The 288,358-nt window shown below is 35.0% G+C and overlaps 1 pseudogene; it reads left to right on the top strand.

The window, feature by feature from the left end:
• The first annotated feature begins 87,698 nt into the window (after positions 1-87,698).
• On the top strand, positions 87,699-224,667 carry LOC138825869 (ferritin, mitochondrial-like; annotated as a pseudogene).
• The last annotated feature ends 63,691 nt before the right edge of the window (positions 224,668-288,358 follow it).

Genomic DNA, 288,358 nt, shown 5'->3' with positions numbered 1-288,358 from the left:
GTAAGGAAGACCCAAAGAAACATAGGTCCCATGGTTTCCCTTATTTGAAATAAGTAGTATATGTCTAGGTCAAGCAGAAAAGGTCAAAAGCTATGTACATATGACCATATAAGATGATGCTAAGCAACATGAACACCAAAATAGGGACACTGAGGTTTTATCTTTGTTGCTGCTGTTTTTAATGTACTTAAAATGTACTATGTGATTTCTTTGTCTCTTTTGTATGTTCTTCCCCCATGGTATAACCCCTGTTTTCACTGTATTTGATTCCGGTGCCCTGCATCTTGTATACAATTTTTCTAATTTGCAGAAGGGAAGGGAAATAACAAAATGTTGAAATAAGAATACAGGTTGATCTAGTGTAACAATGAAATGTACATGACACGATGCTGAAAATGAACTTTACAGCTTTGGTTGTGGGGGAGGAAGAAGTTGTAGAGGTGGGAAAGGAAGGAATTGTAGGAAAAAAACAAAGGAGGGGGTAACAATGTTCAATAGAAAGTATATTCATTACCTTAGTCATGTAACTCTAACCCCTCTGTACAGAATCTTTACAATAATATATACATATATATATATATATATATATATACATAAAAGGGAAAAAAGAAAAAGTACTTCATACAATTTCTATAACAATAACAGCAATGATAAATTTCAAAAACCTAAAACGACTATTTACTGCTCAGGATTCATGCTATTTTGTGCTGTCAGAGGGATTATGTTTGATGCTGCTTTAGTCAGAGAAGTCTGATCTAGTCATGGGTATGTCATTTACATTTAGAACTTTATCTATTACAAACTTCTTCTAATGCAAAGAGTTAAAAATGGAAGGCTCAATAGGCTTATTACTCTAATACCAACTACTCATGAGGCTGAGATCTGAGAATTGAGGTTTGTAGTCAGTACTGGTAGAAAAATCTTTGAGACTTATCTCCAATTAAACAGCCATTAAAAGAAAGGAAGGAAGAAAAGGAAACAAAGAAGGGAGTAAAGGAGGGAAGAAGGTAGAAAGGAAGGAAAGAAGTGAAGGAAGGAGGGAGGGCACAAGGGAAGGAATGAGCAAGGGAAGGAAGAAAGAACATTTTATTAGTGAAACAAGGCATATGCCTTTGCTTTAATTCCAAAAGAGTATGGAACTTATATCTGACTTTTTTCAAATTAGTAAAAACTCAGGTCTACAGAATTACAAATGAATATAATATCTGGACTCCTAAAGGCATGCATGAATTTCATAATCTTTATATTTACCTTCTCAAACCAACCCTTGCCTATGGTAATCTGTACAATAAATGCTTTTTAAAGGAGTAACTAAATAAGCTCATTTGCATTATCATAAAAATGAATACAAATATTATGTTAGTTGGTGCAATGTAAACTGCTAATAGTGCTAACAAATTTAGAAGAGCTTGTTTTCCTAGGATATTTGTGTATATATTCATTTTATTTCTTAAGTTTAAAAAATGAAATTCTTTGATTCAGACCTTAAGATTATCAAAGTTTCTTCTGGAGTCTTTTACCATATGATGTAAAAATAAAGTACTCCTGAGACTTTGCCAAAGTTCACCTGAGAGATCTTTTTTCAAAATTACTGTAGCTTTAAATTGCTTAGCTTGTTATAGGAGAACACCCACATTCAAAACTGTTAATCATATATGCTGCAGCAATATGGAGGAATTTAATGTTTTCTTCTCTGGGTTATTAGGTGTCATGTTATCACGCCATAATCATTACTTTGAGTGCATGTTTTAATTCTCTTCCCTTCTACCAAGGCACATCTCCTGGGCTTGTATCCAAGTCTGTGTGCTTGTTTCCACATCTCTGTAAACTGTCCTTACTGGATTTCTATTATGATTTCATTCCAGTGGGGTCAGATTCATTCTTGACCTCATTGAGGGACCCATAAACGAGAAACACATTGAAAGAGCCAGGAGTGGGTGTTGCAAGCTATTAAGTATTGATGAAGAAGAATTGTTGTGCTGTAATATAAGAAGCTTCTTGATTTAGAAATATACCTAAGTTATATGAGAAAGTCAGAAATGCAATAAAAGGGAAATAAAATCAAAACACTTCTAAAAATTGCATTAATAAAACCAGTAGTACAGTAGAAAATCAAAAAAACATCATGTTCCTAACCGCAGGTTTTTCTATGATTATCTATGCTCCAACACTTCATTTGGATCACTTAATATGACATTGATATACTTGTCTCTGTCATACTCATCCTCCCACGTGGAGTAATCAGAATATAAACGCTGCCAGCTAAAGCATATACTAACAATGTTGTCCTCTGAAAAGTTTCTCTTTAAGCAACTGTCAGGAAAGAAGACAATTCAAGGTAGGAAAACTAGGAAATAACATGTTTTGCCTTTTCCCTGTTGAGTTCTCTTCATCATGTATCTAACATGGGTCTTTCTTCTTTATGCCTAATTCTTGCATTGTGAAGAAAAACACTTCCCATTGAAATTATTATGACCCTTTTCTTCGTCTCTGTGGAGACTACTTCTCAACTTTGTTTGAAAGTTAAGATCACATTTGGATGACTCATGTGTTCAGTTAGTACACTTCACCCACGTGAATTTTTCTAGGAAATTTAGAGTGTCAGTTTAAATGTGAACATGACAAAAGAATCTTCCATCATAAATATTTGAAATTCTAAGATTTCCAAGGAGGGAGCCAGTGAAACACTCTAAAATTCTTGTGATTCTTAGGGCTCTTGGGAACCAGATAAAGGAATATGAAGAAAACAAAAATCTTCCTGGACCTGTGTAATAAAGAGCAGAGACAAGAAAGGAAGACAGAGAAAAAGAATTCTGGAGATGCTTAGAGCAGTTACTATGAACTACTGAGAAAGAAAGAGAAACAAGAATGGAGAGAAACTGTCAGCAAACAGGGAAGACATCACCACAAATCATTGAGACATTAAAAGGGATAATGAAACACCTGTGAGCAATTTTAGACCAATAATTTTGATACCGGCATTTCCATGGGTGCATAGTTAGTAGGAGAAATGATAAGCTAAATTTTAAGTGTTATTCAAATGATATTTGAGTGATAATGTATACTTCTCCATAGGTTATATATGAAACTTCTGCTTGCTGTATCCACACTTGCCAAATTAGAGTTGCTAATCTCGAATTTTACCCTTTTTTTAAATGAAAGGATATATACAAATATATACACTTTGACTTGAACTTTTACTTCCCTTATTTTAATGAGCTTCAGTACTTTTTGTATACTTACCATTTGCTTAGCCTCTCCAGTGAAGTGCTAATTCTTGTCTCTTGCCCATTATTATTAAAGTCACTGACTTTTCATACCTTATTTGCATGATTCTTTCAATGTTGTGGCATAAGTTCTTCATCAGTCAGGTTTGGGATGACATGTTTTTCCATCTGTATGGATTGCCTTTTTATTTCCTGAATTGTGTTTTTTGATAAATAGAAGTTTCTAATTTTAATAGTTTTGTTTTATAATTGATTTTATTATGGTTATCATTTTATATATAATATTTTGAAAATATGTTCTGATCTCAATGCCATAAAAACTTGGAAGTCTTTCTAAAATAAGATCTAAAAGATACTAAATGAGGAAAGACTAATATGAGTGTACTTTTATATAGACTATTGTTATTTGTGGTTCTAGGGGTTTGAACTCAGGGTCTTGAGGACTTTCAGCTTGCTCATTCATTGCTTGTTCAGCTCATACTCTACCATTTGAACCATAACTCCAGCCCTTCTTTTCAGTTTAAAATTATTATTATAACGGTAATATACAGAAGGTTTACAGTTACATTAATTAAGCAAATAGTCATTTCTTTTTGAACAGTGTCACCCCAGGCATGCTTTTTGTTGGTTATATTGGACATGGAGTCTTACAGATTTTTCTGCTTGGACTAGCACCAAGCTTTAATCCTCTTGATTCTGAGCTTTCTGAGTTGCTAGAATTTACAGAAATAAGCCACTGGCCCTCAGCTTTAATATTATTTTTGATAAGCAGGTTACATGGTGATATGAGTGTTCTATGACTCATCATAGGGTCACACACATAACCGTCATGTATGGGTATTACAGTGGCTCCAGACCATGTGAATCTCTGCAGTAGCTAATATTCTGTCCCCTGCAAGTACTCTAAGCAGATGGCCATATTATTTGATGAAATGATATGGATATGTGTTAAGCACACTAGTGCCAACTTTTATATAAATCAGTTGTTTGGCTTTGGGTAGGGTACATGGTATTCTAGACTTCACTGAGAAATGAGCAAGTGAGTTTTATGCTTATTAGAATGTAATTAAACATTTAATTGGAAAGTATATTCACTTGTTCAAGTAAGGTAAATACAATTGGCAGGGATGAGGAGTTAAAACCTTAAGCTATTCTCTATACCATACAGGGTGAAACATCCCTCTGTAAAGTGATTAGCAGAGTGCAAAATAATGGGGGGAATTTTTTTTTTGGAGCAGCCAGATACCTTGCTGAGAAATATTTAAATGTCACCTGGACAACCTGACAGGATTTGGTTTAAGACTGATGAAATCTTACTGATTTCTAAACCAATTCCTTCTCATTACCAAAAGCAAATGCTTCCAGAATTTCATCTTGTGAGCTTAGCTCTCTTCTCTGCTTGGAAAAAGGCTGTATAGCCAGCCCAGCTAGCTCAGTGTCCTCAGCTCACTCCTGCTGAACACACTGGATATACACAGAGGCCCAGGGTCAATTGGATTCTCAACCCATTCCTAGGAAATAAAGTGAGATCATTACCTGTGATTATCTAAGGCATTGTTGTTGTTGTTGTTTTTACTACCATATATTGACTGGATATTTCCTTTATTTTTCCTCCTTTCTTGTCAGGCTGGCTCTATTTTCTCATGAAACCAACCCTAGAAGTTGTCTTTAGTTCTTGAAATTAAGAACTATACACTAAAATAAAAATTTCACATTAATTTAAAAATATTCCAAAGGTGATATAAAAGGGGTTAGAGTTACCTAAAAGTAGGTAATGAGTACATTTCTTCTTGAACACTGTCACTTCTTTGCTCCATTTTCTCCAAGCTTTTCAAAACTATGACCTCCTGACCCTCCTCCTCCACAAGTTGTAGGGTTCATTTTCAACATAATGTCTAGTGAATATCACTGACATTAACTTTTAATCTATATTAGTTTATAATTAATAAAATTCTTTAATGCCAGAGCTATTTTATGTAAATATAATTTCAATTAAAAGTTTCTTGTGTATGTGTCTGTGTATGTATTGTGCATGTGCATGTGTGCATGTGCAAGTCCTGAGGCTTGAACTCAGGACTCCTAAGCTGACCCTAAGATTTTGTTCTCAAGACTGGCACTTTACCAGTTGACCCACAGCTCCACTTTTGGCTTTTTGCTACTTTATTGTAGATAAGATTTTCACAGAGTTTCTTGCCCAGGCTGGCTTTGAACCATGATCCTCAGATCTCTATCCACTCTGATTATAGGCATGGCACCCATTTAAAAGTTCCTTATACTTAGAAACCATTTTCTAGTTTTTAGCCTGTTTCACTGTGAACCTCAGTTAGGAGCAGCTGTAAAACTGTGATTGTAATCAGACTATAAGCCATAGAGAAAGTCAAGTAAATATAAAGTATTACAATAAAATAAGGCAAAGAAAGCATATGAAAAATTTTCACATGATTTCTAATAGAGATTAAAAATAACCTTGATTGTTTATCTCATAAGTACTGATCCTGGATTTTCTTATGAAAAGAATCATTTCTAAAGCATGTCAAAAATGTTTTTATGTCTATGTGAAAGATAAAGATCAGTTTCAATGTGACCTGCCATTTATCAATGTATCAATATTGAAATATTATTTTCATAAAGCATTTTGAAATTTTCATCAGACTAGCTAAACATTAGTCATCCTGAAAATAGATTTTTTTCTGTTACTTTACTTTTGGAAATGGCTTCCCTATGTAGCCCAGACTGGCCTAGAATTCATTATTTTTTAGTCTCAACCTCTTGAGTACTGGAGTTGTAGTCAGATACCACCATACCACTGCTCTTGAGATACCCTTTAATAAATTTCAGATAACTCTATATCCAGCCCTTGAGATATTTTCTATACATTTCAGAAAATAGCAGTGGTGCCCTAGTGAAAAGTAGAAAAATAGAGTAGTACAAGCTAATTTTTATTTACACAGACATAGCTTTTTAAATTATATAATGCACTATTGCTGGGGATATTACTGTTTATACAGGAGAGAACTAAGATTCTATTACATTAGCTTCCTACAGAGTCTTGTCTATCTCTTTATTACCTTTCTAATTTCTTAGGGCATTTCCACAGTCAGTACAGTACTGCCTCTAATTCAGCACAATGCTTTGACTTTTTACTCAAGGAAATAGGGGGAAAGTATACTAATATTTATAACCCCAAATATGTATCAAAATTTGTATAATTACCAAAAATTTAAACTAGAGGGTAGAGATCTCAAATGGTAGAAGCACTATCCTTGAGTGAAAAAACTAAGCAAGAATGCAAAGCCCTGAGTTCAAACCCCACTACTGGCACACATATATTACATAGGTCCTGTATTAGCAAAGAAATATAATCATGTACTCTAAAGCTTTAAAGAAATTTTATGATAGAACAATATGTTAATGATATGTTAAATAAAACAATGGCACCAGCAAATGACCCTATTTTCATAATATCGTATATATATATAATTATTTATTATATAAGATATGTATTAGAAATGTGAAAATAATAAATGTAGTAATCTTACACTATAACTTAAAATTATTTGAATTTGTCTTTAGGTTTTCCATAGTTTATGTGTTATTTAAAAGAAAGAAAACTAAAAGCAAGAGTCTCAGAGACATTGGATAAGCCAGATATTTCACATCCCTCTCTAACTCATTAAGATTTATTTGATCTCTGTTGGTCCCTACAGAGGATTTTAAAAGTGCAAGCTCTAGAGCCATAGCACAGATTCAATTTTAGGAATAACTTTAAGCAACCAAATAATCAGGTAAACACACCACAGAACTCCTGTCATCAAGCAAATACAGAAAGTCAAGTATAAGTAATAAATCTATATGCTAAATGCCCATGTCATTGAATATCATTGTGGGCACAGGCCTTCAATGACATGTATCAGAAATGAGCTATAGTCAAAGACACCCAAGCCTTGAAGATAGACAGCTTCTGGTGCAGATGGAAAATCAACATGCAACCTGGCTTTAAGCATCCTCCCGCTTCCTGAATACTCTGCTGCCAAACTGAATTCATGACCCCTTGAAAATCTGGCTTCATTTTTGCCAGTAACTGCATGTACTCCCATTCACTGGAGGATGTATCAAGTCCAATCACTATATTCAAGCCACCTCCTGGCAGCAGACGATGATAAGTCTCAGAATTGTGGTCTATAGACTCTACCAATACCCAGAAGTTTAAAGACTCTAGAGAATTTTATCTTGCTTTCAGGACTGTACTTCACAGACTTCTGAGAAAAGCAAGATATAAAATGATTGAAACTTCACTTGCTGCTTTAATGTATTGTTCATGTATGAGAAAATATAATGTGAAGAAGAGAAACAGTGAATTGAAAACCAGACTGGTTAAATATGAACTTCTCTAATCAATTTTTAAGCAACATTTCTCATGTTTTTTCAATATTAAAGTAACATGAACATAACTGACAGGCTAAATAAAAGAAGAAAATTTTGAGAAAACTCACAGTGCTTGTTTTAGTTAAATTTCTTCTATCAGAGGAAATACTAATTTAGTAAATTCCAATTTGATGTATTTTGATGTCAGAAGCAACTGCATTTTCATACTCTTTCTTTTAGTCACTAAGCTGAAAGTCAGTAGAAATGAGAAGTTCTGATTTTCTGGCTGTGGACCAATGTTTTAGACTTATTCTCCACATAAAGGAATTAAAAACTTAAAAAATAGAAGGAAATCCTTGATTTAACCAAATTAGGAAGATTTGTTAGAGGATTTAGCATCTGCCTTTCTTGCTTTCTTTCATAGTGTTGTGAGTACATGTGTTATATTATGGTAGACAGAAGAAACAAAACTCAGGAAAGTACTATAACACTAGATACACTGTGTCAGGAAGGAAACCATGTAGATTAAAACTTAGATTCTTTGAATTCCCTTTCTTGAAAATAAAACAGCTTTCCATACTCTGTATTGAGTAGTACTTTGTGTTCCTTTAGAATATCCATGTAAGCAAGATGACAGATGAAATGAAAGCCTGTAATTACATACAAATAATGTGTTCTACCAGCTCCCACTGATTGCTAGGTTGATGGAGTCATTAGTGACACAAGAAAGCAGGAGAATTACATTTACACTAATATTTATTTCTCATGAAAATGTCTTTCATATTTGTAATTATAATTATGTCAAGGATTATAGAATTGAGCAACACCTAACGTTTTCAGATCATAAGAATTTGCTTGGCTTGTTACATTTTTCCTCCCTTAGATTAGGATAGTAATGATATTAAAACTAGGATATTGTTGCTATTCCAGGAACTAAACATAATATTGAAAGAGAAAATGGCTAATATTTCTCAAAATATTTTTCTCAAAGATTTCTCAAAATTTCCATAAATGGAAATTTAAATTTTCTATTGAAATTACGTCCATTAGGAAGACAAAAAAGTACACTGGTGGAGAGTTTATATTAAGTATAAAAATTTACACTGTATATATATATATATATATAATATATATATATATATCTATGCAAGGATTTTATACACGCATTCATTAATTTATCCCCAACTATTAACTTTCTATCTTCTTTTGGCAGTTCCCTACAATAAACCAAATAGGCCAAATCTTTGTGTTACAGGAAATGTCATCTATCAGCTAGGATAGATTAAAAAAAATCTAAAAATATATAATAAATTCAATGCAGGATAAAGAAGTAGTGCTAAGAAAGTTTAAGTGAGGCAATGAAGAAGTTTAGTAAATGATAGGCAGCAATTACTTATTTAAAAAAACTGTTTCTCCGTGTGTGTGTGTGTGTGTGTGTGTGTGTGTGTGTGTGTGTGCACGCACATGCATGTGTTTCTATGAACATATATTTTAGAAATAGGGTAATTCAGGTAATTTCAATCAAAGTTTATTGTATGACAATTCTGAAGAATTTTGACATCTGGAAGATAAAAATAATACATAAGCAAATAAACTAAATTTGAAAGATTGTCAACAAGGAAAATGTGGCCAAAACAATAGCAATGTAGAAATGCAGAAAATCTCACCATTTGTTCTTTATGCTACAGACAGATAAGAAGCCATCAAAATATGTAAGGATAACCTTACTGGGTGCTGGTGGCATACAACTGTAATCTAGCCACTTGGGCTGAGGCTGCACTGGGAAGAAGAAAGTTCAGGTAGAAAAATCCACTGGACTCAGTGGTATATCTTTGTTATCCTAGCAACTTGGGAGGCAAAAATTGGGAAGATATGGTTCTGGATCATTCTTGGCAGAAAAGTCCATGCTATGATATTAAGCCTAAAACAGGCAGATCATAGTCCAAGCAGGCTTTATGCCAAGAAATAAGACCTTATCTCAAAAATAACCAGAACAAAAAAGATGATATTGCAGCTCAGTCATGGAAAACTTGCCTAGCAAGCTCAAGACTTTGAGTTCAAACCTCAATGATAAAAAAAGAGGAAGAACTCATATATATATATATATATATATATATATATATATATATGAGTTCTTCCTCTTTTTTTATCATATATATATATATATATATAAATCATATATATATATATATATATAATCTTTTTTGGTTGGTCGTGGGACCTGAACTCTGGGCCTGGGCGCTGTCCCTCAGCTCTTCAGCTCAAGGCTAGAGCTCTACTACTTGAGCCAGAGCTCCACTTCTGACTTTTTCTGCTTATGTGGTACTGAGGAATCGAACCCAGGGCCTCATGCATGCAAGGCAAGCACTCTACCACTGAGCCACCTTCCCAGCCCCTCATTTATATTTTATCCAATTATATTTATGTATAGTCAGAGCTTACTAAGTAGTAATGATATTAATGATACATATACATGAAGAACAGTTTAATAAATTGTACTGCTCTGAAAACAAAGATAACTTCTCTCTTTGAAGCACATTGACTCTCACCAGGAGAGCAAAGCTTCAGTCATACCTAGGGCTATAGTTATTCTATAGGTCAGGAAACATTTTGGCATTGATTTACCAACCACACGTAAAACGATACTGTGTGCTTGTTGTTAAAAATTTGTTCCTTTGAACAGATTTCTGCAGAATAATACTTTGTTACTAGGAATTCTACAAAACCAGCCTTTCTACAAATCCACATTATGCATTTGTAGAACAGTCAGTCCCAAAGAACAGCTTGGTTGTCATTTATTTTCCTGCACTCTCATATTTTAGGAGACTCTGAAACCATCTCCTTCAGAATATACTGAACATACTCTTGACATATCAGAAAGACTAAAGATCTTTGCAAACAAGAAGTTGATGGCAAAATCTCTACAAGTTTTTGCCAGTGAATTTCATCAATGAGAAAAAGCCTTGACTATTTTGCAAAAACTAGATTCTCTAAATATGTTTCTATGTCTCCCTCTCTCCTCCTAGGTCCAATATAAAACAACCATAAAAGTTTTGTAAAACTTTCTGCTTCGTATTTTGCCACCTCGCTTCTCGCCTGTAAGCTTTTGGGGTGATCCAACTGGCTCCTCTCATGTTGTATTTTCTGTCATTTTTCAGTCATATCTGAAGCATTTTTCTGAGACAATTTTCTCATGAACTCTGATGGTCTTCAGTGGATTTCAATGATGTTCTTTACATTATACAAAGGGCACCTCCAGAGTTTTCTTCATGGTAATCCCTTTCCTATCTTTGGCTGCTTTAGAAATGGCTGAGGGTCATTGCCCTTAAAAATTCTAGAGGACTTATTGTTGTTGATTGAAAGGATTTGTGAGGCACCTACTTAATCTCTTAAAAGTGCCATCTCCGCTACAGAATGCCGTGACCTTTTGATCTTACTGAGGTTTTAGCAAAAGGTTGAACAGCTATGCCCTTTTCCTCTGTGCCATATTTTCGACAGCAATTTCTTTTCGTTTTTTTTTTTAAGCAGCTTTTGCCATGTGGAGAGGCAGAGAATTTTCAAAGCCATCAAGTTCTGGTTGCTTTCCAATAGTCCTTCCTTCCCTTCATCTCTTTCACGTGGTATTATTAACAAGAAGCAGTCAGGGTGGTAGTTACAACACTTCCCTCGGACAGCTAAATAACAAATGCAATGCTTGCAACTTCTACTTTCTACCTAACTTCAAAAGTTACTTTTGCTAAGCTCTCTCCTCCTGTACAGTAGGAAGGATCATCACATCTAGTTTCTAAACTATATGCCTCCCTTTGGGCTCCCATCATTATGTTCCAAATCCACATAGAGAGAACTCTTACTCTCTTCGTTTGTCTCATGTTTCTCCAAATTACTTTAGTGGGTGGGTTACAAAAGCACCCACTTGCACATACCCAAACATGTATTGTTGTTATATTGCTGCATAACAATGGCCACAAGTTAACAGCCTAGAATGGAGTTTTGTATATTTCTCACAGTTTTTAAGAGTCTGGAGTCAGAACCAAACCATAGCTTGTCTGAGTCTTTTACTGCACATTCTCACATGTCTTCTTCAGTCAAGGCACTAGTAGCCTGTGTAGTCTCACTTGAGGCTACAGGTTCTTCTCCACATTCATGCTGCTCTTGGCAGGTTTATGGTTCTGTGATCCGGAAGCTCACAGCTTCTAGTGTCAACCTTCAGTTCTTTGTCATCCTTTCATTAATCCTCAAGACAAGGAGGGACAAATGGTAAAGAAAATTTCTTTCTGTATTTTTTATTATCCTTAAGTAGTTGCACAAAGAAGTTTGAATTCTTATGTCAATTTATGAGTACAATGCTGCTTAATCAATGTCACCCCTTCCATCATTCTCCCCTTATCTATCCCAATTCCCTTTCCCCTTAAGAAGTTTGCTAGGAGGATGCAAGACCATGTAATTACCTTTGCAGCTGTGAGATGTAAGTATTAAACCCACCTTTTAGACAAAAAAAATAATAGTACACACTTTTCAGTTATAAACAAAGTCATGATTCAGGTCCCATTTGTCTGATTCCAAAATACATATACTCAACAGTTGTACTTACTCTCCTTCATAGTTTGGTCCACATTGAGTACTAAGTTTCACCAATGTAAAGAAAATATTATATATTTCATGGAGATACAATAAAGAACAAATGAAATCCACTTGGGAATTTACAAGATTAGAAAATATTAAATGCTACAATTATTGTGATGATCATGATTATAAACAGTGGGGTTTCTCAATCTGTATCAAGATGAGTTTAGAATTTGTATGTGTGCAAAATCTTGATTACAAGAAAGAGGTTTAGACCAAAGAATTGCCTTGAGTTTGTTGTTAAAGCATGGACCTTCATAAGAGATCCTGACTGCTTTTACCACCCATAGAATAAAGTGGAGTCTTTCTACTTAAGTCTCCACTCTCAGCATCCTCCTTCCTTTCTCAAGGAGCTATCATTTCGGAGCAAGTGCTATTGAGCATTACTGGAAGATGGTCTCTACCCGACAGCAAATGAGGACCTGTTCCACTTGGTCCACCAAGAGCTAGGTGAAGTGACTTGAGGTGACTGTAGCCCTGGCTGAACCCTTCTTGTATGACCTCATGAGAAACTTGAGCTGTTGCAACAACTAAGACTCAATTCCAGACCCAGCGGTGATACAATACATATTTGTCATTTTGACCCACTCGATTTTAAGTGGTTTTATTTTATAAAGCCATAGAAAACTCATCTGGAGAATGCATTATGTGGAGTATTTCTGCACACACACAAAAAGCTTTGACAATGGCTTTCATCCAGGTGGGGAAATAGAAAGTCAGTCTCTCGTTTACTTGTGACTATGCCTGAGGAAGCAAAAGGTTTTTAAAAGCCACATGAAGTTTCATTTAGAACCAGAGTGATGGGAATGCCACAGACATAACAAATATTTTCTTGAGATGGAAATGACATTTACTGAGAGGAAGCTGAAACCTCACAGGCTGTGCATAAGCTATTTTGATGAAAACCTGAATGCAAAATGGTAAGACTGGCATCTCAAAGGACTCAGCATACTAGGAATAACAAAATCCAGACAGTACCTGTCCCCCACGGCACAATACACAGTGTCCCAACTCAGTCCTCCAGCTCCAAGAACTTGATAAGAACTGAAATGACACAAGTGACATTTGTACCAGGCATTGGAATCTAAATCTCAAAATATAATTCACAATGATTTCAAACAAATGAGCATAAGTATTCCACACGTAGTAGCATTTCTGCTGAAGTTCAAGCTATAGTAAAAATGTTTTGCTGTTAGATTTGCAAACATAGGTAATGGTGTTCTAGGATCAGGGATGTTGGGTATTTTCAAATTTCAAAGTCTATCTTCTGGTTCAATTATTATTTATTCAAATCTCAATAACAATCAACACACATTATAACATAAACTTAAATAATGTTATCAAGGAAAGCAGGAGGGTTTTCTTTGTAAACAGGACTTTTAACAGAAATTTATTGGGGGTAATCTTGATTAACTTGAAATCCTTCCACTGCTAAAGTCCTTGCCCCACTCTAAGTGGTTACGAGCAGATTTTATGAGAAAGACAAAAGTCAAGCTACATCATCTTGTCAAAACTAAAATTACATTGTGAAAATACCCAAGCAGAAACTGAAAAATAAGATGGTGTTCATAATAAATATTTGCAGAGCAGATTCTGTATCAAGTAGATACTCCCCAAAAAGCTATATATACTTGACACCTTATTAAATACATTTTAGGTAACATGAGAACAAACTAATTTTAAATTAATTCAAACTAGGCCTGGTTCCCACCTTTGTTTGCTTGATAACATATAAACTAAAATGGCCTCTATGTAAGAATGAAATACAAAGTATCTTTTTGTTTCACTACAGAGGAAGTTCTTAATTAAAAGAATTGAATAACATTGGCATTAAAAATATTTGGAAAATGCTTAATTTCCAGAAGCAGAGAAAAAAACCCAAAGATATCTGATTGCTTAATTTTGTATTGCAAAAAGACTTTTGAATAAACTGAATAGACAATTATAGAAAGAAAAAATTGCTTTATTTATGAAGAACAATTTTCCAGCGCTTTGTAAAATAACAAGAATAACAAACAACCTGAATGGACAATCCACAAGAATAAATAAATATAAACAATTTCCAACTACACAGCTAAGTCTAGGATTGTGGACCTTAAAACAGAAGAACTGCACTTTCAATAGCAACAGTATCACAAATACACCCAAATATCTCTTTCAGGAATCCTGGAAGATAGACATTTCAGTAACACCTTTCCATGAAATCATATACAGCTATTAAAAAATATAAAATACCCATAGAATAAAAAAATGAGTGGCAGCAATGTATATATAACTCATTACCTATAACCTGTCCCTGAGTCTCTGAGAAAATAAATGTAAATTATCTCCATGTACATCAGTTATACCCATGTCGGGTTCTACAGTTTCCTTCAGTAAACTTCACAAATCATAAGTACTAACCTTTGAGTAACTTTACCAGCAATTACTCATTCAATCATCGAGCTTTATGAAGTGCTAATTCCCTGTTCTCTCCATTGTACAGATGTAGAAAAAGCCTTGAATGATAATGAACTTTGTCAAAACTTAGATGAAAGAAGGAAATTCTTCTTCAGAATTTATTTATTTAAGTGTCAATTCAATAAAAGGAGAGTTAAAACTATTACATGTGGATTTGAAGCTTGACAGTTTTTGAGTGGGTGAAAACCAAATTTTGTGATCCAATGATTATATTCTGCCAGTTCTTTTATTAAAATTCAATTTTCATAGAGGAGAAGAGGAACAGAAAGTCCTTATAGAGGTGAGGAGGGAGACAAGAAGGTCAAAATAATGAAAGGTGGATCAGGACATCTAAGAATAAGTGCCTTCATTGGCTGATGGCAAGAGTGGGGGAGGGGGGCCACTTGAGGAGTTTCTTGAAGGCTGGGGCACCATCTGCAGGTAATATGGGTGCATCAGAATGTACTGGCACAACCACTATGGAAGCTATATATTACAGCAATTTAGTAAGCTTTTCCATCAGGTGAAGTGATCACGGGGAATCTGGAAACTTGCCTAGCTTATTATCCAGAGTACATTTTTGACCTACTCTTATCCATTTAAATACTATGTCACCTTCTAAAAATATTCTTGCAAGTAAACCTTCAAGGTTCTTCACTTCTACTTAACTCACTAAAAATAACCTAATGTAGATATTTGGAGATCAGAGCTGAGGGACTCAGGCATTGTTAGAATAATGGCTGTTGGGTTGTGATCTTAAGGTAGTCAACCTTGTTCTCCAAGTCTGTTTCCATAAAATGAGGGAACAAAAGGGTCTGCAGAAATGTTAAGAGCAATACTCAGTGGTCAAATGTGAATTCAAAACCTATCATACTACATTTTTTCCAAGCTGCAAATTCAAAACAACATAAGCAATTTTCATTTCAAGTTACTGGGAAAATGGCATGTGCTTACAGTACTTAGTATATGCTAAGAGCTTAATAGATTGTTTTAAATTTTCTATAACACCAGAACATTTTTGCATTAAATGTGGTTGTAAAAGTAAGTAACTTTAGCCGGGCGCTGGTGGCTCACGCCTCTAATCCTAGCTACTCAGGAGGCTGAGATCTGAGGATCGCGGTTCAAAGCCAGCCTGGGCAGGAGAGACCCTGAGACTCCTATCTCCAATAAACCACCAGAAAACCGGAAGTGGCGCTGTAGCTAAAGGGGTAGAGCGCTCGCCTTGAGCTGAAGAGCTGAGGGACAGTGCCCAGGACCAGAGTTCAAGCCCCATGACCTACAAAAAAAAAAAACAAAAAAAAAAACGTAACTTTAAAGCTAAAGCCAATGGTCGGTATCATTTATAAAGAGATCATCTTTTCTAAAGATGGTTGTCAATGTACATCTGGTCCCAGATAATCTTGAAATACACAAATTAATATTCTTTGAGAACTGAACAAGTATGTAGACCAATGTCGAGTAGAAGCACTAATATTCCATGACTTAAGGTATAGTTATGTGTCCTGCCAACTCATAAATTCCTCTATTATTCTTTAGCATGTAATTCTCAGTTCAAATTGAATAGTAGAGAATGTATATTAATAAAAACTGATGAATTTTCTCTGCTATGAAATTCTTCTCACTGTAAAGCCCCATCAAATTATAACAAATTTTTTAAAATGATAAAATGCTAATCCTCTGCATTGAATTTTTTTAATTCAAATGGTGTAATTCCTTAGAATGGCTAATTCACAGTTTAATAGAATAAACATCAGGAAACATGTACTTGAAAGGGGAAAGGGAAGAGGGAGAGGAGGTAGACAAGAGAAGAGAGGGCGGGGGAGAGAAGGCAGTTATAAAATTTAGCATGTTGCCTACAAAATTAAGAAAATTGAAGGAGTAGGGTTGGGCAGGGTGGGGGAGCATAACGATAGGAATGACATTGATCACTATGCATTGCACTCATCATCTGTTGGGTCGAATGGCAACTCTTTACTACCACTACTTGAAGACAGTAAAAATAAAACCTCAAAGGAGAACTTTGCAAAGGAGTGCAAGGAGGGCTCTGGCAACAATGATTTACTTATAATTTGGATACCTTGGTGGAAGAGATGGGGAGGATGGTAGTTAGAGGCCAACCAGGGCAAAGATTTCCTGAGACTCCATATCAACCAATAGTGTGATGCGGTGGTATGAGTCTGTTGTCCCAGCTGTAAAGGTGGCTGAACTCTAAAGGATGATGGTTCTATGCCAGCCTGTGTAAAAATAGTTCCTGAGACCCCTATCCTAAAAGAAAACTTCCAGATATGGTGACACATACAGGTCATTACAGTTACGGGAGAAAAGATAAGTAAGAGTATTGTTGCCCAAACTAATGCTGATGAAAACTGAGTGACTATTTGAAAAATGATTAAAGCAAAAAGGGCTTGGTGCATGGCTAACTTGGCCCACAACCTGCTAAGTAAGCACAAAACTCTGAATTCAAACCCAGTATCTCCTAAAAAGAAATTTTTAAGAAGTGGAGAAAGGCCAATCAGATTTGTTGCACTATTCATTTAAAGCAATTTTTAGAAAGTTGTTTAGACTTTGGGGAGGGGGATGGGCAGGGATGGGAAGGGGAAACAAAGGAGGAAGCAACAATGCTTGATAAGAAATACACTCATTACCTTGCCCATGTAATTGTAACCCCTCTGTACGGTATTTTCACAATAAAATATTTTTAAAAAAAGAAAGTTGTGAAGACTTTGAGTCGTATGTTCAAGCAAGAAGACTTTCCTACCTCCTTCCACTCAGTTCTTTTTAAACTCTCATTCATTCTTACTCCTTTTTTTTAATTTAATTTAATTTTATTTGTGAACATACTGTACAGAGGGGTTACAATTACATGGGCAGGATAATGCATACATTTCTTACCAAGCATTGCAGCCTCCTCCTTTGTTTACCCTTCCCATCCCTTCCCAGCCTCCCCCCTCCCCCCCAATCCCAATCCTTCTCCTTCCCCCTCTTCTCCCCTCCCCCCCCCCCCCCCCCCCCGCACCGACGTTGTAAAGCTCGTTTTGGACATGACAACTTGTACTTCTCATTGTTGCAACAGGTCCACCTGTATCCTTAAACAACTGGTTTTTCCCCATCTCCTCCACAAGTTATACTGACATCAAATATAGTGAAAGCAGGGGTTATATTGTGGGGGAGGGACATACAAAGCAACAAAGAGATAATCTTATAAATGCATTAGAAACACATGCATGAAAGAAAAAAAACATTAAAATACTCTTAAGTTAGATGCTTCTCCATATCAAAAGGAGATTGTGAAAAAATATTTTATGTTAGTATCTCTCTGCTTGCAGATCATCTGACATGTAGCCAAGCTGCCAAATAGGTGTAGAAAAGTAGAAGTGTGCTGGCCAGGATAGAAAAAAATAATAAAGATGTTTGAAGAAGGGGGTCAGGAGGGGAAAAACTGGGAGATAATGAGAGAGGTGTGACACTGTTCAAAAAGAAATGCATTCGTTACCTAACTTATGTAATTGTAACCCTTCTGTATCTCACCTTTACAAAAAATGCATTTAAAACAAAAAGAAAGATGTTTGAGAGCTCAATTAACTATAGACTGTAAAAAGTTAAAGTACCGAAAAAATGAAAGATTAAAAAATTGACCATTACTATTACTAACTTGCTAACTGCTGATTCTGCTTCTGTAAACTTGCTTACGCTAGCATTGACCCTTCCCTTCCCAGAAATGAGTTAAGAAGTTTCAGGGACCAGATGCCGGCCCCAGGACAAGGTCAGTGGTCGTAGATAAAGAACAGACAGTATGTGTTCCTCAGTTCCCATTTAGAAATTCCCCAGACAGGACCTTGAGATAACGACCACCTGGCAAGACCACAAGCTAAGCCAAATGTCAACCAATCATAGGCCTGTAACCATGTAACTCCCCCCCCCCCTTTAAACCAACCATGGGCCAGTCATTTTACAAAGAATGTTACAAAATTTCCCACATGGCAAAGTGATTGTTGGTGTATATGGTGACCTTTAAATGGACCAATCATGGGATGCTTTGTGTTATGCGTTAATCTTGTGGTTTTTGCCTTTAAAAAGGGCTTGTAACCGCTGCTCGGGGCTCCCTGTCTGCTCGGGACAGAGAGTCCGTTTGCGCAAACGTCAAATAAACTCCTCTTGCTTATTGCATCTCCCGGCCTGGAGTCTGAGTTTTCTGGGGCGCCCTCCTGTTGACGAAAGTATCCTAGGGGACTAGGGTCTTTCACAACAACAAGAAAAAAAGAGATGCTGATTAGAAGATTCATTTGAATGAGATAACATCATTTTGTGACTGTGTGAAGAATTTTAAGTAGAAGGGTGTAGTGTGTTTGAAAGAGAAATAGGAAATAGTGAAGGGGAATATGATGAAAATATATTATGTACATATATGCCAATATCATGGGACCCTCTGTATAATGCAGAAAGAAAAATGGAAGAGTTGATATTAGGACTTATTGTATATTTTCATTTCAAACAGAACCAGAAGCACAATTTGAAAATCATGAGCCAGGTTCCTTGTGTAAATGCTGAACTAAATAAACAAGTATACCTAAACTTATCTACTGTTGTGCATTGATATCATCTATGGTGCCTTACAGGGAGATTGCACTGGGATAGAAGGAAGGGATGTGCATGGGGTCTGAATCTTTCGGTGTTCTTTGGGCCTGCAACATGATGGTGATGGGACTCCACATCTAGATTACATCTTCACAGGACCTGCAATCCCCCTAGGGCTTGAGAGCTACTCAATTATGTGATCTCGCTCAGTGTGGTCGCTGTCTATCTCAAAGCTACCAGGTGAATCCAGGCTGCAGCCACAAGACCATTCTGGTTTTCAGTTAAACTGTGCAGTTAATTCCATCCGTATCCAATAAGTCATAAAGAAAATCCACCTCTTAGCCAATGTAAAGGAGAAGAAATGAAGCATGCTGTAAGTCAACTATGCTAGACCTTGAAACTTCATTCTGGCCATTCCAATTCTTTGAGTGTAAGAGACAATGGCGATGCCAGTTTAGGATAATAGTTTAAAATAAGCACATTTAGGGCACTCCATAATAATTTCATTTTGTGAAAGCTCAATAAGGTTAACAGTATTTATAAGGAAATTAGATTTAACCTGTGCTTGCCAGTATTGGGAGTCATCGTGACACTGTCTCCATTTTTAAACAGTGATTTTTATGTGATTGTTGAGATAAACTTTGTCTCAGAGCTTTTGGTCCACTTTGAGGCTCTAATTTCAATGATATCTACAAGCTGTTACTTAGTGACTATTTTTGAAGGTAATATTTATTTTAGAATTATTGCTAAGCTACTGACTGATATTAAACAATATACCAATCTTCATCTTTATAAGATAATTTATATTCCAATATTCTAACATATTTTGTTTTCCAGCATATTTATATTTTATATTCGACCCAAAAGGTACACCAGACAAAAGTAAGCAAGCAAGGAGTATTCTATTCAAGGAAGAAAGGTAAGAACTTCCCTGAAAAAGTGTTTCCAGGAGATTTGTCCCAAAATAATTTTATTCTTTTTCTGTAGTTGTATAAAAGGGCGGCAATTCAACACATCACTTGATGAATGCAATGTATCTTGATCAATGTCATACCTTTCATAGTTTTCCTCTGCCTTTCCTAACTTCCATACCCTCAACTTTCCTAGTTTCAAATTCACATATATACATTGAATGTCATGGTTGCATTCTCCTAGCCTTTCTTTCTTTTCATTGATTCCCCTACTCTTGACCTCATTCCCTCTCTTTACCCTTCAAGCATCTGAAATACTAGCTTTCTGGTATTCATTTTGTTACATTGAAAATTAGTTGTTCCAAGGAATTACACCATTGGAGTTCTCCATTACATATAACATACTTTAATACATTTGTGCATATATGTATATGACCTTTTATATGCTTACATATATATATGTAATATATAATACTTATATATATTAATGTATTTATATTATATGTATTATATATATGTATATATATATATATATATATATATATATATATATATATATATAAAGTAACTTCCATGTATGAAAGAAACATTTTCTTTGTCTTTCAGGCCTGACTTGCTTCCATTAATTTTGTCCAGGTCCATTCATTGTTTTTTGAAAATGGTGTAATATTTTTCCACATGGATGATTCTTCCTGATGGACCCATTGTGTATATATGCCATGTTTTCTGATCCATTGATCCATTGAAGGGCATCTGGGCTCTTTTCATAATTTGTCTATGGTGAATAAAACTGGTGGCAGTCAAAACCATTTGTGTTGTGTTCTTATTCAGAGGAAATATAAACTGTTTTATTGTGTTCATGAGAGCACATAATTTTATAACTTGGAGTAATGCAATGCCAAAGTTAGACTCACACTTCTGGAGACTAGAATACCATTTTGCTGTCTCACTTGATTATTCTGTTTCAATGGATTGACCACCAAGTCTTGGACAAAGACATTCCAGGGTTATAAAATGGATAAGAAGCTTTTAAGAAGAGTTACATATCAAAAAAGAAATAGCATATTTCTTTTGAAGTGAAAGCTCATAGAAAAGGGAGGTCAGGGCCTAGAGTCAGGAAGGAGCTACTTAAAAATTTAGTAAAGCTAAAGGAAATATGAAAGACTTCTTGAAGGCTATCGAACATTCAGTATACACTTTGTATTTTTCATACGTAACCTAGTGCCTTTCAATTACAGAATCACTGGCTACATCAAGATGCCAATGAGATGTTACCATCTCAGCTAAGCTAGCCAAAAATGATGTCCACAATGAATAATATGTATTTAAAAGAAATATAGTATGAAATTTATGCAGACATAAATGTATAGAGAGATATATCAATATATGTATAAATTTTTAAAAGGTATTTTGCTATCTTCCTTTTGACTACCTCATGTAAGAAATTTTCCAGTACTTGGCAGAATGTTTAGTTGTTTGGGTTTTTTGTTTTGTTTTTTGTTTGTTTAGTTTGCAAACATATTTATTTTTTAGTTCCTATTTATTATACAGAATAATGGTAACTAACTAAATAAATAATCTAAATAAAATACCAAAAGAACTAATAACCCAGCCTACAAATGGGTAAATGAACTGAAGAGGCACTCCTCAATAACATAAATTACCAGTAATTATATGACAAAAAAATTTCAACATCGTTAATCATCAGGAAAATGCATTCCTTTCTTTCCTTTTTCTTTCCTCTTTCCTTTTTTCTTTCTTTCTTGCTTGCTTGCTTTTTTGTGGTTTGAGGACTTGAACTTACAGCCTGGATGCCATCCCTGAGCTCTTTTGCTCAAGGCTAGAACTTTACCACTTGGAGCCACAGCTCCACTTCTAGGTTTTGAATGGTAAATTGGAGATAAAAGTCTCATGGGGACTTTTCTGCCTGGGCTGGCTTCAAACTAAAATCTTCAGACCTCAGACTCTTAAGTAGCTTGGATTACAGGTATGAGCCACCAAAGCCTGGCAGGAAATGGAATTTTATATTGAGATTCCATCCCACCAGAATCAGAATATGTAATATTTATATCAAGAATATATAAAATAATAAATGCTGATGAAGACATAGGGAAAACAGAATCTTTGTATATGTTTGTTGTGACTGTAAATTAGTCTTACCACTATGGAAAATCATAGGTAGTTTGCTTAAAAAACTGAAAGATATAATTTTTATATATCTAGCTATATCACTCCTGGAGATATATACATAAGGGGATCTAAGTCAGAATAAAGTAGAGGTAATTTCATGTCCATGTATGACAGCACTATTCACAATGCCCAAGAACTGGAATAAGCCTAATTTTCCATTAACAAAAATGGATAAATAAAATGTAGTGTATATATAAGCAATGAAGTATTCTTCCATGTTTAAAAGACTGCAATTATGATTCTCTACAGGAAAATTTTGATCCCTTCTTAAATCTAGAGAGCTTTCTTACCTTGTCTAGAAGTAAGAATTCAGAACACATTCCCCTTTTCTGGGAACTCATCACTGCCTTCCCACTCCCCACTGTTTCTTAGAATGGAAGTGCTCATCTACATCTTTTATGATGATAAGTTATACATAGGCTTATTTGGGGTCTTAAATTCAATTATAAACTCTCAAAAATGTTTGCTTTACTCACATTATTGAGTCCCAGGATTTTTGTACGGTGCTTAGTAAATATGTCCTTGTGAGAACCATGACTCAAGTTACTGGACAGACGACCCTGGTAAAGTGTGGTAGGGACTAGTGATCTGCATCTGGCCAGTATAATACAAAACACTGGTAGTATATAACCCCCTTGGCTTATGCCAGTTCTATGGAAAAGATGGAAGGAATCTATGCATATAATTCAGTTTATATTTTATCTGGTTATCTCTGAGTTCATCAAAGGAGGTTTTCTTGAAAGGCCCTGATCTTGTCAGGTCAGTCTGTGAAAAGAAGGGCCAAATCTCTTTTGAATTCAAGAACTTGAAGAATGAGAACTTTTCTTTTTCATTGCTGATTTTGAAGAAACAACCTACCATAAATTTCAGTGCCACAAGGAACAAAATTCGACAGCAACCTAAGTCAGAAAATAGACGCCCTATTACTGGAGCATCAGAGAAGAACTCAGCCATGATGTCAACCTATTTTGATGTTTCTTAAGACCCTGATCAGAGAAAACCCAGTAAAGCCAGATGCAGAATCAGTACTATAGAAACTGAGATAAAAAATGTGTATTGCTTTTAGGGACCAAAGCTGTGAAAATTCATCAGGGGGCACTAGGGAAAAAACACCTGACATCAATTAAATACAAGATACATTTATAAAGTTTAAAATGCAACAAATTCATTAATAGCATTCATTTCAATATCAATATTATCTTAACAAAATGTTATATCCATGACTTAAAAGATAGCACAATTCATCTAGTTCAAAGTTGTACACTTCCCTATTAGAAACTTAAATTAACTATCAATAAGCAATTATTAATTAAAAATAAGAGCTTAAGTACATATTGACTAATGACTATTTCAGCTCTACCTATAACATCAGATTATTTCTCTAAGTAAGGATATACTTCAGCTGTCTTTAAAATGATAACTGAGTTCATATCCACCACAGTGTCTTGTGAGTATTATTGCTGTAATGGGTCATCCTGTGTCCTCATTTCATCATTTTGTTATTCCCCTTCCCTTGAGGGTGGAGGAAACAGGGGGAGGTGGTGGTGGGGGAGGGGGGTAAGAGATAAGAGGGGGTAACAAGGTTAAATAGGGACACAGGCCCTAGGGACACAGGCGGACCCATTGTAACAATGAGATGTACAAGTTGTTATGTCGAAAACAAACTTTACAACTTTGGTGGGGGGGGGGAGCATTGGGAGGACGGGGGGGGGGGGGGGGGAGGATGGAAAGGGATGGGAAGGGGAAACAAAGGAGGAGGCTACAATGCTTGATAAGAAATGTCCTCATTATCTTGCCCATGTAATTGTAACCCCTCTGTACAGTATGTTCACAAATAAAATAAAATAAAATTAAAAAAAAAAGATATAACAAAAATGATAATTGAAAGCATTTTCTTACTCTTTTAGAAATAGTTTTCTGAACTTGGTACCCATTAGATAATCTGCTTGTTCACTGAGCACATGGCACAGAATACATTTCACTGAAACCACTAAGGCTGTCAATCACAGCCTTCTTCTTCAGGAAATTTTAATTTAATTTATATTGGATAAGCATTCTGCCTTCTGACCTGTGTTCTAATCCTCGTTCTGATAGCTGTCCCTGGTGCTGAAAACGATCAAGTGCAAAGGTTTGCTCTCCACTTAAAAATAATCTGCTGGTTGTGGAGGGGGGTGGGGAGGGAGGAAGTAGTTGAGGTGGGAGGGAAGGGATGGTAGGGGAAAAACAAAGGAGGAGGCAACAATGCTCCTTAGGAAACGTACTCATTACCTTGCTCATGTAACTGTAACCCTTCTGTACAGTATTTTTTACAATAAAATGTATTTTAAAAAAAGACAAGGTAAAAAGAACACTCATAAAAACACCACCACTAACAACAACAAAAGAGTGCAGCAAGGTCTTCCCACCTGTGAATACTAAGTTCTGTGGGGTTTAGTATGTAAGATTTTTGGTGGAATTGGGCACAAGATCTTCCTCCCTTGCCTTCCTGGGTAGCTGGGATTATAAACATGTACCATCATGCCCAGCTTGATATTGAGACAGGGCCTCCTTAACATTTTTTCCCAGACTGTCCTTTAACTAAAACCTTCCTATTTCCAACTCCTGAATATCTGGGATAATAAGTGAGCACCAAGACACCAGTTGCCATCTTCCAATTTCTTACAGACATACAATTCAAGACATAATTTTATCATATGATAAATGTTTTGCAGATACTTTTTAAAATTTCACAAACCTCATGGTAATTTGAATGACAGAAACTCTGACATTAATTTTCCTTCTATTTAAACCTTTTGGTGAAATGCTTGTGTATTTAATGACTGTAGATTTTGTATATATCTCTTCTAGTGAGGATATGGTCTACCTACTCAATCATAACAGTAACACTCTTGATAATAACATAACTGGACAAGGCAGCTCTCCTATTTCTCTGAAACCTCCTTTAGCCTTTCTCTTTACATCTTAGTAAAGACAAAATTTCAGAACATATCAGTTCTGACATGAATAATATAAATGAAGACTGAAAAAGAAGTCCTTTACTTGTATTTTAAAGTAACTAGAGGGAATCTCGGGATTTTATTTAATGAATGCTATAATTAACTGAAGGCAAGAATTAGAATCAGCAATTCATCAGAATCTTGGCCAATTATCTATTAAATCAAGCAATAAATACTTTCCAAATTCTTACTAATTTATCAATACTCACATACATATTAATCATATATACAACAAGTTTTATAAGGTGACTGCATTAACTTTTCAGATGGGAAGATTATACTTTTTGGTAAAAATTGTTTAAAATATTATATTCTGTACATGTGGGTATCAGTATGTTTGTAAAACATCTCCTAAATGCCATGTGTTAAAAGCTTGGTTTCACTACAAAATTCTGTCTCACTTCAAACAATAGACCAAGGCAACTCTATACTCAAACCTGTGAAACCATAAACCGAATAAAATTTTGTTATTTTTATTTTGACACAACTATGAGAAGCAGACTAATAGGATTTTTTCTGTTAATCTGTCATTTAAAAAATGATGCATCTAATATTTTACGGCACCAGTCATCAAATTTACTTTAGATATACTTGTCTACACAGATCAAATAGTAATTTATGACAAGCATGTAGAAATAAACATAGGTACTTAATTTCATACTTAAACTGATCTGACTAAAATATGCTGTAAAATAATGAGTCGCATTTTGGGTTGAGTGGGTAGCAAGTTAAGTGCTGGAGACTATTTATAAGGCAGGGAAATATAATAAGCTTTAAAAAACACAATCTGGATTTGTAAAATTTTCTAACACCTCAGAGAGCGTTTTACATCTAATTTCCTTTGTTACCTGTTGAAGTTCAGCAGTAGACTCCCTAAAAACAAAGTAGCATTTTTCATCTTTTCTAATGACATAAAAAGAGCTATGAAAATTTAACGCTTCTTTTACAATTTTCTTTAAAAGCCACCTACACTCAGGTTGTGACTAAAAGTGCTTTAAAGTTTAATGCTATATTTGAATATCATTTTTCTAAATGTGTTTTGCTTAACTGCAATCTGTGTTCAATAGCAAATGATAAATGAAGAAGATGCTTTTCCTACAGTATGAAAGGTATGTTCCCAAGAAACAGTAGATGGGGTGCATCAAGGTGTGTGTGCTTGTGTGTGCTTGTGTGTTGTGTTGTGTGTTGTGTATGTTTGATGTTAAGTAGTATAATGAGGACATTGCTTAAGCAATCATTACATGTGATACAAATGTCTGTCGATTGTGAGACATAAGAATATATTATTATACAGCATTTATGTTTCTGATATCTGCCTTTTTTCTTAAATAATTGCTTCAGGATATTATTTGTCATCTCAATTTCCAGATGGTGTAAGATAATTCTGATAAATAATACCAACTGAATGAAAATTTTGTTTTCAAGTAGGGATTGGATTAGGTCACCAGACAAGGCCCAGGTCCATCCTTCCTTATAATATGTTATTTTTGGAATACGTTAAATATATTGTTACTTCCTCAGAATTTCTAAAACTAATCAATATGAGTGTAAAACTTAAAAGAAGTAAATATTTCAAATAGGAAATCAAAAATGTAGAAACAAACATATAGACTGACGTCAAATCAACTTTGGTTGTCTTCTTCCTATTGATAGTTTAATTTCATCTCTACTGTTTAACCTGTTGTCCAGTGGCCAACCTGTAGATAAATGTTGACAATTCTACTGTGGTCAGTTAGTCTTGTCATTTCTCAAATCTCTTTAGACTTATTTACTTGTTTGGAAAGTTCAGAATACGATTCTAACATTGAAAAATATATTGTGAACCTGTTGTATGCTACCATAATAATACTACAGGACAACTAAAAGTATTAGTGGCAAGAAATACTAAATCCATATGTGATTCATAAAAATCTGTTGGGCTTATCTTTGAGCACTGTTGGCTTCTTCAGCTTAGCCACACATAGCACTCAATTATATGCTCGCTTTCAGCTCTCCTCACAACAGACAGTCTGACTGTCAGCTGGTCTAGAATGGCCACAGATGGCATACATGGGGAAAATCAGATCTGCCCCATGGATCGTTCATCCATAGTCTGGGTATTTGAAGCACAGCTAAGAATGAAAGTAGCTATGGCACAAAATAACAATAAACAAATGCTTTTTCAAATCTCTGTTTGCTTCATATCTGGTAATGTCCCACTGGCCAAAACAAATCACATAACCTATTGGGAAATCAGAATAAGAGTATAACTAGCTTGACTAATAAATGCAATGTATACAGCTATGGTAAAGATTCAGGGCACCTTACATAATCTACCAGAGTTATTTTCTTATATTGAGAATATACAGTACTTAGCCCTGAGCTGGTGTCTCACGCCTGTAGTACTAGCTACTCAGGAGACTGATATCTGAGGATTGCGGTTCAAAGTCAGCCCAGGTAGGAAAGTCCATGAGACTCTTATCTCCAATTAAACACCAGAACCAGAAGTGGTGCTGTGGCTCAGGTGGTAGAGCACTAGCCTTGAGTTGAAGAGCTGAGGGACAGCACCCAGCCTTACTACCAACTCTCTCTCTCTCTCTTTCTCTCTCTCTCCCTCCCTCTCTCTCTCTCTCTCTCTCTCTCTCTCTCTCTCTCTCTATATATATATGTATATATATACACACACACATACATATATTATCTCTCTACATATTATATATATATATTACTTAATATAGTACACTCTAATGTAGTCTCATCCAATGACAGAATCATGTTCACAGTAGATTTAAATGACCTATTTTTAAGTATTTTTAATTGTCTGTGAGTAGTTGCACAATGGAGTTACCATTTACCAAAACAGTTTATGAACATTATGTATCAGCTATGAACTAAATAGGAATTGTTCCACAGTGAAATTTCAGAACAATCTCACATTCAAAAAGTTAGAAACATGAAGCAGATCATAGTCATTGGGTTTGGCAAATGTTTCTGTATGGCAATATAAAGTGTTTTTGTTTGTTTCTTGACTTTGGTTCTTGTCCATTTCTGAGTCCATTATTCCCCTGGAGTTCTCCAGTCTGATCATTGGATGGGAATTTATTTAGACTATTTTCTTGTTGTCCATTCTTTGAAAGACTAGTGAAAAACATGTCCTTCCTGCAACCTTCTCATTCTACTTTTTTCCCATAAAACAATGAGAGACCAGCAATCCTAGTCTTCCAGAAATTGCATGTGGTACAGTTGCCAATATAGTTGTGTCAAAAGTTCTGATCTATCGCTTCTTGGCCTTTTTTGATAAGATCAAGTGTAAAAGTTCTAGTCCTAAAATTTGGTTATGCCTTTTATACCATATGCTAACAACTCTTCAAGATCATTTAGACTGTACTTTTCTACAGAAAATGCCCTGCATATTTCTGGAAGCTTTTTTGTGTAAAATTAATATATTCTATTTGGCATCATTGTAGTTCTCTCAAAGAAAAATCTTAATAAAAACTGTCATATCTAAAGCCTTGATTTTATTGTTAGCCTGAGGCTATATCTTAATACAGTATATTTTACTGCCATGAAAAGCTCAATTTGAAAAAGATTGCAATTTTTAAAGTAATGAGTGATGAAATTACTATGTTCTCTCTAAATTTGCTCTCTGAACAGGCCTTACTTCTTCATAGGTTCTACCACTCCTATATGAACTTACAGGACTCCAGTAACTATACATTAAAAATTCTAGCTGGGAATTTGCTTCCTTATGCTGTGAAGGTTGTTAGATAATTTCCTATGTTTTCATCCACTTTTAGTAACCATGAAGGCCTTACTTTTCCTCTCAACTTCCTATACAACATTCATTCTTATTTCCCCAGTGTATTTACCTTAAAAAATTAGTGATTGACACTTGTTTTCATGCTCATTGGAGATAGAAATCTTTTAAGGTATTTTCTACCACCGTGTACTGGTGGCTCACGCTAGTAATCCTAGCTACTTAGGAGGCTGAGATTTATGGATCGTGGTTCAAAGCTAGCCCAGGCAGGAAAGGCTGTGAGACTCTTATCTCCAATAAGTCACTCAGAGAAAAAAGGAAGTGGTGTTGTGGTTCAAGTGGTAGAATGCTAGCCTTGAGCTGAAGAGCTGAGGAACATTGCTCAGGCCCAGAGTTCAAGCCCCATGACCACCACCACCAACAAAAATATATTTTCTACCACTTTGACTGTGTAATACATCTTTCTGAAAACCTGGAACCCCAGTTCCTTGAAAAATTGTTAAGGATAGAGTTCTATATCAAAGGCTGCAAAAGGTAGAAGCCTAAAATCCTAATATCAGTAGTTTCTTCATTCTGTCAATAAAAGAACAACATGCTGTCTTCAGATAGAAGGTCTACTTTCATTTCTTTTTACGTAAAGCCATTTAGCAAACACAAAGGACTTAATATCCCAATCCATGTCTTAACAGGCTCTTCTGCTATTTGTCTAGTAGAACCAAGTATTCAGGTGTGATCCATGTTTCTTTCTGATGCCAGTACTTGAACTCAGGGCTTAATACCATCTCTTGGCATTTTATTTGAGGTTGATGCTCTACCACTTGGTCCATGCCTCTACTTCTTTGTATCCTCTTCAGTACTATTTGTGAGAATATCAGAACAAACACATCCTTTCTCATCTTGCCCAGTGTAATGTTTTATTTAACGTGCTTTCACAATTTTAAATTTGAACAATGTTTTATTAAACATTGTTTAATTTAACATGCATTGTTTCACTACAATGTTTGGGTAGACATTTTTAAAATCTCTTAAGATGGTTTTCACATTTCTTTCTGGCTTTTAACAGTTACTTTTCCATTTTTCTTGCTTCTCCATTTCACCCGATTTATTTTAGCTTTTGTATGAAAATCATGACTACTTTCTGGTAGCATTTCCTTTTTAAACGGTTTAGGATTACATTAATAATGAAACACAAACTACCACACAATCTTAGCAGTGACCTTTCACAATGGAAGTATCTAGTTTGCAATTCAGTTGGATTTACCAGAGTTGGGCCACTTGTGGCTGACCTGGCAGTATTTTCTCATGCTTCTGTGATCAACTGTGGTTTTGCTGTGTAATTCTGATAATATTGCCAGCTTCCCTCATATACCTGCTCAGTGGTTTACTAAATCATCTGGAATAGTAACATCTAGGACTATCTTTGTGTCTTCTGTCTTCATTCATGCTAATCACTGCCTACAAGTTAAAGGGCACAAAATGTATGAATTAATGAGGAGGCCACCAAAAAGCAGCCAGAAGAACTCAAGAACTATACGTTAGTGTTTTCTCACCTCATGCTATAGTGAGTAAGTAACTTGATGGACAAAATAAGAGATAGGATAGTTGGAAAAATGGAACATGTGAAAAGGAATTAAATTTCCCCATTACAGAGGTGTTCCGTATTCCTAGCACCTCTGTTGAAGATGGCTCTACCCAGACGAGGAGAACAGCTTTGATCCCAGGTATTGTGAAATCATCCACACTATTTGTACTGCCACTTGAGATTCATGAGACACTAGCTGTTGACATCAATCTTATTCCTCACCAATGAAGTTGCATGCATCAGTTTCTCTGTCATATAAATGTTTCCCAAAGTAGAGCAGAATTCTCAGTGATTACATTTCCATCAGCTTTGAATATTTCTTACTCAATGTATTCAGACACTATCTGTGAATTATGTTTGACACATTTTTAAATAAGTTGATGTCTTGGTCAATATTTATGTTTGAATATATGTTTCATTTATCTGTAGCTCTCACGTAAGGCTTTTACTCTATTACATGAGCCATACCTCTACTTCTGAAGGTATGAATTTTATATTTCAAAATCTTATGGTAGTAGCTTCCCAGCATTGGGAAAGTAAATATAAAGTTGACTCTTCAATTATCCATTATTTAAGCAAAAGTATTTTATCTTTCAAATTAATTACTGATTATAAGATAACACAGTTCATGTGCCCGTTTCCTAGATTACAAGTGCCAGATCGTTCAGAGCATGCTTTTGCCTACCCTCTGTCAAATTAATCAATAGGAGTTAACTTAAGGCTGATGAAACAGTGGAAATGTTTATTCCTCATCTATGGTAGCTTCCAAAATTTCACTGATGACTATTTGAAAAAGTAAGTGATAGAAATACAAGCAGTGCTGAAAAATGATGTGTACTGCTTTAGTCAGTCAGATGCTTTTGCGAAAGTGAGAAGTTTTTAAAAGCTGAAAACTGGTAGAATGTCATTGACATTAATAATTCTGACATTAAATTCCATGTAGGTAAAACCATAATCCAAGAATGCTATATGCAACTACAGAAGCTAAAATTGGAATAATGTTAGCAGAAACTACCTTTCTTTCTTTTAAGTGCAAAGTAAATATATTTTATTCACTTAATAAAAAGTGCTTCAAGTAATATTATATAAAATCACCCACAAATACAAACAATGTACTTGTAAAGTTACACATTATATTACTAATCAAATCTGAGGGTGTTTTTCAAAGTTTTAGGCTATCAGTTATACTGATCATAAAAACTATTAGGAATTTAATTTTTATTTTATTTTACTTTGCTGCCTCCAATTATTGTTGACTATTTTAATGTTAGTATGTATGCTCAGCCAGGCTCACACTTTCATTAAAATGTTCTGACTATGACATGTGACACAGTAGCTTCATACTAGTACTGACAGGCCATTTTTATTAAAAAAGTCTAAATAAAACTGCTAGCCAGACTAGTTTTTATATATAGGTCTTAGAGATGGAACACATCTGGTGGTAAGGATAAAAGATAATCATACACCAAAGTCTGACATATCTGGCATTAACACTACATGTCTATTTTGTGACTACAATTTAACTGTTAAATTCCTGGTGTATGATAATCCTTTCATGGATCATTCACTCTCTCTCTTGAGGATTGATTCCACTTGAAAAGAAAAATGGTTCATATGAATAGCAATTGATTCATATTGCCATTCTTATTATCTTTGTTGCCAGTAGTGTTTTGGCTGCTAAATATTATCTCTATGAGGCATAAAGAATGATGGACTTATTGAAATAGGATATTGTACAATATTACATCGAACCAAGATACACACTATATAGACTATTTGAGGAAGCTCTGTGTATATAATGAAATTACAGAATTAGCATCTATAAAATGACACAAATGCACCTCCCAAATGAAAGAAGTGAGAACTTAAAGCCTGTATACATCACTGGGGTTTATGGGTAATTTCATTGTACCATGTGGTCAAAGCTTTTTCTGTTGTGCTCATGTCCATAATAATCATGTGATGTGGAATATCAGATTTCCAGGTCTACATATTTATAGTAAGCATTGGATCATATTTTTGAGGTTAAGGTGTACTGAGTGACCTTTTTTATTGCTTTCTAACCCATCAAACAGAAACGTCTGACTAGTATGGCCCTCAACTTGGTTGCTGTCAGAGACTTCCTTAAATTATTTGTTACTTTAAGAAAGCTACTTTACCTGGCAGCCACAGTAATTTTCTTGTTACTATTTCTGTGTGGCTGGCCCTGAAAAAGGCACATTGCCTCATGCCTCATAAATGCGTTGACCAAGTTTTTGACAGGTGAATTGGGAGCAAGTATACAGGGCACTTTGCTCAATATCCACATGTCACCAGTGTATGTCTAACTACAATCATTGTTAGTGGTCTTTCTGGATCATTTAATTGCAGGAAGAGAAATCCCAGTGCTTTTTACAGTGGATAAAAATTTATAACCAGTATCTGGGAATGCAGCCAGAAATTGAAATAGCCTTACATTCCAGGGAGTGTAGACTTTGTCAAGGAAAGGGCACCACAAATAACCTAATTAATTATTTGTCATCATCTCTCTTAAGGAATAGTCATTATTTAATTATAAAGTAATTGTGACTGTTCTTTTCACAGTTTCATGAAGAAAAAAATTCAATGTATATATTTCTGAATCTAGTTTGGGACTAATGAAGACAGGACTGGAACTATTGACAGGCAATATATGTTCATTGAATGCAGTTACTCAGCTACCCATAACTAAAGGTTTGAGGCCAAAAGGCCAACTCAATTTTGTTTTAAGTTTTGTTTATTTTGAGAAAAATAATTTAATGCTGTGTAGAGTTATTCATTAGTAAAATGTCAATGTTAACAATGGTCTTGAAAAATCTTTCGTGATACCTACACCCATAAAATTGCTGGAAGAAACATTGATACTGGTCTGGCAGTGACTTTTGTGTACAACTCAAATAACACAGGCAATAAAACAAAATAAAAACATGAAATTACAACAAAATGAAAAGCTTATACACAGTAAAGGGAATAATTAACAAAGTTAAGAGGTAAATCATATATCTGGTAAAGGGTTATTGTAAAAAATACATAAGAATTTCCTACAGTGCAACAATGAAAAATAACAATTAAAATGGACACAGGGCTTGAATGTACTTTTCTAAAAAGTATATATATATATATATATATGTATATATATATATATATATATATATATATATATGATGACAAACAAGTACATGAAAAGTAAAATGTCCAGCATTACTAACCATATGGGTTAGTAATGGGTTAGTGTGGAAAACCAGAACTTGGCACATTGTACATAGGAACGTAGAATGACCTCTACAGAAAACAGTATGGTTTAAAAAAATATATTGAAAACAAAACTACTGTTTGATCCAGCAATCCCACATTTCTGTAAGTACAAGAGAATGGAATCAGAATCTTCAAAGGATGTCTGCATTTCAACAGTAGTTATAATAGGCAAAGTATGAAAACTAAGTATCCATCAAAATGGATGAATAAAGCAAAACACCCAATGGGATGTTCTTCTGAATTAGAAAGAATGTCTGTCATTGGGAACAACATGGATGAAATTAGAGGTTATTATCCCATATAAAGATGATGAGAGCAGCAAAAATATCATATGAAATCTAAAATAGACTTATAGAGGCAAAAAATGGAGTAGTTGTTTCCAGAGAATGGAGGTAATAGCAAATGGTTTGATAATAGAAAGAGGTATACAGTATTAGTCCCATACAAAGTGATTTCCATTATATATGTCAATTTAAGTGGGTAGCTATGTTAAGTTTTCCAACTACAAACTAATAAGTGGGTATATATAGACTCTGAGAAGTGATAGCATGTCTAATTTCTATGTTGTAGACAGTGGTGATGGCTTCCTGGGTTTATACACATATTATCAAGTTATGTTATATACATTAAATATGTACAGCTTTTAAATCATACTTCAGTAAACTAGTCTGAAACTACAGAAAAGTACAAAAAAGTACATGTATGAAAATTAAAGGAAGTACCCATAACTCAACATATATTATTCCAGTTAATCTGGGAGAAGTATTAGCAGATATTACTTCTTTACTGACATACTTAAGTTTTCTTCAAATTTCTTTAGAACCTGTTAGAAATGAATGTCCTTGTCAACATTACTTCTAATAAAATTTTCCCTGATTGGTAAATTTCATCTGGTATAGGAATACTATAAAAAATACCTAGCTGAAAGGTATACTTTAGAACGTCTTAAGTAACTTTCACTACTTTCTCAGTAGCGTATGCCTATGGGACTGTAAACAATAATAATAAATATTGGTTCTTACTGAAACACAAGCTACAAAGCTAGGTGACTTCATATCCCACCCACTGGGTCTCATTCACTCACTCTTGAGCCATAACATAGGTTTTATAAAATAACCCTAAGGTCTTCTCTAATACTTCCACTAAGGAGAAATTCCTGTTGTTTGCCCTGCTGTTGGATTCTATTTCTTCTTGTGTGCTCTTCTGAATGAATCTAGTTCTCTGACTATAGCCTACTAATATGTCTGTCATGAGTCTGCTTACTTAAGAAAGAGTCACATTTAAGTCTCACGTTCATTTTCCAGGTCAAGCTGTGACTAAATGTAAAGATGCCATTTTAAACCTATGAGTTTTCAGTTATTAAAGTACAGAAGTGTTACCATTTTTAAGCCAAATAATGAGTACATTTATTCTTTTGGACGTTATCATCCCTTCCTTCACTTTCTCCCAGTTTCTTACCCTACCTCATCTGTGCCTACAAGTTACAGAGCTCATTTTCCACACAAAGATGCGATTTTTACATTGCTAGGTGACTTGGGCTAATAGTAACTGATATATTTATATATAAAGCTTATATGCTGAAAAGCAAATATTCAATTATTGCCTAGTAAATCTGTATAATAAAGTTGAAATGAGATGTGTGTGTGTGTGTGTGTGTGTGTGTGTGTGTGTGTGTGTGTGTGTGTGTGTGTGTGTGTGTGTGTGCAGGTACTGGTTCTTGAACTCAGTGGTTAGGTGCTGTCCGTTAGTTTTTTGTATTCTTTTTTAAAAATTTTGTTTCTGTTTTTGCTTAAGGCTGGTGCTCTACCACCTAGCCACAGATGCACTTCTGGCTTTTATTTTGTGTGGTGGTTAATTGGAGATAAAAACTTGATGAATTTTCCTTCCTGAGCTGACCTCAAACTTCAGTGCTCAGTTCTCAGCCTTTTGAGTAGCTAGAATGACAAGTGTAAGGCACTGGAGCCCTGCTGGGACTCATCTCTTGTATTCATTACTAAGGACCTAATTCTTTGACTGAAACTCACATTTCAGGTTATGATAAATTCACTCACTAAGGAATTTTACATAACTAGAAAACCCAACATAGTGCAACAAAGCATCACAGACCTTAAGATATTTTATTTGAATTAAAATTCCAGAGAAACCTCCATACTACTTTCCAAAGTGGTTGGACAAGTTTACACTCCCACCAGCAATGCAGTAGGGTTCCCTTCTGGCCACATCCCCTCCAGCATCTGTTGTTATTAGAGTTCTTGATTATAGCCATGCTAACTGGGGTGAGGTGGAATCTCAATGTTGTTTAGATTTGCATTTCTTTTATGACTAGAGAGGTTGAGCATTTCTTCATGTGTCTATTGGCCATTCTTACTTCCTCTTCAGAGAAGTTTCTCTTTAAGTCTTTAGTCCACTTATTTATCGGGTAGTTGTTTCTTTGAGGATTTGTTGTTGGGGGATTTAACTTTTTGAGTTCCAGGTATATTTTAGATATGAGACCCTTGTCCGTTGTATGGCTAGTGAAGAGCTTCTCCCAATCCATGGGCTTTCTATTGATCTTGTAGCTATGTCCTTTGCCATGCAAAAGCTATGCAGCTTCATGAAATCCCATTTGTCCAACATTTCTTTGATTGGTTGTGCTTCTGGGTCTCTATTAAGAAAATTTCGGGCGCTGGGGGTTTAGCCCAGCGGAAGGGCACCCGCCTGGTGCGCGCAAGGCCCTGGGTTCGGTCCTCAGCCCTGGAAAAAAAAAAGAAAAGAAAAGAAAAAAGAAAATTTCGGCCTGAGCCAAAGAGACCTAGGGTTTCTCCTATTCTATCCTGTAATGTTTTCAGGGTGTCCAAGGTCTTTGATCTATTATATTAAGTGAAGTAAGCCAGGCCCAAAGAAACAAAAGTCCCATGGTTTCCCTTAGTTGCAATAACTAGTATATGTCTGGGACAAGAGAGAAAAGCTCAGATAAGATGATGTTAAGTGAAATGAACCCCAAGATAGGGACACAAGTGGTTTTTACTTCCTTGTTATTGTTTCTAAGGTATTTATAAGGTACCATGTGATTTTTTTGTCGCTTTGTATGTCCCTCCCCACGGTATAACCCCTGTTTTCACTGTATTTGATGTTGGTATAAATTGGGGAGGGGAAGGAAAAAACAAAATGTTTAAATAGGGATAAAAATTGACCCATTGCAACAATGAGATGTACAAGACGCTATGTCAAAAAATGAACTTTACAATTTAGGTGTGGAGGGGGGGAGGGGGGATGTAGTTGAGGAGGTGGGAGGGAAGGGATGGTAGGGGAAAAAGGAGGAGGTAACAATGCTGGATAGGAAATATACTCATTACCTTGCTCTTGTAACTGTAGCCCCTCTGTACAGTATTTTTACAATAAAAAACTTACTTAAAAAATTCCAGAGAAAAATTAGGAAAGAAACAGTTTCACCCAGTACAATTTAGTTCTTTTCCAACCAGGGAAGAAACCAGCTGACCACCAAAATGAAGCCTACATTGATGAGGATTTCAGATAGGTTTTCAAAAGCCTAAAATGGAACGGACACAAAGAAAAATGGGTCATATACTCAATGACTTATGAGGAAATCTGTACACTTTGTACTTTGCAACCCAACAGCAGACAAAATATGGCTGTTATGTCAACAGTGTATGCTAGGTGGGGAAAAATGAAAATTGTTCCTATTGTTACTTGAAAAGATCTAATCTAAAACAAGCTTTTCAGTCACCCTCATTGAAGTGCAGTCATATGTGATCATCAGATAAGTAGACAAATGTGTTTCATTCACTACCAATCGCCTTTGCTGAGATATTCTGGGGCCAGAGGAAAAGATGGATATATCTGATCAAAAGATGCCTAACAAAAGTTTTGTTGTTTTAGGGTCTGGAAAGACTTCTAAATATAATGAAAGCAAAGGGTATCCAACTGGTTACTATCTTTTTCAATCTCAGCTTCCAAAGGAAATGTGCACAAATAATAAAGAATAAATGCAAAGCACAGAAGGTTGAAGTTATTACATAAAGGAGAGGAGAATGAAACACAGCACTCCCTCAAATATGCATAGCGTGCTGCTAAGTTTGAATCTTGAATGTTCCCCCAAATTCCATGTGTCAAAGACTGTTCCCTAGAATAAATAGGCTACGATGAACCTATGGATGCTCCTTCTTCCTAACTCTGAACTGACTCTGTTCTTGTAATTTAGAGGTCTTGTCTGTCAGTGTCCCTCAAGAAGATGGGCTTGTAGGCCTCGGTCTACACTCACGATCATTTTTGTCTGGGTCTCACATAGCAGTGGTGGTTCCTTTTCTTTTGAAAAAGTTCCTTTGCTAGTTTTACACAGGAAACTCATTCTTGTGATTCTAGCTACTCAAAAATCTGAGATCTGAGAATTGTGATTGGAAGCAAGCCAGATAAGACTCTTATTTTCAATTTGAAGGCATGGCAAGTGTGTGTGTGTGTGTGTGTGTGTGTGTGTGTGTGTGTGTGTTTGCAGTACTGGGGTTTGGAAACAGGGAATTCTACTGTGACTTTCACAATTATTTAAATACAATGTTAAGTATGTATTCTAACTTAAAGCTCAAAGAAATGGAACAGAGATATTATTTTATTTTTGAGCTAAATATGCCCTCCAGAAATTGAATATATGATTTGTAGACATGAGGTAAGGATACACAATTTTTGTGCTAATGGAGGCATTGTGATATCCTAAGATGATGCCACAGTAATACAATGATAATATGATTGATAACCACAAATGTGTATCATACAATGATAATATGATAGCCACAAATGTGTCTCCTTCTGCTCCCTAGAAATTCTGATAGACACATCGGAGGTGTGTAGACTGCTTCCCTTTAACTCATAGCTCTCTACTTGATTTGAGGAAGTAGGCACATTGGCTCTTTGCATATGTATACTCACTTCTTATTCTACTTTACTTTGTTTAAGATTCTGACCTCTCAGAAAGCTCTTTGTAAGCCAAATCTAAGTAATGAGAAATGTTCTTGATAGAACAAAGTAGATTCCAGCAGAAAAATGATTGCCTAAACCAAAGCCCAGGAGATCAATTAGCTAAGATATGCACATTATAAAAAATGAAGTCATAAGTTATGTTATTGAATGAAAGTTTTGGAAATAAATTCTGTAAAGGAATCAATGTATGATGTAAAGTGAATCAAACTTTTCATATAATGTGAAAAGGATATTGAGCATTTTACAAATGCTAGTTCAAATCTTGGCTCTGCCACAAAGTATAAAATCTTACACTTAACCTTTTGAGGATGGAATGGCTTCCTGTCAGCTCCAACTCATATCAAGAAATTAGGTTTGCTATAATGTTCTCATATGGTAATCATTTTGTGGTTGCTATCATTTGGTGTCAGGACTGAGGCTTGAACTCAGGACCTGGCTTCTGTCCCTGAGCGGTTGTGCTCAAGGCTATCATTCTCCCACGTGAGCCACAACTCAGTCCTGGCTTTTTTGTGTGGTTAATTAGAGATAGAGTCTGAGGGAACTTTCTTGCCTGGGATGGTGTCAAACCATACTCTTCAGATCTCAGCCTCTGGAGTAGCTAGGCGTATAAGCATGCACCAACTGCACCCACCAGCGGTAATCACTTTTAAAGCATAGTACACCATGACTGTAATAACATAATTGTAGAAGCAGAGATTGGGATATTGTAGTTTGAGACTAGCCTACTGTAAGACTTTATCTCAACAAATAAGCTGGGAATGGTGACTGACACCTGAAAACACAGTTATGGAGGGAGGCCATAGGTAGTAAGAATGAGGACTGGTCAAAACAAACTTTACAACTTTGGTTGGGGGGGATAGGGGGGCGGGGAAGGGGGGGATTGGATGGGGAGGCCGGAGGAGGATGGGAAGGGATGGGAAGAGGAAACAAAGGATGAGGCTACAATGCTTGATAAGAAATGTACTCATTATCTTGCCCATGTAATTGTAACCCCTCTGTACAGTGTTTTCACAATAAAAAAAAAAAAAGAATGAGGACTGGAGATACCCTTGAGCAAAACCAGAGATGTATTAAAAATTAAACAAAGAAAAAAAAAGATTGAGGATTTGGTTCAGTTGATAGAGTGCTTGCCTAGAACATTGTAAATTTAAACTCCACTCAATAAAGTGATGAATACCATTAAAAGATGGAGGTATTCATTTTTGAAGATTCAAGATCTTTTAAAATTATTATTTTAACCGTCCTATTCATCATAATCACATTCTTAAAATCTACTTATTTTCTGTGTTCTGGGACCAGAAAGAACAAACAGTCATTGTTAATAATCTAAGGTATTGATGATAATCATTTAAATCATAGATGGAAGAAGTTCCTCCTTTATTTAGAATAGTCACTGGAAAACTAAGGGATCTGTAAGAATTCTATGATTCTTTCTAGTAAGTAACTAAAGAGAAACACATCAAGAGCAAGAAAATGAGTTTAGAACAAATTTGTGAAGAAGGTACAGATTTGTTGATACTGTTGTCTGTAATCACTATTCAGGGCAGCCCAAAAGTCCATTTGTACATTCATCCACATCCCTCCAATCAATGTACTGGGACTAATGGTGCTGACATTGAAAGACATCATAAACTTTTAATTCACCTGTTGTCATTATGTTGCAGAATATGGCTGACTGACCTGATTACTGATGGTGTCAATGAAAGAAGAGTATGCTATAACACTGTCAGTTCTGGAGTTGTCAAAGTCATGTCAACATTACATCATCAGAATTATTTGAATTCTTCATCAGATAAATGGCTAATATTACAAAATGCTGAACTTTATATTTTAATATTCTCTTACAAACCAGATAAATAGGTGATTATTATTTTGGCTTTGTGATTGTTGTGTCTTACTGAACAAATCATGTACTTTACTTTATTCCCAATTTAAAACTAAAGTAGTAAAAATTGTAGTTTATTAAACACATTTGTCACTGAAAATATACAACTCTATAGACTAGTATTACTGACTAGTAGTAATAAGCAATCTTGAGCAAGAGTAAATACTAAACAAAAATAATCTAATAATGATTCATCATTTTAACAGGAATAAAAATTAACACAAAATAACCAAATTTCTAGCTGTTGTAAACATATATTAATAGAGATTTAACATTTCTGGCATGTACATTTCTTACCAAACCGGTACTACAATAATTCTAACAAAACACTGAAAATTATTTATTCATATTATACTTTAATTATCTTTACTAATTCACTATTAAGTTACCAGTAAGTACCTTTGAAATTTATGTGTAAATGAAATCTCATAATACTATATTAATAAGAATCAAGAATTACTGTTAATAGTGTACATTTTCAATAACTATCTCAGGTGATTTTCTTACAATATAAAAACCAATTCAAGTTTTATTTTCAATTTGATTCTTACACAAAACACTTTCTAGAGAATTCTAAAAATAATGAGCTTTCATCATGTATACGGTCTTTGTCTCCTGTGTTCATCTCACAGAAAGTAGATTTTATACTTAATATGAGAATTTAATATATTTAGCTCGTATATAAATAACATTTAAATTACTCCAGTGAGATCTGTCAAAATCTCAATGAAATTTAATCATTTAAAAATAATGAAATGCATTTGAATTGTTTGACAAAAATATAGCCAAAGAACATACCATAAATTCATTTTAGAATATACTATCATGACTAACTTCACACAAGATTTTTAGAACACATATACACACAATTGTGATCTCTGGGTAGACAATAAGTAGATGAATTTAAAAGAGACATTTGGAAGGAAGAATTTTTGGTAATCTACAGGTGATATTCTTTGCAAGATTAATCTTTCATGTGGCACAATAGTAACTACTGCATGAAATGTTGAGTTGGTGTTTCTAGGTGAATTCTTACAGGGAACCACATTATATTCAGTGAGAATTCTGATACTATTTTATCCAATTGTCACTTTTCTTCTTTGTATTTCAAGTAGTTAACCACCGTGAACAATTTAGTTGTGCATGCAAAAATCTCCAGGGCCATTTGAAGGGGCTCCTACAGACAAAATAGCTTAATTATTTTAAATGGACTATAATTAGCCTTTGTGCAATGAGGATAGAGAAAACATAGGCAAGCAATAATGAAGGGAAGGAAGGAGCAAGCCTGAGAGACAGTTGCCACATGGGAACATTGATTCTTTGGTTTAGATATTGGTATTTGAGAATAACTCTTTTTATTTTTATTTTATTTTATCAGTTGTGGGACTTGAATTCAGTGCCTTGGGCGCTGTCCCTAGGCTCTTTTGCTCAAAGCTAATACTCTACCACTTTGATCCATCTCTATGCTTCCAGTTTTCTGGTTGTTAATTGGAGAAAAGAGTCTCACAGACTTTCCTGCTCAGGCTGCCTTCAAACTGTGATCCTCAGATTTCAGCCTCCTGAGTAGCTATGATTACAGGTATGAGCCACCAGCACCAAGTAAGAATAGTTCTTTTATGTGGAGCTGTAACTTATACACAGCAAGAGAAATCACTTCTTTATAGTAGTATCCTGAAATATGAATAGTATCCCTGATGAATTGAAAAGATACTGTTTAAAATCTCCAGGGGAAAAGACAATCAGTCAAGGATTATCAATAGCTTGTACAAATGTTGGATGCCTTTATAGAATATAGCATGAGCATCCTTTAATATAATATACTCAAAATGGATCCTTGTTTAAAATTAAAATTAAAAATTGAACATAGACTTTATTAGATAATGTTGGGGAGTAATTATTTTATTACATGTGATATGATTATAGCTAAAGAAGAGAATGTCTTCTTAGGAATTTAAACTGACATATAATGATATAACTTACTTTTAAATTATTCTGAGAAAGAAAAGGAACAGATAATATAAACAAACATTGCAAAATAAAGTTATTGAATAAAATTAGTCTATCTTTCTATTTATAGAAAGATAAATATATGTATCTTGATATAATATGTGGATAATATTTAATATAATTGTGGATAGACACAGATAGACAGATAGGTAGATAGATAGACCAATCAATCACATAGCGTTAGAAGATGGAAGATACCCAGATTCTACCATTTCTAACGGTTTCTAGTTATTTGTTTATTGCTAAATAATAATTTCCTCCCAAAAGAAGATTGTGCATTTCAAATGGTATCCATCTACTTTGCACTTTAGCACTTCCATTTTCCTCATCAGGTGTTCTTTGTGAGGCTGAATTTCAGTGAAGTACTCTGCTTAAAGCTGACAGACACTGAGCATTTCAGATGGCTGATTTTTCTATTTTCATTATAATTTCAGATCTCCTTTTCCATGGAACATCTCTCCACAAGGGGGAAGTACACTTCTTACCTGTTGGTTCATGTCTCCTCAAAGCATGTAAGTAGGAGTATCCAAGCCTTATTTTTTTTTATTGTGAAAATACCATACAGAGGGGTTACAATTACATAGGCAAGATAATGTGTACATTTCTTATCAAGCATTGTTGCCTCCTCCTTTGTTTCCCCTTCCCAACCCTTCCCATCCCCCCCACCTCCCATCAGCCCCCACCTCCCCTCTGCCAAAGTTGTAAAGTTCATTTTTCTACATAATGTCTTGTACATCTCATTGTTGCAGTGGGTCCACCTGTATCCCTACTTAAACAATTTGTTTTTTCCCTTCCCCTCCCCAAATTATACCGACATCAAATACAGTGAAAGCAGGGGTTATACCGTGGGGGAGGGACATACAAAGCAACAAAGAAATAATCTTATAAATGCGTTAGAAACAAATGCATGAAAGAAAAAAAAAACATTTGAATACTTATCTTGGGGTTCATTTCACCTAACATCAACTTATCTGACCTTTTCTGCCAAGCCTTATTTTGTCTTCAGTCCCATTACTGGAACATTGTTGCTTTCCTCACTATTGATTTATTTTTCAGAACTGCTTGTTGAATTCAGAGTCATGCATGTTTTTGTTAGGCAATAGCGATATTATTTGAACCCCATTCCTGGATCTTTTTTTGCTTTCTAGTTGATTTTTCAGATAGGGTTTCCACTTTTAAGGCCAGTCACAGATCACAATCCACTCCACCTACATCCACTTTCTCTGAAACTGAGGTTAGAGGTATAAATCACAGTAGCTTTAAAAAAAAATGTGGTCTCACTAGCAGTCCCAGGTTATCTTTGAACTACAATCCTCCTATCCCTGTCTTTACCACAACGTGGATTTCAAGTGTATTCTACCATTCGCAGTCTTTTTCCACATAGCTTAAACAAGGTCCATCCTGGATTCAAAAGGTTAAGAATATATGTAACTATAAAGTGATATGAGTCACTAGGAGCCTTTGATGAACTGATTTTTTAAATTAATAATTTCATTTACCAAGTTCTACAGATGAGTTCCACACCTAACAGTGCTTTTATCTGACATAATATCTAATAAATGAAAAGAATAGAATGCCACTATGCAGAGACAATATGGTCTTCAATGTCAATATCCAGTAATGAACTCGATCACTGAGCAAAAGAAGGAGGAAATAAATATTAACTTTTCTATCTGAGTTTGTTTCTGATTTTGTTTTTTTATTTAATTTTATTTTATTTGTGAACATACTGTACAGAGGGGTTACAATTACATGGGCAAGATAATGCGTACATTTCTTACCAAGCATTGCACCCTCCTCCTTTGGTTTACCCTTCACATCCCTTCCCAGCCTTCTGATTTTGTTTTTACAATATCTAACAGTCTGTATTTTATCACACATTGAATGGCTGTATTGTTCTGAATTAAACAATCTTTTTTAGTGTAAGTATAACCATTTATAGCAAAGATTATGTGATAAAAGATTTATTTGGTAAAATACACATGACAATTAATACCATCATATAATTCATTAACATCATTATTTGTGGAAAAAATGAAGTGACAAAAAATTTTGAAAGAAGTTCTTCATCTAACTAATATGACAAGATTTGGAATGTGTATTGCATTCAAGTTAAACTATCTTATTTTCTTTCACTTATTAAAGATCAACACAGGAGCCATGAATATGTTTTGCTTACACTGTAAGGCTAAAATCAATTAACCTTAGAGGTGTTGGCCTCACACTGAAATATGTGAAATCTAAGTCCAAAAATTTACATCAATCAATTATACAAACCAATGACTTGCTGGCTAAATTATAGGAAAATAAAATGACTCTCTTTAGTTAAAGAAGTACCACCACTTCAAGTCCACATAGCAGGTCCTTACACCTTTTTGCTCTAGGTTGGTGCTCTATCACTGGAGCCACAGCTCTGCTTCTGGCTTTCTGGTGATTAATTCCAGATAAGAGTCTCAGAGACTTTCCTTCTCAGCCTGGGTTCGAATCATGATCCTCATATCTCAGCTTTCTGAGAAGCTGGATTTCAAGTGTGAGCCACTAATGCTTGGCTTCTCCGCAGTTCACATACAGGGGACCCAATTTTCATGTAAGGATTTTCAGTGTGTTTGTCTGTAGGATTTGATGTAGGAAAATGACAAAACCTACAATGGGCACACAGTTCTCTGTGGACTTAAAACTAGGGGTCCTTGCTTCCCCATTTCTACCTAAGACCTTTTTATGAGATAAACTACATAAACCAGAAATTTCTTTTTTTTTGGGGGGGGGGGTCCGGTCGTTGGGCCTTAGCTCTGGGCCTGGGCCCTGTCCCTCAGCTCTTCAGCTCAAGGCTAGCGCTCTACCACTTGAGCCACAGCGCCACTTCCGGCATTTTTTCTTTTTGCTTATTTGGTGCTGAGGAATCGAACCCAGGGCCTCATGCATGCAAGGCAAGCGCTCTACCTCTGAGCCACCTTCCCACCCCTAAGCCAGAAATTTCTATTATTGTTGTTGTTATTATTACTATGTGTTAGTACTAAGGCTTGTTTTATTTGCTGGTGCTTTATCACTTGAGCCACGCTTCTACTTTGCTGGTTAATTGCAAATGAGAGTCTCAGATTTATCTGCCTACACTGGCTTTGAATCTTGATCCTCAGATCTCAATTTCCCGAGTAGCTAGGGTTACAGCTGTAAGACACTGGCACCAGACTTCTATTATTTTTAAATAAATAATGATCTCTTTTTTATAAAATCCCTCTGTATAAACCCTAACACAGTAACTGCTTTCTGGCTGATAAAAGACTAGATCTTTGCCCTTGGAAAACAAGCAATGCATTTCACATAAATAATAAGGTAAACATGAGCAAGGTTAGAAAAGGATTGAGCTGTATTTCAGAACTTCAGTCAACATTTTCTCCTCTGTTTTCTTCTTTACCAAACACCATGTCCCATTGCACACATAAATGGGTCTTATTGATGGATTACTTCTAAGAAAGACAAACAAAAATGAAAACAAGTAAAAAGTAAAGTAACTAAAAGTCCATTAGCTAAAGTTTCACTCTCAGATGGATCAATAAACTCCCAAGCCTTAGGAATAACTGTCTAATAAAAATATACACATGTTCATCATCACATAATCAATACAGTAAATAAACCAGCTGACACATCTGTTTCTGATGATTTCCCCTTTTCCTACTCTGACTCCACCAAAGGACTCATTTCAAGAAACTTGAGTATTGATTTTCCTTTTCTTTTTCACCCATTTTCTCTGTCCCTCAATAGGTAGAAGTTCAAGGTAAATATAGTTATGCACAGCTTACATAGATAAAAAAGAAAACATATAGATGCTATACAAATTAAAACTAAATACATATGTATTCTACACAGATATATCGATATATACTGTATGACATAAGTAGTATATATACACATAATGTATACAGAGTACTTTCCTATGTCACATGATATGTACTACTTTAAAAAGTGGAGATATAATTGAACTTTGTGGAAATATTGTCTCATTATTTACCAAAATCTTGAATTTTTCAGCCCTATGCAATATACAGGAATGAGGAATAGAAAGCTTTAGTTCTCTCCACTGCCTTTGACATCTTCCCTTAAGGAAAAGAGCAAATGAACATGAATGGGATGTCACTGTGCATAAAATAGTGCTCCCTCACAGCACTTTGCATCCCTTTCTATACTCAGGCATGCTGGGGATAGCCTCATCCACCAGTGTCAAGGGTAAACTGAGATGAATGTTTTCTAGCGTTATGGTAACATAGTAACAATGCAGTTGAAAATCTAAACTGTATTTCTTACTCAAACTTCAGAGATGTGATTGGGATGATAACTTTCTCATCACTTAGAATGTTTTTTTTCTTTTTGGCTCTCCTGGAAGGACCAGTGAGCTAATTCTTTAAGCCTTAACAATGCAAATTTAGTTAAATTGTGTCACATTGCATTGAGGTAACTTTCAGTGGAATAATGAGCAAATAAAATAATTTTAAGAAATAATCATACAGACTTTTGACATCTGGTAGCTAACGAAGATTATATTCCCATCAGTGGTTTTCCATCCAATGCACATTACTAATTGGGAGTAAAGAGAAGGTGAGGAGGTTTAGAAAGTTTGGACAGAAGAAGAGAGCCTGAAAATGTACTGCCAAAGATGATGCTATTGCTCATGATCATAATAATACAGTGCTTTATATTTGGACAATAGGAATTCCTGGAGAGTATTTCCAGAATCTGCAAGCCCCTTGGACCTATCTCAAGCATTTGGATATAAATGCAGTACTTTTATATAATTTCAATCTGAGAAAAGAGTCCTGGGGTCTATGATGTGCCATAGGTTACCGAGGGGTTACTTTGTGTGTTCAATTGGAAAGACAATAGCTTAACCACTTTCGTGGCTCTATTGGGCTGAGGTGTAGCTCATTCTGGCAGTAGACCTAAGTATTGTCTATAGGATGTTGTTTTTTCAAGCATACATAGAGCACAAGAGTTATGAGATGAAGGAAATTTTTCCTGAATTTTCAAAGGAAAGGCTGGAGGCTAGGCAGTGTGTTGTCGGGGTCAGAGTTCCTACAGGTAGACTTGGGAGGGCAATGTATAGATCTTTAGAAATGAACCTCTGTAACTCCACTCAACTTAGTGGAGATCTCAGGCAGGAAAGATGTCAGCAAAGTGTAATACCTGCTGAGAGAAGACACAGGCAAAGGATAAAACCCACTAAAGAGCCGGTACATAGTGGCAGTGATCAACAAGTCTACAGGGGATAGCCTCACATTCCAAGAGAGTAGAGATGGAATATTAATTTTTAACATCAGCCCTGAAAGTTTGCAGTGATTCCTTTAGCTAATTATTCCTTATTATTTTTCTGTTTCTCTCTTTTGGAATAAGAATGGTTTGCCTATGCCAGTCCCATCATTTTTATCTCGGATGCACATCAAACTTCTTTTTTATTTTTATAGACACTCACAGTTACATTTTCTGTGAGTCTCAGAGGAGATTTGCTCTAAGACTTTGAGCAAACTTGCAACACTGATAGCTTTGAAATGCTTGGTGATGAAATGAATGCATTTTCCCCATCTTTTCACCAGTCTTCAAGCACCAGAAATGGTATGCTAGAATTCAGATGTTGACATTTTCCTAAAAGCCAAACCCAGGTGTTAAATCTTGATCCCTAGTTTGGCATTATTAGGAGTTTGGTTGTTCTGGGAGGTTTAAAGCATTGAAGTGATGCCTTCAAAAGGTAGCTATGGGACTCTACCCCCTTCTTACCTCTCTTTTCTGTCTGTTGACCATGAGACTATCAGCTTTGACATTGCCACAAAGTCTCCTCATGTTTTACCCTCACCACAGACTGAACGTACTAGTGCCAATCAATCACGGTCTGGCAATTCCAAAATGGTGAGTCACAATAAAGATTCCCTTTTCATATGTTAATTACCACAGGTATTTTATTTTAGTGACAGAAGCTGCCAGACATAATCTACCACATGATACTACTGACAAGTGCTTTGGAGAAGGCTTACTATGCTTCTCAGATGAGATGGAACGTCTAATGCTTTTTCTCACATTGTCCCTCACCCACTTCACAGTCAAGTTGTCCTAGTGGAGGGGGCAATTGACACTTTTGGTCCTGATAAGGGCTTTTAATCAAAGGCAATGAATCCGAGTCCTTTTCTTTTTTTCCCCAAACAGTGGAAACAAGAAAAGAGAGTTAATGGTTGTGGAAGCAATGAAATCTGAAACTCATGAGGTCTTCACAATGGTGTTTTCTACCCTGGAGATGAAACTGCTTGCTGTGCAGTGAGATGAAACACTACAAACATAATTGCTAAGCTGGGAGTGAATTCGGACACCTGGAAGCATGAACGTCATCTATTACTGGTGTCCAAGTTACCATTTCTCCCAGACAAGACAGAAAAAGACACTTTGTAAATAAGTCTTCATCATTGGAAACTACCAATTTTGTGGCAAGGATACTTTTAAATATCCCAAAGATAATATCATTGTAGTTCTTATCTTTTCATGTCAAAGAAATGCGCTATCCAAAATTTATATTAGTAACTTCTCCCCTCCCTTTAATTGTAGTCATTTAAATATTTGGATGGCAATCCTATGCCATTTTAAGTCTTACATTTAGAAGAACAAATACATGCATATAAAGTTTATATTCCAGTGCTCTATTTAATTTCCAGATTTTAAAACAAGTTTTAGGGCACTCAAAAGATATTTCTCGTATTTATAAAGTCAGCAGAGAAATCTGAAGTGAATTGAAGCTTTGTAGGCACAATAAAACCATCAATTACTGTCCTGTATATAAACATCAAATGTTTACCAAGTTGTAGACAAAAAGCTTTTGCTTTTTTAAAAAAATGAAGTTGTGTGTATAGAAAACTGGTTAGCTGTGACTATTACTCACAAAAGCATGAATAGCTTGGTCAAAATTATAAAACACTAGGATAAAACTTGCAAAACTTGTGTTAGGAAATGGGTATTAACTTCATTCAGTCGAATCCTGTGCTTAAAAAGTGAACAGACATTGGAATGGCATCTTATAATAACTAGAATATAAACCAGGGCAATCAATTCTTAGTCTTTTCTCACACTTAAAATGGCAGTTTATCATATTTTATATTTAATTGTTTTTCAAAAATGATGAGTGCATGACTTTTGGACAAATGCTTACATTGTCCACATAGTCTGTCTTTATATTCATGTTGATTTGCTCACATTGAGCCAACAGTTCAATGGACTGCTTTTTGAATGTGTAGCTTAGTACAAAAATCATTAAACAATGCAATAGCAAAAATAAAACTGCCTTAGGATTCAGCAAATATATGCAATAGTCTAGTTCTTTGCCCAGGGACTAAACCATTTAAATACTTAACCTTAAAGACTCTTAAGGAAGAAATCCTGTGCATAAAAATTTACCCTCACTAGTTTATACAAATTGAAATTATTACCAACATAATTTCTGTTTTTATTTTGTACAATACCAGACACACAATCTTATCCACATATTAAGTAATACTGAGGATCTGTAATTCTAATTTAGCTATTGAATCAAGGAAATAGTTTCTTGAGAAATTTAGGTCTGTGTGTCAGCAGATATATAGTAATGACAGGACAAATTGGTTGCTTGTCAATGATTGCTTTAAGATATTGGAACACTGTGCTTGACATGCTACAAAATTATATTTTATATATGTGTGCAGTGTGGTTGATTGATTGAATGGTTCTATGAAAGAGGTAGGGATTTAACCAGAATCCAAATACAACTTACTCAAGTTCTTTGACAGTTCTGTCTCAGTTCTTCTCTCAGCTTACCTGATTGTGCCTGATGAGCTTTCTTTTAGTTCTGAGGTCTTTTTCAGATGTCTATTTGAATATTAAATAAATATTAAATAATTTTACTTTAAGAATTCTAGCTTAGTCAGTCAATAATTTCTAAAGTAAAGTAAAAATTTTAAACCAGGATGCCTCTTTTGAATATATTTCCCTTGAAAAAAATGTAAGAATATAACAAAGAATAATATAATTTAGAGTTTTGCCAATAGTCTTGGTTGTTCGATAAAAGAAATTGTAAGCAGTTAAATATTTATAATTTTGTAAAGAAATATGCAAATCTTACCTTTTGGATTAGGCTCAGAAGGAAGAAAAATTAGAGAGAGTGCTCCACAGAATGGAGTTTTTCTGGTAATTTCTTCTTATATCTTCATTGCCATTAAATTAGCAAAATAGAATAGATATAATTAGGCATTTCCTAGGAACCTTGCAGATAGTTCAATAAAGTCACAGTGTTAGCACATTGGAAAAATCTCATTTAGATGGAGTGGCTAATTCAGGCACCTTTGCCAATCAAACTATATATTATATTTGCTTGCACAAGGTTTTAACATTTTGATAATTGTATCTAAAAGCTAAAAATTTGGTACAAGGAAAATATTCTCAGAGCTTTACATGCATTATCTCATTTAATCCTTTCAGGTAACAGGATTTGAAAGAATAAAAAAAATCTAAGCATCAGTGGTTCACACCCATTCAGGCCAGTGGTTTACATGTCTATTCAGAAGGCTGAGATCCTTAAGATCACGATTAGTAGGTAGCCTAGGAAGAACAGTCTGAAAAGCTCTAGCTCCAAAAATTAACAAGCAAAATGCATTCGCTGGTCAAGTTGCAAGGTGCCAGATAAACAAGCAAGGTATGCAAACTCTAAGGCCTAAGTTCAAACCCTTGAATTGGAAATAAACAAATAAAAATTGAGGCAACTGAAGCTACTGAAAATACAAAGTTAGCAAGCAACAGAAAAGGTATTCAGCACCACAGTTCCAACCAATTCATAATTTGAGTCTTATTGCATATGACCAGTCCTACATAGATTTCATAAATGAATATTTAGTTCTTATCAGAACTATGCTGAAAATTTGATATTTAAGTTAATTCCTGATACTTATAAAATAATAAAGAACATGAAGGACCTAATTTAAAAAAAACACCTTTCATTCTAGTTCATATTGAACTAGAATGGGCATTATGTTTTGCCCAGGATCAAGATATATACTGTCATCTCCTTCAACAAATAGAACACGTTTACCTTTATATTGTCATCAGCAAAAGGACAAAATGAGAAAACTAAGTCATAACTTACTGTACACCTCAAGCAAGAGACCTTCTGCAAAACCCATCATTTTCCTCAATCCTGTCAATACTATAACCTAGAAGTTAAAGTGAAAAATTTGACTGCTAGATGCAGGGGGGAGCAGTTGGTGGTAAACTCTCAAAGACTGGAAATAGATATAAATTGTCTTCTCCATTTTGTTGTTGTCACCCACTTACATATGTCTGGAAAAAAAACAGAGCAGAATATACTCAACAGACAAAAGAAACCAATTCACGAATGTAATGAAGCAAACAGAAAGAAAGCACAGAAATACATAGGAACCAGAGATGATTTTTCTTAGGTCTGCAGGACCAAAGCAATAAAGAAGAAAAGAGCTCAGCTGAAGACAAAAACATGTAATTTCTCCTGATTGAATTATCTGATCAATAGCAGATGTAAAAAATGACAATAGGAAGACCAAATATCTCATTCAGTCTCACCAGTGGTCAGGTGTGCAGAAAGTAAAAATATAGTTTTCTAACAAGAAAAAAGAAGATAAAGAAAATAATTAAGTTCTAAATGCTGAAATTTAAAAAAGTAGAATCAAATGAATCTCAGAACTAATTTTTCTGTGGTCTGCTGTATAGCACTTAGTATCCTGACCAAGTCTCCCCCATGTATCTCTGCTCAGTAGCTATTTATTACTAATGAACAATATCATTGTATGATGTAAGATCAAAATAGTAAAAGTTTCCATATAATTTTTTTCATTAAAAATAAATTTCAAATGTTCAGAGACACTAATTTTGAAGAAATTAATAAGAAAAGAGCTTATAAAAATATTACTTGTTGGCTGGTCAATTTATTACTACATCTGAGATAAACTCTTCCTATTTACATATTTTGAAATATTTGCATATTTTGAGATATTGCTGAGGGGCAAAAGTAGAAAGCAGAGATTTGGGGATAATTTCAAGCTTGGTAGTAAAGAATTCTTCTGGGTTATTATTTCTCAGATAATTCTTCTGTGTCTTATAATGATCTCTAACTTGCAAACCAAGAGATATGGGTACTCCTGAAATATCTCAGTCCTGGCCATTATTGCTGGAAGAAAGCTGCTTAGATTCATGAGGGATCTCTTCAGGAATAAATATAAAAGCCTCTTATTTATATATTTAAGTTCACTTTTTTCAGCAACATAATTAATATTCCTTTATGAAATTTCCTTAAGAATATATTTGGGCTGGTTCTCTAAGTTTTTACTTTACAAAAATCTCTCTTCTCCTGCTCTGAAAAACACAAGTTTAATATCTTCCTCCTGACTTGTATGGCACTTATTAAGATCTGCTCTAAGTAAGCAAATACTTGAAAAGGTTCTTTTGTTTTGTTTTGTTTTTCTCTTCTTTTTTGTCTCTATAGGTGCCAGTTTTCCTTAGGATTTGGAGTTGTGGCTTGTTTATAACTCCAGGTTTCAGGTCATTTCAAGAAAATTCACCAATTTGTAGTTGTTGCACTTATATATTTAGACTTCTTTAAAAACGCTAATTTTACAAGATAACTTAAACATTTTTGAATAGATGTAAGACATTTAAAAGAGATATTTATATTTCCTTAGCATTTATCATCTTAATTTTCAACTTAGAACCTGCATTTTTATTTTAATATCTTCTTTACAAGATCATAAAATATGTAATGGCATTTTTGAAAATAATATGAAGCACACCAAAGTCATAGTGTAGGATTTATTGCATTTAATGAAAGCACTAAGTATTCTAATAGAACCATATTATCTCAGACTTAATGGATCTCTTGCGATTATCAAGCCAATATACTTTATCCTCAAAAGAGTGCTTAAATGCTTTAAACTCAGGGAAAAAGTACTCAAAATTATACAAGCTCTTTTAAAAGTAACACTCATAAGATAAAAAAGTATGATAGCTGAAATACTTTTAGGTTTTTCAATTATCAGTTAAGGGCATAATGACAGAGAAAAGATGCTGACATTTGAAAAATATGATTAATGTAAACCCAGTATACATGAAGATTGATTAAAAAATCTTGTAGTTCTAATAAGCTGAGATTAAAAGAAATAAAATTCAATTATGAATATCCAAACTGTTGCTTAGTTGAAATCTTTGATTAAAGGATATTAGTGTTAAAATTTCTTTGTCAAGTAATTTTTTAAAACAATCAATATAGCCAAGTGTAAGACATGGTTGCTTACTCATTTCTTATTGGCCAACAAAAATAAATAAAAAATAAGCCTTCCAGAAAGGGTCAGAAATCGCAATCTTCACTTCTAAACTTTCATATAGCTGTTGAAAGGCCTATCTGATGTTAAAGAAAGTATGTAAAACCTATTTGGGAAAAACATATGGGTGTTTTCTTAGCCTTAGAGACTTTTGTTGTTAAAGAGTTTCTATTACCTCATGACTTCCTATGCACATCAACATTTAATAGTCAGATAGTAAGAAATATAATGACATTAACAAAGTATATTTTTAAACTGTTAACACTCATCCTTTGTTTCTTCTGTGATTATCAACTATAAATCTATCTAAGCAGCTATCTATCTATCTATCATCTCCTATCACCTTGAAAGGCCAAACAACTTGATTTGATAGTATTATAGTCTTCCATATAGGTTATTTCCAATTCCTTCTGAAGAATTTGCTACATCAATAAGGAAACTAAACATTTGTTGATAACTGGGAAAATTTGGAGAAGTGCTTACAGAAGAAGTGATGTGCTACTTTAGTGCTACCTTAATACAACTGTTTCTCAGTAGTCTCAGTTGCATCACACAGGTGTTTGGAAAATGAGTAATAATAGATAATTTTAGCTTAACTATCTCCAGATTCTTTCTCTAATACTATGTTTCTTAATGGTATGTAAATATTACTTACATACTAATCACAACTTGAGTTATAGCGATTTTATGACGCAGGATCAGAAATCTCAAAAAAAGGAAAAAGAAAAGTAAGGCTTACATGAATGGGTACCAATATTGTTCTATAAGCAAGCTTGGATTTCTTGTTATTTATTCATGCATATCTTAGTAAAAATATCATTATCACTTATATCACTTAAGCCTATTTAGATTTATGTTTAAAAAGAAAAGTCTTTAGAAAATAATGTTCTTCACTTGTTATAAAAAGACCACTCTGGCTCTTCAATAAATTTGACTAAAAACTTTGAAGGTTAATATACCAAATATGGTGGAGTAAAACAATTTATCACATTGCATTCTTTAATAAAATGTTCTTTATTTAAAACACTGTTTTGTAATTTGAATTATTATAAAATGTTTTCTTATATTGGAGTTTATTTATTAATAATTATCATAGTCACAAGCCAAATCTCATTTAGGACATTAAATGATGCAGGTCACTGAAGAACTTGGCTCTAATTTATTGATCCTCCCTTTAGCTTGGATTCAACTAAATGAGTTTGGCCAGAAAATTTTGAAAGAAAATGTGGACTTTTCTCTCTTAAGGGGCAGTTTTATGGTAGAATCAGTGTGGTGCATAAGAAAAAATCTGGCTAGCAATTTTTTTTTATCATGGGAACTCATAAAAGAGATAAGAAATAATCATGAGGGTTTTTTGGGGAGAGCAATAGTGGAGGGAACTACCAGGAAGTACTTGTCTTTATTTGCAAAAAGATCAACATTCTGTCACTGCAGCATTTCTAAATAAGACTATCATCGGAGTAGCTTTCTGTCCTTTATGTTGTTGGACCCTTTAATGGTGACTTGTTTAATTCAGACCACGATATCCACTGCTTAGATCTCACCAACATTTTCAGATTCAAAAATTAAAATCCTTGTAAATTATTGACAAATCAAGTACATAGTAATAAGAAAGGGAAAACATGTTCTCATACTTCAGGACAAGAATTTCACAGTGGTCAAACTGAGTTTCAGAACACAAATTGCTCTTTTTTTATTATCTTAGCTTTGAGCCTTTTTCTTCTTTCATGAGTAGGTTTACATCTGGGCCAATGGGATAGTTTAAATTTCTCACATTCTGAGGGGAGATGAACAATGATTAAATGTCTATAACCAAAAGAAGGCAAAGCTGTAAATAGAATTGGAATGAAAAAACAAAAATTGTAGCTTTTCACCTCCTATCTTCTGTAGCTTAGACAAGTCACTTCATTTACTTACAAGTTGTCATTGCTTCATTTAGACACTGTCTCATTTATTGTAAAACAGCTTTTGTGGAGAAAATACGGAACTATAGAAAACACCTAGGGCAAAAAATTGAATGTGGATTATATTCCTGGGTCTTTACTACTAAAGAAACTTGAAACTGTGATGTGTTTAGTTCTTTGATCTTCACTTTTTCTATGATAATGGCAAGATTATTGGAGGATCTTATCCTGGGATAGGACATTTCTCTGTAAACTATCTGAAAGCTTGAAGATTGTTTAAAATAGCTAGGCTAGAAAATTTAATCCCTACATACCTTCTACAGAAACTAGCTAGCCAGCATCCTCTTAGAAGTGGAAGAAACATACATATAGAAATGTATCTAAAGTAATTTGTAATTCTTTCCACAGCTCTTAAAATGTCAATAGTGTAGGTTTTCATCTTGAATTTGATAGTCATAAACTGTCTTGGAATCTATCCTGAAATTTAAAGAAAAAAATGTAGATGTAGTAGCAGAATAGGAGAACTGAGGACATTTTAATTCAAGTACCTTAATCACAGAATGTATGAAGATTAACTTTGAATCTTCCTTTTCTCTAATTATGACTTTAATGCAGAACTAGACTCTAGTATCATTATTTATAAATGCTACCCTTAATACTTACTCATTATGAAAATTCCCCTACTATTCTCTGCCAATTGCTATAGCCTATTGGATTTAGTGTAAGTGGAACTCTGTCTTGGGCCTTTAAGACTGCTCAAACATAATAGTGATCCAGGTAGTAATTTATGATGCTTCAGTGGCCATATGATGACCTTAAACAACAGTGATTCTCAAATGCTCCTTAACCTTGAAAACTGCCTTTCAAGGTTGTAGTAGGTGCTTGGAATATTCTGTCATGTTTCTAGGAAAATGGAAACAACTAGGAGAAATATATTTGAAATATAATATATATATATAATTGATTTCATTTTAAAACTAAACTTGTAAAATAATTGTAAGTTTAGTTTTCATAGATATTGGATAAATATTCCATCTGTCATTCAAATTATCTCAAACTCTGGTGGTTCTTCATGCTTTATATTGCGTTTACTAAAGAAATCCTTGTTTTATGAGTCTCTTAACCATTCACCCAATTGCAGTGTGTTTGGATAATTTCTTCTGAGGGCTATCATATAGAAATATGTTGTAAAGATTCATATTCTATATGCATGTGAAAATATGTTAGCATTTTTTGGAGACAAATGCCAATGAGTATAATTGTGGGGGCTGGGAAGGTGACTCAGTGGTAGAGCACTTGCCTTGCATTCATGAGGCCCTGGGTTCGTTTCCTCAGCACCACATAAGCAGAAAAAGTCGGAAGTGGCACTGTGACTCAAGTGGTAGAGCACTAGCCTTGAGCTGAAGAGCTGAGGGACAGCACCCAGGCCCAGAGTTCAAGCCTCATGACTGACCAAAAAAAAAAAAGTATAATTATGGGTCATCTGGTAGTTTCATACATAGTTTTTTAATGTCAAATTGTTTTCAAGACCAGTGAGAAATTTGTAGTAGCTACCTATGTGTGAGTGGCCCAAACGTCCAGATCTTTTCTAGAATTTAGTGTTGCCATTACTTTTTGTTTCAGCCAATCTCAATAATGCCAATCTCAACAATTTTCTATGATAAAAAAAAATATTGACTTGTTGACAGTGGATTCTAGAGAGGTATCCACTAAAAAGAAGGGATGGAGGTCTGAAGGAATAGATATTTTTCAAAGAAGCATAGTCTCAAATCTAGTGGAAAGGGGAAACTAAAATTGAAATACAGACATAAAAATGGATATTGACATTTGAGATATAAGCCTTAAGAAAGCTAGTAACTGTACAGGCCTTCTGACTTTAAAAAGTGAATCAGTCAGACCAGAGGTAAATAAAGGTTTTATCTGTCTCTTAAGAGAATACAAATGTCAAAATCATGCAAAACTGCTGTTGAAATCTCCTTTTCCTGCCAGTATTAGATAATAATGAAAATATTTTAGTTATATTTCTGGTTAGTTATACATGCTACCTAGTCATAACCATAACTGCTGACTTTTTGTCTTACAACAGTAAGTATATTAGCTACTTCATCAAGACTTTCCTGAATACAGTAACCAAATCACTTTCTGAAAAAAATATTTTGAATCTGATTTAAATAATCTTTTTTTTTTACCTTCAAGTGGCATGGCAGTGATACCAGTATCATCTGGAATTCTTCAAAGATGGCCTTGAACCCCCTGAATCCCTACAAGTTTTGATTGATTAAACACCAATTTCAGCTCCAGCCTAGACAAACTCAGTGCACTGTAGTTGTCACTGCTCAGTAGTAGTCCCTAGTATTTGCTATTCTCTTTGATCCTGATGAGCCACTTCACTGGATACAGTTCTTCCTTTTCTTTCTTATTACAGCTCTGGCATCATTTGCCAGTAAATGATCAACAGGACTTGACCAGTGAATCTATTTACTTCTCAAATTCTGTCCACAAATGGAAAGACAACAGAGAAATCTAAAACAATGAAAACTTATTACCTTTACTCTAAGTTTTAACATCATTGTGTTCAAATCACATTCAATCAACACATAAGTTAATTTTTGAATTATAATCCCATCTTCATTACATTAGTAGCTCATCTGTAACTTCTAACCAGACTTGCATTTTACTTATTTTTAAATAACTATTTGACAATATGCTAAATATGCAAATTAGGATAAGTCCAGTCTATGTCTTTAACATATTAACACTCATATGCTGGAAACAGACTCCTAGGAGAGCTGTTCAACTTCTTTATTTCTGAATATTCCCACTTCATAATAGTGTTCCCTTCCCAAAGCTGTCATTGCTGTACCAATCTGATCAAATTCAGAATTTATATTGCTTTTGGTTTGACTCAGTGCTAATTTCTGAAAGACTAGGAGCTGCTGGTTAACTGAGGACTGTCATTCTCTATCAAGATTTTCTCTTGAAAACTGAATGGAAAATAAAACCCTCTAAAATAAACACAATGGTACTTTTATTTTCAGCTCTAAATCCTTCCCTATCTATACTGGGATTTGTAGGATTGCCATCAGAGAAGTCTTAATTCCTACTCACAGTTCAAACTCATTCCAAGATTTTTATGGAGCTGAGGCCTTAATTTCAATTTCCTTCTACTTTTCTTTTCTATCATTTTCAGCAGTACTAGTTTTGGAATTAGAGTGTCAGCTGCACAGAATCATAACAGAAAGATCAGGAATTGGAGATATGGGTTGTAAGGAATAAGGAAAAAAATTTCATGAGTAGTAAAAGTAGATTTCATTGTAAATAGTTTAACATCCACCTTCCTTCCAGCTTTCCTGATTCCTGAGAAAGATGCTTTCTTGGTAACAAGTGGGATATGTAAGCAGTGATACAATTTCCTAGAAAGGTCAGAGATGATTGTCTTCAGCTCAATCTAGCAGTAATGACTAAAGTGCTGTGATGTCAAGTAAAGGCATTACAGTTGAGTTCCAAAGGCTCAACCAAGACTGCACTGATGCATGGGTGAAGAAAAGTATTTCAAGATAGTATCCAAACCCTTTCAACTCCAATGACCCAAAATGAAATTCAGTTTCCAACCCTTTGGAGTTAATGCATCGGTCAGTATCAGTCACTATCTGCATTTCAGGAGTCCTAAGTCACTGATGAATTAGCCGTAGATTGAAGGTTTCCTATGGCCACTTTAGGACCCATAGAAGTGAGTAAAGCTTGATACTTGAGATTACAATTCTACGATAAAGAATACAAACTAAAAGACAGACCAAAAGAAGAAGAATAGAGGGTGGGGTTTGGAAGGAAGTACAGAGTTTTGTGCCTTCTTTTACAGAAAGGATTCAAGGCACCACGTTGAAAACACTCATATACTCACCTATCAGGAATCTCAACTAAAACTGAGTATCTAGAGTTTTATTTGGTTTTATTGCCCATATGCTTGATTAAATCATCGTATACATGCTTTAGATGGACTCCATCTACCTCCACTGGATATTGGCCTGCTCACTTCTAATCTTAATCTTGTTTTCCTGGTAAATAGCTACCAAGGGAGCTACCCAGGGGCCCAAAATAACTCACTCTATTATATAAAATAGACATTCTAGTCATCTGAGAAATCTTAAGAATTTTAGAAACTCCAATATAGGAATCCTGAAGAAACTCTCTATGAGCAGACAAAATCTTTATGTTATAACAGCTTGTATTCTTGTTATAGAGTAGATATTTTACTTTCTCAGCTATCCACTAAAATATGCCAGTTTTTCTTTTTCCTTTTTTCTTTTATTATTCTTTTTGCCTCTTGTGGGGCCTGAACTCTCGGCCTGGGCTCTGTCCCTCAGCTCTTCAACCCAAAGCTAGCATTCTACCACTTGAGCCACAGCACCACTTCCAGCTTTTTCTGCTTATGTGGTGCTGAGGAATCAAACCCAGGGCCTCATGCATGTAAGGCAAGAACTCTACTACTGAGCCAACCTTCCCAGCCCCTTTTCTTCTTTTTGAAAAAACTATTTCCCAAGTTTTCTACTGGATAGCTTGACAGAAAAGTCAAAAATATTCACAAAGTCAAAATGGTTAGAAATAAAATTACACACACATATACACACACGCACACACACAACTAACAACGTTTATTATAGCCATATTATGAGGCTATATGCACTTTATTCTATTACTTGGCTAAGAAAACTAAATGGAAACTTTAACTAGTTGAGACTATATACTAGATGGAGAGAGACAAGATAAATCATATGATCAATTATATCCTGAGCCTTAAATGTGAGCTTGTTTTAAGACTTACCTCACAACTGGAAACAGACTTTTATGGTAAAATGCTCCAAAATTTCTGCATTAATTAGAAATATAGCTTTATTCTTACAGGTTTCCATAAGCACTTTATGCACAGGTCTATTCTCCAATATGTTGTTCAAATCGTCCTGTACTCAGAAGATACCTTCTGCAGTTTAAGATGAGTTGCATCTAAGTAATTTATTTTTCGTAGGGAACATATGTAATTATCTAATGGCTGAGTCTTACTCATGATGAGACGGTCATTTTGATACCTAAAAACTGTTCTTTTGCTTCATTGTCACTATTGAACAGTAAAAGGTGCTTAATGACTAATGTTACTGTACTTAAATGTGGAGCACAATGGCCCAGAAAGAAAAGGCTCTTATGTAAGTTAAATCTATGTCAAGAAACTGGCAGACTCCAAGACAAGCACATTAAAAACATATATTATTTTCAGATATTTTTCCAAGCACTTCTAAAATAGGCTTCTATTAAGACTTTCAATTTTCTCCCAACTGTTAATACGTCTACATAGACTTCCAAGACAATAATCTGAAATGTCATTGGAGGTACTATGTGTTTTGAGCCATGAAAACACATTCAAACTTCAGAGTTTCAGTTCAAGGATACCACTGCGTAAATTGTGGTCTTTCAAGAACCTGTATGTTCAAAAGGCAAATAGTCTGACTATCCTTCTTCCCCCCACCAAAAAAAATTGTGATGCTATAAAGTGAGTCAATAATCATTATTTGATGAGGATCCAAAATGCTAGCATCTTTTGTTTGTATAGATGGTAGTTGATTTTTTGGGGGGGTCCGGTTATGGGGCCTGAACTCTGGGCCTGGGCGCTGTCCCTCAGCTCTTCAGCTCAAGGCTAGTGCTCTACCACTTGAGCCACAGCGCCACTTCCAGGTTTTTTCTTTTTGTTTATGTGGTCCTGAGGAATCGAACCCAGGGCCTCAGGCATGCAAGGCAAGCGCTCTACCATTGAGCCACCTTCCAAGCCCTGATGGTAGTTGATTTAAGATGGCATTAAATCCTGATAGAGCCATTGTAGTCTGAATATATTGTTTAATCAAAAATACATTAAGTAGTCCTCACCTACTGACTGTCATTTGCATTGTAGAACATGGATTATTCATCTTTGTACTTGAGTAGCTGACTGAGAACTGTGGTGATTCTCAAGGGTGTTTCATATGCCTACTATGAACTCTGAAAACAATGAAAATTCAAGCCTGGGAGTATGCATTTGGCTGAAATGTCACATGTCAAACTATAGTACATTGGGAGCAATCAGTGATTATTAGGTTCTACCTGAGAACCTAATAACCCACTTTAGAAGTACTCACTGTGTGTGATTGGTGATAAACAGCATCAAGAATTGTGGAAAAGGGAAGTTCTTGAAAGTTGACCCTAAACTAACTAGATCAGAACATCTAGAAAGTAGTGTTTTCTGCACATGATTTTAATACTTTTTAAAGGTGAGCATCATTGGCTCAGTTTATTTTTTTATATGAAGCACTGAAGATACAATCACAATTTGGGGGTAAATGTTGGTAACATTATCAAAGGTGAACACAGATATTCTAGCAACATCACATCACCAGGAATACTTTCCCCACTGTCATTATCTCTCAAAAACCAATGACAACAAAGCATAAAACTGGCTAAATTCTTAGGCTGAGAAGGCTAGAGAATAAAGGAAAGAAAGTACTACTGGTCAGATACGGAAGAGCAACAGTGAGGTGTTTCATCAGTACCAACTCCCAGGAAGGGAATGAAAATGGAAGAGCTGATGTATATTTTACAACAAGCCTGGAGCACCATCTGCCAGGAGTCATGGGAAGGCTGCAGATAAACACAAAAAGATAAGCAATGCTTAGGATTGTGTAAGAAAAACAGAATGTGAGATTAGCCAAATTGACCATGGGAGAGAAGACAGCTGTATATTTGGTTCAAGTAAATATAGATAGCTGTAGAGATATAGCTCTGGAAATAAAAGGGTTTACATAGAAAAACTAACTTAAATCACTTATTTCAGTGGCAGTAGGTGCTCACTGCCAATTATGTTCTAGATACACTAATAATCTAGCAATAAAATGGAGAAAAAAACTGACTTTTGCTCCGTCTTTATGAAATTTATCACCATTTGAGGAAAATAGAATTAATTAAGCGATTCTGAAAACCATGCAATAATATAACAATTTGTTTTTTATAAGGAGCGAAAACAGCACGCTGAGATGATATGTTAGCCTAACTTCATGCTGTGTGTGCATTTGTGTGCCTTTAAAAGAAGTTAGATGGCAACACAGCATGCCAGAGAAAGAATTAAGTGCAAAGCAAAACTTTAATCCAGAAGAAATAAGGAATCCAGAACCTAAATAAGGATATAAGCTAGATGACTAAAGAATAGGAAAGACACTGGGTAAGTTCAAGGGAAAATAAAAATGAAATGATGCACAAAATTGTATCAGGACAATTCAATTGAATTTTTGTAAATCATGATTGCTATTAGGAGGTCCGTTTTCTGCCAGAACAGCACAGCTTTCCGTAACTGTGCCCAACATATTTGTGAAAGTAACTTAAAGGGAATACAATTTCTTTTCCCTGAGTGTTCTAGAGATTTCAGTCCATACTCTGTGATTCCATCAATTCTTTGAATGTCGTGGTACAGAATGCCATAGTGGGTGGAGCAAGCAGTGGAGAAAGAGGTTCTTCACTTTGTTGTATTCAGAAAGCAGAAACAGTGATGAGAAAGAGCCAGGGCAAAATGTAGAACTTAGGACAATCACCATGGCTTTTAATTTCCCTGCTCTCAGTAGTTTTCTCCACAGTTGAGTCCATAGATGAGTAAAACATTCATGTCAGGGAACTCATCATTTTATCTGCTTTATTTAATTTTTCATGTTGATTTCCAATTCCACTCACTTTCCTGAAAATATTCTAATCCCATTCTTTTTTTTTTTTGTGGCCAAGTATAATTCCCCTGTGCATGCTTATCACATTGTATTAATCTATCAAATGGTGAGCACATTGGCTGATTCCATAAATATTTTTTTCATGAATAGTGCATTTCACCATGATCCTTTTGGATATACAACCCAGAAATGGGTGTTGGCTGAATCATATGGAAATTTTATTTTTATTATTTTTTTGTTTTGCTTTGTGTCAGGGATTCAAAAAAAATGACTAATGGGATCCACAAAGCTTTGTTAATAGGAGCTTCTAAGTCTGCTTTCTGTTCAAATAGTCTGCTTTCCTTGATGGTCTCACTATAGACACTAGGCCGACTTCAAACATATGACATAGCCAAGGGTGGTCACAAACTCAAATTCTCTTCATCAACCACCTGTGTGCTAAGATTACAGTTATGTTCCATCATGCCCAGTATTTTTAATATTTCAAGAACTCACCACACTGATTTTCACAGTGGTTGCATGAATTTATACTTCAGCAAGAGTGAATAAACTTAAGTACCTTTGCCTTGCATCCTCATCAGCATTTGCCATTTGTTTCCTTGTTTATAGCCATTTTGAATTCAGCCTGGTATGCAATGGAATCTCCCTATAATCTTGTTCTCCATTTTCCTTTTACTTGAGGATATTTAACACATTTTCACATATCTGTTATAGTATTTCTTCATTTGAAAGTGTCTGTCACATTCTTTTTTTTTAGTTTCTGAATTATTTATTCAAGATATTAACCTCTTATTGGATGAATATCTGGAAAAGATTTTTTTCTATTCCATAGGTTGCCTGTTCTCTGTGCTGATTGCTTCTTTTTTTATGAATAGCTGTTTAATTTGATACAATCTCATTCATTAATTCTTGCTCTTATTTCCTGAGCTCTGAATCCTATTCTGAAATTTGTAGGCTATGCTTAGATCTTGATATGTTTTCCCTAGATTTTCTTCTAGTACTTTCAAAGTTTCAGATAGTACATTAAGATCTTTGATCCTTTTTAAATTGATTTTTTTTGTACAGGAGGAGAGATGAGGATATTTTATATTTTATATTCTTCCATATTAGATCTGTGATCTGATTGTTTGAACATCTTAGGCCTCACAGCCCAATGGTCTATCAAATACTCTTTAAAGGAATACATTAAGGAAACTCTCATTATTAGTTGGTGAAAATTCAGTCTGTCTTGTTTTATGTTTTACTAGATTCTTTCTGACTGAAGAAGAATGAAGGTTTGAATCAAGGATAATGAGACAGAATTCACAAAGCTTTGACTGTATGAGGTCCCAAGCCTGCTCTCCTGTCCAAATGCTCTGACTTTCTTTATGGCCAATCTGTGATTTCATCCACCCAATCTTTCCAAATCATCTAATATGATTATACAGGGTTTATTTCACACAGCTATGACTTTACCATTGATGCTTTTTGATATGTAAATTACACCTAAGCAAGAGGTCCAGGTCTTAAGAACCTTCAAATAACAGAAAGCAGGACTTCATTGTTCCTTTGATAAATGGATAATGTGTCATATTCAGGGCTTAATTTCAAGCAGGTCTGGGTTGGATTCCCTACAATGCTGATTTTTAGGTGAATGACCTGGAAAAATTGCTTTGATTTCTTTCTTTCTTGCTCTAATAGAAATAAGGAGACTTTCTACTTCAAGAAATTGTACTAAGAATTCATGAAATAACTTACATAAAATTTATTGTACATTACTTATCAGCTAGAGAGTTCTCTAGGCTTTTTTACCTTTTTATTCCATCTTTTTTTATCTTTAGAGATTGAGTTGGAAAATATAGCATATACATATATAGGATCATATGTGTATATAATATATGTGTAATATTATGTATTTATACATATGAGATCAAGATCAATCTGGCTGAAATATAGTATAAATGTGTATGAGGATATCATGGTGAAACCTCTTTGAATTTAATATGTGCTTTAACAAAAAAGGGATATTAAGAAGTATTTTCTGTATGAAATAGGTCTTATCTGGGTGTATGCATTAGTGTGAGAGCAAAGATAAATGAAGAGGGGAACAGGGAGAAAATATAATCGAATACTTTGTGTTCATATGTGAAAATGGAACAAGGAAGGGGAAAGGGGGAGAAAGAAGAGGGAGAATGATGACAGAGGTGATTCTGATCAAGATGCATTATAGCTAGCTAGCTATAGCTATAGCATTATAGATAGATAGATAGATAGATAGATAGATAGATAGATAGATAGATAGATAGATAGACAGACAGACAGACATATTAAAAGGAAGCTCCTTTGTTGGAAGAAATGGATGAGAATGTTGCAACAGTGACATTGATCAAGATACATTAGATTTATTAACTGCTTAGATAAATGGCAACTCCTTTATACAACTACTTAAAGATAATACAAAGGAAATCCCCTGGTGAAACTAATTGATGCTAATTAGAAAAAGAGGTTGAGATAGGATTTAGAGAGAAAATAAACTTAAATGGCAGTGGGGGTCAGTTAGAAGACACTGCTATAATTGTCACAAATATATTCATCAGAATTCATATTCTTTACTATTGGACCTGTGTGCATTCTGCTTCTTCTATCTATACATGAGAATAATTTAGAAAGCAGTCCAATGTCTTGCTTTTCAGTTCCAGCATCAGTACCTAACACGTTTATTGCCCTATCTCTATTTACTTTAAAACTTTTCATCTACATGCAAATTCTTCTTCTGTAGGCCCAATAATAAGTAATCCATCTTATGTCCAAGATATTTAAGTCATTATAAAAGCCTTGATCCCCTTGTAATAACATTAATGAAATTCAAATTTCTGTCCTGCAGCTTAGTTCTCCCTGCTGAGAAGTGGAAATTGATTGAAGTCAATGAGAGTGAGGTGTGTGTAAATGACAGAAGTCTTCAGTGTCTGATAAGTTTCCTTCTATTACCAATACTCAAAGGAGGTTCCTTCCTTCTCTGCTTTCATCTCAAGGTGGAACCAGTGAATACAGATGAGTGAGTTTTCAACTAACTTTAACTTACAATTTTTGGGAAACTCATTTGGGTAACAGGTATTGTCTCTATTTTCTCATAACCCAAGTAATCTTCCAGAAGAAATAATGTTTATTTTCTATAGACCAGATAAGGCAGTGCACAATCCTTCCCCTTTTCCTTATTGCTATATGATATATCATAAATTTTGCTATTCAATTTAGGCTTAGACTTGAATATCAATGAAGGAAGTTGATAAAGCAGAAAATTTAAAATTGTTGCCAACTCTGAAATTTACATTGGGATTCAAGTTTAGATTATATATCTTAGGCAGCATGTGGTATTTAAGAAGGCCATTTATGCTGTGCATCTTCATACTGTGTCACTGATAGTGATTAGACTTAGTAATTTGACTCCTTAGTTAAATGAAAAGTTTTATATTTTTCTAGACTATTGTGTGGTTTTGGACCTGGGATAATTCTCATAGGTCCATATTTCAAAGGCTTGATCTCCAGCTTTGGTAACAAGGAAGTAGTGGGAACTTGAAATTTTACATCAATGGAGGGGGTATGTGCCATCAAAAGGATTTATGAAATCTTGATCTCTTCCTGTCTCTTTTTTACCTCCTGGCCACAACCAGATGAGGCTCTTGATCTACTATAAGCTTCTGCCATTATATACTGCCTACTCAGAAGGGTGCATACAAATACAGCTACATAACCATCAACTGAAATTTCCCAAGTATAAGATAAAATAATATTTCCACTCCCCTCTTTTTCCAGTTTTTGATTATTTCTTTGTGAGGTATTAGGTTTGAGCCTTACATTTGGTAGGCAACTGCTCTAACTTGGTAGATTGATTCTTTGCAGTTTACTTTGGTATTAAGTAATTAAATAATTAACTAATTTTTGTGCCAATATAATTTAAATCCTAGGTGTTGTCCATGAGATTTTATGCTTAAGAGACAGTGCCCAAGCCAGGCGCTGGTGGCTCAAGCCTGTAATCCTAGCTCCTCAGGAGGCTGAGATCTGAAGAGAGCGGTTCAAAGCCAGCCCGGTCAGGAAAGTCTGTGAGACCCTTATCTCCAATAAACCACTAGAAAACTCGAAGTGGCACTGTGGTTCAAGTGGTAGAATGCTCACCTTGAGCTGAAGAGCGCAGGGACAGTCCCAGGCCCAGAGTTCAAGCCCCATGACGGACAAAAAAAAAAAAAAAAAGACAGTGCCCAGGCCTTGAGTTCAAGTGATAATACACACACACACACACACACACACACACACACACACACACACACACACACACACGCACACAAGCATTTGGGAACCCAAATTTCATTAAAGATAGAAACTATATTCAGAGAGTTTTTTTTCAATTTCCTTAAATATGTTTTTTGAAAAATATCTTGAAACTAATCTCTGAAGGAAGTAAAATGGGTAATATTTATCTAGTGATAGGAATAATAGTTCTGAACACATTTCTGCACACTTTCAAACTAACTTTTCCAATAATTCCGTGCTTTGATCACAGTTATATTGCTTTGTTATCTCCAGGTAAAAGAAAGTCATAGTATTCTAAACCTCAGAGTTTCATCATCTTTGAAGATGGAAGATGAAAGATTCTTATGAAAGAATATTGTTTAAAGACTTTCTTGGTTACATGATACTGGAGGGAGAAATCAATAATCAAATGATTAAATGAAAATTGTGATTTTTTTCAGAAAAATTGTTCTAGAATTTTTTTGGGGGGTCCGGTCATGGAGCCTGAACTCTGGGCCTGGGTGCTGTCCCTTAGCTCTTCAGCTCAAGGCCAGCACTCTACCACTTGAGCCACAGTGCTACTTCCAGCTTTTTTTTTCCTGCTTACGTGGTGCTGAGGAATCGAACCCAGGGCCTCATGCATGCAAGGCAAGCACTCTACCACTGAGCCACCTTCCCAGCCTCTGTTCTAGAAATTAACAACTATTTTATTCTCTATATTTTAACATTAACTTTTTGTAGAAGTGACCTTCTATATTTATATAAAACAAAATACCATATACACAAATATGCATATAATAATCAACTAATACATGATGTTATATGTTTTCACTTGCCTTTCGGTAAGTACATTCACTCACTTGTAGGAATAGAGATACAAAGAGAAATCTTTCACATTAAATCTCACTTTTAAGTACTGAATAATTACATTTTACCATAAGTTAAATAAGCTCCAAAGGGGTATAGACTAAACAATAACAAATAAGAATGTAGAAAATTGTGTGTTTGAGGATAGAGGATAACAGGAAGTCCATGAAAAGTCATGGACTTTTACTTAACTTGAATTATAAAAATCTGTTTCTCTGCAGCTTTCAATTATTGCTTCTATGGGAAAAATTGTTGTAGGTATGCATGAGAGACCCACACAGCCTTAATCTCTTCTGTGATAATGGTGAGAAATTTTTAAAAGCCATGGTTTTCTTTGAATCTTCATTTTTATGCTTTAAAATTACAAGATATAACAGATCCCTCTCCACCCAGTCGTTAATTCCATGATAACAGCACTTAGTAAGTACTAGGGTTAGTTACTCCAATCTTGGGGCCAAATGCTATGTTCAGTGTATAGTTTTGAATTTTTTTCTCACTGTGGCTTCCACATTGCATAATAAATATATAAAGCCAGAGATTTTAGTTTATGTACTTTGATTTGAAGTATGCCATTCTTGTCTAATGTGCTCATTTTACTGTGCCCTATGGTGGAGTTTGAAAGGTAAAACACAGAGATGAGCCAAAATCTATCTCTTTTTCTTTTTTTTTTTTTTTGTCAGTCATGGGGCTTGAACTCTGGGCCTGGGTGCTGTCCCTGAGCTCTTCAGCTCAACGTGAGCATTCTACCACTTGAGCCACAGTGCCACTTCTGTCTCTGACCTTTTATAACCCACAAGTGGGTGAAGTTCCTTTTACCCTTAAAGTTCATTGGCAAGACAACAGTTTCCTTAACATCATGAAGTGCTGTTTAAAAATCAGGAGGAATGTAGAAGTAAGTTTTGACAATTACTTTAAGTGGAAATATACAACTGAAAAGGGGTGGGTAGGATCAAGGCAAAAGAGGTAGATGAATGAAGAGGAGAGGGGAACATTGTAGTCAAGAATTCAATGTATAGCCTACGAAATCAAAGGAGAGAGAGGGGAGTGGTGGGTAGGTGAGGAATGGGTGAGAAACTCGAAGGTAGTGATGTTGATCAAGATGAATGTATTTATAAACTGCTTTGTTAAACGGCAGGCAACTCTTTTGTACAGCCTCCTCCAGTTAGTAAAATAAATACAATAAATATATACTTAGGAGAAAATGGAAGTTATAGCAATTCTCTTGAAAAATCAAATACAAGGAAATACTTTAAGGAAACTGTAATAATGGATTACTCCATTTTTTTCCCTTTCACAGAACTATACCTTGTATCTCAGACTTGCTTAATGTGTCTAAATAAACACTCTACTATCCAGATTAGTTAACTAATAAATTTCATGAAACTAGGGTTTGTACTCAGGAACTCACACTCTCTCCATATGCTTCTTTGCTTGGCATCCTACCACTCTAGCCACACCACCAGCCCTTCTTTTCAATGGTTACTTTAGAGATAAGATCTACTGGATCTTATTTCCTGGTTTGGTTTCAAACTGAAATCCTCTGGATCTTAGCCTCCTGCGTGGTTAGGATTATAGGTGAGAACCACTGATAATTGCATATAAATTTTATTTTAAAATGTTTTATTTTGTCACTGAATTGCCTAATATAGCACAACACTGAGAAGCCCAGATGAGGAAGTTTTAAGTCTATTTGCCTCTTAAATATTTTCCAGGATACTTATTCAGAACAATGATTCAAAGACTGTTTCTCTGGGGGAAAATAAACTGTATCTTCTATTTCAATCACTTGAAATAAAAGCCTGATTAGCTCACTGTTGGGAGTTACAATGACCTCATACCCAAAAAGAGTTAAAGCATTCTTTAAAAAAAATCCCAAGTATAAATTTTTTAAGTATCTGCTACCACAATGAGCAGGGATTTTTTTTCCCAATACTTAAATGAGTTGTGGTATTTATAGATGTTTTGATTCTAGCCAATGCTTCTGTTATCTAAGCTCAGCTATGATCACAAAAAAGAAGAAAAAGGAAAAAAAAGCACTTTATTTTACAAAATAAAAATCTACAAAAGTTATATATGATTCTTTATAGTGTGATTTCTAATAACAAAATGACCATCGCCCCAACTCCCACAGCACAAGAATGATAATTATACAACAATTCCAGAATATGTAAATGATTAGAATGCAACAACATAAGACGATAGTACATATTTAACAGACTCTACAATTTGAGGGGATATTGTACAGCACAGAGTCCAAAGAGCTTTATGCAATGATAAGTTTCATGTGTATAGTTTCTCCTATACCTACTACTCAGTAGTTGATATTGAGTCTTTGAAATATGAATACTGTAACCAGTATACTAATTTCATATAATTATAATTAAAGTTGAGCTTAAGTATATAGTTATTTTCCAAATTTTATACAAAGAGTATGCTTGTACTTACAAAGAAAGATCTAGACAAGAATGTTGGAGAATGAAACTAAATCTGTGCACCTGCAGAGAAAAACAGATATATTAGATCACATATGTACACCTTTGGGCTCAGTGTGCTTTTAATTAAATCCACTGTTTGTATTTAACTTATTCAGATTGGGAAACTACCTTTGAAAAATTAAGTGAAAATATTTACCTGATACTATTTGAATTCTGTTAGTGTCTCAGTGTTTGTTCTTTAAATCTCATGTTGATATCTAATCATCAGAGATCTATGGTAACAAGATTCTTGAAAGTGGGAACTTCAGCAGACTCCTGTCATTGAGATGAGTAGGGTGGGCCTAATGATAGTGATTTTTCAATGATAATAAAATTCTGTTTCAAAGGATAATAAAATTAAATCTTGATTAGTATTCATGAACACTTAGCTTAATAATTCTATATTATGTCAACCATGTCCATTTGTAGAACATTGTCTTAAGAAAATGTGAGGAATGTTATTGGACTTTCTAGGAGATCATATGATAAAGTCAGTATTTATTTGTGAAAAAGCAAAATCCATTTGAGTTCGGCTTATCAGGGATTTTACTTATTCTATCAGATTGTCCTTCCTATTGTGCCCAACTTTCATCCTTTGGTGGAAAGCAATTAAAAAATATAATCATTATCTCCTTGCACTAGAAATAAACTAATAGAGTAACATATTGTAAAGTGAGTGTTCAATTATAAAATATAATGCTGGTGTCTCATATTAAAATATTTCTAGTTATTGTATAATATCAGACTGCTTCTATGTTGCTCTGTTTGATGAGTAATTGATGGATTGTTCTGTGATTTAACAATATTTTTCCTGTTTTAGACTTCCCAGTGATTGCAATATTTTCTATCTGTGATTGTTTGTGAATACCTTTTTCAATAATATTCATTATGATAGACATGTGAACAACCATAACCAGTGGGCTATAAAGAGTTGTTGGGAGTAATTTTAGGCATTATTTATGTTAAGAAACATGTTAGGCCTGAGTCATTACTATTTTTTTGAAGCAACAGATCTATAAATCAAACTATTTAGGAAGAGTTGAATATAAAGTAATTTGTATGTCCTTTTGTTTATTTCATGGCTATATAAATGAGCAGCTAATCTTTTTGGAGATAACTGGGTATTTCAGAACTCCCAATATTTGCTTATAAAAAATAAACTCTGTACTTTCATCAAGTCTGTGTGCCATATCTAAATATAAAGAATGCTCATTTTCTAAATTTATCATACTGTAAAAACAAAAATCATTGCAAGTTATATGGAGAAAAATAGCTTAAATAATTTTGTGAAAAATATATGTATGGTATATTTAAATATTACCTATCTTGGGCCCAAGAAGCAAAATCTGACTATCTCTATACCCTCAGGATAAAGAAAGAAGGAAAATATATAATGCTTTTGGTGTTCAAAGTGGCCATAATTTGGAATTTGGCAATTGTCTGGAGGAAATGATTTCAAGTACATGATGGATTAAGTTTTTGCTTCAGTAGTTACATATCACCAGGTGCCAGTGGCTCACGGTTCAAAGCCAGCCCAGGCAGGAAAGTCCATGAGACTTTTAACTCCAATAAACCACTAGAATACTAGAAGTGGCACTGTGGCCCAAGAGGTAGAATGTTCACCTTGAGCTGAAGAGCTGAGGGATAGTGCCCAGGCCCAGAGTTCAAGCCCCACAACCGACCAAAAAAAAAATTCATATCATGTCTGATCCTTTGGACTGTCCTCCATCTCAAACACAAACAACTAAATTAAATAAAATTCCTGCATGCCAGAGGACAGAAAAAGGATTTATAAAATAAGTACAAAACCAAAATCATGAATTAGGACTCTGTGACATTTCTCTGAAAATAAATCTTTAGGGTGCCTACCCTTGTCCTGTGTCTTCATCTGGTAAAGAGTTACTGTGCAACTTCTGTCTAGAGATTCTGACAAGTAGATGGGCATTTACCACTGGGGATATATGGAAGTAAGTTGTCTCTAAATTGAGCTTTTCTGAGGGAGCCAACAAGGCTTTAGTTGTTTCGAGAACAACTGAATGTTTTAAGGGATCACATGATTTTCCTAAATTAAGCTAAATTTTGATATGCCTCAAGATATTTACCTTTTAGGAGAGAAAAAAGCAAGCAAACTAGAATTTACTATCACATTGCTACAAGAGAGATCTCAACAGATTAGAAGACAGGAGAAAGATGTGGGTATGAAGTAGAGGAGAAGACTCTGGTGTAACGCTGTGTCTCATCTTAAGGTAGAATAAGTTCATACTTAGCCAACAAGAGCCTCGGGGCATGAGCAAAATATAACCAGCCCTCAGGCTGGTAGGGAGTCTTGCTATTAAGCCCCTAAAGTACACTGGGTCCAGGCTGATGTGAAGTGTGTTACTAACTTTCCAATTAGCTCAAAAGGTCCAAAAAGACCCCTAGGTGAAAGCTTGAAAATGGCAGCCCTCTCCTTGAGTTTTCCTTTCCTTTGTAAATAAATCAGTTTCAATACTTTACTCTCACCCTTTGTCCATAAGGCTCCACACTACACCTTACATGAGTGACATCAATGACTCCCAAATTTCAGAGCTATCAGTGTGGAGAGAGGGCCTGATAAGAAGCAGCCTGGAGGATGCAAACACCTCAACAGATAACACCTTTAACCCACAGAAGGTCAGAGAGTGAAGTTAAACCCGCAGTAATAGATGCAATCCAACAATGAGGTAGAAGGAAACTATCCTTAATGAACTGTATCTAAACTCAAAATGTTTTATCTAGAATTGCCCAAGATTATATGAAACACAATATTCATATAATAGTAAACCGCAAAAAGAGAGATTTGAAATTACATTTTACTTGCTTTCTTAAAAAATAAACAAAATATTCCTTAACTTGTCATGAGATACCTTAGAAATTTCATAATTCATTCTTGATATGTGCCAATCAAGAACGGGGAGTACCTAAGAGTCATGGCATGTGGCTATCATCCCAAATATTCAGAAACTGACATAGGAGAATCATGGTCCAAGTTCAAGCCCTGACAAAAACCATGAGAAATTTTCTGAAAAATAAAGAAAACACAAAAGGGTGTGGTTCAACTATTAAGGTTCCTGTACTGGAAATAAAAAGGAGGGAGATAAAGAAAGAGACCAGAAACAACAGACCTAAAATCATAATCCAGTTTTTCTTTCTGGTAAATTTTTTCCTGCTATATTTTTTGCCTGTTCATCTCTATTAAGGCATTATTCATGAATTTAATGTGTGTTTGAAAAGTGAGTATCAAGGGTATGAAATTGTTGCCTTCAAGGGCTGTTCAACAATTGATGTGTATTAGGAATAACTTATGCCTGTGGGTTTACTGGAAGGCAATAGAGGCCATTTTGCTATTAACAAAATTCAAAGGAAATTATTCTGTTAGAAATCACCATTGAAGTATTTATTGCCAACCTGTTTATTATGCATTAATATTAACTGGCAAAAAAATCCTAGCTTTCAACTTAAATTTACATGGAGTTCATCTGACTTTTAAATTGTATAACATATGATTGGTATGAAAGAAATATACTATAATTAGAACTAAATTTTACAATATATGTTTTTCTTTCATTTCAACATACGCTTTAAAAGTGTCTGCTTCAAAGCTCAACTTTCAAACCATTTGCTTCAGGCAAACGAGAATGAAAGCTACTATTTTTCTTATGATTTTTTTGTTATGATTTTGTCTTCTTTGTTGTAAAAGCACAGACACAGAAATTTGTAAAATATCTTTTGAGTTCTGCTCTTTGTTTTTTTTCTTTGAACTTTATGTCATTCTAATTTTATCTATGTTCCTGAGCTTTTCCCTTTATGAAACTCCTTCAAGCCATTCTTTCCTAAGATTTCTTGTATGCTAAAGAGAAGAATACAAAACTAAATGTACTATGAAACTACTGTGTTGATCATAAAAGAAATATTTTAGATACTAAAGCGCTGATTGGTTGAAAGAACAAAGATGTGAAATATATATATATATATATATATATATATATATATATATAAACCACAAAATTGATATGAATCAACAGAGCTGGGAGATATACTGCAATACTTGAACTATGATGGCACCTAAAACCACAAATACAAATAAAGGTGTCCTTAAAAGTAGAATTGAATGGACATCAGAATTCCAAGTGGTATTTTACTAGAGTCATTAGTCAAATTTGACGTGAGTTTGAAGCATTTACATTGATCATTAAGAGTAATTTGTGATAATTTTTAATTTTGATCAAATGCAGCTATATGAAAGACAAGAACATTAATGTAAGGTATGACCCTTGCCATGCAGTCCCTTTGCAGACACCTTCCTATCTTTTGGCTAAGTTATCTAGGCAACAGGCACATCTTGAAACAGTCATCTCCCCCCTCTTGCTAGGTCACATTGGAGGTTGCCCCTGGTCACACCTCCCATCTGAATCATAGGAGGGTCCCAGACCCTGGAGTCACATCTGGGTCTAGTGTTGCCACACCTTTCCCCCACCTGGTCACACCTCTTCCTGTCCCTGGCCTAGATATGTCCTGGCCCATTAGTGGGTCACCTCAGTAGGCCCTGTGGTCTCTACCTTTCAGGACATGAAGGGGTGCATTTTGGTAAATACACTTCTTTTCCTGCTTGAATACTGTGTGGTGTTCTCTTCATCTGCTAATAATGAAACCTATTTAACATACCTTACATTTGGTGTTGAAATCCAAGTCAAGAATTTTGCTTCTTTTTAGAAGCATCTGATTGTAAACAATTAGGCATACACCTCTATGGATGTCTTGATACATTGAGTAACAATGATCTTACATTTGCCCTTACTCTCAACTTGAAACAATAGATTAAGGGGGAAACTTGAAACTTAGCCAAGAGATAGAGAGGTGTCCACACAAGGCCTGCATGGCCTGGGGAAGACCTTACAATTAAAGGTTTTATTTATCTGTGCTCTTCTCACCACTTTGTGAACATTTCATGAATGTGGAATTTATTCCATATGAAAATTTTTTACTAAGGATTATGTCTCAACAGTTAAGTACTTGTAGCTCTTATGATATGGATTAGTTTAAAGGTTACTTTTGTAGGCTGTTTAAAAAATGAATTATGCTAAAATAAAATCGATCAATAAAATAAAAAATGTTACAGATGTAGTTCTAGAACAAGGTGACTTTATTAATGACTCCTGCCAAGCATTAAGGAAGGAATATTAGGGGAAAAAACAGAAAAATAGAAATCACTTCAGTTCACTTTATGAGAATAATATAACTTTGATATTTCAAGTTTAAAAGAACATTACATGAAAATAACATCACAAACCACTACCTTTGATAAATTGTAAATAGGCATCCATATTAAGTTTAAGCAAGTGAAACCACAGTATCTGTATAAAACTGTACTATGATTCTATAATTCATTTCAAGAGCAAAAGGTTGGACCAATATCTGAAAACTATTTTAAGTAATTTACATCATTAATTGAATAAAAGAGAAAACATAGGATTACCTTACTAGATACATTTGATCAAATGAGCTGGGTGCCAGTGACTCAGGCCTATAATCCCAGCTACTCAGGAACCTGAGACCTGGTGGATCTTTCTGTTGACATTTATTTTTGATAAATGGTTACAATTGGAAGTCCTTTTAATAAACAGTGCTGGAAAAAACTGGAAATCTATGTATGTATGAATGAAAGTGTACTCACATCTAGTATTTGATAGAAAAACCCATTCAAAATGCATCAAAGATCTAAATTTAATACTTGAGAATGTGTAGCTAATGGAAGAAAGCTTAGGAGAAACACTGTGAAAGTCAATTGCTTTGAGTAAGATCCAAAAGCAACAAAATCAAAATGTCACAAAAGGATTTAATCAATCTACAAAACATCTGAAAAACATGGAGAGTAATAAGTTGAGTGAAGAGACAATGTGTAGAATGAGAACAAATATTTGCAAAGAATTTATGATCTTGATATTGAGAATACAAAAGAAATGTCACAAAAGCCAAAAACAAAAAACCCAAATAATACTATTTAAAGTGGGCAAACGATTTGAACAGATATCTATTAAAAAGAGATAAAATATCCAGCAAATAATGAAAATGTATGTGCAGTTTCACTAATCAAAGAGAAGTGCAAATGAAAACTACCATAAAATTCATATCACCTCAGAGTGCCTATAATCAAAAGACCAAAAGAAAAAAATCATTGCTGATGATGCAAAAAATGTACTATGAATGACAATGTACAATGAAGCATCCACTATGGGAAATGGTACAGAAGGTCTGCAAAAACTACAACTCTCATATGATCCAACTATCCTTACTGCAGTTCCATTTCCAAATGAAACAGTGTCCTACTGAAAGGAAATCTCTATATCAAAGGGAAAGCTAAACTCTCTTGTGTAATGAAGCATAACAATATTCATAACAATGAAGATATGGAATTCTCTGAGTTGACCATAGATGAATGAGTGATAAATAATTCTAACACAATAGGTTGTTTTTCAGCCCTAAATAGAATAAAACCTTGTCATGTGCTGCAACATGAATGGAGGCAGAGGACTATTGTAAGTGCAATAAACCAGGAACAGTAAGGCAAATACCTCTCTTCCTGATCATATGTGGAATCAGAGTCAATTTCATGTGGAGAGTAGGGTCATGTCTTCCTAGGGTTAAGAAAGAGTTGAGGAATGCTGGAGGTGAGTTTGAAGGTGTCCAATACAAGGAGATAATAAATATTAAGGAGATAGAAATGTTAAGGGTCCTGATTTGATCATTACATATTGTATACATATATCTCACCATTACACTGTCTCTCATAAATATGTATGATAATGTCAATAAGAAGTAGGTGTTATAAGTTCTGTAATTTATTCTTCTACTTCAAAATTTATGGTAATTATAGGTCCACATATTAAATAATTATTGTGTCAAGTATCTTTGAATATATAATTTATAGAAAAATTGTAGGTGAACAATATTGATTCGTCTATCATGATAATTTTATATCTTTAAATCTGTACAGATGTTTTCCAAAATATTTATTTCTCTCTGAAACATTTTTTTTCTCTCAGCAACATCTGTTAGCTTTAGGTTTTATTAATTCTACCACTATGAATCTCATGTTTTAATGCTAGCATAAATGACATCATGATGTCTTTCTTGGGTATGTTATAACAGTAAATGTTATTTTTCTGTTGATTTTGGTATTAAAAATAATTGTGTTTTTCCTTCTTTTCTTTGTTGGTATGGACTATGTTTGATTTTAAAATACTAAACCAATTTTAACTTTCCTTGAATAAATTTCCTAGCAATAATACACTGTTACCTTAAGTATATTTTTTGGTTGTTTCTGGATTCAAGTTGCTAACGTGGCCTGTGTGACACCAGTCCTCTCATAACAGAGATTAAAGTCATTCACATACTTTTTCAGATTGCAGTTTCCTAATAAGTACATACAAACATGGCCATCATTATCAACTTGTGGCTAGAAATGCTGTTTTAGGGCAGAGAGGTTAAGTGGGTGATTGACTGTGAATGGGGGACAACCTAACTCTAAGCTAATTCATCTTCTTTAAAGCAGCTGGTATTACTGAACATTTTAAGGGCTATTTAAATATATATATATATATGTATGTATTTATGTAAAAATACCCCAAAATATTTTCTAGAATGACAGAAAAGTTCACATTTGTGCTTCTTCTCTGAATTCCTACTCACCAATCTTAAATTCAACCTGGTTTGATTTGCAAAATCATCTCAGGGAAATAAGCTTAACTCTTGCTACTCACAGCAGGAAAATCTCTTGTGCAAGCTGCACATAAGAATGTGGTGGTGCTGAGCATGTTGGTGAACGCCTGTAGTCTAGGAGGAGACAAAGGGATAGCAAGTATAAAGCCAGCCTGGGCTACACAGTGAGATCCTGTCTCTAAAAGCAAAACAAACAAACACAAATAAGCAAAAACTATCCTGTAGAACCTGTCAGCTGTTTATCAGACACTAGTCTGTCAGAAAAAGTCAATGTGTCAGAAAGAAACCAACAATCTCTCTGGGATTGTACTGTGTCTGATAGATTGCGGTCAAGTGCATTAAACCAGAACAGTTACAGAAGTCAAGCTCTTTAGGTTTTATTATCTTTGCTAATATTGAATAGGTCAGCAAAAAGGGAAATTGACAACTTTTAACTTCAAATTATCATCATCTTGGGATCCATCATTCTGCAAAAGTGCATTCTTGATTAATGATAAAAGTCACATATAGGATTTTCAAAAAGAGACATTTAAGCCGGGCACCAGTGGCTCACGCCTGTAATCCTAGCTACTCAGGAGGTTGAGATCTGAGGATCACGGTTCAAAGCCAGCCCGGGCAGGAAAGGAAAGACTCTTATCTCCAATAAACCACTAGAAAACCAGAAGTGGCGCTGTGGCTCAAGTGGTAGAATGCTAGCCTGAGCTGAAGAGTGCAAGGACAGTGCCCAAGCCCAGAGTTCAGGCCCCATGACCAACAACAACAACAAAAACAGACATTTAGGGTTGCTTTGATACCATGCATTTAACTCAGAGAATGAGCGGGTATATACACATTATGTTTCTTTCTTTAGATTTGTTCGCAATGGCAAAAATCTAGGTTTTTCAACATGAATTAGACTTCAACAGTATTTGTTTAGACAATTTTCCAAATTTAGGAACTGCTCATATTATTGTCTCAGTTCTTAGAAGTTTAAGAAACTTGTCAGCAGCACAACTTCATTGTATATTGGGAATCAACAGTTTTATATACATAGCTCAAATGTATTCATTTTATTTCCAGTTCTTTACAGCTGATCTTTGATGGAATATGTGATGTATTAGGGAAAAGTAAATGATGCATAAGAAAACAAACATCACACCAAAACTTGCATAATTAAAATTTCCTGACATCTGACTCTGTCACAGGTCTTAATTCTTTTCTCTCTGTGCCACAGGTGGTTTAATTCAACAACAGGCAATTCCCCTATACATTACTAGTGGAGCGGATATAGTAATGACATCAATCCCGTATTTCTGTAATTAGATAAAATTCTCATCACTCACAAAAGCAAAATTGAAAGGAATTCTAGACTATTTTCAGATAATAAACATGCAACCTAGCCTGGAGCTGGTGACTCACGCCTGTAATCCTAGCTGAGGATCATGATTCAAAGCCTGGCTGGGCAGAAAAGTGAAACTCAAAAGTGGTGCTGTGGCTCAAGCGGTAGAGCGCTTGCCTTGAGCTGAAAGCTGAGGGACAGCACCCAAGCCCAGAGTTCAAGCCCCACAACCAAAAAAAAAAAAAAAAAAAAAAAAAGTGAAACTCTTATCTCCAATAAACCACCAGAAAACTGAAAGTGGCGCTGTAGCTCAAGTGGTACAGCGCTAGCCAAGAGCTGAAGAGCTCAGGGACAGCTCAGGCCCAGAGTTCAAGCCCCATGACTGACATAAAAATAAATAAATAAATAAATAAACAGACAAATGTAACCAGAGTTGTTAGAAATGACAAAGAATAGAAATGGTAATGGAGTGATAAAATGAAAGTTAAAGAAGGAAAGAATAGACAAGTGTATAATCAAGGCCATAAGACAGAAGAAGAATTATATCAAAATTAAAATGGGATTAAAAACTGAAATACTGTACACTCCTGTAATTGTATAAATGATTTACCTCTGAAAAATAGAACGAATAATTCACAGGAAATACTGAGATATCATTTTGGAGATCATGACACAATATTGTTGGACGATCACAGGCAATATAAAAAGCCTAGATATTTGAAAAGTAGGAAAAAGCACCTGAAATCCAGGATCGGACAGAGAGTAACCAGGATTGGAAAGAGAGTAACCCTGTACTATCTGAGTCTAATAACAGTGCTTACTGCTTGCAATACATCAAGTAAAATTAGATGTAAAAAAAAAAAGAAAGAAAGAAAGAAAACAAAAGTGGCAGGGGTGAGGGGGATTCAGGACAAGGACTAATGTTATTGGCATAATAAAATCTCAAATTTACAGATACATAGATAGTACTTAGACAATATTGTGCAACTTTAATTCCTGAGAGGTAATCTTCACAATTCCAGAGTTAATTTATAGGTTTGGAATGTCATGTATCCTTTACATTTCCACAATGCTAACTGATTTAAGACTTCTATTCATTCACCTTAATGAGGCATCATATTTCTAAAACTGGCTAAATTGTTTATTTGTGCAGTGGGTTATATTGATGAATATCTGCAAGAAATTTACATAAAGAAATATTGTTTTGAAAGAAATTCCTGTACAAAAGAATATCTCATAACACTGTTTGTTTGGTTTTTTTTTTTTTGTCAGTCATGGGGCTTGAACTCTGGGCCTGAGCGCTGTCCCTCAGCTCTTCAACTCAAGGTTAGAGCTCTACCACTTGAGCTACAGCACCACTTCCTATTTCATAACAGAATTATAAGATATCTCCTGCTACAGAGATAACACTATGAATTTTTTTCTAACATGAGAAATTCTCATGCTACACATAGACAAAAGAAAGAATTTCTTGTACAAACTAGCAAAATCATAGTTCTAATGAAGATAAACTGTAATTTTCATATTTAAAGGCTATTCAATAGCTAGTTTCAAATTATGTCCATTCATTGAATATACATTTTCTGACTAAATGCATAACTTATTTGCGAATCAATTCTATTCAACTGTCATTGATTTTTTTTCTTGACCTTTGCATCTTCAGTCATGATTCAGGACATCACTGGTATTTGAAAGCTCAATTTCACTTGGAGGCAAAAGATTAATTCATCATCTTCATTCCACCTCTGTCTCTTCTGTGCTTTTTCACTCTTTTGGATCTCAAACCCAAGATCTGCTACCTTCCGTGCTGCAGCAATGGCCTACACAGGGCCGCCCATGTGGAAAGTATCCTTTGCTAGTGACCACTCATGCGTGTTTGTGTTACAGATGCACTGCCAGACCAAAAGACTATGTGGGCAATTATTCATATTATAATCAAATCATCAAGATCTACAAAATACACTAGTATACCAAAGACTAAGATAGTCTTTAGTGAAAATAAAAAGGCTACTTAAAATTTTTAATTCAGAATTTCACAATCTTACTGCCCAGTTCAATCTGTGTCTGGATCCACTTGTGTTGACATTATGTCTGGGTTTTCATGACTGACAAAGATACCAGTATATTTCCATGTCAATTTATTGGCTGACTCTATAATATAAAATCAGAATTCCAACAACTTGGAAGAAATCAGTGAAACTGAGAACACAAGAAATGTTTCATCACATGCTAAGGATTTGCAATCGGAGTCTCCTTTTATTTACCAGAGTCACTGTAACTTAATTAGCTAACCCTAAAGGAGCCAGTTTACCCTGTGCATCATTCATGAGATAAAGAATTGAGACAGTTAACAAGGAAGAATCCATGGGGCCATATCACTGTTCAAGAGGCTGGAAAAGTAACATAATTTTCATGCGTGAAGTAGAGCACATTTTTACAGAGACAGCTAAATTATTAAAGCTCAATTCCACACATTTCAAAACAGCTCTTTAAAAATAATTGCTGTCATTACTGTAGTAGTCTTTCAGAGAAGTGACAAGGCTGTTGATTTATCTCCTCAGTTTTAAAATTCCCTCACCCATTTCCCTAAAGTAAAATGATTGCAGTGGCTTTAGTCCAAAGAGATAAATTACATTTACATTATATATTACTTTAATATCTTTTCACTGGATTAATTATTTTAGAGAAAGTACAAATTTGGAATCATGTTCATGAAATTAGTGATTAATTACTTTCTGCTTTATTTGGAGTTTTGCATTAGCAAAAGGGAATGTTACATATTTTAATTTCAGTAGTATAATTTCTAAGTATTTGTAAAGTTCTTATACTGAAAAGTAAAGCTTTATTTTCATTTATTTCATTTACATTTAGATAGAAAATACTTAAAAATTTATAGCTTAGTCAAAGCATTCAAATTTGTTTAAATCTATCACTTAAGGGGGCTGGGAAGGTGGCTCAGTGGTAGAGCGCTTGCCTTGCATACCTGAGGCCCTGGGTTCGATTCCTCAGCACCACATAAGAAAAAAGCCAGAAGTGGCGCTGTGGCTCAAGTGGTAGAGGGCTAGCCTTGAGCTGGAGAGCTGAGGGACAGCGCCCAGGCCCAGAGTTCAGGCCCCACGACCAGACCCCCCCCCCAAAAAAAAGAAAGAAAAAACAAAACAAAAAAACCCAAAAATCTATCACTTAAGAAAATTATTACAAGAATATTTTAATACTAAAAAATCTTTATCAATTGAGCTTTTTACTTACACATTTTATATCCACAATTATAAGACTGAAGACATCTAGAAGCATTAACCATTCTAAGGAATATTTCCTTCAATAAACACATGAGTATATAAGTAGATAAAATATGAGATTCAATTAAGTTTGACCTACAGAGGCACAACTTCTAAATATTTGATATGGATATATCTCAAAGAGCACATGTGACACATTTACACTTTTAAAAAAGCAAACAAAAGAAATAATTGTTAAAAATCTAAAATTTAACTGTATTTTGGCTTAAAAAGATACACTATAAATATGTAATCATAGTGCAGCTTAGGAGATCCTGGATTAAAATTGAAAGTATGGGTAACCAAGTTATGTTTGCTTCTGAAGTGTAAAGAATCTGTTGTTCTTGCCTTTTCTGACCTGCTAGCTTTCTCCCACCTTCCTTCATGAATATGGACTCCTTCTGTCTTACACAGTCCACTTGCATTCCTAAGTTTTCTTTGGTACTGACCTATACTCCAGATCACAGCACAATTCCCTGTGGCATTGGGTTGACATTCTCACATAACCCAGGACAATTTTCTCATGCCTAGGCCCTTAATCATATATTATAATACTTCTTATATATAAGGTATAATAGTCATATATGATACATATTTCTGGAATTCAGACAAAGACATGAGTGGTTTGGAGGTGAACTCAGGAGGAGGAAGTATTACTCTAGAACATGAATCATTGATTCCTCATAGTTGCAAATCAGATTTGGAACAGCAAACAGGCAGCATCTTATACCACCTGGAATTGTATCAGAGGGGACAGCTCCTGGCATTGGCAGTTGTAGTTTTCCAAGTAGATCTCAAAGTGCAGATGACTTCATTGTGCTTGAGATCAACTGCCTTAAAGTAATGAGTGACTATCAGTCTATGAACTGGAAACCTTACTATGATTTCATCATGATGTTTTCTGCTAAGGTTTGGTCTGTAAACCATAAAATATATTCTCAATATATTCAACTAAATGAATTTTTAAATAATTTTTCAAAAATTGTGCAACTGTTTTCACTTTTTACTTCTACAATATTTCAATTACACCATTAAAAAAATCCTTATATGAAACAACAGCAACTATCCATACTCCCTTTCCCATCTGGCTTTGAATACTAATAATTAACTCACCATCTTTATAATTTTACCCATTCTGGACATTAGTAATAAATAAAATCATGTAATACATGGCCTTCAGGGCTGACCTCTTTTACTTACTTAATTCATGTATAATGGACTTGAAATTTTATTTGATAAATCAGTTAACTATCCTAGTTTTATTATAGTCAAAAAACAGATAGGTTTGAGTTTTGTTAAGCCAGTACTTTTCTAAGTTTATCTGGATGTTTCTTAGTGAATCTTATTTTTTTGACATTCAAATAAAGGTAAGCGTAAACTATCAGTATCTGGGAAGCTGTCTACTTCACACTTTACAATCTGATCTCTGGCCCTTCCTTTGACATCTGATGTCCCCTTCAATACTCCTTAGGGAATCTTTTATCAGGAAACATGGTCGTGCAGGAACAGCAAAAACTACATTCAACAGGATTCTGGGTAAAAAGTACAGCATTGTGAGTAAGTTGTAGTTAAAATGATGCATGCAGAGATACCACGGTTCTTGAGATTGGATATATCCCTTCTATCTCTCCTTGATTTTTATGCCTACCTAAAAATAACATCAGCTACAATTTGAACAGTCTTCTTAATGCATGAAGGAAAGTCAACAAGAAAGATTAAAGAAAAGGTTATTCCATATAAATCTTGCCTGCTTATTTCTTGACTCCATCATGGCAAATAAAAAAGATGACTCTGTCTTATTTACAATTTTGGTTTTCAATGCCTTACAGATGAACATAACCTTTATTATTGCCTAAAACTGCCAAATTATGTATCCAAACACATACATCCACAAAAAAGCCCACACAATGGAGTAGCTTTTTAGGAATAAACCTTTTCTTTGATATAGGAATAACACAAATAACTGAAATTCATATTTATATATGCTTCCTCTTTATTATAATTTTTCATTTTGGCAAAATTGAAGACTAGAGAAAAATTACAAGAATATTACATATAATTATAAAATATTTTAATATCCCCAAATACTAAATATTTACCACACTGAAGGTTAAGAAAATTCAACAGTAAGAGTGAGACTTAGATCTTCCTTTATCTTAATATTTGTATATATTTCCCCAAAAGAACTTAATCCCACATCACAAAAACAAATTTGTGAAAATGAGAAAAATAATGTTAACCTACTATCTCCTAATTAATAAATGATATTTAGAATTTCCTACCTGTCCCAATAATGTCCTTGAGAGAAAAATAGCATCTTGGACAAGAGTTATATTCAGATGCCAGATCTTTTTTATTGTGTTTTAGTCGAGAATTATTATTCAGTTATTATTATTTCAAAGTAGCAATCTTTGAAGAACTCAAGCCAATTATTTTGTGCAAAGAGTAGATTTCTACAAATCAATTATGGGTATTTTGTAGCACTTTTAGCCTAATCTTAAAAGCTAGCAGAATATCAAAATAATTATATGAAGAAGTAGAATCTCTGGAAGAAAGAATCTGATAGCATATGCTGCTAGATGGTAAATCAAAAATCCAGATTTTATACTCTAATCTTTCACAATAAAGAAATTGAAAATGTTTCCAACCCATATATGGGAAAGACTATTTTCCTAATTATGTGGTTTTCTCACTGTTCTTTGCTTTTATGAAGAATTCTGATACTTTCAGGTCTCACCTTTCCCTGAGCCACCATAGCAGTGAAAAGTAATTTCTTTATGAAAGCCCACACTCTGTAAATTAAGTGCTCTATTGGCTATTCAAAATTGGGATATCCAACTGATCCTCCTCAACCTCTATTACTTTTATCACCTCTGTCCTCCAGTAGAGTCTCTGAAATGTCTTTCTTGTTGTGTGTATCTAAGAACAGTTCCCTGGTTCTTTTCTTTTCTTCTTTCTTTCTTTCATTTTTTTTCAGCTGTGGGGCTTGAACTACTCACAGCCTGGGCACAGTTCCTGAGCTCTTTTGCTCAAGGCTGGTGCTCTACCGCTTTAAGCCACAGCTTCATTTCTAGTTTTTTGGTGGTTAATTGGAGATAACAGTCTCATGGGGCTTTCCTGCCTGAGCTGGCTTTGAACCACGATCCTCAGATCTCAGCATCCTGAGTATCTAGGATTACAAGTGTGAGCCATCAGTACCCAGCTCAATGGGGCCCTGGTTCTTGTTGACATATTTACTGCTAACTAACATTTCTACTACAATTACTACCTCTGTTTCAATCTGATCCTCTGTTGTTTGGGAAATAAAGTGAGGAAAATGTGTTTAAGGATTGAAGAATCATGACTGCTAAATTTTACCAAAGGATAAAGAGACTCTTCCTTCAGAGAATACATAAATGGTATTGGATTTTTCTCAGTAAGAGGAAAAATGATTCCTTCAGTGACATTGTTTATCTACTGTACAGACTCATGAGAGCTATTCAATATTTTATTAAAACTGACAGGTGATCTACTTTCAGGTCTCAAAAAGAATCACCAATTATATTGGATACTTATTGCTATTGCAGAAAGTTATCACAAATTTAGTGGCACAAAATAGCACAGGTTTATTGTCTACCTGTTTGGGAGGTCATAAATGCAAAATGAATATTATGCAACTAAAATTAAAGTGCTGGTAGAGCTGCTTTCATTTTCCATGGAAGAAATTGGACTTTTCCTTTTTCAGTTTCTAGAATCTGTTCCAATTCTGTGGCTCTTGTCTCTCTTCAACCATAATTACCTATCCAAATGATCCTGACATTCATTTCATCCCTTTCTGTGACTTCATTGCCTTTCTCTGTATCTCATGAGGACTGAGTGATTATCTTCAACCCACTTAGTTAATCCAGGATAACCTTCCCATTTCAAGATCTCTATTCTATCATATATGAGAAATGGAAAATAATACATAGATAGGTTTCAAGGGTTAGTACATTTGAGAATTATGTTGTTGTGTACAGTACCATGGGCCCCAAACCAACAGTCTCCCAAAGTATGTCGAAAGAAAATGTAACAATGATAATGTAATTGTTTCTATGAATGTCAATGTACTGGTATATTACAACTTTCCCAAAGCAAGCTTTCTTTCTTTTCATTGATTTTATTTCAGCAAATTGAAAATTAGATGATGATGATGATGATGATGATGATGATGATGATGATGATGATGATAATGAAAAAGAAGAAGAGGTATAGTGTATATTTTAAGGGTAAACCTCCAAAAATGAATCTTTCACCGTTATTCTGGAATAAAGATGATATTCTTTCAGTATTATCTTATACAAGTCTTCTATGTCAGCATGTCCATGAATGATGTGAAATAGATTTACTAGCGGTATAACCCATTTTATCCAATTAAAATATGTCTCTGTCTAAACTTCTAAAATTCAAACTACATAAATGTCTGACTTACATCCTCTCAATGACCTTTAGAAGAATGTTCTGCACTCATAACATCATTCTCAGCTGGTAAGAAGCAAACTCATATATTTTACCTTTGGAAAAACTGAAACACATTTAAGGGGGAAATAGCTTATTTTGGTTGCTAGCAGAGACAGAAATATACCAGTGTGACACTTTACTGAATTTATAGAAGTGGATGTTGCCTACAACATACAGATGGTGGGTTCTAAACATTCTCTTCTAAAGTGTCAGGAACAGAGTAAAGAATGCAAAAGCAAACTTTCAAAAACTGTTGAGGTAGCTAACCATTGTGTTTCCTTGCACAAGACCAGATGAACTGGAGTCCACTCAATATGATTCCTTTTTAGCTTTCTTAAATACCACCTTAACAGGTTTAATATTATGTCACTTTTATCTCCATTAACTAGATTGATTCTTTCCTAAAACAAGCAGAGCAGGCTGGGAATGGGATATAGGGTTTCATTCCTATCCTGACCCTAAAATACTTGCTACTCTGCTTTCTGTTCACATTGTCCATCATGAAAATAAATTCAGACAATGATACAAAGATAACTCAGAATAATAGAAAGACCAATGTTGACTTTTGTTTCTTCATATTAAGGTCAAGAAGCAGTTTTAGTTACTTTGAATGTTCAGGAATTATCTGGACTTTCCAAGTACATTTTCCCCCTATATCAACTATTTCTCAGTGGTTTATCTTTCATTCCTAGCTATCTGCTTTTCTACACTAAAATATCTGAATCTTAACTGATCTCTAATTACTGAATTAGATGATTCAGGCAAGATCTCCAAATATTCATATTTAAATAAAGATACTGGGTCAACTGGTGCCACTATGGCTGCTTGGTAGATGATAGGGAATTGGGTTAAACTGGCACCATCTTGTTTTCATGGTGAAGGAAGTCCCACCCCCAGCTGATGGGTGTGCCTGAACTCCTAGATCAGGGGAGGGTACTTGGACAATAGGTTACTAGAACTGTCAGTAATGTGCCTTGCACTCACCAGACTCTAGAAATCCCTATGACCCTGGCCCCTGACCTTGACCCTATTTCGGCCCAGACCAGCTCAGTGGCCATTTTGCCATACCTAATGTCTCGTGGCATCCCACTTCATGTCTTCATTAGAGCTGATCAGGTTTGTTGGTATTGTTTTCTTGTTCTTTCTTTCCTCTCCTACTCTCATGGCTCAGTTTTCTAACTGTGTTAAATGTATTTGAACTGGCTGCTGGTCTTTGAGACAGGAGTCTACCTGCAGTCGCCACTCTCGAATAAAGACTCCCAATATTCCACCTCTCAAAATGTGGCTTCTCTGTTTCTCAAAACTGAATTCCCATACAATTATATCTATATGCATAATTTACACAAAAAAGGGAAACAAAGAAATTCATGTGTATGCTTTTCTAGGATGAATTCTTCTTACTTGATAGGAATACTGATTCATTAACAAGCTTCCAAGCTGTTTTAATGAGATATGAGTGTCATGAAAATAACTGTAGATTTTACAATATACCACTTGCTATGTTTAGCTATAGATGTGTACCAGAAACCATCACCACAGACAATTCCATCAACATATCCATCAGTCCTGAAAGTTTCTACCCATTTCTCTTGGTTTAAGTTCCTTATTTGTTTTGTTTTACTTAAGATAGGATTTAGTCTCTTATACTATTATTGTGAATAATGTGAAATCCAAATGTTGGTCTCATGAAAGTACAAAATAAAATAATGGTTACCAGAGGCTAGGAAAAATAGAGTGAAGCGAGAATGTGAAGAGGTTGGCGTACAGATAGGAGGAATATGTTCTAATCATCTCTCACACAGTAGACTGACTACAGATAACAATGGTGCATTTTATTTCAAACAGCTAGAAGCACATTCCAAATGTCCTCACCAGAGAGAAATAACAATTTTTTGAGGTGACTCCTTTGCCAATTATCCCTATCTCACCATTGAATAATCCATGTATAAAAATGCTACATCATACCCTGCAAATCTGTACAATTATATGTCACTTAAAATAAAAATATACCCCCAACAAAATTTCAAGGGAAAAATACAGTATTGTTAAGCATTGGGCTCTCTAGAAGGAAAAAAAGCACAAATTGAGAGGAAAAGGGAGCTATTGAGGGTGATACTGAAATTCAAAGAACATTGCATATGTATAAGAAGACAGCATTATGAAACTAACCAAACTCTGCTTGAAGACTGGGTGAGGAGGGAAGGTAAGAATCCACTTATGGTAGCTGAGGCAAACTTGTCCTAAATGCTCTGTGTACATATAAGGTAAATATCAAGATGGAACCCCATCATAATACAGTGTTTGCTAATTCAAATATAATTAAAAATTAAGACTATGTCGGTGTACATGTGCTATTCTGTAATAAATGTACAATATAAGTAATGCTGCTCATTCACTCCCATGCCAAACTCAAGTGCCAAAATATCCCAGATCCAATATTCACTAGGATTTTCTTTTGAATACATCAAAACAGACCTCATTAGTTTTCAAAGAGTTTGCACCTGTGTTTTGCTAAATGTTGTTGTATGTTGATTCAAAAAAACAAAACAAAATCTAACCTGAGAGAACTGAAAAGCCCATGAAACTGGCCAATTCAGACAAGACAAACAACTATCATACAAAAGTTGATTTAGGAATGGTCAGTAATTTATTTATTTGTATCAAAAGAACTCAAGAGTGGTTAGATTCTCATCTTTATATGTGATGTGTCACTTGGTTCACCACCATTCCCCAGATTTTTTCTCTACAGAATTTTAAGAATGTGTAGTGCATTGGCCTAATCCAAGCTACAACTTCACTACTAACTAAAATATAGTAAGATAAGAGAGCCAGAGTAATGTTTATCAATCCTTTTATCCAGAAGCCTAGACTACAAAGAATGATGGTTATCCAATGTGTGAGTGATAAGGACTGAACAGTTGACTGCTTGTTATTCTGAAGGAATAAATATTACCAAAAGACAGATATCTGAGGTATTATATATGATCAACCTTTTAATCATCTTTCCTCTTATTTCTATTGACTAAAAAGATATGCCAGATTGCTTTTTAGAGTATTTATAAGTTTTGAAATGCATGCTCTTGCCAGTGTTTTTTTTAAGATAGTAAATATATTTCAATTCAATTTATAACAGAATATCCAGTTGAACTTCAAGGAAAACATTCTGAAAACAGTATTGACTGTCTAAACTATAAAAATAGCCATACTACATTCATATTGGTGAACTTTTGTACAAATAAAACAACTATAACAAAAATATCCAGGTATCAATTCCTCCCAAAGTATAAGAATAAAATAGTACTTGTCCATTCACATTGAAGTGTCTTATAAAATTACATTTCTAGCTTTGGTAGACTCATTTCCAAAGCTTTAGTGGAATAGGACTCATCCATTTACACAGGAGTCCTTGTTACAACATCACTTTTCTAGCTTTGATAGACTCATTTTCGATGCATTTTCCTCTCTTTCACAGTTCCATGCTGTTCTAATTTAAGGCGTTTTTTTTTAATGTGGTTGTGGTGCTATTTCAAACATCTTTAACAAAGGTCATGCTAAAACTAATATGAAATTTTAAATCAAGTACTTATTTAAACATCTCTGTATTTACCTTTTCTGAAATGGCAAAGGCTGCTAGTCTTGTTTAGAGAGTTAGTTTTAATTTCATGATAATTATCCTGAGAAGCTTTCATGTTGAACAAAATTTCATTTGCTTGCAGAACTGTTCATTTCCTCCTTACTTGATAACAATTATTTATTTCACCCAGTATCCTATTAATTTTAAAAATTAATTTTCAGCGTTTGCTCCTCTGGATTCAATTGTATTTCTTTTGAAGAATGGAATAAAATATTTCTAAACAAGCAGAGTCAATCATTTGTCTGAAATCCTGTCCATTCCCCTATTATTCCCATACTATTCCCAGCTATTTTCTCTGGTCTCTCTCCATACATGTTTGAAAGAATTTTGTGTCAAATGTTATCTTTGCAAATTTATGTAGGAAAGAAAACTAAATGTCCCTTTGGGTGATGTTTAAGTAGAGCCTTGGAAACAACTAACCTGAGAAAATATTCACTTTTAGGAAGATTATAATGGATGGTGAAATACAAAATGATGTGTCAGCAACTACCCTTCTGCCTAAATGCAAACACTTTATCAAAGTCAATAGATAATTAAACTTTCATGTACATTTATGCATTGCCAAAACATACATGCTTATGGTCTTTTAGATAATCTTATCCTCTTTTTCTCTCTTTTTTTTTTTTTTTTGTTCAGGAAAATGTTGCCATTTAAAGATCACAATATGTTTATGTATACCCACATTTTTCTCTTTGTGCCTGGAAGACTTAGTGATGTATTTTATAAAGAATTCAATTTGCCAATACTTTATCTTTAAAAACATTTCTCAGTGTTTTTGCAAATCACATAAACAAAGATTTATTATTACCATATTCACTATCATCTTGCCCAGTAATTCCAAGCTTCCATGAAGATAATTCTTAGAAAACAACCCTCTTACACAGAAAAAAAAAAGCAGAGGGCTTTATTTTTTAAATTAAGTTTTTATTGTGAAAATACTATACAAAGGGGTTACAGTTACATGAGCAAGGTAATGAGTACATTTCTTATCCAGCACTGTTGCCTCCTCCTTTGTTTTTCCCCTAGCATCCCATCCCTCCCACCTCCTCAGCTACACCCCCTCCTCCACCCCAACCCCCCACACACACCTAAATTGTAAAGTTCGTTTTCGTCTTAGTGTCTTGTACATCTCATTGTTGCAATGGGTCAATCTGTATCCCTATTTTAACAATTTGTTTTTTTCCCTCCCTAAATTATACCAACATCAAGTACAGTGAAAACAGGGGTTATACTGTGAGGGAGGGACATACAAAGCAACAAAAAAATTACATGGTACCTTATAAATACATTAGAAACAATAGCAAGGGAGAGAAAAACTGCTTGTGTCCCAGGTTTTATTAATGCTAGTTATCCTAATTGCTTAGAATTTTACAAAAGCCATGCTGTTATTTCCTGTTTTACAATAAGACTTAATAATTAATTTGCCTAAAGTTGGAAATTATAGTTGCCAGCACTTGTTTATTAGCTGGCATGAAAATCAAAGCTGTTGGTCTCTGGAGCCTATCTTTCATAACTTCTATAGAGCTGACATTTAAATATTAATTTATTTATTTCAGATTTGAAAATTGTATCTTTTAAAATTATGTATCGACAAATTACATATGGATAAATTGACAAATTGACAAATTGCTAAATTATACTTATTTGGAGACAATGTTAGGATTCTTGAATAAATTATAGAAAGTAATTGAATCAAGCTAATATAGCTTTTTTATATGTCTGACATTTTCATAAGAAGTTTCCATTTTACTTCAGGTATTACTAAAATTATTAGCTATGTTCACATTGGTATGTAGTACAAATAAAAAAAATGAACTTATTTCTCATTTGTAACTGATGTCTTTTCTTCCCTTTGATTTTTGCTTTTCTATCACTTAGAATTCTGTGATTCTACTCTCTGCTTCTCTGCTCCCTTTAGTGGTTTTAGATCCTACACAGGAGTCAGAATACGTAGTATGTTTTTTTCTGCACTTAGCATTTGGCTTGTTTCATTCAACATTATGACCTCAAATTCGCTCCATGGCTCCACATGACAAAATTTCTGTATTCTAGTTAGTGTGTGTCTGTGTGTGTGTGTGTGTGTGGGTTCATTCATTTACTTGGACACTTTGGTTGTCTTCTGATTCTACCATTTAGACTAAAGTTCCTTTGAAATGATTATCTTTAATATTTCAATATTTTAGTAAACACTTAGAAGTTAGTCTTCTATATCATAGGTTTATTATGTTTTGGGGTTGTTTGTATTCTATTTGTTTTCAATGATAAACCTGTATTACTTATACACATGGATGAGAACAGATTTTTCAGTACATATATGCAACATGGTTATTGTATTTTTAGCCTGCTGAATGATCTCTATAATAATTTTCATAATGGTTTTACCTTCCCACGAACTGTGTACAAGGGTTCCTTTTTCAACATCTACTACAAACACATAGGATTTAATTTTTATGTACAAGTGTGGGCTCTGCAAACACAACCCAGGGCCATGCACATGCTGAGCATATGATCTACTATTAAGCCCAGCCCAAATTTGGATTTTTATGATCACCACCATTTTACCAGGTATGAAGAAACATTCCTTCATGGTTTTAGTTTGCATCTCCCCCAAAATTAATGATGCTGAACATTCTCTTCTAACTGTTAACCATTTTTCTTTTGTGAAGATTTCAGGTTCTTTGCTCATTTCTAATAGTTTTCTTAATTCATATTATTTGAGTTCTTTATACACTTGGAACATTAATCACTTCTGAGGTATATGTTTGGAAAAAATTCAGTCTATTGGGTGTCACCAAGAAAATGAAAGAAATGCACATTTAAAACTAAAACAACTATTAAAAGATATAAAAGAAAAAATAGAAGAATTAGAAATATATCTCATTTTCAAAGAGTAGAAGAATTAAGATGGGCATAGTTGCGGTGGCTCACACCTGTATTCCTAGCTACTCAGGAGGCTGAGATATGAGGAACAAGGTTCAAAGCCAGCCTGGGCAGGAAAGTCCATGAGACTCTTATCTCCAATTAACAACCTGAAAATTGGAAGTGAAGAGCTCAGGGACAGCGCCCCATGACCAAACCCTCTCCCCGCAAAAAAATACATGGTTAAAGGTCTCTAATGCAAAAGGTGACACACAGATTCAGAGAAGTCCCTTTGTTACTTGTTTGTTATTTGGCATGAGATTGCTACAAAAAGCAATCCTAAATCCATATGGAGCCAAACACATAAGAGGGAAAACAAACAGCCAAGGCAATAAGAAAATTAGGAACGATTGCCATTTTCATGATGTTGATCCTTCAATCCAGGAGCATGGGAGGTTTTTCCATTTTCTAAGTTGTGTTTTGATTTCCGTTTTTCAGGTTTTTAAAGTTTTTATCATAGAAGTCCTTCACTTCTTTGGTTAATTCCTAGGTATTGTATTTTTTGTGGGGCTATTATGAATGGAGTTGCTTTCCTGATTTCAGCCGCGCTCTTTGCATCCTTGGCATACAGAAAAGCCATTGATTTTTGAGGGTTAATTTTAAACCTTGCTACTTTGCCAAAGTTTTGAATCAGCTCGAGTAATTTGGGAGTGGAGTCCTTTCTAAGGCTATCTATGAATTCAATGTGTTACCTATCAATATTCCAACCTCATTCTTCAAGGACATAGAAGAAGCAATCCACAAATTCATGTGGAACAATAAAAGACCCCGAATAGCAAAAACGATAATCAACAGAAACAACAGTGCTGGAGGAATATCAATACCAAATTTCAAAGTTTACTACAAAGCCATAGTAATCAAAACAGCTTGGTACTGGCACAAGGAGAGACCTCAGGACCAATAGAATAGAATTGAAGACCCAGAAATGAACCCACTGACCTATAGACACCTAATCTTCGATAAGGGAGCTAAAAAATAGAATGGAAGAAAAACAGCCTCTTCAGTAAATGGTCCTGGGAAAACTGGTTAATCACTTGTTGAAAACTAAAGCTAGATCCTTATATATCACCCTGCACCAGAATCAACTTCAAATGGATCAAAGACCTTGGAGTCAAAGCAGATACCCTGAAAACATTACAGGAGAGAATAGGAGAAACCCTAGGTTTTCTTGGCACAGGATGAAATTTTCTTAATAGAGACCCAGAAACACAACAAATCAAAGAAAGGTTGGACATGGGATTGCATAAAATTGCAGAGCTTCTGCGCAGCAAAGGACATAGCTAGCAAGATCAATAGAAAGTCCAGGGATTGAGAGAAGATCTTCACTAGCCATACAACAGACTAGGGTCTCATATCTAAAATATGTAAACTTGTTCAACCACTTTGGAAAGTAGTATGGAGGTTCCTCAAAAGACTCCATATAGAATTCCCCTTTGAGCCAGCAATCCCACTTTTGGGCATTTACCCAAATGATCACAAACAACACCATACTAAAGCTACCAGCACAACTATGTTTATTGCAGCATTATTTACCATAGTTAAGATATGGAACCAACCCAGATGCCCCTTAGTAGATAAATGGATCAAGAAAATGTGATATATATACACAATGGAATTCTATGTCTCATCAGAAAGAATGACATCGCCCCATTGTTAGAATGACATCGCCCCATTGGAAGACTTGGAAAAAATTATATTAAGTGAAGTAAGCCAGGCCCAGAGAAACATGGTTTCCCTTATTTGCAATAACCAGTATATGTCTGGGACAAGCAGAAAAGTTTAGATAAGATGATGTTAAGAGAAATGAACCCCAAGATAGGGACACAAGTGGCTTTTTCTTCTTTGCTATTATTTCTAACGTATTTGTAAGATACCATGTGATTTTTTGATCCTTTATATGTCCTTCCCCATAGTATAACCCCTGTTTTTACTATATTTGATGTTGGTATAATTTGGGGAGGGGAAGGGAAAAAACAAAATGTTTAAATAGGGATACAGATTGACCCATTGCAACAATAAGATATACAAGATATATACGAACTTTACAATTTAGGCAGGGTGGGAGGGGGGATGGAGGGTGGGAGTGTAGTTGAGGAAGTGGGAGGGACAGGATAGTAGGGGAAAAACAAAGGAGGAGGGAACAATGCTTGTTAAGAAATATACTCATTACCTTGCTGATGTAACATTAACCCCTTTGTACAGTATTTTCACAATAAAAACCTTAATTAAAAGAAAAGAGAAAATTATGAACAAGAAAGACAAGTCTGGATACATCATATTAACTGGTTTCAAATGACCACAACATTGTAATAATTAAACATCATGAAGCTGGTATAAAAATGCAGTCAAGGAAATAGAATAGATAGCCCAGAAATGAACTCATCAACAGTCATAACTTTTAATTTTCAATAAGGCTACCAAGAATGTGCCATAGAAAATAAAGTCTCCTTAATAAATGATTTTGAGAAAATAGATATCTGAACATCAGAGACAGAATTTGATTCTTATCTCATAATAGACTTATGCTATGTATGACATATATAGCATATTTATGGGTGAAAAGGTAGTAAAGATTAAGTATAATATCTGAAATTATAAATCAGTAGAAAAGAATGCATGAGCAAAACTATCTAACTATATGGTCTAGATAAGATTTTTTAAAATTTGACCTCAAAAGTGTAGCATAAAACAAAAATGAATGAATGGGATTAATCAAGTTAGCAAATTCCTGTACCACAAAGGACACAATTGACCATCAGTTTAGTTTCTGTTCTTTCTTTTATTTTATTTATATGTGTGTTTCTTCCCCATCCAATGTCTGTTCTTTCTGAAAAGGTTTTCCTGAAATAAATTAATGTTTTAAGTATAATAATTAGTCTGATTTAACTTCTGAAATATCTTTTTGCTGAAATATTTTCTAGCTAAATTAAAAGTTTCTTACCAAAATTAGCTTTCTTTCAAACTTAAGGTCCAACTGGTGTTATAAATTGGTATGAGAGTTTCTGTAGCATGATATTTTTCTTAGATGCAATTAGTATAGTGCAAATACATTATGTTCAATGCTTTGTGTAGCTGTAGATTTTATGATATTTGTCTTTCTGATTAAGTGGATAATTGGAAATATTTTTTCTAAAAGAACACTAAAATTTCCAAATCTTTTTGAAAAAGAAACTGATTAAGAAATTAAGCTCATAAGAAAACATGGTATTTGGATTTAATCCATGTCAATATTGTATAATTACTTTGAATTTTCCCACCACATCTCTGGAACTTATGAATAAAACACTTAGAAGAGTTTGCTTTCCATTATGTCTCACAACATGTGCCTTTAAGAACACCTTTGAAAGCAGTCCCTTGTAAAGTCATTTCCATTATAGCTATATCTTACAACAATCAATGAAGTAACATGTATTAAATAATGATGCCTGTCCTTCCCTTTTTCTCAGCACTCATATTTTTACTATGCAATCAGAACCTATTAAACTTCTTGCTAAGTACTACATAGACAACTTTTGGCCAGAGTTCTCCTAAGTTTCTCATCCTTATTGTCTCTTCCTCTGTGTGCGCCTTGTCATGCCTGAATTAGGTTTCTAAACACCAACTGTTGTGTGTGTGTCCCATAGCTCCCACTGGTTTTATGAATATTACTGAGGCAGACAAAAATCAAATGCATAGAAACTGTCAGTAGAATAGAACAGATGTGTGTGAGGTACTGTAATCACTACAGGTGACCCCCACAGATACAGTTGCTATGGTGAGGCAGACCCCTGTGAATCAGGCATTCGTGGAACATCTTGTAAATGAAAAACAGGAAAAGGGGGGTGGTAAGAAGGAAACTTTATAAGAAAGCATCAAAATCTGTTTCATTGTTCACTCAATATATCTTTTTAAATCAGGTTCATGACTTTTCTAAACCCATCATTAACATAAGAGTAGAAAGTATCTGCTTTCCATTACCTTGATTGTCTTTCACATTCATTGTCTGATGTCTCATATGTATTCCCCAAGTGTTTGAAATGAACAAAGGCAAATAGCTTGCTTAATTCTTGAGAAATTCACCATTCCAGATACTCTGTTACTCTCCAAAGCAAAGGTATTGGGTAAAATCTATAGAGACGGAGTTGAATTTACAAATAAGTTGGGAAATTTTTGGTAGCATTTTTTTCAGTGAGTGACGTCATCTCCATAAAGCTAGTTTTCCCTTCTTAGAAAATTTTGAAGGTTATCTCTAAAAACCAATTTTTACATATTTACTTTTATACTTCTCTGTTATTCTAACTCTTCTTTTTTGTTTCTTTCTTTCAAACAAAAATTCACATAGCTGTTAAAATGCAATGATAATTATTAACAACTTTTCTTGATGCCTGCTTTCTTTTACTGTGACAAAATATCCAAGAGAAAGCACACAAAAGGAGGAAATAATTATTTCGGTTCATGGTTTCAGAGGCTTCATGGTCAGTTGGCTCTGGTGTTTTGGGCCTGATGGAGTTGAATGTATAAATTATATGGAGGAAGGACGTGGAAGAAAAGTAGATACTCGATCCATAGCAGACAGAAAGCAAAAAGAGGAGAAAGGGTCTGTCTGGAATCCCAATATATCCCCTTTCCCATGAAGTCAATACTGGAAAAGGAATATTCCACATAGGAAATTTTGGTATTTATGAAGAAAGGAATCCTATTTCCAAGGGATTATTTGAAAATAGCCAGACCTTGCAAAAGTTTGGCCTCTCAATTGGAAAAAAAATTTCTAAGGAGTAAAGGTCTTAAACTCTGTAGATTATCTCAGGCAGTAAACCCAGGTACTTAACTTGCTAAATTAAAGCCATGATGGCATTTGGAACTGTTAGCTACCCTGAAAAACATAGCCTTTACTTTATCTTTCTGATAAAATAACTATCTTCAAATCATAATGAGGTTTGGTGGAAAACAAATCCCAGATGCAGGTCTTGCTGATGATCCATTCTTGAAAAATCTCAAATTTGTGTTGAAAATTAAAGCAATAAATCTACTATGACAGGAAACAGAATAAAACAAGCACTTTTAGACTCTGGAAATGATTCTGCACTTCGAATTTTTGTTTCCCTTACTTCGAGAAATATACCAAAACAATCCTGGAGTTGACTGATTACAGAGATAAAAACATAAAGTTATTTTTATATTAAATTTTTGGTTACATTTTTTCAATGCTACTATGCTGCTTGACCATGAAATTATAATTTTGATTGCACTACATATAGAAATCATACTCTATCTCAGAAATAAACAAGGCACAAAATCGGTTCAAGTAAACAATGTCAAAACAATGTTTCAGAAATTGCTTTTCTCACTTTTGCATGATTGTTTCCTAATATCTTTGAAGCTCTATAAAATATCACTAAGGCTATGACAGCTACTCACACTGGTAGAAAATGCTACATTAATTTAGGAAAATTTCTATTTGATTCTCAAACTTTCTCCAGCCATATCCTTTCTTTCTTTCCTTCCTTCCTTTCCTCCCTTTCTCCCTTCTATTTCCTGCTTTACTCTATCATTTTCCAAATTTTACTTCCTTTCCTCAGAGGCACCATGGTACATTGCATAAATTTTTTTTTGGAAAGGAAAATAGATTCAACTCTACTCTAGGCTCTGACATTTCCTTGTGAAAACCTGAGCACATTATCCTATTCAAGCTTCAGTTGCTTCACTTATTAAAAATAGAGCTAATAAAACTTACATAAAATTAATATAATGAAACTATAAACATCTAAGAGCCTTGATAAATATAAAAAATTCAATAAATATATGACATTGTTTTTAAATAGTATTACTTCTTTGCCTTTTACACCATCCTTATCCCTTTCTTCATGATTTAAATACAGTTTATTAGGAACTTCCTAAGTTCTATAGCGAGATAGTAAATGAAAGCTCATTTTCCCCTCAATTAGTTACTCATTTATAAGATAAGAAAAATAAGTGAGACAAATTAAAAGTAGATTGTTCTTTTAATATATTAAAAAATACATAGTGGATACTAAAACCAAATTATGTTTTTTACTTGTTTGTTTGTTTGTCAGTCATGGGGCTTGATCTCTGGGCCTGGGCATTGTACACCAGCTCTTCAGCTCCAGGTTAGAGCTCTACCACTGGAGCCACAGCACCACTTTCAGTTTTCTGGTAGTTTATTGGAGATAAAAGTCTCCCAGACTTTCCTGCCTGGCGTGGCTTTGAAACGTGATCCTCAGATCTCAGCCTCCTGAGTAGATAGCATTACAGGCATGAGCCACCAGTGCTTAGCCCAAATTATGTTTATATACAGATGTGAAAATGTCACAATAAAATTCACTTCTGGGCATAATTAATATATGCTAATAAAAAGTGTTTGCTGCCTAAATAGAGTTTTGCTTCTGCCCTAGAAAATATAATTGTTCTCTTCCCTGAGAAAAGAAAAAAGTTTTGCTTCTGCCCTAGAGAATGTAACTTTTCTTTTCCTGACAAGAGTGATAGTGAGCATTTCTGAGTGAGCCCTCAATGTTGTACCTATGTGGAACTGTTTTATCCACAACTGATTGGCCAAAATATGCATCTGGAATGACTTCAGTTTCCAGATATATACATACATACATACATGCATATATACATATACATACATATATATATATATATGTATATGTATACTCTGTTGTGTGAGAAACCATTCCATCTCCTAGAGAACTTTCAATACACTGGATGAGCTATATTATTTTTTACTGTAGTTGAATACAATCCACAAATATTAATCTTATACACTGTAGAAATACAACAAAGTTTTATACTCCCAAGGAAATCTTGAACTACTGTGGATTAAACATCAATGAATATTCCAACACTCTAAGGATGAGTGTACTGATGAGTATAAGGGGAAATTTAAGGTATGTCCAATTTAATAGGTTTGGCCTTTAGAGAAGTAATCATCTATTAATGCATTTTGGCTTTTGTCCATAGGCTGTGTTATTAGATCTTTTGCATTAAGGTTGTGATGCATTCTTCTCAATTACGTACTTTGGAATTAGCCAACAGGGTATTAATCTATCCTGTCTTCTAACTATCTATCTATTTATCATCCAGCTCATTTATTGGTCTGTCATTTTTTTGTGTGTGAGGGTCTTGTACATGCTAGGCAATTGTTCTACAGAGGGGAAATTAGGACTCCCCTGATAAGGGCAATAGCTGCTAGGGTTGTCTCCAGCACAACTGTGGTCCAGTGTGTGCATTCCTAGCCTCCACTCAGTCAGAAGCCCCTACCATACTGTGCATGGAGATGGGGGATCATAGACTCCTTGCATCATACCACCCCTTGACCAGTCAGACTATAGGAGAAGGCAAAGGACTGTAAATATACCCAGTTGGACAGTTGGACCCTTGCTCTGGTTCTCTTCCTCATATGAAGAATCCATTTTGCTGTCTTTAGGGCTGGTGCTTTTACTATTTCTTTTGTTTCTGAATAAACTTGCTCTGTCTTCTTTAAACACTTTCTTGTCCCTTAATTCTTTAATTGGTAGAGAAAATAAACCCTAGATAGTATTACTGCTGCTCACCTATAGCTCCACCCCAGGTTCCAAGAAGGGATCTAGGTAAATAATAAAAAGATTGCCTTAATTAAAAATAGACATGATCTTGGAAAAAGTAAAAAAAAAATCTTTGCTATCTTTAGCTTAGAAGGGGTGAAAGCATGAGTAAAGTCCTGTGTTTCTATTATTTGAATTATCTTCTTTCTGGCCAGTGTTTACTCATGTACAGTTACAAGACAGATACATTTTCTAGAGAAAACTAACAAAATTTGAGATTTAGACACAGGCTGAAACAAAATATTTCCAGAAATTACTCTAAAGAAAACACAGGACCCAGAAGCTGTCTCACATTACATTGACTAAATAATTGTGGCTTAAGAACATTATCTGAAGATAACTAATAGGCAATACCAACACAATCTTTTACCCAGGTTTTTTTAGTGTTATTAAATGTTGATTCATTTAAATAGAAATATATTTAGAGTTCCATGGCAAAATTAAAGTAATTTGAATTCATTACTGGGACCTATATTTTAGTTAAAATTCTTCATAATTAAGATATCAAAATCTTACTAATGGTAAATTACACTATGAAAATATTATAAAACTGTTTTGAGTCAATCACTTATTGATGATTAATGGCCATGATTTACAAGCCTGGTAACTATTAATGGAAAGTTTGGTTAAAGTCTTATGTACTAGTTATGATGATGTACATTTCTTTTATAAATGATAGTAATTCAATTTAAAATAGTTTTCATGTTTGTATCACTAAACTACCACTTCCTTTTGTTTAAAGACTTATACATGGTAGTATAGTAGAGGTAACTTTCTCCCTTCAATTCCAACTCATTTACTAAGCTAAAAAGCAAAAGTTATTTCCAACCAATTTATTAAACCATTTATCTAACCATTTATTTCATCTATATTTTGCATACATTCTCTTCTCTTTTAAAATATTATCATTTGATGTATGTGGAGCCTACGTATGTTATACATGGAGGGAGGGTGAATCCTATTGTCACAAAATTCTTGACAGCTCATTCTAGACAGTCCTTGTTTTGTGACAAGCCAACTTGCAAAGATCCCCGTAGTTAACAATACTAACATTTATCTGCTCAAGGAAAAGTATTGGCCTGGGAGCTCTATGCTCAGCTGAGTCCTCTGGAGCATTTGATATATATTTTGACCTTTCAGAGAAAGGAAATAAAACAGAGTGTGCCTATAATTAACTTAGTTTTTACAATTCAGTTTGGAAAATGATTCATGATTTCTGAAATTCTCTGGGTGACACTCCTTCCTAATTAGCAACAACCCATCTCACCAGAGCCAACACAGACTTGCTTCAGGTTTCTAGCTGCTTCACTATAGCAAAATCAAGATATAATAGTAAGAGGGGACAATGTTTGATACTGAGAGAGGCACTCTGCAGAGGTAAACTCATAGATATAGAATGTAAAAGCAACATTTTTTTCTTTTCCAATGGCTACTTATATACAGAACCAAATAAGGAGGCTCCCTGCTGGGCCAGCCATGCAACTTCTGGTTTATTCAGAAAAGATCTAATAAAATTAATCAGCTCCATAAAAATGAAAATCCAAATGTACCTGAGTGCTGATCTCATAAATAGAAACTGCTTGCTTGAATAGGTTGAATATCCTTAAAGTTGAATGGAGGTGAAAAAAAAATTTTAAAATTTAAAAACCCCAATTCAAATATTTTTTTAAATTTTAAATTATTTTTAACTGGTGGTTAAAAGGGGTTTCAATTCAGCATGTGAATTTATGAATACAATGAATCTTAATCAAGTCCCATATTCAGAGTTTAAATCACAGGACTGCCAAACAAAAAGTAAATGTTTAGATGTTTTCATTAAAGATCCCACTGAGATATTAAAGAAATTATGGCAGCTAGTTTATGGTATCTATGAATCGAGAAGGGGAGTAGTAGGTCAGGGGCTAGCATCACTAAAAGGGTGATTTAGGATTAGAATATGAACTCTACCATTTGTGACTTCAAATAACACATAAAACTCTCTAAGCTTAACTTTATTTGCTTAGGTAATTGGTAGAATAATGGTAACAGCACATTCATACTTGAACACAGTTTTCATGATAGGATAAGGGATAGTTTAGAAAATAGAAAGCTTATTAAATCTAAAGTGTTTTACATATTAGGATTATTTGCTTAAGAGAAAGTATAAATCCATGAATACTTTTCTAAACTTAATATTTCACAAGACTATTTTACATTGGTAATATATTGAAAGAAAACTCTATCGCATCTGATTCACTCCATCAGCAGTAAGTAGCCGAAGGCTATTCCCTGTGCAGCCTTCTCTCTTAGCTCTCTGCACTTCCCCTCCCTAAAGCGATAGAAATTTAATAAATTCATGCAGAAATAAAACTTAGCTTTCTTAAACAACTCTCATCATTCAGATATTATAATCATCTTATTCAGCAGACATTATTCTCTGTTTTCATGCTTTCTATTTACTTTTGTTTTATTATCCATGTACTTATATCTTGATAAAATAATTGCTCTCCTAGAACACTTCCTTATATGTACAAAAAAGGACATAGCACCTCTTAAAAGCATGACTATCTTCTATGCTCAGAATTTGTTCTAGCTATACTACATGTATGGCCTATGAAACACACTGTAACTAGAAGACAAATATGAACTCTAGGTAATAATACTTTTTTATCCATTCTGGCCAACTCATATATTAGTACTTCTAATTGTAAGTTGCTATTTGGTATACAAAATACTCAATGATTAAGAAGAAAGCCCTAGCCCATAAGCTATCATTAATTATCTTTTTTGTTTGTTTTTGTTGTTGTTTATTTTTGGATTTTATTTTTTATTTAATTTTATTGTCAAGGTGATGTACAGAGGGGGTTATAGTACATACATAAAGTAGTGAGTACATTACTTGTCAAACGTGTTACCACCTTCCTCATTTTTGTTCCAATTTCCCTCCCTTCCAATCCCCCCCAAGTTGTAAAATTCATTTCCAACATATTGTTCTGTGAGTATTGCTGTTGCATTGGTTCACCCTTTGTCCTTTGTTTTACCATTTTTTTGTTCCCCTTTCCTTCTCTAATTCAGATAAACATATATACAATATCCAAGGTACCAAAATCAAATACAGTGACAACAAGGGATAAACCATACGAGAAGAACACACAAAAGAAATCACATAGTACATTAACAACAGCAACAACAACAAAGAAGATGAAGAATCTCTTGTTTCCATATCTTGGAGTTCATTTTGCTTAACATCATCTTATATGGTCATTTTTAAATAGCTATTGACCTATTCTGCTCATCTGCTACAACCATCCTAGATGTGTACTAATTATTACAAATGATGGAAACCATGGAACCTGTGTTTCTTTGAGTCTGGCTTACTTCATTTCAGATGATTTTTTTCCAAGTCTGTCCATTTCCTTATGAATGGGGGTGATGCAATTCTTTCTGATGGAAGCCTAGAATTCCTTTGTGTATATATCATTAATTCTTATTTAGTAGTGGAAAAGGAACGATGGCAAAGTTATATCGGCTAGTGTTCTTTAAGCCAGTTACCACTGTTATATAGGACCCTGGATAGATAGTTCATCCAAGAACCACAATGAATTCATCAAGTATCCACCACAATTCACCAAGTGTGATAATGAATTTATCAGTCTTGTCTATAGAAGAGTTGGTTTCTCAGAGAGCTTATTATTCTCAGCCTTCACATCAAGAATATCTTCAAACAAATGAGCCTGTTCTGTCTTGGTAAAACAATGTTGACAAATTAAGTTTTTTAGAGAATTAGGAAAATACACTAGGGAAGATGTTAAAGAAGCTTCTTAGAAACGGTGAGATTTTAGTATCTAAGATGGGATTGTAGACAGCAACCCAGAGATTCAGTTGCTACAGTCATGGTGATAAAAGCAAACAGAAAGACAGTTCTTACAACTCGTCCTTTCCTCTCCACAGCAGGCTCTCATTTCAACATTATTTTCATTTGCAGCTTTTTCTTTTTTTTTTTTAAATTTTATTTTATTTTATTTGAGAACATACCGTACAGAGGGGTTACAATTACATTGGCAGGATAATGCATACATTTCTTACCAAGCATTGCAGCCTCCTCCTTTGTTTACCCTTCACCTCCCTTCCCAGCCTCCCCCCTCCCCCAACCCAATCATACCCTCCTCCCCCCCCCCACACCGACATTGTAAAGCTTGCTTTGACATGACATTTTGTAATTCTCCTTGTTACAACAGGTCCACCTGAATCCTTAAACGACTTGTTTGTCCCCATCTCCTCCACATGTTATACTGACATCAAATAAAGTGAAAGCGGGGGTTGCACTGTGGGGGAGGACCATACAAAGCAACAAAGAAATAATCTTATAAATGAGTTAGAAACACATGCATGAAAGAAACGAAAACATTAAAATACATATTTAAGGGTTCGTTTTCCTAACATCACATTATCTGACCTTTTCCGCTTGACTCATACCTATACTAGATATTGCAAATAAGGGAAACCATGGGACCTATGTTTCTTTGGGCCTGGCTTACTTCACTTAATATAATTTTTTCCAAGCCTTTCCATTTCCTAACAAATGGGGAAATGTCATTCTTTCTGATGGAGGCATAGAATTCCATTGTGTATATATACCACATTTTCTTGATCCATTCATCTACTGAGGGGCTTCTGGGTTGGTTCCATATCTTAGCTATGGTAAATAATGCTGCAATAAACATAGTTGTGCTGGTAGCTTTAGTGTGGTCTTGTTTGTATACATTTGGGTAAATGCCCAAAAGTGCATTGCTGGATCATAGGGGAGATCTATGTGAAGTCTTTTGAGGAACCTCCATACTGCTTTCCAAAGTGGTTGAACAAGTTTACATTCCCACCAACAATGAAGTAAGGTTCCTTTCTGTCCACATCCCCTCCAGCATCTGTTGTTGTTAGAGTTCTTGATTTTTGCTGTTCTAACTGGAGTGAGGTGATATCTCAATGTTGTTTTGATTTGCATTTCTTTTATGGCTAGGGATGTTGAACATTTCTTCATGTGTCTAATGGCCATCCTTCTTTCTTCTTCAGAGAAGCTTCTCTTTAAGTCTTTCACCCACTTATTTATTGGGCAGTTGTTTCTTTGAGGATTTGTTGTTGGGGGGTTTAATTTTTTGAGTTCCAGGTATATTTTAGATATGAGACCCTTGTCCGTTGTATGGCTAGTAAAGATCTTCTCCCAATCGGTGGGCTTTCTATTGATCTTGCTAGCTATGTCATTTGCCCTGCAGAAGCTCTGCAACCTTATGCAATCCCATTTGTCCAACCTTCCTTTGATTTGTTGTGTTTCTGGGTCTCTATTCAGAAAATTTCGGTCTGAGCCAAGGAGACCTAGGGTTTCTCCTATTCCATCCTGTAATGTTTTCAGCGTGTCTGCTTTGAGTTCAAGGTCTTTGATCCATTTGGGGTTGATTCTGGTGCAGGGTGATATATAAGGATCTAACTTTAGTTTTCTCATTTGCAGCTTTTTCTAAGAGTTCAAATAAGAAGTATGCCTAAGAGTGGGAGTTGCCTGTAGTCCCAACTACTTGAGAAGATGAGGCAAAAGAACCACTTAAATCCACGAGTAAAAGACCAGCCTGGACAACAGTGCTACAGTCCTTCTTACTAAAGAAACTGAAAAAAATATATAACCCCCCAAATCAACTATTTCATGTTTTCACTCATCTCATCTGTGGCATTTAGACCTAAAATGATGATCATTATATTGATCAACATGTTGATGATGATGACGATGATGATGATGATATTAATGATAGATGGAACATGAGTATAAGTGGATCAGTAGGAGGTGATTGAGGGAAGCAATACTGAGGGATAAAGAGGACCAAAGTATGCTACTATTATATAGAGAATGATATCATAATCAAAACAATAAACTTTGTTTGAAAAAGAGGAAGGAAGGGGGAATGGTAATATTACAGAGGCGAACTAGTTTAGGATGTTCCATGTACATCTATGGAATTATCATAATTTAAGCCCTGTGTCTTATTAATGTGTTAAATCTTTTAATTAAATTAAATTTTAAAAATTAAAATGTAGGACTGGGAAGGTGGCTCAGTGGTAGAGCGCTTGCCTTGCATGCATGAGGCCCTGGGTTCGATTCCTCAGCACCACATAAGCAAAAAGAAAAAAGCCGGAAGTGGCCCTGTGGCTCAAGTGGTACAGCGCTAGCCTTGAGCTGAAGAGCTGAGGGACAGCACCCAGGCCCAGAGTTCAGCCTCCACAACCGGACCCCCCCCAAAAAAGAAAAAAATTTAAAATGTAAAACATAAACTAATTTTGAAAATAATAACGACATTTGAAACATAGCCAAAATTTTCTCTATATTTACAGTTTCAATTCTTAACTTTTCCCATACTATGGGAATGGTGTCTGCTTCAATATAGACAGTCTAGCTGAATCTCATATACTGTTAATATAGGGGAGCTAAGAGTATGTCAAACATCTATGGAGAGCAGGGCACCAGTGGCTCACTCCTGTAATCCTAGCTACTCAGGAGGCTGAGATCTGAGGATCGCGGTTCAAAGCCAGCCCTGGGCAGAAAATCTGTGAGACTCTTATCTCCAATAAACCACTCAAAGACCGGAAGTGGTGTTGTGGCTCAAGCAGTAGAGCGCTCGCCTTGAGCTGAAGAGCATAGGGAGAGTGCCCAAGCCCAGAGTTCAAACCCCATGACCGACGCCCCCCCAAAAAAAAATCTATGGAGAGAGGAAAAAATATCACTTTTCTATTGTTTCCATTATTATTCAACAAGTCAAGTATTGCCTGTGCTACTGTCAACCAGTCAATGTGCACTGTCTCAGGCTCAGTTTCTCTGTTGGCTAAATAAAGAGTAGGCAGGGGTTGGGGAAAAATTCTGTATCAAATCTTCCTTTAATTAAAATGTTCTAATTTTATCACAGAATTGTTACCATATTATTGTAAAGGTTGGATGCTTCAATGTACTTCAGAAAATGGTGGCTTAAAATCGAGTTTTCAAGTATGTCTCTCTGTTTCTGTTACACACACACACACACACACACACACACACACCCTGCACTCATAACTAGAGGGATTTTTGCCTTTCTTAGAACACTCACCACCCAGAAGCCCTGCAAGAACAGCTAACCTCCTGTTTTACCAATTCATAGGGAGTAGAGAAAAACTAGAGACTAGATGATTCCTGTTTGCCAAGTGATACATTGTTATTTCCATTTCCAAAAGAGAAAAAGAATGAATAAAAAACGATCATTTGTACAACTCATTGTTGTAATGGGTGTACCTATATCTCTATTTAAACAATTGGTTTTTTCCCTTCCCCTCCACAATATACCAACATTAAATACAGTGAAAACAGGGATTATACCGTGGGGGAGGGACATACAAAGCAACAAAGAAATATCTTATAAATATGTTAGAAACAATAACAAGAAAGAAAAATATTAGAGTCCTTATCTTGGGGTTCATGTCACTTAATGTCACCTTATCTGATCATTTCTGCTTGTCTCAGACATATACTACTTCTATTGCAAATAAGGGAAACCCTGGGACCTATGTTTCTTTGAGATGTATAAGAGGTTATGTCGAAAAACAAACTTTACAACTTTGGCGCCTCTGAGGGGGCGGGGTGAGGGGATGGGGGGAGATGGGAAGGGATGGGAAGGGAAAACAAAGGAGGAGGCAACAATGCTTGATAAGAAATGTATTCATTTCCTTGCTCATGTAACTGTAACCCCTCTGTATGGTATTTTCACAATAAAAAAAATGATCATTTGTATTCTTTCCCACAAACACTAAATTGTCAGAGTAATATTTGTTTAAAAATTCAGTGTAATCTGTCATATGCATATGATTAAGTCTGGACTGAGGGATTCTGTAAACTCTCTACTGTTGGCCCATACTGCATTGTAATAACACTCAACCACTTATGATTCTCATAGCACTGTCTGCTGCAGTGAAGAGGATGAGGTCATTTATTCCCTTGCCTCTTGCCTCTTGCCTCTGTTTGTGCTGACAGTGGCTTCTTTTCTCTGAAGCCCCAGCTCCAGCCTAGGAGGCTCTTCTGTAGCTCTAGAAGAGTCAGGAGAGTCTCCTCCCTCAAGGCTTTGCCCAATACTAAGCATCTTCTCTGACACTGAGCCTTTTTCCCCAACGCCTTAATCCTGCTCATCATGTTCATCAGTTATCAGCCAGGATCCTGAGTGACTACCATATTTAAAAGCTAGAAACAAACCTTCAGGAGCTAATTCAGTCTCCCAGTCCATGGGACACATTTTTAGATAACATCAGTGGAGTCAGTTCATAGTTGCTGCACTTGATAACATCATACAAGCTGCAGAAGTAACCCACTTTGGGGTCTGTAGATAGGAATGACAAAAATTCTAATTTTAACTATTTACTTTATTTGAAGAAATAAATAAAAATAGTAATATCTGAATCTAGGAAGATTTTTTCCTATAACATATAGTACTTAAAAATTTATGCAAAAATAAGGTTCAATGTATTTATCATCAGTGTACTAAAAGCAAATAGAAACAATCAGCATGCTTTTAGAAAAAAGAAGTGCTTAAAAGAAGAAAATTACTGATTCTAAAAATAAGTATTCAGTTTGATTTCATTCTATGTTGAACATGAAAACAAAGTAAAATTTTATCAAGATAGTATGTAACTTGTAAACCGTATCTAAACATTAATACATCATCATGTGAAATGGTGATTCAAATATTGCTACTTACAATTTTATGAAAATTTAGCTTTTATAATGGGACTATTTATTTATTTATTTATTTATTTATTTATTTATTTGTAGTGCTGAAGTTTGAACTCAAAGTCCCATACTTGCTAGTCATATGTTCTACCCCTGAGTCATTTTGCCAACCTTCTTCATTTATTCTTAATATTACAAAGAATATGTAAGATGATCAGTAGATAGAAGTTAATAATAATACATTCATTATGTTTTATTATGAACAAAGTTGTGGGCTAGTTAATCCATAAACATGGTTTCTCAAACGCTTAGTAAGAGTTTACAGTTCTGTTTTTGTTGTTGCTGTTATTTGTTTTGTGTTTTCTTTGCCAGTCTTGGGGCTTGATCTCTGGACCCGAATGCTGTCCCTGAGCACTTTATGTTAAAAGAGAAAGCTCTACCACTTGAGCCACAGCACCACTTCCAACTTTTTCTGTGATTAATTGGACATAACAGGCTCATCCATCTCAGGATGGATTCAAACTGAGATCCTCATATCTCAACTTCCTGAGTAGCTAGGATTACAGACATGAGCCACCAGAGCCCGGCTATATTTATGTATATTAATACATGCAACATAGTATGACTAATGTGTACTATTTAACTTAACCTTCAAACCAACATAAGAGGTAACTACTTCTATTTTTTTGCTTTACAGATGAAGAACGTAGACAACACAGAGTTTAAGCAAGCTGTTCATTGGTAGATTTGTGTTATGAACCAATTACTCAATTTCATCTAAAAAGCATTCTAATTTGATAATTAGTATTTATCAGAGGAGAAAACTGAAATCTTCTAAGGATGGTTGTGATGTGTGATTCCTAACTTCCTCCTAACCCAACACATACACATACCCATGTTGAATATGAAATAGACGCTCTATAGCTTAATTTAGTTAAATTAGGACTACTTATATACATATCCCACTTTTATAAATGATTATGATAGGTAAAACCTTGACACAAAGCCATAGATAAGCTACACTAGCAAAACATCATTCTTGTGTCTGTTGCCTTGGACTGTTTCCTACAATTGCTTTATTCTTCCTTAGCAGACTGTTCACCTCAGCACCTCTGTCAAGATTCACTGCCCCTTTTACAACAGTGGAGTTACGAAGAGGTAAAGGAAAACCATTAAGAATAACTCAGGTGGTGTTCAGATTTTCAGGTCAGTCACTCAGCTAAATGATGCTTTCCCAAGGGAAGGAGAAAGATGAATTGTCGAGACAGTGCTTAGTTCCAGAGGCAATCCCGAGCCTTTCCTTTCCATCACAGTGCAACTCGAGACTTGAGGAGTTGCACATTTTTTGTTACCTTACTGTAATGTCTATCAGGACAAAAAAAAAATGCAACACACAGAAAAGAAATTGGGCAATTTTCCCTTAAAGAGCCACACCAATAAAAGATGATTGTTTAAAATAGACAAGAAAAACAAAACACTTAAGAAGAGAGCGAAATGAGCCTATTAAAATGTGAATTGGCAGACAGTTATCTCAAAGTAATAGAAATATTTGAGCACTTTGACAATAAATACTGTATTCTAACATTCCTTTGGTGTATCTACCCCAGTTCAGTGCTTATCAGCTTCCAAAATGATAAGCCTTGTAAATATTGCAGGAGAGTATAATTTCACATTGCCTGGCTGCTGGTGAAATCAGTTGGGGAAGTGAAGTACTGCTGTTGACTATCTCCTTCTTCCTCTATTTGTTTCTCTAGTTCTAATCCATTTTTCTCTAAGCCAAGCCATTTATACTTCCTATCCCTGGAGACCAGGAGTCTAGTTTTTGTCACTATGGATGTGCTTATTGTGGACATTAATGTGAATCATATAATAGATAGTGAATGTTTCAGGATCCTATATACTCATCCCTGTGTATGACCCATTGTGCTGGCTGAATAAATATTTGCAGAGCTGAACAAAATGGGAACAATCACAGAGACAGATGTATTTTCTATCTACTGTGTAACAAAGGGCTTTCCTTCCAACTGTCTTGCTTTAGAGTATTTTAAAGTAAATTTGGGGCAAATTCCTCACCTTTTAATATATTTTAAGACACATATTTTCACTTCTCCAAAGTATGAAGTGTCCTTCCAGTCATTAGTTTGTTAAGACTCTATTGTCTCTCTACTCTCTGGGTTTTGCTCATCATACTCTCTTATAGACCTTTTTTTTTTTTTTTCTTGATAATTCTTCCTTACTCAGGTTCTTCTAGAAAAAGTTGTCCATGCCTACCCTACCAAAACCAAACAGAAACTATTTATTTTTTTCTAGCATAATATATAGTTTAATGTGCTTATCTAATCATAGTCCATTTCAGAATAGTAGGTTTGAGAGAAAACACATTAAATATCTTCTAACCCATATCACCTGAGACTCACTCTGTGATTTTCACAGTATGTTCATTAACAAGCCATAATGAGTAAGAAGGAAATTTTAAAAGCTGTATTCTCTCTCAAAAACCAAGAATGTTTTTGCTTTACAGAACAATAATAGTGATAAAATAATAAAGTGGTTCTATTTAAGAAAGCACAATGAATAACCGATATCTTTGTCATCTATAATGTTGATTTTTTAAAAAATCCAATGATATATTTAAACATGAAAAATTTCTCATTTAAATATGAAAGCCCTCATAGGCATAAAATTTAATATACACATATATCTGTATATATGTATGCATATAAATGTGTGTACCTATGACTTGCATGCATGATATTTGGACTTATGTATTAAATGTCTTGAAGATACTTGTCCATAATCTACTTTTGTCTAGTATAGAACATTTTATCATATACTATGTAGACCATCTGTTAAATGAAAAACAAATTTTCTCTCTGAAATCAAGTTATTGGAATAGAGTTCCTACGTTGTTTGTCATGATACACTATAGAAACTGCTCAATATAATACTGTAAAACCATTTCAAACCTTAATAACTTCCTCATAGTTTTCAAAGATTATGAGAATATGTATCCATTTTTATTACTAAAATAAAACACAAACTTTTATATGAATTATCAAACTCATTGAAGGTAGTGCTTTCTTATTATATTGTATCTGTATGTTCTTCATAAGTTATATTTAAAAATAAAAGAGTACTGATATTCTGAAAACATAATTTGCTGTTACTTCATTTTAACATGGTATATACAGTTATTAGTAGTAATATAATGATAATTTTGGCCATAGTTTTGTGTCTAGGATAAATCAGATATTTTGCTTCTGTTTTTTATTTGTTTTATTTTATTTATTTTGTCAGTTGTGGGGCCTGAACGCTGGGTCTGGGTGTTGTCCCTCAGTTTTTCAGCTCAAGACTAGCGTTCTACCACTTTGAGCCATAGTGTCACTTCCAGCCTTTTCTTCTTATGTGGTGCTGAGGAATCAAACCCAGGGCCTCATGCAAGGCAAACACTCTACCACTGAGCCACCTTCTCAGCCCTTTTTTATTTATTTTAATCCACGGGATAATGTGAGATCAATGTTAGTCTGCAAAATACCTGGACGAAGTTACTTGAAAAATAACTGATGAGGTAATTGGGGTTATCTGAGTTCAACAATTAGCTGGACACCATACTGCATATGATATGGATCAATATATTAACCCAAATGATTCTAGAATGAGAATTTCTCATGCAGTACTTCATACAGCACTGGAAATTTGAAAAAGTGACTCACTCATGTGCTTGACATCAAGTTTTCACAGCACCATAGGTTTTTGTGAATTGAAAAATCATTAGACCTGCAAAGAGCATTTTATATTTATCAACTGTCTGCCTTCAGGAAAATAAACTTAGCACTCTGCTACACACTGTCTACTCTCAGAGATGTCATTAGGTTTTAACTGTTGAAGTAGAAATGACATTTATGCTTCCACTTCACCAACACCCAGTTCAAAATATTATTTATTGGTGAAAGGTATACAGAAGTTTTTATAACTGAACTGTGGGTGCATTAGCTACTTTGGAAAGGTGACATTCTACTTACATGACTAAAAATGAAAACAGACATACGTGAAAGGAGTCTTTACAAAGGTCTAGCTGGTATTGTGAAATTTGTTTGCATCAAGAAACAAAATGGAGATAATATACCGAATCTGATATGTTATTCTGATTCGTCTGCCTCTGTAGTGGTTTAAAATCAATTTAGTAATTGATAATAAAACATTTTGTGTATGTCTACTATTGTTAAAAATATGTTATTCAATAATCCCTTTTGAAATTCATTTGTACAAGCACTTAAAGATAATAAAATAAACCTTTTTATTATTTTGTTTAATATGCATGGCAGCATGTTATTATACCAAACTTCTGGATGAAAAAAATGATTTGGTAAGTGGGTATTATATTTTTATAAGAATGCATCCAGGATTTAAAGTCATTTATATTTGATTTTTAACACAAAGATATGGATTTATATGTGTGCTTAGTGTTATATTCCTTTGTTCTTTTACTGAAAGTTGTGCTCTAAGAATGTGATTTAAATCCCCAGGATGTTATATATGAAGTTTAGGGAGTAGTTGTGCTATTTCTTCGATAAACTATCTCTTCTATTACCTTACTGGTAGAAATTCTCTACTGGCTGTTAGATGGAGAAACAATGGATAGTTGAATGACTATGATACAAAGAAGATATATGATATATGTACATACATACCCATACATATATGTCATATATATGTATATATTCCATTCATCTGTTTTAGAACATCTGGTCTGTTTTCATAACTTGGCTATTGTAAACTCTGCTGCAATGTGACTGAACTATTTCACACTCCCACCAATAGTTTATTAATTTCCTTCTTCCCATCATCCCCATTAGTGTTTGTTGTTTTATTCTCAATGATGACCATTCTGACTGGACTGAGATGGAATGTCAATGGTATTTTGAGTTGTATTTCTATTATACCCAAGAACAGTAAGCATTTTGAGTGAATTTATTGATATTTTCTCCTTTGTTACTGGGACTTGAACCCTGAGCCTTGCATTCTCACTGAGCTTACTCTCTTGAAGCTGGCACTCTACCATTTGAACCACACCTTCACTTCCAACTTTTTGCTGGTAAATTGGAAAGAGGAGTATGTTAAATTTTTCTGTACAGGCTGGCTTCCTATTACATCCCTCACATCTCCATTTCTTGAGTAGCTAGAATTATAATTATTAGCTGGATGTGTCCGGCAGGGGTTTATTTTTTAATCTTTGTTTATTCTTGTTATTAGTCCCTTGTCAGATGTATCATTGACAAAAAAAAATCTCTCATTTTGTCTGCTATCTTTTTAGTTTACTGACAGTGTCGTTGTATGTGAAGAAGCTTTTCGCTTAATGCAAGTCCCTTCATCAATTCTCTTTCCTATTTGCTGAGCCGCTGGAATCTTGTCAATAATTTTTTAACATATCAGTAACTCCTAATGTTTCCTCACCTTCTTCCTCTGTAGTTTTAAGGTTTCAAATTTTCCTGTTGCAACAATGAGAAGTACAAATTGTCATGACAAAAACGAGCTTTACAATGTAGGTGGTGAGAGGGGGGGGGGAGGGGAAGGAAGGATTGAGTGGGGGGAGAGGCTGGGAAGGGAGGTGAAGGGTAAACAAAGGAGGAGGCTGCAATGCTTGGTAAGAAATGTATGCATTATCCTGCCCATGTAATTGTAACCCCTCTGTACAGTATGTTCACAAATAAAATAAAATTAAATTAAAAATAAAATCTTTGAATTGATATTGGCACAGGGTAAGGGGGCTCCAAGTTCAGTCTTCTACATGTGCAAATCCAGTTCTTTCAGCACCATATGTTGAAGAGATGTCCTTTCTTCAATATACAGCTTCTTTGTCAATCATCAATTGACTCTAGGTGCCTGGGTTTATTTTTGAGTCTTTGAGTCTATTCAGTTTGGTCTTTTGTTGTTGTGATGGAGTCATCATTTTATATGTAATCTGGTTTTTGCAAATAATATTTGTAGTGAGTGTATGACTGTAGAAGCAGATAAGTAAAAGTGAAGGTCTATTTAAAATTACCTAAGAGGATGAAAGACTGAGGGAGGTAGTATAAGAGTGGGCTCAGACTCTCAGAAAAAAGTCAAGATGATATGCAGAAGGTGAAAAGATTTGAGACTGACAGTACAAAAATTAATGAACATGAGATAAGTTAGTGAATTTCTTATTTATTTATTATTATCAAGGTGATATACAGGGAGGTTACAGTTACATAAGGAAGACAATAAGTACATTTCTTGTCTAACTTGTTACTCCCTCCCTCATTTTTCTCACACTTCCTACCCCCAAACTTCCCCCAAGTTGTACAGATCACTCCCAACATACTCTCTTGTATCACTGTTGCATTGGTTCCCCCTTAGTCCTTTGTCTCACCATTTTGTTGTTCCTCTTCCCCTCCACAATACAGACAAACATATACACAAAACCCAGGGAACCAAAATCAAATACAGTGACAACAAGGGATAAAGCATAGGGGAAGAACACACAAAAGAAACAAGAAATCACTTAGTACATTAAAAAAAAGAAAAACCTCTTGTGTCTATGTCTTGGAGTTCATTTTGTTTAGCATCATCTTACATGGTGATGTGTACTTAAGTTATTAAGCTATTCTGCTCATCCACTAACATTATCCTAGACATATACTAATTATTGCAAATAAAGAAAACCATGGAATCTATGTTTCTTTGGGTCTGGCTTGCTTCACTTAATATAATTTTTCCAAGTCTTTTCATTTCCTAACAAATGAGGCAGTGCCATTCTTTCTGATAGAAGCATTCCGTTGTGTATGTGTGTGTGTGCCACATTTTCTTGATCTATTCATCTATGGAGGGGTATCTGGGTTGGTTCTATATCTTAGCTATGGGGAATAAGGCTCCAATAAACACAGTTGTGCTGGTCGCTTTAGTATGGCCTTCATTGTGATCATTTGGGTAAATGCCCAGGGGTGGATTGCTGGGTCATTTTGAGGAACTTCCATACTGCTTTCCAAAGTGGTTGAACAAGTTTACACTCCCACCAACAATGCAGTAGGGTTCCCTTTTGGCCACATCCCTTCCAGCATCTGTTGTTATTGAGTTCTTGATTATAGCCATTCTAACTGGGATGAGGTGGAATCTCAATGTTATTTTGATTTGCATTTTTTTATGTAGAGAAGCTGAGTATTTCTTCATGTGTCTATTGGCCATTCTTATTTCTTCTTCAGAGAAGTCTCTCTTTGAGTTTTTAGTCAACTTGTTAATGGGGAGGTTGCTTCCCTAAGGATTTGTTGTTGGGGGATTTAATTTCTTGAGTTCCAGGTATAATTTAGATATGAGACCCTTGTCCATTGTATGGCTATTGAAGATCTTCTCCCAATCCTTAGGCTTTCTATTGAACTTGTTAGGTATGTCCTTTGCCATGCAGAAGCTCTGCGGTTTCATGCAATCCCATTTGTCCAACCTTTCTTTGATTTATTGTGTTTCTGGGTCTTTATTAAGAAAATTTCAGCCTGTGCCAAGGAGCCCTAGAGTTTCTCCTATTCCTTCCTGTAATGTTTCCAAGGTGTGTGCTTTTTACCTCACTGTATTTGATCCATTTGGAGTTGATTTGGAGTTAATAAGGCTCTAACTTTAGAAGTTTATAAATTTCTAAGTATCAAATAAAGCAATAGCATGTGCTCAAAATTGTCTATTGTTTAGAGTAATTATTTAAATTTGCAGCTGACTACTGTATTCTAGGACCCCATTGTAGTACCTGGCATAGAAAAAAAAATGACTGACATTTTTTTTCCTCCATCAATCCAGAAATAGACTCCCCTCACCTCCCACCTACTACTCCCTGTCCCACATTTCTTCTCTCCCCACTCCCACCCCTAAGTCTTGAACTCTGAGCCTGGGAGTTGTCCTTAAGCTTCTTTTGCTCAATGTTAGCACCCTACTACTTGAGCCAGAGCATCACTTCTGACTTTTTTGTGATTAATTTGAGATAAGGGTCTCACAGATTTCCTGCCTGGGCTGGCTTCAAACCACAATCCTCAGATCTTGGCCTCCTGAGTAGCTAGGATTACAGGCGTGAGCCACTGGCATCCAGCTCAATTACACTTTTAATATAGAATCTTTGCAGGGAAAAGGTCCATTATAAATGTCAAAACTCCTTCAGAATGATATGTTCACATATATAGATAATTTTCCTAACTGAAACTTGCCTATCACAAATATCATAGTCCATATGATACCTGAATGTGTGTCTACATTAGCGGTTCAAAACAAATAGTTATTAAAAGGAAGTTAGTGTTTATTCAGAAATGTCTTTCCACATATGCATATCATACATCATTATCTTAGAGTGAGTAAAAGTTTCCAACCATATCAATAATTTTTCTCCTTTCAATACAAAATTAGAAGGATCAAAACAAATGTCTGATTAACTTTCCATGTTGTTTTAAAGGTGTAATACACTGCTATTTTAAATTGTTGATGGGATCATGGAGGCAGAGGGTAGTAGTCCGCTGTCCTGAAACAGGAATTGGTTTAGGTCAAAGAAGCAAATCTCCCATCATAATCTCATCCCTGTTTTCTGATTCTCAACACTTATAACTTTATTTCTTAGCACCACAGCCTTTTTAATGAAGCTATTAGTCAAGAACCTTTTTCAATTATACCTACCATTGAAACATACCAAAACATCTCTCCAGCTAATCACAGTTACTAACATTCAGTGTTCTTAGGAAATTATACTGATGATAGTAAAATGTAATATTTTCCTTTTTTGGTGATTGATTCAATCTAGTTATGTTAGAATAAATTTATAAGACAGTTGACACACAGGTTTGCAAAGCCCTCTGGGAGTGTTGTTGTTATTGTTGTTGTTTTGTGTTTTGTTTGTTTGTTTATGTCAGTTGTGGGGCTTGAACTCTGGGCCTGGGTGCTGTCCCTCAGCTCTTCAGCTCAAGGCTAGCACTCTACCACTTGAGTCACAGTGCCACTTCTGGCTCTTTCTGCTTATGTGGTGTTAAGGAATCAAAACCAGGGCCTCATGCATGTGAGGCAAGCACTCTATCACTGAGCCACCTTCCCAGCCCCCCTCTGAGAGTTTTAATATCTGCTAGTTAAACAAAATCCCTTGAGTTGTTGACTATTAGAGATAATTTCATAACTGTTAAAAACTGACAGTGACCTTGCTTTCATTGTCACAGGAAGAAGTGAGCTCATCCAAACAATCTCTACTGACAATAAAAATCTTTGTATCTCAGAATCTTCCTCAGTGTAACAATTTTACACTGGCCTAACAACATCTACAATTATGTATATGTTTTAAATTTATTTTTATTTTTTTTGTCGGTCATGGGGCTTTAACTCTGGGCCTGGGCGCTGTCCCTTAGTTCTTCTGCTCAAGGCTAGCACTCTATCATTTGAGCCACAGCACCATTTCTGAACATCTGAAATTTTAGAACCAATGTAAAATGTAAAAATAACACCTGACTAAGAACTAGGAATCACTTTTACAATCCCATAAATTTAATTAAAAAGAGAAGAGGGGAAGGGAAAGCAGGAAGAAAAGGAGGAGAAAAGGAAGAGTAGGGCTGGGAAGGTGGCTCAGTGGTAGAGCGCTTGCCTGCATGCATGAGGCACTGGGTTCGATTCCTCAGCACCACATAAGCAAAAAGAAAAAAAGCCAGAAGTGGTGCTGTGGCTCAAGTGGTAGAGCACTAACCTTGAGCTGAAGAGCTGAGGGACAGCACCCAGGCCCAGAGTTGAGGCCCTATGACCCGCTCCGCCCCCCCCCCCAAAACAAAAGGAAGAGCAAAAGAAAGAGGAAGAGCTAGAAGAGGTCTTAGAAGCCATGTCCTCTCCAGAGAAGATAAGGTTCTGTTTTTAAATGCAAACTTTAAGGTTGGACAAATATGATCAGATTCTTGTCACTCCCCTTATTGTGTTTACTTGGCAACTTGTTTAATTCTCTGAAGCTTAGCATTGTCACATGTAAAAGAGGTAGTAGTGCTACCATCTGATAACTTTTTTTTTTACAAGATTACCATGAGATCAATGAATGCAGCATAAAGCCCTTGGCAAAGGGCTTTTTATATCATTGTCATGAGATAGATGTTAACTGCCACCAAGCCTAGTAGTGACTCTTTGACTTTTAGGACAAAACTCTTTCCCTATAATCACAAGTGCTCTTCAGCTTGAACATTTCCAGCAATGTCAGCTGATAACTTACAAAGAATGACTGCAACTCCTTTACTGGTTTTACCATATTTTATACACAAAATTGACTTCAGAGTTGATGTCCCTTTAACTGTTACATCTAAGAGTTTCTCTTACATTGCAGTCAATTCAGTCTATAATTCTGCTTCTTATGTACAAGTGGGAAAAACTTCAATTAAATGTAAATCAAGGAAACTATGTGGGTAGAAATTTTCAATACTGGCTCTGATCTTTTTTTTTACTTTACTGTTTATTTTATTCAGGATTTTATGATGAAATATGTCTAGACACTTTAACTCTTTTATCTCAGTGTCTATCAATTATGTGTCTTAAAAAGATCAGTGACTTTCTTATATAAAGTCAAACATTAATTTAGATAAAAAAGTTTTAGTAGATGAATCAACTTTGCATTTGGATGCATCTGTATGCTCTGTAAGAATATATTCTTGTGTAAAAGCGCATGGCGAATTTAATCAAATAGAATATTACTGCATGCCTGCAATCTTACCTACATAAGAGGTAAAAACAGGGGAATAAATAAACATGGCTCAAAGCCAGCCCTAGGGAAAGTACAAGACCCTATCTGGAAAATAAACTTTCAAGCTTTTTAGGTAGTATTTTGCTAAAGTAGAGCATGTACCTAATAAATCTGAGGGCTGAGGTTCAAATACCACTACTGCCAAATGGGTATAGATTGGATTTAATCAAAACAATAGAGCAAGAAATCATAATAAAAAGATTTAAACTTTCTGCTCATCCTGTGTTCCTCAGTTGTCCAAGAATAATCGATTTCTAGACTTCTTCTGTTTCTGAAGAATTTATGACAATATTACAAAAGGTGTTTTCATGGGCCAAAGACTACTTTTTCCTTTTTATTCACTACATTAAAACATAAGGCATATTTCTTTAATAAAGAACAAACCCATGGAATCAATGAGCTTGTGAATTTTTTCAAACACCTATTATTAACTCATTAAAAGAAAGACTTGCAAAACCAGACCAAAGAATTATAATAATGTGCAGACAATCAGCACATAAAAAAAATCTAAAAATTCCTGATGTGTGTATAGATGGATGAAATTATTTTCATCCACTCAAATTCTTAGCTAATTAATTCTTCTAATTCTCTTCACAGGTACAGAAAAAAAAACTTTTTGTGATGCTTATATGTGCAAAATATATTGGTAATATTTTGAAGTTTGACTCATGAATTGTATGTTTCTAGAGCCCAGTAATATATAAAAATGCATGGGTAACTGTATGATAGAGCTGTATATTCTCAAAAATTACTAGATTGTTGGTAATATGTGTGTTTTCACAGACATGCTTTATGTTCTACTCTCAGTAATAAAAAAAAACAATAACTCTCATCAAATCCTCTGTCAACCTATCCTATTCGGTACACAAAATATTTTCTCCTTCAGCTTCAAAAATGAATAGACTGCATATTCAACCTTATACTACAACCCAGAATACAAAGGACAAAGTGTTTTGTATGTAATAGATCCTGCAGGCAAAGGTATTGTGGCATTACATACTCCTTTTCATCAAAATATAGAGGATGATATAAAAACACCATCATATTTTGAGGGAGAAACATATTGAGTCATTTTTGTATTACATATTCTACACCTAAAAGGAAAGCCAGGTGATTGTTTTCATTAACCTTTCATTCCCACAGAAGGGCAAAATCAATAATAAATTTATTCAGTCAACTGAAAGGCAATTTCATGCAATTTCAGTTGTGATTCCTTTTTCATAGATTTTTTTTGGTGTCTCACAAATTCTAATAAATGTACGACCCACCCAAATACAATCTTGGTGGCTTTTCAAAGTCATTGAGTAATTGTCTCTTTATAGCTAGATAATTATCATTCTAAAGATACACATCGTTTTATATTATAAGGCGGTATTTAATTCAGCAGGTTGTTAATATTTCCTAAAAGCTAGATGTATGAGGGTTTCTGTTTTTAAACACTCTAGATCATTGACCTGAATGTTATAACCATTTGCAGCCCAATTTTATGCCTGTTAGAAGCCAGTGACATAGCAGCAATTTTCATCCTCTTGGTTTACTGGCTTTATTGTTAGTGTTATCCCAAAGCATGGACTGATAACCTTCTGTCAATTATCAGCCAGCCAGCAGTAATTTTAGCTCAAGTAAGGTTTTTATGAACATGTCAAAATTCCTTTTCCTTTTCTTTTTTCCTTTTCCTTTTTAAAGTACAGCATACTTCTTCCAGGCACTTGTGTATTTAAAACAAACAAGCAAAAAGTATTTTTTATCTTGTCTATTTTCTGAATGGGGAATTTAAATTCTATTTGTTTGTACTGTTTGCCAGCAAAAGTTATCTTGATATAGAAATGAATTTCCATAGCAATTCAGGCAATTAAGCAGTAAAAAAAAAAATCTCAAGAAATAGAAGATATGTTACCATATAATGTATATTATATAACATATAATTATTTATTATAACATAATATGATAGCATATATAATGTATATTATATAATATATAATTATTTATTATAACATATAATATGAAAGCATAGTTATTATAAATATAATACATAGCATATAATTATATATCATATTTAATTATATGCTATGTATTATATATAAACTTACTTTCAGGTAAGCTCTTCACATCTATATCCTCCATAAACAGGCAGTTCCTCTGAGCTCCATGTGTGGTGCTGGGTGGGAAGCTGGCTAGCCATGGAGCATCTCCAAAATGCTTTCAACTGCTCTGTCCATGAGTCAGCCTTTGTAATCTTCAGTTGTGTAGCCCATTGGCAATATGGTCTTGCTACATTTCGTTTTCCCTACTGATGCATCTGTTATCACTTATTTACATTTTTGGAATTCTTTTATTTTCAGATTTATTAGAGTTTGAACTCAGGACCTCACACTGGAGAGGCAGGCACACTAAAACCTGTGTCAAGTCTCCAGACCTTTTTGCTTTCGTTACAGGTCTTTCGCACATTTTTCCAAAGTTGCCCTCAACCAGCAATCCTCCTCTTTACCCTTCTCAGATAGGTGGGATTATATGTGTACATCACCATGCCCACCTTAGTTTGAATCTTTAAACATTTCACATGAACTTTAAGTGCATGCACTCATCTCTTAAATTAAAACAAAACCTGAAGGCATACCTATAACCATTGTTTGAGAATTAGAGCAAACCCATTTTCCTGGGTTGCTGAGGCATACTGATCTCTGATCTCACTATAACAAAAAGATGGCTTGACTATATAAATAGCCAATGAGACTGAGGTAGCAATACAAATGAAACTAATTGTCATAGTTTCTTCAATAAATATTCATAACAGACATGGCTATGCATCAGCCACCACTCCAAGAATTAAACTTAGAGCACAGAACTATATAAACCTCACATAATATATACCCTAACATGTTTATTCAGGTGACACAGTGCTAACATAGTTTATAAACATCACAATGTTTTAAAATAGAGTGTAACAAAATTGGAAAGGATTTACCAACCATTGTTCAACTATGTAAAGTATGTGTTTTGCAAAGAGGAATCAATTACTTTGGCATGTTTTATTCATACCTCTATATACATCCAGAGCTATTCCTACTGCTGAATTGATGCTATTACCTAATAGATATACATTTCTTAAGACCTATCATGAAATGCAGTACTCTTTGTTACAGTAGATGGAGTCACTTTTTAAGTCTGCATACAGCCTCCTTAGACCTTCAAAAAATTGCAAGGATTGGATTAACCACAATACATTTTTCTCCTTTAGGCAAGCTTTGATAAACTAATCCAGACTCTCTGATCTTCCCTACCAAATACATTAGTTTTCAAACTAACTTACTGTTCTGCATTAGACAGTAGATACAGCATGTAAATAAGGAGACCTTGACTTTGAAGTAATATAGCCTTGGGCATATATCCTTAATCTTCTGCTTGTAGGCTAGTAGATTTAGGCAACTTCTGCAACTTTCTTAAGCCTTGGCTCATTCATAAAGTTAAATTAAAAATGTATTTCAACTGGTTCTGGTAAGAGACTATAGCCCTGGCTATTCATAATGCTAAAGCACAAGGATCAGGCTTTTGAGATAGGTCTGGGCACCATAGTATATATCCTTCTTGGGATCCTAAAATGCCTTGCATTTTCAGTCAAAAAAATGTAAGAGGCTGGTAAAACTGTATTAGGTCTTTTCCTCAGTTGACTAGGTATGTAGAAGAGAAAGAGCAAAATCTAATGTTTTGGGATTCTTATTCCGTGAATTCCAAATGTGAGATATAGTTCAGTCACATATAACTTCTTAATTAGTATGTCTGTTTTTCAACAACTATAATGCCATACATTATTATTCTGTTTCATCAAAATTTCAAGATAATCTGAGTGTTTTGGCTCTAATGTGGTTTTGAATAAAACATAAGAATATAGGCAATAGCATTTTTAGACATCCTTGCAGGAAGGATATTCTGGGTTGGATAATAAATTACTAAATCTCCCACTTGAAATCAGAAAGTAAATAATCTATATGCTATTATTTAAAATAACAATTCTCTTTGACCAGAAAAGCTGCAGAAGGTCTTACTTCTGTTACAAAAATGCTGTGAAACAGTTAACATACAAGTACTCATCTTATTTAATTCCCTTTCCCATGAGTTATTTAGTTAAGACTTTGATAGTTTCCATTTCTTAGCTTTCCCAAATTACCATATTGAAAATATCAAAAGTACACTCTTAAACATGCAAGCCACACACATACCAACACATACACACACATGCATGTACACACACATATACATACTTCTATCACTATCACAGGACCCTATTCTGTTTCTTTGTTTTGTATAATTCTTCTCTTTGGTGTCTTACTTGTTTCATAATCCCTCATACTACGCTGTAATAACCCGGAAAGCAACCCCAGTGCCTACCATTGTAATTTCCTTTTTCTCATCCTTACAGGAAAGAATCTACAATAGACTTGAGTGTAGGTTCTCAAGGGTAAGTCAATGGGAAGAAATCAGATGGAAAGATTGAAAGAAGAGAGTAGGAGTAAGACAGAGAGATAAGAATCTAGGTTTTAGTTAAGTCACTTGGAGATTTGTAAGAGGAGGCACTTAACCTCTCAAGCTCCATTTATTTCTCTATTAGCTCTTGCAAAAAATCCACTTGTGGTTTCAAATTCCAAAGTCCTTTGCTCAGAAGAAACTACGTGGTATAAAGTTCCTACGTCAGGAAAAACACACGATGGAGGCCATTTTCTTTTTTTTCTAATGTTTACATCATGCTGATTTTTTCACATTTTACGTTTCCTTATTATGCTGATGTATTTCTTAAATACATTTCAGATTCAGTGTGTTTAGAATCCAGTTTTATAAACATTTTTCCTATATTTAATCTTTGTGTTCCTTGGCTGCATGACTCTACATAAAACATCATCCAAATTTTTTCTTCAATAAGAAAATAATTTCCAAAAACAATGAGTATTTTAGTTGGGTTTCTACCTTGTAAAGACAAAAAGATTTTGGTAAAAATTTTATAGATACTTTAAGTACTTTTAGACAAAAAAACACAATATTCCCACAATTCAACATTTTTATGGTCAATATTTTTTACTATATTATCTTATTCTTTATGAGTCCTTCTTAGAACTACTTACAGAACAAAGATTTCAGTGTCATTGATATCTGTTAAAGGGAAAATCTTATTATGATAGTGCAAGTTTTAAGTAGATTATGGTGCATCACTGCAATAAAATGAAAAAAAATTCAAAGTATACTTGTATAAGTAACATCATACATGAAAACAAACTTAGATCAAAGCAAAAATATTTGACAAAATTACATCCATGTTATAAGTCAAATTACATAAAATTAGAGGGAAATAAAATATTCCCAGAAAGAAAGTAAATATACCTGAAATTTGTTTATTATATACTCTCCTGTATTTCAAATCAATTAAAATTTTGGCATTCAGGATTGTACCCAGAGCCTCATTCATGCTAGGCAAGCACTCTACCATTGAGCTAGTGTAAACTCAATTCCTGGTATTCAGTAGATTTTTAATCTTATGGATGAGTTAGTCATTTTCACAATCACTGTCACTCAACTGCCATATAATGGATATTGTCAGTGACCTGACTACCAGAAATGGTTCGGGCAATAATAGCAAGCCATACAGGGCTATAGAATTAAGGAGAGAAGAAATGTTTCCTGGAGAGAAGAGCCTTCTACCTAAAGGGTGGTGTAAGAGGGAATATAAACCTGATGTTTGAAAAATTCCAATTAAATAAATGCAGTTTTACTGATATGTAATAAGCAATAGATTAAACAGTTTTCTCTACCACCAGAAATGCATATTTGTAGTCTAGTTGTGACACTTCTTTCTGGAAAGAAAATCTGTAACTTTGGTTGTTCTGAGAAGTTGTATTACATTGTCTGGAAATGCATTCTCTGGAATGTGATATTCTGCCAATTTGGGGATGCCATACATGTATATGTTCCTGTCTTAGAAGAGTTTCGCCTTACATTTTGCAAATTAAAGATAGTAAACTCTGCTAAGTAGAATCAGCAATACTAATCATAAATTCAATATTTCTAATCTTTCTTTTTCTGTACTGGGCACTAAACTCAGAATCTTATGCTTACTAATCTATCACTCTACCATTTGATCTGTCTTTAGTTCATTTTCTTTCTTTCTTCTTTTCTCTTCTTCTCATTCATTGTTGTTTTTTCTAAACCAATAGCAAGCCACAATCCTCCTACTTCTTTCCCAGAGTAGCTAGTATATCATAAATATGTTCTGTTATACCCAGATACTGTATTTCTTACTTAAATCCCAATAATTTCCTCAAATTAAGTTGGTAATAGGAAAGTGCAAAACCATTTTTGACAGTAAAGAATAGTAATATACATATGAAAGACTAGGATAAAAGTCTAAAGTATGTCAGAAGAGTCTTCTCTGGATCCATAACAGGGAGATTCTAATATGACTACAGAATTTTTTCCAAATGGAAGAAATTAACAGGCATAAAATTCAAAGTGACTGCTTCCCTAGTGAAAAGCATCCTAATGAATGAACTTTATTCTGAAGGCATCCCAGATAAGGACCTCAAGAAGGAAATTGGAGTGACCAGACTTCTCATAGGATGTGTGTGGTGCTTGTATTAATCATCTTAACATATCCACTGGCCTGCGGGCAACACTAGGTGGATTTCTGGATTGGAACATAAAGTCAGACTTTAAAAATAGATAGTTTGCCATAAGTCTTCCATTTTGTCTTTTTCCTTCTCTTTCCTTTTACAATGTCTATGTTAAAGCCTTAGTGCAGTATGTATGTATGTTTATGTATATATATATATATATGTATATGTATATATATATATATATATATATATATATATATATATATATATACTTATATATTCCAAATTAGGATCCCAAAGTTTAGCAAATGTCCCTGGTCATTACCATTTATTCTCCAAGGTCACCTGTTCCATCAGCATGTAGCACCCTCTGGAAGAATGTTTTACCTGGTTAGAGAGTCCTCAGTACCACATACTTAGTATTGATAACTATTTCCCCTGTGATAGACTTCATCATGTAATCTTTGAACATCTCTACTGTTCGGAATGAGTCTAGTAACAACTACATGGCTATTAAATGTGTGTTTGCATTCAAACTTTTATATCACAGTGCTTTGAAGCAATTTTAAAAGAAAAGGAACGTGCTGATTAGACATTACTAAAGGGAAAATTTGAGATTCAGTCTGCAAAATTTCATAGTTTTAACCTGAATCTTGCACCTTTTATGCCCAGTGAGTAGAAATATTTGACTAGACCTCAGTTTCATCATCAGGAAAATAGAGATAATGTTCTCATGCATTATGCATACATAGTTACTGCACCAATCATAAGAATCACAAAAATTGAAAAGCAAATTGAGAATCTTACACATGAAGAACAATATTTCTTTTACTACAAATGAGCTCATTCATTTGGCTAATATAATAGTATGGAAGATTTAAAGTTTATTCTTTCATCCATGTTCTTCTGAAACAAATCAAGTGATGGAAGGAACAAAAAGCCTAGGAGGGAATTTTCTTCCAAGTTTTTCATTATTTTCAATAAATCGATAACAAAAGGCATGCTCCCCCAATTAATTTTTTAGAAACAGTGAATGTTCTCTTCAAACAAATCATTGTTATCTATTGTTTTCCACTATCTTTTTTATAACATTTTATGGTGTTGCTTGTGCAATATACACATCAATTATTACATCCCCACACTTACAAATGTGTCTGGAGCTCAATGATTTAGGTCTCTCAGTTCATTTCCAAGATGATATTAGTATTTTGACAGAGCTTTTTCCTGTGGGTTAGTCCTTCCAATACAACAGAGAATTACCAAAAACAAACTCTTGGAAGAACAGGCAGTATTTCTGTGATTTTTCAGCTGGGTAATTCCTGAAAGTCCCTTAAGAAGCATGAAGAAAGTCAACTTTTGGAGTTCTGCCGTGCAAACTGAAGCATAACATTGCCCCAAGAGATAAGAAACTCTACAAGACGGAAATGGAATCAAGTCACTGCGATATCAGCAAGCAGCTCTTTGTCACTTTTTGTAGTAATTTTGTGTGACAACCTCTAAGGACATTCAGTATATGTCATACTTCAAGACTGAAAATAATTTGTTAACCTTTAATCGAAAAAATAGGAGAGTATTTCCTGTATCCAATATTACATTCCATCTAAAAGAAAAAAAATCATTGCTTGAAGCTTTGGTTGGAAATCAAATTATTCATTCTGAAATAACATTGAAATTTATAGCATAATAAGAGTATTCCCTGTAGAATTTTTCTCATCATAATACTGACAAGGCGACATTACTGGTGGCACAGTGGAAATAAGTAATTCACTAGGAAGTGACAATATCCTTCTATTTAGTTGCTGAGTTTTTATCTAAAAGAAGAAGAAAGAAAAGGATTTTGTTCTTGGAGTTACTCTTAGCACAATTCATTTAAAAAATTAAAAACTTATATATAAAAAGCAGTTGAACAAGTCACAATGTAGCTACTATGAGATAATTCATCTGAGTTCAATAACCCCTAGTTTGAGCTAATTAGGTAATTGGTTTCTTTGTTGTATTTATTTGATCATTTTTCTCCTTTGGAGATAGGATCTCCCTATGTAGCCCAGACCAGTCTCAAACTCAAAATTTCCTTGCTTCTGTTATCTGAGATAACAAATGAGTGTTACTATGCCTGGCCAGTATGTCTTTAAAATGGAGAAAACCAGAGAGGTGGATGTGGCTTAGTGGTAGAGCAATTGGCCAGCTTTCAAGTACCCTGGGTTAAGTCTTTAAAGGTAGTAGGAAGATGAGAGGATGAGGAAGAAATGAACTGATAAAGAAATTAACTTTGGCTCTTTCACAAGTGAGTAATCTGTTTATTACCAGATAAAGACAGTAAATGTCTAAGGGCTATGTTTCCTTGCAAACATACTTCATTATTTGAATCATGTCCAGATATGCTTCTTTTCATCATTGCACCCCAATAAATTTCTACAGATCATAAATCTAATAATTTAATGTGTCAAAGAAAGTGAGTCTGTTGTAACAAAGTTTTAAAACAGAACTGACTCATTCTAATATCTCACTTTTGGTAACCATTACATGTAATGTCAGTCAGGATATAATTACAGAGAAACAAATGCCTTCTGGTTATAGTGGAAAGTTTATTTAGAGTTCAGAGCAAACTATGTAATCATTAGGAGGAGGACTAAATCATTGTCTTCAGAGACAGATGGAATTCAATGCAACTAAAAATCATGGCCACCACCGGAAGTATTATACTCTCCAATAGATACCTCCACTGTACTTGCTGAGTCTGTACTTCCCCAGCTCTGAGTAACAAGCCAGCAGCTGCCATATTGACAACATCTCTGAGGAAGGAGATAGATGTTTTGAATGGATGTGTCTGAAAAAATTGTGAAAAAATTGCCTGCACACCGAAAGTATAGAGATATTTGATTGTACCCTTTTGATATAAAGCTATATTTTGACATGGAGCAGTGACAACAAGAATCACACTAGTGATGTATTTCTAAGTCTGAAGGATATCCATTGCACACTATATTTCTAATTGCTGTAATCAGTCTTTAGTCATGAAATCTGAAGTGTGTTTTCTCAAGCTCATGCCTCATTGCATTGAAGAGGATTATTAACAAAGTGCCCAGAACACCATCCTGCTATTACCTTTTGAATTTCATAATTGACTTACTTATTCATTCTTAGTTGTGCTTCTTTGCTTTATGAAATAAACCCAAACAGCGCATGAAATTCCCTTTTGTGATTCTGCCATGTTTATCATGTCTTGGTACAAAACAAAATATAAAAATTTGGAGTTCTTCAAATGTTTTCCTTAATTTCTGTAGTTAACTCTGGCCTCTCTCCCAAAGCAACCTCACGGTCACTTCTGTATATTCTTCCCCACAGTAGATTATTTAGATAGATAGACAGACAGACAAATCGATCTCACAACACATATGTATACACAGTTTATCAATTTTTCAAAATGTATAAAATAAATATAGGAAATTTTCATTAAAAATAAATGATTTATATAAAATTTAACTTTGGATTACTAGAAAGTTATTTCTCTAGTCAATTATTCACACTCTAGCCTTCATTCAGTTATATATTTAGACAATTTTATTTACAACATGTATTAAGATAAAAAATTCAACTTTGCTCTTCTTTAAATAACTTTGAATTCTAATACTAAAATAGTACCATTTTATTTTAATGTAATCTCTCAATTCATAACTATGCACAATTATTACTCACCAAATAAAAATAAAGTAAAACAAAAAAGATCAGTTTTTAACAATTTAAAAATAAGAGAAGCCATATTCTGGTACTCCAGTGGAATGAAATCAGTTATCAGAGTCAATCATTTTCATCTAAACTGACTTGTTCTCAGTTCATGTAGAAACACTGTAAACGCAGCAGCCTCAGAGCTCAAAGCTTGGAAGATCATTGTCATTTGGAACATGTCAGAAATAGAAGCTCATTTCAACAGAGATAAATCTGGCTTAGTTGAGAAAAGTCTTTCCAGTTAACAGTGCAAGGAACCTGGTTATTCAAGCATCCACCAAAAGACATTGCCACCATGCATTTTAAGATTAAGCATTCATCAAATTCCAAGGAATCAGTTCTCTCATCGGATTTCATGAGCATGTTCTAATTACCATACTAAGGTCTCCAGGCAGCCATGACCCAGGCTATGGCTCTCAAAAGAACCATACCAAGCACATGGAGTTAGTTTTATTTTACAGGATTTATAACTGCTTTAGACTCTTCCCTGAGTCTAAAGTGATGGTGCTTTTTAATCTCAACTTTCTGGGCTTGCCAGATACCAAATGTTCAGATTTGTTTTGCTGCCCATGTTCTTTCATTTTTATTATTTTTTGTAAATTATCTTCTGTGAAAAAAAGAAAGATGGAACAAATAGCCTCCTTCAAGTTCCTGAGGAATTAAAATACATGTAGCATAGTCACTGTGTTAAATAAACATTATGTATAAATATATACATACATATGCATATATTAAAATATATCAGAGTACCAATTTAAAGATATAATAATTTTCAACAAAGCAATTCAATACAAAGATACTACAGAGAAAAAAATGATACAGAGAGAAAAATGTTTTGCTAAAGTTACATGAAAAGAACCGTTAATTGGAAAAATATAAATGATAATCACTATGAGATCAATTTTCTGCTTCAAAATAATAAGTAGCTATTCTAAATGGCAAGGAACCTCTAGTTCTAGCAAAATAATGGACTGAGAAGGCACCAAACATTTGTACTACCAACACCTAGAGATATTGGATAAAGTAGAATTGCTTCCCCATTAGATTCTCTGGGTTTGTTTGTTCATTAATTTTGTTTTTATTTTGATCTGTGGCTTTGGGGAAAAGGGAAAAGGAAAAAAAGGGAGGGGAGGGGAGGAGGTTGAGGAGAGGAGAGGAAAGGAGAAGAGAGGAGAGGAGAGGAGAGGTGAGGAGAGGAGAGGAGAGGGGAGGGGAGGAGAGGGAAGAAAAAAAAAACAGGAGAAGAGAGGAGAGGAGGACTAAATGCAGAAAGAAAGCTAAAGTTAAATCAATAATCAGCAAACCCATCCTTCAGGAGTCCTGGAAGATAAGTTGCAAGTTATAGTGGCTGACAGTTTACATTAGGTTTTAAAACAAGATCTTCCCACAACTACAAATCCAATAACAGAAAGACAAAATCCACTGGATGAGAAAGATTGAAAGAAGATGTACACACAAACTAAAATTTTCTGTGGGGAGAAATTCAATAACACCCTGTGTGAGAAATACCATCAAGAAATAATGTACTTTATCCTTAAAATAACTTAATAAGTAAAATTATTAAAGATATGGTAAACAAACCACCATAAGTAAGTCAAATAGAATGTTACAAGTGCCTATGAATGGCTAAAACCTATAATCCCAGATACTGAAGAGGCTCAGATCTGAGAATACTGTTGGGAGCCAGCTCAGGAAGATAATTTCTGTAGAGTCTTATCTTCAATCAATCAGCAAAAAGCTGAAAGTAGAGATGTAGCTCAAGTGGTAGAGAACCAGCCTTGAGTAGAAAAGCCATGCAAAACCATAAATCTTTCACCTAAAACATCAGTATTAGCAAAATTGATAATTAAAAAAAAGGCATGCTTTTTTAAGTTTTTGGAAGGCAAGCATATTAATAAGGTTTTAGCAAAATTCATTCTTGCAAATGACAAACAAAATCTTTTTACTCAATACAGACTGTGAAGGTAAAACTACAAATACAATCACAAGTTAAAGAGCCTGAAATTACATTGGTGGAAAGTTACAAGAAATGTAGCCCCAAGTTCCAAGTAAGCTGAATAAAGAAAGACACATTAAATACTGAGATATCTAGGGTATAGGTCAAACATACACTAAAATATAGAGAAAAATACCTTACTCTTGTCTTAAAAGGGATTTAAGACCTTAGTAAGTGATGAAAACAAGATGTAAGTATACCAAAACTCTATTTTGATAAAGCAAGTAGTTCAAACAAAAGAAGAAACTCTCTGTTTGTGTCATTATAAGTGATCAAGTCACTTATAACAAGAAACTGTTGAAGAATACCTGCTAGACTGGTAAAGCTACAGGGGCCAAAGTGAGAATGAGGGAAGGGAACAGAACAAGAAAGAAGACAGGTAAAATGGAACAAAGCAGTGTTATTTTACAAAGTGAAATTATTTTGAAGTGCTTCCTCTGATCCTACTTCTGCAAATTATAACTGTGTGGCCATTATGCATATAATGAAATACATGAAAGGCTCATCATTAGAATAATGACAGTTACCTCTAAGAAAAGCATGGGAGTTGGTTTTTTTTTCACTTCCTTCAAAGTTTATATAGACTCTTTATTTCTATAGGTAATTAGGTAAAAAGACTCTTTCAAAGTGGGAAAATCAGTTTTCTACCCTCATCCTTCATCTTATTTCAAGTGTACCAAAATTCCCATCGAATTTGCTTGTAGAGACAGAAAGAGGCAATGGTTCATAGCCCTGAACTCAGATTGCTGCTAAGGTCATACTGCAATGACCTTCACTTCGTGTCCTAGGTCACCTTTCCTGGCTTCCAACTGCCCCTAGGAACTGAGGCTGACCATGACAGCACCTTGTACTTTCTGCCCTAGTGGCTTTGCATACAATTTTGGTCAAATAAAAGAAAGAGAATGTAATCACAATTTTACACTAAAATATGCCTTTTGGTCTATGAGGTTGTTTTAAACTTCAGAAATCAAATTTTCCTTCTTTTTTCTGATTTCTTATAGCTAAAAATTTAATTATAGCATATTTCAAATGATGTTTTAGTTCTACCATATGAAATCATATGAATAGTATACAATTAGTTTTTTAAGTTGATACAAATAATAGAGAGAAATTTGAAATATCCTCATATTTGGATCATTACAATGGTCTATCCTCAGAAATAACATGCAGAGACTATTCTCTGAGAACGTAGCCACTCACCACAAAGCCCAATATATACATATATGGATATATTTTTTCTAAGTATATTCAGATAAAATAATCTTTTCCTTTCTTTTTTTTTGGGGGGGTCCGGTCGTGGGACCTGAACTATGGGCCTGGGTGCTGTCCCTCAGCTCTTCAGCTCAAGGCTAGTGCTCTACCACTTTAGCCACAGCACCACTTCCAGCTTTTTTCTTATGTGCTGCTGAGGAATCGAACCCAGGGCCTCAGGCATGCAAGGCAAGCGCTCTACCACTGAGCCACCTTCCCAGCCCCAGATAAAATAATCTTTTTTTTTTTTTTAATATTATTTTATTTTATTTGAGAACATACTGTACAGAGGGGCTACAATTACATGGGCAGGATAATGCATACATTTCTTACCAAGCATTACAGCCTCCTCCTTTGTTTACCCTTCACCTCCCTTCCCAGCCTCCCCCTTCCCCCCACCCAATTATACCCCCCCCCACCGACATTGTAAAGCTGGTTTTGACATGACATTTTGTACTTCTCATTGTTGCAACAGGTCCACCTGAATCCTTAAACGACTTGTTTGCCCCCATCTCCTCCACATGTTATACTGACATCAAATATAGTGAAAGCGGGGGTTACACTGTGGGGGAGGGACATACAAAGCAACAAAGAAATAATCTTATAAATGCATTAGAAACATATGCATGAAAGAAACGAAAACATTAAAATACATATTTAAGGGTTCATTTTCCTAACATCACATTATCTGACCTTTTCTGCTTGACTCATACCTATACTAGATATTGCAAATAAGGGAAACCATGGGACCTATGTTTCTTTGGGCCTGGCTTACTTCACTTAATATAATTTTTTCCAAGCCTTTCCATTTCCTAACAAATGGGGAAATGTTCATTCTTTCTGATGGAGGCATAGAATTCCATTGTGTATATATACCACATTTTCTTGATCCATTCATCTACTGAGGGGCATCTGGGTTGGTTCCATATCTTAGCTATGGTAAATAATGCTGCAATAAACATAGTTGTGCTGGTAGCTTTAGTGTGGTCTTGTTTGTAAACAACAACAGATGCTGGAGGGGATGTGGACAGAAAGGAACCTTACTTCATTGTTGGTGGGAATGTAAACTTGTTCAACCACTTTGGAAAGCAGTATGGAGGTTCCTCAAAAGACTTCACATAGATCTCCCCTATGATCCAGATAAAATAATCTTAAGGCAACATTTCTAATTTAGTTGAAGTGTGTACTTTCTAACACTTTTATTGACTTGGATACTTTCAGGATACTTTTACAATGGCACAAATGATATCCTAATCTGGGTGTTCTTTATTGTTTATTGTTTTTGTTTTGTCTATCCTAAGGCTTGAATTCCAGGCCTGGTTGCTGTTCCTGAGATTGTTTTGCTCAAGGCTAATGCTTTACCACTTGAGCCACAGCACCACTTCCAGCTTTTCTGAGTAGTTTATTGGAGATAAGAATCTTACTGACTTTCCTGTCCTGACTGGCTTCCAACCAAGATCCTCACATCTCAGCATCCTGAGTAGCTAAGATTATAAGCTTGAACAAGTCCATGGCTGATAAAAGAATCTATAAACAAAACACACATGGACCCCAGTCTCCTCCATAAAATCCTCAATTTGAAAATTACCCCAACATACACAAACACACACTCACACACACACACACACACACACACACACACACAATATTCACAAAATAATTCTGTAAAAAGCTCTACAAATTTAAGATTACATAAAAGTCAAGATGTGTGTGTGTATTTTAAGAAAAAATATAGTTGTTGTTTTCCTGCTTTCAGTCTTTAATAAGTATCATCCAACAAATATTGTGTCTAGCACTATCTAAAAAGTATCAGTAACCTATGTCATTGTATAAAAATTAGCTCTTTAGTTTATTCATTGTGAGAATAAATATCATGAATTCAAGCAATTGTATCACTATTGATTCTTTAACACCAAAGTTCAACCTTTTGTGTCATTGTGAGCATTCAATATTTTAATATTATCAAGGATGGTAATGAGGTCCAGCAGAATCAAACACAGAACAGCTGGAGTTCTACCTCATTAGCAAGATGCCTACAGAACTCCTAAGGTTCTCTGGACTCAAACTCTCCTGGTGCTCAAATTAACATTGATTTAATCAATGCCTTTATTTTCTTTATGAGTATGACTCTCAACTCTCTCAGAACTTGAACCAAACTTATCTTGGTTTCAGTAGGCTGAAGAGCTCCTTTGATCAAAATAAACTTTATTACAATTATAAAATACCTACACAGACTTTTTATTAAATTGATAAACATTCCTTAAATGAGCAATTTTTCCCAATAGTAGCTCTCAGAAGCTATCTGTGCAAGAAGAGACAAAATGTAAAATGAACAAAAAGTTCTAAATTCTTTCATTTCTCAATAATTATTTTTTTGTTTTCAAATGTAGTATCAATATTGTGCCAATAAAGTTGCCAGCATTGGCAGTCACCTAATTTCATCTCTTCTAAATAACTGTAGTACTCTAGTATAATTCTTATCACTAGATCAGTTCATTATATCTTTAAAAGAAAAACTAACATACTACAAAAATCAGGTATAATAGACATGTCTAAAGTATCTAGGCAACATAGTTTTAGTTACTTGTATCAAGAGCTACACTGTTGATAATTTTCCTCTAAAACTTTCTCTACTTATTTTTAAACCAGGTATGGCATTCAGACAAATATTAAAGTCATGAAGAATATAAGATTTGCTTCAAATCCAAGGAAGGAAAATATGGGGAAACCAAAACATGGATTTTTTTGTACAACTTTCAAGCTAAGAATTTTTGAACACTTTTAAGGAGACAAACCAGAATTTATTGTCTTGTGAGGCTTGCAGAAACCCAAATTATTTGGTATTTTTGCTGGTACAAAGAGGAAACTTGCAGCATTTTGATGTGCTGTTTGAAATCTTAAAGAAAATAAAGTGTCAAATGGAAGGGAACAATATTCAGAGGCATGGTTTGATGCTCAACGCTAATAAAGACAATCATATAACACAAGAAGATAAACTTTTTATAAATATACAGGTACAATGGGAAAATACTTGCAAACTATTCGTCTGATAATGGGTTAATATTCAAAGTATATAAGAAACAACTCAATAGCAAATTATATTTATATATAATCTACATGCAAACAATATAATTACAATGTAGATGTGTGTATTTATGTTGCTGTATGTATTCTTATGCTTATGCACAAAAATATTTTCATTAATACAATTAACAAGCATAATAACTATGATAATAATAATAATTTAGCAATAATTAAAATAGAATGCAAAATATTACAGTGATACTATTTTATATCTTTGTATTTAAACAAAATACAATATTAGAAAAATAATTGATTTCTAACTCAACATAGCTATTCTTTTAATTAATTGTGTTAACATAGTATCCACACATAGAAGTTTTATTTTAAAAAGTTACTAAATTCATGCAAATTGTTTGCATTGGAAGTAAAAATACATATTATAGTAATGATTGTGATTTAATTTTTTCTGACTCATTAAAGAGGCACAATTTCACAGCAGCTTTATTTACCATAGCTAAGATATGAAACAAACCCGGATGCCCCTCAGTAGATGAATGAATCAAGAAAATGTGGTGTGTATATACCCAATGGAATTCTATACTTCCATCAGAAAGAACACTACCCCATTTGTAAGGAAATGGAAAGACTTGGAAAAATTCATATTAAGTGAAGTATGCTAGACACAAAGAAACATAAGCTCCATGGTTCCCTCATTTTTAACAATTAGCATATGCCTAGGATAGTCTTAGCAGAGGATCACAGTAGCTCAATAGTTATGTACATATGACCATCAAAAATTATGCTATACAAAATGAACTCCAAGATATGGAAACAAGAGGTGTTTGGTTGTTGTTTTGTTTTGTTTTTCTTTTTCTTTAGTGTCTATTTGCAGTTATGTCTTTTATCTTTTTTTTTCTCCTCTGGTTTATTTCCCTTGTTCACTGTTTCTGATTTCTGTACCTTTTGCCTTATGTGTAAGTATCTGGTTTGGGGAAGAGAAGGAGAATCACAGAAACAATGGGACAAATGGTGAACCAATGCAACAGTGATACTCACTAGATACTATGTTGGAAATGAACTTTACAACTTCGGGGGAGGAGAGTAAGAGGGAGGGAAAGCATGAGAAAGGGAGGGAAGGGGTAACACTTTCAAAAAGAAATGTACTCATTACCTTATTTATGTAACTGTAATCCCTCTGGGTATCACCTTACAATAAAATAAAATAAAAGACTGAACAGGACTGTCTCATGAATAGTTTGACTCAGCCTCTCAGATACAATGTTGTATCTTTTAATATCATTATAATTATTATTTCTATTCAATATCATCTAATTCTAATGATATGTCTATATTACTACCTCAAACAATTTAATTTCTTTAAAACTTTTAAGTAGTTGTAAAAAGGGATTTTGACTTAGCAAGTCAAAATATGAGTACAGTGTATCTTAACTCATGTTACTATTTCCATCATTTTCCTCATGAAGAATTAACTTTACTAATGAACGTTGCTCATTTAGAGCAAGGAAGTAATTTGTGATGTGGATAAATACCTTTCAAGTAACAAGGGTATAAGAATAGAAGGAATTCTATCATTAAAATGGAATCATTAATTAAAATAATTTTCCCCTATTAGCTAGCACATATTATGGAAATTTTGTTACTTAATCATTCTCCAGTTTTATTTCATTCATTTGCTCTTATGGTCCAAAAAGTATCATGTACTACAAACCAATTCAAAATTAAAACAGTAATGACTTTTATAAAATCACTTTGTGTACAAAATGTTGTGGTGATCATTTAAAATACTATTTCAATGTAAAACACACCACCGTAGAAAGGAAAGATACATGTAAACATCCTCTATTTATTTATTTATTGTTTATTTTGCTGACAGCAACAGATTTTGACCATTAAGAGTATCTAAAGGAAAATATAAACATGTAATCTTTAGCAAGCACTACAAAAGGCATAAAAATGTTATTACTCAGAACATTTATCACCATTTGATGCAGTGAACATATAGTTTTTCAAATTGTCAACCATTTCTTACCTGGAAACGGCTGAAATGCCAAAGATCCCTTTTGTTTGAAATTTGAAGTTTCATGCCAAGATCAGCCTTATATAGAAGATGTCAGGATCAGATCTTCAAGAAAAAAATGGCTTTATCAGGGAATGACTTCAAAATTATAAATTTATACAGATTATAGATGTATGCCAACTCAGTCTCTAAGTTAACTTACAAGATGTAGAATTATTAAAATCTTTGAAATAAGTTTGGAAATCATTTCTTCAGGAATATGTCAGTATGCCAAGAGGTATGAAATACTTTATCTGGAAGGAAAATAAGAAGGTCCTCTGGGCTCAAAATTTGTAAGAAAAACATGGACTAATGCCCAGTAGTTATTGGCAACCTGTGACCATAAGTGCTAGAGAAAGCAATGAAAAACTAGCAAGCCAGTATTTTGTATACCCAAAGGTTTGCCAGGCTCTCCAAGACAGACACCTACCTCGTAATAGTTTATTGCCATCCTGCTAGGATACTGGTTCTAGGTACAATGTCTTTTCTAGACTATGTAATTTGACTACCAATATCTCATCATTTTATTTGTGTAAGATAGCTTGAAGTTTGAGTGGTTTGAGAAATTACCTTTTAACTCCAGTTCAGAAAGTTACTTTGCAGATCAGCTTATATGTATTTTATCAGAAAAGCTCCTAAGATATTTTTACCTTTTCCTCGCCTCATTATAGAATGAGGTGAAATCAATTGCATAGGATTCAAAATAATCTGTTTTTTACCTGTAGATGTGTTCATTTGACATGTTAAAACTTTCATTATTGAAGAAGAAAGATTTTGGTTAACAGCATTTATTTATTTTTAACAAACATGACACAATTCCCACAGTATATCAACATTTCTATTTCTTCCTAAAATATAAATAAGATAATAATTAAAAACATTTGGTTTTGTAGAGTGTATACTTTTTTTGATTTTTGGGGTTTTTTTGCTTTGCTTTTTATCTTTTCTTTCTTCCTGTTGTTTTAAGAAATGGTCAGGTCATGTAGCCTAGTATCACCTGGAATTACACATGGGAGAGACTGGACTCAAACTCAGGGCCTCAGCTTCCCAAGAACTGAGATCACAGGCATAAGCCACCACACCTGCTTGAGTGCCTTTGTTATTAATTATACATACCAGTAACCTGTTTTGTATACAATTTAGACACAGGTGATTAACACAATTAGTATTTAAATGAATGGTAAGGAAACTCCACTTTTTGTTTTGTTTTTGTTGTTGTTGTTGTTTTACGTGGACATTTCTAACTTCATCTTGGAACATATAACTGCATTCTCACTAGTATTGACATTCTGGTGAAACAATTTGCTCTGCAGGGAAAAACAAGAATTTAAATTTCCTGAGCTGTAGAAAGGGCAAAGCTTATAAAAATTTCATATAGCTATATCTGTATATCACAAAGTCAAAGACCAGATTCCTCTTGATTTACAGCTGCAGTATCATGTAGTCATATTTTACAAAGATATTGGCTTCCAATATGCTTAGGATAGATTCTTTCCAACTGAATGTATTTCTTTTCAATGGTAGTGGTTGAAGTCAGAAAAATAAGGCATACTCTCCCACTGACTTAGAAAACAACATCATCATTCTGTCTCAGTGGCAAAAGACTAAGCAAAATATCTAAGTTGTTCCCTTCTAGCAGCACCTTCATAAATATTAACACAGGCTCATTTCCAACCTTAATAAAATAAGGTGTTACATGAAAATTTGGAGGAGATAGAGGAGCAATCTATTCAGGTACAGAGCCATAGATATACCCATTGTAAAGACAGTCACAATTAATTCTTCAAGTTGAGAAATTTGTTATTAAAACTATATCACTGTAATTTATGTTATAGTGATAAAATAATTATTATATAATATGGAATGTAATATAATAAATAATGTGTTAATGCTCTCTAATGTAGCATTTGTACACATGTATTCCTTAAAAAACAAGATGCACATAAATTTAAAGTTAATAGACCAAAAAATAGATAAAAAGAACTTCAATATCTCTAGCAGTCTTGGAGGAGTGATCTCCATGCACATCCTGTGATCCCAACCTTACATTATCATAGTACAGGCCAAATGCCTTACATAGAGCAGCCTCTCCCCTGATCCTCCTCATGATTGAGAAGGAAAAAAGTCAGAGATGCACAGTTCTTGCTTTGATTCCTGAGATGTGGTCCTATCCCAAACATTGAGGAATAGATAGCAACTGAAGTGTTAGTGCTCATTATCAACTATAATTGACTGATTTACCATATGCAAAAATAGATTTTACACCTCTCCATTCAGAAAAAGATAAACCAATAAACAACATGTTATTTTTCCAATAAGTTACCTTCTAATCTTGAAGGAAAATATGCTGTGCAGAGTGATTGTCATATATTGACTCAAAGGCCCTTTATATTCAAATTAAGTAAGTTAACGTATGGTGCCACTAAAGAAGTTACAGAAAAAAAATCTTAAGAGAAGCCATAAGCATTACACTTTTTAACTTGTGTACAAGAAAAAGTTAAATGATTTAAAATTTTAATATATTTGATTATAAAGATACTGTACAGAGGAGTTACAGTTACATGGGTAAGGTAATGAGTACATTTCCTATCAGCATTGTTACCCCTCCTGTGTTTTTCCCCTACTATCCCTTCCCTCCCCACCTCCCCACTCCTCCCTCCACCACCCAAGTTGCAAAGTTCATTTTCAACATAGTGTCTTGTAAGTCTCATTGTTACAATGGGTCATCCTATGCCCTTGTTTCAGCATTTTGTTATTTCCCATCCCCTCCCCAAATTAGAAAAATGTATATACAAGATGCAGGACACCAGAAATGAATGAAATAAGGGAAAAGGGGTTATACCATGGGGAAAGAACATACAGGAGAAACAAAACAAATCACATAGTACATTAAAAAACAACAGCAACAAAGACAAAACCTCATGTGTCCCTATCTTGGGTTTCATTTTGCTTAGTATCATCTTATATGGTCATATGTGCATAGCTTTTGACCTTTTCTGCTTGACTAGTAGCATTATCTTAGACATATAATAATTATTGCAAATAAGGAAAACCATGGGATCTATGTTTCTTTGGGCCTGGCTCACTTCATTTAACATAAATTTTTCCAAGTCTGTCCATTTCCTGACAAATGGGGCTGGTGTCATTCTTTCATATATAATAGAATTTTATGCCTATATATACATCACATTTTCTTGGTCTATTCATCTATTGAAGTATATCTGGGTTGGTTTCATATCTTAGCTCTGGTGAATAATGCTCAATAAACATAGTTGTGCTGTAGCTTTACTATTGCCTTGTTTGTGATCATTTGGATAAATGCTCAAAAGTGGGATTTCTGGGTCATAAGGGATCTCTATGTGTACTCTTTTCAGGAACCTCCATACTACTTTCCAACTGGTTGAACTAGTTTACACTCCCACCAAAAAAGCAGTAGGGTTCCCTTCTAGCCACATCCCCTCCAGCATCTGTTGTTATTAGAGTTCTTGATTATAGCAATTCTAACTGGGGTGAGGTGGAATCTCAATGTTGTTTTGATTTACATTTCTTTTATGTAGAGAAGTTCATTGGCCATCCTTCTTTCCTCTTCAGAGAAGTCTCACTTTAAGTCATTAGCCCACTTATTAATTAGGTGGTTGTTTCTTTGAGGATTTGATATTGGAGGATTTAATTTTTTGAGTTCTAAGTATATTTTAGATATAAATCCCTTGTCTGTTGTGTGGCTAGTGAAGATCTTCTCCCAATCCTTGGGCTTTCTATTGATTTTGCTAGCTATGTAGTTTGCCATGCAGAAGCTCTGCAGTTTCATGCAATCCCATTTGTCCAACCTTTCTTTGATTTGTTTTGTTTCCTGGTTTTTATTAAGAAAATTTCTTCCTGTGCCAAGGAGCCCTAGGGTTTCTCTTATTCCTTCCTGTAATGTTTTCAGGGTGTCTGCTTTGACTTTGAGGTCTTTGGAGTTGATTCTGTCTGATCAAACTGATTGTTAATTTTTATAAAGCAATTCAAAATATGTTATTGTTTTTGTTTTCCAAGCATCATTTCCCCAAATCAGCTCCCCTAAAAAATTACTGATCTTTTTAGTTGTTGTTTTGTCCTCCATGGGGCTGGAACTCTGGGCGTGGGCACTGTCCCTCAGCTCTTCAGCTCAAGGCAAGCGCTCTACCGCTGGAGCCACAGCTCCACTTCCGGTTTTCTAGTGGTTTATTGGAGATAAGAATCTCACAGACTTTCCTGCCCGGGCTGGCTATGAACCGTGATCCTCAGATCTCAGCCTCCTGAGTGGTTAGGATTATAGGCGTGAGCCACCGGCGCCCGGCTGATCTTTTTTCTTTTGTGGTTGCATGCTATGAAGGAAACACTTGAAAACCATTACATACAGGCTGTTCTCTCTGATGAAGACACATTTGATGTAGGCCAGATATTCCTGTCTTAGACAACTCAGTCTTTGTGTGTGAACATTAGCATTTCAGGATAAATTATTAAAGTAGTAGGTCTATATTTCTTTCTCCATGTGAATAATGGAAATATCCAACAACTCTGAGCTTCATTCCCAAAAAGTATTTTCCACAATACTACCATTCTTACCAACCTCCTGCATTTTCACTATATCAAAATCATATATTAGTTGCATTGTTACAGGTGGTGTTTGTGAAAGTTAATTACACTCAACTTACTAACCTTATTGTAATATTCTAGTTTAAAAAACCCTAAAATATTAATTTTCTGATTTCTCTGTTATAGATATATAAATGAGGTAGACATATATTTACAAAAAAAATTGGTAAAACATGCATTTTGCTGAGCTTATCTTGTTTATTATGAAGCACATCTTAATGATTCAACAGACTTTTTTCACTTGTTTCTCTCTTTCCCCATGTGGACATCATCAATATTTCCCCTTTCTTAAGGTAATACAGAGGTAAAAATGACAACCTTAACTTCCTAGATTGTGTAACAAAAATGTGTAACCAAACTGTGCAACAAAAACAGGCACTACTGGAGAATGAACCAAATGACATTAGAAACACGAATGAAGTTGATATTTTATTAATGCAGAGTAAGATTGTCTAGACCATTGTCAGGAAAAATACATTTACCTGTTATGAAAACTGCGTCAGTCCAATTTGTTAGTCCAAATACATTTTAAAAACTTTAAGTTCTTAAAGGAAATAAACTTTACAACTTGGGGAGGTGTGAGTCAGGGGAGAGGAATAGGGAGAGAAAATGAGGGAAGGATAACAATATTAGACAAAAATGTACTCATTACCTTACTTATGTAACTCATTACTTATGTAACTGTAACCTCTCTGTACATCATCTTTACAACAAAATAAAATTTTAAAAATGGGAACTCCTTTGTATAACAACATAAAGGTAATAAAACAATAAAAAGAAAATTATTAACAAGAAAGAAAAATACTTGAAATTTGGCTTCTATTATACTGTTAACTTCGACAGAAGAAAATAATGTGATAAAGATAAAAGAAATAGACATTATCCTACATCATAAGCCTATTTTGTATTTTTCATGTAATGTTCTTTCAGTTTTCCCCTCTAAGAAATAATAATTACTAATTTTACCCCCTGAACACCTGATTATTGATTGTAAGCTCCTGTAAGAATACAATATATATACCAAAGACATGGAAAATTTCTAACTAGATATAGGCATTGTCACAACTTATTGTATAATAAGTTTTCAATATAATTCTTTATTATCTTTAAGTAGTATATAAGGTATATAAGAGATTTTGATAACCACTTCTGAATGTTGTCTTATCAAGTAAGATTATTCATCTTTTATTTTTCAGATAGCTCTTCATTCTTTTTCTCTGGGGGCAAGCATTAGAATGATTTTCATAGTCTCTATCCCAGGTAGCTGATATTACAGGCATAAGCCACCACATTCATTTTTAGATCAATATTTATGCTTGCATCCTTCATACATTTACTATATATTCTGTTGGAATTAAGAAGAATAAAAATATTAAGATTAAGGCAACAGAGTTTTTATATTCCCTTATAGCAAAAGTCGTAGATTAAGAAGAACATTGGATCATTGCACTTTGCCAATTAAATTAGGTATTTTTAGAAATAATTATGCAAATTATTATTCTAGTTTTGAGTGTTATTTAGTTGCAGGACAAAAATTTCAGAAATGCACACTAAAGTCTATTCTCCCTGCAGACAATTTTACAATGTTACACTTCACGCTATGGAAAGCACTTATAAACGAAGTGCATCAGAAGTAATTTTGCTTCTCTGAGTCAACTTCATGGCAAATGGTGCATGAATCGATACGTGATGAAACTTGTGCACTATTCATCTCTTCTATGGTCCACAATAAATTCAAATTCATAATTATATCATTCAGGCCTTTCAGGAAGATAAAATAACTTCAGTCTGTTGCCCTAGGAAAAAGCAAGGAGGGAAAAGAAAGAAAGAATATATACAGTTCAGTATGGCAAAGGGCTGATATTCAATTAGAACTTGACGCAGATGGTCCAAAGGGAAAATGTTTCCTGGGAAAGAACAATGGCTTCATACACCCAAAATAAATGTACTAATTTCTTTAGTTTGTAACTCTTTCATAGATGTTCAATGAGCAACTCTTAGTCTGTATGTGCTTAGGAAGTCAGAAAGAAGCATCTTACCCATTGTAAGAAGTGATTATCCTTCCTAGAACTTTTCTGAAGGAATTGGCAACTATGTTGACACTTGAAGAAAGAATAAGAGTTACTCTCATGAAATGATGCATGTAAGGGTGCAGAAAGACAGCAAGAGATGTGATGAATCAAGGCTCTTACTACCCAACCTAGTCACCAAGCCAGAAAATTAGATCACTGTTCATAGGTGTATTCAGGCTTTCCTAAATCTCATATGCAAGCCAACACATAATCTGAGCTTTAATCCCTTCTGGTCAACATACTACGTGTGACAGAGTAGATGATCAATGCATTATTCATTAACTAATAGTCATTAACTAATTATAGAAGTTAGTGCAAGGATGCCAAAGGCTGCTCAGTCTTGCATGTAATCCCATTGCTTGCTGTATTTGCTTAATATAAGAGTGCTAACTATATTTACTGTCTGTAGTATTTCTTATCTCTTTTAAAATATAAATGAGAGCATAATATTCTTTTATTTACAACCTTTTAATGATTAAGATTCAAGTACACTCAAAGCTAGGAGAATGTAATGTTGAGAAATGATTTGAAAGAAACTTTTGGTATCAAAGAGGAAGAACTGTGTCTCCAGGGATTCAGTAACATCAGACCTAAATTCAGTACTTAATAAAGGGGAAAAGATTTATGTCTTAGAAAGTGGTAGGCCAAACCTAATTTATAGCAGCTAAAATTCAAACAATAAAATAGACTATGTGGATTCATCGGTGGAATCTCAATATACTTGCCAAGTAGTATTCTTATGTGAGTCTCAGAAAAAATAAAAATTTTAAATATTAATTTTAGAGCTATAGCTCCAAATATTAACATATTTGATTAAATGAAATACATACAATTGTATGGGGAAAATCTGTGAATAGAAAGGTTAGCATATAAACTATTAAGAGTGCTTATTGTAAAAGAGAGGGGATTGGGTTTACCTCAAGGAGATTTGGAGGTGAAGCTGCATTATAATTAAACCTCAAGACAGCCTAACAGTTTTTACAAAACTTGTAGCACAATGAACAAAAGAAAGCCAGACCCATTCAAGAAGCCAACAAGAAGACTTTCTCACCAGCCACAGATAAGAACAAGGTTAAGAAAGCTACTTATCTGCAAAGTCAGTTCATGTCTTACATAAAAGAAATGCTAATTCAGAGAGTTGAGCCATGAGCTCAGAGTAAGGGAGCCAGGAGACACTGTGAAACTGGCTGCAGGTAATAGCACTTTATTTCAGAATTGTTACAAAAGAGTTCCTAGTAGTAACAGAACCTTTTCCTTCACAAAGTACGAAATTGACCCAATGGTATTCTAAAATCGATGTTGCCTAAACTAAATGTCTATGCACCTTCTTAGACAATCCATACCTAGTTTAAAAGAAACACCAGTATAGAAATGTCTGAACCCTCCAAATTTCCTCCTACTAGTCTTGTAGGAATTTAGCCAATAGGAGCCATTTACTTTGGTTTTGTCTTTCACGACAAATCCATCAGTGTCCAACAAATTTCCCTTTAAGACATACATCTTATTTGATCCTTTTCCTATTGTTCTCTACTCATTCCAGATTTCTTCATGGAAACACTTCTCCTTCTCTCCATATTGTCCTTCCCTCTGTCCCATCCATCAATTGATTTCCTTATCCATCCTGTGAGTCTAACCATGGCTGTTGACAAGAAATCCAGCTTTGCCACTGCATTCAGACAAACAGAAGCTGTTGAACTGACTAAGATTTCTAGCGTTCTCCAACAAGTCCTTCTAAGATGCTATTTCCCTGTCATCCTGATAATGTATTCTTACATTTTAATAATCATGAAAATTGTCCTTTCACTTTGTATGATTTTTATTATGGATCATGGTAAAATTTAATAATTCTTCATTCCTAGTCTGAACACTGTTTCAAGAATACTCAGAGACAAGGAGCCATTTGTTGGAAGTCAGATAACTCATTACTGTGTGACAATGTCTAATCCAATGTATCCCAGATTCCTCACAATGAGCAGATAAAACTCTCTATATAATGCAGACTAACACTATTCAAAGGAATGGTCAGGGACTGGAGCATCAAATTCCTAAATTCTTCCATTTCCTTGACCCTTGTCTAGGCACTGACTCCCATTCTCCTGGTCTCAAATCGAAGCAATGCCATTAGCCTATGAAACATTTTGGTTCCTGAACATGGAAGAAAAAGTCATACGTGTATTGTCCTCAGCCTCCTAAAAGCTAATTTAAAATCAGGTGCCAGTGACTCATTCCAGTAATCCTAGCTACTCAGGGGGCTGAGATCAGTCCCTGAGACTCTCATCACCAATTAGTCACAGAAAAGCCAGAAGTGAAGCTGTGTCTCAAGTGGTAGAGCACTAGCCTAGAGCAAAAATACTAAGGGACAGCACCTATGTTCAAGCTCCAGAGTACAAACAAATAACAATGACAAAGAAACAACACAAAATTAATTTCAAAAGATCTAAATTTTGGAAACATTTTTAAAATGAATCCTACAAATATTCTATCTTTCTCAAAATATCTTTCTCAAAAATCTTTCTCCCCTAGGACAAGGAAAAATCCTCCTCCTACCCAGTATACACAATTACAAGCATTACATGAGAATAGCAGTCATAGACTTTTTTTTTCAGAAATAATGATTCAGTTTTGAAATTTAACATGAAAATTCATAAAAAATGAAATTTTAGTGTTTTACTATTTTAATATCTATATTTAAATTAATGACAACTCAAAAGCTAATCATGCTTTATGGAAATAATGCAAAGTCAATTATATTAATTATATAAATCACACACATACATACACATACACACATATGTGTCACATACATATATATATTTTTTCAAATGACAGCCCACTTTCTATTTACTAAGGTAAAATGTAAGGATCATATAAAATCATTCTATTTTCTAAGTTAATGTCACATGCTAGAGCTAACCTGTTAGCTGCTTTGTCAAATTTCAACAATAGGAACAAATAAAGCCATCACTGACTCATGGAGATAATAGCTGCCATGCTATTCTATGTGCTTCATTGTTGAAAAACAAGATTTCCAATACAACACCAAAAAAGGATGTATGGCTGTCACTGCTTGTTGGATTACCCAGGGTTGTCTTTTTTCCAAAATAACAGTCTTTATTTATCTCACACAAGTATTGTGAGTTTCCAACAAAATAAAACATAGAAAGGGCTGATAATTATTAATTATATCTTAGTTCTTTTATTATGTATTATTAAGCTAAAGGACTAGTTGAAAAAGCCCAGGCCAAAGCACAAGATAACTGCAGAAATGAATAAAATCCCATATGTTGACCTATGTATTGAATGCCAAGATGGATCTCAAAGCCTCCAGGCAGAATAGATGGATAAAGAGGAAAAAAATGTGGGATATTTATTTCACTAAATTATCCTGGAGCATCCCTTGTAGTTTCTGGAATCTAGAAAATAATAAAAAATGGTATTAAGCAAATAATGTCCATTTCATCAATATTTTACATAGTACGTAAGTACTTCGATTGAAAAAATAACTTGGTTTGAAACGGCTTTACTAACACATTTACCTTTATGCATCCATGGTATATACTGGAAGATGGAGTCCTAGTTTATTTATGAAATAAAAAATGTTTTATTCAAATAGGCTTAAAGTAGCAAGGATTGAAAAAAGAGTAGGATTTATTTTTCCATTTAAGAAAGAAGTTTTCTATATTCATTAAGTACATGTTTTTGTGCCTTTGTGCTATAGCTGATTACTCTCTAGAGAACATGTTACAGGATCTATTGGTGTTTTTCTTGATAATATTCTTGTTTCAGGACTTGTTTTAGCAATAAAATGCTAGAGGCATTGTCAAGACCAACTTCCCCAGAGGCAGAGTCTGATAAAAGATTTATTAAGGGGCTTTCCTCAAATCTGTAAGCAGTCAGTGGGAAAGAAGAGCAGGAGATGGAACAGGGCAAATACATGATTTCAGGAGGTTTAACCGTAGATAGGAAGAATAACTCTGGAGCATGGTGAGTAATTTCCATCCAGAGAAAGCACAGGGCCATACTGCAGCACTGATCAGTCAATTCCTTCTTGTGATGAGAAGAAGGGCAACAAAGCGTAACCTTCTAGCCGGGTAGTTTCAAGCCAGGTAGTTCCTGTCAGCCAAAGACCGTGATCCTAGAAAGAGGGAAGATATGTATTGATAGCAATTAAACCAGGACTTGATACCTGTTTCACTCACTTTGTGTGCTTTAGTTTCTCTGTTTGAAAAAGGAGATATACGCTAATTTGGCTACATATTCATGTTAACAGATCTAGATGGGAGATCGTGGTGAATGAGAATACTTTGAGTAACTTCATCAAAAGAGAGTTTCCATATCTTATACCATAGAACCAGGGTCAAAGGAGATGATTTAAACATCGTGGATTATTGTAGCTAGTAATGTTTACAAACTGATGAACTGAAATAAATATATTTTAAAACATTCATAGCATTGGATTTAGAAAAAATGGACATTACACATCCCAATCCATAGAATATTATGAGAAAAATATTGAAAATGTTTGTATTCAGACAAGGTGCTTCAAAATGAGTCTAGCAATTATTCTAGAACCTGAAAATTTGGGGCCAAGACATTAATGTGTTTAAAGGTCTTATTTACACAATGAAAGCTGTTATCTCACAGTGGAGAGGATAAAATGTAAAAATGCAGAAGAGTCATTATGAGAAGAGTTGAGGCATATAATAAAAATACATAAAAGTGCAAAAGAAAGTGGCAGCAGGCATTTCTCAGAGTGTGCTAGACAAAAGAGTGTTAGTCTCTTGTGTTGCTTAATCTTTGGTAGAAATTTTAAACATAAAATGGACATTCTCAGTTGGTTCCATATCTTAGCTATGGTAAATAATGCTGCAATAAACATAGTTGTGCTGGAAGCTTTACTGTGGTTTTGTTTGTGATCATTGGGGTAAATGCCCAAAAGTGGGATTGCTGGGTTATAGGGGAGCTCTATGTGGAGTCTTTTGAGGAACCTCCATACTGCTTTCCAAAGTGGTTGAACAAATTTACCAACTTCCGGCTCCTGATCAGAGTAGATGTTGATTTTAAGGGGTGCCCCTAAATTTCTAGACTGGGTGATCGCCCACCTTGAAAGAATGAATTCGTGTCTTTGGGGGTTTGGGTTTCTAATGCAGGACATGTGGTACACAGAAAGGATCCCCCAGTTAACTAGGTACCACCTTCTGTTCTGCTGCTCTGTTCACCTGCTGCCAGCACCAATAAGCTGGGGAAGAGCAGGCCCAGCCAGCTTGGAGGGGCCCAGGGCACTGACCTGGAAGCTAAGAGACTGTGTTTGTGAGCTGGAGACAGTGGCTCACCCCTGTAATTGCAGCTACTCAGGAGGCTGAGATCCGAGGATCCTAGTTCAAAGCCAGCCTGGGCAGGAAAGTCCATGACACTAATCTCAAACTAACCACCGGAATACTGGAAGTGATATTGCAGCATTATTTACCATAGCTAAGATATGGAACCCACCCAGATGTCTCTCAGTAGATGAATGGATCAAGAAAATGTGGTATATATACACAATGGAATTCTATGCCTCCATCAGAAAGAATGACATTGCCCCATTTGTTAGCAAATGGAAAGACTTGGAAAAAATTATATTAAGTGAAGTAAGCCAGGCCCAAAGAAACATAGGTCTAATGGTTTCCCTTATTTGCAATAACTAGTATATGTCTGAGTCAAGCAGAAAAGGTTAGATAAGTTGATGTTAGGGGAATTAACCCCAAATAGGTATTCCAATGATTTTTTTCTTCATGTAATTGTTTCTAACATATTTATAAGATGATTTCTATGTTGCTTTTTATGTCCCTCCCCCATAGTATAACCCCTGCTTTCACTGTATTTAATGTTGGTTTAATTTGTGGAGGGGAAGGGGAAAAACAAATCCTTTAAATAGGGATACTGGTGGACCCATTGCAACAATGAGATGTACAAGTCATTATGGCGAAAAACGAACTTTACAAATTTGGTGTGGGGAGGGGGAATGGCGAGGATCAGGTGGGGAAAGGTGGGGGAAGTATGGGAAGGGATGGGAAGGGGAAACAAAGGAGGAGGCTACAATGCTTGATAAGAAATGTACTCGTTATCTTGCCCCTGTAATTGTAACTCCTCTGTACGGTATTTTCACATTAAAAAAAAAGTTTTCCATCTTCAAAAAAACAAAAGGACATTGTCGGTAATCTATATAAATTTCATATTCTGCAGCAATGAGGCTTATGTTTGATGAATATGGAAGCATATTTAGAACTGATTTTGAAAACCTTGATCAACAGTGTCCTGACTCAGACACCGATGGCTGGTGCCAGTTCTTGTAATCCTAGCTACTCTGGACAATGAGATCTAAGGATTGCAGTTCAAAGCCAGCCTGGGCAGGAACGTCCTTGAGACTCTTATCTCCAATTAACCACTAGAAAACTGGAAATGGAATTGTGGCTCAAGTGTTAAGAGTGCTAGCCTTGAATGGAAGAGCTCAGAGACAATGGCCAGGCCCAGAGTTCAAGTCCCACAACTGACCAAAAACGAACAAACAACAACAAAACACTATCTTGAATATTAGATAAGATAATGGAGTGAGAAATATCCCCAGTCCTTGCAGAAGCTTTTAGGAGAAACAGCATTAAAATAAAATTGCCCATTTTGGTTCACTGTTCTACCTACTAAAATTTACTGACTTAAGAAATTGTTTAAATTTATCTCTATGCACTATTTGTTGAGCAATTAAAATGAATGCATCTGTACTATTAAATCATCACATGAAAGGAATTCCTTCAAACATCTGAAAAGAAAATATCAAATATAAAGCAATTTAAAAAAACCTAAAATAAACAACACAACTGTGAAGAATTTCTAAACCTGAAATGAACGTTCTCAGTAATGAGTATAAATTTTATATTCTGTAATAATGAGGTATGCTGCAGTGAACACTGATAAACTGCTTTGGATAAACTCCAACTAAATAAATTACTACCTTCAGTCAGGAACCCTCATGAAAATTTCCTTGAAATGTATACTAATAGTTGGACAGGAACTCAACTTGTCACCAAGAAATATTGGTGAAGAAATTCTGTCAATGTTCAGATTCAAGTTATATGAGCCAGGTGAGGTTTTGTTGGCCAATGCTGGGAGAAGCCATTCTTTTCTCCATCTTAACCCCACAACATTTCAGATGCTGATTTCTTTCCCTCTTTTCTTCTTTCTAAAATTAAAAAAAAAAAAAAACAGAGGAACATCTCCAGTCCACTGGAGGAGGTTGCACAATGAGAGGAAAAAGTTAACATATCTATTCATCTCATCCACAAGATTTGAAGTTAAGTGTAATTGCCGTTGTTAACTCAGCCTTCTGATCCATTCAACCCACAGACTAGCATCTAGCCTACCTTAGCAAGACCACAACAAATGGGAAGTTCCATATCTCAGGTTTAAATTAACAGTAATTGCAACAACTTCAATACACTACTACAGTAACAATCAAGGGGATCAAAAATTCTCTAAATGGCTTACTCCTCTCATGATTAGGGAACACCTTAAGGAACCTAAAGCGTATCATTTGAGGAAAATACTTTTTAGTCTTCTATGACAGGAAGAGTTATGTACAAGCCACAGAGGAGAACTTAGTTTCCATAAGAGTAAACCACCATGGTTATCAGGCCTAAGAGAAGAAGATGTGAAGACATCAGTTGCAGTTGACAGCTAAGGGAAGAAGAAATGCTTCTGTGCTTTTATTATAAAATACAAATAGCTCTTTTTCTGGCAGCATACCTTGCTGTGGTCTGTCTAAAATATCTTTGAATAAAAAAAGAGCATATTATCAGTAAAAATCATTTCATGACAGGAAATAAAACCTGAAAATTTGTGTAGGTCTTATTCCCTGTACTAAATTGTGTGTGTTATATGTAATCTCTGTCTTTGTCTCTGTCTCTCTATCTCTGTCTCTCTGTCTCTCTCTCTGTCTCTGTCTCTCTGTCTCTCTGTCTCTCTCTCTCTCTCTCTCTCTCTCTCACACACACACACACACACACACACACACACACACACACACACAAATGTTGCATACCTTCTGATTCTGTGCGCAGCCATATTGTTTTTAAACTTCAAAAAGGCAAATACAATCCAAAAGGTGAATATTGCACTGTTTCCTTGTCATAAATCATGCAAAATAGACAATGGACCAATATCCTTAAAAGGTTGAAAGTATTAAAAAATAACTTTAGAATCTTTATAATACATTTGTCCTTTAAGTAAGTACTAAGATACAACAATTATTGTAGTCTCTTCCTTAGTAGCTGCTGTCAAATTTCACTGATTCCCTATACTCAGTTATTTCTGATATACAAGAATGATTTGACACCTCAACTGAGGGGAATAAAAAAACAGTGGGGTCACCAATTCATATCTTCCCATCACTCTGATCTCAATATTGGAGGAAAAGTCAAAGAAGAAATCAAAGATCAGTGTCTGTATTTGTTTCAAAATATACAGTAACATTTTGATTTAAGAATCTTATTGATCTATTCAGACATATATAGTGAGTAATGTCAAAGGCAGTGGTCTGCCACTACAAAATGAATGAATGAATGATTAGTAGTAAATTAAGTTGTTTAGTCAATAAAAAATAATACCATGAGGTAACAAGAACACACAAGAAGACAAAAGGAATGGTTGAAATTATCTACATAATTACTCATAATTACCTTTACTGATTTCAGAGCCAATAAAGTAGAAGTGGAAATCTGACCAGCAATTATGCTATTCCATTTCATTTAATTTTTTGTTTCTAACAAAATGTAAAATCATCACTGCCAACAGTTGGTGTTTTGGTGGACTCTTCTAGAGAATTGAATTGAATTTGTTGGTGTAGAATGTCATAAAGGAAATGTTCTGTCATCTAGAGGAGGTGTTTATTTCACCAGGAGGTAGCAATGAGATGAATGGGTTTAAATTACATAACTGAAAATGTTTGGCCATTTGAAAAACTCATTGCTTATTATTGACACATTAATTCCAAGAAAAAAATTCTATTAAGTTTGCTTAAAATAATTATTTTTAAAATCTATTTATTGCAGATTAAATCAAAGAAGAATTTTAATAAACTACTGGATCAGTTGGATTTAAGTGTTCTCTCCCCCCCCCCCCCCATTTCACCAGTGCTGACTTAGACTCTCTGGTTTTCTAACAATTATGAACTCTATGAAATGTCCCTTACTCCCAGATCTGTATTCTAAATGAAGATAAATACGTTATCTGAATTTCAATGCTTTCACTCAGTGTCTAATTCTTTCTTTCTTTCTTTTCTTTTTTTTATTGGCAAGGTGATGTACAGAGGGGTTTCAGTTGTGTAAGTCATGTAATGAGTACATTTCTTGTCAACCTTGTTACCCCTTCCCTCAATTTTCTCCTACTTTCCCTCCCCCCTAAGTTCTCCCCCAAGTTGTACAGATCATTTCCAAAATGTTGTCTTGTATATGTCGCTGTTGCATTGGTTCCCCTTTTGTCCTTTGTCTCACCATTCTGTTGTTCTCCTTCCATTCCCTAAGTCAGATAAATGTATATATAATACCAGGGTACCAAAATCAAATAGACTTACAACACAGGATATACCATAGGGAGGATAGCATACAAAGGAAACAAAAATCACAGAGTACATCAAAAACAACAATATCAAAGAAAGACCTCTTGTGTCCATGTTTTGGAGTTCATTTCACTTAGCATCATCTTATATGGTCATATGTACATAGCTATTGAGCTATTCTGCTCATCTGCACAACTATGTTTATCACAGCATTATTCACCATAGTCAGATATGGAATCAACCCAGATGCCCCTCAGTAGATGAACAGATCAAGAAAATGTGATATATATATATATATATATATATATATACATACACACATATTTATATAATTGAGTTCTATGCTTCCATCAGAAAGAATGACACTGCCTCATTTGTAAGAAAATGGAAAGACTTGGAAAAAATCATCTTAAGTGAAGCAAGCCAGACTCAAAGAAAAATAGGTCCCATGATTTCCCTTATTTGCAATAAGTAGCAAATGTTTAGGATAATCTTAGCAGATGAGCAGAATAGCTCAATAGCTATGTACATTGGTGTTTAATTCTTCCAGGTCATATTTTCCCCTAAGTTTGATTTAATTAATTTAACCAATCAACCCCCATGCATGGGTCCTGTGTTAATATACTTTTTAATTAACTTTCTAAATAATCAGTGGGCATTTAAAAATGATGAAAACAGAATCACTATGTATGTCAAAAACAAAACAAAACAATTCTCATAAATTTCAAATGTCTGACACACACTTCATTATTGGGGCAATTGTGAACAAAATAGGAAGCAAATAGAAGCAGGTAGTCACAAAAAATAAAGCAAATACCATAAATGAAAGCAAATAAGTATTCTTACTATACCATGGTATAGAGTCCAAAAAGAAAAGGAAATTTAATAATAATTGCTCAGAATAATTAGCCATTAAACTCTCAATGATAGCAAATTTTAGCTTAATCATTCTGGAGGGAAAAATGTATAACACTTTTACATGGAAAAGACCTTTGGTACTCTTTTCAAAGACTTTATGCAATACGCTATTCTTAAGAATAATAGAAATGATTGCCAATTAAAGAAATTTCCTCTAAAATAACAGGAGCATTTATAAGTCTGGGCTGTTTACAAGTGCCTGTCAAAAGAGTCCTGATACTTTCCAAGAGGCTAGATTTATACAACCAAAAAATCTTTTTACTTCACCAAAACCAAGAATAATATGTTGGCATAGAAAGCTAGTTTGAGAGAGATGGAATGTATCTGTGTAATTTTCCAAATGTTTCCGTTCTTTTATTTCTTTAAAGAGAGGAGGCAGGCACAGTAGTTAAAATTTGCAATCTACGGTATGAAAGAAATGGAGCTCAGGTGGATTGTGATTAGAGACCAGACCAACAAGTGAAATATGTCTGTAATCTCAGCTATATGAGAAGCATAGGTTGGATAACCAAGGTCACAGGCCAGTAGACCCCATCTGAAAAATTGCTAAAGCCAAAACTGTGCTGGGGCATGCCTAACAAATGTGAAGCCAAGCCGGGCGCTGGTGGCTCACGCCTGTAATCCTAGCTACTCAGGAGGCTGAGAACTGAGGATTGCGGTTCAAAGCCAGCCCGGGCAAGAAAGACCGTGAGACTCCTATCTCCAATAAACCACCAGAAAAAAAAAAACCGGAAGTGGCGCTGTAGATCAAGTGGTAGAGCGCTCGCCTTGAGGTGAAAAGCTGAGGGACAGCACCCAGGCCCAGAGTTCAAGCTCCACGACCGACAAAAAAAAACAACAAAAAAACACAAAACAAATGTGAAGCCAACAGTTCAACTGCCAGTACCTGAGAAAACACAATATGAAGGAAAAATGGAAGGAATGAAGAAAGAGAATGCAATAATAAAAGAAGAAAAGAAATATTTCCTTGTTAACTGAGGCTTCAAATATTTCATTTCAAATAAGCATGAAGATACCCAGTGCCAAGAAACTATTATGACCAAGCACCAGCAGCTCATGCCTATAATCCTAGCTATTCAGGAGGTTGAGATCTGAGGATCGCGGTTCAAAGCCAACCCGGACAGGAAAAGTCTAAGAGTCTCTTATCTCCAATAAACTACCCAGAAAACCGGAATTGGTGCTGTGGCTCCCTCTAACCTTGAGCTGAAGAGCTGAGGGACAGCGCCCAGGCCCAGAGTTCAAGCCCCAGGACTGACAAAAAAAAAGAAAAGAAAAGAAAAGAAAAAAAAGGAACCATTATGCTAAAACTAATGTTATTTTAAACATGACACAATGAATAAAAATAATTTTGTTTAAAATTAAATAAGTAAAATACAGCTTTTAAGCAATCATACTAAAGCTACCAGCACAACTATGTTTATTGCAGCATTATTTATCATAGCTAAGATATGGAACCAACCCAGATGTCCCTCAGTAGATGAATGGATCAAGAAAATGTGGTATATATACACAATGGAATTCTATGCCTCCATCAGAAAGAATGACATTGCCCCATTTGTTAGGAAATGGAAAGACTTGGAAAAAATTATATTAAGTGACATAAGTCAGGCCCAAAGAAACATAGGTCTCATGGTTTCCCTTATTTGCAATAACTAGTATATGTCTGAGACAAGCATAAACAGTCAGATAAGTTAGGTAGGTGAAATGAACCCCAAGATAAGGACTCAAATGTTTTTTTTCTTGCTTGCTATTGTTACTAAAATATTTATAAGATATTTCTTTGTTTCTTTGTATGTCCCTCCCCCACAGTATAACCCCTGTTTTCACTGTATTTGATGTTGGTATAATTTGTGGAGGGAAAGGGAAAAAACCAATTGTTTAAATAGGGATACAGGTGGACCCATTGCAACAATGAGATGTACAAGCCATTATGTCAAAAAATGAACTTTACAGCTTTGGCATGGGGGGGTGGGGAGGGCTGATGGAGGAAGATGGGAAGGGATGGGAAGGGGAAACGAAGGAAGAGGCAACAATGCTTGATAAGAAATGTACTCATTACCTTGCTCATTTAATTGTAACCCCTCTGTATGGTATTTTCAGAACAAAAAATAAATAAAAATAAAAATGATTGAAAAATACAAAACAAACCCTTTCTTCTGTTTAGACATAAGACAAAATTCTGAGTTACTCATCAGCAAACCAGCATGTTTTTAGTTCTTGGTCCATGTCCAAATTCCCAGAAGTCCATCTGAAATGCCATAGGCTAAAATAAAGAAGGTCTAGTTTGGGAATACAAAGAAACTAAATTCAAAGAACATAGTCTGGAGGTGGAATGAAAATAAAAAAAGAGGGAAATGTGAACTTTCTTCAATCTCTGACATTTATCAGTCCTGCTTACGGTTTTACAAACAATACTTTGACCTACACCTTTTCAACATTGTGAAATTCTAAAATACAAAAAAAAATCACCTTTCTTTGATTTGTTGTGTTTCTTGGTCTCTATTAATAAAATTTCGGCCTGTGCCAAGGAGACCTAGGGTTTCTCCTATTCCATCCTGTAATGTTTTCAGAGTGTCTGCTTTGACTCCGAGGTCTTTGATACATGTGGAGTTGATTCTGGTGCAGAGTGATATATAAGGATCTAGCTTTAGTTTTCTACAAGTGATTAACCAATTTTGTCAGCACCATTTACTGAAGAGGTTGTCTTTCTTCCATTCTATTTTTTTTAGCTCCCTTATCGAAGATTAGATGGGTATAGGTCTGTGGGCTTATTTCTGGGTTTTCAATTCTATTCCATTGGTCCTGAGGTCTGTTCTTGTGCCAGTACCAAGCTGTTTTGATTACTATGGCTTTGCTGCATTGTTGGTGGGAGTGTAAACTTGTTCAACCACTTTGGAAAGCAGTATGGAGGTTCCTCAAAAGATTCCACATAGAACTCCCCTATGGCCCAACAATCCCACTTTTGGGAATTTACCCAAAATGATCACAAACAAGACCATTCTAAAACTACCAGCACAACTATGTTTATTGCAGCATTATTTACCATAGCTAAGATATGGAACCAAGCCAGATGTCCCTCAGTAGAAGAATGGATCAAGAAAATGTGGTATATACACACAATGGAATTCTATGTCTCAATCAGAATGAATGACATCGCCCCATTGTTAGAATGTCATTGCCCCATTGGAAGACTTGGAAAAAATTACATTAAATGAAGTAAGCCAGGCCCAAAGAAACATAGGTCCCATGGTTTCCCTTATTTGCAATAACTAGTATATGTCTGAGTCAAGCAGTAGAGGTCAGATAAGTTGATGTTAGGGACATGAACCCCAAGATAAGTATTCAAAGTTTTTTTTTTCTTTTATGCGATTGTTTCTAACACATTTATAAGATTATTTCTTTGTTGCTTTGTATGTTCCTCCCCCACGGTATAACCTCTGCTTTCACTGTATTTGATGTTGGTATAATTTGTGGAGGGGAAGGGAAAAAAACAAATCATTTAAATAGGGATACAGGTGGACCCATTGCAACAATGCGATCCATATACAAGTCGTTATGTTGAAAAACGAACTTTACAACTTTGGTGGGGAGGGGAGGATCAGATGGGCGTGGGGGATGGTAATGGGAAGGATGGTATGGGGAAACAAAGAAGGAGGCAACAATGCTTGATAAGAAATGTACTCCCTATCTTTCCCCTGTAATTATAACCCCTCTGTATAGTATTTTCACAATAATAATAATAATAATGATAATAATAATAATAATAAAAATCGCCATACTAAATTAGTGGTTGTGGTGGCCAGGATTTAAAGTCTACGTTTTCAAAAACAACAAATGGAAGTTCTCTGAAAAATAACTGGAAAAAAAATCTAACTCATTATCTGTAAGTTCTATGAGTACTTAGCAGAATATATTGGCTTCTTTTCCTGCTTGGAAGATGTAATTCTGTAGTTAAATGTGTTTATGACCTACCAAGTCAAGTATCAAATATCTTTTTTCTTATTAATTAGTCCACATAGGGTTGTAACAGCATAGATTTGGTGTCATAGAAGTCCTTAGTTCACATTGTTTATGAATCCTGTAAAATATTTTGTAACTTTAGGTCAGTTATCTTTCTTTCCTAAGCACCAGTTTTATTGTTTATATAATAGGCATGATAGTTAAACCTAACTCATTGGTTGTTTACAGCATTAAATATAAGGCAACCACTGTAGCAGCTAGCTCATAGTAAACACAATAAATGATGGCTATTGGTTCATTTCCACAAGAATAACTTTTCTTTTCATATTTAAAAACTCAGACCAGCATCCCACAAAAAAGGAACTATGGATGTTAAATCTAGTCATATTTATCTAGATACAAACTTGTATAATATCCTACATCAATTTTTTAAAATATCTTCTCATAAAAAGCTGAGGTATTTTCACTGGAAGTAATAGACTTACAGAAAAAATATATGAATTGGGGGATAGGAAGACACTGAAGAGAACTAAGGACTCTATATTTTCTGTTTCAAATTACAGAAGTTTTGCTGACTGGTTCCAATTCATTGATAATACACTTGACTGCAGTGTGTTGTACTGACAAAATACTTTAGCTTGGTTTCTTTATACTTCTTGCCATATTCCAATAGATTCTGCTAAAATCACAGGCAAAATTTGAGCCTCCGAATAAGCACCTCATTTTCACTTATGAGAAGGATCCTCAGGTACTGTAGGATGTTCAAGAGCTCATTGAAGAGGAAACAGAGCTCATGTGTTTCAGCAAAGGTGTTGTCTGCTAAACAGGTGAGAAGTATTTTCTGCTTCAATGATTCAGATTAAATTCACCAGACTAAAAGAAGAAAAATGAGCTCTGAGAAACGTTGCATGCTTCTTTGCTGCCTTCATTTTTTTTTTTTTGACCCGATAGTTCCAGGTGTGAAGTTTAATAACTGAAGCTCCTGACACTTGATAAGAATTCAGGGCAATTGTCAGAACTCAGAAAGATGTTATAGGACTGCCTTAGGTGAGTGAGAAATCATGTTTTCGCCACATCAACATGAAATGCTGCAATGAATAAAAGTAAGCTAGTGAACAGAGGCTGGAACCCTGGAAAAAGTGGTAGATTTGGTTCAACGGGGGGAGTGCAGAAACTGCATAGCTTGGTTATTCTATGTAAAAACAGGCAGTAGAGGTAGAATTCCTGCCTCTAGCTGCATTGGATAATGCTGAGATGCAGATCTACAGCATGTCTTGTATGTAACTTTGTATGTAATTCCCATATTCTGTGCATATGAATATTTTAGTTGCTCTTATTCCTCGTTTGGAATTAAATTACTATGAAAGAGAAATTTCTATGCTTTGAATCTCTTCTTGCTCAAATCATTTCATTTCCTTTAGACATGTGAATGTTATATAATTACGTTACCTAGTGATGTATACAACACACAATTGCATATTCTATAGAATATACAATTAAATTGAAAAGTAGACCTTTATCAATAATGGCTCTTAGGGCTTGTCATGATTGTGCATTTCTGTGGTGTTAGCCACTTGGAAAGGTAGGGAGATTGTGGTTCAAGACCAGTACAAGTAAAAGTGAGTTAAGATTTATTTTACCCTGCACCAAATGAACCAAATGAACCAAAGACCTTGGAGTCAAAGCAGACACCCTGAAAACATTACAGGACAGAATAGGAGAAATCCTAGGTCTCCTTGGCGCAGGCCAAAATTTTCTTAATAGAGACCCAGAAACACAACAAATCAAAGAAAAGTTGGACAAATGGGATTGCATGAAATTGCAGAGTTTCTGTATGGCAAAGGACATAGGTAGCAAGATCAATAGAAAGCCCATGGATTGGGAGAAGATCTTCACTAGCAATACAACAGACAAGGGTCTCATATCTAAAATATACTTGGAACTCAAAAAATTAAATCCCCCACAACAAATCCTCAAAGAAACAACTGCCCAATAAAGAAGTGGGCTAAAGACTTAAAGAGAAACTTCTCTGAAGAGGAAATAAGAATGGCCAATAGACACATGAAGAAATGCTCAGCCTCCCTAGCCATAAAAGAAATGCAATTCAAAACAACATTGAGGAAAAAACTCTGAAAAGTAACCTAGAACAATAAGCCTGATAATATGGTTCAAGTGGTTACGGCAAGTATGGAAACTAAGTTTGCCAACTAGTACTGCCAAAATAATAAGAATGAGAATGTTCTTAAACTGGTGTTCATCTCAGCAATTTTTTAACTTTATTTTGTTAGTTCTGGGGCTTGAACTCAGGGCCAGGGCCTGGGCACTGTCCCTGAGCATTTTTGCTGAAGGCTGGCATTGCACCACTTGAATCATGGCTATACTTACAACATTTTAGTAGTTAATCAGAGATAAGATTCTCACAGAATTTTCTGTGAGACTGGCTTCCAACTGCAAACTTCAGAACTCAATCTTCCAATTAACTAGAATTACGGACCTAAGCCACTGGCACCCAATTTCAGCAATTGTTTTATTACAAATGTTATATATAAATCCACCATTAAAAATACAGCGAGGGCTGGGAAGGTGGCTCAGAGGTAGAGTGCTTGCTTTCATGCCTGAGGCCCTGGGTTCGATTCCTCAGCACCACATGCAGAAAAAGCCGGAATTGGCTCTGTGGCTCAAATGGTAGAGCACTAGCCTTGAGCTGAAGAGCTGAGGGACAGCACCCAGGTTCAGAGTTCAGGCCCCATGACCGACCAAAAAAAAATACAGATAAACGTAGAACTAGTTGCTAAAAAATTGACTTTTTCCAAGTCTTTCAATTTCCTTACAAATGGGACGATGTTATTCTTTCTGATGGAAGCCTACTATTGTGTATATATGCAACATTTTCTTGATCCATTCATAAAAGACAAATAATTACACCTGGACATGATTAATGAAACAGCAATCTAAATATTCATCTGTGAAAACAAAGAAGGACAGAATCATAAGGACTCAATAGCTATGTGCATAAGATCATATAAATTGATGCTTATTGAAATAAACTCCAAGAAATAGGTGGGGTTTTTTATGATACTGTTTGTGGCTCTTTTTTCCCCCTTTTCTTTTCTTCTTTCTGCTTTTCTTTGGTTTATTCCCCCTCTGTCCCTGTTTTTGATTTCTGTATCCTTTGTCTTGTAGATAAGTTTATCTGATTTGGCGAGGGGAAGGGGAAACATGGAAATGGTGGGACAATGGCTAAATCAATTCAGCAGTGAAACCCGCTATACTATGTTGGAAATGAACTATACAATTTGAGGGGAGGGCTTTCAGGCGGGATAATCTGGGAGAGAATGAGGGAGGGAGTAACATCGTTCAAAAGGAAATGTACTCAAGACCTGAATCACGTAACTGCAACCCTTCTGTACATCAACTTCACAATACTTTTTTTTTTTTTTTAAGTGAGGCATTTGAGAAAACTTAAAAGTTTGGGGGTCTTATTTTTTTTCTGAGTACAACTTCCTCTAAATAAGCCTCTTGATGAGGTAAAAAAGAAAAAGAAACGTATACAGGGATTTTTGTAATTTTATTCCATCCTGAGAAATGAGTTGACACCTTACATAGTTGTCTATTCTCATCCTGCACAAATGTTTATCATGTCTACAAATGTTTTGTAGAGCAAGGAATCAGGAAGAAACAGCTAGGAGTCCACCTCATGTACTGCCAATTTTCTTAGTTTTAAGGCCTGAAGGACCCCTATTTAAATTTTTGTCTGAGCATATAAGGAAATTAAATGCTATATGTACACAATCACATTTTCTCTCCTTTAAAAGCTGTTCAGAATTTAGCTTTGAAAAGAATTATGAAGAACTTGGCTGAATTATGGAATAAACCAAATTTTATTAAAAACAGATATAAGAAATATTTCAAAGCCTTCTTTCAAAATCTTCAAAGAGCCTTTTGTCTTGGAGTATGATGGATTTGGCTGTGTCAAAGATTTCAACATATTTAAGAGTCAGGAATAGATATAAGTCACACATAATCAGACATAGTGAATACAGGAATTGTGATAATATTGAAGTGTTTGTGACACACAAACACACAAAATGAACAAATGACAAATGACAAATTTTCAGACTACACAAAATTATGTTTTGAAATAGAACATAAAAGGTGATGCTTAATCTGAGTTAGATTTGTGCCACAGTTTATTATACATTTCCTACAATAATCATTTATCCATACCTCAATGGCTCACCAGTGTTTATTCAAACTACTCAGGAGGGAAAGGTCAGGAGAACTGAGGATTGAGAATAGCCTATGTGAACGGTCACCTGTAATTCCAGCTGTGTTGGACACTAAGATCAGGAGGATTGTGGTTTCAGAAGATCTGGAGCAATGACATTTTCAAGAGTCTATTTCAACAGAAAAGGCTGAATGTGGCAGCATGCTCTACTCAGCCCAGTTATGCTAGGAACTTATAAGTACAAGGATCATGGTCCCACTGGGCCAGGCAAAATATGAGATCTTGTGTGAAAAGATCTAGAACTGTGTCTCAAGCAGTAGTTTATCTGCCTGGCAAGTGCAAGGTCTTGAATTCAAATCCCACTACTACAAAAAGGGAAAAATATTTTGATTCACTATAATCTCATAATAATAGTCTAACTGTTCATGAATTGAGAAACGAAGATTTATTTACTTACTGCTATATTCTAAAAGTTTCATTTAACACCATTCATTTCGATCCTTGTGTAGCTACTCCACATTAATTCTGAGCTCATGTTATGAGTCACCTTAACCAATATAATAAAGCAATGCACAGTCAGATAGGGATCCAGATTAGGCTTTTAAGTGGGCTATTGTTTGATAAGGTAAAAGAAAATGTATTTATATAAAGAAGATACGAAATTTTTTCAGGGAGCTAGGATGTAGTTCAGGGGCAAAGCACTTTCGAAGCAAGTACAATGTCCTGGGTTTGATTCCTGGTACCAAAAAAAGACAAAAACAAAAACAAAAAAAAACTTCCTCAGAGCAGTCAAAATAAAACATAAAAATTATTTTCAAAAATACCAAATAGACTAAAAACAACTGAAGTCCCTTAGTTGGGTATTCGTGTCTCACATAATAATCCCAGCTACTCAGGAGGTTGAGATCTGAGGATCATGGTTTGAAGACAGCCTGGGCAGCAAAGCCCATGAGGTTCTTCTTATGTCCAATCGAGCACTAAAAAAGCTGGAAGTGGAGCTGTAGTTCAAGTGGTAGAGTACTAGCCCCAAAACTCAGGGACAATGTCCAGGCTCTGAGTTTAAGCACTTGGGCCAGCAACAGAAAAAGAAGAGAGAGAAGGAAGGGAGGAAAGAAAAGGAAAGAAAGGGGAAGGGAGAGGAGAGGAGGCGGAGACAAGCGAAGAGGAGAGGAGAGGAGAGAAGAGGAGAGGAGAGAAGAGGAGAGGAGAGAAGAGGAGAGGAGAGAAGAGGAGAGAAGGAAAGAAAAAAAGAATGGAAGGAATGAAGAAAATAAGGAAGGAAAGAGAGGGAAAAAGTTATTAAAGTAGACAATAGAAACTATAAAGATAATTTCTTTAACTCATTAACAATGCATAAGAAACCTGCAAAATAATGTTCTAAGTTGAATGTCTGGATAATTTCTTCAAGTTCCAGAAGAAAGCCCTCTCTCTTCCTCTCGGGTCATATATTGCCATTGAGAAATCCACCTCTGTTGAGGGCATTTTATTTCTGCTATTTCTTCAGCCTGAAACTTTTTGATATGAGAGACTAAAGTACCTTGTTCTGTCATTCCCTTCAAGTATCAGTCTACTTAAGTTTCCACTCAATAAAATGCTTATTTGTTAAATACATGTGTGACTGACTGACTGACTGACTGAATGACTGAATGACTGAATGAATGAATACATTTGGAGATAATCAGCTTTACCCCCAGATATCCTAATCTTCCTGAAAACCAGGGTTATTCTTAAGATCTGAGCTACATAGCTGTGGAGATTTAGTATTCTAAGACTTCATAGAATAGCTCTCTACTCTCCCCAGGTGCCTATGGCCTGTGGCTGAACAAAGATGCATTTAGAATCTCATCTTCATTGATCATGCTTCTTCTGCATTAAGCCTCTTTGCTATTAAGGTGAGTAATTCGATTCTCATTAGGTACACAGATTCTGCAGAATTCTTCTTTATGAAACTATGCCCAAGATAGTTATGAGTCTTGGTTCTGAAAAGCAGTTATCTCATTTTAACTTTCCATGAAGAAACCTCCACTATGGACATTTAAACATTTGGAAATACCAATAGATAGATACATGAATGGTTTTTCTCTCGTCTACCTCCTACCCTAATTACTGTAAGTAGTTACTTTGCTTTTATTTAATCACATCTATAGGCCAAGTGTTGAGTGCCTTGATAATCATGCTCTTCCCTTTCCTTGTTTTTGCAAAAAGACACAAATAGGTACAATGGAATGAGGAGTGCAGCATGAAGACCACATAAAGTAAAGTCTAATTACCTCGTTTATGGTTCTTCTGAGCCATGCATACCAGGAGACAACCTCTTAGAACACAATGGTATCCAAGACAAGAAGTATACCTTATTAAGGGAGAAAATGGCTTCATTATAATCAAACATTGCCCTGTCTCTTAAAAACATGAATGTATGTCCTTGCAAGAAAAACATTATTTATATAGATTACTGTTTTAATACATAGGTTGACTCCTCTCACTGGTGGGGGTATACTTGCCTTGGTAGAAATGTATTTCTTTGGCTCCTGGGTGAGCCTAGCAGCATTTTTTTTCTATGCCATTCCATTTGCTTTCATACCTCAAAGTGAAACACAAAGCAGACTTCATAAATACCAGTCATTTCCTAAGATTGGAACCCAAACGTGAGCAAGTTGCCGAGTTTAAAACCTAGCACCACCAAAATAATAATGGGAATAATAATAATCATAATAATAAGTGTAATAATGTAAAACTTAAGAAGTGCTGTAGTGAGACTTTGCAAATGTGATATTAAAGGCAAAATGAAAAAAAGTATTTTCACACTATCACTTGCTGACTTGTTCACATTGTATGCTGAATATTTGTACTCCTAATTAGATGCTTACTTCTACCAACGTCTGTGCAACTGAAATGCAAGTTCTGTAAATTGCTTGATTATTATGGTATACCATCAAGTCCTTACACTTTCTTGACATGCCATAGATCTGGCCAAGATGAAGCTAAAAGCATAGCTATTTCCTCTTTATTGACTTGATCCATTGGGAGATGGCAACATAAGCAATCTAACACATCAGAGATTTGTGCACTTTTAGAAGACATTTTCTGAGAATTTTCAGAAATGGAATTACTGTTGTCACTATTTCATATTTTCCCCTTTCCTCTACATCCTCTTTCACACTATCCCTTAAGAAAATTTTGTTCTTAATCCTCAGATCAAAAAAAAGCAATTGGAAATATCTGAATTTCCAATTGCATATGATGGCTTCTTGAATGAATTCCAATTGAACAGTTTTGGGGAACAGAATAAAAGTATAATGAGAAAAACACCTGAAGTCTAAAACTGCCATCTTGGTTCCATTTCAGCAGGTTTCAGTAAATGGGCCATATTCTCTACAGCAATCAGCAATGGTTATGCTCTAAATTGATATTGTTATAACTTTCACAGAGTTCCTATGCTGGGCTTTCTGAAGTTTTCTTTTCTTTGTTCTTTCTTTGGTGGTGCTGGGATTGGAACTCATTTTGGGGCTTGCTAGGAAAGTACAATACCACTTGAGTCATGCCCCAGTCCTTTTTTTCAACATAGGCCAGCCTCAGACCCAGATAGCTGAGATTACTGACATAAATCACAATTTCTGGCTTGTTATGTGAGATAGAGTCTCACTAAGTTTGTTTTTTGGCTTGGGCTGCCTTTGAAAGAAAATTGTCCCTTTCTTTGCCTCCCAGGTAAGCTGGGATTATAAGTATGAACCATGATGCCCAGCATGGTATGTTATTTCTATCTGCCAAATAGAAAATATGGTTTTATTTTTAATGTCTCCAGTAAGTGTATGATTAAGAAATACCAAATTTGGGCCTGGCTTACTTTACTAAATATATTTTTTCCAAGTGTTTCTATTTCCTAACAAATGTGGCAGTGTCATTGATGGAATTCATATATATATATATATATATATGAATTCATATATATATATGTGTGTGTCTGTATATATATATATGTGTGTGTCTGTATATATATATATACATATATATATACATATATATATATATATATATATATACAGACACACACATATATTTTTTGATCCATTCATCTACTGAGGGGCATCTGGGTTGGTTCTATATCTTAGCTATGGTAAATAATGCTTCAATAAACATGGTTGTGCTAATAGGCCCAAAGAAACATAGGTCCCATGGTTTTCCTTATTTGCAATAAATAGCATACATCTAGGACAAGCAGAAAAGGTCAAAAGCTATGTACCTATGACCATATAAGATGATGTTAAGCAAAATGAACCCCAAGATAGGGACACAAGAAGTTTTATCTTTGTTGCTGTTGTTTTTAATGTACTTATAATGTACTATGTAGTTTTTTTTGTTTCTTTTGTACGTTCTCCCCCCATGGTATAACCCCTGTTCTCACTGTATTTGATTCTGGTGCCCTGCATCTTGTATATACATTTTTCTAATTTGGGGAAGGGAAAGGAAATAACAAAATACCAGAATAAAGATACAGGTTGATCCATTCTAGCAATGATATGTACAAGACACTGTGTTGAAAACGAACTTTACAACTTTGTGGAGGAGAGGGGGAAGGGAGGAGTTGGGGAGGTGGGGAGGAAAGGGATCATTGTAGGGGAAAACAAAAGAGGAGGTAACAATGCTCCATAGGAAATGTACTCAGTACTTACTCATGTAACTGTAACTCCTTTCTGTAGTATCTTTACAATAAAATGAGATGTACAAGTCGTTATGTTGAAAAACAAACTTTACAGCTTTGAAAGGGGGGGAGGGGATATAGGAAGGGATAGGAAAGGGAAACAAAGAAGGAGGCAACAATGCTTGACAAGAAATGTACTCATTATCTTGCCCATGTAATTGTAACTCCTCTGCATGGTATTTTCACAATAAAAAAATCTAAAATATATATATAAAAAGAAGAAATATCAAATTTGTAATATATCACACAACTTTCTCTCTGACTGAGGAATAACGATGTAAGAGGTCCCCTACTCTTTCTGGAATAACATGTAGCCATGTGTCATCCTAGATTATTATTTTCTTGAATACAGAAGTGAAAATATGTGAATGAAACATGGCAGTGCTCCAATATCATTGCATAAGCAAGGAATTCAGAAACATGGCATTGGAAAATGATACTCTGGACGAATTACACTTTAGACTATTGGCTTTAATGGAATGACTTCTAACAGACAGAAAGGTCTTACTAACCCCCAGCTCTTGAGGATGGCAGAAAATAATACACTCTGTCTGGGCATCCAAAGGCTTAGGGAGCCACAGTCCAACATGCAAAAAATTGATTCCAAGCAGCCCAGTCTATAGGCACTAACAACACATAGCTCAGTGTCTAGGACTCACCATGTCCATATCAGTATCTACCAATAAAACCATGAGGCCTTGGGACTTGTATCAAACTGCTCCTTCCTCCGCCTTCCTGCCCTCCAAGGGGGGGGGTACATTTTTTGCTTTTTTTTAAATTTTATATGCATTCCTGAACCTGTTCCTGATGCAGTCCATATATGTCTGTCTTTTAATTCCATCTGGGATATTAGAACTTTCTAGATTTGGTCCCAGTTACATATTTTGGTGAACTAATCTGGAAGATGCCAGTAGAACTTTACAGGAACAGTTGACTTATTATTCTCTGAAATGCAAAGATTATTTGATAACTTCAAGAGAAAAGTCCACCTGACTCCATCTAAAAAAAAAAAAAACATCAAAAAGTGGGACTGGAGGCCTGACACAAGAGGAAGAGTTCCTTCTTGGAGAGTAATCTTAGTGAGGTGATTCCATGAATTCAAACCCCATAGTTTGTTTCTTTTATTCTAATTATTATTCTGAACCATAGATAATACCTATCAGAGCAGTGACAAACTAGAATTTGATTTGTTATTATTAATCTCACTAGAAATTAGCTGGGGAAAAATTTACACTGGACAGAAATTTCCATCTTTCCTTCCCACAGCACTGCAATACACCCCCTCTCAAGTTGATACATATAACCCTTATTGTGGCTTTTGGTCAATGAAAGAATATGGTTTTGAACACCCATTCTGTAGCTGCTTAAAGATAGCTGGAAAACATGATGCATTCAGATCTATTAAACATTTTAGGACAGTATCAATTCAGGATTGGTATTGGGCCATGTTTTTCTCTCAAGGCATTGTTAATTAGACATGAAGCATATTTTGTTTGTTGAAATATGGACAAAACAATAATGAATTAGATGTTGTTTTTCATCCAACTACTATAAAGAACCAAACAGCCAGGTACCGGTGGCTCACATCTGTAATCCTAGCTATTCAAGAGACTGAGATCTGAGGATCACAGTTCAAAGCTAGCCCGGGCAGGAAAATCCTTGAGATTCTTGTCTCCAGTTGAGCATCAGAAGACCGGAAGTGGCACTGTAGCTGAAGTGGTAGAGTATACGCCTTGAGCTAAAGAGCTCAGGGACAGCACCCAGGCCCATAATTCAAGTCCCAGGACTGACCAAAACAAAAAAAAGGAACCAAACATAATTAAACTAATCTTATTCTTATCTGTAATATTATAGGTACTTTGACTCAATAAATTAAAATTTTTTTCTTGATTTACACTATTGTATCTTTTGTAATCAGAATGATACACATGAGAATTACCTTCATAAAATTTTAAATTGTATCATACAATATCATTACCTACAGGTACAATGTAAAACAACCCTGGATCTTGTTCATCTTTCATGATTAAAACTGTACCCTTTGCCACGATAACTGCCATTCTCCTTACCTGAGCTTTAATATGCTAGATTCTTTATGTATATGAGTATTTATTTAACTGCTTTATTTCATTAAGATGATGTCTTCCATTTCCATACAGGCTTTTCCTTCTATTTTTTTAAATTTCTGCCTATTTTTATTTATATGTATAATAGTTGATGCGATTCTCTACTTCCTCTTGATGTGCTTCTACTCCAATGCATTATTTTAAGTGTGTTAAGTTTTCTAGAAACAGAAAACAAGTTCAAACTAGCATAAATACCTCTTAACATCTCTTAACTAATAACTGCAAAGTTGATTTTGTGGTTGAATTAACTTTCTTCCCATGTTCAAGATGAGGACGGAGGATTTTTCTTTGGTAATGTTTCCTTTTTTAAAAAAAATACTTTATTTTATTGTAAAAATGATGTACAGTGGTTACAGTTACCTGTGTAAGGTAATGAGTACATTCTTTGTTGAATATTGTTACCCCTCCTTCATTTTTCTCCCACTTTCCCTCTTCCCCTCCCTTCCCTGCCCCAAAGTTGTGAAGTTTATTTCCAATGTAGTATCTTGAGATACACTGTTTTATTGGTTCACCTTTTGTCCTTAGTCTCACCAGTTTGTTATTCCCTTTCCCTTCCCCAAATGTTTATACAAGACACCGGGTACCAAAATCAAATAGGGTGACAGCAAGAGATAAAACCAAAGTAAAATAAGTCACAAAAGTAAAAGGAAATAACTTTACACAGTACATTAAAAAGCCCTTTTTGTTTCCATATCTTGGAGTTAATTTCTATTAGCATCATTTTATTATAGTCATATATACATACCTATTGAGCTAGTGTTATCCTCTGTTTGGGCTAACCTAGACATATACTAACTATGACAAATGAAGAAAACCATAGAGCTTGTGTTTCTTTGGGTCTGGGTTATTTCACTTAATATGATGTTTTTCCAACCATTTCCATTTCTTTATGAATGGGGTGATGTCATTGTTTCTGATGGAAGCATAGAATTCCATTGTGTATATATATATCACATTTCCCATCAGGGTCTGTTAATATTTGTTTTCCTGATAGTGACCATTTTAACTGGGGTAAAGTGGAATCTCAATGTTGTTTTGATTTGCATTTTATGGCTAGAGAGGTTGAACATTTTTTCATATGTCTATTGGCCATTCTTATTTCCTCTTCAGAGAAGTTTCTATTTAAGTCTTTACCCACTTTTTATTTTGGCAGTTGTTTCTTTGAGGATTTGTTGTTGGGGGATTTAATTTTTTGAGTTCCAGGTATATTTTAGATATGAGACCCTTGTCTGTTGTATGGCTAGTGAAAATCTTCTCCCAATCCATGGGCTTTCTATTGATCTTGCTAACTATGTCCTTTGCCATGCAGAAGCTCAGCAGTTTAATGCAATTCCATTTATCTATTCTTTCTTTGATTTGTTGTATTTCTGGATCTTTACTTAGGAAGTTTCACCCTGTGCCAAGGAGCACTTGTGTTTCCCCTATTCCTTCCTGTAATATTTTCAGGTATCTGGTCTTATATTGAAGTCATTGCTCCATTTGGAATTGATTCTGCTTCAGGATGATATATAAGGATCTAACTTGAGTTTTCTACACGTGTATAGCCAATTCTGCCATTTGTTGAAGGGGCTATCTTTCTTCCATTTAGTGTTTTTTGCTCTGTTATCAACTATTAGGTGGCCATAGGTCTGTGGGATCATGTCTTTGTCTTTGATTCTATTCCATTGGTCCTCATGCCTGCACATGTGCCAAAACCAAGCTGTTTTTATTACTACAGCTTTATAATAGAGTTTGAAGTTTGGTATTTATATTCCTCCAGTCCTGTTTTTCCTCCTAAGGATTATTTTTGCTAATCGGAGTCTTCTATTATTCTATATGAATTTTTAGATTGCTTCTTCTATTTCATTAAAGAATGTTGTTACTATCTTGATGGTTATATCATTGAATTTGTAAATAGCTCTTGCCAGTATTGGCATTTTTATGATGTTAACCCTCCCAATCCAGGAGCATGGGAGGGTTTTTCACTTCCTTAAATCTACTTTTATTTCCTACTTCAGGTGTTTTAAGTTTTTATCCTAGAAGCTCTTTACCTCTTTGGTGAAGGTAATTTTGAGGGGTTTATTTTTGTGGCTATTTTAAAAGGAGTCCCCTTGATTAGAAGATGTAGCTATCACCATTCTCCTATATGCATCTGAAGACTTCTGTCTTTTGAGAGTTTTTTCCTTACCTGATAGTCCTCCCTGTCTTACAAACTTCTTCATTTCAATATGTCGGCCAACTTCACATAATAATAATTTTACATAATATCTACATCTGAATAATTTTAATAGTAATAAAAAGAAACTTCAAATGAATCAGAGTTCTAGTGTTTCAGAACACTGTTGACTCTTCCTATATCCCAATTTGTCCAAGCCATTAAAAATGAATTTATGAAAAACTAAATATTTGAATAATGTTTTACTTATACTATTTTTTGTTTCTGTGATAAATTTATCTGGATCCTCATAAAAACCTCAGATTTCAAGTTGGTCCACTGATGATTTTTCATTACTGTCATTGCCAAGAAATGAGTGAAACTTTGATGGGAATAACTCAAGTTTCAGGTTAACCAATGGTCTCAGGACAATTTTGGATTTAAAAAAATCTCCCTATGTTATTTATCCAATTGTAATGATAGAAACAGACTGGGGAAACAAAGCTTAAATCTTTAACTTTGTAAAACTTCCTCTCTAATGAAATTTGTACTAGGATGATACATAATACTCATATCATAACATTATTTCACAATACAATACCAAAGATTCATTTGGTAATTGATTATTTTATACCTGAATTTGTCTTGAAAATTCCAAAACCCCACATTTACTCAAAAAGGCCTACCTAGGGAATGGCTATCTGTATTCAAATGTGGCTACTTCATTTTAGTACTTTTTAGTTTTGAGTCAGTGAGCTTATATATTTATAATTTTGTCTCTTCATATCCTTCTGTGGGGAAGGGACTTTCTGTGAGTTGGATCTTAAATGGCCCTCAAAGTCCTGTGTCTCAAGATCTAGGTTCCCAGTGTGAAATTAAGACCCCAGTCTCATCCTCTCTTTGTCTTACACTCTGGTCTTTAACTAAAATTCATGTAAGTTGGAGATAAGTTTTTATGTCTCAGAATGTTCTATTTTCCCAGGTGCTAGTTCACTCCTGGTACCAAATAAAGACAGAAAACATGTCTGCTGTTCCTCACAACTGCTCTCCCTTCTTAGAGAAAAGTTCATGAGAAACCAGTGAATGCATCTGCACTGAGTACGCTCAGAACCAGCACAGAGCTGCCATCTACCACGCACGCCACCCCCTCACACCGTGTGAAACTGGTACTTATATTCCAGGAAAAGACACTCCTCCAGGATTTGGGAATGTATGTGATAGAAAGTTTCATGTGCAAGGGAAAAAAAGATTTGATGAAAAGCAAAAGTATAAAGTGAAATGAAATAATCTCAAATGAATAGTAACTCACTGCCCCAGTAAAGCAAATGTGCAGGTGCAATGATTAAGTGAGAAGCCAGGTCTTACAGAATAGCTTGGCATGAATAAAAATCAGCACAAACATTTGCCTTGGGGATTTTGCTAAAGGATCAATGTATTTTGATGGATAAAACTTCAGTTTATACCAATCTTGAAAACTTTATTTGCCAAGAAGGTTTTACTGTCAGGCAGTTTGCTCCTCTGCTAATCTAAGATATTACATAAAGCCTAGAGGCATGAAATCAATCACTTTGCACTTATATTTCACACAGATTTGAAGAAGAAAAAAAACGGAGCAAGCACTGAAACTGCCATCAAAATGGATGAACTCCTTATTAGTTTCATTAATACAAAGAGATCACTTACACAGGTGAGAGAGCTAGGTCAGTTACAGCCTTCTTGTCTGGAATGTGCTTTAATTGGTGATATTATGACCTCATTAAGGGGGAAAGGAAGATATCATTTTCATTTTATCATACTTGCCATATTTATTTCCAATAAAGGAAGGGAAGTTAGAAGGTGGTTCCTTGCATAACAACCCAGGATATAGTTTCTTGTGCATATACTATAGGTTTCCAGCTAAAGACACACAAGACCTAAAAAGACCTTATGAAAACCTAAAGTCAGATTTTTTTATTTTCATGATGAAAACTTTATTAAAAAGTTTGGGGCCCAGTGATCTTATCCACATGTGGGCTTCTAAAATTTCTTTTTCACTTTGAAGTTTACTTCACACACACACACACACACACACACACACACACACACACACACACACACAAACACACACACACACACACACACACACACACACACCATCCCTACTTCCCCACTTACCAATGATTACTAAACAAGTAACTGGTTGTCAAGTATTTGGCCTCCTGGTCTGTGTTCCAAAGAGCATGCACTGTGCTTTTTTTTTTTTTTTGCTTGTAACCTTTTAGTTTATCGATTACACAATAATAATAATTTGTTTTTAATTTTAATATTTTTTATCCCGTTTGTGTAGCCTGAACTCTGGGTCTGGGCCACTGCCTCTCAGCTGTTCAGCTCAGGGCTAGCACTCTATTACTTGAGCCACAGTGCCACTTCCGGCTTTTTCTGCTTATGTGGTGCTGAGAAATAGAACACAGAGCCTCCTGTATGCGAGGCAAGCACTCTACCACTGAGCTACCTTCCCAGCCTCAATAAAAAAATTTTTTAAAGCATCACAATGAGAAAAAAAGCCAGAAGTAGAATTGTGGCTCAAGGCTTAAGTGGTAGAAAACTAAGCTTGAGCACAAAAGCTCAGGGACAGTACCAAGGCCCTGAGCTCAAGCCCCAAGATTCGAACACACACACACACACACACACACACACACACACACACACACACACACACACACACACACACACAGAGCTTAGTGCTTTTAATTTTCTGGACTTCATTTACATTCAAAGATTTGTTTTCATCTTAACCTGTTGGGTGCAAATTTTTGAATTAACTTCATAATCACTTATCTGTTTTGATTTTTCCCTCATTGAATTCCAGGTTGTTTAGCTGATCTTCTAGACTCATTGTAAAAGAATTGAAACCAATTAATTATGTCTAAGAAACTAGTTTTTCTCAATCATCCCATTTTCTTAGTCCACTACACTAAATAACCAGACTAGAATATAGGAGTCAGATCTTTGTATCTATATGCACTGTGCATTTGAAATAAAACAGTGTGTAATACACTGTTGAGCTACCACTACACAAAACTAACTTCCTCTTTCACATTACAAACTTGGAAATTTATATCATAGACTTGTACAGCCTTTCAATGCCAATATTCCTTAATTCATGTATCCAATGCCAGAGTAAAGGCAAGGTTACCCACCACAAATTGCTACAAAGTTAAACATTTTATATAAACTGAAATAAGGTTTATGTTCTCCAGTTACTATTTTTAATCTTTTGGGCATTTCCTGTTTATAAAAGCTATGGTATCTTTTACTAAAACCAGATAGCATCTCAGGAGATATGTAAGCCCAAAGTTAAGAACCTCTAGTTTAGAAAGCTTTGCCCAATAATGCTTTGTGCGTTTCCATTGCCTGGCAATATTTTCTGAGGAGACACACTGGAGATTTTAGCTCTACAGCTCAAACGGCTAGCTCTGGTGACTTACAAATGTAAATACTGCCATAAAGCCTTGAGATTCACTTGAAGACATTCTCTTCCGTGTAAGGATATTTACTTTAAAACTTTCATTTGGCATTTGTTTCCATTAAGCTTTAAAGTGTCACTTCTTTTTTAACAAAAAAAATTTATTAGCATTTTTAGTTGCACAAGTGAGTTTTAGTGTTACATTTCCATCAACTCATAAAAAGGACTATGATCAACTCCGTCTACTTTAATCCATTAAAAATAAATTATGAGTCTAAAATCTATGCAAATAAACATAATATGAAAAAATACATTTTGAAAATTTAAATTTCTAGGTTCTTCTATCCATAAATTAGGATAATAGGATTTGGATATGTCTGAAAGCAAGCAAGTTGGGAAAAATCAGATGAGAACAATTATGTTATTATTACCATTTAAAAACTCTTGTTTCTTGAGTTCACATTTTTATAAGCCCAGATTCTTTTTTATGGTTTTGAAATTCTTTTTTTATTGCCAAGGTGTATAGAGGGGTTACAGTTACATAAGTAAGGTATACGTACATTTCTTGTCAAACTTGTTAGCCTTTCCCTCATTTTTCTCCTGCCTTCCCTCTCCCCACTAACCCTGTCCCCAAGTTGTTAAAATCATTTCCAACATATTGTCTTGTGTATATTGCTATTGCACTGGTTCTTTGTCTCACCATTCTTCCGTAATTCAAATAAAAGTATATACAATACCAGGGTACCAAAATCAAATACAGTGACTATAGGGTATATACCATAAGGGGAAGAACATACAAAAGAAACAAAAAAATCACATAGTACATTAAAAACAACAACAAAGAAAAACATCTTATGCCCATGTCTTGGAATTCATTTGGATTAGCATCATCCTAGATGGTCATATGTACATAGCTATTGAGCTATTCTGCTCATTTGCTCTACTAGACATATCCTAATTATTTCAAATAAGGGAAAACATGGAACCTATGTTTCTTTGGGTCTGGCTTGCTTCACTTAATATGATTTTTTTTCCACATCTTTCCATTCCCCATACCACATGGATGTGTGTGTGTGTGAGTGTGTGTGTGTGTGTGTGTGTGTGTGTGTGTGTGTGTGTGTGTATATGTTTGTGTGTGTGTATGTATATCACATTTTCTTAATCCATTCATGTACTGAGGGGCATCTAGATGGGTTCCATATCTTAGCTATTGTGAATAATACTGCAATAAACATAATTGTGTTGGTAGCTTTAGTATGGCCTGGTTATGATTATTTGGGTAAATGACCAGAAGTGGGATTGCTGGGTCATAGGGGAGCTCTATGTGCAGTCTTTTGAGGAACCTCCACACTGCTTTCCAGAGTGGATGAACAAGTTTACATTCCCACCAAGAGTGCACCAGGGTTCCCTTTTAGCTACATGTCCTCAGGCATCTGTTGTTATTAGATTTTTTTGGGGGGTCCGGTTTGGGGCCTGAACTCTGGGCCTGGGCACTGTCCCTCAGCTCTTCAGCTCAAGGCTACACTTGAGCCACAGAGCCACTTCAATTTTCTGGTGGTTTATTGAAGAGTCTCATGGACTTTCCTGCCTGGGGTGGCTTTAAAATGCAATACTCAGATCTCAGTCTCCTGAGTAACTAGGATTACAAGCTTGAGCCACTGAAGCCCAGTTTTGTGTTTCTTTTATGGCTAGAGATATTGAGCATTTGTTCATGTGTCTATTGGCTATTCTTATTTCCTTTTCAGAGAAGTCTCTCTTTTAGTCTTTAGCCTACTTATTAATGGGGCAGTTGTTTCTTTAAGGATTTGTTTGGGGGGGATTTAATTTTTTGAGTTCTGAGTATATTTTAGATATGAGGCACTTGTCTGTTGTATTAAGCCCACATTCCTGAGCCTATGTTTCACTAAGGAAGATAGAAGCATGTTTCTCTTTATGCTCCCACAAACTCAATGACAAAGTGAGAAAAATTAAATAGGAAAAAAATACAATTTAATTGACTTTGGGGGAGGGTGGAGATAGTCTCAATGTAGTCTTTACCTGTGGAAAAGAACTTCAAACAACTATGGCTTCTTGTGTCTTTCTCCCCATGTTTTCTCAGGTTGCTCAGAAGCAGCAGCATACTGATGAAATTTGTTCAAGCAACTTCCTGAGATGCACTCAGGCCTAGAAAGCACAAAAGCAATGGGAACTTTTCCCACTGACTTGGTGGAAGAAGGTACAATGGAAATGCATAGTCTTTGTAGCTACACAGAAGGGGTTTCAATGAATGAAAATGAAAATATACAGTACATGAGACCTTAAGTTAGTTACTCTCTGTGGTTCAGTGTGCTCAAATTTAAAATTGAAACAGTGAGTTCCCCTGGCTGAGTAGTATGAAATGAGGCAATAAATAAAACCATGTGTCATTATTTAAAAATAGAATAGTGTTTTATTGTGGAGCTAGTTATTGTTAATGAGAATGAAGGTGGTGGTAGTAACAATGTTGGTCATAATGAAAGGGTAGCAAGGAAGATAAACATGGTGAAGATGTTGGTTCATTGTTTTTTCTGAAAAGGCAAAAAATTACTTTCTTCAAAGTAGAAGGACAAACAAGAGAACATTTCTCATAGACTCTAGGAAAACACTCTAGGTGTATATATGTAGTCAAAGAAGTAGAACCATCAGTCATGCTAAAAAGTGAGATGTGAGCAAATATCATCTTAAATTGTGATGGCTCAAAGAGTATTTTATTTCCATTTAAGGAATCAATAACATAAGTTTTTGCTTTTATCATTTGAGGACTAACCTTACTCTATGAATAGCATTGTAGAACATTCCCACGATCTGCATTCAGCCACGTTCTCACTGTGGCATGTAGAAATAGCTAATAAGCCTTCAAAGACATCTGAGATAATTACCCCAAGGAACACAGTGATTTCCTCAAAGTTCTCACCGAGAGCCAGAGGTTCAACTTCATCACATAAGATGATTACCAAATAAGTCTACCAATAGAGAAATTAAAAAAAAAAAACAGTAAAGCTCCTGAAACAGTTGAAAAAGCTATTCTCCCCCATGTTCCTCTTTCCATATGAGGCCTTAAAAGAGTGTCAAATTGAGGCTGAGATCTGAGGATCAAGGTTCAAAGTCAGCCTGGGCAAGAAAGTCCATGAGACCCTTATCTTCAATTATCCACAAGAAAGCTGGAAGTGGTGCTTTGGCACAAGTGGTAGAACATTAGCCTTGAGCTGAAGAGCTCAGAGACAGGCTGAGTTTAAGCCCCACAACCAACAGCAACAAAGTGTATAGAATTATAATGTTGATATATGTAGCATATCTTCTATCTTACTTTTCAGGGTTTCTTGATCTAATAAATTCCCTAGAATAAGAGTCTTAATCTGACAGCATAGTCAAAATATGGTGCTTCCTGAGGTTAGGGCCAAAATTTCAGTCTGTCACCCATGAAAACCAAACCCACCTGCTCACAACCTGCCTCCTCTACGTGCCTTCTACCACCACAATCCACCTCCACAAGCCCATCTGCTGATGCCTAAATCCTGTAAATGTAGAAATAATCAAAAGTTGATCCATTCATCTACTGAGGGCATCTGGGTTGGTTCCATTTCTCAGCTATGGTAAATAATGCTGCGATAAACATGGTTGTGCTGGTAGCTTTAGTATGGCTTCATTAGTGATCATTTGGGTACATACCTGACAGTAAGAATGCTGGGTCATAGGGGAGCTCTATGTCTTTGTCAGTCATGGGGCTTGAACTCTGGGTCTGGGCACTGTCCCTCAGCTCTTCAGCTCAAGGCTAGCACTTTACCACTTGAGCTACAATGCCATTTCTGATTTTCTGGTGGTTTATTGGAAATAAGAGTCTTCACAGTCTTTCCTGCTGGGCTGGCTTTGAACCATGATCCTTAGATCTCAGCCTCCCGAGTAGCTAGGATTACAAGCATGAGCCACTGGTAACTGGCCTTCTATGGAGACTTTTGAGGAACCTCCATCCTACTTTCCAAAGTGGTTGAACAAATTTACATTCCCACCAACAATGCAGTAGGGTTCCCTTCTAGCCACATCCCCTCCAGCATCTGTTGTTATTAGAGTTCTTGATTATAGCCATGCTAACTGGGGTGAGGTGGAATCTCAATGTTGTTTTGATTTGCATTTCTTTTATGACTAGAGATGATGAGCATTTCTTCATGTGTCATTGGTCATTCTTATTTCCTCTTCAGAGAAGTTTATCTTTAAGTCTTTAGCCCACTTATTTATTGGACAATTGTTTCTTTGAGGATTTGTTGTTGGAGGATTTAATTTTTTGAGTTCCAAGTATATTTTAGATATGAGACCCTTGTCTGCTGTATGGTTAGTGATCTTCTCCCAATCTGTGGGCTTTCTATTGATCTTGCTAACTATGTCCTTTGCCATGCAGAAGCTCTTCAGCTTCATGCAATCCCATTTGTCCAACCTTTTTTTGATTTGTCCTGTTTCTGGGTCTCTATGAAGAAAATTTTGGCCTGTGCCAAGGAGACCTAGGGTTTCTCCTATTCCTTCCTGTAATGTTTTCAGGGTATCTGGAGTATATATGTACAATGGAATTTTATGCCTCCATCAGAAATAATGACATCACCCCATTTGTTAGGAAATGGAAAGACTAGGAAAAAATTATACTAAGTGAAGTAAGCCAGGCCCAAAGAAATATAGGTCTCATGGTTTCCCTTATTTGCAATAACTAGTACATGTCTAGTACAAGCAATAAAGGTCAAAAGCTATGTACATATGATGATATAAGGTGATGTAAAGCAAAATGAAACCCAAAATAGGGACACAATTTTTTTTCTTACTTGCTATTGTTTCTAATGTATTTAAAATGTACCATGTGATTTTTATGTTTCTTTGTATGTTCCACCACCACATAACCCCTGTTTTCACTGTATTTGATGTCTGTACCCTGCATCTTATATGTACACTTCTCTAATTTGGGAAGGGGAAGGAAAAAATGCTTAAATAGGGATGCAGTTTGACCCATTGTAACAATGAGATGTACAAAACACTATGTTGAAAACAAACTTTACAACTTTGGCAGAAGGGAGGGGGATGGAGGAGGTAGTTGTGGAGATGGGAGGGAAGGGATGATAGGAGAAAACAAAGGAGGAGGTAACAGTGCTCGATGGGAAATGTACTCATTACCTTGCTCATGTAACTGTAACCCCTCTGCACAGTATTTACAATAAAAAAACGTACAAAAAAGAAATAATCAAAGCTTTAAAAACTTTGAGCTATTTCAACAAAGTTTTTAAAAATATCTATCCTAATTCTCTGCACTTCCAAAATATAAGCTTTACTGGAATTAATTGGGGAAATATATGGTTTTCCCAAATCTCTGTGTTCTTGTTAGCCAAGCATTGATAAGGTAACACAGTGGCTTGCCCAAAACACTGTCTCAATACATTCTTATGACTATTAGTTCCAGTCACACTTTTGTGATGACCATCTTTTTCTTTTTTTTTAAATTTTATTTTATTTTATTTGTGAACATACTGTACAGAGGAGTTACAATTACATGGGCAGGATAATGCGTACATTTCTATGACCATCTTTTTCAAAGTTCATAACAATGCTGATCAAAATGGGCACCTCATGATTTAGCTGCTTGTTAAGAAACACTGAAAGAAGTGTCTGGAGGGTAATGTTATGACTAATGTTACCGCCAATAATCATTAAGAAGCCACTTTAGCACAAAAGAAATGGGAACCACATATTTCAGGCTAGAGTGACGTCTTATAGACTGATAACATATTTGACCAATTTACCATGGGTTTTTGTGTGGAATGAATTGATGTAAGCTGTTTTAAAAAACAGACACAAAGCTCTTTAACGTGAAAACTGGGATATACAAATATGAATTTTATTGCAGTTGAAAACAAATGTTTTCTTTCAGTTCTCCCAGGCATAAAAGTTCATAAAGCAAGATTGTATCACCATGGTCAAATAAGTCAATGATGTCAAATTCTAATAAAGTCATCAGACTTAAGGTAAATCTTCCATTTCAATCACTATGGAGATATTTTTCTATCTAAACCAAACTTTTGATCATACATGGTTAAAATGTAGCTTCTAAGTACCAACCCTAAAAAGTAATATTTATTTCTGCTTGGATTCTCTTAGCGTTCTGTGCTGCATGGTGTGAGATTGTGATTGTTTAGAAAAGGGAGAGGTGTGGCTATCTCATAAAGGAAAGGAATTTCATTTTTGGGGTTTCAGTCACTCTGCCTGGAATTTGGTGGTCACCAGTTCTCTTCCATGCTAGGTGGATTGCTTAGCCCTGCTGCAAATGGTCTCTGAGGATTACTCAAGAAATGGGGATGCCCATCTTCCTTTGTTTCATTTTGAAACTAAATGGATAGTTTTCAGTTGCTCATCAGACTACAGAAAGTTTGAGAAAAGTGTTTGGGGGCATTTCACAGCAATTAAATTGGGTAACAGCCGTTGGTCTCATTCTGCCCACTTCATTTCACACTGTAAGCAACAGGGGTGACTGTTCTGAATCAGCCCACAGAATGCTTCCGAGGGCATTAAGCAGGGACAACAACACAAGTGACTCTTCTTTTCATTTTGTTTTTTGGCTAGGGGCTAAATTACCCATCACATCAATAGTTTCCATCTGTCAGGTGCTTACAGAAATTTTACTTAGCCAGATTGTGTTGCTCTTCAGCACAGAAAAGGGAGGATCTAGTTCCTTTTTACTTTCCAGCACTGGACAGCTAGACCCTTAAACAGAAAGAGTTAATTATTGTCTAACTCTGTTCACATTTTTTTCAACAATCAGATTTTTAGTATATTTTAAAAAGGTAAGGTCTTTTCTAGTACTACATGTGATTTTCTTTAACTTAAATGTAAATACAATAAATTGACATTTATATAAAATATATTTTGTCCCTAAAAATGATGTTTGCAATGGATAATGGAGTCCAAATTTTCACAATATAAAATTAAATAATGAAATACAAAACAGTAGTAATTCTAATTTTTCCTCTAAAAATGTAGAAAGAAATGCACTCATGTGATAGTAATATTTACATTTTATATTTTATATTTTTTCTTTTTTTGATTTCTGCTCTTTATTTTATTTTTTATGCTTTTTTGTGTGTGAAAATACCATACAGAGGGGTTACAATTACATGAGCAAGGTAATGAGTACAATTCTTATCAAACATTGTTGCCTCCTCCTTTGTTTCCCCTTCCCATCCCTTCCCATCTTTCCCACACACACTCATCCCCCCCACCCCGTGCCAAAGTTGTAAAGTTCATTTTTTCGACTTAACATCTTGTAGATCTCATTGTTGCAATGGGTCCACCTGTATCCCTATTTAAACAATTTGTTTTTTCTATTTTCTCTTTACATTTCCCTGAAATGTTGAAAATTTTTTACCATGGAGAAATCTTTTATATGACAAATGCTAAAGAAAACACTTTGTATTTCAACACACACTGGTCTTAAGATCTATCTTTTTTATAAAATTAATTGTTAATGCTTTTCTTACATTTTCCCCCTATATTTATATAAATTACTCCCAAATATTTGCCCCACCCTAACTATTATTTTCAGTATTTGTTGCTTGACCTGTATATACTTGACCATTTGTAGAAATACTAATGGAAGAAATGGTATATTATCTGCCTTAGAATAAAAGAAGAGTGATTTTAGTCACTCTGATGGCTATTTTGAAAGTTATATTCTCTGACTAAATTTTCAAATTTATTTGAATTATACATATATCCTAGGACAAGCCATACTTTTGAGGCCTCAAAACTAAAGCATGTCTGGGCATCAAAGGCTCAGGCCTGTATTCTTAGCTACTCAGGAGGTTGAGATCTGAAGATCTCAGTTCAAAGCAGGGAAAATCCATGACACTTTTATCTCCATTTAAGCATCCCCTCCCCCCTCCAAAAAGCCACGAGTGTTCATGCAGATCAAGTAACAGAGCACTTGCCTCAAGCAGAAAAGCTCAAGGACAGCATCAAGGCCCTAAATTCAAACCCCAGGAACAGCAAAACAAAAACAAAAACGAACTGAAAATATTACTTCAACAGTGATAGTTTTCTTTTCTCATTACTAATTTTGGAAATGTATAAAAAGAAGTGAGCTTTAAGTTTTCCATACCAATCAAGGCAACTCAGTATCTAGATATTAGTTGACAAAAAATAATGAAAAGTTCATGGACAATATGCCAAGATAATTTTCTTTAGCATTTGATTCATTTAATGGTCCACTAGAAATTAAACAGGGAACATTAGGACCAAGAAACAAAATTCCAGAAGTAAAGGGTCAGTATTCAATTAGTTGTGGAAACAACAATGCTAATTAAGATCTCTAAATGAGCCTAAAGTGAAAATATTAGAAAAGTCTAATTAGACCATACAAGAACCAGGCAACCTTCAAACCAAAAGCAGATTCTAGGAACTCTGCCTGGTAACAAGGTCAAGCAGCATTTATTGGCATAAAAGGAGGTAAAGCCAACCACTACTGGAGTTAGTTCATTGTTTCCACTTATTTAAGTCAGTTAGTGGCTAGAATTGATTGACCCTCAGCTGCATTAATGGACTGTGTCTCAGATAGCAAAGTCTTAGGTTAGGCTTGCAGTTAGTTCACATACAACATTAGGTTGGGTTTCATTATTTATGGACTCCAGTATGGAAACTTCCTCAGGCCAAATTTTAATCTAAAAATTGTCAGGCTTCACTCAGGTCTTTAATAAACTAATAATGGTTTTCTTAACTGAAACGGGAGTTAATCCATTCTGTAGCAGACTTCAAGAAGTATTTAATGAAAGCAATCTATTTTTTTTCCTCTACTCTTTGATCTTTGGTGTTTTGAAGAGCACAATTTTAACCAATGTCCTAAGGAACAGAGCTAGATCTGTTTTTGAGGTTTGAGAGAAAGTTTATCTGGGTCACACTGAAAGAGGTGATTCATGGAATGAATCAGAGCCTGGCCAGCAAATATCTTGAAGACATGGATTGTTATTAGATGTAAAATGACAGGTGATAACATCAATGCCCTCCATCATTTTAATGTATATAAATATGACATATATCAAATATTTGTACATTACATATATAAATGTGTATATGTGCATATGTATAAATAAATATCGAATATAGTAAAATTTGTGTCAGACACAAAGTAGACAATAATATCTAATGACCAGGAAATTTATAAATAAACAGTATTATAATTATAGAACTGAATACTATGTCCCCATAAAAATGATAAATTAATCTAGCACTCATAAACGTTAATTAATTCTAAAATTGTAAGGAAGTCACAAAGGGTCACATATGCAAAGGTAAGATTTCCTGAAGTCCACAACAAAATTTTGTTTAGTTATGTGAACATACAGAATCAAATATTAAGAAACTAATACAAAATACTAAGGTTAGCAGATAAACAAGGGGAAATTTTGGGAATTTGGATACAATACAGGATTAGCAAAAAGCCTTGATAATATTTGATCCTACATAATTACTAGACAAAGTTTCCTATGCATGACAAAGAAAATAAAAGCCACAAAGGAAAAACATGACAAGCTAGATGTCATCAAAGCTAAATATTTTTTCTCAGCAAAAGACATTGAAAAAATGAATAAATAATCCAAAGGATGCTAGAACATAATTTATATAATGCTTATATGAATATTGGTACCATACAGATTAGTAAAATGGAATGACTATCTTGTCAAAAGAACCTATCTGTAGATATATAGGACAAGATCAAAATATATAAACATACTGAACAGCATTAATAAAAACACAAACAATCTAATCAAGAGCTAAATAGTTAATATTAAATATTAAATATTTCAGCAGGAAAATAAACAAAAGACTGATAAGTTCACCAAGAAATACTTTATTAAGTATGAGGGACAAAAATAACATTAAAAGTGGTACTGTAGCACATTCATTAGGTTACATAATATTTAAAATATCTAAAATCATGTATTAGAAAGTTGGCTAATTGTAAATGTGACATATATTCTTTATAGGCACAAAATAAATTTGAAGTACAGCTTGGCTTTTTCTTAAAATGTTGAACATATATCCATTCTAATGTACAGATTTTCCTTCTGTACATCTACCCTGAAAAAAATACATATATATACCTTAAAGCAACTTGTACTGGAATTTTCATGACAGTTTAATTCATGAAAGTTCCAAATGAGAAACAATCATATTTAATATAATGATGGAATATTAGTCTTCTCAATGCTGAATACTAGTACCTCCAATGATAAGAATGAGTCTCAAAACACTGTATGAATAAAACAAGACAAACAAATGATTGTAGTGCATTTGATTAACTCTTGACAAGAACTCTGTAATAGGAAAAACTGAATATATGATCAAAGACACAAAGTATGATTTTCTGTGAAAAATTAGAGCTATAATAGTGGTGAAATTACTGGAAAGGAAGCCTTCTGTATTGATAGAAAGTTTTAGATTTTAATATGGCTGATATAAAACACAAGTGTATGGATTTGTCTAAAACTCAATACAGTACACTGAACAGTGGCAATTTGCTTATTGTTACTTGTATCTCTAGGGGAAAATTGCATAAAATTCTTACATTGAGGCACTTTTGCATTTGTCCACCATTTCATGCTAGATGAAAACTGGCACTGAACAGCCCTTTCTGGCACTTCATTTATTTATTTTTCTTGCAACCCCTTAAGATGGGACTTAACATGAAATTTGCATAAAAGCATATAGTGTCCTTCAATCATATCCACCCCTCCTTGCCCTCTCATTTTCCTTCTTTCATCTCTCATGCTTCCATGCCAAACAGTTCTCTATTTGTGTTCAGACTGACAGGTTTTCTTTAAGTCTAGCTTTCACACAGAAAACACGCATGATCTGCCTTGTTTCACGTAACATAACACTGTCCAGGTCATTCTCCCTCTTTTTGGCTGAAGAAGACTCCATGGTATATAATTGCCACATTACCTTGGGCACTACTATGTTGTGAAGTACTTGCTTATCATGAATATGCTAGAATAAGCACAGGTATATGTTTACACATGTATCTCCATTGTGTTTCTTACATTCCTTTTGATAAACCTAAGAGTTCCTTGGTTCTCCGTAGTACTTTAATATTTATCTTTACTACGAACATCTCTATGTTTGATGATAATGTGATCTGAGAAAAAATTTAGTGTTTATTGTGCTTGTGGCTTTTTAACTTAGGATCATTGGGTTTAGAGTCCCTTGAATTATAATGTTGTTCTAATGCTATTTCTGGTGCAATTCACTTGCTCATCTCTTCTTACTTCCTCTTCTCTTACAGCTCATGATATTGAACATTGTTTCATGAATTATTACCATTTGTGTTTTTTCTTCTGCAAGCTGGCTAAACAATTCATTTGTCCATTTATTAATTGGATTACTTATTAATTTGCTGTTTAATTTTTGAATGCTTTTATATTAATCCTTATGCATTGAAAAGTTGGTAAAGATTTGCTTCCAGTTTTTGGGTTGTTTCCTGATTCTGGAAATTCTTCCTTTTTATGTGCGGGATCTTTTTAAATTTGCTTGCAGTCATGATGTATATATTCACTCCCTAATCAACTTCAGTCTGTAATAGACAACATGTCCCCAATGATCAAAGCACTTTCTAATAACTTTCAGAAGAATTAATCTCAAACCAACAAGTAGCAGAACATTGTACATTCTGATTTCTGTCAGAAACTCCTTGATCTAAACAATATAGAATTAAAGGAATGAAAGTCACTTTTGTCAAAAGACTTTTCATAAATCCTTTGATTCATGTGTCCAGGCACATGATCTATTCCATAAAGCTCATCATGATCTGGTCCATAACATAGTGGCTTCCAATTTTGTTTATCTGACTCAGAAACATAAATAAGTATTGCAAGTCATAATCTTAACACAGAGAACATCCACTGATGCTAGACCTTCTTGGAAATGCCATTCATGTTCATTTTAAATGCTAATTAAAACAGGTCATAGGATGGTAAGGTTAGGGAAGATATAATAACTCCTTTGTAGATGGAGGACATGCTTCAGAATCACAGTCACGATGCTAGAGGTAATTCACAAGTAACCACTCCTATGACTACTAAAAAATTATTATCTAGTGGCCTAGATATTAAGTTAAAAAGTTGGAGTTCTGACATTTTGGTCAATAAAAGATGTTTACATGTTCTAATTAGTAATATATTGAATAATTCAATTGTACAAAATATTTTCATGTATCAAGCCATGGTCTCATTTGTTGTCTTTGTACATTCATAAATGACAAAGAATTTGCTAAAAGTTTCAGAATTTCACATATAACTTCATGTATGTGAATACATTAAAATACTATTGTGAGATTAGCAGTTACTCATAAGAGAAGGAGTTGTAGCCGGATGCCGGTGGCTCACGCCTGTAATCCTAGCTACTCAGGAGGCTGAGATTTAAGGATCACGGTGCAAAGCCAGCCCTGGCAAAAAAAGTCCATGAGCTCTTATCTCCAATTAACCACTAGAAAACTGGAAGTGGTGCTGTGGCTCAAGCGGTAGAGTGCTCGCCTTGAGCTGAAGATTGCAGGGATAGCATCCAAGCCCAGAGTTCAAGCCCCATGACCAACCAAAAAAAAAAAAAAGAAAAGAAAAGAAAAAAGAAAAAGAGCTGTAGAAAATCAGATAATAGCAACCATATACTCACAGGAAAGTGTCTGAACCTCCCTGGTCAATGCCATCATGCCACAATAAGAATATCTACTCCAAAATTCCTATTTTAGTATCTCTACCCTGATAAAGGATTATATCTCTCAATTGTTGAATGACCAAATTAGAAAAAAATCTTTCTCAATAATTTCATCTCATATGAAGAAAACATTGCCTTTTAGTTGTTGATCTTGAGCAGAACACAAAGAATTCTGTGTGTTCTCACAGGATAGATTACATACACTTAACTAGGCAAAATATGAATGTGTGTGATCTCCGCTATAACATGATACTTCTTTATTCATAAATCACATATGTGCTACTTGTATGTTCCTGTAAAAGAATCAGGAAGAATTTACATGTCTTTGTCCAAACCTACTATATCTTAGAGCCCTTTTGCAACTCTTGGTTTATATGACTCTTTGAACTTTGCTATTGTCTAAAGCATAAAAATGATTTCTATGAGTAGAACTGTAAACATGCCCTAGAGATAGAGAGAGTGAGTCATAAAGAGATAACAGCATGTATACAGATTTTGTACTTGGCAATTACAGAATCAGGAAGATAACTCCAGGTAAAGTCAGAAAGAAATTTACTTTAATATAGGTAGACAATTCCAGTCTCTTTTTCTGTTTTATTTTACTCTCAGAACCTCCCATAAATGCCAGCCTAAGGAAAAGCTCTTCTCCACTGAATTCTGTTCAAAACAGCAAAACCTGCCCAAATACAACAACACAAATTAGAATTATTATCAGCAGCTATTATGTAATAAAAAAAGAAAGAAAACAACAAATATGTTTTTAATTGTAAATTTCCTCTTGTGGAAATCAGGCACCCTCACATCTTTACATATTTTTTTTTTACTAGCAAATGGACCTTGCTGGAATATTTCCAGTAGAAGAGGTCAGTTCCTTTCTTTTGTGACACTCTGATAAATAAGGCAGAGTTTCTATTTTCCAACAGTATATTTCCATCTTTAGAGAGAGATTAGAGTAGTAGAAAACTCAAAATTTACTTCCTGGATATTAGGACATTGTATGAAATTACTTATGAAAAAATTAACTTCCTTTCTAATGTTGGTACTGCTGAAATGACAGAACAGTTCGAGATGAGTCTCTAAAAATAAAAGAAACATTTTAGAAAATTCAATGTCTATTTTTTCTAACAAACTTACTCTTATCCCTGAGAGGCCTACCTTCACTCTCCGCTGTAAAGATGAGCACTTTGAGGTTCCTTTGTTACCCCAAGAGGGTAAATGGGATAACTAGATTTTTTTTCTTTATTGGAAAGCAAATCAAATGTAAATTTAATAAAGCATTTTAATATTTCTAAACTATAAAAATCAACTGTGACAAGTGCAATTCTTACTTTGAATTTTTTAATAGTATGGGAATAGCTGAGGAATACTAAGTAGTACAGTGCAGAAATTGTCTGATTAAGAGCTGTCAAAATATCTGAACGTACAGACTGCATTCCTCAAAGGTAAGCAGTCCTGGACATAAGGTGTGTTTCAAAATGACAGATTAGTCTACCATCCATTTAAAGTAGATTACTTTGTACTTTGAGGGAGAAAATACATTTTTCCTTGAGGAGAAAACAATATAGAGTTTCTTTCTTTTTCAGAGTATCAGTGGAAAAGTCCATGCAGTAAATGTAATTCTCCTTTGATTTTCACAAGGCTTGTCAGTTGTTTTCCTGTAGTATCTCTAAATTAAGTTTCTTCTATTCCACCTGCCTACAGGAGCCCTTGTCTTCATTCAGGAGCTCATCATCTACTTCTCAGATTACAGTAAAACTCTTAAATCTTTATTCTCCCTTCTTTATTCCTTATACCTCACTTGGCACTTTATATCTTTTCCATTTTTTTAGCTTATTTCTACCCAAATTCCAAGACATTCTTTTTAAAGCATACGACTTCTCACATTTCTTGATGTTTCCCATCCTGTAATACTCCTTATAGTACAAGAAAGAGATTTTATAACCTGGGCCACTCTGTCTCCCCACCCTAGCTGTGCTTCTCTTTTTATTTTATCTGACCTCAACAAGCCAGTTTTTTTTTCACAAGCACCATATTACACACAACTTTTTTCCCCCAGAGTGATTTATATCCCTCTATACTTTTTCTATTAAAAAATCATTCACATCACATGATGGTCTCTCACTCTCTCAACATCCCTCCCTCCCTCCACCTGTCTGTCTGTCTGTCTGTCTGTCTGTCTCTGAGTAGTTTTATCAGACATAATGGATGAATGGGCTGATAAATGGGAACAATGGGAACAAAGTATCATGGCTATTAAAAGTGCATATATATTGTGTGTGTTCTATAGCAGACCTTAGATTTGCTTTGTGTTTTTCTAACAAAAAAATGGGGTCTCACACTGTGACCTCCACATTTCCCTCCAGGAGGATGATTTACAGCTTTCGTATCATGATTATTTCAAATAGCCACGTGCACACATATGTCATTTTCATAATCTGAAATTCCTCTTCTGACCTGGAAAATGGGCACTAAAAATTCTCACCTAGATCCTCTCTACAAGTCAGCTGAGACCAATATGGTTTTGCAGCAAAATGTAGAGCTGTTCTAAATCTATTATAATGCCTTATTCAGGTAAACTACTAAAATTCTCTTAGGCTGAATAATTCTATCTGAAAAATCGCAAGAATTCTGGGTATATAAACCTTGTAAACCTCAAAATTTTGTTGTGAGTACTAAAAGTTAATATTGGATGGGACACTTTTTATTACAGGTATATGATAAGTTTTTAGTTATTGGAAATTACAATTTGTATTAAAATAAACTCCAATTTTATAAGATGCAAAGCAGAAATGAGTCATGAAGAGGGAGAGGGAAAGAGGAGAATGGAGTAGGGAGAGGGAAGAGTAATGGGGAGAGCAGGAGAGGAAGAGGGGAAGAGATAGAGAAAGGAAAGGGCAGGTGGGCAGGGGAGGGAGCTCTGCTCCATCATTAGCAGAGCTACTGCAAAGTTGAGTCCTGGGATCTGAGCTACTTGGACTGCTAAAAACATACAATAAAATGAAAAAACTCAAATTTCTCCTGGTGTAGATGCAGCAGGGGGGACAGACACTGACAGGCTCTAGACTTAACATCTCGCTGCTCACTGGGATACCTGTATATGACTTCCTGCCAGACTCTCCTCAAAGCTCAGTGCAGGCATGGGAAATAGCTCAAATTTCTGGAAAAGGAAGGGTGAGGGTATCTCATCAACCTTTTGGGAATTTTCAAACTCTGTGGATTCACTACTTTGTCCCAATTTACAAGTCCTTATCAGAATATTTGTCAAGGTAAAACCTTAACTTTTTGATTAATACAAATGTGTCAGTAGTTTCTCATAAGGATTATTCATACTTTTTTTTTTCAAATCTGAGAACACGTTGAGTTGTTGAAGGTCATAAAGATTTTTCTCTGTTTTTGTAAAACTTTTGCAGATTGATGTTTTATATTGTCTTGGATTTTGATGGGACATTAGGATGTTATAGTTAAGGCAAGTATAAGACAAGCCCTTAAAACATTATTAGCATTAAGCCAGATGCTAGTGATAAATGCCTGTAATATTACCCAGGAGTCTGAGACCTGGAGGTTTGAGTTTTGGAGCCAGCTCAGGTAGAAAAGTCCATGAGACTTCATCTCAGATCAGCCAGAAAAATGACAGACTGGAAATGTGGCACAAGTGATAGAGTACCAGCCATGAATTTTAAAAGAGTGAGAGCTTATTAGTGCATATTAAGAGTACAAAATAGTGGATGTTCTTAAGAATAGAATTATTCCACAATTTATCTAAATGTATTCCAAGAAGCTGGAAAATGAAGTGCCATGGGAGAGGAGGGGTTAAGTTAGGGGGAGAGGTATAGACAAAGGAAGAGCAGACAGATGGAAAATGAAATCGCAATACTCAATGTATATATGTGAAAAATAAAGCTAGGAAAATGGAGGGGATGCAGAAGAGAAAGAATGGTAAAAGAGGTGCTCTTGATCAAGATATCTCATACGCATAAACTGACATGTTGACCTGAAACCCCCTTGTACTATTCAAAGATAATTAAAATGATTATTTTAAAATAAAATAATAAAGGATATATAAAAAATAAAAAATAATCATTTTTATATATAGTTTTTGAATTATTCACTGGATGAGTTGCAGTTATACATCTGTCACATTTGCAGGATTTTATTTCAGGCTTTCAATGCCATTTAATACATTTACATGTCTGTCTCTCTGCCAACATCATCTGGATCTAACTATAACTAAAACAACTTGAATTAAGGTAGACTTGTGCCGTCGGTTTATTCTTCTTTTCTAAATTAACCTTTGTTATTCTTTTGCTTTTCCTTGGAAATGTAAGGATGAGCTCTTTCTTGCTACAAAAGTTTGAAGGGATTTTGATATGAATTATCAAACTGCCTATCAATTTGGGGAGAATTAAGACCCTTCACTGTAGTAAACAAACTGACCAATGCATTTTTCGAATGCAGAAGCTGTACTCAAAGAAGGAGATAGTTACACAGCATGTCAGTCCTTCCAGTTTAGCAAACTGATGTGTGAAAAGCACTTAATCAATACCAAGTAAATATTAGCTGGAGAAAGAAGTTGTGTGGCATGAAAGTTTTGGAAAAGATGACTGTATTCACTCTGTGAATTTGGTGATGGCTTCATACGTTGGGAGAGATAACTCATACAATTTAAATAGGAGCAATTTGTTGTGTATCAACTATTTATTAATGTAGTTGTTTCCTAAGATTATCCTAAATAGGTATATCCTTTCAGCTATAATCCTTCTCTGAGATGTTCTTAATATGAAGAATATTTGGAGCTAACAGTGTTAAACTTTACCTGAACCTAGTACTCCTAGGAAACAACAGTGATTATGAAATCCTCTTGTCCTTTTGTTTTTTCCAAAATGACTTGACCTTTCTATATTCAGAGAAATAGCTGGTGCTATAAGACGACCCTACTCTTGCACATCATGAGGAAATACTATTTTTAGTATTCTTTTTTAAGTTCATACCATAGAATTGAGTTTATTGACTGGGCAGTGAGATACACATGTGTTGGTAATTATTGCTTAGAATCAGTTTATGAGTATGTGTGTCTAGAAAGACTTGGCATATATATTTATAATAAATAGAAAATCCACATAAAACTTTTTTGGTAAAGAGAATATATATGAGATATCTCTCTCTCTCTCTCTCTCTCTCTCTCTCTCTCTCTCTCTATATATATATATATATATATATATATATATATATATGCACCCATATATAATCACTAAAAACTAACAGCTTAATAATAATCATTGTGCTGTATGATACTAAATCTGAGAAAAGAATTCTTTGTCAGTAGTTTACCATTTCTAATTACTTTCATAGGACTTGTGAATGCCTTTTTGTTTACTTGACTGTGTTAACCCTGAGGTCTATTTGTCTTTGAGATATTCTTCAGTAATGACCGTTGTCACTATGACAATAGTCTGAACAAAACCATGCTCTTAATTATCCAGTGCATTTTATCCTTGTCAGCAGCCAAGAAAGCTCACAATGACTTAAACTACATGCATGTTTCTAACATGGCAATGTCTGGAGAAGCAGGACGGGAGCTGCTTTCAGTCATATTGTTTGTCAGTTGTTCACTAGGTTCTGTAATTTCCTTCTGACTCTTAGACACTAGTAGATACAACCTTATTATTTGCAGGAGTTAGTACTCTCCTTCTTCAGTTTACCATTCTTTTTCTTAGGGCCTGTCCATTGTGGTGAAGAGAGAAATATGTTCTCTATTGAATCAGGGCTGAGGTTAGAGGAAGCTAAGTGGCTGGGTAATAGTTGTACCTTTTTTTTCTCCCTGAAATTATGTCTGTAAGTCATTCAGTCTAACTCCAAGGAGAAAGATTCATACACATTATTTCTTTTCTATTTTTTTAATTGTGAAAATACTATCAGAGGTGTTACAATTACACGGTCAAGGTAATGAGTACATTTCTTATCAAGCATTATTGCCTCCTCCTTTGTTTCCCCTCCCCAACCCTTCCCATTTCCCTCCCCTGCCCACTCCTCCATCCCCCTCATTCACATCATTTTGAAGAAGAAGAAAAAAGTTGAAATGGAAGCTAGAGATGGGAACAGCAAGTGCGTATTTGTAGCCTGGCCTACTAAACTGAACTGAGATTCTCCATAAAAGAGATATAATTTCAGGTCAAGATAGTCTCCAATGTACTTTTCACGAAAGAGTACAATAAATCTCTTTTAAAAAAGTCATATCTGGTCTTTCATCAATAGCAGGAGTGAATTTCCTGGAACATTGTGTGCACAGGAGGCCATTAATACATTTTGAAGCTTCTATTCATTAAAAAGCGCAAATTGATTTTATTTACTGCTCTGTGACAAGAATACTACTGTTATAAAAACATTGCCTCAAATAAGAAAACAGTTTTCTTCTGATAATTAGTAACTGTAGGCAATGGAAACAAACAGCATTGTTGTAGTTATTCTCTTGGTTGTAATCAATTATCTCAGTTTTGTGTTAGGCAGGTAAGACTTGGCTTGAGACTGACCTATTACTATAAATAAATCAGGCTTCAATACAAAATCACAATACAAAATCAGAGACAAATTCTTAGGCCAGCTTGTCACAAAACACAGAATAAACTAAGGAAGTATACACAATTTACAATGATTATTAATGTTTGCTTGTTTGTTTAGTTGGTCCTAATTATTACCACTTTTTTGCTCAGGTATGCTATCAGTTGTTCAATGGGAAAGTCTAAGCATTTATAATTACTAGATAAATTCTGCAATAAATGTCTTACTAGAAACTCTTAAGGTAGCTTTAGTATAATTATTTTTGAGAAATATTAAAAATAATTTTGTATTCATATCAAGATATACTGACATGGGGCTAGGAAGGTGGCTCAGTGGTAGAGCGCTTGCCTTGCATGCATGAGGCCCTTGGTTCGATTCCTCAGCACCACCGAGCGCTAGCCTTGAGCTGAAGAGCTGAAGGACAGTGCCCAGGCCCAGAGTTCAGACCCCACGACCGGACCTCCCCCCCAAAAAAAAAGATATACTGACATAAGCAAGTCACTTTATAATATAATATACTCCAAAACTTAAACGTTCATTCAATGGTCTCTGAAAACCCATAACACCACTAGCCAAAACAAGGCAGTAATAACTGATGTTTATCAATACATTCACTATAAAAAAGGAAGTCTAATTCCCGCTGTTCAAACAATCTACTCATTTGCAATTGGAAGTATGATTAAGTTGGGGCTGATCCAAACATGATCTAAATGTTTAACATAAATGATAAGGAATAAAATTCATTGTAATTTACTAGTTTACTGTAATTTGCTTGGGAAGTTATTTCTCACAGAATCTCTCTCTCTTTCCCTTTCTCTTTCCCTTTCCTCCTTCCTGCTTCCTCTGTTTTATCTTCCTTTACCTCCCTTCCCATTTATCCCATCTCTCTTTCTCTTTTTGTCTCATGTAGAAGCCGGCAGAGTTACTTTATCAAGAACAAGAGGAAAAAGAAGTTGCTATTATATTATTTTCTAGCAAAGATTTTGTTACAGTGAGAACCCTGGTACACTGACTTATTCTCTGTAATTTTGTGTTTTTCATCAAAGAATAAAAGCAAAGCAAAGCCAGTCTCATAGGTGTATGTTGCTTGGTGGTGTGTAATCTACCACAAAGAGATTCTTTTCTCCTACATTTATTTTTGTTTTTTTTTTTTTTTTTTTTTTTTGTCGGTCGTGGGGCTTGAACTCTGGGCCTGGGTGCTGTCCCTCAGCTCTTCCGCTCAAGGCGAGCGCTCTACCACTTGAGCTACAGCGCCACTTCCGGTTTTCTGGTGGTTTATTGGAGATAGGAGTCTCACAGTCTCTCCTGCCCGGGCTGGCTTTGAACCGCGATCCTCAGATCTCAGCCTCCTGAGTAGCTAGGATTACAGGCGTGAGCCACCAGCGCCCGGCTTCTCCTACATTTATTTTTATATATACAACAGACTTGCAAATTCCTATTTTATGTATTGTGCTATGTAGTGATATTATTCATTTTATGCTGAAATTAGTACTAGACGGCCAATGTGAGCCACTTAGAGCTGACTTCTCTCTTGTTTGCTAAAATGTTTCCACCATTTTAAAGCATGTTTCTCCCTCAAAAGATAAAATGTGAACAAAAATATAATTCCAGTCACAAAAACAGTATGCCAAAAACAGGAAGAAGAAAGCTTTTGATGTCTCTGGGATGCCTGAGCAGGGCCCAGAGCGGAAGCTGGACAGGAGTTGTGGTCCCCAGGGCAGCAGCTGTCTCCCACAAATGATAGAACAGATTTTCTTGGACTTTATATCCTAACGTTTTTCCTTTAGAAGGGTTGCTGCAGGTAAAAACATCTTCAAGGTATCTGGTGCCACCTCCATGACATGTTGCAGTTATCTTTTATTGTTATTAAGTAGGAGTAATTTCTTTCACAATGTTCAGGGTGTTTAGAGTTGGTAAATGGCAGGAGGGTTATAGCATCAGCTAGAAAGCTCTTCCTAGCTGCACCAATAGTCTCAAGATGACAAGTTTTATACTAACAGCCATCATCTAAATTCATAGGATGCACTCTTTCTAAATTCTTCAAAATTAAAAAAGATGTTATAAATTTGTAATGGATTGAAATTAAACCTGTAAAAACTATCATTTCCAAAGTCCAAATTCTTTAGTGAAACACCCTGCCCCTGAGCTCTCCCCACCTACCACAGCCCCAATTTTCACATGTTCACACTTATCCACCTGTAACAGACCTCAGTAAGACTGAATTTTAAAACATGTTACAGAAATCAAAGTGTGTGTGTGTGTGTGTGTGTATGTGTGTGTGTGTGTGTGTGTGTTTGTGTGTGTGCATGTGTGTTACTATAACACAGGCACATAGTTTTATTTACCAACTGGAGAATCTTATTTTCAAGTCACTAGCATTTAATGGAGCAGAGAAATAAACAGACCAACATAGAGAATTTTAAAAGTCTCTAGGAGATAAAAATAAATTGCTTTAAAAGTGTATCCCTTGGCATGCCATGCTTGTCCAAAGATGCAGCAATACACCCACTAAAGGTACATTAGCTACTTTTATCACCTCTTCCCCAGATAGTATATTGCATGTGGGAAAGCTTTATTCACTCACTTGTTCTAGTGTTTTCTGAACAACTCCTATGCGCTAATCAATACTCAGAGATGATCATTTGAGGCTCTTGTCCTCAAAAAGCCCAACTCTTTAAACCATTAGTTAAAGAGACAACACTGTAACCCTGAAGTGTTTTATACAATGTGATTATAAAGGACTTAGGAAAAGATGGAAGCACCAGAATAAATGGACATCACCAAGGAAGATGCTTTCCAACTCCATCCCATCAAACTCATTTGCTTGTTGCTACCTTATGATGAAAGGTTTGAATTCTGGAGAGGCAACGGTTTTGATCAACTTTACTGTGTAGATCAGGAAAAATAATCTTGTGGAAAAACTAGAATAGTATCCAACTTTTAGGAGATAGATGAAACCCTTGGAGGCAGGTTATTGCTTCAAAGATGGAAGAAACATCACTACTTGTTGCTGCTAAGTGCTAAGATGGAGCCGGACACTGGTGGCTCTCGCCTGTAATCCTAGCTACTCGGGAGGCTGAGTTCTGAGGACTGTGGTTCAAAGCCAGCCCATGCAGGAAAGTCCATGAGACACTTATCTCCAATTAACTACCAGAAAACCGAAGTAGCGCTGTGGCTCAAGCGGTAGAGTGCTAGACTTGAGCTGAAGAGCTGAGGGACAGTGCCAAGGTCCAGAGTTCAAGCCCCATTACCACACAAAAAAAGTGCTCTAAGATGGGTGAGTTTTCCTATATCCTATACTACCTCCTTGATTTTGTCTTATCTGACAAAGAGAAAAGAACCATTCCCTCATTCTTCCTACATTCCTCCCACAAAAATGCCTTTGAAGAAGTAGATCAATAATACTCTACTTACAGAACTTTTGGTACAGAATTTCCTGAGGAAAAGCTTTAACAGAAATAAAAAGGAAGAGAAGAATATGATTTCTTTGGGTTCTCTGAACTGAAAGGGCATCATGGCATGTAATAGGAAACAGATTGAGACTATAATGCTGGACACAAAGCTTCTATTTTTGTTGCTATTTTTCTCTTTTAATTGCTTTATTCCTTTGATCTCACTTCCACACTAACCATTTCTCTATCTTTTCTTCTTGTTTCTGAGTCCCCAAGCATCCTCTCAAGAAAACAACAGCAACAAAACTCTAACATCTAACACTTTGCTATCTAATAGTCACTGCTTTGTTTTTCGTCAAGATGAACCATGCTCCCCATGATTCATAGAAGGCACAGATTTAAAAAATAAACCCAAAAAGTTTATTGTCTCCCTTGATGTAGAAATCTACTTCTCAGCATTTGGGACTCAAAATTCTTTTTTTTTTTTTTTTTTTTTGTCGGTCGTGGGGCTTGAACTCTGGGCCTGGGTGCTGTCCCTCAGCTCTTCAGCTCAAGGCGAGCGCTCTACCACTTGAGCTACAGCGCCACTTCCGGGACTCAAAATTCTTTATGTACAACATGTGTTACATCACCAGCATGCCTTGGAAGCAATTACACCTAGTCATGTGGGTCCCTTGGCTTTGATTAAGGGACAAGAATTTTCTGCTCACATCAAGAATTCTCTGGTGCTAGGGAATTTTCTGCAGTGTTTTTAGATCTGTGTCCAAGCAGCCAATATCCAAAATACCATTTATAGGAAAACAATTCATGAATACATTCATTTACTCAAAAAACAGTTCCTCAGTGCTAGAAAATGATGTTGGCAGTAGGGATAAAGTAGTCAATGAAATGCAATCCCAGCCTTCAGGGATCTGAACACATCCTCATTTAAAAGGAATGGATGGGACATTTATGTTTTCCAAAAGTCCACTACTGATTACTGGAATGGAAACAATTCACTGTGGAAAAAAAACCTTCTGTGAAAAGGTAAAACATTTCTTGCCAAATCCCATCAGAAGGAATGAACATCAATATGATCTCTTCTAAATAGGCTTCCATGTGAAATTCTCTGGAGGCCAGCATTTTTGTGAATCCTAAAAGGAGATCTTGCCCAGATGATTTCCATTCTGCAAAACAGTTAATTTAATTCAAAGCAGGCCCTGACATCCAGGGATTTGGGACACATATAAACCATAACACCAACTACTAATCAGTGCAGAAGAGGGTTGAAAGCATGAGACAGTTTTTGCTGTCTAACATCTAATCTGTTAACATCTAATCAGAATATGCATGTGCTCATATTCTCAGATTCTCTTTCAGTAATTTTTCAATAGCCCTAAGTAAAGATATTATTATTAATACCAGGAAAGGGTATTTTAGTATATTGAGGAAAGGATAGTTCCAAAATATTCAAATGGAATTGATGTGCTCCCTTGATTCCATATCCCAAGGAAAAGTTGTAATGTTTCAGTTGAATTAATAATGAAATTATTGATTATTTTTTATTAATTAAGCCAAATTAGTCATGCTCTGGGAACTATGCTTCTAGTTGAGATGAACAGACCTAAGGAAAGGTCTCAGAATTGAGCACTGATTTGTACCAGGTGCTCTAAGCAGGTTATAGGAAGTCCTACCGAGCAAACAAGGGAATTCTTCAAGAAGAGATTTTAAGTATAAACTTTTGAAAGTGTCCATAGTGAAATAGACATGGCAGACAATCTAACCTGGGATAATTTCCCCTCAAAATAGAGGTATGAGAAGAAATGCAATAGAAGTACATTGTGAGAGCCTTTCAATATGCTTTGAAAAGTTTAAAAATTGAGGTTATTATGTCTAACCCCATTTGAGTAGCCATTTAGAAGTTGCTTATTTATAAAATTTGATGGTTAATAGCATCTATCTCACATCAGTAATGTGATGATTTGCTGATAGAACACATTGGTAAGTATAGTCGTGGTAGAAGATCTCCTACAAAGCAAATCCTCTATAAAAGACTGAGGTTTTTCAAGATACATCATATTATTAGCAAAACAGAGAATAATGTAAAATGGTTTCTTATTCTTATGTCTTTCTTATATTGTCACCATATTCTTTAAAGTTCAAAAATGAAGCTCAGGAAGTAAATTTAAGGGCTAAAGTTGTGGCTCAGATAGTAGAGAGTGAGTGTAGGCCCGAATTCCAATCTTGGTACTGGCAACATTTAAGCATCAAATGTAAGTTTATAAAATAGCAACTGGATGGATTATACGGATTAGAAACTAACTTTTGATTATTTATTCCGAAAGTATTTTAATGTCTAATCTATTTATGAAAAATATGTTCAAAAAAGGTAGAGTTCTTGTGTAGCCACATAGTAAAGGAATGAACAAATGATAAATGCATGCATCTCAAAAAGGGATAACATTTATAATAATAAGATTTTATATTTACATATGTTTACACTATTAATTCAATAAAATTAGAATTATTAATATCTGACATGCAAGATTAGTATTATTAGTACCTCCAAATTTTTGATGAGTTACAAAGACATTTGCAGATTTTTTTCAAGGTTACTTGGATTATTAGTAGTTAAACAAATTTAGACAGTATGATTGTATATGTTTGTGTGTTCATGCTCATAAATGTATCATTTATGAAAATAAAATTAAAAAAACTGTCTGTGTAGTGATTATCTGTGACAGCCCCACAGTGTCCAGGGTAGGTGTTTGTTCAAATAATTGACCTGTGTCAAGTTCCATGTTTGAGAACGTGGACTCTATGCTCCAATGACTGGCCACATCCAAATACTTCGTTGATGTCCAAGTCATTCCACCAACTGGAGAGCTGAAGTCAAGTTTTCTTCTAAAGAAAAAAAGAAGAAAAATTAAATAATAAAAATCTCTCTAGTGTAACCACTTTGGAACCAGTAAATCCTCTCTAATATCCAAATTAAATGCCAGCATCCAGAAGAAAATAATCAATATCTCGTTTTCTAATACTTTCAAAATCCCTGAGATTTCTTAAAGATCTGTCTATCTTGTACCTGCCAGATGAATTATTGAATTTAGGAGGGTGAAGCGAAGCCCGAGCCACTGATCAGTGAAATTGGGTGCGACTGGGGTGAGGAGCTGCATCACCGAGATCTCCTGCGTATAGCTGCTTGATTCAAGGTGTGAGGACCCTGCAGCAAAAACATGGAAAACTGGCCTGCACTTGAATGCCTGGCTCAGGTGAGATGGTGCAGCTTCTGAATGACAGGGGGCCCTTAGCCTTCAAACTGAATAAAATAGAATTTAGGGGGAGTACTGCTTACCCTAGCTTTTGCTTGTCAAAATGCTGTTCCATCAAAACCCACTTTACAAAAAAAAAATCATTTCATTTGACAACTACGTCATCACCCAATGTTTTATTGTCTAGCCTTATAAGCAAAGGAAAGGTCACATGTATGCAAAATTGTCTAATCTTAAAGTGGCAAAGTACTCTTTGGTATTTGATAGGATTTATCCTCAGCTGCCAGTAGCCCAGGATACACTGCAGCAATCACAGCTTTCTGGAAAGCATCCATGATTCATATATTCTAATAGGATCATTTTATTTTGAAATCAAGGGAGAAAAAGATATATATTTTGGTGAAGAAAATCAGGGTATCTTTTAGTTTATGTAGGAGTATCTCAGCCCAGGCTGACCCAAGCATAAACCAAACCCTTACCTCAAAAATAACTGAGGGAGAAAAGTCTGTCATTAGAATTTATGTCACTCCTGCTTAAAAACAAAGAAAAAATAGCAACATGTTTTACTTACATAGTCATCAAATCATATTTTTAGCTTAGGAAAGCACAGAGAAAATGTCAGTGGTTAATGTTCACCATTCGATAGTGTTTTGACTTAATGACTATTTTATCTAGAATGATAAAATTTCCTAAAGTGCATAAACACATTTGAAGAGAGCCAGCAAACAATAACATCTTTAGATTTTGTTAGTATTACAAAGAGATATTAGACTATCAATTAGTACACTTATACTAAATAAGAACATGATAAATTGTTAGTGATTTTAGAAATGCTTCCACACAAACATCATCATGTTTATAAATGAGTGATCCCATGCCAATCATGTTCACATAGCCAATTAAATAATTTCAAAACAGAATGTAACAGGGAATTGTCATTTTTTCATGTTAATTAAATGATTTACTCTGTTACATAGATTTCTATGAAGTGAAATTATGCCACTGAGCCACATACCTACAGGAAAGTATAAGTTTGGATTATACATTGATTTTTCTTTATGGATTTACAAGTGTTTTGAAGTTTTCATAGAACTATGGAATATTTTTTGCTGTTGTTGGCTAATTTTTCTGAGTACCCTTTAAGTGGAAAATTGGTGGGGTATCAGCATACAGACAGTAGCTATTGTCTCATGAACTTAGAATTTTTGTAGAGGTTCACCCAATCAGCAATTTTACTTTTCTCCTAAGACATATAGGATGCATTCAAAAACTAACATTGAAGAAAAAGATACACAGGGCCATACTGAATTTCTATCCTGATAATTATAGCTCCAACATCTACTTCTCTTCTATAGAAGAAAGGATGTAAGAATGAAAAGATAAATGCAAAATTATTAAAATGTGCCATTAATTCATGCTACTTAAAAATAGATGGGTTTACCAAACATCACTATTGTAAATACCTGAATTGGCTACAACTAACTTACAATGCACATTCCCAATAATCTCCCACACATTTAGCAAAATTCCTCATGCAGGTACATGGAGGAGCAGGTTGTAAGATCCATATTCATTGCTCACTTTCTTCTGAAATGGATTTTCACCTCTGAATCCAGTTTAAGTCATTTTGTGCAAGAATAGCAGAAGACTGAGAGTTCTTTAAGCTATTCCACTCATAACTCGACTTTGCAGGCTGCAAACTAATCAATCCAGGCTGTTGTACAAACTTAGTAACTATTCCATGTGCCTGGATTTGGATGTGACACAATATCCCCTGTCAGGACTTACAGCTTGAACAGTAGAGAAAGAGCATAAACACTTTAATATTGCTATTAAGAGCCTCAATTTATTCTTAAACTCTCCTCAGAAGGAAAGACCAATGGTGAATTTATTAAGGGGCCTGCAAGCATTTAGGAAGTGAGCTACTTCTTTGCATTTCAAACTAGTGCCTCATATAAGTCCCAAAGCCAGCCAAGATAAAATGTCAAAAATCTGAACATGAGGAATTTATTTATTCAAGCAGTTGAGGTCATTAGCTTGAAAAGATGGTGTTCTACTTAAGATGACCTTCCAAGTAGATGACATTCCTGACCTACATTTTTCACTTTAATCGCTCCTATTTTCTTCTTGAATAAATACTGACTTGGTTTTCATTTGTATGTGCCAAGAAATAAATCTAAAGACAATATTTCCTGAATGTTTAAAGATCATCAAAAAGTTATAAGAAACTTATTTTTTCCAATAAAGAGGTTCCCACTATTCTTACAATGAAACTAGGGAGTCATATGAGGCAGGTGAGCCATTTCCGAATAAACTCACATTTACTGGTTCAGGGTAGACATCACTCTTCAATCCATAACTGAGTTAATCTAGAGTGGTAGAGAGGTATCAAGGCACTAAACAATGAGTTGATATATTGTTAATGTAGAAATTACTTTTATTTGGACATTGTTACAAAGAGAAAAATTATACCATAATTTGAGGCAAACCCATACCAAGAAAGATAGATGTGAAATATAAAGAAACAGATCCTGAAATAGAGATGCAGGTTCTGAATGTTGACATAGATATAGAATCAAAGTATGGTTAGAAAAGATGAATGACTGAGTGAAAGTCTATTGGGTACCATAATTAGAGGAGTACTTGGAAAGGTAACAGAACAGCTGTTCATCCAAGAGAAGAGAACTGATTGCATTTTGTAGTTCGAATTACAGTTGAATAAACAAATGACTTACTAATTAGACCTTAAAAGAAACAACATGTTTTTTTAATTTTTTTTTACATTTTTTAAAATTTTCAAAGCGATATATAGAGGGATTACAGTTACATAAGTAAGGTTATAACTACATTTCTTGTCAAACTTGTTACCCCTTTCCTCAATTTTCTCCTGCTTTCCTAGTAGGAAAAAAGTAGGAGTACTTTCCTAGGCACTAGTTTGAAATTCGAACAACCTCCCCACCCCCAACTTATACAGATAATTTCATATTGACTTGTGTATATTACTGTTGCATTGGTTCTTTGTCTTACCATTCTGTTGTTCCCCTTCCCTTCCCGAATTCACATAAACATATACAATACCAGGATACCAGAATAAAATATAGTGACAACAGGAGATATACCATAGGGGAAAAACATATAAAAGAAACTAAAAGTCACATAGTACATTCTTAATATGTCATGGATGGTACTTTTTCTGATTTTACATTGTAGATGCCAGATATATATTTTTCCAAAACATCATTTTTTCAGAACAAATTGTAAAATAATAACTAACAAGTAAAATTGGCTATAACCAACAGTCTGGAATCCAAATATTGCCTTTTTAATTTTACAAACATAGTAGTCATTTATACTCATTAGGTACTTACTTTAGCATAGTTGGAACCTATAATTTCATGCTATCATAAGCATAAACATATTAAAGGACAGTTTTTAAAACTAAAAGTACTTAGGCAATAGAAACATGTAGATGTAAATATTTCAAGGATTTCACAATATTAACATGAAGCTTCATGTTTGTATTTATCATGGTTAGATTCAATGTAAGGTTAGCCTTCTTGAGATTCTTTATGAAGAAAGAAGCTTCAATAAAACAAGTTTCCTCATAATGAAATAGCTTTATGTCTATGGGTCTTGTTTTAGTTTTTGCCTTTAAACATAAAGAATACAACCAATGAATAAATATGCATCTGTGGGGACTAATATACTCTGATTATGCATCTATATGGAAATCTTTTCCTACCTTTTTATCTTAGAGATTTAAAGTTTTAAATGATCAGAATATAACAGAGCATTATGTTCTCGGTCCCACAGAATGAGCTGTTTTCACACTTTGGGGCTTTGTTAGATAGAAATAGCTTTACATATAAATTTAATAAAATGGGATAGATTACTTGTGATAACATAGGACCTATATTTTATGATGTTAAGGTTCATAAACATTGACATTCAGAGTTGTAAAGGACCACGAAGGCCATCCATTTGTAACCTTTTCTAGTCTGGGGATGATTGTTCAAAGTAAGTTAGTCAGTAACTCAGAGCTAAGAAATATAATTATGTAGATCTCATATGCCAGGCTTTGTTCTAAATACATTACATTCATTTTTATCTATTAGCTTACTTACTTTTCATATTTTCTTCTTTTAATAATTTTATATTTTATTGTAAAGATGCCATACAGAGGGATTACAGTTACATGAGTAGGGTAATAAGTACATTTCTTGTGGAACATTGTTACCCACTTCTTTTTTTATAAGGCACTGGCCCCCCAAATTATCTCTTAAGAGACAAAAATTTAGACAGCACTGAGATTTGAACTCAGGTAATCTTCTGTACTATTAGTGCTCTTAACTGTTTGCCTCATTCTTGCAAAGATTTGTGCTCAAACCAAGAGATCATTTTATCCTAAAATGACCTAGTGAAAACAAAAATCTGTCATTTTCTAATTCCAATAAAAATGCATACTGATGGAGGAAAAGAGGCTCTTTATCTGATCTAAACTCTAGGCATTTGTTCTAAATGTGAGCTAAGAGGAAGTCATTCATATTTACTAACAAGTTCAACATTCCTGTGGGGTCCACAGGAACCTTTTATAATGTCACTCCCTACACTGGATACATAGTTATCTAAATGAAGACATATTTTGTACTTGTGACTTGTTAGTAGGTGATACTACATAGATTTCAATAGCATCATTTTCCCAAAAAATGCTCAATAATAATCAATGGTTATAATTCTTTCAAAACCATGAAGGTTTCATAAATTTGAACTTCATTTTTTTGCAAAAATGAGTGATGTGACTCATCACTGAGTATTGTTCTATGGTCAGGAGACCTTTCTTTGTGTAAAATTCTCTACTGGTGCCAAGGTCTTTGAATCAAAATGGCATGAATCAGAGACAAAAAAAGGGCATTATTAGTACATTACAAGTAGGCCATTTTTGTTCAAGGTTCCAATCTCATAGGTCGTGGTTTTTAAACTTGCGTGGATGTCAGGATGACCAAAAGGGCTTGTTAAAACACAGGTTAGAATATCCCATCCATAGAGTTTTTGATTGCTTGGGGTGGTTTCTGTGTAACTGCCACTCCAACAAGTTCCGAGGGGACACTGAGATTACTCTTCCAAGTACTTATATTTGAGAACCACTATAGACAGGTAGATTTGTAGGGAGTATTTATAGGGAGTATAGATTTGTGTATAGTGTAGAATAATTTCAGAATCAGCATAAATATATGGATATTGTCCCACAAATAATGAGAAGCTATGGGAAAATTCTCAGCCTGTAGCTTAGAAAAATTAAAAGAATAATGATGATTGAATTACATTTTATGAAAGATGATAGTTTATAGAGAGCTATAATTACAGTGTAATTAATAATTACATAATTATTAATTCCACATTGATATCCAAAGATACGTGTATTAGATCAGCTTCTGCATCACTGTGAGCAAACACCCAAGAAAACCAGATTGGAGGAAAAAGGATTCATTTTTCATTTTGGTTCAAAATTCCATCTCTGTTCACTTCTCCCTGCTCTTGGGAGGAAGATCATGGCTGTGGGATCATGCGGTGTATATCATTCTTTACTTCTTGGTGAGCAAGAAGCAAGAATTGCAAGATAATTTTTAATCAAGCAAAAAGTACCTCCACCAAATTGTCTGATACAATTCAATTCTCCAGTAAACAACACTTTTTGAAAAACAGTATTTGGCTATAATGTAAGTTAAAATTCCAAATCGACTTACTCACTTGAAAAGAAGTATCCATAGACAGCTATTATTTTTCAAATAGTTTTAAAGCAATCTCAATCTTCTACCAGGCAATATCTCCATCTGTAGGAAGGGATAATTTCATTAATCACTAAGGTAGTCTTCAGTTCTGTGCACAAATACATTTTTTATATTCAAGCATTCATTTCCACAAATAATTGTCTTGGAGTAAAGTATCATCAACAATAACTAAGGAAGTGATCTCTTACTCAGATGATGACTCTATTTTTCTTTTCACTCCAGTGAGAAAGCTGGATGCTGTTAATTTATAAATCTGATTGTTTCCATCTTCATTTCTTTATCTAGTTTTCTGCAGTGTGTTGAAGGGTGCAAGATAGAAAACAGATGCTATGATTCCAGGGACGGAATCATAAAATATTATAGCTATCAGGAAGCTTGGGAATTCTGTTAGTTACTGTCTATTTTGTATATGAGATACTGAGAGTGAGGAAATCAATTTTTTTCCAGGTCTGGAGTTTGAACTCAGGACTGAGACACTGTCCCCGAAGTTTTTAGTTCAAAGATAGAACTCTAGCACTTGAGCCACAGCTCCCTCCACTTTTGCTTTTTGGTATTTAATTGGAAATAAGAATCACATGAACATTCCTGCTCAGGCTAGCTTTGAACAGTGATCCTAAACCTCTTGAATAGCTAGGATTACAGGTGTGAGCCATTGATACCTTGCTCTGAATGGTTTTTAAAGGCTGCCATGTTCCTCATCCTCACAAGTGTGTTTTTATCACAATTTCCTACCAACAGAAAAAGAATTTTCATTATGATAACCACAAGGCTAAGATCTTTTCAAAATGATTTTGGTAATGTTGCCTCTGCATGGTATTCTTGTAATACAGAAAGGAGAGGTACCATCACCATTCAGCAAGGGGAACCTGAGTGATATCTTTAGAAGTCTATCTGAGCAGCATGTTGGAGTGAATGTGATGGTTTCTAAGTCATTCACTCATTCATACATGTTCTTGGATCACTTTCCCAAGTAAGGTGCCATGAAAACTTAAAGTATTGCAGAAAGTGAACTGGACGGAACCAGACAGAGCCAGATGGACAAGTCCTGCCAGAAAGCAGTTAAATTCTTCTTGAATACAATGTCCAAGTGACCGCCCCCCCCCCCCGCCGCCAAAAAAAAAGAATGGGTAACTTATAAAGCTGATGTTATTTTTCCATCATAGTTTAAAATGTTGTGTTGCTATATTTCAAACTGAGAATTCAGAAAATCAAGTTTATTGTGATCCTTTTTTTTTTAACTAAAGACATGTTCTTAAAATTTTTCAACTAATTTTCTTTTTTTTTTAGTTTTCAAAATCTATAACGTTATTTATTTTTTTCCTTTTCTTGTGCCTTTAAGAAAATTTTATTGCAAAGGTGATGCACAGAGCTATTACAGATACATGATTCAGGTAATGAGCACATTTCCTTTTGAACAGTGTCACCCAGTCGATCATTCTTTCCCAGATTTTTTCCTCCCCCAAAGTTGTCCAGCTCATTCGCAACATAGTGTCTAGTGGGATTCACTGCTGTATTTTTCAATAGTCCTTGTCACTTAGTAGATTTTCCAATTGATTTTTACAGCAAGAGAATTGTCATACAGATGGAATTGTTTGGTGAATATTAAGCATGCTTTCTTTGATTGCTTTTCCCAAGGTGTTTTACCAGAGTAAACAATTGTATTAAGAGAAAATGTGAACATTAACCATAAATGGATCTTTGTCTGCATCCTTTGGTCACTATCTTTGGCACACAAGATAGAGGATTGCTTAACACTCCCAACCCCACCCCCAAATCAGAAAACAAAAAGAAAGAAGAAAAAGGAAAGGATGTGTAAATGCATTATAAAAGTGGCATTAGATTTCTCAAGACCATTGCTGTACACTAGATAATATACATAAAAAATGTACGCTTAAGCTTATCGATATTTTTCAGTTTTCCAATTCTTTCAAATGTATTTTAAAGCCTTGAGCTGGTTCCTACTAAGGTAAATCTTAAATAGTTATGAATGAGATCATTTACAAGAAATCATTTTCATGTGACTAAACTCATAGAATCCTAGTAAAAGAGAGGAATCCTGTGTGCATCTGATCTCTTGCATTTAGTAGCTGATAAGGCAACATCTTACAGAAGTGAAATTTCTGGTTTCATCCTGAGGCTCCTGAGGTAATAAAGCTGTTTGTACTGATTAACACACTAATGAATGACATCTCCATTTCCAAACATCTGTTTGATACCTGAAATGCTTGCCTAACCTCCAAGGCCTATTAGCTGTGTTCTTCACTACTATTGTTAAATAACCAAACATTAGGGGAGTAACTACTAAGCAGTAGGAATTCTACATTCAAAATATTTTGAAGTAATAAAGACTTTAGGAAGAGAGGAATTAGGAGAACTTGCCTGCAAAATGATAAGTTGAAAAATATATTCGCTGGAAAGAGTAAAGTATGCACATCTGGTTCAGCTGGCAAGACAGTGGGCTCAAGTGGTATGCATAGTTTTTTATGTCCAAATGAACAAAGCAACAATGACAACAAAAACCCATGCATAAACTGAGGTAGGTGAAGTAAAACAATATATATGCTGGATGGAAATTTCACTAAAATTTGGAGTATGTATTTGCAACTAACCAGAATAAAAAATATCAGAGAAGAGAGGGGAAGATGGCGGAGGAGAAGCTGGAATCTGAACAAGCTCTCGCATAGAAAGCAGTTTTAGAGTTCCAGTGAACAGTCCTAAGCCAGAGAATCACACCAAGTGTGCCATCACAGGACAGAGAGTTAGACAAGAGAGGGGAAGCCAAGGCAAAAAGACACATCTGAGCGCCTGCCAGCAGCCGCGGCGGCGGCGGCGGCGGCGGCAGGGTCGCAGCGGAGAACACAGCCGGCCATACCTGAGCACTCACACAGAGAGTCCGGGACGAAGGAGCCAGACACAGCGGGCGAGACGATCCTACTCAACACCAGCAAGAACCGACAAGGAGCAGACATCTTCATCCTGCAGTTCGCAGACCAGAGACGACCCAGGATCCAAGACTCGACATGAGTACAAGCCCGACGTCCTCACTCCTTCTCGGGGAGCAGAGGAGGGAAGGCCACCCCTCCCCCCCCAGCACCGGTGATCTCCATCTTGGATACTGACAAAACTCGGAGGAGCTGCCAGCTCCAACCCAGGCCTTGGAATAAAAAGAGTCATTTAGCAGGTCACAAGAACTTAACGGCGGCGAAGTGACCTGCCAGACTCGGCTCCATCCAGGGAAAAGTCACCCAGCTCAGGCACCAGCCATTGGACTGGCTTTCCTAACTGGGTAACCAGAGCCAGAGGCTGCCCCTCCCTCTAGCAGCCTCAACAATCAATTGAAAAACAGAAACCCTGAGAATGGCTCCAGGCTGGGCGCTGTGAGCTTTATCACAAAATAGCCCCAGGAAGAAGCTACTGCTTGTTGAAAGGCCTCAACTCTACCCAGAACCTAGCCTTACCACTGCTTCCCCCTCTTTTGTGATTCTCAAAGCAGACCACCCTCCCAGTAAACTAATCTGGGAGGGGGATCTCAAAATCTTGGGTAAAGCAGAGCATTTTTCTGCCTGTTCGAACAAACTGACAAGAAACCAATCAAGCCACAGGACCTTAACCTGACCAGAGACTCCAACAAGAGGCTGTTTACAGACAAAAGGGAGATACAGGATTCTTCCCACCCCTCCCAAAAAATCAAAAAAAAAAAATCAAAGAACTTTTTTTTTTCTTCTCTTCCTCTTCTTTTTTTTTCTCTTTTTTTTCTTTTTTTGGTACCTTATATATATATAATTTTTTTCCTTTTCTAAAAATTTTATTAATCTTTAATTTTTGCCTTTTTTGAAAAAATAATTGTTTTCCAGTAACTTTTTTTCCTCTTATAATTTTTATTTTAGGAATACATGAAAGTGCGTTTTCCTTTCTTTTCTTGTCTTCTTTCTCTTTTTCTTTCTTTCTTAACTATCTTTTGGTTTTTTGTCTAGCTCTACTGAACTTCTGATCTTTTTCTCTCCCTTTCTAATCCCTTTCACCTTTTCCTCTCTTTTGATCTTCTGTATGTGACTTAACTCTTGTCCTGCACATCCTCAGATAAACCCGTAGTTAACTAGTAGACCCTATCCCCCATTGTGTACACACTTAATCCACAAATTTATTACTCAATTCAAAACCTCTGAGACTTTAATTCCTTAATAGCAGTACTACCTCTTTATACCTATATAATATCTTAAGCATTTTCTTAAGTTTTTCACTTCTCCTCTATGTCCCTACCCTTCTATTAATATACTCACATTCCTCTCTAAATAGATGGTCTTTTAATCTCCATAATAATATTAATTTTTACGTTTCTATTTTTTTCTGGTCTCTTTTCATTTACCTTTCCCTTTCTTCTTTTTCTCTCTCTCTCTACTTGTCACCTACCCAACCCATTTCCTGCATTGAGATTAGGACATAGTTAACTCTCCCTGTGCCTCCCCACACCAATCTATTCCTATTTTTTACCCACATCTCTCCTAACCCTAAAAATTTCTGGTTTTCCAAATTCTTCTCTGCGGTTCAAAACCCAATAACATATAGTTGTTTGATGTTGAATAGATGTATCTGTTGAACTAGATTGTATCTGTAGACTATTGACTGTATAAATGCAAACGTTGGTTGATGGTTGCCTTAAGATAGTGTTCTAGCACAAAACTGGTGCTATTTTCATCTCAAATGGGCAGAGTAAGCCGGAAAAACACAAGAAAAATGGCAAATCCGGGTATCTCAATTCCCAATCTTGATAATCAGGGGTCAGATCAGATAATGAACAACCCAGAGGAGAGTTCCCAAATAGCCCTACAAACACTGGTGGCAAACTTGATAAATGAGAAGTCTGACAACTTACAAAGGTCTCTGTATGAGCGTGATAGGGAGAGAGAGGAGGCATCCCAAAAGTTTATACAGAATATCATAAGCATGAGGAAGCTACTCAAAAATTGATACAGGATTTGAGTGAACAACTTGAGAATACTCAAAGAGAAAGGGAGGAATGGCGTGAGCAGGCTGAGAACACTCAAAGAGAACTGCAGGAATCCCACGAACGGGAAGAAAGAAAACTGCAGGAATCCCACAGACGGGAGGAAGCTAATCAAAGAGTAATTCAGGAATTGAGAGACCAGGTAGAAAATACACAAAGATTACTAAAGGCATTCATGGAATCCATTAACAAAGAGCTGAAGGAAGTCAGGGAGACCACAAAGGGAATGCTGAATGGAACCCAACAGAAGGAATGGGAGTCCAAAGAAACCATAACCAATCAACTAAGTGATTTGAGAACAAACACTGAACACCAAATTAAGGAAGTAAAGAAATTCATACAAGACCTAAAACAGAGCTTCAACAAAGAACTTGAAGCCATCAAAGCTGACCAATCAGAAGAAAAAGAGATGAAAAACAAAGTAGAGAGTCTTGACAGCAAGTTAGACCATGCAGAAGATCGAATCTCAGGGATTGAAGACAGCCTAGATATTATAGAGAAAGAACATACAACCATCCAAGACAAGTCCAAGAAATATGATAGATCTATCCAACACCTGGAAGACACCATCAGAAGGCCTAATCTAAGGATAATGGGTGTAGAGGAGCACCTAGAAACAGAAGTTAATGGTCTAGGAAATTTGTTTAACAGGATCCTAGCAGAGAACTTCCCAAACATACAAAAAGATAGGCCTATTCAGATACAAGAAGCTTTTAGAACCCCAAATAGACCAGACCAGAATAGGACATCCCACCTTCACATTATAATCCACACAGGATCAACTCAGACCAAGGAAAAGATCCTTAAAGCTGTCAAGGAGAAAAGGGTAATCACCTATAAAGGGAAACCAATTAGAATCACCTCAGATTTCTCAGCAGAGACAATCAAAGCAAGAAGAGCTTGGAATGACATATGCCATGCCCTAAAAACAAACAACTATCAACCAAGAATACTGTACCCAGCTAAACTCTCCTTCATAACTGAAGGCCAAATAAAAACCTTCCATAGCAAAGAAAAATTGAAACAATACATCTCCACCAAACCAGCCCTACAAAAGTTTCTTAAAGATGTCCTACACATAGAAAACCAACAAGACCGCAACAAAGGCCAAGAAACTGCACCCAAACTGAGAATCCAAGAACCATAGGAAGAACCCAGTTTTCGCAGCCCCCAAGAAGGTGGATAACATGGCAGGAACTACCAAATACCTCTCAGTCCTATCTCTTAACGTTAATGGACTGAACTCTCCAATTAAGCGACATAGACTGTCTAGTTGGATTAAAAAACAAGACCCTTCTGTCTGCTGCCTGCAGGAGTCACATCTTGCCCGTAAAAACAAACACATTTTCAATGTTAAAGGCTGGAACAAAATCTACCAAGCAAACGGCCCCCATAAACAGGCGGGAGTTGCAATCCTAATATCAGATAAAATAGACTTCAAATTAAAATTCGTGAGAAGAGATAAAGAAGGTCGCTACATACTAATTAAAGGATCTCTCCTTCAGGAGGATATTACAATTCTAAATATCTATTCGCCAAACAATGGAGCACCCAAATTTATCAAAGAAACACTACTTTCCCTCAAATCCCATATAGATCCAAAGACATTAATTGTTGGGGATTTTAACACACCACTCTCCCCACTAGATAGATCAACTCGGCAAAAACTCAACAGAGAAACCACAGATCTAAACAGCTGCATAGATCAACTAGACTTAACAGACATCTACCGAACATTTCACCCAGCAGCATCAGAATACACGTTCTTCTCAGCAGCACATGGAACGTTTTCTAAAATAGACCACATTTTAGGCCACAAAGCAAACTTGTCTAAATTCAGAAACATTGAAGTTATACCTTGCATTCTCTCTGACCACAAGGGAATAAAATTAGAACTCAACACCAAAAGCCACCAAAGAAAGTCCGGTATCACATGGAGGCTGAACAACACACTGCTGAATCAAGAGTGGGTCATGGAAGAGATTAGAAAGGAAATTCAAATGTTCATGCTTTTCAACAAAAATGAACACACAAATTACCAGCTCCTCTGGGACACAGCAAAGGCAGTACTCAGAGGCAAGTTTATAGCTCTGAGTTCCTACATCAACAAATTGGAGAGATCTGAAACTAGCAATTTAATGACACATCTAAACCTCCTTGAAAAAGACCAACAAGATAAACCCCAATCCACTAGACGGAAAGAAATAATCAAAATTAAATCAGAATTAAATGAATTAGAATCCAAAAAAACTATAGAAAGAATCAACAAAACAAAGAGTTGGTTCTTCGAAAAACTTAACAAAATTGACAGACCCTTAGCAAATCTTATCAGAAAAAGGAGAGAACACACCCAAATTAATAAACTCAGAGATGAGACTGGAAACATCACTACGGATACAACCAAGATTCAGAATATTATAAGGGAATACTTCTCAAAACTTTATGCTAATAAGTTTGAGAACTTGACAGAAATGGACCTTTTCCTAGGAAATATTGACATGCCAAAACTATACCAAGATGAGTTAAACCAGCTCAACAGGCCCATATCAAGCATTGAAATAGAAACAGCAATAAGAGACCTCCCAGCTAAGAAAAGTCCAGGACCAGATGGTTTTACAGCGGAATTTTACAAGGCCTTCAAAGCAGAGCTCACACCAATACTCCTCCAACTCTTCAATGAAATTGAAAGAGAAAGCTCACTACCGAACACATTCTATGAAGCCATCATAACCCTCATCCCAAAACCAGGCAGGGACTCATCAAAGAAAGAAAACTATAGACCCATTTCTTTGATGAACATTGATGCAAAACTTCTCAACAAAATTTTGGCCAATCGACTTCAACAATTCATCCAAAAAATCATACACCATGATCAAACAGGATTCATTTCAGGGATGCAAAGCTGGTTCAATATACGCAAATCAATTAATATTATTCATCACATCAACAGGAGCAAGAATAAGAACCACATGGTTATTTCAATAGATGCAGAAAAAGCATTCGACAAGATCCAACACCCCTTTATGATGAAGGTTTTGGAAAAATTAGGAATCCATGGAACATTCCTCAATATAATAAAGGCTGTATATGACAAACCTACAGCCAGCATTATACTCAATGGTGAAAAACTAAAGCCATTTCCTCTTAACTCAGGAACAAGACAAGGATGCCCACTCTCTCCACTTCTCTTCAATCTAGTATTAGAATGCCTAGCTACAGCAATAAGACAAGATGCAGACATAAACGGGATCCAAATAGGGAAAGAAGAAATAAAACTCTCCCTCTTTGCAGATGACATGATCTTGTATCTAAAGAATCCCATAGACCACTCCCAAATTACTCAAGCTGATTCAAAACTTTGGCAAAGTAGCAGGTTATAAAATTAACCCCCCAAAATCAATGGCTTTTCTGTATGCCAACAATGAGAAAAGTGTGGCTGAAATTAGGAAAGCAACTGCATTTGTAATAGCCCCACAAAAAATAAAATACCTAGGAATTAACTTAACCAAAGAAGTGAAGGACCTCTATGATGAAAACTTTAAAATCTTGAAAAAGGAAATCAAGACAGAACTTAAAAAATGGCAAAACCTCCCATGCTCCTGGATTGGAAAGATTAACATTGTGAAAATGGCAATTCTTCCCAAGGTTATCTACAAATTCAACGCAATACCTATAAAAATTCCAACCTCATTCTTCAAGGAAATAGAAGAGGCAATCCAAAAATTCATATGGAAAAATAAAAGACCCCGAATAGCAAAAACGCTCCTCAATGGAAAGAACACTGCTGGAGGAATATCAATACCAAACTTCAAACTCTACTATAAAGCCATAGTAATCAAAACAGCTTGGTATTGGCATAAGAACAGACCTCAGGACCAATGGAATAGAATTGAAAACCCAGAAATGAACCTACAGACCTATAGCCATCTAATCTTCAATAAGGGAGCTAAAACAATAGAATGGAAGAAAGATAACCTCTTCAGTAAATGGTGCTGGCAAAATTGGTTAACTACATGTAGAAAACTAAAGCTAGATCCTTATATATCACCCTGCACCAGAATCAACTCCAAATGGATCAAAGACCTTGAACTCAAAGCAGACACTCTGAAAACATTACAGGATGGAATAGGAGAAACCCTAGATCTCCTTGGCTCAGGCCGAAATTTTCTGAATAGAGACCCGGAAACACAACAAATCAAAGAAAGGTTGGACAAATGGGATTGCATAAAGTTGCAGAGCTTCTGCAGGGCAAATGACATAGCTCGCAAGATCAATAGAAAACCCACGGATTGGGAGAAGATCTTTACTAGCCATACAACGGACAAGGGTCTCATATCTAAAATATACTTGGAACTCAAAAAATTAAACCCCCCAACAACAAATCCTCAAAGAAACAACTGCCCAATAAATAAGTGGGCGAAAGACTTATAGAGAAACTTCTCTGAAGATGAAAGAAGGATGGCCAATAGACACATGAAGAAATGTTCAACATCCCTAGCCATAAAAGAAATGCAAATCAAAACAACATTGAGATATCACCTCACTCCAGTTAGAATGGCAAAAATCAAGAACTCTAACAACAACAGATGCTGGAGGGGATGTGGACAGAAAGGAACTTTACTTCATTGTTGGTGGGAATGTAAACTTGTTCAACCACTTTGGAAAGTAGTATGGAGGTTCCTCAAAAGACTTCACATAGAACTCCCCTATGACCCAGCAATCCCACTTTTGGGCATTTACCCAAATGTTTACAAACAAGACCACACTAAAGCTACCAGCACAACTATGTTTATTGCAGCATTATTTACCATAGCTAAGATATGGAACCAACCCAGATGCCCCTCAGTAGATGAATGGATCAAGAAAATGTGGTATATATACACAATGGAATTCTATGCCTCCATCAGAAAGAATGACCTTGCCCCATTTGTTAAGAAATGGAAAGGCTTGGAAAAAATTATATTAAGTGAAGTAAGCCAGGCCCAAAGAAACATAGGTCCCATGGTTTCCCTTATTTGTAATATGTAGTATATGTATGAGTCAAGCGGAAAAAGTCAGATAATGTGATGTCAGGAAAATGAACCCTTAGATGTGTATTTTAATGTTTTTTTCTTTCATGCATGTGTTTCTAACACATTTATAAGATTATCTCTTTGTTGCTTTGTATGTCCCTCCCCCACAGTATAACCCCTGCTTTCACTATATTTGATGTCAGTATAACTAGTGGAGGAGATGGGGAAAAACCAGTTGTTTAAGGATACAGGTGGACCTGTTGCAACAATGAGAAGCACAAGTTGTCATGTCCAAAACGAGCTTTACAACGTCGGTGCGGTGGGGGGGGGGGAAGGAATAGGATTGGGATGGGGGGGAGGGGGGAGGCTGGGAAGGGATGTGAAGGGTAAACAAAGGAGGAGGCTGCAATGCTTGGTAAGAAATGTATGCATTATCCTGCCCATGTAATTGTAACTCCTCTGTACAGTATGTTCACAAATAAAATTAAATTAAATTAAAAAAAAGATATGAAAAGAAAGTTCATTATAAATAAATAAAGTGATGTCAAGTGCTTAAAAAAAATATCAGAGATTCTTTCAGTGATACGGTAGTCCATGAAATAATACTCCAGAGTTGGCTTCCATTAAAATGAAATTAATTTTTCTGGAAATAAATTCATAGGGCCGTGGGAGCTAAGAAGAGGGAGAGGATATGAAGTACTCTTATTTTTACATACCCTAATATGAAAATTAGCATAAGAAATTATGCATTGAAAAGTTGTGAAATTGCTTCCATGCTATATAAACAAAATAGTCTCTGCTAGTTGGTCACAATGTCTTTTAAAGGGTTTCTGATCTTAGTAGTTTAGATTTTAGCTCTCAGTCAATAGACTACAAAACATCCACATGAATTAAATATGGAAGGATCACAGCAAGCTGAAATGCTTCAGGGAGAGGTTGATGGGAATGTGGTTCTTATGTGAACAAGTTAAGAAAAACATCAGGACAATTTTTCAGAGACAGATCATGAAAGGAGCTTTTATAAAGGCATAAACACTTATAACTAATAACAAAAATGATAAACAAGAATAATAAAATACAATTACCTTATGTAATATTTTTTCAGTTAATCATAGAACCTGTAAACCAGCTTCAGAGCCAGTGTCTTATTACTTGTTGAAGAACTATGAGCGTATAACACACTACATGCTGAGGACAAAAAGATGTTCCCACCTTCATGGAATTTGGGTTCTATATGCAGATGTTCTGATAATATTAATTAAATAGTAAGATAGATGAAGCCGCTGTCCTCTGAACTCACAATAAAGTGCGGGCAAATATATGACAATAATTACCCAATATATGGAGAAATAAGGATGTATGGGTATGGATGGTATTTATTTGATGAACAGTGGTATCTATTAAGTTCAGAGCCAAAAGACTTGTAACATATTACTGACACTACTTGTGAACTAATGTTGGAGGAAAAAAGAGTGAGATTTGTGTGACATTCTTAAGACATTTGAGAACTCTCATTAGTCATGACCAAGAATTGGACGCTATCCATTTTAGTGGGGATACAAATAGTCTGTGTAGAAATGCAACCCATATAACAAAATCCTATGTTGCACCACAGGAAAAGGTCCTATAAGATTTCCCTGATGTAGCAAACTTGTTCCTTCTCTATAGAAAGGCTGAGGTCCTGTATTTGTCTGAACAGAATTAGTCTGTTGACAGAAAAAAACTTGTTAGTCAATATTAAAATCTCTCCCATATTTGTCCCAGTCACTGTAGACGAAGGAAATTTTTACCTTGTACATGTTTTGTTGTTGGTGGTGGTGCTGTGTATTTGTTTTAGGTTCTTCTAGGGGTTTTTTGCTTCTTTTTTTGTTGTTGGGGTTTGGAGTTTGTTTGTTTTGTTTTTTGTTGTACCTTTGCTGTTAGTTGGTCAGTAAATATATCCTTTGAAACCTCAAAGTCTGACGAAAAGTTCTTGTCTGAGGTTTAGAATGTAAAAGCCTAGACTCATATTCCAATGTGTAATATGGGGTTTGTAATCTCTTAAGCTTTTCATACTTGAGGATCACTACCCATACCTTCTTGTGTTGATGTAACTACAAGAAACAATTTCCCTCCATGCTATGCAAAACTCTAGAGATCTTGAGTTTATGCCTCATAGCTCATGCATAGAGACAGGAGAACAGGAAAATTGTGTGCTTTCACACAATTTAAGCATGTCCTTCAGTATAACACTTTCTACTTCAAAAGAACTTTTACAAGCCTAGCACCAGTGTGTCATGCCTATTTACAAGGCTGAGCTCTGAGGATTGTGGGTCAAAGCCCACCTGAACAGGAAAGTCTGTGAAATTCTTATCTCCAATTAACAATCAAAAACAAACAAACCTGGATGCAGAGCTGTGGCTCAAGTGGTAGAACACTAGCTTTGAGCACAACCCCAGGACTGGTACCAAAAAAAACCCCAAAGAACTCCCACAATATCTATATGAGAAAACACAGCACAGTGTCAGTAACAAAACAAATCTTTCATGTTAAAAAAAAGTTATAAATCGGGAGGGGGGTATAATTGGGTGGGGGGAGGGGGGAGGCGGGGAAGAGAGGTGAAGGGTAAACAAAGGAGGAGGCTGCAATGCTTGGTAAGAAATGTATGCATTATCCTGCCCATGTAATTGTAGCCCCTCTGTACAGTATGTTCTCAAATAAAATAAAATAAAATTAAAAAACAAAGTTATAAATCAATTTCCTGACACTGCTCTTTAGCTCATACTGACTCTGTAGCAGCCTTAATCAAAAATACATGTAGAGACATTCATTTTTATTATATAATAAGATCATTGGTTTCAGTGGGATTCACATATCTTGATATGATAGATTTAATATCTCCACATTTATGGCACCTTTCTAATAGCTATATTGTGTGAAAGAGGTCATCTTGGTGTCATATTCACACACCTGACCATCTTTCCAGACCAAACTACATAGCAAGAATGTGGACAGGTGGAGAGAGGAAGGAAAGGTGGTTAACACTTCACAACATAGTTCCTGCAATTCAAGGGTTCTAACTGAGAAAGAATCTAGAAACAATAATTGAGAATTCCAAACAATTTGGCTATAACTGAAACATTTTCTTCCCATCCCAGACACTTCATTTGTTTCTCCTTATAATAAATGAGTTGGAAGAATCATAGACTGCATAACTATTTCTGAGAATGTGTTGGACACTACAATTCACAACTAATAGTACCAGAAAGTAAATGTTCAATGTAGAATCTTAATCCTATACAATTTACCTTAAAAGTATTTCTCTTTCTCATTTGAATCAATATAGCAGTAATTTTATCACAAAAATTCATTATGAGGTATTCATCCAAAATGTATTTAGCTTTACTGTTCTTATACTTGGAAAAATTGACATACATTGACCCAAGATTTGACTAAGCTGATCTCTTCTTTTCTTTTGCTTTAATCTACTTCCTTTATACTTTATCATCTCGCAAATAAATCTTGTTATATTTATGGTTTGTAGTGATAATGTTGTTCTAGATTAAACTATCAGTCATATGCTAAGATGGATACTTTTGTGGGAGAAATACCACCAGGAAACTGGTACTGAGATTGGGTTTGTTGAATATCAGTAATGATTGAGAGCCATAAGATCTGTGCCTCCTCCTGATCCTCTGGAATAAAACAGGGCACACGTGGAGGATGAATACAAATTGAGAGGTATATAATGGTGCTAAAAATAAAACAGCATTAACTCCATGACAAGACAAATAGAGCTACAGTTATTAAAGGAAATTAGATATCAATATATACCACTGCTTATACCAGATCAACTCGGGAAAACATTAGAGAAAGGGGGATGAGTTTGTACTTTAAAAAATTCAAGATTTTGAGACGATCCTCGCCGAGAGTCGCCGCGGTTTCTGCTTCAACAGTGCTTGAACGCAACCCTGCGCTCCACCCCTCCACCTCTCCCATCCAGGCCGCCTGCTCTGAGCCACCAACCTCCCGCCACCTCTTCACCGCGTCCTCGGACCGCCCCCGGGCCTCCGCCGCCACTCCAGCGCCGCGCATCCCCTTCGCAGGTGCGCCAGAACTACCACCAGGACTCGGAGGCCGCCATCAACCGCCAGATCAACCTGGAGCTCTACGCCTCCTAGGTCTACCTGTCCATGTCTTACTACTTTGACCGAGATGATGTGGCTTTGAAGAACTTTGCCAAGTATTTCCTTCACCAATCTGTGAGGAGAGAGAACATGCAGAGAAACTGAGGAAGCTGCAGACCCAGCGAGGTGGCCGCATCTTCCTGCAGGATATCAAGAAACCAGACCGTGATAACTGGGAAAGTGGGCTGAATGCGATGGAGTGTGTGCTGCACTTGGAAAAAAGTGTGAATCAGTCACTACTGGAACTGCACAAACTGGCCACTGACAAAAATGACCCCCACTTGTGTGACTTCATTGAGACTCATTACCTGAATGAGCAGGTGAAATCCATCAAAGAATTGGGTGACCATGTCACCCAATTGCGCTGGATGGGAGCCCCTGAATCTGGCATGGCAGAGTATCTCTTTGACAAGCTAAGCCTTGGGCGGATTGCCCCAAAGCCACACGTGACTTGTGGTCACCAGGGCAGTGCATGCATGTTTGGGGTTATCATTACCTTTTCTATAAGTTGTTTCTATAAGTTCTTTTAATTTGTACCATTCCTCCAAATAAAGAAATTTGGTACCTAAAAAAAAAATTCAAGATTTTAATTTTTTCTGTGTTAATGAAAGTATAGGAGTTTCTTTGCATTATTACTTTAATTTTTATTGGAAAAGATTCTCATTATGCAAATTTAAAGTATAATTTAATCCTATCAATCTACCTTAAAATGATTATTAACCATGTATCACAAGCTATAAAGTAGAATTGTATTATGAATGGTTATTAAAATGAAGGTGCTGATTGAAATCAAAATCTATACTTTTCTATCAATTCCTGAATTGGAGACTTAAACTTTCTGAGTCTTAATTTCCCCATTTTTAATACTGGAAGAATGAAACAACATGCCTTATAATGTGTGGTAGCTAAATTTATGTGATCCCCTTGGATGACCATAGTATCCAGATATTTGTTAAAACGGTATTTTAGATATTTCTGTGAAATTATTTTTAGATGAAATTAATATTTAAATCAATAGACCTTTGGTGTAGTAGATTATATTTCACAATATGAATGTGTCTCATGGAATAAATTTAAGGCCTTAAAAAAATAAACATCCACTTGCAAAAAGGGAGAATTTAGCCTTCTGGTCACTAAACAGATTTGGATTTGCCAAGCCTTCAAAATATAGTAAAAATAAATTCTTTAACACTATATTTATCTAAGTGTCTGTCTATATTTATTTATTGTTTCTCTGTCAAATCTTGAGTAAGAGACACTGTTGTCAGAATTTAATAGAGTTATTCAAAAGGAGGAAATGATCCATAAGCAATAGGGTTGCCTGATATTGGAGTTATAATTCATAATAGAATTACCATTTACCAGTTCAAATAGCATAATGTTATCTGGCAAGTTGGTTTGGAGGTAAGGTTGGAACTTCTGAAAATTACTGAGCATTTAATATATGCATGCTCTTTGCTGAGTACTATCATTTACAGTTTGTATTTTATTTCTGACAACCTCATTGTAGTCATTATGATGGTACATAAAGGACAGAAACTAAGGACTAGAAAGTTTGAGCATTGGGGCCACATATGTATTAACAATCTTCAGCTACAGAATTCAGTCAGTCATGCCTAAGGATTTATGCCTATATATCATGTACATTTGATCAGAAGGAAACATACTTAAATAAAATTCATTTAAAAATATCAATGTTATTTTCTCCTTTACCCTGTAATGTGTCTTTGACAGTGGCTTACAAAGTCTATGGAATTACACGAGAAGCAGTCAGGAAAGACCTGAGGAGCTAAGTAGCCTATGCATGAGCCTTGAGGGTAGAGCAGAGTAAAGCCATTTGCCCCTTGACCATGGCATCAGATTTTCTGTGATGCTTTTCTGACTGTATCCCCTCATACTTCCCTGAAGTTCATTATGGGTTGAATCTGTTCAGAGGAGTTAAATATCATATCTACAAATTACCTCATATAAAAATATCTCATCATCTTTGTTTTCATTTTAGTTTCAGGGAGACAAATGGAAATATTTGTCAATCTCAGTTCAAGCAGGGGAAAGGAATGGAAGAGATTTTTGTAAACAAGACAAATAATCATAGGTTGAAGTCTGGCAGCTCTAATTGCCTGCTTTTATACAAATAGGGCCAGTTTCCCAAATACTCCACATTTTCACAGGGGCCAGAAGTGTGAATATTTGCATGAAACATCTGAATTAGTAATGTAATATATAACACATGTTATCAGTTATGTAATGTATTACATATTTATTATATTACATAATAATATATTATGCTGTATATTATACATATTATATAGATTAACATTGTATAATATATAATGCAATGGGCCCAGTAGCAGGGTATAAATTGTATATGCATGTAAGGGAATCTCAAGGAATCTCAACACATGAATACTAAATATAACTAACAAATCCACTAAATTCACTCCAAAACCAAGCCAGATTAATTCTCTGAATATATTCATGCTACTGTTTAATGGAACCTGAACAGAAAAAAAGTCTATTCACAAATTATTAGCCATGGTTCTAGTTCCTAGGTGAAAGTTAGTGATTCTTGCTTTCTTGCTGACTTATTACTTGTTGACTTGATCACTACAGCTCAAACAATACAAATGCCTGACATAATCAACTGGATAAATCACACCAAGCATGTCAGCCATGTAGCATTCTGGACACTTCTTGGAATTTTAATTTCAAATAAGGTGAATTAATGTAATGGTGAACCAGATAAAGACTACTCATACTTATCAGGCAAAACCACAAGGGTAATATGCAAATATATAAAGCTTTCTTTAGAAAAGTCAAATGTGGCATTTCAGTTAGTTTATCTTTGAAAACACATTTTAGTTAACAGGGAATCTGACTGTGCAGACTCAAAGCAAAACAAAACTCTTTGTACAATCAATTATTAATAGCTCTTAATGATCTTATTTGTTATAACTGAACAGTCATTTCAAATCAGAAATGGGAGACTGTGTCTTTTTTCTCCATTGGGAGGAAAATAAAGGTTAGATTTTTAAATTAAAATAGACATAAAAAGCACTCCACCACCACTGCACCCTGCTCCATCGGCTGACTCTCTGATGATTTCCACCTTCTGCTCACTGTGTCCTATGAGTGCAGAATTAAGTCTTATAAAATTAGAAGAAGCTAGGAAGTATAGGCAATGCTCTCTTTACAATGAAGATAGCTGAAATCCTGAATCTCGTTTCCTATGTGGAAGAAATAAAAACATTAAATATAAAAGGTGAAAAACAACATCTCTGAGATCCAATTTCATGAGACTATTTTTGCACCCAAGGGAATAGTTATGGCATTTTGTCCAGAGAAATAAACTACAATCTCCATAAACACCAACAATAAAAGTTCTAGTTAGAGAAATACAAGGATTTAAAAAGTACATTACATAGATACTTTTTATTATTTTTTATTGTTATTGTAAAGCTGATATACACAGGGATTATGATTACATAAGTCAGGTAATGAGTACATTTCTTTTGGAGCAATTTACCTCTTCTTTCTATTTACTCCCAGTTTTGCCCTCCAATCTCTCCCACAGGTTGAATGGTTCATTTTCAACAGTGTTTAGTGAGCATCATTGGTTCATTTTCAACAAAATGTCTAGTGAGTATTATTGATGCATTTGTTCACCAAGAAACCACACCCAAATTGAGAATCCAAGAACCATAGGAACAACCCAGTTGTAGCAGACCCCAAGAAGGTGGATAACATGGCAGGAACTCCCAAACACTTCTCAGTACTAACTCTCAACATTAACGGGCTTAACTCTCCAATTAAGTGACATAGATTGTCTAGTTGGATTAAAAAGCAAGATCCTTCTGTCTGCTGCCTTCAGGAGTTACACCTTGCCCATAAAAACAAACATTTTGAAAGTGAAAGGCTGGAAAAAAATCTACCAAGCAAACAGCCCCCATAAACAGGCGGGAACTGCAATCCTAATATCAGATAAAAATAGACTTAAAATTAGTGAGAAGAGATAAAGAAAGTTGCTACATACTAATTAAGGGATCTCTCCTTCAGGAGGCTATTAGAATTCTAAATATTTATCCACCAAACAATGGAGAACCCAAATTTATCAAAGAAACACTATTTTCCCACAAATTTCACATAAATCCAATTGTTGGGGACTTTAACACACCACAACCCCACTAGATAGATAAGCTTGGCAAAAACTCAACAGAGAAACCACAGATCTAAACAACTGCATAGATCATTAGATTTAACAGACATCTACTGAATATTTCACCCAGCAGCATCAGAATACGTGTTTTTCACAGCAGCACATGAACATCTTCCAAAATAGACCATATTTTAATGAAATCAAAAGACAAAATTCACTACCTAACTCTTTCTATGAAGACATCATAACCTTCATCCCAAAAACAGGCAAGGAGTTATCAAAGAAAGAGAACTATAGACCCATTTCTTTGATGAACATCGATACAAAACTTCTCAACAAAATTTTGGCCAATCAACTTCAATAATTCATCCAAAAAATAAAACACCATGGTCAAACAGGATTAATTTCAGGGATGCAAAACTGGCTCAATATATGCAAATCAATTAATATAATTCATCACATCAACAAGAGCAAGGATAAGAACTACATGGTTATCTCAACAGATGCAGAAAAAGCATTTGACAAGATTCAACACCCCTTTATGATGAAGGCTCTGGAAAAATTAGGAATCCATGGAACATTCCTCAATACAATAAAGCTGTATATGACAAACCTACAGCCAGCATTATACTTAATGGTGAAAAACTATAAACCATTTCCTCTAAACTCAGGAATGAGACAAGGATGTCCACTCTCTCCACTTCTCTTCAATTTAGTATTAGAATGTCTAGCTAGGGCAATAAGACATGATGCAAACATAAAGGGGATCCATATAGGGAAAGCTGAATTAAAACTCTCCCTCTTTGCAGATGACATGATCTTGTATTTAAAGAATCCCATGGACTCCACACCCAAATTACTCAAGCTGATTCAAAACTTTGGCAATGTAGCAGGGTATAAAATTAACCCTCAAAAATCAATGGCTTTTCTGTATGCCAACAATGAGAAGACCACAGCTGAAATCAGGAAAGCAACTCCATTTGTAATAGCCTCACAAAAAATAAAACTACTAGGAATGAACTTAACCAAAGAAGTGAAGGACCTCTATGATGAAAACTTTAAAAATCTGGAAAAGGAAATCAAATCAGAACTTAGAAAGTAGAAAAACCTCCCATGCTCCTGGATTGGAAGGATCAACATCATGAAAATGACAATACTTCTCAAGGTTATCTACAAATTCAATGCGATACCTATCAATATTCCAACCTCATTCTTCAAGGAAATAGAAGAGGCAATCCAAAAATTCAATCCAAGAAATGGAACAATAAAAGACTCCAAATAGCAAAACGATCCGTAACAGAAATAACAGTGCTGGAAGAATCTCAATACCAAATTTCAACCTCTACTACAAAGCTATAATAATCAAAACAGATTGGTACTTGCACAAGAACAGACCTCAGGACCAATGGAATAGAATTGAAAACCCAGAAATGAACCGACAGACCTATAGCCACCAATTCTTCTATAAGGGAGCTAAAAAAATAGAATGGAACAAAAACACCCTCTTCAGTAAATGGTGTTGGCAAAATTGGTTATTCTCCTGTAGAAAACTAAAGCTAGATCCTTATATATCTCCCTGCAGCAGAATCAACTCTAAATGGACCAAAAACTTTGGAGTCAAAGAAGCCACCCTGAAAACATTACTGGGAGGAATAGGAGAAACCCTAGGTCTCCTTGGCACAGGCTGAAGTTTTCTTAATAGAGACCCAGAAACGCAATAAATCAAAAAAAGGTTGGACAAATGGGATTTCATGAAGCTGCAGAGCTTCTGCATGGCAAAGCTAATAACTAGCAAGATCAATAGAAAGCCCATGGATTGGGAGAAGATCTTCACTAGCAATACAATGGACAAGGGTCTCATATCTAAAATATACTTGTAATTCAAAAAATTAAATCCCTCAACAACAAATCCTCATAGAAACAACTGCCTGATAAATAAGTGGGCTAAAGACTTAAAGAGAAACTTCTCTAAAGAGGAAATGAAAATGGCCAATAGACACATGAAGAAACGCTCAACTTCTCTAGCCATAAAAGAAATGCAAATCAAAACAACATTGAGATACCACTTCCCCCCAGTTAGAATGGCTATAATCAAGAACTCTTAAATACAACAGATGCTGAAGGGGATGGGGCCAAAAGGGAACCCTAATGTATTGTAGGTGGGAGTTTAAACTTCTTTAACCACTCTGGAAAGCAGTATGGAGGTTCCTCAAAAGATTCCACATAGAGCTCCGCTATGACCCAGCAATCCCACTTTTGGGCATTTACCCAAATGGTCACAAACAAGACCACACTAAAGCTACCAGCACAACTATGTTTATTGCAACATTATTTACCATAGCTAAGATATGGAACCAACCCAGATGCTCCTCAGTAGATGAATGGATCAAGAAAATGTGGTATATATATACACATGGAATTCTATGCCTCCATCAGAAAGAATGACATTGCCCCATTTGTTAGGAAATGGAAAGACTTGGAAAAAATTATATGAATTGAAGTAAGCCAGGCCCAAAGAAACATAAGTCCCATGGTTTCCCTTATTTCCAATAACTAGTATATGTCTGAGTCAAGCAGAAAAGGTCAGATAAATTGTTAGGCACATGAACCCCAAGATAAGTATTCAAATGTTTTTTTTTTTCTTTCATGTGATTGTTTCTAGCATATTTATAAGATTATTTCTTTGTTGCTTTGTATGTCCCTCCCCTACGGTATAACTCCTGCTTTCACTGTAGTTGATGTTGGTATAATTCGTGGAGGGGAAGGGAAAAAACAGAAATTTGTGGAGGGGAAGGAAAAAAAATCGTTTAAATAGGGATACAAGTGGACCCATTGCAACAATGCAATGTACAAGTCATTATGTGGAAAAATGAACTTTACAACTTTGGTGGGGGGGGGAGGAACAGTTGGGGGAGGGGAAGGGAAGGGGAAGGGATGGGAAGGGGAAACAAAGGAGGAAGCAACATGCTTAATCAGAAATTTACTCATTATCTTGCCCATGTAATTGTAACCCTTCTATATGGTATTTTCACAATTAAAAAAAGTTGCAAATTAAAAAAATAAAAATATAAAGCTACCGGCAGAACTATGTTTACTGCAGCATTATTTACCATAGCTACGATATGGAACTAACCCAGATGCCCCTCAGTAGATAAATGGATCAACAAAATGTGGTATATATACACAATGGAATTCTCTGCCTCCATCAGAAAGAATGACATCACCCCATTTGTTAGGAAATGGAAAGACAGAAAAAATTAGATTAAGTGAAGTAAGCCAGGCCCAAAGAAACATAGGTCCCATGGTTTCCCTTATTTGCAATAACTAGTATATGTCTGAGACAAGCAGAAAAGGTCAAATAAGATGATTTTAAGCGAAATGAACCCCAAGATAGGGACACAAGTGGTTTTTTTCTTTCTTGCTATTTTTTTCTAATGTATTTATAAGGTACCATGTGATTTTTTTGTTGCTTTGTATGTTCCTTCCCCACAGTATAACCCCTGTTTTCACTCTATTTGATGTTGGTATAATTTGGGGAGGGGAAGGGAAAAAAACAAAATGTTTAAATAGGGTTACAGGTGGACCCATTGCAACAATGAGATGTACAAGACACTATGTTGAAAAACAAACTTTAGAATTTCATTGGGGGGTGGGGAGTGAGAGGAGGAGGTGGGAGGGAAGGGATTGTAGGAGAAAAACAAAGAAGTAGTCAACAATGCTTGATAAAAAATGTGCTTATTACCTTGCTCATGTTAATGTCACCCCTTTGTACATCATTTTCACAATAAAAAACTTATTAAATAATTTATTTGCCTTGAATGAAGGAAGCCCTTACAACTATGATTACTATTGCTATTACTATTATAGTATACTACTACTACTATTAGAGAAGTAATTAATCATTCATTATGAATAGATGGTACAATGAAAAGCTATTTTTCAAATGATTTGTTTTGGCTCTTGCTATAACCGGAGAAATTACAATATGAAATGGATAACCAGAGAAATTACAAATGTGACAGCATAGGACTGATTTTGATTATTTTTTAAGATGAAATAAGGATACATTCACAGTGATTTCTTCACAGAAAGGTTCTGGTAAAATCTGATGAAAATGAAGAGGTTAGGCAGCTCATTCACACCTGATAGGAAAATAGTTTCCTCAAAAGTGAAAATTTTTACCCTTTGTATTTTTCAGTAGTGCGAGCCAGCAAGGTCTGGTTGGCTGTAAAATGACAACACATGTACTTAAAGTTATATTTAATTGGAAAGCTTTTATATTTCTCATCACAAAATGACAAGTTCAATTGATTTTTTTCCCCTTGAACTGAATAGTTGTTGGACACAATTGTCCTAAATTGACTGGTAATTCCACTTGGGTCTAAATCATAGTGAAATAATACATCAACCCAGAGGGAAAAAGAATAGCGATCAAGCAGATTGCGTTCACACAAATTTAGTTTATTGATAGAATTGTCACCTTTTAATCCACCATTTCTTTGTCAGAGATAAACAGCACCATTCAGGTCAGCCAGTAATGTTGTCAACCCTTCAAACCTATATACCATTACAGCACCTGACCTGGGCTGCTGACAGGGAGTTTTAGCCTCTCCATTGTTGCCTTTGGGAAATTATTACTATTTTGTCTGCATTTGCCTGCTCCATACTAAGCATGGAGCTTGGCAAGTAGATTCAGCCTAAGGCACAATAAGGAAACAAAGTCTGCTTTGGGGATCCTCCAAATCACCTAATCAAAAGATTACTGCCTCTTGATAAAATTTCAACAGTCCAGTGTTCAACATGTCAACTTCTGCACTGCACTCTGGTCACTTTACTCAGGTTCTTAATCTCTGTATTTAATTGATGGCATTTGATACGTTAAGTGATTTGAGGGTGAAAGCTGTTAATAGAAAATTGAGGGGAGGGTTGGTTTGCAAAGGGTGGGTGGGAGAGTGAAAAAAGGGAAGGGGGATTAGATTCATAAACAGATTTGTTGACTATTAACTTCTTTGTGAAACTACTTACTGATAATAAAAATACAACTTTAAAGACAGCTTTTCATGTCATTGTCATACTATAAAAGACTTTGGTATAATAGAATAACTTCTAAGGAGATCATCAGATTCTTCTCTTAAGGTGAAGGGAAGGGGGCAGAGGACTTGTTAAGGCTAGGTGCGTGCAGTACTGCTAAGACCACAGGTTTATTCTGGGCTAAGTTCAGGCCCTAATTCTGAAGAGTCCACATGAGGCAGGCTTCAAAAGTAACTAGAGCATGAAGTGCTTGTCTTCGTTAAGTAGCTAGTGTTTATCACTCAACAATGAGTATGTACCTCTAAACATCATATTTTACAGTGCATATGCAAAGTTATTTGCCATGTTAAAAAGACAATTTTAAGCCAGGTGCCAGTGGCTCATGCCTGTAATCCTAGATATTCAGGAGGTTGATATCTGAGGATCATGGTTGAAAGCCAGCCTGGGCAGGAAAAAACCAGAGGTGACACTGTGGCTCAAGTGGTAGAGCATTTGCCTTGAGCTGAAGAGCTGAGGGACAGTGGCCAGGCCCAGAGTTCAAGCCCCACAACTGACCAAAAAAAAAAAAAGACAATTTTAAAATAATAGAATTCTGCAGCTTCTTAAGTTTGAGATTCATGCCTGTCACCATCTGCTGTGATTCTGACTCAGGGTTTACAGAACCCCAGTAAAGAAATGGGGAAAAAAAGATAGTTAAGAGGAAAAGAAATTGAAGGAAGGGGAAAGGGGAAAGCAAAGAGAAAAAGACAGATCACTGCCCCGGGTTGTACAAGTCTAGAGCAGATCTTCATCCATGTCTGCAAGGTAGTACCCGTCTCTCTCTCTCTGAGTAAGATTTATTTTTTGTTTCTTCTAGGAACTTAAACTTTAGTACATGTTTGTTTTCCTCAGCCTCCACCAAACTGAAGTTTTACTGGTTCCCATCCCTACCTTATTGGTTTGTCTTTCTTTGAAGTCATGTAGCTGTTGTTTTATTTGTGGAGACACAAAAAAGTGATATATGTCAGCAATGCAGCATATTGGTTCCATTCAAGTTACCTCTTTAAAAAAAAACGTAACAGGAAAGTTTGAGGCAAAGTTTGAATAGCATGTATCTAGGTCATTTGATAACTAGATTTTGGATATTACAGCATTGCATAGAAGCTTAGAAACTTTTTGCTAAGCTAAAAAAGTCAGTCACATTATATGACTCCATTTATATGACTCCATTTATGTGAAATTTCCACAACAGACATATCTAAAGAGACAGAGAGTAGATTGCTGCAGCTGGAGACAACAGAATGGAAATAGAGTCATAATAGCTAAAAGGAATGTGATTCTTTTAGAGGTGATGAAAATAACTTAAAATTGACTGTGGTGAGCATTGCACACATCAATGACTAAACTAAAAACCACTCATGGGCACACATTAAATCAATGGATTACAGTATGCTTATTATATCTCAGTAAAACTGTTATACAAAATATATAATGCATGCAATGAAGCTTGCATCTCTAGTTGTGAGAATATGTATATCACTCTGTCTCAATAGTTTCAAAATCTAAAATGCTTTCAAGTCTTCAAGTTCAGGTTTTATTCATCTTTGAACACTTACTACTGATGAATTTGAGGTTAAAACCCTATAGAGCCTCTTATAACTGCAGTGGCTGTGTAACTGAAATGAAAACACACCATAATCCTTAAAACAGCATCAGGACCAAGTCATCTATAGTGTAAAAGAAAATTCCCTGGGGATGGCAGGGTAGATCTTGTCATTAATAATAATATGCTCTTCGGGTTTATGTGTATGGATGATTAGTTAATTAAGCAAGCACATAATTTTTGCCAGGGCAACATTGCTTTCCTGGCCACTCACCAAATCCTGATAAGGGCTGTCTGTCTTCCACTGTTCAAAGCCAACACAAAAAATCTGCCAGCCTTGAGAGAGAAGATATCTTCTCATGCAGAGTTAAGCTTCCTCTTTTTTTCAGAGTTGTGGTCAATTCAATGATGCTTCTGACAATCAAGAAAGGTTTCAAAGAACAATTTTCAAAGCTAATTCCATAAACTGAAGGAATTAAAGCATACCCAAATAGCCATGATGCTTCTCAAGCTCTTGGGCTGAAGAGTTAAATCTAATTATAGTACTCTCTTTTTTATCACTGCAAGAATCTTTGATATTTTTGATGCAAGTTAGTAAATATAACTAATCAAGCCTAACTATTCTTTCTCTGCTTAAAATGTTCCTATTTGTCACAGCTATTTTGACTTATTATTTCATATACAAGTCCTCAACTCTTCCACTTAGATTATTCATTGAAGTAAATCATAGAAGAAGTTCTGAATATAAAAGTAGACATATGTTAGAATTAAGCCAATTCTTTCTGTAAATATACTCCAATTTAAATTTTCACTTGAGCAAGCACTAATACAGTTCATCTTAGCTATCAAGGTTAGACAGTGCTGTTGATTTTGTGAAGTCACCTGCAAGCTTTCTGTAAAATGCTGTGCAAGTCTGAGGTATATTGCAACAGAGATGTTCTACATTTTCTGCTAAGGATGATAATCTATCTTCATCTTTAGCTAATATTTTTAAATTAGTATTACCTTAAAAGTGAATATATATACTTTTATAAATAAGAATTTATTTAGAATTACAAAAAATTTAATCTAGATATTTTTCTATATATTTTTTTATCAAAGCTATTCATACTCCTGGCAAGGTTCTTTCTCTAAGTAAGTAATGAATGAATGAATAAGTGCCTGTAAGAATTCTTTTTACATAGGGAAAATGGAAGAAAATTAACTGTAAAGGAAAATGCATTATCCATTGCAAGGATATTGATTTGGCCATGTGGGTGGGACTTCACCAATATGATATTTTTACTAGCAGGAATCTCTGGTTTGTCCTCTTAGGGTTAATTTTCCACTCTAATTTTAAACATTTGAAAGTCACAATCTTTCTCCAAGTTGCAAAATTATTCATTTCTTACATCAAAAAGTGATTCCTTCAAGTGTTTTCCATTTTACCAGAAATAATTTATTACTAGATGCTCTTATGAGACAGCAGGAAATATGCTTACCTCTTCAATATCCTTTTAATAAAAATGGATTGCAATCTACCAGGAAACATTTAGTCACATCAGGAGAGAGAGAATTTGACTAACTTGTTATTTTCTTAGGAAAGTGTTAAGATGCTATTTTCTAAATAAGTTCTGATCTTTGTGAAATCTCTCTCCCTAGAAAGAATAGCAATATTTGGCTGAAGCGACAAGGCAAAGTTATTATCTGTTTATTCTTCCTCTGTTTGAGCTGGGTAGAAAGCATTCAGGCAAATGGAAATTCATAGTCTGCATATTCAAGACACTGGATTTTGAACAATGTGATAGTGTTGTGAGTTTATTAATTATTGAAAGAATAATTAAAGGGGAAAAGTATCAACCTCTGTCATGCAGGGCTCACTCAATGATCCCCTTTTACATTGTCTTTCATCATCATCATCATCATCATCATCATCATCATCATCATCACATCAACATCATCATCAGCATCACAATCGTTTTCTTAATCTACATTACTCTAATAATAACACAAATTGTTGTCTAATATAGTTAATATGCATACATTAAGCACTGAATCATATTTCTCCTTCTAATAATTGTATGATATTTTATGGTAGTCCAAGTTTACCAATGAGAAAACAATGCAGAAAGAGATGAAATGCCCCATGTCAACCATCTAGAGCCACTGTGCTCATGAGCAAATTACATTGGCATGCAGCATTCTTAGTTATCTTTTTCTGAGACCCTTCCTTCATTATAAACATGGCATGGGTTCCTGTGGTCTGCATTAAAAGCACGCTGCTGGTCCATCCTTTTCTTTACAGCACCATAACAGAGCTGTCTTTCACATACTACAATCATAGAAAATCTCAAGCTGCTTCTTGAGTAGGCAGTCACAGATTTACAGAAGTGTCAGTGTTCCACTATACTCAGTCCCTGCTGGAAAACAAATTGCATTGCGTGTTAGAAGAGAAGCAGCAGAAGTGAAAACAGCCTGACTAGAGAGTTAGATGTCCTTAAAAACAACATCAGTCTCCATTCACACAAGAGTCTATGCATCCATCAGGCTTCATGACTCATGGTCCCTATTCCAATATCTGGATTGATTTCAGAAAAGCAAATAGTGAAAATACAATACTATCAGAACACTGTGTCTCCTGGCATCCTGATTATCACCACTGATGCTCATGATGTCTTGCTTGTTTTCTCAGTTAAGATTCAAAAAAGACTTTTTGGAATAACAAAAAAATTGAGAATTCTAGATAGTATATGCCCAAGACACACTCAAGAATCTTGTTTTCAGAAGGAGATCAAATTTATTATACTCAGAAACACAAACTAAAATGTTTTATATATAGTGAAATATATAGGTTAAAATATATTATGAAATGATTATCTAAAATAAAAAAGCAAAAAATTATTCACTCGAATAAAGTATTTATGTCGAAAAACAAATTTTACAACTTTGGTGAGGTGGGGATGGGAGGAGGGAGGGTTGCGATTGGTGGGGGAAGGGGGGATGGGAAGGGATGGGAAGGGGAAACAAAGGAGGAGGCAACAATGCTTGATAAGAAATGTACTCATTACCTTGCCCATGTAATTGTAACCCCTCTGTAAGGTATTTGCACAATTAAAAAAAGTATTTGCCTCCAGAAGGTAATTACTTATGGTATTTATTAAAAAACCAAACAACAGAATGGATGAAGTTCTTTCATGCAATATAGCCTGAATCATTACAAGTAGAGACAGATACTCCATAAATTCTTGGTATTGATGCTATAGTTTGGGCACTACTTTTCACCAAAAGGCATTTCTTACAAACAAAAATTTGCTGCCAAAAGATTAACGATGTTGTCTGTTCCCTTGCCACTTCTTAACAAATACTTCAAGTATCCCAGAAGAGAACTCTGCATGGTGTATCTACTTACATTCAAACATGTCTCACTTGGACAGTATGAGACTCAGAAGCATGGAACATTTGAAGGTAGAAATAGTACTGTTGCTTTTGCTATAGGTGGGGATAGATATGACAATGAGTTGGAAGAAATGATATTGGTATTTGTTTGGAAGTCCTCTAGTGACTGTTGATTTCTTTGATGTATGTCTAACCATTGGGCTCTTATTTCTCATGCTTTAATGATTATTCACACTAATTTAGTAACTTTTATGAGGTCATGTATAATCAAAAGTCTTTCATGTATATAGATAAAGAGATGTTTGCCAAATACTAACACCATGGCTAGACTAAGACATATATTCAACTAATAATATTGTGATATGCACAATTTCAAGATTTCCACAGGAAAGGCATACTTAAAAAAAACTATTCTCCATCATTTGACAACTATCTCTTCCTACCTCTTAGACATTTTAATTAGTTACCAAACCCAACCTCAACCACATTTTGAATATTTGCATAAATCACATTACCATTCTTACATCAAGATGTATAGATAAATGTATATAGGTAAGATAAGTATAAAATATGCAAACAGCAGTGAGTCAAAGATAAATTTCAGCATTGAAACACTCAAAGACATTGAACAATGGAGCCTCATTTGTGGAAAAGGTTTGAAGATAACAGGTATCTTGTTAAGTGATTTATGGCTTCTATCGGTAAAAATCAATGAAATGTTAGACAATGGCTAGTTATGCCTGGGTTTCGGCCTCAATTCAGTAATGCACACATGTATAAAATACTATTCTCCTCACAAAATACTGCTAGACTCTGTAAACACCATCCAACTTAGTAAAAATCAACCCAGACACCCCCAAATTCATGGGGTTGTTATAAAACTCAATATAGAATTATATTATAGTCTTTGTGACTAGATAATAAATAAGGAAAGAATTCAGTTGAAAAACTGCAAATTCAAGTAGTATATAAGTGGAGAAAATGGGATAGGAAGACAAAGTTCTTCAAAGACTTGACAAGCAATTGCCAAGTGTGTAACCTCAGGTACTGAAAAAAAAATTGGATTTAACCTATATTTCACTTTGGGTTAAGCTATATCCAGAGATGTAAGTGACACTGACATGGTTTGGCCTTCGTTTTCTCTTTATTCCAGTTTTGTTTTTCATGTTGACTTCTTTAACAATGTGAGATCCCATTAGCTAAGTCCAACTTTCTGCCCTCATAATTTAGCAACTATATAGGAAAATAAATACTTTCTTCCTGAGACATTTCAGCCAAAGACTCATAAATCGATATCATATTTCTGGTTTGATTGTGTGACTATCTTTGATCACCCTGGCCTAGAGGACATAATGTTCTAATTGACCAGGACAAGGTCATGATCTTAACCGATTCCATAAGAAATAAAGTCGGCTATAGAAGAAAAGCAGCTTGAGAATTTCTTTTTTTAAAATGCTATAAAATACATAAGATGTGTCAGGCCAGGATGTAGCTCAGTGGCAAAGCACTTGGCTGAGAAGTGCAATGTCTTGGTTTCCATACCCACAACCAAATTTTAAAAAAAAGCAAAAAGAAAGATATTAGATGTGATTATCCTAGAAAATAATTTTAAAAATTAGCTCAAGATAACAATATTTCAAACAATGTGAATATATTCTTTTTCATAATCATCAAAACTGAGAAGTAGTTAACCACCAGGTGATAAGATGTGTAATAGTGTAGGAAATTCAGGATCATTTTTTCTCATTACTCTATATGGTCTAATATACTTGCTGACATTCCAGCCATTACATCATCATCAATAAGATAATAGAAAACAGGAATGTAGGGCTAGAAAGGTGGCTCAGTGGTAGAGCTCTTGCCTTGCATGCATGAGGCCCTGGGTTCGATTTCTCAGCACCACATAAGCAAAAAGAAAAGAAGCCAGAAGTGGCGCTGTGGCTCAAGTGGTAGAGTGCTAGCCTTGAGCTGACGAGCTGAGGGACAGCTCCCAGGCCCAGAGTTCAGGCCCCATGACCAGACCCAAAAAAAAAAAAAAAAAAAAAAAAGAGCTCTCAGAAAACAGGAATGTATAGCAGTCCCTTTCCTTTAAAGATATATCCATTTAGTTTCATTCTATTGCCCAAGAGTGGGTCACATGACCATCCTTCTACTTATAGAACAGGCTGATTGATAAGTAAACTTCAACCTATGCAACTAAAATTAGAAATGATTATAGAAAATAAAAGAACAGAAGTATGATAACAATCCCAAACATATGTGAAAACAGCCAATATAATGCTTGATAAATGCTATCCAACTAACATAAAAAATTATGTTTGGGTTTTATCCTGTGAAAAGTTATGAGACTCTAAAATCAAACTAACTTCTTGATTGCTCTATCAAATCAGCAAAACAGATAATTCATCTGTCTACTAATTCTAAATAGCATCTTATCAAAACAAAAATTATGGCAGCCGGTGCACATCATAAACATTTTCTTTCAAGATCTGTCAAAGATAATACTTTCAGAATAGTAATGACATAATTTCTTAGCCTTTGTATTTAGGCAATTTAGGTCTTCCAATAAAGAAAGAAAAGAGAAACAGGCAGTATGCAGTATTACTATGTAAGGATGAAATTAACAAAATATTCCCCTGTCATGTCATTAAGCAATGGAAGCCAAATCATTTAGTCTGAGTTATAATAAAAAGAGGAATCACAACTTTAATGACAATCTGCTGAGATGGATTTAGCTTTTCAGTAGAAAGGGATCAGACTGACCAAAGTGTTAAATATCCTTGAAATTCCAACCAAGAGAATCATCCTCTTTTTAAATCTCTTATGCCTTAAATCAGTCACAATAAAGACAAGTGCTAACAGTGCTCTGTAGATCGTAATCTTTTCTGGAATGACTTGTACAATTAACTAACCCGTCAGTAGTTTAGAAACCTTTGTACACAGAAGTAATATCTATTCTGGTGATGAGTAGTCTAAATGTCATTTTTCCTAAAACTTCTCAAACTATTTCCAGCTGTCACTAAGCAAGTGAGCACTGGAATAATCTACTTGGTAAAATAAAAAAACACTTTTTTCATTGCACAAAGTGACCACTTATGTACCCACATAATTTTCACATTGGGTTCAGTGCTCTGGAACAGCGAGGATAATTCAGTTATATTCTTAAAGGTACAAGATCAGATTAGATAGAAGTAAAATAAAGCAATCTATTGTTTTGTCTCCATCTCTTATAATTTTTGTGAATTGTAGGATTCACAAGGAATCACCAGGTGAGAAGCAATTGGTGTGGCAGCTCAGTGCTGATAATTAGAACATTGCTGCAGGAACACTGAAGAAGCAATGACAGAATGCTCCCCCAAGAACAGGGAAATCAACAGGCTCTGAGAGCATAATCCTGCTTCAAGTTGTAGGTTTCCCTCTGCCACAAACTGTAAGTCCTTATGATTGCCATGAGCCTATCTCCACCAGAAGATATTTTCTATCTTGCCTCAACTACTCAACTGCATTTTTGTCCCTTCATCTAATGACTAATTAGAAAGTTACCAGAAAGTTCTCTACAACTATAAGTATCTCCCTGGAGATTCTGTCATAAATTGTAGCTTTAGAGCCCAAAGTATTTAGATCCCAAAGCTTGATAACTAATGTTTAGATGATACATATCAATTTCATTTTTGTATGTTTTTTATTGTAAAAATATTGTACAGAGGGGTTACAGTTACATGAGCAAGGTAATGAGTACATTTCCTATGGCACATTGTTGCCTCCTCCTTTGTTTTTCCCCTACCACCCCTCCTCCCCTCCCCCCATCTCTTTCAACTACCCCTCCCCCCACTGCCAAAGTTGTAAAGTTCATTTTCAACGTAAGTGTCTTGTACATCTCATTGTCACAATGGGTCAACCTGTATCCCTATTTAAGCGTTTTGTTTTTTCCCTTCCACTCCCTGAATTAGAGAAGTGTATATACAAGATGCAGGGCACCGACCATCAAATACAATGAAAACAGGGGTTATACCATGGGGAAGGAACATACAAAACAACAAAAAAATCACATGGTACCTCAGTAGATGAATGGATCAAGAAAATGTGGTATATATATATACAATGGAATTCTATGCCTCCATCAGAAATAATGGCGTACCCCCATTTGTTAAGAAATGGAAAAACTTGGGAAAAAATTATATTAAGTGAAGTAAGCCAGGCCCAAGCCCAAAGAAACATAGGTCCCATGGTTTCCCTTATTTGCAATAACTAGTACATGTGTAGGACAAGTAAAAAGGTCAAAAGCTATGTACATATGACCACATAAAATGATGTTAAGCGAAATGAACCCCAAGCTAGGAACACAATTTTTTTTCTTACTATTGTTTCTGACGTATCTATAATGTACCATGTGATATTTTTCAATTTCATTTTTAAAATATGATAGAAGTCTTGTGTTGGCTCAGATATTCAAATATGGTGAGAGAAAACTTTGTGCATAGGTTGTTGCCCATTTGGGAGAATTGTAGAATTCATGTGGTATAGAATGTGAGTAGGTTTGTGTATCAAATACTGCTGGAGCTTGTTAGGCAGTGACACAACATAAGGTAACCTTGGCAGTAGTAACTTCCTAAGCATAATTCTCTGAGAAAATGTAACCAAACATTCACTCAACTTTATTATTTATTTTATAATAATATTTTTTTCAATTATGCTTTCAGTTTGGAGCTGAATATTTTATTGAAATTAAGAGAGCATTACCATCTAAAGCTATTCACTTATTCAGTACATTTTTTAAACATGGATTCTCATTTATAGAGAAGTTTGAACATTAAAAAGAGGACCATATTTTTTCTGCACTTAGTGTCTATTATTGCCAACTAGTTTACACATTTAGTCAAAAGTAATGGACCAATGTTGATATTATAATAATAATTATTATTACTGTTATCTAAGTACTATATCTCATTCAAAGTTATGCTGCTTGCCTAGTTTATGTCCAAGCTTTCCATTCAAGATACTACCATGTAACTAGTTGTTATTTCTCATTGATAATTTCTGATCTCACATTTGCTCAAATTTCCCTTGATAGTTTTAAGAATTATGACCCCCACATTTTTCAGAAATCACCTCAATTGGGATTTGTCAAATTTTTCTCACTTTTGCAATGGAATTATGAATGTCTTGAAGAAGATGTCAAGACTAATGTTCAATTCTCATTAATCCTAGCAAGATACATGTTGCTCTTAAATCACTTCACTTGATATTCACCTTAACAAACTGACATATCCTATTTATTAGTTGCTGCTTCTTTTCTTTCTTTCATTTTATAAAGAAAATTGCTCCACTCATAAGGCCACCCTGAAAATGCAGGGAGCAAGATCCCAAATATGTTTTGATGTCCAGCATGATAAATACAGCAAAACACACAGAGATCATGAAGGCACAATAACCCTTATTTCATAACTGAGATTTCTGGAAAGTGCAGGATCACCAACGGGAATCAAAGTGACTTGACAGAGCAAAGAAAGATTAGACTGTCTGGGGTTTCTATTATGGTTTGAAATGAGACCAAGGTGAAGCTCATGATGCCCCTTGGTCAAAGGAGCACATCCCGCTTACCTTTGTGGAACCCAAGGAGAAGAAGGATGCTCAAAAGCATCCCTCTTTATCCCTCCTTCCATAATGTACACTTTGAGGGAAAGATATTTTATACAGCTCACTTAAAATGTAAAGACTCACAATCTGCCTTGGAGAGAGGGGACAATTATCTACATAAATTATTAAGAACACTTCTACACAGAAGATTTGTCAGTTTATTTATCCAAATATTTATGTATATCAGCTCACATGCTCTGATATTTATCCATGGGTAATTGATATTTATTTTGTATTTTGGGTTATAATCCAATGCAATGGTTGTTAATACTATTCCAGCTTTGGCCTCTGGGAGCTCTTTCAGTTGGCTCTCCTTCACCTCATTGACGTACCCCCACTTTTCTTTGTAGGTACAGAATTATGAAAGGAAAGAAAGAAAAGAAAAAAGAAAACTTTGAAGAAAAAGCAATGTGTCAAAAAGAAAACATAATCAAATGTTTAATATTTCAGATATAAACAGTGGCTTACATCCATTTTGTGAATCATCAGCTCTATATAGATGCTTTTGAAATCTTAAGAAAAGATTATATCAGTTATGTTTGCCTGAGAAGCTTGGATGAATCATGACAGACTGTTCAAGTATAGCTTTACAGAAAAACAGTTTAAGAAGTAGGGAGTTGGTTTATGATGCAGAAGGTAAGTTAGCAGCAGAAATAAAGCTAAAATATTCAGGGCAACTTGATGAAAGGGTTGGAAATTTTTAATATGGAAATTTCTTCAGTGTATGTTTTATTTGAACATGATAGCAATATGAAAAAACAATTTTGCAGCATACTTGTCAACAAACCAGCTTTGAAACATGTTAAAATTGGAAAGATTCAATTGTTAACAAACACATATAATTTAAGGTTGAAGGGAGTGTGAGTTTGATCTCACAACCTCAACAATAGGAAAGCATTCTAGATTATTCATCCTAAATTGCTCTTCCTATACCAGGAAATATAGTAATCATCTTTACCATATGGATGAAATAGGCCCTTTTTTATTTTAGACAATTTTATAAATGATTTATAAAGAGGAATAAGGAGAAAATAGGTTAAAATGTCATTCTAAATTTTAATAAGAATTCATAGCAAACATCTTAAAATCATGTGTCTTGTACACATCTATCTATGTAAAAGAGCAATGGCACACACACTTTCAGCAAAATTGGCCTACGAGCTTGCAAAGCTATGGGTGGTAAAACCTTTCCTCTTGAACAACTAACCACATGGGAATGTCACATTTCCATCTGTCAATTAGAGGTTAATTGTTCTGTTATATATACCTCAGTTTGAGAAAACCATTATCTGTGGACTTTTTGTATTTTAGTCCATCAGTGACAGAATCTTTCTTGCAGATTTGCCATTACAAGAACAAAATGAAAGCCAGACATTCACAAAAAACTGTTCTGCCTCAGAAAACCCAATTTGATACTTTGGGTAATACAACTAGGAGGAGGTCAGTTTGTTTTCCTCCCACATCGTCCTTCTAGGGTAGATTTCCTTCCTCTGTGATGTTTATAATAATCTTAGTCATCCTTTAGCTTTAAGCAAGAAAATTGTTGATCACTTACCAATAATTCCTCACAAAAAATGAGGTTACTAAAATCCCATCATGTGCCTTTGCATTATAAAAGGATCTGTTAGTCCCATGTGATCATTGCAAAGGAGAAAAAATTTATTACTATATATTCTTTGAACAATTTCTAAGAAAAAAATTAAGAAGAGTTTAGAAAAGAAACTAAAAAAAGTAAACTCAGGTCAAATGGTTCCTGAGATTGAACTGGAGATTGAAGCTTGTATTAAAGAATAAAATACCACACTGCTTCCTCTGTGTGTGTGTGTGTGTGTGTGTGTGTGTGTGTGTGTGTGTGTGTGTGTGTAACTATTAGCAACAGCAACAAAAAATAGTTGAAATAGTGTGCTTAGCTATATAGTATATACCTACTAAAAGCTAAGTAAAAGCTTAATTTGCTATTATTCATTTTTATATATGAAGGGTAGTAAACACCAGTGATTGTATGTTCAGTGATGATATCATCAATGAGAAAAATCTATCTAGAAAGTTTAAACAAAATAACTATTAGAGATAAGAAATTAAAGAAATGAATTAATATTCAAACTTCCTTGCTTATCTGGTATCAAGTTATTTATTTATTTGTTAATACTGTGGTTTGAACTCTTAGAAACTTTCTAGGTAGGTATTTTGCCAATTAATCCACCACTATTGCTGCCATACCTTCTCTACCTCCACGCTTTGTTGCTTTTAATGTTATTACTTCATGTTTTTGCTGTAGGACCAGTCTTGAACTGTGATCCCTCTACCTACTTATAGCCTCCATTGTAGCCAGGATAACAAATTTGAATGATCATACATGGTTTATATGTCAGTAGGATCTAATTTTCTTTTTCTCCTGGGTTGGCCTCAAACACCATTCTTCCTGATCTCTACCTCCTATGTTCTTTTTTCTTTAAAATATTCTATAATTTTAGTATTTTGAAAAGAAGAACATATTGAATGGAAGACATAATACAAAAAGACAAAAAGTCAGAGTGTTACACTATTGTATAATATAACAAAATATTAATATAGTGGGTGCTGATATGGATACCATATATCTTCATTAAGTTATTACAAAACACCTTACAAGATTGATGGGATATTTTCAAAATTATTTCTCATAAAAAGTCGTCTCTCACACCCAAGAAATATATGGATATAGATTTAATTTATTTATTTTTTGTTGGTCATAGGGCTTGAACTCGAGGCTTGGGCGTTGTCCCTCAGCTCTTCAGCTCAAGGCTAGTACTCTACCACTTGAGCTATAGTGCCACTTCTGGTTTTCTGGTGGTTTATTGGAGATAAGAGTTTCATGGACTTTCCTGCCCAGGCTGGCTTTGAACTATGATCCTCAGATCTCAGCCTCCTGAGTACCTAGGATTACAGGCGTGAGCCACTGGCGCCTGGCTAGATTTAATTTTTTTAATCAGTAGTTCACTTTAATTACATTGTAACTTGATACAGTAATTTATTAAATCAGCTGGATACAATGAAATTGAAGAAGAAATTTGAGAATGGAGAATAAGTTACTTTATTTGAATGAAATTTTAAATGAATTCCTTCAGGCTGTAAGATTGAGTTTATTTCAACAGGCGTGGAACTATTCACACTCCTGTTCAGATACTTCTGAAAGACCATTCTCTACTTCATTTATAAATCAAATTATACAAAATTCAGTTACACTTTATCCCCTGAAAATAACATTATTACTGTCAACAAAGAAGTTGACAGTAAATATGTAAATCTTGTCACATTAAAATTTTATATATTGATACACATAGTGTTTGAAATGCAGAATTATTTTTAATATGACAACTTTCCATTGACTTACAATTATTATTACAATCACAGAATGAGAGATCAGGTTTTGAGTTCAACAGTAATTCCTTTCTTTAAATCAGTAATACATCGACTGAGCTGACTATAGATTTGGCTTCTCTGCTTTTCTCTATTAGTGATTAATTTCTTTATGTTTGATAAACAGTATTCTTATCTATTTTGTCTGCTAGTTAGAATAGCTTATATTTTATACTGTAGTTTTTTCTTCTAATCTCTCATTATTATTGTAATTTTACAAAAGGCCAACAAATGAAACAAAAATGTGCTTTATTATGGATAAATCTTAGAAATACAGTCTAGAATATTTTATTTTCCTCTCTGGTGCTGGTCCTGAACTGGGGAAATATGGTAAGTAGTCTTTATGAGGATGGACCCTCCATGATCTTTCTCTTCTTCAATATGCGTTAGACTTACCATTTCCCTTCTAACAGGATGTAATACAAAACATGAAAGTTTACTTCTGAGATTTGGTAGCAAATAGCCTGTCGCTTCCTTCGCTGGCTCCCTCTATGATTCTCTTGCTTGCTGACTCTGATGAAAACAAGCTGCCATATTTGAGGTATTCAAGGAATTGGCCTAAGAGGCCAACAACCAGAGAGAATCTAATCCTAGCAAATTATGTAAGTAAGGCTTGGAAGGAGATATTACTTCAAACAGACTCTTGAGGTGAGTGAAGATCTGGAAACTGCCTTAATGTCAACCATGGGAGAGAATTTCAGCCAGAGATACTTGAAATTCTGACACAGAGACTCAGATAATAAAGTCTATTCCTTAATCGGGTAACTTGGGCTTAATATGCAGAACAGAATTAATCTAAGAAATTTGTTGAAAAGCTCTCAGAGGGAATTTTAGTGAGAGTGTCAGGAATTCCCTGTCAGGATGTAAAACCTGGGAAGAAAGATAATCTGCTTTACTCTTCATAATGTATGTTGTTTCATCAATCAAAGAAAGACCAAAGAGGAGTTAGGTTGAGGACAGAGGGCCTAGGTACTAGAGAATTGCACTCCAGGGTCAGGAAGATTGTTTTCATTTTGATATTTTGTGCTTCATAAATTCCTGCATTTGCATTGACTCTTTAAGTAATGAATTTAAGTATCAGCCCTGATTATTAACCATTAGAACAGATTATTTATCTGTTCTGCTACTAACATTTCTACTCTAAGGAAGTCACTCAGGAACTTTCTCTCTAGTGCAGGCCCTACACAGTATGTCTTTATGATGTCCCTGCTCCTGTAAAACTCAACAAGAAAGCAATAATGGTCAAGACTAAGGGGCTTTGTCCTTGAAGGTCTCCCAAATTGGTACTCCTTAAAGGGAGTGGTGGTGGTTTTCTAGAGTGTAGGTGTTTTGTAGGCATGACCAAGAAAGCATAAGTATCAAATATCTTGATTGGGTGGGTGATCATTTTCTTTATGCTGTAATAAATGTTTATTTTTCAAACAAAACTTACAATGTTTTAAGTATTTGAAAAAAGAAGAAGACAACCTAACACAACCTAATTCCATATGCTAAGTCCTTGTGGAATCTTTACTTTGATTTTTTCCACATTTTATTAGCATCAATTAGCTGTCCATCCATCAGACTCACCTTCTCTATCACCCTCCATCATCCTCTTTCCCCTTTCCCAAGCCAATTTCAAGGAGCTTCATTGCTCTATTTTCACACATTTATAACTTATTTTAATCATATTCACTGTCCTCCACCCTCTCTGTTCTCCGCTCTCCACCAGTATCCAGAACCCAACTAGGACATGTTTTAGTAGGAGTGAGGTAAATGTGGTCCAGCCCAAGGCAGCAACTCAACAATACAATGCCCAGGAGAAGGAAGGGTGTAAGGAGAACAGTTTCCCCTCTGAGAAGGAAAGGACAGGACACACAGCAAGCAGAAAGGGCCTCTGCTGTCCCTTCCACCAGGACAGGGGGAAGTTCCAGCAGTTCCCTGGAGTGTCACATGTCAAATCAGTTCTTGTGTGCCCTGTGTCCCACAGTGGACCTGGTCACCCACTCCTCAGCAGAAATGTCCAGTTGGCTTCTATGAGCAAACCCCAGACACCTCATTAAGTGGACAGAGTAAATGGGAGCTTGGAGCTAACCCTGGTCTTCCCATTGAGAGTCACCAGTATCCCCAAATAACCTGACATTTTAGAAAGACCAGCACAGCCAAGTGTGGGGGCGGGGTAGGACAAGCAGTGTAAGAAGAACCCTTATGTGATAATGCCTGCCTACTGTCTCTTCTTACAGAATTCACAATGGAAAAGGGAGAGAAGGGTGGGATGAAATCCTTGCCATGAATTTCAAGAACAGTTCTGAAGCTTTCTCGTTAGGGAAATGTAAGATATTGTCTCTATAACTTTAATAACTACAAAGAATGAAATCTAAAAGTTAGAATAATTTTTTTAGTGCCATTACTTTTTTTTGCAGAAATTAATCTGTCTTAAGTGGAGTCATCTTTTACACACAGGAAAAGAAAGTTGTTTTATATCCTGGATGTGTTTGAGTCTATCCTTAGGGAGTGTGAAGAGACCTACTGTTCTTACTTCATTCTAGAAAGGATGAGAAATCAGGCAAGAGAGAAAGTTATAGAGAGAGATGGATACAGGGAAAGAGGGACCATAGTTTAGCATTAAAATTTTTTGATAAAGGAAAACCTGCAACAGTAGCACTATTATAAAATGGTATCATTTTATTTAATAGTAATCAGTAAATAAACCAAATTTGCATAAGTTTGAGACTTAAGGAAATTTTAAGTAATGTATCCTCTATTGTTAAATTTTTCTTAGAATAATTATTTAAATGAGCACACACTAGAGTGAAAGGAATCACAAGATATGCAATGCTTGTCCTTAGATTTACATGTACTTTGAGAATTTTCAACATGACAAGATACTCTGGAAATTTTTCACAGAATGAATTTTTCCCGAATGTGACTTTAATTCTTCAGTATGTCAGCAAGACTGGCATATTAGGACCTGAGTCTCCCTAGAGAGCATTCGCTCTTGTAAACAAGCATCCTTCCTTCTCTAGAGGGAGCTTATTTGTTACCATTCCCAAATTAGCTCACAATTTGCCAGAAAAGCACTCTGAAACCTTCTCAAATGTGTCTATTTTACAGTCATTCACTTTGTGTCCAGGAGAGAAATTGTTACAGGTTGCTAATAATATGATTTCTGTAGGCATAAATGAAATTTGGGAAAATATGGTAAGAATAAATGAGGAGGGAAAACAGAACATTGCTCCCTGCTGGATGGCCAAGCAAAAGTGATTGTAACTCTATCAACTGTTCTTTCTTCTTCTTCCTTTTTTTTGGGGGGGGGTGTAGATCGTGGGGCTTGAACTCTGGGCTTGGGTGCTGTCACTGCACTCTTCAGCTCAAGGTGAGCGCTCTACCACATGAGCCAAAGCACCATTTCTGGTTTTCTAGGGCTTTATTGGAGATTCTCATGGACTTTCCTCCCCGGGCTGGCTTTGAACCCTGATCCTCAGAGCTCAGCCTCCTGAGAGATAGGATTACAGGCATGAACCACCGGCACCCTGCTTTCTTTCTTTTCATAAACATAAGTATATAGCTTAGATTATTTCATTTTCAAATATTTTCTTTCATTCTGGGCCTAATTCAATTGACATCAAGAAAAAAAAATACCTAATTGCTTTGATTTGGAAGAACTTTCTAACTTTGTATATTTTGCTAAAAACTATTGCTAAATGCTTAATACTTCTTTTATATTTCTTGAATTTCTTTCTCATTTAGAAACATTCACAACATAATATTGTACAAATATTCACCTAAATGTTTACTATATTTTAATGTAGGACTCAAGTCATGGCTCATGTCTGTAATCCTAACCACATAGGAAAATAGCTCTGAGTCAGCCAGGCAGGAAAATCTGTGAGACTATTATCTCCAATTAACCACCAAAAAAGTGAATTCAAGTCCCAGACCAACAACAAAAATAATAATAAAAAATAACATCTCCCTGAATTTATTTTCTCAATTTACTGACATTTACACAAGAGTTTCCTACTAATTCTAATGTTCTTTATCTGTAATTTTTATTGTATCAACCAGTACCTTAGGTATGTCACATTAATTGAAGCCACAGCAATTACATCATGTATGATATAATATTTTGCTAAAAACATTGATTACATGAATGAATTTGAACATAAAGTTGTTAGAGTTTTCTTGACATTTTAATATGTTGTATCAAGGAGCAAAAGGCATAGGAAGACAGGGAGTAATTTGGAATTTTAATGCCTTTGCTACAAACTATATGGTAATATGTTAACCAAATGGATAAATGGTGGTAGCAAAAGATATGCCAATTAGAAACAAAATGAATTTGGCAAATAGAGGTCTACTAGGAATTATCCACTCAGGTAGATAATTATATATGGTATCCATATATGAAAACATGAAGATATGGGGTTGTGGGAAAAGTCATTAGGAGAAACTGTCCAAAGTGAAAATCAAAAGCCAATTAATAGTAAACGTTTCACCGCATCTTCTTTAGTATATAGAGTCAGAGAAGGAGAAGTTAGAAAACTGGAAAGAGAAGACAGTTTACAGTTCAATAGTGAGAACCAGTTTTGTGATAGTTTCAGAAGCCTGAATAAATGTGGAGTGATCATCCCACTGCCCTCATGAGCACAGTGAAGAAACACTTTTTCAGCTCCTGGACAAATCTGTGACTTTATTTCTAGTGCTACTGTGAATAAGATTAATTATTTGATTAAAGTTTTTCTCCTTAAAACAACTATTCTCTCATGTTAAATCTTAGTGACATCAGCTCGACATTTGCTTATACGTGAAGATAGAATCATAATTAAGTACAAAAACTCTGTGGTGAGTAATCATAATTCTGAATCTCCCGTTGGTCCACAAAGGAACATAGATATCCTTGTATGATAAAGATGACATTTCCAGTGTACTTGCTTCAATAAATAGGAAACTTCCAGTAGAATGATTTAATCAGTTCAGGTAAATAATATGACCCAGATATTGTAATAGGATGATGCTTATTTATAACGTGATTGTGTTGAAACCTTCAAATTACTTTCATTTATTTCGAGAACAGTAATCAGCCTCTAAGAGTGAATGAATAATTCATCAATTAATTCAACATAATTATGAAGTGACAAACACTTTCTACCACTTCTCGGACTGTTGCTGGTACAAAGATAAATACAGTAGTACTTTTTCCATTTACTTGAAGGCACTCAAGCAAATAATTGCCAACAATGTGATAAGTGTAATGATAGAGCTGTATGTTATTCACTCTTAGAGGGACTGACTTTCCTCAAGGAATTTCTAAGAAAGTATTACTGGAATGAGAATGGTGATAGAAATGTACATTGAAATTAGGTTATTAAGTTCCATTAATTATTTTTATAATATATCAAATATTGTTTCCATGGAAAGTACATATCATAATAAAGGTCTATTTCTCCTTGAAATTTTCACTCAAGTAACTCTTTTTACTCTGATAACTCTTTTGTTGGAAGCAATTGTCCTTCAGCCTGAAACTCTCACAGGAATCTAAAAGTCTCATGCTTACTACACTCTATTTTGCATTGTTAATGCATTGCTAATATCATCTATACATCAATATACTTTATCTGTTCTCTTACATGCTATCTTTTTCATACAGAAGTAGTTTTGAGAGATGACGTTATTCACTAAAAAACTATCAACCTATTAAACATTTTCCTTCAAGTTATTATATTAATTGTCTATCCTAAGTATTGTTACTGCAACATTTTATTGTCATAAAATTTACTGGAAAGAAGTGGGCAAATTCCCCTAATTTTTTTTTTTGGTCTTTGACTCTTTTCTTCTGGTCTGAACATGTCATGCTTCTACAAATAGGATTCTTGCTTTCCAGTCCTTGTTGTAATGGACAGACACAGTTTATTCCTGACAGGATACCAACTGCTTCTGACAGCAAATCCACATATTGAAAAACACCTGCTTTTGCCTGTAGACAAATATCACACTTGATTGGACATTTCTTTTAAGGCAAAAATGAAAAAAGTAGTTTAGAAAATTTGACAGCAAAGAAATATTAGTATACTCAATGCATATGGCTGTAGCGGTAATTATTTTATTGAGAAACTTGCTTTTCTGATGAGTGCTCATTACTCTGCTATTTCACAGGTTGTTATCTGACCAACACATATTTATTGCTCTACCAGAAACTGAGTAATCAACTCTGACAGCCTAAAAAAATTTCTTCTATTATGTTCCAGAAGCTCAGTATTACCAACCTTCCTCTCCTACATGGCAATGACCTCTATAAACCCAAAATAGCAATCCTCCATTTTAATGACAACTGTGCTGTCTAAAGTGCATACATATAATAAAAAATTTGACTCACAAAAGGAAACCAAACATGTAGGCTACAGAAATGTTGTGACAGAATAATTAGTTTTAGGAATTACATAATAGGTGTACACATTGAGATAATTATAATTTATCTCAAATATTGGCACTAACACATAGTAATCCTTCACTTAAAGAGAAGAGAATCAGTAAATCTTGTACACATTTCTCCTATAATTATAATTCTGTAATAGCTAACAATGGAAAGAGCTACACCAAGGAGTCGTTTAGTGTCGAATTATTGCAGTTTTCTTGCAATTGTTGGATATTTTGTTGTATTTTTGTTTTGTTTTGATTTTTTTTCAGCTTTGCAGTCCAGACTCTATATTTCTGAACTGTAAACTTAACAAGATTGTCTTAGGTCTCTTAGCTGGGATTGGTTATTTCCCATCTCCAGGTCATTTAGACGCTGACAATCTCCCCACTCTCAATTTCCTATTAGCTTTCCACCTTCCTTGCAAACTAGATTTCCTTACACAGATTTTCCTGAGGGTTGATCTTGTTAAAATAATAGCATACTTTGGCACACATGAATATGGTTCCTAATCCCCATCTGTCAAGTGAAGGATGGCATTTATTTTTTACTATTCACTATTTAAATTGGGTGAAAACAAAGGGCCAGTGGCTTACCTGTAATTCTAGATATTAGAGAAATCTTGAGTCTTTTGACTTTTCCCCTCCTGTCTGGCTGTTTCATGTTCCTGCAAACAGGATACCTGTCTCCTACCCTTGTTGGAATGGACAGGATCTCTCTAAGCAGGAGGATTGACCATCAAGGCTATCACAGGCAGAAAAGTGTTTAATACTCTGTCTCAACAAGAACATAACTCACGCCCTAGACTTGATAGCCTAAAACATTGAGGTCTTTAAACCCCAATATCACTATTCCTGTTCCAAATCAAAAGCTGTTGGAACTATGTGAGATTAAACTGGGGGAAATGTGAGTTCCTCTGATGTCTGTGTCTGCCTGAAGTTCTTCCATTGCAAATTTATCTGCAATAGACTGGAAACAATTTTTCAATTGCAGTTCAGGTTTCATAGGCCAGCAACAGGTATGCTGCACATTCTTGCTCAGGTAATATGTGAATCTCTGCATTCTCCGACCTGTCTCTCCATCTCCAATTTGGTGGGGTGGGGAAGGATATATTTTCCTGTGACTTCCATTTCTTAAGAATCTAAGAAGAAGCCGGGCACCTGTGGCTCACGCCTGTAATCTAGCTACTCTGGAGGCTGAGATCTGAGGATTGCCAGCCCAAAGCAGGAAAGTCTGTGAGACTCTTATCTCCAATAAACCACTAAGAAAACGGGAAATGGGGTAGTGGCTCAAATGGTAGAGCGCTAGCCTTGAGCTGACGAGCTGAGGGATAGTGCCCAGGTCCAGAGTTCAAGCCCCATGACCGACCAAAAAAAAAAAAGAAAAGAATCCAAGAATTTGGTTTTCAGTTTGTTTAGCTTTTCTCCTTTTTTTAAAGGTTGGAATGGGAGTTTGTAAGCTTCTTACATACTGGACAAAGGACCACTTCAGTTTCAGTTTCATGAATACTAATAATGCAAAGAAAGAAGCATGGCATAGTAAGACATTATGTCCAATTCTATCACTAATCCAATTTTTCTGACAATTTTTTCAAGTTTAATCTTTAGCGTTACAAAAAATATTTTTGAGGGTAAGAACAATATGAAGTATTATTTTCCCATGCCACCATGATCTTGTACTGAATCTAGTAACACTAATGATGATCACTGAAGTGCTGGCTGAAGAAATGGTATTTGACCTGAGACGGGATGGTAAGGTTGATTATACAATTCACACCAATGGATTTTGACCATAAAAGCAACCAGTTTCATTCTCTCTATAATTGTGTGTTAAAAACTGTTTCTATAAAGTTCTATTAGCTAAAATTAAGTGAAAAGCTCACAATGTCAACAATCTCAATACATAAGGCCTGATGAACTTTTGAGAGCAGAGCTCAAAAGAACAAGGTTTCTATTTTATGAAAAACAATAATTACACTTGTCTCCTACAGATTAAGCTTCCTTGCAATTAACCTTCCAATTAGCCTCTCTTCATAAGTATAAGAAATGTTACTGCTACTGCTCTCTCTTCCAACCAAAGAAAGAGCTTTATAAATACATCTAAGACATAATCTTCAGGGAAATGGACTAGCATTACTCAAAGGAGAGAAAAAAAGCTCATCATGTGGTTTAAAGTACTTAAAAATGAAATGAAAAGAGATGTAAAAAATATTTTAGAGTCTTCAGTTTTCATGCTGACTAGAAAACTCAATTTAAATGTAATGTCGCTGATAAGATTTTAGCAACTATAAATTAAACAACTTACCACATTTCTTTTTTTTCTTTTTTTCTTTTTTGTTATTGTGAAAATACTGTACAGAGGGGTTACAATTACATGGCAAAACAATGAGTACATTTCTTATCAAGCATTGTAGCCTCCTCCTTTGTTTCCCTTCCCATCCCTTTCCATCCTCCCCCCCCCCCCCCGCCCCCCCACCCAATCTTCCCCACCACCCCCCACCAAAGTTGTAAAGTTCGTTTTCGACATAACAACTTGTACATCTCATTGTTGCAATGGGTCCACCTGTATCCCTATTTAAACGACTTGTTTTTTTCCCTTCCCCTCCACAAATTATACCGACATCAAATACAGTGAAAGCACGGGTTACACTGTGGGGGAGGGACATACAAAGTAACAAAGAAATAATCTTATAAATGCTTAGAAACAATCACATGAAAGAAAAACAAAAACATTTGAATACATATCTTAGGGTTGATTTCCCTAACATCACCTTATCTGACCTTTTCTGCTTGACTCAGACATATACTAGATATTGCAAATAAGGGAAACCATGGGACCTATGTTTCTTTGTGCTTGGCTTACTTCACTTAATATAATTTTTTACAAGCTTTTCCATTTCCTAACAAATGGGGAAATGTCATTCTTTTGATGGAGGCATAGAATTCCATTGGGTATATATACCACATTTTCTTGATCCATTCATCTACTGAGGTGCATCTGGGTTGGTTCCATATCTTAGCTATGGTAAATAATGCTGCAATAAACATAGTTGTGCTGGTAGCTTTAGTATGGTCTTGTTTGGGATCATTTGGGTAAATGCCCAAAAGTGGGATTGCTGGGTCATAGGGGAACTCCACGTGGAGTCTTTTGAGGAACCTCCATACTACTTTCCAAAGTGGTTGAACAAGTTTACACTCCCACCAACAATGAAGTAAGGTTCCCTTTTGTCCACCTTACCACATTTCTACAGTCAATGATAAAAATACAAAAGAAATGATGACAACTGGACAAATTTCTATTTTGCTAATCATAAACACTGATAAGTGTACAAGGCAGAAAAAAGTATTTTAAACAGATTTATTATGTAGAGTTGGACTATTACTTTGGAAAACTAAAAGTGACTTTTAAGACTATATATTTTTCTTCATGGAATGGAGCAAATTGAGTATTCACTGTATAGAGTAGTCAGGTTACCATATTTTAAGCTATCATTAAGTGTCTGATATAACAATTATAATTATGGGGTATAATTATCTAAAAACACTTAACCTTGAATATTAAAAATTTCTGTACTCTTAAGGTGATCGTATATAACATCACAATTTTAAGAATAGTCTACTTTACTTTAATTAAAATTTTGATTCAGGTAATTATAGATTCACGGGCAGATATAAAAATAATACAGAGAAAATTGTATATTCTTTTATATCTGTTCCCAAATAGTAACAGATAGGCAAACTACTCTACACATACTGGATTGGCATTGGTTCAGTGCATTGGTCTCATTTACATTTCCCCAGTTATACCTGTAGTCACTTATAGTCATCATATTCATGTATATTTCATATATACCATTTTATTACATGCAGTGGTCCTATATCACAAATAAAGTTCAATATAATCTTTAGCCAACATGCTTCAAGTTAATCTCTTATAATTTCTATTCAACTCTTGTTCTACCTACTTTTACCCCTAATTTGTTCTGCCTTTATGAAATTTTGTCATGGTGATATTAATTTTATTTTTATTTATTTATTTATTTTCTGTCAGTTGTGGGGCTTGAACGCTAGGCCTACGCACTGTCTCTGAGCTCTTCAGTTCAAGTCACATGCTCTACCATTTGAGCCACAGTGCCACTTCCAGTTGTCTGGTGGTTTTATTGGATATAAGAGTCATGGACTTTCCTGCCTGGGCTGGCTTTGAACCATGATCCTCAGATCTCACCCTCCTGAATAGCTAGGATTACATGCATGACCCACCGGTGCCCTGAGTGATATAATTTTTAAAGAACTATCTTTAATATTGATACTTTACATATAAACACATATCTTTCTTTATGTAATTCAAACAGAATACAAATGTAATTTAACTGAATGATCAGAATAATCATTCTAATTTAAGATCTAGTTACCACACATTGGGGGTAGGGACAGGTAGGATCAATCAGAGAATCTAATTTAGGGCCTTTGCCTTTGCCATCCTAGGTAATTGTTCTACCATTGAGCTATATCCCCAACCACTCCCCACTCCCGAATATTCTTTCACATATTTTATTGTCTTCAAAGCTTCATCAGACGGAATATAAACTAATCATCAAAGTAATCATCAAGAAACAAAAGTGATCAAAATGTTGCTGGCTGCCAGCTCTAGCACAGCTCTTTTAAACTGCAGTTTGTATCTTCTAGATAGTTAGTCCATGAAATGCTGTCTATAGTACTATTGACTTAAGCTAATAACTTTCCAAAAGTAAGAATAAATTCTAAGTTAATGTTGAAACTCCAGGCTCTCTTTTGTAAGTATAGCCAACAAAATCTACCACATATGACCCATAAAATGTAACAGTAACACTTAACAACAACCATATTTTAGGTTAAATCAAAAGAAAAAACATATAGCAAGTGACATTGTTTACAAGTGTATTAGAAAAAAAACTAAGAAGCTTCTGTTTTGATAAAATAATCGTAAGTATCTCACTAAAGCATTAGTTCTCTGCATTTTAAATTTTCCAGAAAGTTCGCCATGTTGGGTTTCACTGCTACTTATTCCTTTGTCTATTTCAGACACCATTTAAGACTCTAGAGGGCTGTGAACAAACAAAACAAATCTGTGTTGCAAATTAACAAAACAGTGAATTCTATTGAACAATTATAAACAAACAGAATACACTATCTAACCCTCCCGTTGATTGGCTACAAAGTGGGTTTGGGGGATGAAGAATTAAGTAACAATCATGATCCTAGAGCTGATAGAACCACAATGGTGATTACTTCTACAAAGAAACTTGTCTCTTTCATCGATATTACCAAAATTGATTGGATTTTATTGTTGTTGTTGTTTTACTTCCTAGAGTATTAGGAGTCCCCTGTAAGGAGGAATGGCAAAACCTAGATTTAATAAGATGGTAATACTGATCATCAAAATTAATTGGCAGGCTGGCTTTTTATTTACTTTGAGTAATACCTACCTTAGAAAGGCAAAAATCTTTCTGGAATGGTGAGAATATATGGGGAGATTTTAGACATATCTTTTGATACTCGGTCTCATTTTTGGCTACCATATATTTATTTTCTGTTTCACTGAAACATCACAAAATCATCAATTCCCCATGATAGTGACTATGTAATTTGTGAGGAGAATGGACCCATTCTGATGGAATGACTAGGATATAATATCTTTTATGAATCTGGGACATGATGCACTATATTATTAATTTAAAATTTTTTCTTAGCACATTTACTTTTTCCCATGGTCTTTCATTACATATAAAATTGAATATGAATATGAAAATGGATATACAATGTATCTATGTGTGGATACATATACACATGTACAAGCCACTGAATGCCAAATTTGTTCATGAATGATTTATATAACTATGACACAATGTGAAGTTATGCATTTAATTGATATATCCTCTTTAGTTTATTCAGAAAATGGATTACTGGTATGAATTAACTGTACTCCCGTAAGGATATGATGGAGACCCAGCACAGGATAGCCCCTATTGAGAAACAGTATAACTGGTCTCCTTATGAAATGATGATGTGAAGACAGAAAGGAAAACTCTACTCAGAGACGGATGGAGAGGGTGTCCTTGTTCAATAACTATTTAGCTCTCTTGTTCATGTCTTCAGATCTTGATGGCCTTAAGAATTCAGGAGTTTGCACAGACCTCAGTAAATGAAAGTTAATTGATATCAAAGAGGAAACAGGACTCTAAGAAGGAAGTTTAATAAATCAGTAACAGTACCTAAGTTCTTCTTGTTGTATACCTATTGATTCTCACTGTGGAAATCTACAATTCCAAACATGTGATTGATTGCATGATGGAGAAACACTGAACATCTATAAATTAAGGCATAAAATAAATGTGGAAAGAGGAGAACAAACATGGGAAATGTCTCAGTTTTATAAGCATTTTACCTGAGAAGGGCCATAAATCACTTCTGCTCACACAGAACTCTCTTATGAGTTCTTAACAAGTCTATTTGACAAGTGGGCCTATGCCCACAAATTTGTATGTCATACCTTACAGAAAAGACATCATCACAAGTCTTTATTGAGTTATTCTTACTCTGCATTGTTTACATTTCATCAGTTGTTTTTGCAACATCTTTAATAACTTATATGACACTTGATAAGACAACAAATTAGAAAATAAATAAGTAATAAAATGTAATAAAATAAAAAGTGTTTGCACTCTGTTATTAGATTTTCCTGTTTTCCTCAACAGCCTCTTGGTTTTCTGAAATCAGATTGTTTCAGAGCCCCTGTTTTGTCTGTGTGTGTGTGTGTGTGTGTGTGTGTGTGTGTGTGTGTGTGTGTGTGTGTGTGTGTAATTCAATTTCTCCTTTTCGAGGGCTGCTTTAATTTGCTAGATGAACACATCAAAACAAATTTGAGAAAGTTTTATATGAGTATACACATTAGTGCAAAATAAAAGTTTTTCAGTGTAATGAGAATGCAACCATAAATGGCAATTACCAGTTAATGTATTCATATCAAAATAATACCTTCACTGCATTTCAACCTCAGCTTTTTTCCAAATCTTTTGGAGGCCTGATCAAAGCACATGTCTTCTCCAGGCCTCAGCTTTTCTGTCAGTAAGCTAATGGGTAGGCTTTCTACAATGGTTGCCAAAAGTGCTTTAGAGCTAGCATTAAAGAATTTAGGAACACTAAACTTACACTGTATTCAACTATTCACTATTACTCCCCAGGACATTGTAAATCATGAGGTAGTTGTTAGGGAATTTCAGCAAATTTAATCTTCAATAATCTTCCACCTTAGCTATGGAAATAAAAGCAATTACACTCAGACATTTGTAATCACTGAAGCTTTCAAGATTCATTTGCAGCAAACTAAAACTTATTACTTTCTCTAATCAGCAAACTAGCTTAACTGACGCTAATGCTACCTGCAAACCTAAAGACAAATAATAAATAACTTTAAAAGTGCTGTATTAAATTTAATAAACCATTAGGGAAAGTTTTACAAATCCGAAAATTAGAGAACAAAAGAGAATTCCTGGGTAATGGGAAACAGTAGTTCAGACTTCCATTATAAACTGTAAATGCATCTAAAAGATTAAAATGAGTCTTAATAACTTTGTATTTTTATTTTTCACTTTGATTTTTTAATCTGACATTCATTAAATGGACAGCATTTTTAATGTACTTTTCTATATTTCTCACTAATAATCTCAGAACTAAAGAATATGTATTTTGGGGTACTGAAATACATGCTATTTTCTCATTTCTTTTATCTTAATGTTTGTAAATCTTGATAAAAAGAATTAAAATCCTACTTATTTCTGCAATGAGGACAATATCACTTTAATACATTAAATTCACTGTTTAGTAGGCAATAGTGGCTGGAAGATAGCCAAGCACCTTTATGCAAATTGCAATAATATTAACTACTTGCAAATTGAGGCTAAGAGCTAGATGTTGAGGTGACTCAAAACTTTAAGGCAACAGTTGTGGACATAGTTTGCAGAGAAATCCCATAATCACATCAATGTTTCCTGTTTTGGTACTTAGGTCAGGCCTGGTACTTCATCCTGTGATTCCAAACCCTGTGCGATTTCTGGTAAATTATAAATTGTCCTCATAAAGCAAAACTTATGAAATAGGGAACCAAGCGTCAACTTTAAAATGCTTCTTATTTAACTTATCCCAGTACTCACAATCACTTCTGGAAAATGTGCTGACCATCCTCAAGATGTCTTTTGGCATCACATTCTCTTCCTTCTCTCACCCAGCAACTTCTAGCCTAGTTTTTGTCACAAATCAGAACTTATAGATGAACAAAGCACACAGATTCGGACTGCATAAAATAGAATTCATTTAAATTACACATTTCTTTTTGACTCTACCTTTAATAGAATAGACAACTAGCAAGAAAGAAAGAAAGAAAAATCCTCTGGGAGAAAAATCTGTAATAACTTTCAAATAGCGTGCTGATAGCAAATAGTCTAAGAAGACACACTTCCATTGACAGGCTTGATTACTTACAATGCTATTTTTCAGGAGCCATATTTCCAGACATCATATAAATTCCATGATAATAAGTTTTTTGAAAACTTTTAGATCATTACTTTATTTCTAGGCCTCAAAACAGAATCTCCCATATAGAAAGATGAAATACATATTTGCTGAGTGAATGAATGTATAAAGAAATTCCAAAAGACTCTACTAATGAACTTTTCTGCTGAAGAAGTTAAGTGTAAACTCCAAAATTACACACAGATTTATTGCATCATGTGTGGATCTCTGTCACAAGTCCTTATGGATATCACTGAAGCTCTCAAACATCACCCAGAACAAGTAAATAAATAGGAGTTTGCTATCATAACCAGTTGTCAGTTGTTGGGCTTGAACTCAGGGCCTAGACACTGTCCCTGATTTTCTTTGTGCACAATGCTAGTGCTCTACCACTTGAGCCACAGTGCTACTTCTGGTTTTTGAGTGGTTATTGGAGATAAGAGTCTCACAGAGACTTTTCTGCCCAGGCTGGGTTGGAATAGCAATCCTCAGATTTTAGCCCCCTAAGTAGCTGGGATTACAGTTGTGAGCTACTGGTACCAAGCTGAATTTTTATTAGCATGAAGTAATGGTACAAAATGATTTCCTTGTGATATTTATGACATGCACACCATGTATTTGAACTCATCATCTGGGAAAATGGTCATGATATATATATATATATATATATATATATATATATATATGTGTGTGTGTGTGTGTGTACATATATGAATGATTATATTTGTATGTATGTATACATATACATATATATCCTAAATAGTGTTTCACAAACTGGCCTACAACAGAAATCTAAATCCTTGGTATTTGGGATTATGGATGGAAACTACCATGTTTGTTCTTCATTGCATTTACCTTTATACTCTGAAAGAAGACAGCTACTTGAATATGTCAAAGAAAGATTTTACTCAAGTCAGTATATTTATATGAATATTTTAGATAACTAGTTTCGTACTGAAGTGCAAGAAGATAGGAGGTTGATGAGTCTTGATTATGAAGTGTTTTCTATAATCATAGGAGAAACTAAGATTTTTTTTCTTATAGTACATTAGCACTTCCTCATTACTGAGTAGTTGACTTTTTGTTCTAAACTGAAGAAAATAGTTTGACCAAGGTTATTAAAACATTAGTTTTTCTATTTTTTTTCTTGTCTTGTAGCTTATGTGTGGAACATGCTCATTGGAATTTTGTAGATAAAAATTTGGGAGATAAATGAGAAATTGTGATTAGAAGTTTGTTTTTTTTTATTGTGAAAATACCGTATAGAGGGTTTACAATTACATGGGCAAGATAATGAGTACATTTCTTATCAAGCATTGTTGCCTCCTCCTTTGTTTCCCCTTCCTATCCCTTTCCACCCCCTCCCCCCTCCCCCCCCCACCAAAATTGTAAAGTTCGTTTTTTGACATAACGACTTGTACATCTCATTGTTGCAATGGATCCACCTGTATCCCTATTTAAACTATTTGTTTTTTTCTTCCCCTCCACAAGTTTTGTTGTGTTGATTTTTGTTTCACCTAGCTAATTCCAGAATGGGCTACTACACCTCTGTTTACTTTAAATTGTATTTAAACCTGTCACAAAGTAGCATCTAATATCAACAAATGCTATTAATTCACTCTTTATATATTCACAAAAATAAGAGAAAATAGGTTTAATGAACAATTTTTGTCCCAGAATGAAATACAAATTTGGGGGGACTAATAGGACATTTTCACATACATGATTCTATGATTCCCTCTTCTATTCTATTCTTTCCCTTGATCCCCTTATTAACATGAGGGCTATATACAACAATTTGCTTATCTGTCTTCAATTGCTTATCTGTACCTTTTGCTTATATATAAGTGCTTAATACATGTATTATACATGTACAGAACTTGTTTTATAGATTTAAATAACTAATAACAATCAAACAAGTGGCAGCTGAGTTGGAAGAGGAGTTAGAAAGATTCCAAAAGAATCCTTTTGCACAGTTATACCATTTTATGATATCATTATTTGCCATTACTTGGGGAATGAAGAGGTTGATGAGATTTAAAAAGAAACTGATTAAGTCTTCAAGATAGTTCATTGCTCTCACGTGTATTCACTTTATCAAGAGACACTATATCATCCATAACTTCATATGCTAATTTTACACTTTCATTAACTCAAATTCTATGGCTGCAACAAACTGGTGTACTTGTAGATATTTCAACCTTTTGTGGTTCACAAAATCTTGAATTTCGAAAATGTTTAACAACCACCCTATTAAAATCTAAAGTAAATGTGTCTAGAGCTGCTTTAATTTGCTACTTGAATGCATCAAAATCAATCTGAGAAAGTTTTATATAAGCATACACAAGTTAGTGTAAAACTTTTTCAATGTAATCAGAATGCTACTACCAATGGCAATTACCAGTTAATGCATTCATATCAAAATAAATTACCTTGATACCTTGGTGAATAATTAAAATCTATGTAATTATGATGTTTTATAAATAGCTATAGGAAAATGACAACTGTGGCCAATAGGTTTCAGCTACTGTTAAGGGCTAAGATTATAGAAATAAGTTGTCACATTTGAATAAAGAGGAGAAATGATGATTCTTGTAAAAAATTCAATAAAGCCATTCTCTTGCAATTAGTGTTTTCACATTTTATTAACTTTATTGAATTCATAAAACTGAAAGATTTTGTTTGTTCAGTCAAGTAGCTTGAAGTACAGAGTTGAGAATATAAGCCATATGATTATAAAATCATATTATTTCAAAAGTAAATTAGTTAAATTAGTAGCTCAAAGGATAATGCTTCTATTTTCTGAGAATAAGGAAATGTTTAACCATTGGAAAGATATTGTCTCTAAAAAGTGATTTAGAGGTTTTGTGTGTGTGTGTGTGTGTGTGTGTGTGTGTGTGTGTGTGTGTGTGTGTGTGTGTGTGTGTGTGTGTGTGTGTGTGTGTGTGTGTGTGTGTGTGTGTGTGTGTTCCTGCTGGTCCTTGGACTGGGACTTGAACTTGGGGCCTGAATGCCATCCTTTGGCTATTTTGTTCAAAGCTACTATCCCTTAAATATTTTGCTCAAGACTCCTGTTCTATCACTTAGGCTGCAGCTTCACTTACGTTTTTCATTTCTTTGTTCATTTGTTTTTCTTGACAGGTATGAGTCTCATAGATGTTCCTGATGAAAATGGCTTGTATTGTGATATTCAAATATCAGCCCCTGAGTAGGATTATCAACATGAATCACTGGCACCTGGCTAGGGGAATGTGTGTGTGTGTGTATGTGTGTGCATGTGTGCCCTTGCGTGCACGTGAGCGCATGTGCCTTTAGGGTTTGGGCTTTGAGCTTAGGGCCACCTGCTAGTCAGGCATTCAACTCATTGAGCCACACTTCCATCCTATTTTGCTCTGATTATGATTGAGGTAGGGATGGACAGGTGTTCTTTTGGTCAGGCTAGCTTGGATTAGAATCCTACTATTTATACTTGCTGTCATAGCTGGGATGACAGAGATATGCCATCCAGGATTTTCTCAGGTGAACATTTTTTCTAAGATGACTGAGAACCAGTTTCATCTACTAAACATCATTTGGAAGATTTGATTACTCTGTCTTGATTCACTTCTCCATTACTAAAATAGGTATTGCTTTCTGACTAATTTAGTTGCATAATTAAGACTTGGTTCTAAGCCCCTCTCTTATAAAGTGATGATGAGAGATTCCACATGAACAAAACGTGTTAGGCATGGGGAGATGAGTATCATTTATCATAATGCCTAAGGCAAGTATCCTGCAAAGTCCAAAGTGACAGAGATATCTAGTATACAAAACAGTGTAGATGAAAAGGGTCTTTCCAAAAACAATCAGCAAGAAAAGAAGAAGGTACATATGATAGCAAATTCATTTTAATTCTATGAGACTGCTTTCGCACAGTTTAGTACTGGTGGGTTATCTTCTGGGAAGTTCACTACAATCTTTTGTAATTTATTCTAACAAATAACAAGCACACTACATGTTTGCTATTTACTCATAATAAATATAGTCAAAATTTTGTAAGCCAATGATCAGGCATAAAATGGATGCACAGAATTTTAGATGAATCTATTACAATCAAAAATGTGTCAAGAGCCCCAATTAATTTGTATACAAAATATAATCACTGATTACCTTTACTTCAGGTCTTTTGTCTATATGGCGTTTTTATTAACATTCTCCACGGATTGTGGCTTCATCCTGTGCTTCCTCTTACTGAACATGTTTTGGACAGTAATGGAAAGATGGTTGTGGCCTCTCCTTTTTTGCTGTATAAAATCCATGAATGTGTTTTTGACTGACAATCACAAATTAATTGAAAAGGGCATTAATAAACCAGCCTTCAGATTTCAATAACAGAAGTCAATTTGACATTTAGAATAACTGGGAGTATTGTTGGCTTACCTGAATTTTTTCTCATGATTTTAAATGCTAAGGAATCAAGTAAAGAGTACAAATTCAGAAAATCAAATTCCCTGCTTGACTTAAGATGATTTTTTTATATTTCCCTCATTCTAGAGATTTACTCAATGCTGTTTTAAATTAACATGAGATTTGAGAAAACATACAAAATAACAATGTTCTTTAAACATGAGTTCAAGAGATATACCAGTATACAAGATATAGATATAATTATATTTGTGATGGTTTCTCAACAATTGATACTAAAGACCGATAGATGCTGATGACTCATGTTTATAGTCCTGTTTGGGGGTTTAGGATCAGAAGGATCTCAGTTCAAGGCAAAAATCTAAACAGAAAAGCTCACAAGACCCCCTTCTCAATTGTTAATGGCATGTGCCTGACAGACCAACTTCATGAGAAGTTAAAATCAGGAATATCATGGATCCAAGCCATCATCACGTAAAATAAGCCTCTGAAATACCATATCAACAGAAGAAACTAATATGGTGACATTTGCATGTCACCCCTGCTATGATGAATATTGAAATATGCTGATCATGGTCCAGGTGCATTAGATAAGACATATGACAATATCTAAAAAGCAATCAGCACAAAAGTGGGCTGTTGGCAAGACTCAGTAGTAGGGCACCAACTTTTCAAGTATGCTGAGTTTAAATCCTAGGATTGCCAAAACAAATGGACTAGTATAGAAAATAATCTCTGCAATATACAAACTTCAAATCTGAACTTTACAAAACCTCTTGAGAAATCTTCAACACTTATGCCTGACATGGAAAACAGGAAATGCTTCTCCCTCTTTTCCTTTCTCTTTGCTAAACCCCGTTATACTAAAGTTAATCCTTAATCAATTTTTTAAAAAATGTTTGAAAATTTGCTTTTTCCAGAAATCTTACTTTCTCTTATAGTTTCCTGCTCTCCAACTTGATACTTGATACTTTCAATGCTACACTAGCTCTTTACATTTTTCTAACATGTGTCTAACTATTCCTTTCTACCTGCTCATGTAGAAAGTTATTTCTAGGCAGTGTACCTTGTTCAGATAATTCTAACCTTTCATCCTTCAGCAAGAATAGATTGAGGATAAACAGTGAGTGAGATAAGATAAGCTTGGCTTAATATCTTCATTCATTGGAAAATTAATCCAATCAATGGATTTTAGAAAACAACCTCATATTCTCAGGGTCACAATAATATAATCTTAAAAACAATCATTTGTTTTCAGTATATTATGTCACTACAAAATTCCATGAAGATAAAGAATCACCTAAACAAATAATGAAATAAGAATTTCACATGCTTCAAAAGTTTCAGAATGTAGAGAAATGCTAAAATCCTATCTTATCCAATGCCCTGCATACTGAAGATAAGAAATTTTGACAAAATAACAGCCTGTCACTACTTACTGCATCTCAAACGTCATGTATTTGTAATCTATATAAAGGAATGCTTACTTGTAGTAAATACAAAGCTATTAGTTGGACACCTAAACTAATGGTATAAAAATGGTTAGACTAAGAGCTTAGAATATTTTATGGAAAGAGAAATACACAAATATTAAAGTATTAACTGGCTTGTTAACTTGTACCACAATACAGGCTTATTAGTATGTCATGACAAGAGTTATAAGTTAGAGAAAAATAAGGACATAAATATGAATCATCAAGAACTAATTTCCTTAATACTGCAAGTTTGCAATTGAATCACTTTGTTATTCTACTTAATGGTATTATACATATGGTTACATAAGCAGATACAGATATTTGTTTGAATATATCTCTCATTATACACATCTCAATTTACCCATATATATGCATATATGCCTATTCGCTATATAACAATGGATACATAAATATATAGATGACATGTATATATACAACTATAAACCTGTATAGAAATATATAAAATGGGATAGATATTGAGAGAAAGAGCTATCACTACCTATACACATTGTGTGTGTTTATTCAATAAGAACTTGAAATTATACTCCTTCAGAAAAATAAAACACAAAAATAAAATATTCCAATGAAGATAATTGGTGCTGCAATGGGAATTTTCTCATTTCTAAACATTCTAAGAATATCATAAAAATAAAACCCTTTCAATCACATTGCCTCTTTATTGCACTTCAAAGTATAATGTGATTAGTAATGGCCTTTCTTTCCTCAAATAAGGATAAAAAGTAGTGATAGGAAGGGAAAGGAAGGTATAATCAAGCAAGGGAAAGTAGCTCCAACTCTACATGAGTAGATGAGAATAGATCATTTCACATTTTCCTTTTGTGGCCTAGTCCTGACACCAGTCCACTGGGCATGAATTAATTTGCAGGGGTCTTGAAATTTAGTCATCCTCTGATAATCCAAGACAACAGCAGGACAGAAACTATAGCTCTCAATATATGAGTCATCACATATCCATCATTAAGTAATAAAATTTTGCAATATGCACAAGGGAAGATTTTGATCTTGTAACCATGATCTCAAATCCATATACACAGAGTATATTCAGCTTTAGATGTCATCTACTTACCATTTTAATAACCTTAAACTAAAAAATAACTTTTTTAATGCTATTTGAAATTTGGTTTCAGTTACACCTTATGGCACAGCTATATTACATATGTTTTTAAAAGCGCAGCAAATGTTACATGTGTTACATATTCTTAAAAAGAGCTAGAAATGTTTGTACTCTTGGTGTGTGGTAAATATGCAAACAAATTTGAACTACACCACTAATATTAGTATATGTTATATCTTTTACATTGTGTATTCTGTACCTCAACATTTATGAAATTTTGCCTTAAAATAAAACTTTGACCAGAAGAACTTGGTGGTAATATAGTAAATAACTGAATAGTCAAAAGAAAATAAGAAAAAGGACTAAGATCATGCAATTTCCCTACTTTAGAAGACTGATCTTTATAAAACCCCTTCATCTCTCTTGAAGCTGTTTCTAAATGTTGAAGTAAATGAACTCTAGATTCCTTTCTGTGTTGTACTTGTTTCTACTCACTACAAATTCAGTATAGTTTGAAAAATATTTGAAATCAGTTTTATTATATTGCGCTATAGTCTTAATCCCATTTTAATAAAAACATTTCTGAGTTGGTAGTGCCTTTGAAGTACTTTTTTCTTTTTTTGGTCAGTCATGAAGCCTGAACTCTGGGCCTGGGCACTGTCCCTCAGCTCTTCAGCTCAAGGCTAATACTCTACCACTTGAGCCACAGCGTCACGTCCGGCTTTTTCTGCTTATGTGGTGCTGAGGAATCCAAGCCAGGGCTTCATGCATGTAAGGCGAGTGCTCTACCACTCAGCCACCTTCCCAGCCTTTGAAATTTTATGAACACAAATCTGAGCTTAAATTACGTCTGTTTGGACTATAGTCTGAGCTTTCACATGAAATAAATCCATTTCTAAAGCTTGAACTATATATTGATAAATTCCTTATAATTGTAACATCGCCCGGCGCTGGTGGCTCACCCTGTAATCATAGCTACTCAGGAGACTGATATCTGAGGATCATGGCTCAAAGACAGCCCAGGCAGGAAAGTCTGTGAAACTCTTATCTCCAATAAACCATCAGAAAACCGGAAGTGGCACTGTGGCTGAAGTGGTAGAGGACTTGCCTTGAGTTGAAGAACTCAGGGACAGCGACTGGGCCCAGAGTGCAAGCCTTAAAGACAGACAAAAAAAAAAAAGGAACTTACCACTAACTAGATATGACAGCTTGTATCCCAGGTAACAAACTTTCTTTTATCCTAAATTAAATGTTTCTTATTAATTAAAAGGAAGTAACTGTGTCCTTTGTAATACTCAGACAATGAGTACATGGGGATAGAGAAAAGGTCGAATTAGTAAGGGTCACCTGTTCTATATCATTTGCTTAGGTATTCATGTATATTATGGAAAGGTTTAAGGAGCACCAAACCTAGTCCTGACCGTGAGAAAATAATCTGGAAGGTAAATAAGAGTAAGATGCAGAAATTGTTCTCCAATAGCTCATATTCTACAATGAGAGTCTTAAAAGAACAATTACACTATTGCAAAGTGTATTATATTACCTTCATAGGCTGAGGAGTGCAGGAAAATAATCAAAAGATTTACTGGGCATACAGTTCCACTTAAACGTTTTAGTTTGAGAAACAAATCTGTATTGTTATTTTAAGAGCTTTGTTTTTACCAAATTATAATAATCACGATAAATGAATATACGCATCTTAATATAACTGCTTAGTTAGTAAGATAAGCTAATCACAAAGAGTCTGTTGTGTAGAGAATAAATATGCATTAAAGTCACTTAATTCAAATTATCATTAAAAAGTATAAACACTTGATAGTTCCAATTTCATTACTACTTCATTAGCTCATATTTTGTTTTTTTATGAAAAATATCTTTAACTTTGCATCCAGAATGAATATTTCTGTGTGTACTCAAGAAAAATCTCCTTCAAAACAGGAAAAACCATAGGACAGATACTGAGAAATTATGAAGTTTGGGTTCTATTTTTTAGTAATTTGTTGGTATACTGATCACAGAGTCACTATATAATAAGTGTATAGGAAAACATCATAATTACTGGACATTATGGTATGCCTGATGGTCAGGAAGGAAACCATTGCAGGTTTCTGTGGGTGAAGAGGGAGTGTTATCTATTCCCTGTGTGCAATGCACATTTGTGACTTCAGGAATCCCTCAAATTTGTCTTCACACACCCAATCGCAGGAGAGAGATCAAAACCAAAGGCCGTAAAAATTAATACCTAGCAACACAAAGTTATGTATGATCATTAACGGTGAGTTAATTGAAATACACAGTATACTGAAAGTACTTGATAAGTGGGCTAGAAAATGAAAAGTAAATTATCTGTACAAAAAGTAAGGCCTCAATGTAAAAGATACAAAGACATAATCTCATTGACAGTTATACAACAGAGAGTGTGCTTCAATTATACCTTGTTGGCCCACAGGCATGCACATTCATTTTCAGTTAACCCAGGGGTTTCTCAGATGTTGTGATATTTTTAATGATTTTAGATCTTTTACTTATGCCAACCATAATTCTCTAAAATGTGATGGGTATGTTCATTGAAATTTAGTACCCAATGTTGTTCCTATATCTCTAATTTAAAGCTTCATTCTGTTATTAAATGTTAATCATTAACTTTTTAATTGCTATATACTTCACCAGCAGCACAAGTATAACATTAATTTTAAAAAGATAGGTATTCAACTCAGAAATATATCTTCATAGATCTTTTTATTATAATGACAAAATAGGTGATTGAGATTTTTTATCACATTTGCAAAACAGATGTATTATTTGTCAGCTGAATGACAAAAATTCATCAAAAGTAAATACAATAAGTTAATGTCTCTATGGTGTTGGAGAACAGATCAAGGATTAGGTAAATGTGGTGCTATTGAATCCACACCGTTTGCAATTTTAATTTTGTTACACAGATGGTCCAGACTGACAATTATTCAACTATACTTTTAAGTTAGTTAAAAATCAATGTGCATTTAGTAGAAACTGTTCTTTTAATTTTTAATTTCTATTATTTCCTAAGCTAATCATGTAGTAAGATTATCTCTGGTAATGCTCAGTTATGTATGTTTTCTAAAGAGGTTGAAGGTAAGCTAGGGCAAGCTTTAAGGTGGGTTGTGTGTATTAAATATTATTTGACTTACTGGCTTTTCAACTTACAATAGATTTATCATGGGATGATCTGTATTATGTACATTTTATATATATATTCATGTACATTAAATACATGTAGACTTTGGTTTATTTTCACTAGACGATTACATCCAAATAATAGCTCATCAATCAGTTATCTATAGCATTGCCCACACAAACTCATCTAATGCTACTGTTATCTCTAGGTTAACCCTTATCCTTGCCCATCAATATGGACATCTATTGATGATTAATTCTATGGCTTCAATAATCGAATCTATTGATGAAATTGATTATCTCTCATAATTCACCATTATCCATATACTGCATAGTTTCTATAAATTTGATTATGGGGCAGGGCCTCACTAGTACAGACAAGTGAATTACAAAAAGGTCTGAAATCTTAAGGTATCTAAAATATTTACAGTTCTTTGTGAGGTTATTAAAATGTGTTAAAGATCATAATAAGCACTTTCTCATGAAACATTTCTTCAAATTCTTGTCACTTCCTTCTAAGACAGTTGTTAACACACAAAATTATTGAAGATTCAAATCCAAACCTACCATGACTCGAGGTCTTCAGTATTATACTGTGTGATGAGTACGTTATTCTGTAGAAATAAGGTCATGTATACAAGCAATTGTTGATGGACTTTGACCAGATTTAAAGCACTAATTTAATATTTGTATCCTCTAATTGATTGGATAATATCATTTTATTATATATATCACCACAGTAAAAATAATGTTTCTCTAAAGATTTATCCTTTAGCATGAAACAACTGTTTCAGTGGTCTCAAATTCTCTGTTGCTATCATGCAGTGCCAATTGTATAATTTGTTCCTTCCCACGCTTTGATATCTTTTAAGAGCTATTGACCCATGGTTTTGCAATTTAACTTTTCTATGTTCTAATCAGAATTGTGTGGCCTTTTATCATCTTAAAAGCTAAGACTAAAAGGTAGATAGGATGAAATTACTACAATAATGGTATTCATGCTCATATGACTGTTAATGATACTCTGGTGTTCTCTCGAATACAAAATTTGGGTGATAAAATTCTTTGCTAATCTAAGAGAGAAATTTATTACAATGTGGGTCTTAACTAACAGTTAACCTCATTTTTAAAAAATGACAGGTATAAAAAAATACTGTGTGGCAATGTTTGTAATGTTTGCACATTACCAACACAAGTGGTGTTTCAGAGCACAGAATCCCTGCAGGGGCAGCAGTGATTTACTTCGGTCACATCAAAGGGAAGAATCCAAAGGATATGTGATAAGAAATAGACTTAAAAAAAAAAACATACAGTGTTCCGGAAAGAAAAAGGAAATGAAGCATTTTCACAAAGAAAAGGGCAACGGCTACAGTCACATTTTACTGTTAATGTAGCATCATGCAAGACAGAATGGAAGAGGGACTGATGGGGAATTATTACAACTACTCTAACATGATACAATGAGAATCTGAGGACATAATTATTTTCAGAGTGATGATTTAATCTATAGATGTAATAGGTGCTTGTAGAATTTAATTTTTCCACAGCATTATTGAAACATATTTTACAGAACTGAAGTTCATGCTTTTTAATTGAATGATTTGATAAGCTTTGGCCAATACAAGGAGACCACAATCACTGTCAGCATCAAATTTTAGAAGAAATCCATCAGCTTCCCTAATTCCCTTATGTTCTCATTATGGTTTGCATTGAAAGTGGCCAATGTTAAAGGCTTGGTCACTAGCTAATAGGCTTTGGGGGTGAAATTGTATCCTGAGGGTTATGACCTAATCAAGGGGCTTATCCTTTGATAGGTTCCTAATAGATGGCATTATTAGGATGTGGTAAAAAGTAGGAGTTGGGGCCTACTGCAGGAAGTATCTTGGGAACAGGCCCTAGAAAGCTGAGCCTTGTGCCCAGTTCTATTACTGTCAGCCATGTAGTGTGCAGATCTCCTCTGCCTATGCTCCCTCCAATGATGTCTGCCTCTCCAAGTCCCAGAAACGATGGAATCAAATTAACATCAACTAAAGCCTCTTTCAAATTGTGAGCCAAAATAAATCCTTCTTTCTTTAGTTGCTTCTTCTGGTAACTTATCACAGTGAAGAAAAGTGACAATTAATAATAAGTTTTATCACTACAGCTTTACCTTCTGCAGAATTTCAAATACAAGTTTAATTCCACAAGAGATGTATTTTTTCCCTTGTTATTGCAGAGTGGGTTCCATTGTATACTTGAATCAGTTCTTCAGTTCTTTAGCCAATTTATCAAGGTGTGATTGGCACACTCCAATCTGCTTCTGTTTAAAGTACACAATATGATGAGTTTGTATATAAGTGTACAGTTAGGAAATGATTACAACTATGAATATCACCTCAAAAATTACCTATTGCCATTTTTGTGCAGTGTTACTATTCTATGCATCTGATAGAACTTAAGGTATACAATTTCAGTGGACTATTGTGTCTATCACACACTATTTCAATTTTAAGCATTATGATTCTATATAGAATTTATACTTCTGACTTAACTGAATCTTTGTACTAACTTTGACTAACTCCTCTCTATGGCTCCCTCCTAAATTTTTGAGAATTTCCCAAAATAGCTCCATCAGCTGAAGACTAAATGTTCAATACATAATCCTTTATGGTTTCTAATTCATCTCCAAATCATAACAACCCTTGTTTATGATAGCTCATGATGCCAATAAAATCTAGTATGCTACAAAACTGGAAATCCTAAACTTAACTTTCAAGACTGAGTAGATTAGTAACACAAGACAAATGATTAAATAAAGTCTTTATATTTTACTTATAAGCAAAATCTTTAAAAGGATTATGAGTTTTATAGGCAAATATGAGATTAAAGCATGCCTATCTTCTTACCATGAGACCTTGAGTATATGGGTATGTCCAAAGTCCTCACCTTGTAGGCCTTAAACTAAGAGAACTGTCAGAATTTCTTTATTTCTTACAAATTAAGAAGATCAAATAATTTGAAATCTTTTGTTGTTTTTGATTTTTGTTTTGCTTTGCTTTTGTTCTGGTACTAAAGCTAAACTCAGGGACTATTACTCTTATAGCTTGAACTCTGGGTCCGGGCGCTGTCCCTCAGCTCTTCAGCTCAAGGAAAGCACTCTACCACTTGAGCCACAGTGCCACTTTTGGTTTTCAGGTGGTTAATTGGAGATAAAAGTCTCATGGACCTTTCTGCCAGGGCTGGCTTTGAACCACGATCCTCAGATCTCAGCCTCCTGAGTAGCCAGAATTACAGACATGAGCCACTGGAGCCTGACTGGACTATTACTCTTATTAGGATTTTTCTTTCAGGTCCAGTGCTCTACCTCTATAGCTACCTCTTCAGGTCTGGATTTTGCTGGTTAATTAGAACTAAGTCTCACAAACTTTGCTTCTCTAGCAGCACTCAAATTACAATCTTCAGACCTTAGCCTTTTGAGTAGATAGAATTTATAGTCGTAAGTCACTAGCACACAGTTTAGTTGGAAAGTTAAAATGAATAAAAGAAGAAAGAAATGGAGTGAGGAAAGAAAGAAACAAAAGACAGAAAAAGAAAAAGGGAAAGAGTAAAGAAATCTCAATACTAACCCCAAACTGAAAATGTTATGGGGGAATGTTGGATACAATTAGGCTAGATCTCTACATTAATATTCACCATTTCTCTATGCATCTGTCGTTACATTCCTTCGTTTGTGCTTATCCACACTTCTGCTTCCTAATCTTTTACTCTGTTGACATGATCGGAGTCGGGAAAGATTTTAGATTTAGATTTAGATTTCTTAATTAAATAGAACAGGCCTGGCACTCAGGCCTTAAGGCCTAGGTATTCAGGAGGCTGAGATCTAAGGATAGTGGATCAAAGCCAGCCTGGGAAGGAAAGTCCTGGAGACTCTTGTCTCTAAGTAATCACCAAAAGGTGAATGTAGTAATGTGGCTCAAGGGGTAGAGCACCAGCCATGAGCAAAATTCCTTAAGGACAAGGTCTAAGCCCTGAGTTCAAACCCCAGGAACCATGATGATGATGACAACATCTACTACTACTACCAATACTACCACTACTACTGCTACTACTACTACTACTACGAATAATAATGTAATTAGCAATTCAGGTGAGAAAATTTTTACATTTATCAAGTGAGAAATTTGTTTTCCTTTATTCTATCTGTAGTGTTTTTCACTTAGTACACTTGTGTTGTCAACATGAAATAATTTATAAAATAGAAAGCTTAAAACTGGAATACTCTGTACATTTTGGCAGGTTTTAGTCAGAAAACATGATTACACTGTGCAATAATGAATGAGAATAATTTCATAAGCATTTTTCCTTTCCTAAACCTTAAAAAAATTAAGACATATCCCATATGATTTGTATTACCATTTAATGATAAAAACGTAAATAGCTGTAAGTTCTCAGGAAACCATTGTTTATTTTAATGAATATGTTTCATACTAAATTTTGATGAATGTTTATTAATATTAATTGGCCAGGCAATAAACCAGCTCAGAAATAAATACTTATGTCAAAGTAAACATTGTTGTAACTTAAATTATTTCTATTTACTTTTTAATTTTTTTTGTTTTATTTGCTATGGGGAATCATTCTTTAAACCAAGCTGGACTCAAAAGCTGATGCTTCTATCTCTGGCTCCTGAGTACTGATTTTACAAATATATGTCATGTTTTGTGTTTTATAAGAAATTTGTATGCCTAAGTATAATGTAAAAACAGTAGATACTTCTGCATACACATTTTCAAAACTTGTAAATTCCTTTGTATAAACTAAGTTGGTAGTACATATTAAGTATCCCTTAACTATAACAAATATTTTAATAAGACTCCAAAGTTTATTCTGAATACTATGTGCTAAAATTAAAACACTCACACATTTATAATTCAGTCTCTGTTTTTAGATACACCTCAAATAACTTAGTGGTCAGTTTTGCAGGGTGAGACTAAATGCTTTGTATTACTTCTGTAATTTCCAGTACGCTGAATAGGTCCTTGAATTGAAGTATAGAGTTGTTTGAACTACACTTCCATTTTAGCATGAAAAATTTAGGGTTTTTTGCACTGTTTTCAACCGAGTAGCATTGAATGTCTTAAAGAACTTTTAAGTTATCCTGAGTCTATTTTATAACTGGTGCTAGGTTTGATTTGTGTGCTACATTGTTCTGTTATTGGGCTTGCCTTACAAAAAAAAAAAAACAAAGAGCTTGTATTCAAATAAAAAGGAGAAAACTGCTGTAAGCAATAGAACCATAGCAACATTTCCCAATATCCAATAAACAAATAAGTTTAGAAAAATATTCTTCTGGTAATACACATTAAAATGACTTTTAAAGGCTTTAGACAGGTTAATATTTAAAATAATCAACAATCCCAAGTTCTAGTGAACATGGACAGCAAGCAGATTTTTTTTGTTTTTTTGTTTCAAATATATATCTATTATTTACATGAGTAAGGTAATGAGTACATTTCCTATCTAGCATTGTTACTCCCTCCTTTGTTTTTCCCTTACCATCCTTTCCCTCCTGACTACCCCAAGCAAGCAATTGTACTGGATATTATTAGAAAAAGTATAAAATAAGTTAAGAAGGGCCAAGATGGCAACTGAACAGTAAGGAAACACAGTTCTTTCCAACCAAATGGAGAGTTCAGGTTTTAATGCTCCGTTTCTCCAAGAGATCAACAGCAACAAAGTGGTGATTACTCAGACAAATATAGGAAGTGAAAAATAGAAAAAGAAAAACTACAACCAATTCCCCTAAAAACAGGAACAAAGCAAGGATGCCTACTCTCTCCAGTCCTCTTCAATATAATTCTGGAATCCTTAGCCAGAGCAATAAGGCAAGAAGAAGACATTAACGTGATTCACATAGGGGAGGAAGAAGTTAAACTATCCCTTTTTGCAGATGACAATATTTTATATCTTAAAACCACTTTAGAAAAGTAGCAGGATACAAAATTAGCCCACAAAAGTCAGTCACCTTTCTGTAAACCAACAATGTAGAAACAGAAAAGGAAATCAAGGAAACAACCCCATTCACAATAACCTAAAAAATAAATAAAGTATCTAGGAATTAACCTAACCAAAGATGTAAAGTGTCTATTTCATGAAAACTATAAAAGCCTATAAAGGAAATCATAGAGGACACCAGGAAATGGAAAGACCTCCCATGTTCCTGGATAGGCAGAATTAATATAGTAAAAATGATCATACTGCCAAAATTGATATATAAATACAATGCAATTCCCATTAAAATCCCAACGATGTACTTTACTGAAATAGAGAAAACAGTCCAAAAATTCATATAGAACAAAAAAAAACCTAAAATAGCAAAAGCAATTCTAGACAAAAAAGAATGCAGGAGGGAACACGATACTGGATTTTAAGCTATACTATAGAGCCATAATAACAAAGACAGCTTGGTACTGGCACAAGAAGAGACCCAAAGACCAATGGAACAGATTAGAGGAGTCAGAAATAAAACCACATACATACAGAGAGTTGATATTTGACAAAGGAGCCAAAGACATACAGTGGAAGAAGCATAGCCTCTTCAACTACTGGTGCTGTAAAAACTGGATGACTATACACAGAAAACTAAAAATGGGCCCTAGCCTGCTCTAACATCAACTCTAAATGGATTAAATACCTTAACATCAAACCTGATAATCTGAAACTACTACAGGACAGAGTAGGAGAGATATTTGAACTTACAGGCACAGGCAGGAACTTCCTAAACAGAGTCCCAGGGTCACAACAAATTAGAGAGAGACTTGATAAATGAGACTATCTTAAAATAAAACATTTCTGCACAGCCAAAGAAGTAGCAACCAAACTAGAAAGAAAGCCAACTAAGTGGGGAAAAAATTTACCAGCAATATATCAGACAAGGGCCTAATATACATTATATACAAGGAACAAAAAGAAACTAACCCCCTCCAAATCTAACAAACCAATCACAAAATGGGCAAGGGAGTTAAAGAGAGACTTTTCAGAAGAAGAGATAAAAAATGGCAAAGAAACACATGAGGAAATGTTCATCATCCCTGAAATGCAAATGGAAACAACACTGAGATACCACCTTACCCAGTCAGAATGGCCCATTTCTTAAATTCAGCCAATGACAAATGCTGGAGGGGGTGTGGGGAAAGAGGAACCCTACTGCATTGCTGGTGGGAATGTATACTAATACAAACACTTTGGAAAGCAGTCTGGAGGTACCTCAGAAAGCTAAATATAGACCTCCACTATGACCCAGCCATACCACTCCTAGGCATATACCCTGAGAAACAGGAACCAGGATACAAGAACACATGCACCTCCATGTTCATTGCAACATTGTTTACAATAGCCAAGATACAGAAACAAACCCAGATGCCCCACTACTGATGAGTGGATCCAAAATTTGTGGAACCTATATACGATGGAATATTATGCAGCCATTAGAAAGGACAAAATAATGGCATTTGCAGGGAAATGGATACAACTAGAGAAAATCATTTTGAGTAATGTAAGCTGCCACGCCGACCCCAGTAGAGTCTGCTTAGCATGGGAAACCATCTATCAGACCATGATAGGGGCCTCGAGACCTATCTCTGAGTTTTGGGACTTCACCGAAGTCTACCTCAGAGAATGGGGCTTTACAGAAACCTATCTCCAAGTTTTGGGACTTCACCGAAGTCTACCTCGGAGATTAGGGCTTCTAAGAGGCCTACTCCTGGGAAAAGGCTGGAAAAACCCCTGGGAAAAGATGTGTCTCTGCCTTTCTTCACTGTATAAGAGTGCCTATTAATCTTTTACTGCTCCTACTGCTCTCTGTGTACTTGCTCATTGTCAACGTTCCCTTATTCAAAGCTCCTTCTTAAGAATGTTGACGACTCCAATAACTGATGAGTGTCTTAAAAATATGACTAACTCACCAGAGTTAAGTGCTAACCTGAAACCCCTCTTATGGAGGCTAGGAAACAAGTTATAAGTAAATATAAAAGTATTGGGGAAAGTCACTTCAGCAGAGGGAATTATTTGTAAGAAGCTATAGGCTCAGCTAAAACAGAAAGAATGTATGGCAATTGCTGAGATAATTATTTAGGAGAGAGAATTTCCTGCTATTTACTAAGAGAATTGCTAGGTCTCCTTGAAGTTTACTATTAAAGAAGAGACAGGAAAGATCTTATAGGAAAGTTAAGACCTCTATAAAAATAGGTAATGGTTAATTGGTGACAAACATCGAGACCCAAACCCATTGTATTCCTTAGAGATAAGCCGGAGACAAATGCCTATCAGGTGCCCAGCTGGTGACCACCCAAGAAAGAAGCCATGCAGCAAGATTGTGTAACCTTTTGCCCTTTCTCATGGAGACTTCTGTTATAAAAGTTTGCTATCCTCTGCATTAAATCGCACTCAGCATTCACTCCTCTTGTGTGTGAGTTGTCTGTTTGTCATATCCCCACCTATTCCAGGTTCCTCCCTTAGGTGTCCTCCGTCGTCCCGACAGAACCCGGTCCGCGGCAGTAAGCCAAGAACAAAGAGACAAATGACACATGGTCTCCCTGATATGTGGGTGCTAATGCCAAAATGCAAGGAGATATGACAAAGTAAACAGGACTCGAGAAACAAAGGACTGAACTCATTTTGTTGTATCATTGCTAAATGACTCCATGTTATTGACCACATATATGGAATATATATATATATATATATATATATATATATTTCTATATATATATGCATAATGGAGGGAAGCTAGGAGGAGGACACAGAATCAGTGGGAAACAGGAAAACACACAACAGAGGGGCCATCAGCTTTACTAGACATAGATGAAAATGAACTAAGCAACCCAAAGACAGTGATGGGAAGGGAGGAATGAGAGGGAAAGAGGGAACAAGCACACTAAGCAAAAGGAAAGAAATGTAAATGTCACCTGATGTGGAAGAGATAATTGTATTGTCAAAGCTCATAGAATTCACAAACTTTATAAACCATGATAATGACAATTTGCCTTGTGAAAGTTAAAATGTGTTTGTGACTTTAACCAAGTATCATTCTTCCACAATACTGTAAAATATGTTAAATTTATGTAATCACCTAATCTCAATTAAAAAGAAAAGAACAAAACAAAAGCGAGAGAAGGGATGGGTTAAGAGTGATGGATGACAATGTTATCAGACACTTTGTATTCATATACTGATTTGTAGAATGGGAACTTTTTTGTACAAGCTCTTAAAGATAATAAAAAATTTAAAAAAAGAAGTATAAAATATTACAACTTCAGAGGCCTTATTTACTTTTACTTATGAAATTAAACATGTGTATACTCTAAGACTTTTGATATTTATGAAAAATAAATAAAAACAGGAAAACAGGCTCTCAAAATGACATATAATATCAATGCTAGAAGTAACTTTGTAATATATTAGAAGCCATATTAGAAGCCATACAAGAGTTCCTCTAAAGAAAATATATAAACAAATGGAAAATAAATAATATTCAATACTGTGAAGATATACACTGTTTACACAAAACAGGAGAGAGAATAAGTAGGCTTCGGGAAGAGTCTTGCTTAAATTCCATACATATAATATTCAAGACAGAAAAAAAATGACCTATGAAGATCAGTGATGTGTTAGGGGATTGTCAGGAAGGCTCATGGGAAATCTGTAATTCAAATGGAATTGTCTCATATCCTGATTGCGCACAAATTGTGCTATCAGATACATTTGTGAAGCTCATCAAGTCTGCCCTTACAACCTGTGCTTTTTACTAAACTAGCATTATCCTTCTACTTTAAAAAAATGCCATCCAACTATTACTATTTCTTTGAACTTGGCTTTGATTTGCTGCAGCAGAGAGCTCCTGAAACTCAAAATTAGGAATTACAGACTTAAAGCTATTTTAATCAGCTTATACTCTCCTATAGGCCCAATTCTAGCTGTTGTTTGAATAGTGTAAACAAAGTTGTAATCAACATGAATACTTAAATTTCAATAATTGTTCAAAAATAGTTTCTTCCTTTTCTCATACCATTGCTTTTACAATTTTTCTTATTTTCTTTTTCTCTTGCCATCAGTTTATCAGTGGTTAATCTTATCCATAAGAATTCTTCTCACAATTAACAGAAGTCAGCTGTTCTAGTTCTTTGCTACTATGCATCAAAGAACCAGAAAAAATGATGAATGAAGACATCTTTTTATTATTTATTAGTCAAACTTTCATTAGGTATCAGTAGGAATTAGATAGCATTGGAATTGAAATCATTTGAAGACTTCTCTGTATTGAATATCCAATAGGATTGTGGTACAAATACATGGGGGTCTACAATAACTGGGGTTATGGGGTCGGTTGAATATTGCTTTTCTCCTTCCCACAGTTTTTCCACATGACTTTATCACAAGATGTTGGTCTCAGAGGGATCAAACTCTTTAAAGGGTGACTACCTTTTCCTAGAGCAAGCATTCCCAGAGTTAGCATTGAAGTTATATGGCATTATTCCCACCACAGTCTTCTTGTTCTAATGCATCCATAGTATCAAAACAGAGACAAAGGAAGGGAATTAGCAAGGCTGTGGATTCTGGTAGGGATGTTATATATTAGAAAGCATAGACAGAAAACTGTATTTCACACCAAAGTTAGAAAAACAAAGGAGTATTCTAGGCACAGAAGGAGTAGTAATGCTGCAACTGCCAGTGAATTCAGGAAACAATTTTATTTTTGAACTCCTTATCTCTAGTGAAAATTGTGTTTATGAAGTGATTGGCAACATTTAGTTTCGATGTTAAGTAGACAAAACAAGATAACGAGGTAGTAATGTTTTACTTACATAATTTCAAATCTAACAATGTTCAAGTCACTATTTACCTTTCTCCTCAACATCAGATAAGTTAGGTATAATTCTAGATTTTGGAATTTGTAGCAAGGCTTCCCTACATTGTTTTCACAATTCACAATTTCACAACTACAAAATGGAGAACTACACATGAAATCATGAGCAATTATTGTCAAGCTACCCATTCACATAGGCATGAAAACAAAATCATCCTTCAACTGTAAATTCAACTGAATTACCTAACTGCAGTCTTGGAACTAATAGTCCTATCTAAACACAATAAATAAAAGCCAATATTGAGAATATTCCCAGAAATGTTGGTGTAAATAGCAGACAATTTATGACAGTCAGGTAAATTGCTTGATTATCAAAGCATCAAAAATTATTAATGATGGGGCTGGGAAGGTGGCTCAGTGGTAGAGCGCTTGCCTTCCATGCATGAGGCTCTGGGTTCAATTTCTCAGCACCACATAAGTAAGCAAAAAGAAAAAAGTCGGAAGTGACACTGTGGCTCAAGTGGTAGAGCACTAGCCTTCAGCTGAAGAACTGAGGGACAGCGCCCAGGCCCAGAGTTCAAGCCCCACGACTGGACCCAAAAAAAAATTATTAATGATTTAGAGATGCAGAAAGATATTAATAATATATTGTTCTGGCATGAATAAGAACTAGGCCACACTTTTGCCTACTACTATGCTGAACTGATAAAGCGATCCTGACAAAGTTAGGTAAGGGTTTCATAAATGAGATTCAAGTAATTGAAAACAATAGATGATGAAATCTAGCTGAAAATGCATTTTTTCTTTTTAAATTAAAGATGGAAGAGAATCAGAAAATTTATACTAGAGAAAGCCAAAAGTGGACAGCAAAGCCCTGCTGAATCCTTTAATAGGATGAATCATCCTGTGTAACTTATTCAGGGATGCGTCTGAAATAGTCTATTTTCCTGATTGAGTGGCCTCAGAGCCACTGCATTCCTAAGCTTACCGGTTTCAATTTCTTTCTTTTTTCTGTGAAGGTCGTTGTAGGAAATTGTCTTAAATATACTGCATACAAATCTCATTCCATGTACAAATGTGCAACGTCTTTCTGGTTTTTATTCTCATCACAGTGTATCCCTCAAACCAAAGTAGGCCAACATATATGAATAAAACATATCGACATATCACGTTTTCTATTTCTGTACAATACTTAGATCCTGGTTGGACAGTTACAAAGAACTGAGATTAAGAATTCCCTGCAGTTCTGCCCTGCAAACCTTGTTACCCCCCTCCAGTGAGTTTTGATCAGTAAATTGTACCAATGACTGTCCTCCCATTGCTCAATTCAGACACACAGATGTCATTCTTGAAAGGGACTGTTAGGGGTGACTCTGAAAATTTTAAGTTCCATAATGTTATTCCCCTCCTCAATACAGTCAATAAAGTTTTTGTCTCACTTGAAGTTCAAATTTCTTCCTCTTCTCCTTCCCTTCTCCTCTGCCTCCCTCTTTTTATTCTTTTCCCTTCCTTTTCCTCTCCTTCTTTCCCTCTCTCCATATCCCTGTCTTTTCTGCTCCCCATCACTGTTTCTGTTCCTCTCGTTCTCCCCATCCTTCTTTCTCTCTTCTCTGCTTCTCCTTTTCTTTCTCTCCTCAGTTTTATTTTGACCACTTTAACAGGTCTCCTGATCTTCCCCATATGTTTTTCAGGACTGCTCTTCCCCCTTCAGTGGTAGGACTTGCTTTCTCACTTAAGTATTTCCTTTGTTATTGATCTCATTGACCTGTCTGAGGCCTTGCCTCAGACAGCACCCCCATAAAACAAACTATTTATTTTGCATCATTTAAACTCTAGTATAAAAGGATTAAAAAGAAGAAATCTATCTTTATTCATTGTAAAGAGAAGATCCTGAAAAGGCTTAACAGGGATATTCACAAGACAATATGTTGGAAAGAATCTGTACAACTTGGGGGGAAAGATGGGGGAGAGAAAGTAGGAGAAAAATGAGGGAGCAAGTAACAAGTTCAGCAAGAAATATATTTATTACCTTATTTATGTAACTGTAACCCCTTTGTACAACACCTTGACAATGAAAAATAATAATGAAAAAGAATTGTGCTGGTCAATATTTAACAAATGGCTCTGGAACAAGGAGAAAATGAGACCTAAGAACATTTGCTGATCTCCTAATTTCAAGCTACAAACCACTCAGCATGAAGTTTCAAAGAGAGGCTAGCAATCAGCCTACAAGCAAGTGAGTCTGCTTTATACAGAAAGGAACCATAATATAAAAGCAACTTGAAATGCTGGGACAGCTTATATCTTACAGTTTCTACAGAGTCCGTGGTGCTCTTTCTTTTCAGGAGAAAGAAATAAACTGTAGTATTATTTTGTTCAGCTATGGAATGCTGATGTTTCTATTACTGCCAAATAACCTATCAACTCTTCATTTATACAAAGAAATGTCTGGATTTAGATTTCAATCTGACTCTAAGATTTACAGTAATTAGGAAAATGGAAAAGCTCCAAAATTCCCAGGTCATATTTCTTTGGATAACAGAATGTATATGTGATATAATAAATTTTCCTGAGAATATTCAAAGAAGAAAATTATATAATATAAAATAATAGGTATTAGCCATTAGCTATTTATTATGCTAAAAAATCTAAGCAGCTTAGTTTTAGGCTTATCATATTTTATACTCACTGAGAAAAACCTAGAGGAATATTCTGTTGTTATTATTATCAAAAATCATTGCCATGGAAAATGAAGTTCAGAGTGGTTAAATTTTGTACCCAAGTTCAAGCAACTAGAGATGGCATATAGAAATCTCTTTGTTTTCTTTTTTTAAAGTTCTTTCTTTTAAGTATTGAAAATGGAACACAAACTCCCCGAAATGTCTCTCTTTGACCAAGTAAAACAAAAAACAGAATGGTGAATCTCTAACAGTTCAATGATAAAAGTACAGTATGAAATGAGTTCTATGGATTTCAAATGTAGTGTTTTTAGAGTGTTTTATAAACAATTCACTTGTGCTTATAAGAGAAGCCAAAATTTCAAAAAAATGTTGATGATCAGGATTGTGAACCAATGAACCACCCTACTCATTTATCAGAGTAGATGAAGAAATAATGATACTGGAATACTTTAGAGACAGTAAGTTTCTGCAATGGCTTTTCCCTGCAACTTAACTAATCTTTCCCATGTAAAAAGACTAAATATCATTTCATAGCTACAGTTACTTACTATATCTGAGCTAAAGATTATGAGGTGTGACAGATGGAAAATAGCTTAGATTGCTTCTTTTCTTTTAAGTGTGGATATGCTTTGACCTCTAGACCAGGACAGGAAGGATTAGCTATCTGTTTGTGGTCCCAGTTATTAAGAATTTAGTCTATTTCCACTTTTTCTTCTTTGGAATATTCACTCTTAGAAGCTCATTTGGCAATCACAGGTATCACAAAAAAAAATCAGCTATTATATGAAGAAAAGGAAGCATCTAATGAGGTTCCAATTATTTCTACCCCTGAGATATTTGAATTATTCTGATGGAGGGCCCAGAAAGTTTTGTGGAGCAGAAATCGATTCTCACAATAAAAACCTGTCCAATTTTTAGATTTATATACACAGATACAATTGGCATTGACCTAAAACATTAAGTTTTAAGGTTTGTAAGCAGTGATAAATAACAAAAATATGAGGGTTTTTCTGGAGATAAGACTTTCAACAACAAAAGAAGTTATGTAACTCCATAAAGGACTAGAAATAAAACTGAAAGATCAAGAAAGATGTAACCAGACTTAACCCACTAATTCATGTGAAAAGTATATATGTAGTTGCAAACCTGGGAGCTACATACTTAAGTGACATTTCTAAAAGGGAGGGACTCCAGAGAGTAATGGGAAGATATTGCCTCTTGTAGTGACTGTTTCTTCACCACATCTCTGAGGATTCTTAGATATGGGGTGATAGGTCTCACAGGCCAAGATATCAGAAAGAGGAGAAGCATATGGAAAGCTAAAATCATCTATGGACATATTTGCATTAAACCTCCCCTATCACATAAGCGCCACATAGTGAAATTACTTCTTGTTTTCCTCCTAAAATCTCATGCAACTTCTTTAATCTTGTTCTTCCTTGCAACGATATTGAAGATAAGATATTCTAAGGAACACATTTCACTGTGTAGCAGCAATGAACTGAAATCAGAAAATGTGCAATAAATGCCATAATTCTATGCACCTTCCCTTAATTGAGGTGGGTTTCCATAAATGACTCTGCTTGACATATATTTTGTGAGAGTTTCCAGACACTCTTGTGTCTCTTTAAAGAATTCTATAAATGAAATTGCATATATAAACATAGCTAAAAGCCAGAGGAAATCAGTGTACAGTATACAGAGAGTTGAAAACTGCCTTATAACTGTAGATGAGGATATTCTGGTAAAAATGGGATTGGAAGATATTTAGTTGTGATATGGAGCCAAAATAAGGTATTTTCCTCATTTTTTTCCTCCTGAATTTCAAGAAAATCTTCAGGAGAAGCTGATTTGATCTATTATCTATTGCTTTTGATAAGTAAGAACTAGCCATGAGCAATGCGGATATACAAAGAAAACCTGAAATGAAAAATCTTCAATTCCTTCAGTTCTTCAAGGAAAAAAATGGTATAGAGCACTGACATAAGCAGAAGCTATGGGTTATCATAAGGTCTCGAGAGAAAAGCACTGTAATTAAACCTCACTGACCTAAGTGATCTCTGCTCTGTAGACGGGACCTGGGGATAGCAATTTCTCATGAGCAATGTCAGTAAGTACTCAAACCTCTAAAGTTCATGCTATCCTCCTCACCCTGGAGATAGCCTACTTTTGGTCTCTTGAAAGTGTATTTGGAACAGGTATTTAAGCTATTTCTGTTGCCATGAATTAACAAAACTCAGAAGAAGAACTTGCGTTTCTGCCTCCATTTTGTATTTGTCATTAGTCTAAACTGTTCTCCTACAGTCCTTTTGGAGTCACTTTAGGTTCCAGGAAAGACAGACTGCCATCGTTATGGCAAAGGAATGACGCTATCCCGCAATGAACAATGGAGCCTTGCAGGACAGACCATTAACAATTGAGAATAAAGAGCTATAGTCTTTACACCTTGGACCCAGAGGAATCGCGT

Source organism: Dipodomys merriami, unplaced genomic scaffold, assembly GCF_024711535.1.
Source record: "Dipodomys merriami isolate MVZ:Mamm:240054 unplaced genomic scaffold, mDipMer1.0.p SCAF_14, whole genome shotgun sequence".
Classification (NCBI taxonomy): domain Eukaryota; kingdom Metazoa; phylum Chordata; class Mammalia; order Rodentia; family Heteromyidae; genus Dipodomys; species Dipodomys merriami.
The sequence above is the reverse complement of the archived record's forward strand: the minus strand, read 5'-3'. Positions and strand labels throughout refer to the sequence as shown.